Source organism: Cupressus sempervirens, chromosome 3 (genome assembly GCF_028749045.1).
Source record: "Cupressus sempervirens isolate cs-2001-9-10 chromosome 3, ASM2874904v1, whole genome shotgun sequence".
In the NCBI taxonomy this organism is placed as follows: domain Eukaryota; kingdom Viridiplantae; phylum Streptophyta; class Pinopsida; order Cupressales; family Cupressaceae; genus Cupressus; species Cupressus sempervirens.
In genome coordinates this window covers 570,586,574-570,874,931 of record NC_143120.1, presented here as the reverse complement: position 1 = coordinate 570,874,931, position 288,358 = coordinate 570,586,574, and the positions used below count along the sequence as shown (strand labels likewise).

At 35.1% G+C, this 288,358-nt stretch overlaps 1 protein-coding gene and 1 pseudogene across 1 annotated transcript; one reads left to right on the top strand and one right to left on the bottom strand.

The window, feature by feature from the left end:
* The first annotated feature begins 91,945 nt into the window (after positions 1-91,945).
* Positions 91,946-168,712, top strand: LOC149567707 (uncharacterized). Its single transcript, XM_089820965.1, has 6 exons — positions 91,946-92,208; positions 160,431-160,580; positions 165,854-166,112; positions 166,667-166,885; positions 167,438-167,580; positions 167,889-168,712. Exons 1-6 carry the CDS (start codon positions 91,954-91,956, stop codon positions 168,177-168,179), a joined length of 1,317 nt encoding a protein of 438 aa, XP_089677091.1. The 5' UTR covers positions 91,946-91,953; the 3' UTR covers positions 168,180-168,712.
* Positions 168,713-190,613: 21,901 nt separating this feature from the next.
* Positions 190,614-262,559, bottom strand: LOC149567706 (ATP sulfurylase 1, chloroplastic-like; annotated as a pseudogene).
* Between the last annotated feature and the right edge of the window lie 25,799 nt (positions 262,560-288,358).

The window sequence follows — 288,358 nt, the reverse complement described above, 5'->3', positions numbered from 1 at the left end:
TTTCCTTGGTTTCTTCCCTTGGCTTCACAATTACTGTACAACATATCCTTTTCTCCTTCTTTATGACCTTTAAGAATTCTTTTCCATTGAATAGCATAACACTATTTACTACATTTTTCTCTCCACTAGATTCTACCAAAGGATCCACTTGATACTTCTTCCCCTACTTGATTATAATATAACTATTCTCCTCACCATCATGGATGGCCTTTACATCATATTGCCATGGATTCCCTAACAAGAGATGACATGCATCCATAGGCATTATGTCACATAGAACCTTGTCCTTGTATTCCCCAATCTCAAACTCCACTAGGACTTGTTCATCCACCAAGACTTGTTGACCATTTCTCAACCATGACATCTTGTATGGTGTGGTGTGGAGAATTCTCCTAAGTTTCAACTTGTCCACCATTTCAGTTGACACTATGTTTTTAGTGGAACCAGAATTCACTATCACCTTGCAAATCTTGCCATGTGACTTGTAGGTAGTCCTAAATAAGATCTTTCTCTGAGGTGGTTCTACCACATCTAGCATCTTCAATAAAGTCCTTCTTAACATCAAGTTCTCACCATCCAGTACTAATCCTACTTTAGAAATGGGTGATGCGACACTTTGAGTGTCATCTTCTTGCACTAACTAGGTTCTCCTTTCTCCCATAGATGAAGAGGAAGCTTTCTTAGGAAATCTACCCATAGTATGGACTACTTGGTTACAATTGTAACATCTACTAGTAAAAATAGTACTACCACTACCTTGTGACTAGAATTTTCCTCTAGGTGGTCCCCTTCCTTTGAATCCTCCTCTTGGAGATGACCCCCTATATTGATTGTTTCCACTACTATTAGCAAACCAAGCTTCATCAGGGCAATTAGGAGTTTGTCCTCTTCCAAAGCTACCTCTACCTCTAAACCCTTTGTTATTGCCTCTTCCTCTTTGATATGACTCATTCTTCTATTAGCTTTATCCTCTACACTCAATTCCATTTGAAAGCATTTATGTATACTGTCAGGAGCCATTATGGTGATCTCATCTTGGATCCCTTGTCTTAGGCCATTAAGGTACCTTGCTACCTTTTCCACCTCTTCTTCTTGCATTCCATCTCTAAGACTCAGTTTATTAAACTCTTCAATATAGGCACTTATTGTCAAGTCTCTTTGTGTTAGATTATGCACCTTTTGATACATCTAGATCTCATAATCAGTAGGCAAGAACTGTACCTTCATTCTAATTTTCATTATCTCCCATGATACTATCTTCTTCTTCCCTACTACTATGTTATCATCTTGCATCATGTTCCACCATACTAGTTTTGATCCCTTGAGCCTAACTTTAAGATAGCTGACTCTCTTTTCTCTTCTTGTATCTCCTTGTAGTCAAACTAATTGTCTATGGCTTCCAACCAATCTAGCAATTCCTCCCCATTTAAACTACCCCTATTATAAGGGATGTGTTCCATTTATCTTTATTAAGAGACTTAAAGGCATCCAAAAACATCTTTTTATCTTGATCCACCTCAGGATCCTTACTGTCAGATGTCTCCCCTGTGAGGCTTTCATTTTCCTTGTCACTCTCATCTACCCAGTCTATGCTCCTCTTCTTACTCTTAGTGTCTTCTTAGTTGGCTTTGGCCAATAAATCCTTGACCAAATTCACTATGGCACCCTTGCTCATTGCCTTGGGTAGAATACTATCAAATTCTTGTCTTTCTTCCTTCTCTAACATAAACCAAATTGAAAGTAAGCTCTAATACCACTCTGATGTAGAGGGCCTAGGGTTTTATACAATAACTACTCCTAATGAAATTTTTAATCTTGAATCATCCAATGATTCTTGTTTCTTATCTTTCCACCAATCCAAGCCTCCAAGACTCCTTCTCCAATTTGCCTCCTAAGTATAGTTGGTCTTGTGTAGACTTAATCTCCCTTCTATGGCACTAGTCCTACTAGTCCTTCTTTTCCCTAAAACCTTAACCCTCTCTTAGGATCTTGTACTTCCACTACCTTGGAGTCTACCAATAATGTAGATACCCTCCATGAATTTATTGACCTCATTCAACACTTATGGTCAAAAAATACCCAAAGAAAACTCAATCACTTCACATAGGCTAAGTAAACCTAATGGCTTCTAGGTCTAGTAACCCTGTTTTGCTCTCATTCTCCAAATTCTTCTAAACAACCCTTAGATTCTAGACCTTTTGATACATCTGGATCTCATAATTAGTAGGCAAGAATTGTACCTTCATTTTGATTTTCATTCTCTCCCATGATACTATCTTCTTCTTCCCTACTGCTATCCTATCATCTTGCATCATGTTCCACCATACTAGTGCTGATCCCTTGAGCCTAACTTTAACATAACTGACTCTCTTTTCATCTTGTACCTCTTTGTAGTCAAATTGATTTTCTACGGCTTCCAACCAATCTAGTAATTCCTCCCCATTTAAACTACCATTGCAATAAGGGATGTGTTCCATATTATCTTGATCAAGAGACTTAAAGGCATCCAAAAAAACTTTTATATCCAGATCCACCTCAGGATCCTTATTATCAAATGTCTCCCCTGTGAGGCTTTCATCTTCCTCATCACTCTCATCTCCCCACTCTATGATCCTCTTCTTACTCTTAGTGTCTTCTTGGTTGGCTTTGGCTAATAGATCCTTGACCAAATCCACTATGGCACCCTTGCTCATTACCTTGGGTAGCATACTGTCAACTTCTTGGCTTTCTTCCTTGTCTAACATAAACCAAACTAAAAGTAGGCTCTGATACCACTCTGATGCAGAGGGCCTAAGGTTTTATACAATAACTACTCCTAATGAAAGTTTTAATCTTGAATCATCCAATGATTCTTGTTTCTCTTCTTTCCACCAATTCAAGCTTCCAAGACTCCTCCTCCAACTTGCCTCCTAGGTATAGTTGGTTTGGTGTAGATTTAATCTCCTTTCTATGGCACTAGTCCTACCAGTACTTCTTTTTCCTAAAACTCTAACCCTCTCTTAGGATCTTGTACTTCAACTACCTTAGAATCTACTAATAATTTAGATACCCTTCGTGACTTTCTTGACCTCATTCAACACTTATGGTCTTAAAAAAATCCAAAGAAAACTCAATCTCTTCACATATGCTAATTAAATCTAATGGTTTCTAGGCTTAGTAACCCTTATTTTCTCTCATTCTCAAAATTCTTCTAAAAACCCCCAGAAAAAACTTAGGAATCTAGTATCTATCTCCTAGCACACCAAGAATCCATATTTTTAGAGCTTCAAGACACCCACAACCCTATTTACTCTTAAGCCCTAGTTTTTAGCCTTTGTTTTGGGCCTCCAATCTAGTCAACAGTTAAAAATCTCTCAAGATCTAAAAACTTCAAATTAAACCTCCATTCCACCTACACTTTCAAGCTGACATCCTAGGGCTTCTAGGAACTCCATTTGTTAGACTCAGCATGATATTAGGTGTGCTCTACAACATCTTTTACAAAACTGTCTAGGCTTACATACTCCTAGTAGTCAGCTAGGGGCTTCATTTCATGGCTTGGAAACCTATCATAAATGTGTAAAAAAAGCAAAACCACTATGTACATAATCTAGCCTATCACCCCACCTGGTTTCATGTATTTTCCACCACGGGTGATTAGGTTAGAGACATTTTTGTACAAACAACCCTGTGAAGGCAATGTGCAGGCCAGTTAGCAAGAAAATGTTGTAACTTGAGAACTTGATAACTTCAACACAAAATTGAATATGGAAAAGAACAAAGAGATACTAATCTATCAAAAAAATAAGCTTGATCTACTGTGCCAATCCATGCATTGTCATACTACACCATAAAACAATGGAAAACTCAGCAAAAATGTTCATACAGTACTCCTACACTTGCATAAACTGATGGTAATTCTTCCAACCCCTCAAAATATGATCTACCATGCTCATATACTCAAGGATGCATAGTTATAGCCTCCAAAACTACTAGTTGCAATTTCTTGCAAAAATTGCAAAAAGTTGTTCAAGCAACTTTTGCTCTTTGGCCCTTTTGGTCAAATGGGTTCACCTAAAACCTTCCTAGGACCCTAGGTAAGACACCTAGGAGCTATTTAAACCATCAAAGCCCTTAATTTCCAATCCCTAATCCTATTGGACCTATTGAGAAAATTTTGAGCAACTTAAGACCTAATGAGCAACTTGGCTCTTACATTTGGATGAGTTGCACTCCAAGGACTCTTGGAGATTATTTAACACACTCACACACCTAAGTAACCTCTAATCACAAAAAAAATCATAATTAGGGAGGTTCCTTGCACAAACACCCTAGGTTTGCTCCCTATCGTAGTACAGGGTGGGGTCAAGGGGCAACGCCCTTGGGGGGTTTTTGGGGGCAGTGCCCCCAATGCCAAAAAATAACCTTATATTGTAAAAGACATCAACTGCTACTTTTCCTATTGGATGACTTATCCTAGCTCTAATGTTGTAAGTGGTAAAAAGTTTGTATAAAAAGGCTTAGGGTTAGGGATTTCATAATGTATGGTGATACTGTAGCTTTTTGCGACAATATTGAGTAGTAAGGGATTGTGGATTGTAATCATTAGATAATAATAATATTGGACTTGTTGTGGTGGACATAGCCCAAGGATTGGGTGAACCACATTAAATCTTTGTGTCTTGTGTTCTCTTCTATGTGATCTATTATTTTCTCATATTGGTTATATTTTCATATAACTATTATTTATGTATGTGGTTAATCCTAACAAGTGGTATCAAAACTAGACATCATTTTTTTTAGGTAGACTGTCATTGTCATTTTTTTTAGAGATCTACTGTAGGAAGGTCTCATGGTTGAGTGGGAGTGATGGTAGATGAGGGTAAGTTGAAGGTTGAGAAGTTTAATGGGCAAAACTTTTAGTTATGGAAAATGCAAATGGAGGACTATCTTTATTAGACGAATTTATGGAAGCCATTAGAAGGAAAAACAAAGAAACATGAAACTATGACAGAGGAGGACTAGGATATTTTAGTTAGAAGGGCACTTGGAAGCATTCGATTATGCCTAGCACCATCAGTGACATTTAACATTACCAAAGCAAAGGTGACGAAAGAGTTGATGCAAACCCTAGTGAAATTGTCTAAAAAGCTCTTCGCTTCAAATAAGGTATTTCTCATGAAGCGTTTATTTAATATGAACATGGCAGAAGGTGGTTCTATTTTGGATCATTTAAATGAGTTTAATATTATTACTAGTTAGTTATCTTCACTTAATGTCAATTTTGATGAATAAATTAGGGCTCTCTTGATTTTGTGTTATTTGTTGGAAAGATGGAATGGCTTGGTAATGGTTGTGAGTAAATATGTTCCTGGATCTAGTACCCTAAAACTTGATGATGTGATTAGTGTCATTCTGAATGAGAAAAATTGTAGGAAAACCTCAGGTGGATCTATATCAGGAAGTGCTTTGAACACACAAAGTAGAGGTAGAACAACTTAGAGAGGAAGTAATTCTAGAAATCATGGGACATCAAGAAAAAAGTCAAAAGGGAAGAGGTCTCAATCCAAAGGACCAAGAGATTGCCAGTACTATGGAAAACTAGGGCATAAGAATAAATATTGTTGGACTTGAAAGAACAATGAAGAAGACAAACAAGATAGAAAAAAGGTGGAAAATGCGGTAAGTAACAAATCCAAAGAAGATGCTTTGCTTATTTCTTTAGAAAGTGTTGATGATTCTTGGCTTTTAGATTCTAGGGCTTCATTTCATGCTACACCTCATAGAGGTTATTTTATTGATTATGTCCAAGGGGCTTTTGGGCTTGTTTATTTGGGGGATAATGAACCATGTTAGATTGTTGGAAAGGGAAATATTGAGATTAAGTTGTAGAATGGGAATCATTAGCTACTACATGAGGTTAGACATGTTCCAAGGTTAAGTAGGAATTTAATTTCAATGAAGAAACTCAGCGATGAGGGTTTTGTAGTTACTGTTGACACAAAAGTATGCACCCTTGCTTGAGGTATGACCCTCAAGTGACCTTGTGTAACATGGAAACAATCTCCAAGTGTGGGACTTGCACTTTGAGGCTGAATCTTAGGAGAAGGTTGACTTCCTTACTGTTAGGATGCACCTACACTACCACTTGAGAGGAAAAGGGAGAAGGAAGCTAAAATTAAAATACAAAAATGGAAACGGGGTGATGCACCAGATAGAAATAATGGTTACAACTCTATCTATAACTACACAAAACATGAATAAATCACCTATATACGTAGATCTTGGCTCAAATCTACTCTTTCAAAATTCACATGAAGGTAAAACTAATGAAATGTTGTAAGGAAACAAATTCACATGACAAAATTTAGTAGCAAACTACACATGATATGCGAACATGAAAGAATAAACAAGAAATAATCCATACAAGGCATAAAATACAAAATATATCAAACTAGCAAGATGAGGTAGAAGCTAAATTTTCTATTCATGAAAGGAAAAAATTATAGAGCATAATGCTGATACAAAATACAAATGGAGAAGAACCAAGAAGAACTATTTACAACTGCATTTTAAAGAGTTCATGCATAACTCAGATTTAAACTATGGAGTTCAAACCCCAACCAAAGTGGATTTGAGTTGAAAAGAGCAATAAATGAATATCAAAGTAAAATATGATCTTGAAATCAACTTGTTGTAGTGAAGTGATAGGAAGGGGGAAAAAAATGCACCTAGCCGTAAGAAATCAAATCCCATGAGATTCAATCATTACAATCATTAATGAGGAATGAAGATGCAAAGGTGTCATGCAAACAATGCCCAAGAATATTTTTCAACATTAAAGAACAATCCTTGTAATATGTCATGGCTGCAACAAATAAATTTGCACCACTATCAAAAAACATGGGATGGGATAACACACAATGTTAATCCGCCATGAAAATCACAGAGTTGACCTACATGGAATAAATCTAATTTTCCCCTAATAAGATGAGTTGTTGATGTAGATCTTCATTCTAAAATAGACAATCCAGATGCCACAAGAAATCTCCTCAATAGATGGATAAAACCTAACCATAGATCAAGACCTTCCTTTTATAACCATAGATGGTTGAGATGCACTCAAAAATATCATGCTTCAAAATCTAATGACCAATGTATCTTTGTAAGAGGCCCAAGCAATGATGCAAAAATATGACCATCATCTAATTAAAAGAAACCCAACACAAGAAGGGTGATCTACATGGCATGAAACTATTAGTCAACACATTTCTTGAATGTTTGGTTGAAGAGGCAGTAGAAATTTTGCAATTTCACAGAAGCAAGAAAAGTCACTCCCTAAAATAGCAAAAAATGTTAATGTGAAATGTTAACCTCAATAGAAAATGTATGTTAACCCACAACTTGGAAAATGAAGGAAAACAAGCCAACTCGATCAAAGAAAAAATTGAACTAGCTCAGTTAATGAAGGAACCAAGCCAACTCAGCTCATAAAGAGATTGAGTTAACACAGGATGTTAACCCAACCAAAAAGCGTGTTAACCCACATCAAAGAATCCAACCCATTGAAGATCTCTCAAATCAGTTATTAGTGATGGGTTGAATGGGAGGAAAAACTGGCCAACATTCTTGGCAACTCAAAGAAGATGCTTGCCTATTAAGCATAGATCAATGACCTTTAAGCAATAAATTGGGCATGGAGTTGCTACCAAGAATTGACGTGTTATCCCAATCAAAACTTCACAAAATTTACAACCAACAAAAAACAAAAACTCCAAGGAGCTCTAGAAGGCTTAGAAAAGCTCCAGAAAAGGAGAAAATGTGCTCGTGTAGTTCTTGGAAAGTAGGAAAATCCTACTCTCTATGTACAAGTATTTACAACACAAAAAATCAAAAAAAGCCATTGACTGGCTTGTTGAAGTAGCTGCCCTTCCTCACAAGCTAATTTTTTCTTTCATTCATGTGGATAGCTAAAAATAGCTGCAAGCACATTGCTACATGGAACACCTCTTTTCCAATGCTGAAAACAATGAAGTTTTCCAACACTAGGGCATTACCTTGTGGAGAAAAAGATACTTTCTCATCTTTGTGATCTTCATCCTCATGCTCAAGAGTAAGCATGACCGGGGCCAAATTGTTAATTTTTTGTAGAGCTTGATGCCTTATGGGGCATCCTCTTGATGGTACTTGGTCTAAGAAATTAGGCTCGACCATGTTGATGTGATCTACAATGGTGGTGTTCAACTGGTTTGGAAGTGGCTCCTCCTTTTCTTGTGAAGAAATAATGTCCATATCTTCTTCATGCTTCTCATGAACCACTTCCTTGGGAGCTACTGGTATATTGTGAATCTCTACTTGTTGTTGCTACAACTCATGATTTTCTGATGAAGGGGAAGGTTGTTTCATGTCCAAGGATGAACAAAACATCTCTAGCTCATCCTAGATGTTATCTTCATCTGAGTCCTCTTGCTCTATTTCAATAAAATGTATAGGTTAAGGGGCAACCTTATTCATATCAACATGTTCCTCCTCAAGGATAGAGCTATCCTTCAGGCTCTCTTCTCCATCCTCCACATCATGGAGGACCATCTACTGCAATAAATGATTCTCTTCTTACTCAACTTGTAACAGATCCTCATTCATTTGTAAAGGCTTAAAAGCCATGATTTGTTCCTCAAGAGAAAGAAAAACCTTTTCTTCTTTTTCTTCCTTAACAAAAGAGGGAAGCTCTTCCAATAAGAGGATTGGATCCTCTTCCTTTGGCTCAAAAACTACCTCCTTGTTCTCCTTAGTAGGCTGCAACTCCTCCCATGGTAGCCTTGTTGGTTTTGTTTCACTCTCCCAAAACTGCATATTTGGACCACTAGGAGTCCATAAATTGGTCCACTCTTAAAGAGTGAAATGATGATAGGTCTGAGAGGTTCATGACCAAGCTAGTTTTCTTGTATAGGGAGTGGAGAAGTTTCAATAGTAGGATCTTGTAATGGATGGGGCTTCTTGAAGCTTTGAATGACAAATCTTGGAGAAGAGGTTGCCTCTGCTTCATTGGTCTAAAAAATGAGTCAATTGTAGCCTCATTTCCTCTTGTCTTGCTACAACAAATTGCCTTGCAAGATTCTCCTCAAAATTCCTTTGTCTCTCCCTCTCTTCTTCTTCTTTTTGGTGAGAGGCATAGTATTTCATCTCCTCCTGTTGCCCCTCTATCTCTTGTTGCCTTGAAATCTCACCAAGCTGCTTATCATAGGCAAGCAACAACTCATCTCATTCACGCAACCTTTGGTCTATTTTCTACTACTCTTGTGGAACTTGTAGTCAATCTTCCTTTGGAACTCCAACATCATATCTTCAAGATTTTTATATGGGGATGTTGGGGTTGGTGGAGCAGGAATAGGGGAATAGGAATAACCTTGAGCATACTGGTTATAACCAACTTGGGGCTAATATTTAAATTGATAATACAAGGGCTGAGGAATAGAACTTTTGTGATCACTAGTACATTTGACCCCATTTTTAGACCAAAATTTTTGACCATCTATTAAAACGGGGTCAAATTCATCAGAATGGGCAAGAAAAAATGTCCTCTTTTTAAAATCCATGCTCGTGTTGGTCAAAATTTCGACCAACATGGGCTTGTTATGTTAAAATCAAGAAAAGTTCTATTTTGCGCACACCCTAATTCATTGAAATGATTAAAATCCACTTCATCTGCTAATTCAGGTTGGCACCTCATTTGAAGAAGCTTTAGACCCTCAACAATGTCAATGGGTTTCTTCATCTGTTGAAGCAGCACGATTGCAATGAAGTCAAAATTGTCCGTATAATGAGGTATCAACCCCAACTTATGGTATTTGTAGATAAAGTATTGGAACCTAAGATCAAACTACTAGAAGATTTTGGTTTCGTGGATCAAAATCTGGCCAAACTTTTGAGCATATACCCAAGCATATTAACACATAGCCTCAAGACCCAACTTCCCAAGATGAAATTTCTGAAGAATGTATTTCAGTCTAAGGATGTGCTTGTCAAAGCCCTGTTAAGAGATCCATGACTTTTTGGTTATAACTTGGAGAAGACCCTGAGGTCCTCCCTCACTTTTTGGGAAGGATGCAGATTTTGTGGGCCGAAGCTCGTAAGCTTCTTAAAAATAAATCTGTGTGTTCTCAAAAAAACTTCTTTGAGGCTTGCACGCATCGATCTTATTCATAATATTTTTGGTTACTAGAGAGGGAAAATGTTCAAATATATAGTAAATTTAGTGACTATTAGCAGCATGGAAATGTTAGAGGCAAAGATAGAGAATTTCAAACTCTATGGGCTGTCGACTAAAGAAACATGCTAACTACTCGGAGCTACCCCTCAGGTCATTTCATTGTCAAAGGAACATGTTAGTGAAAAGATGAACTTACTAGTTAATAAGATGGAGCTCCTTGTAGATTATGTAGTGCAGCACGCTAGCTTGTTGAAAATCAATTTAGAAAAGACTATGAGGCCCAGGTGTCTGGTTTTGCTGAAAATTAGAACCATGGGTTGCCTTGACCTTCTTCTTTTGACGTTATTGTTGATGCCAGAGGTATGATTTATTAGAAGGATTATAAAAGGGCATCTTGAATCTGAAACACGGATGAAAATTTATGAAAATGCCATCTCCAATGCCCCCAACTCCAATCGCATAAAAAGATCAAGACTTACTTTTCCAGGTTAAAGTGAGAGTCAAAACTCAAAAGTCACAAGAAGCTTATAATTTAGTCTATGTCAGAAGATAGGCAAGCCTTCCTCATCAAGGTATTGGTTGTGAGGTACACAAGAGCTATGTAAGTATACCCTCTACCATGCTTTCTTTGTCTAGTTTCTCTTCAAGCAAGGTAGGCATTGTTTTATTAAAATTTTAAAATGAGCTGATTTTTATTAGAATAGAAATTCAGAGTGATGTAATTGAAGTATTCAATGGTTTTTAGCTTTGTCACATATAACAAAAATTGCATCAATTATTTTCCAAATGGGAAATATGCTCTGACATAGAGGGAACAACCAACTATGCATAATGTTTAGCTAACAAATTTTTCAAACCCCGAATGTTTGCACACTTTGTAGTTTTTTTAATGTTTAATACTATTTAGAACACAAGTAAGCTTGTGTAAGATACATGAAGTTAGTAAACCAAAATTGTAGGTTTTTAAATTTATTGTGGAAGTTCATAAGAAACTAAACATCATTAGAAAATATCTGATTGTAAGTTACTGAATAAATGGTTCTAAGCATAGTTTAAAAACTTTATGTGGAGATGAAGTGGATTTTAAATGCCCGTATTGGTGTGTATGGAAGATAAGCTACTAATGATATTTAGCATTCTCAATTGTTGAAGTCACCACCATATATATTGTAGGCACATTATTAAATAACACGTTGATATGTTAGGATTGTGATTTTGCCCATCTGTTTACTTCTGAAGTGATTTTTGGACCATTCCTTAATCTTGTGCCCAAACACTATGTACTCTCAGGCATTGCCTTCATAGCTGACTATTCTAATGATGTACTCTATAAAGTGGCCACTTTTACGTGTTCTACCAAAGATTTGGTGCCTCTTGTAGTTGCTTTATCTAGAAATTTTAATTGAGTGTGAGAATTGGGGATAGAATTGAAAAAAAATTCATGGTCAAATTAGTGAACAACAAATTGATTTGATGGGGGTTGCATTGTCTGGTAGAATGTAGAGGACTTTAGAAACTTTAGCTAAGACTAATGTCTATCCATTGGGCTAGAGTCACCTCCTATTACCTGATTTATCATTGCCCTTTAAATCTTGAATTTTTTGCACAACTAAAATGCATCCTCTTTGAAGAATATTTAGCCAATCCTTTGCTCTCTCTTTTTTGGATTGGTAAAAGGCCAAGGCCCTGTTGATTGTGTGTATTAAAAGAATGAAAAAATCAATCCTTCTCTTCTAAGTTCTTATTGTAGACTAGAAAGCTTCAAAAAAATCCCACTAGGTGGAAATCAATTTGCATTTTTTTTCTAATTTCCCCTGTTCTTTTTGGGAACTCTTAAGTTTGTCTTGCTATCGCAATCTTCCAAAGCTACTACTATCGAGATGAACATTTTCATGAATGCATCTTCAAATTTTTCATTCATCTTCAAAATCTCTTCAATATTATTTTGCATGAATAACTCTAAATTATCGAAGAGTTGCACTTGAATTTGGAATGAATTCTGACACCACATAGATCCAAATATGGGGCTCAATAATACTACTAACAACATTTCTAATTTTCTAGAAGAGACACCACCAATTCTTTCGTTGAGTGGGGAGCCTTTTACCATTATTTAATTAGGCTCTACTTTTCTTCATACTATCCCTTGTTTAACAAAATTCTTGGATAAGTGCATTTAAGTAAATATGTCAAGAGATATCCCATTATTCAACATATTTTTACAAAGCTTCCAGGCATAATCCATAATTGCATAATAACAATAAAAATTAATAAGATTACTACATGTGAAATAATTGAATTGAAATATTATGTCCACTTTTCGGTTCAAAAGGTCATTTGCTTCTTGTTGTTTCCCTTCCTCATTCAACATATAGTTTTATAAATAGATATTGTACATAAATATAGCTTTATAAATAAATATTGTGGGCATTGGAGTGCATGAAAGGTCTCCTCCTTGGTAAAGTGGTGGATAGTGGCCCTAATGACCACATTTTCATCTATTACTCTGACCGTGGAGGGCTTGGAGTACTATATTTATTTAAAATTCTAATTACTTTCTTTAATTATCTCTAGTGAAATTTTTGGTCAATTCCTATTGTTGGGCCATTAAGGAGCCACCTGTATTTAGATTGTTTTATTTTTTCACTCCTCTAGGACAAATTTTATTCTAAGTTACTATCCACTTTTCTTGGAGCTTTTGGATAGCCTTTCTTTGTAAGACTTATTTTGTGATATTTAATTATCGCTTTCAAATATATAAAAGCATATTCATTTTAACCTAAATATAAATGTCTTTAGCACAAGATATTCTCGATGTGAGGTGAAAGTGAGCTTATGTTCTAGAGATTGGTTTATTTGCACATTTTTTTGAGTTTTATGTGCTTTGTAAGGGTTTAATAAGGGGATTGTAGTGAAGAACAATGTTGCAATGTTTTAATGAGATAAATATCTGTGTTAGTAAATGTGTTTGAGATATACATTGTTTGTGCATCTACAATTAGATTTTAGATTATGAATGAACTACTTTACTATTTTTTTTCATATACAATGTAATATCTAGATTCAGGATTATTTAGATGATGTTTCTCCTCTAAAATTTTACATTGGAACTATGTTTAGATCACTAATCTAGCCCTTCTTAATTTCTTTCTATTTCTAGCCTGTTGTTCTTCAAAAAGAGCATAACTGTATACCCGATGAGCATTATGTACAAACATTGCTAGCTGTGAGTATTAATCCTCTTTTATGATCACTTTCCTATGCACTTGATTATATTTCTTATCTTGGATTGAAAATGTGTTTTATTGCCACTAAAAGCAATGTTGTCACTTTGTTTTTATTGAAAGTAAATTCTACAATTGTAACTTGGAATGCTTGTGTTTTTTGGTTAAATTTGTGATATAAGGGAATCAAAAGATATTCAAAATTTTATTTTCAAAAACTTCCAAGTGTTGTTGGTTTCTTGCTTCCAACACCACTTTAACTCATTTGCTTCATTTATCATATCTAGATGAAAGGTCTTGAAGATGAACTTGAACATCAGACCTTGACTTAACACTTTTTGGAATCAATCTAAAAGAAAACTTGACATGTAAGGATGGCACCCTATTACATTTAAAAATTCAGATGTTGATGGCAAATTTATGGAGAAGATCAAGGTACAATAGAAGTTTTAATTTATTTTTTGTATTATTAATTTTCCCATTTGAAATGTCCCTTTGGGTGTTTTTTTTGAATTTTTGTTGAAGAATGATAGCTACAAGATTCATATCTTATTATCAGTTAAATTTATTTCTAACTATGAATTTTCAGTAAAATAAGCAATGCTTTAGAAAACATTACATGACATGGAACATTATGGAATGCCAAATTTATTTATTTTTGTCTATCCCATACCTTTGAGAGAGAGACACAAGGTAAACAAAGGATATATGAAGAATAATTAAACTCAATGCAATATATAGCATACAAATTTTAGTAGAGACTTAGATAAATATGTTCGTAGTCTTTTGTTGAACGACCTATCCAGCTGAGAGCCTAGAAGAGTGGAGAAATGTGATCAAACTTTCTAATGGAGTTATCTAGGAAGATAGTAGCAATATGTCCTTCAAGGTGTTGCAATATTCAATGATCATCTATAGTCCAAATGGAGTAGCTCATTTTATACTTTCATAGCCCGTTCATTCCTTATGGGGTGTATGAGTTTATTCAAGGCCTCTTGATCAAGGGTCAATTGAGCTTCTTAGCATTCAGTAGTTTCAGCCTTACCCTCAAAAGTGTAACTGTAGTAACTTCTATCACCCAGGCATCATATGACTCCCATGCATATAACATCCTAGATGCAATCAACATGCAATTATTGTAAGACAAACAAATTAAAAACACTATCCACAACCTAAGGATGATTCAGAAACAAATAGGCGATTGATAATAGCTAATAATAGCTTTGGTGAAGACAAGTAGTTAATGCTTATATAACTATGGTGAGAGAGAAAACTAGATAAAAGTGGTATTTTAGAGGCAGAGTAACCACCATGGTATGCTTCCCTAGTCCAATATGTAGGGGTGCTTGTTTTACTACATCATTTCTATACAGAACCTTTCTTATGCAGGGTAGTCATTACCATCCCATAATAATCCCATTTAGTGTGATACATTGTAGTAATAAGTAATAAGTTAATAATTGTTGGCATTCTATATTATATTATTTTGATAGCTGTAGAAATCCACCAGTCTCCAAAAATTGGAAGAAAATAACTCATGCAAGCTAATAGGAAAGAGGATTTTGTCCCAGATTAACCTAGGCAAATAAATCTAGGAGAAATCCAAGTTATACATCAAAAACAAAACAAAAAAAAAACAATTCTCACTTTCACTTTGTGCATGTTGGTTTCTTGTCTTACAATAGATGGAATCGCATTGGATGTCAACAGATAGAAAGCAAGCCCATCGAGACAAGCCAACCTCAGCTTTGGGAGAAATCTGGATCACATCTTGTTCCTTTGACTAAGCTTAGACAATCAAGTTTTTCAATGAATTAGGATATTGGTCCCGATTTGGAGACCCTGGACATATTCCATTGTTACTGCAGATCCAATCTGCATTGTGGTCTCTCAATATAAGATTTTCTTCTGAGACTGAGTCTGACAGTTTACAGCCTAAACTTGGTTGTTTTCTAAAATGTAGAGATGGAATTTCACTTGATAAAATGCTCTTCAAACTTTCCACAGCACCAAGTTTGAGCTCTTGAATCCATCTAGTTCATGCCCATTTCATTTTTCACTTTTTTCCAAGCTCTTGAATCACTTTGGAGTAACCCATTTTTATTTGCTTAAGCTTTTGAATCCCTTTGCTACAAACCCACATAGGGCAATACCTTTCTGGAAGAAAATCCCACGTTCCAAAAGCCACCCAATATGTCAGTCACCTATATGCATCTTGAGATTATTCGTAATTTTTTCCTTACTCCTTAGTTTCGATCAACTTTTGTTATCCAAAGTTTTGTGTTGTATCTAATTGTAAGTTTCTTATTTAGTTGCTTGACTTTTTCCTAGAGTTAATGAAAAGGTATCATTGGGACTTTATAGTCTCTTTAGATCTTATGCATGACAATCAATACTTTTTATTCAGCTATTAATTGCTCTTGAAATTTCAATGCTTTTCTAGACCAGTTATACATTTTGATCTAAATCTGTGAGGCATGTTCAGGGGCACTGACATTTCTTGGGAAGAACTTGTCTCCAATATGCTTCACTTATGCATCTTCTCATGTCATAGTATTAGTTACACACTAGAAGCAAACTAGCCCTTCATGCAACTATACATTTTAATTATGTTACAAATCAATACAACTCAATATTTTCAGAAAAAATGCATATGTACGGAAGAAACTTTCCTTAATTTGCTTGAAGGAGAAATGTATTGAGAAAAAATAGCAACGAACAAAGTAATTAAGAAATCTCCATCTTTATATTTGACTGCTCATTATTTGCTCTAGAATTTCACTTTTCAAGTTGTTATTCACTCCTTGATTTTGGTTCAGAGCTATTAGTCATCATAAGTGCATCTAGAATTAGCTAGTAAATCACCTTAGCTAGCTATTGACTATTTGAAACTTATGTGACACTCCTATTTAGAAGCTCGATAATAATTAATTGAACTACTTAAGGTCACAAAAACTGCTCAACTACCATTTGTGTAATAATCATTTTTCTGATTATATTTTCTGGAATTGCAAAAAGGCTAAAAGTTATAGTTATATACATTTCCATCTCTCTCTTTTTGACTCGTTGTCATTTAATATAATCCATTGGATTTGTTCCTTCTATCATCCAAGATATGATAGCATGATTTACTATTTCAATGAATTGTGCTTTTGTTTGGCCCAATTTTCATTCCATATGATGAAATTTTCCTTAGGGATCTTTGTCTTTATCTTTCCTTGTGTATTTTTTTTCTTTATCTTACTGTCAAATTAACCATACTGCGGATCTACAGATACTGGAATGGCTTCGATGGTAGTACTAGTGGAGCTTCAGTGAGATGGATTTCAAAATGCTTGCTTCAATCTATGGAAAGCAGGGCAACTCCGAGAAGGTAGAGGGTGCATTGAGATCATTGAAAAAATCTAGTTTGGTGTTGGATGTTGTAAGTTATACAACCCTTATGGAGGCATATGGAAGGCTAGGAGACTGTAGAAGGGTAGAATCCATATTTAGACAAATGAAATCATTTGGCCCAGAGCCATCAATGTTAACGTACCAAACAATCATAAAACTTTTTGCGGAGGTATTGCTTTTCTATTTTTAAGATCACCTTGATATGTGACTATCTAAATCTTACATTCTTAATAGTAAATACAACTAGCTGTCAATATCTTATGGGAATATAGAAAATGTTTTTGAATAGTCATTTGTATTGAATTTGCACATACAATGTATAACAATTCTGGCATAGAAGCAAAGAAGCCTGAATTTATGTTCCATTTTTTATGCATGGCTTTTGCCAATTTCTAAAACCAATCTACTTTTGGAAGTTTTAATTTAGGCATGTGCAATTTTGATGAGTACATACCTTAAAGTTAGATTTTTAGAAGGATCAACACATTCAAATGGATTGGAAAACAATATGACAATTGTATATAAAGTAGGAAATAATTTTAACACATGCAAATTGATTGAAAAAAATAAAGACAAATATATATGCATTTGAATCTAACGGAGCATTAAAGGATAGTTAGTGATGAATTAAAAGTACATGGATTGTTGGCCTGACTGTGAAGGGTAGATGGAAATTAATAAAACATAAATGGACAACTGGAACAAGTGGAATGGGTAGTTAGAAAATAAATAGACAGTCAATAATATTAGATTTAATTTTAAGATACTTTTAGCCTTCATATAAAAACATATGTAAATATACATTTAGAAAAATAGCTCTACCAATTGGTGTTGGAGCTTGATCAGGCCTTTCCATATCTATAATTTTGTACTTGTTTTATAAATCATATTAGTTAAGCTCTGATATACTCCTGTGTATCTGACATGCTATTTGACAAATTGAAGTTCCCATAAACTTCTAATGTTTACAGTATTTCAGTTGCTCGATCTTTTGATGTGTTACTCCTTGGCGACACAAATCTTCTCAGGTAAATTGTGCATACATCATTGCAACTTCTAAACTTTCCATCAAATTATTCCTTCATGACCATTTACTAAATAATGGTTCCATCCAAAGGAACCTAAAATTGAATGGCAACATATCTGCCATCTATGGTATGGTTGAACTACACATGATATTACTTTTTTCTTTTAATTGCAAGCTATATTTGAAACTTCTAAATTGACAGCCAGGATTCCTTTCTTTTGTGGCATAATAGTAAAATTTTTGAAGGTGGGCATTTTTATAGGAGATATGTGGTTATTGTTTGGAATATGAACTTGGAATATCAGTCCAATAAACTCTCTCAAAGAACAGGGTTGACAATTAAATTGTCAAGCGTGTAGGGAGCTACTTCCTAACAAATGCTTTCCTATTTCAAATGTGTGCTAGGTTTTATATATGTAATAACATAAACATACACAATTTTGTATATCATGTAAAAAACTAGAATTTTATAAATGTGTATTCTTGTATATGGCCAAAGATTTGCATGCACTTATTCCAATAACTTGGTGGTTGTCTGATCATGAAGGGCAGAATCTGCAAGTCATCGAAACATCTCCAAAAAGTATGTACCCATGGCTGCCAATTGTTTATTTCATAAATCTTCTTCTTCTTGTTGATTTCATAAATCTTCTATTTATTTTTCTCTATAAATTATAGGAGATCATATAGTATACTTGCTGGTCTCTTTATATAAGTTGCTTAACTATTGGGCATAGCTGGGTCAACCCAACATCTAAAAGTAGTGTAGATGTGAAGTGGGATTGACCCTTGGAAGGTTGGATTAAGGTAAACTTAGAAAACTCTTGTAAAGGCCATCTAACAACAAAAAAATCTTCATGGCAACTGAGAGTGAACATCCTAACCAAAGGATTGATGGAGGGGCATACAACACTGCAATACATCCTAGAACAAAGTTTGAGATTTCCCAACTTAAAGAAGCTCTCAATAGTATTACACATGGAAGTAGAAACACTCTTCTCCATTTGGCTTCTTCTGTAGAAAATCTACCATTCATTCAAAAATTCCTCCAACTCAATACTCTTCTTGTTAAGGCTACAAATGCTCAAGGAAACACTGCATGGCACTTGGTTGCTCAGGAAGGTTTCTCCAAAGTTGTGGAGATTCTACTCCAAACACAAAAATGTGATGTAGAAAGCAGCAACAAGGGACTTGACAAGCTTCCAGAGGAAAAGTCCCTGCAAAGTGGAGAAAGCATAGATCAGACTGGAAAAAGAGATCATTTTTTAAAGATATGTGAAGGAGATTCACCCCTGCATATTGCAGCCAGGAACAAAAAGTTGCTAGTGAGTTTCCTTTCATTTTAGTCTTGTGCTTTTTCTTCTCATGCATCTTATGGTTTGTTTAAATAGACTAGTTAGGATTTAATGTCTAGTTTCTTAATTTCATATTGTAAACTATGGAAAGAGATCAAAACATAAATTGCCTTTCCAATTTACCAGTCCTTGCCATTTGAGTGTGCCTCTTCAACTTGCAGCTAGTGAATAGGTAAAGTTTGTTTTCCAAAGTATTTCTTGACTGTGCACACTTTGCATTCTTATGCCAAACATGGGGTTCATATTTGGTCTGTCGAATGCTTAATCTCAAGGCAATGGTTGGAAAGTTGGGCATGCTAGAGATCAGAGGATTGAGCGCACAAATTAAGGATGACCTAAATAATATTGATAACGCCACTATGAGTATCTAACTAGGCCTATTCTTTTAATATAAATTGAAATAGTTCTTTCTCCTCTATATAATCTTGTGTTTACACATTTGCTTTATATTTTTAATATTGTGTTAAATAAGCCTATCAAAATAGGGTCACCCTATTCGATCCCATACCCTACTTTGACATAAAATCTTGGCATATTATTAATGGGTCTTTACGACACTCAAAGGTTTGCATAATTAAATTGGAAAGAGATGTAATACCTCCATCCCACTTATTGGATTCTTCATTTAGAGAGAAGTCCATTCTCTGCTCCTCCCATTTTAATTACAGTTTTAGTTTTGTAACTTAACATTGTGAGTCACATGTGTGAAATTTTGAGTGAATGATGTTGAAAATTGTTCACTGGAAATATAGGCACAACCCTGATGGAACGAAATACTGAAGAAACTAAAAGAAGAGATCAAAGAAAGAAAATGAAGAGATGAAGATAATGAGGTTAGCATACATTTTTTTCTTTTTAAATCCTAGTTGTATTAGAATGCCATGATAAAATAGATTAGAGAATATTAATACATCAAATCATTTGCTATCCTTTATGCTATAAATAAGTATGAAGTCTCTTAATATAAATTGATCCATAGTTATACTTGAAAGAATGTTCATTGAAAAATAAGAGTTTTTAAACTTGATATTTTTAACATATACTTGATGTATGGATGCACCATTAAGTTCTCCATTATACATGCTTTAGAAAAACTTCAAATGCACCTACTCTGCCCTGCCTACAATGTCATACTCTAGATTCTAAATCCTCAAAAACCACAATGTTGTTTTTAACAACCCAGCAAAATCTCAAATCAACAATACTTTATACTTCCTTTGAACTATACCAAGTATGTGCACCTCATATTTTACAGATCAGTAGCCACCGAATGAGGATAGAGTATAGGAAATGACATGGTGATAATTCTAGGTGAGACCTCAAATCAAAGAGTCAATTGCATAGATACCTCAAAGAACTTTATGTTTTCCTTCCTTTTCTTTTCTTCCCTCTTAAATGTTGCTGCAAGTTCTACTCCTATTTCTTGTGCAATACAACAACAATTGTGTTCTCTAAACATTCTAGTCAATATTCTCTAATTGTCACTTGAAGTGAATTCAATTAGAACAACTACTTTTTGGTCCCTAAATTATAACAAATTGTTAGAATTCTTTAGAATAACTGAGAGGGTGGGTGAATCAGTTATTCAAGGTCCAAATGCCCTAATAATACTTGTTCTCTAATTTTAATGAATCCATACACTTTTCATCCATTCAAACTTAAATCAACCATATTAGCAAGTTACAGTAAATCAACATGCAGAGATAAAACATGAAAGATCAACACATGACACAATGGTTTACGTGGAAACCCAATTTGGGAAAAACCACCAGTAACATGCTACTTGATTTTCACTCTTCTAAAGTGATTTCGTATTAAAAGCTTGCCCTGTTAAAGGCTTACAACACACTGTTAAATGTGACCTTGTTAGAGGATTTCACCAAACTATTAGGAATAGACCTGGTTAAAGGACTTTTGAACATTCACTTGGAATGTCACCCTGTTAAAGGATTTACCTCATGGCTATTAAACCAACGTAAGTCCATAGGATTTAAACTATCTGTTACAATTGCTAGAGAGGAACAATAATGGCTTTTTGATCTGATACAACTTAAAACATACTTTGCAGATTTCATATCACACTTCAGTTCTATCCTTTTGCTTGGCTTTAATCACTTCAGCTCTAACTGCTTATCTTCTTCTCAAGCTTCGTCTCCTTGAGTCTTCCTACTCCTCATACCAATGCATCCATATCTGGGGTCTTCTTATCGAAACAAAGTAACTATGCTCTCTTTCCTCCTTAGCACCTCCTTCAGCATTTTATGCTTTCATGCTTGACTGCCTCTCTCTCTATCTCTTCTTCATGAACTTATGTCTCCTTAAATAGAAATCTAATTTTCCTTTTCCGCTCAATTCTCCCTCTCCAATTTTAGGGTTTCAAATGGATTAGGTAGGATACAATGTATCTATCCCATATCTTGTTCTTATTAAAAACTTCGTCAGTTGTATCTTTTAAAAATGTTCTACATGGTGTTCTGTGCCACCAGCTCATCATTCTTATGTTCCATTTAATTTACAAACTTCTAGATAACAACCTTGTTGGCTTAGATCTGGCGAATCTTCGATTTTCAAAATAATGTAGCAACTCGGCATTATTGATTTACTGGTGCTCGACACCTCTGTGTTACTCGACACTATTGGTTTTCTGATGCTCGGCATCTATTTCCTGGATAGCTCGGCACCTAAATAAAATTGTATCACTCGGCACCTAAAATTCACTCAGCACTTGATAAATTCTGTATCACTCGGCATGTGAAGTTTACTTGGCACTTAATAAATTTTGTATCACTTGGCATCTGAATTTTACTCAGCACTTGATAAATTCTGTATCACTCAGCATCTGAAGTTTACTCGGCACTTGAAGTTGAACTTGCTCAGCTTCAACTAGGAATCTGTTCGGCACCTACTAGCTTGCTCAGCTCCCTCTCTCTAATGAAATTTAGTTAGACTTTATAGATGTCTTAGCTAAAAACCTTACATCTTTGATATGTTTCAGTGTGTCCATTCTCTGTGTCTTATAGTATGTCATCAACACACTTTTTCATCAATGGCTTAGCTAATCCTTGTACTTCATTACAACATCATAACTTCAACCTTTCTCTTGGTGTGCTAGTTACATCTTATTGATCGCCTCCTTCTTGTAAATCAACTAACTGATAGTATTTGGATTACTAAAGCAATTGTCATTCCTGCAAGTAGCAAGTTTGACATCAATGACAAAACAATGATTGAGAACATTCTTTACCAGTTCCATATGATCATTCTAACAACTTTCCTCATGATCTTTTCAATCATTTCCAACACAAATATGTGCTCTAGAATTACAGATCAGTAGCCATAGAATCGGGATAAATCCATAAGGAATGACACTATGAAGATTCTAAGACAAACCTCTGAATTAAAGAGTTGATTGCATAGAGATTGCAGAGTGTATTTAGGCCTGTCCAGAAGACACTTAGCAAGCTTCATTTGAATGTTGAACACCCATCAGATTTATCAAACCACTTTCTTCAAACCCAAATTCTTCAACACCACCAAGATTCTCATAGGAATCAATAGTCAAAAGGAAGCCTCAGACTAGAAAGAGTTACACGTCACTTCTCCACTGAATACCAAGATATTTTCTAGAGGCTATGATTATGGTGGAATTAGCAACAAAATTTATAAATTGTGGAGATTCCCTATCCAATGCCATCCTAAAAGCATGTCAAACAACACCACACTATACTTGTCCATAATATTCTACATACTGTACACTCAAAAGTGTCACACTCTAAACCATTCTATCCAAACGATTCCATGAGTTGGAATGCTTGGATGTCGGCTTAGAGCTCCCTATCCACGGAGTGCAAGAGAGTAAATTTCAAGAATAAGAAAGCTCTCAGATGAGCCTTAGAGATACTCTTCTTGCTAGTAAACCATGCAATGGGAGGTTCCAAAGACAAGATGCAAGAATGCAAATGTCTCAAGGAGTTCCTCAAGAATGCAATGCAAGTATGGAAACTAAGCTAAGATGAAAATGCAAAATGCAGCTATGCTAAAACATGTATGAGAGTGTTACAATCCAAATATTAAGCTATGTGAGATAGATTATTGCAAAATAGAAGCTAAACTAACATGCAACATGAATCTAAGCTAAAATGCTATGGTATGAGAGAATGTAGACAAGAAATAGAAGTTCTCCACAAAGCTCCAAAGAAACCTGTTAGAAAACCTACAGCATAACAATATTCAAAATGAGGATATGGATTGAGGGGGAAAGATCTCTCCCTTTTAAAGATGTGTGGACGGTAGAGATCAAGATAAAGATGGTGGATGATCAACGGTGGAATTCGAAAATAGGAGTGATCCATGTGCACACACAAGTCAACCAATAGAATATAAGTTTGACTTGTCACATAAGACAAAAGTCTCACAAGCCTTTTCTTTTAATTGTAAAATAGAAAAAGGACTTTATGTGTGCACTTTAAGTGGGTTAGAAGAATGGGGTGTTTTATTTAATTAAAAGGGGACATGTTCTTTTAATCAAATAATGAACTTAGGATAGCATAGTCAAACTATAGGTTATAATCAAATAAATTGATTATTAGCAATTTGGTCTAGGTAAATGATTAAATTAATTTAGCCAAAATTCTGAGAAGGGGGCTAATAGTCTAGATGACCATTTTTAGGTGATTACACATACTATCTTGATAAAGGTGGTGATTACCTGAAGTTAAAGTTGTTATGTGTTTTGATTCAAAGCAACTAATTTCTCACGAGACTAATTCCTTATAAAGAGTCTCTTCTCTACTCCTAGATGTGACTATTTTAAAATGACTTCTCGAGCATGCCCATAAGTGTCATGTGATTGTCTTGAGATTTGAACTCCAATTCCACAAATTGATAGATGAAATATGATGAAATCTTCAACCTCAATCCTTTCTTTAACAATCTACAATGGCATTATTATCTATACTAATTAGTCCAATGTGTTCTCCCATGTGAAATCCCCATTTGCCAACATATGTATTTTTAAGAACTCTTAAGATACTATAGCAACATATAATCCCATGAAACATATGCCTTTGAGCTGAAGGCAGGTGATGAAGCCAATGTATCTTTTGCACTTAGCATTAGATAAATATCTAAAGTTGTCACATCAGTTTGTTCATGCTCTTCAAGCAGCTGCAGCTGATAGAAATTTGTGAGACAGAGGAACCTCCACTTTCCCTTGCACTTTAGATGCATCCTCTTCCTGTTCTGTATTCCTTAGAAAGCTTGCATAAGATGGACAAACATAGCTGTAGTGTACATATATGCACCCAAATTAGTTTATTGTTTAGTGGCATTTGATAAGAAAAACATACCTTTCAGCACTATAAAAATGAATTTCTACTATTTCAACTATTCATACCCAATACCAAACTTTTCAGCTTATGCTAAATTAAACTTGCAATAGCTACCACTCTTCAAAAATATGTAACATCTATGAGAATGCAATGTTGCATTAACATTTTGAAGAAAATAGTCACTTTTGATTTACTCTCAGAACATGCACACGAGTTCAAGTCCTTGGATGGAACCGTAGTTTTAGTTAGTAGAAGTATAACTCTAGGGAGTTTTTTTCATGATAAACAATATGGATTGATCCAAATCAATTTTCCATTACTACCCACCTAGGTTATAACAACCAGAGTGGTCAATTTTATTTTTTTATTGTTGGCTGTTTTGAATACAGTCGGCTATTTTATGCTAGTCTTTTGTAGTGTTGAATCTTAACACCCATTCACGAATTAAATATAAGAAGAGTGATTCACTGCTCAATTTGAGACCTAATTATATCACATAAAGGCCTAGATAGAGCCATTTTGCAAATGATAAATTGAAAAGCCTTCACTAATGAAGTTGTGGCGAGCACCACCATTAATAAGCACAATCACTAGTTGTCTAATTGTAATGCATGAAACTAGAATGGATATTATCATGGTGTTCCAAACAAAAATAGTATTTTCAAATGCCTACAGGCTCTATCTCAAACTCAAACACAATACGCTACTTTCCTATTGCTTGCAGCAGTTCTAGCTCATCAAATTCAATCTCCTTATATAACAATCACTAAATATAATGCATTTGGCTCTCGCCAAGGCATTTATGGCCAAGCCCTCAAGACTCCCTTTATCAAAAGCACATTTTTTTGTTCTAAGCTCAATTTTAGTTGACTTGCCAATATTTTTGCCATTATGGGCTAAGGAGTAATTTCTTTGTGAAATAAATCCCCCTTCTTGAAAACTGTCATTCTTCAACGAGTGTCAAGGTCTTCTGAATAGCTCCCTAAAGTAATTATGTTGCAAAGACGGGCCTCTTTTTAGAAAATTCTAATTAACCTAACTACAACTTTCTAAAATTCTACAACATATACAGATGAATGTTACTTGAGTCTAGTAAACTCTTCAAAATACTCTTCCTCATACTTTTGATCAAATGTGTCTGCGAACTTATCACTTAAACATCAAAAAGTATGCACAAGGTTGTGCCTATGGTGCCACCTGTCATAGGAAATGCCCTCCAAATGCAATTTGGCCATTGTAGGGTTGAGTGCAAACCTCTAAGATCAAAAAGATGGCTCAGATATGCTTTTACATTATTTGTTTTTACACAAAATTTGTAGAAGGTGCATTTTTGTAGGCTTGTTTAATTTAGGACATAGAAGTTGCTTAGAATCTATAGATGTGAGGGGGACTTCTCCTACAGATTCAAAGATAGGTTTAGCTTACCTACCATTTCATTTTCATCTTTCTTTAAGAAAACAAATAAATTAGAATAACTTGTTGAATGACCAATCAAAAAGGCTATGGATGCAAAATCTATATGCTAGAGTCATGTAGGCAGCAGGACATTATTTCTATATCCTAGACATTACTGATAGTACAACTCTTAAGTACTAAAATTACTGAAGTACTCTCATTTTATCTTTGAAAATTAGATGTTATTACCATGTATAATGATATCAAGCAATTTTAATATTATGCAATTTTAATGTGATCAGTATCCTTCTATAAGATGATTGTTGTTCTGATCACAAGCTTTGAATGAATGTGTTGCACCATATAACAAAATTTTGCTTGATGTTGCATATAAACTTCACCAATAAGTATGTTCAACATTTTTCAAGACCTTGGCACTTGAGTTGCAGTATCCAATCTAAGTGTTTCAAGTACTTGTACCATAAATTTTTATCCATTCAATTACATATGTGTTTCTGCAAGGATCCAGACTAGTTTAAGCCTTCATCAGGAGAACATGTTCATTTCAAAGGATCAAATGCCTACAATGTCTGACATTCCATCCATCCCTTTTTGGGTACATGATGATAATTTTATTTGGTGGTTGTTGTTGAGCAACATAATAGTTCTATTCACATTATATATCAAGTAAATAAATGGCTTAACATTACTTAAACTTTTCATGCTATCTATTTCTTTATATAATCAAAAGGCTTGAAATGTGGCAAAATGTTCACCATTAAATGGGGACAATCCCTATGGAAATTAACTGAACTTAGTTGAATTGTGCAATAATAAGTCATGTTATGTGTACCCCATATGTTCAAAACATGAAAATAAGTCTTTTTATCATATGTTTTATCTTTTGGTGGGCCCTGTCAGACATGGACTGCTTTCATAAAATGTACATGATTTGTCTCAATCATATAACTAATTATATATTCTTCATATTAGTTACTGTTGATTTTTTTCAGGCATTCTATAAAATAGTTCACATGCCTTGCGTATGATATGAAATTTCACATGCATCCTGCACTCTCTCTCATTCGACAGATGATGGATTACGCAGAGTGATCTGAAACCATGATGCTAAAAAACACACAATCAAATCCAAAATGAACTTTCACTACAAATGGATTGTGGAAATCTGATATTGGTAAAATTGCATGCATGTCTACCAAGACAATCACAACTTAAACATATATTTGTCCTGGTAGACATGCATGCAAAATTAACAATATCAGATTTCCACAATCCATTTGTAGTGCAAGTTCATTTTGGATTTGATTGTGTGTGTTTTTTAGAATCATGGTTTTAGATCACTCTGCGTAATCCATCATCAGCCAGATGAGAGAGTGCAGGATGCATGCAAAATGTCATATCATATGCAAGACGTGAATTGTTTTATAGAATGCCTAAAAAAAATTTACACCTAGCTATTGGTGGAAATTTCCATCTTCATTGGTCAAAATTTTCACCAACACCTGGGTTTTTTCTACCTTTGTTGGTGGAAATTTCTACCTTCATTGGTCAAAATTTCCACCAATGCTTGGGTTTTTTCTACCTTTGTTGGTCAAAATTTCTACCTTTATTAGTCAAAATTTCCACCAACGGCTAGGTTTTTTCTACCTTTGTTGGTCGAAATTTCTACCTTTATTGGTCAAAATTTCCACCAACGCCTAAATTTTTTCCTACCTTTTTTGGTCGAAATTTCTACATTCATTGGTCAAAATTTCAACCAATTCCTGATTGAACATAGACAATGGCTTTGGAAGGTTTTTGACCAATGGATTGGTCAAAATTTTGACCAACCAGTAAGTTGGTCAAAATTTTGACTAGAAAAAATTCAACCAATGGGTTGGTGGAATTTGGTCAAAATTTGGTCAAAAATTCAACCAATAAAGGTCAAAAAATGAACCCAAATGTACTAGTGGATATAGAGGGGAATAGTAGCTATTTCTATGAAATGGGTCCATGGTTAGAACTTCATAAAAAGATGTAATTTCATAGAAAAAATTAGAAATCACAAAAGATCAAAGCTGATCTTTACATAATAGCACAGTTTCATCTTGAAACTAGTAGATGTGCACTAGAGTCGCCATGATGTTTGGTTGAATGCCTCCAAAGGCTAATGACATTGAGAAAAAAACACCCAATTTCTCAATGGATAAAGATTGTAATGAATACTAATGGACTTATGTAGCTGAATCTTCTTGTCCCACTGGGCGTGCCAAAAATTGTTGACACAAAGGTATGCACCCTTGCTTGAGGTATGACCCTCAAGAGACCTTGTGTAACATGGATACAACCTCCAAGTGTGGGACTTGTGCTCTAAGCTTGAATCTCCAGAGAAGGTCAGCTTCCTTACTGTCAAGATGCACCTACACTACCACTTGAGAAGAAAATGGAGAAGGAAACTAAAATTAAAATGCAGAAAGAGAAAGGGGGTGATGCACCAGATAGAAATAATAGTTACAACTCTATCTATAACTGCACAAAACATGAATAAATCACCTATATACGCAGATCTTGGCTCAAATCTACTCTTTTAGAAATCACATGAAGGTAAAACTAATGAAATGTTGCAAGGAAACAAATTCACATGACAACATTTAGCAGGAGACTACACATGATATGTGAATGAAAGAATAAACAAGAAATAATCCATACAAGGCATAAAAATGCACAATGTATCAGACTAGCAAGATTAGGTAGAAGCTAAGTTTTCTATTCATGAAAGGAAAAAATTGCAGAACATAATGTTGTTGCAAAATAAAAATGGAGAAGAACCGAGAAGAACTATTTATAAATTCCTTTTAAAGAGCTCATGCATAACTCAAATCTAAACTATGGAGTTCAAACCCCAACCAAAGTGGAGTTGAGTTGTAGAGAGCAATAAATGAATATCAGAGTAAAATCTGATCTTGAAATCACCTTATTATAGTAAAGTGATAGGAAGGGAAAAATAAATGTACCCAGCCATAAGAAATCAAATCAAATGAGATTTGATCATTACAATCATTAATGAGGCGTGGAGATGCAAAGGTGTCATGAAAACAAGGCCCAAGTGTTAGGATTAAACCACAAACAGAAATAACAATTACATGCAAATATAATAAATAACAAAAAATAATAGATCACACAAAAAAGAACACAAGACACCAAGATCTAACGTGGTTCACCCAATCCCTAGGCTACGTCCAGCAAATAACAAGTTTGATATTATTACAATCCAATGATTATAACGTGATTACAATCCATAATCCCTTACAACTCAATACCGTTGCAAGAACCAATTTTGCATCATAACTATGAAACAATCCCTAACCCTAAGTTCTTTTTATACAAGTATTTTTACCACTTTAGGGTTATAATTAATAATTACATGTCACCACAATCTAACACCAAGAATGTTGTTCAACATTAAAGAACAATCCTTGTAACATGTCATGGCCACAACAAATAAATTTTTACAACTGTTAAAAAATGTGAGATGTGATAACATGTAATGTTAACCCACCGAAAAAATTATACAATTGACATGTGTGGAATAAATCTGACTTGCCCCCAATAAGATGTGTCGTCGATGTAGATCTTCATTCTGAAATAGAAGGTCTAGATGCCACAAGAAATCTCCTTAATAGATGAATAAAACCTAACCATGGATCAAGATCTTTTTATAGCCACAAACAACTGAGATGCACTCAAAAATATCCAAATATGCTCCAAAAGCTAATGATTGTCATATCTTAGCAAGAGACCCAAGCAATGATGCAAAAATATGATCACCGTCTGATTAAAAGCAACCCAGCACAAGAAAGATCTGCCACGTGGCATGAAGTTGTTGGTCGACACATTTCTCAAATGTTCAATTGAAGAGGCAAAAATGTTTTCACAAAAACAAGAAAAGTCACTCCCTAAAATAGTGAAAATGGTTAATGTGAAATTTTAATCCTAACAGTAAATGTGTGTTAACCCATAACTTGGCAGATGAAGGAAAATGGGCCAACTCGATCAAAGAACTAGCTCGATCAATGAAGGAACCAAGTCAACTCGACTCATAAAGAGACTGAGTTAACACAAGATGTTATCCCAACCAAAAATCATGTTAATCCACATCAAAGAATCCAACCCATTGAAGATCTCTTAGATCGGTTATTAGTGATGGGCTGAATGGGGGGCAAAAATGGCCAACAATTACTTTTAATGATAAAAATTGGAAGGATTCAACAGGTTCCCTTGTAGTAGAAAAAGGTGTCAAAGTAGGCACCTTATATCTTTGTATAGGTCATATTGTTCCTTCTACTTTGATTGTTTTAGAGAAAATGAATGTTTAGGAACAGTTGATGCAGTTGAGTAGGGAGAACAAACGATTGTTGTAAATTCTGATACAATGCCATGTCACAACAGATTTGGGCACATGAGTGAGAAAGGTATGAAATTACTTTATTCAAAGAAAGTTTTATCAGGTCTAAAATGTGTCAATATAGATTTCATGAGAGTTGTGTGTATGGAAAACAAAAGAGAGTGAGTTTTGTGAAGAGTGAGAAGGAAAATAAGAATAAGAAATTAGAGCTTGTGCATATAGATGTATGGGGACCAACTCAGGTATCTTCCCTTAGTGTCTCTCATTTTTATGTTACATTTATTGATGATGCAACTAGAAAAATACAAGTTTATTACCTTAGATAGAAATATGATGTATTTCAAACTTTTAAGAAATGGAAATGCTTGGTTGAAAATGAGACTAGTAAAAGATTAAAATGTCTCAGATCTGATAATGGTCGTGATTATTACAATCATGAATTTGAAAATTATTGCTCCAATAATGGTATTCATAGACATAAAACTATTCCAAGGACTCCATAAGAAAATGGAGTGGTTGAACACATGAACAGGACAATAATGGAGCGTGCAAGGAGCATGAGGTTGAATGTTGAATTGCCCTTAAACATTTTGGAAAAGGCTATCAATACTACTGTATATTTGATTAATAAAGGTCCCTCTACTCCTTTGGGTTGTGGTATTCCAAAGGAAGCATGGACTAGTAAGAAGGTGAGTTATTATTTTCTTAAAACCTTTGTTGTGAAGCATTTGCACATATAGATTCTGAAAATAGAACCAAGCTGGAAGCTAAGTCAAAAAAATGTGTATTTGTTGGATATGGCATTGATGAATTTTGTTATAGGCTTTGGGATTTTGAAATTGTAAGATTATAAGAAGAAGGGATGTCATATTCAATGAGATAGTGTTGTAAAAATATTTGTTGCAACAATATGAGAAGAAAATAATTATTATGTAGTGCTAAATGATACTCCAAAAGATGATGTTTCGGCAGTTCCTCATGATGTGCAACAATCACAACAACAAATAGAACATACCCTAGTGAATGTTAGACAGTCAACAAGGCTAAGTAAACCTCTAGAAAAAATTTCTCCCTCTTTGTACTATATTTTACTAATAGTTGGTGAACCTAAATGTTATGATGAAGTTGTGCAAGTGGATACAAAGATTCAATGGGAGTCTACAATGAAAGAAGAAATGAACTCTTTGCTGAAAAATAAGACACGAGATTTATGCAAATTATCTAAATGTAAAATGACTTTACAGAATAAATGGGTTTCAAGGGTGAAAGAAGAGGATTAAGGTAAGAAAATATTTAAAGCTAGGTTAGTTGTAAAAGGATTTGCACAAAAAAGGTGCATTGATTTTGATGAGATATTTTCTCCTATTGCTAAAATGACTTCTATTTGTATTGTTTTAAGTATTATGGCTACTAAAGATTTGCATTTGGAGCATCTTGATGTTAAAACAACCTTTCTTCATGGTGATTTGAATGAAGAGATATATATGGTACAACTGTAGGGATTTGAGGTCTAAGGCAAGGAGAATCTAGTGTGTAGATTGAAGAAAAGTTTATATGGCTTGAAGCAAGCACCTTGTTAATGGTATCTGAAATTTGATAGTTTTATGTATGATCATGGATACAGTAGGTGTCATTCAGATCATTTTGTTTACTTTAGGAGGTTAGATGATGACATCTACATTATTTTTGGTTTATATGTTGATTATATGATTGTAGATGGGTCTAACATGGATCGCATTAAGGGGTTAAAAGAACAATTAGCACATTCATTTGCTATGAAGGATTTGGGGGCAACAAAAAAAATCCTTAATATGAAGATTTGTAGAGATAGAAAAAATAGAAAATTGACATTATTTTAGGTTGATTATATGGAGAAGGTGTTGCAATGTTTCTCTATGGAGAATGCTAAAGATGTTAGTACACCTTTACTTGGTTATTTGAAATTGACTAAGGAGATGTGTCCAAAGATACAAGAAAAGGAGAACAAGATGTCCAAGGTACCTTACACTTTAGTTGTAGCAAGCTTGATATATGCTATGGTATGTACTAGGCCAAATATTGCAAATGCAATGGGAGTCATTAGCAGGTATATGAGTCATCCAAAAATTGAGCATTGGAATGCAATCAAATGGATTCTCAAATATTTGAGAGGAACATCTAGTAACTATTTACACTTTTGGGGATCTACTACTAACTTATAGGGCTATGTTGACTTAGATTTGGTAGAGGATATTGATACCAAATGAAGTACTACATGTTATGTATGTACTATTGGTGGGGGGACAGTGAACTGGGTTTCTCAATTATAGAAGGTTATTGTTTTATCCACTACAGAGGTAGAGTATGTTGTCGCTATAGAATCAACCAAGGAGATGATATGGCTTCAATTCTTCATGAAAGAATTGGGACAGAGGGATAATTATTTGTTTACAGATAGCTAGAGCGACATTCATCTTGTGAATAATTATGTTCTCTATTCAAAGACAAAATACATACAGTTGTAGTACCATTTCATTCCATTAGTTTTGGATGATGGATAGTTAAAGCTGGAGAAGATACATACAAATGATAATCTAGCAGATATGTTTCCCAAGTAGTAACAAGGGAGAAGTTGAATTCCTCTTTAGCTTTGGTTGGTCTTCTAGACTAAATAGATTAAAAGAAAAACATAGTCCATGATGGTTTGATATTCCAGTGGGAGCTATAGGTTTAGCGATGCTATGATTAGTCACCAAGTGGGAGGTTATTATTGTGGAGTCTAATTAGTCTTGAAGTGGGAGATTTTTGTGATGTGGAGCTCAATCAGATTCAAAGGTTTATTCAGCATGATTTCTCCCCAGATTATTTCTACAGGGTCAAGGGGCAGCGCCTTAGGTGTGCTCCCTATTGTAGTACACGGTGGGGTCAAGGGGCAATGCCCCCACAGGGGTTTTTAGGGGTGGCACCCCCATGCCAAAATGACCTTATATTGTAAAAGGCATTTGCTGCTATTTTTCTATTGGATGACTTATTTTAGCCCTAATTTTGTAAGAAATAAAAAGCTTGTATAAAAAGGCTTAGGCTTAGGGATTTCATAATGTATGGTGATATTGTAGCTTCTTGTGTTGGTATTGAACTATAAGGGATTGCAGATCGTAATTACTATATAATAATAATATTGGAATTTTTGTTGGTGGACGTAGCCCAGGGATTGAGTGAACCACTTTAAATCTTTGTGTCTTGTGTTCTCTTTTGTGCAATCCATTATTTTATGATATTGGTTATATTTGCATGTAACTATTATTTCTATCCATGATTAATCCTAACACTAGTATTGTTCCCTTCATAACTGGTGAAGTCTTCACAGACCAAAAAAAATCTTTTAAATTGTGCTCATTGCCAATTTGTCAAACTAATTTATCATTGAGACTATCCAATGAAATCTATGTGGCATCTAAGTCACCTATGATTTGTTTTAATCATTTGGGTTTCATTCTTCATTCAAAGTATCATTTATCCCTAACAATCCATTGATATCTTGTGTAGAATTCCAACTATAAGGGTATGTGAGGGGAATATATTCTTTATGAAGGCTTGTAAATAATTCAAGCTCATGGTGTCTGACATCAATTTAGTCAAGTGTGTTCAAACTTAAACTATCATTGAAGGCTTATCCTTCAGTTGGGCTCAAGTTATCTTCCAACAATAGCATGATGTACTCCCAGCATCTTTATTAGTAGATGCACAATGTATCTCATGGTTTCATTTTGTTTTATCTCATTGTGAGTTGGACTATTTTTGGATCTTGTCACTATACATATGAGGTTATCTAGAATATTGGTTGTCTAGCTTTCTGAGAAGAAATCATGATCATGCTCTATTCCTTCCTCTCACACAATCACCCCATGCTTATCTAGGCCTGAAAGAAAAATTATGCAAAAGTAGTATGTGTACTTGTAATCACAAATGAATCTATGCAAAAACACCATCAAACTATAACCCTTGTCACATATGAGCAACACAATTTGTGACACCAATCTTTTTGGATGGAAAATTTGGGAAATTTTTGAGGAACTAGAAGGTAAAAGCTATGGGGTCTATTATTAGGGTTCAAACTTGGGAAAGATCATAACTTTGTGTATGTGTATGTTATGAATCTTTACCACTTTATTTTTTGTATGGTGTCCCAGGAAATGCTGCACAAAAGGACCATCAACAATGACATAAATTGCTCTATAAATTACTAAATAGTCACTTAGCACCTATAAATGTATTTTTTTCACATGTTGCTCATGCTTCTAGGGTTTAGGATCAATTGAAGAGATAAAAAAGTTATTTAATTCAATGGAAGATGGGGTATTCAATGCAGGATCCAACATAGTATGAATCTCAGACAAGCTTGTATTTGTAGTATCAAAATTAATGTTTGGTCAAAAGGTAAAGTAGAAAATTATATGTCTATGGCATCCATCCTAATGACTGCTACAAACATAAAAACTAAATAAAATTCCATTATATATATATATATATATATATATATATATATATCATTTGCAGTTCTTTTGTTTTATGTCATGGATGTGTCATTTAGCTCTTGTATCTTTTCAACTGTACCCAACAACTCCACATTTTCACTTGTTTGAAACTTGCAGGTTCTATTTTAGAGGTTTTTCTTTTGTTCATTACTAACATTTTGTTAGGATTTTGTATTTGTAGGGGCTAGAATTGTGGGGATTAACTACAACCATGTCATGAATGATTTGCCTTTGGCCATGAAGGTTGTGCAACTAGTGAAAAGTGTCAACATTGGCAAAGTGAAGTAGAGATTAGATCAAAGAATTAAAATGGAAAACAAATAAATATGTAGTTTAACGATGGACATAGTAGTATTGAGGTGGCCAAGTGACCTTAGTTTTTTTAATTGGAAACTAATGTCCACTAGCTATTTGGTTAATCTGATGTCTCTAGACATTTCTTAAGTTTCTTGATCCTTATATGCTATAAAAAGGTCAATCAAATCCTTACCAAATCCCAAGAATTATTGTCCTTTTAAAACTAAGGTTATTAATATAAAATTCATCTCAAAAAATAACTTGGGATTTAATGGTTTCTTATTGTTATCTTAAGATGTCAGTATTTCTAATGTATTGATGTAGTTTTTTTTTTTAAATAAGATATTATTAGTTTTGATTTCAAATATCTCTTAGAGTTCTTAGATAGGCCATGCTCTATACGTGTTTTTGAATAATAAAGTAGGAAAAACAAAGGGGATGGCCCTTACAAAAGAAAAACTTGCCAACAACCAACATATTACCAACAAAATAGAAATTACCCCCTGCTACTGCTTATCAAACAAAAATGTCATTCGAAGGAGCATAATAATAAAGTTAACCAGGCATCGTACTAAGCTTGCCTAGAACAGTACTACATAAAAGGAAAGAGTTTTTAAACAAAGGCATAACAAATTTTAAACTAAGTCCTTAAACTAGAAAACCATTAACCACAAAAATAGAGGGGAGAAGGCCCTAATTGGGATTTTTCTCATCCTTCTCTTTAAGGAGGATGTTAGCCCAATATTTTGCCAGGAAATTGAACAACATTCTAGAGTCATCATGAGTCAAATACTCCTCTTGGTTATCCTTCAGTAGGTGCAATATAGTGGTCACCACATGTATCACCTTAATGATGAACTTAGACAAAAGTCTGATCCTTTCCTCCAAAGCATGCATCCTCTCTCTTAGATCTTTAACCTCCAATTTATGGGTCTCCTCAAAAACCTCCAGCTTACCACCCAAATTACCCTCCACCATATCCTTGTCATTATCCTACAAAATTGGGAGGTTAGCAATAATCTTTTCTTTAGGTATCACCCTAACCAGAGAAGACACCATCGTAGGGGAGGGGGCTCTTTCCACTATTTCTAGGAACTGATCATGTATAAGGTCCACTCTACCCATGGTAATAGAAGCAAAGATGTGGGTCATCTCTTTGCTTCCCTTAACCACACCTGAGCCTAACATAGAAGAGTCCAAAATTTTCACCTCCTTCTCCTCCTGATTCCCTAAGCCATAGTTCAACGTCTTTTGTTTGATTCTTTGTTTGGGTTGGTTGTCTCTTTAGAATCTGAACCCTCCTCCTGCAAAGCAGTGGACCTCATCTTCCTTTTGGCATTAGATTTCACAATTCTTCCTAACCTTTGCCTTCCACCTCTAACTTCATCTTCCAAGTCCTCTAGCTCCTTCTCCTTCCTTTTCTTCATTTTCTCTTTATTACCAAGGGAAATATTCCTCTCCTGAGGGGACCCACTAGGTGAAGGTTGAGGGGTAGGGACTATAAGGCTGATAATTCTTAGGGGGATGTAGTGGGGGCGAGGGTTATGCAGAGTTGGGATATCTACCTTCACAGTTCTAGGGGGTAACAAGGCCAGATGAAATTTGTAAAGATGAAACATCAACCCCTGGTGGAGGATTGTATAATTAAAACCCCTTTCATCTTTTCCTTAACATCAAAAAAATATCAACTAATTCATGTAACAAGAAGAAAGGAATAAAAATAAAGTCACGATGGTGGAAATGACTTAGGAGGGGGAAATGGTAGTAGTAGAAAGCACCATACCTCCCTTCCAGAGTCAAATATTTCATCAACACCAAGCAAACTTCATTCCATGGCTCTGGGAGCTTTTCAAGTAGAAACCCTCCAAGGTGGTGGATGGGTTCTTCACCCTCTTGAAAAAATAAATTCAGGCTAGCTTTGTTCGCAACCCTAGTCACCTTCTACCATTTTCTCCCTTTCATTGCAAGGCCTTTTTCCAAAGAAATAATTTCCTCAAAAACCTAAAATGTAATACCATTAATTGTCACCTTTCTATCATCCTAGGAATTCACAAATTGCTAAGAGTAACTCTCATCAAAACCATTCAATGTCTTCATGAATGGAACCAATCCCCCTCCTTAAACATGTACCAAGTTAGGAGTTTTCGGACACTATCCTCAATCATTGAAGGCTCAGTTTGCAACAAATATCCCCCCATTGTAGCAATCTTCACCACAATTGTCACTCCTTTCAAAGCTCTAGACTAGAGGTAAATTTTGAAAACACAGTCACACTTATGAGAAAAAATAAGTTGCACAAACTACTCATAAAAGCCTTTACTGTCATGAATACCTACATCACTTCTCTAATTTTTTATCACATGCCAACTATCATTTCCCTAATACCACTCTTTTTCATCATTTCCCCAATACCACTCTTTTTCATCACTTCCAAGACTTCGAAGCCTTTTTAAATTTTAACTATTACTTGGCGTCCAATGCAAAGTTATGATAAAGAAAATTATAAAAAATGCACTCAAATTATACTTTGATTTGGTTTCCCTTTCAAACCATGCAAATTTATTATTGAAAATACTCTTTCCATCATTTGTTGCCATTTGTCCATAGTAAATTGGCCTTATCAGTTGACTCAACATTGAGTTGTAACTAAAAGCCATAAAATCTTTCAAAGTAGACGTAATCATGGGATATTATCTTTAATCACTAAAATTCTTAAAAATTTTGGTAACACTCCAATTTCTCTCGAGCAACATAATCCATGCCCACTTAGACCCAGCACCGCCATCGTGTCTGCCACCACGTTGCCCTCCCGATAAATATGTTTCAAGTTGTATCTTTTTAGGATAGTTAATAAATGTCAAATTTCTTCTATCACCCTTTTGATCGCCCAACCATCTTTCATGTTGTCTTTCATTATTTCAACTACTATCTTCAAGTCTCCTTCAATCTCCACATTCTCCCATCCCACATCAATAACCATTTTCAAGCCCCAAAGGAGAGCCATAGCCTCCGCTACATTATTTGAGAATTTCCCTAGACTATCAACATAGGCCAACATCATTCTACCATTACAATCTCTGGTTGTACCCCTTCCTGTCGAACCCTCCCTTCTCATCACTCCATCAAAGTTAAGTTTAACCTAGCTCTCCTTAGGGAGGGTGCCATCTCATCTTTATTCTTGAAATTTGTTTAGAATTATCAACCTCCATGAATCCTTGTTCAAGATTCCAAAACCTAGCAATCCTTTGTTCAGTCATAGTGGGAGGAACCGACAGTTTCCACTACTTGCAGTTTTGCATATTCCCCACAATTAGCTTCAAGATCAAACATGTTACAACTTCCTCACTTCTTTCTTCATTTTTGAAGACCCTATTATTTCTCTCCTTCCAAATGCCCTAGCAGACATGGGGGTGGATCACCTTCTACACTTGGATAAGGAGAGGGTGGAGGAACAAACATTGCCAGTTCATTTCTCTTCTTTTACTCAAGCATTTTTTCTTGTAGTGTTTCAGAAAAATGGAGGTACTGGAAAAAAAGAAGCAAGAGCAAAAAAAATTTCCTCCAAAGAGGGCAATGATTTAAAAGTAGGATGATATTGTCCTCCACAAAGATAAAGAGATGCTCAAATGCAGCCCAATTAATTTGGGGAAAATTTGATGTAAACTTAATGTTTTTTCTTACGCTTGTATTTGAGCGATTTTCTTGGCATAAGAATTTTTCTAATCTCTAGAAAAGAAAAAAATTAGGTTTCGCTAAAGAATTTTAATGGTTGCAAAATGTTGAAAAACATCTTCGCAAAATGTTCTATTTTAATATATACTACCTCTTATAATATATTAAATGAGTATACATTTTTTAATTAAAAATAATAATAACATTTTATTGTTCAATATTTAGTGGCAAGTTTCACAAATAGTTCAAAACGGCCTAGATTAGTAAAATATGTATTATTTTCATAATTGTTTTTGGTTTTTTTTTTAAATTTGTTGATAGCTTATATTTAGATTCTAAAATAAGAATTCATATCTAGTTATTAGTTTACTTCTAGAAAATTATGTATTACATCATGTTTCATGTATAAGGACAATTGATTGAATAGAAGCACTAGCCCTAACCTGCTATTATTTTCCCTTTCACACCTTGCCATGATTTCTTCTTTCATTTTCTAAATCTTTTTTCTCTAACAAGCATATTTACATAAATATATATACATATATATTCAATAGTATATTATACTACATCACATTAAATTTTAACTAAATATTTTATTTTATTTATGTAAATTCTATAAATTTATCGATTCAGTCCCACCTTATAGATGTTGCTATATATGAAAAATTATATTATGTTGCATAAACATCTAAAGAAATTGTCAATAGTTGTCTATATGTTCAACCACATCCTATTAGTAGATAGCATTAACCATAAAATCAATATTTGATACTTTGAATTGTGTGATTGCACATTATGCTTTTCCTTATTAACAAAAGGCAAGGACTCAAGCTCTACCAGAGCCCTTGTTTTGATATAAAAAATGACTTAAGAGTTAAGAGATAATTTAGGGGCCTTAGAGAACTTTTGACACGAACTTGGGATACATGTGAATATTACCAAAACCAAAATCATAATTTTCTCTTTAAGGAGAAACTAAAAACATATTGCGTTCCTTTTTTAAGGCAACCCATTGGAAATTATGAAAGAATACAAGTACATTGTGATTGAGTTCTATTGTAAGCTCAATTGTGAGACGTGTAGAGTAAAAATGATATAGAGATCACTTCATTTTTACTCCAAAATAAATACAAGATAGTGGAACTATGAGGTTGGAAAACCAAGAAGACATTTTTTATTTGTTGGTCATGTTAGTTTATTCTTTATGGTTGTGAGTTTTAAGGTCGAAAACATATCAAACTATGGATGGAGATAGCTAGAGAAAGTTGAGAAACACCTAATCACAAGCTCAAAGTTAAAACCTTCATGTTATATGAATTTATTTTAAGGGAGGCCGAGACTTTTCCATCATTCAAGGCTAAAATGATGATGCAAGGCTAGGATGCCAAATGAGACACCCTAAGCTACCCTTGCTAAGAGTTACACATGAAAAATAATGTATAGGACAATCCATGAGAAATTATATAGAATCCAATGCAGATATGATGAGACAATCTTCCATTAACATGTCAAGCATAAGGCCTACGTGGTTACAACCATAAATATCTAGAATACAATCTATGACCTTAGAAGCTTGGGCTTACAATGCCAAATCTTAATATTTTCCTTCAATCTAACTTCATTCTTCCTATCCTAATTTTAGATCTCAAAATATATAGCCAACAAGACCACAAGTTGGCATATCGGGCAAATTGTTACAAAATGCATGTCTTGCCCCAAAGAAAAAATTTAATAACCCTAAAATAAATAAAAATAACATATGTAGGAATAAAGAAAGGTTTGCACAAGATCCGAGAAGAAAACCCCTAGGTTGCGGAAAGCCTTGATACCATACAGAATCTCACTAAAGCCAAATCCACATGTTACTTGGATTGCCAGGAAAGAACACACCACGAGTAAAGAGAAAGGATAACTCCAACATATGAACAAATTATTTCCATGAGCATAGTACAAGGATCCACAATAGGTCCAAATTAAGGAACAAACCATGGGGAAAGTGAAAATGTCAACAACAAAGGCCATTCCTCGAACAACAAACATGAACAATTAAAAGGAAATATTTTTGGTTGATGCAAGATTGCCAAAGTACCCAATATGCTCGTGTATTAGACACTTAGGGTAAATAAAGATTGATGTCAGCATTAGGAAGCCCTGATGTCCTAAGAAACATCATAAAGATGCAACTCAAATTTGATATCCAAGAACTATCTTTTGTTGGTTTATTCTTTCACTTTACTAAGTTTTCTTTGTAATAATTTCCTTTGGTGTTTTTATTGACCCTAGAATTTGAAATTCTATCAATACCCTCTATCTTCTTCCTAGGACAATAAGGTTTATCATGCATTTCTTCATCATTTGCATAGTATGTAGGTAATGATATAGTAATGGCTCACACTTTTTATCACAGAGAAATCTAATTAAAAAAGGGAAATCCAAGTTTTAGGGGCTTCATTCAAAGCCATGGCTTCATGCAAAGCCCCTCTAGAACTTTGAAGGAAGCTTATTTTTCCATTAGAAAATGTTATATGTTCTAACGTTTCAACTTTTTATCTCATTCTTATTGTGGAAAATTGGTGGACTAGGGGCTTAGAGCGAAGTATGTGATGTCTTGGCTCTCATCAACGTCTCAATCTAGCATTTTTAACCTCGTTCGAGCATTCAACATACTAGATATATACATTTTCTTCCTTTTTGTGTTTTTAATAAATATTTAATTATTTTTAATGAATATTTAGTTTTTTTAATGAATGTTTAGTTGTTTTTAATGAATATGTAGTTAGTTTTAATGAGTATTTAGTTATTTTAAATGAGTATTTAGTTATTTTTAAATATATCTTAACTAGTTTTATGTTTACATGTTGTCATAGTTAGTTTTATGTACATAAATGAGTATTTTATTATTATGTTATATATTTTTGAACACAACAATAGTTACAAAGTATTGGAAAAACTTACTTAAAACTGTAGTCGGTAAAAAATATAGGTTTAGAAAATGAAAACCCTAGGTATATAGAAAAGAAAAAAAGAAAAAAAGGACTAGGTGGATAGCAAAAAAAAAAATTAACTGTGCATGGATAAAATTGAAAAACAAAAACCCAGGATGTCTAGAAAACAATTTAAAACAATCCTCTCCCCTTAATTTTTTCCCTCTCCTCACATTTTCTCTCCTCGTTATCTCTCCTCACTCTCTCCTCTCTCTTTGTGTCCTCACACTCTATCCTTACTTTCTATCTCCTCATTCTCTCTCTCGCTCTCCTCACTCTCTCTCTCTCTCTCTCTCTCTCTCTCTCTCTCCTCACTTCTTGTCTCACTCTCTAGATCCTCACTTTCTCTCTCCTCTCTCCCCTACCCTCTTTTCTCACTTTCACTCTTCTTTCTTTCTCCTCACTTTTTATGTCCTCTCTCTCCCCTCACGAGCTCTCTCCTTATTCCCTCTTAACTTTTATGTCCTTAATTTCTCTTTCCTCAAGATTTCTCTCTCCTCTCCCCTCACAACCTCTCTCTTCACTCTCTCTCCTCACTTTCTTTCTCCTCTCTCTCCCCTCACTCTCTTATCTTTCTCTCTCCTTATTTTATCTCTCTTCTCTCTCTCACTTTACTTTCTCTCTCCTAATTTTCTCCTCTCTCCCCTTACTCTCTCTCCTCACTCTCTCTCTCCCTCCTCACATATGTATTTAATTTGTATGCATTTGTTTAAATGTTTTCAATATTTAGAGGTGAAATTCAATGTTCATTTTTAGATTATGTATTTTATTTATTTGTTTTCTGTGTATGTATATTTACTTTATTTTGATGCACACATGTGTAAATTTATTTTAATTTATAAGACTTAATAGGACCTATTAGCACCTATTAGCTCACCTAATGTGACCTGTTAACACCTATTAACATCTAATAAATGACCTATTATGAATTAAGATTCAACTAATATTGCACAAATTCCTAACCTAATATGACCCCTTAAGACCTTAGATTACTAATAGGACCTATTATGACCCCTTAAGACCTTATATTACTAATAAGACCTGACAGGACCTATTATGACCCCTTAAGACCTTAGATACCTAATAGGACCTAATATGACCCCTTGAGACCTTATAAGACCTTAGATTACTAATAAGACCTAATTGGACATATTATGACCCCTTAAGACCTTATATTACTAATAATGCCTAATATGACCCCTTAAGACCTTAGCTTACTAATAGGGCCTAATATGACCCCTTAAGATCTTAGATTACTAATAAGACCTAATATGATCGTTTAAGACCTTAGATTACTACTAGGACCTATTATGACTCCTTAAGACCTTAGATTACTAATATGAGCTAATATTACATGTTAAGACCGTAGGTTACTAATAGGACCTATTGTGACTCCTTAAGACCTTAGATTACTAATAAGACCTAATAGGACCTAATATGACCCCTTAAGACCTTAGATTACTAATATGACCTAATATGACCTTTTAAAACCTTAGATTACTAACATGACCTATTATGACTCCTTAAGACCTTGGATTACTAATAAGACCTCGTAAGACCTTAGATTACTAATAGAACCTAATATGACCCCTTATGACCTTATATTACGAGTAGGACCTATTATGAACCCTTAAGACCTTAAATACCTAATAAGATGTAATATGACCCCTTAAGACCTTAGATTACTAATAATACCTAATAAGATCTAATATGACCCTTTAAGACCTTAGATTACTAATAGGACCTATTACAATCCCTTAAGACCTTATATTACTAATAGGACCTAATATGTCCTGTTAAGACCTTAGATACCTAATAGGACCTATTATGACCCTTTAAGACCTTAGATTACTAATAAGACCTAGTAGACCTAATATGACCTCTTAAGACCTTAGATTACTAATATGGCCCAATTGATCACTTATTAGTTTTTATCGAATACCTATTCTTCATGTATACTAGAGATCACTTTGTTTCTCCTAACATAATATGACTTCAATCTTTCAAGTAATGTTTGTCCAATCTTTATATCAAGATTTGAACTACAAAATGAGATATGAAATGTCCAACCAATATTTTGTATGATGTTCATAATTAATAGCTATAACCCCATGTCTAAGAACATCTCTAGTAGTTGATGATGGACGAGTATTATTGTTCCAAAATGATATTACCAATTTTTTATTCTATCATCAATCCTATAACAACAAGGAGCTCTACACATAATTGTTTAATTTCCTTCCAAAGTGCTATTATCCAAAACCATTCTCCTCTTAACATATTTACGCCGAGAGGCATTCTATACAATCACAGCACAAATACCTAGCACAAGAATATGCCAAAAAAGATTCTCCATCAATAAAAAAGAATTGGGAGCAGTTACAAACTTCCAAATTAAATATTAAAAAAGAATTTCTAAAATAATAGTTGGCCGAAATAATAGGGCCCAAAAAAATAAGGCCCAAAAAAATAGGGGCGAAATAATTTCAATATGATTTTTTTTTGTTAAATATAATTTTGCATGCACATTCATGCTTTTTTTGTGGAGAGTAGGGGAATTTGAAACAAATTCGTGGAATGTGAAGAGACGTCTGTTGGGGGATATGAGGAGCCTCTCAAAAGTTATAAAACCAAGGCTCCTCATTTCATTTTCATTTTATGTCTTTGCAAGAAGGAAGAGGTGGAGGTTATTGGAGGATTAGATTGGAGTTTTTGAATAGGAGTAGATTGAAGTTTTGGAGTAACATTTTTGCAGGTGAGATTTCTATTTTTTATTTACATTTTCATTTAGATTTAGATGTAGATGTAAACCGAAATTCTAAATTAGTTATAATATTCTACTTTGATTTAGATTTCAATTTTAATTAATTTCATTTAGATTTAGAATTCTATTCATAACTATTTAGGCTTGCATTTAATAGTTTAGTCTTGCATGTTTGATTTAGATTTAGATTTGTATTCAAAATCTATTTGATTTGTATATTTTATAATACTTTTCATTTACATATTTTAAAAGTGCATGTTTCAAATTAGTTTTATATTTGCATGTTTCATATTAGTTTTAGATTTTCATATTTCAAAATAGTTTTGGTTTGCATGTTTTAGATTTGAATGTTTCACAATAGTTTTACCCTAATCTAACCCTAATCACAACTCTATCTCTAACTTTAACTCTAACTCTAACTTGAACCCTAACTCTAACTCTAATTCTAACTCTAACTCTTATACTAACACTAACACTAACACTACCTCTAATTTTAACTCTTACTCTAATTGTAACCCTAACCCTAATGCTAATCCTAACCATAACCTTAACACTAACCCTATCCCTAACCCTAATGCTAACCGTAACCATAACCTTAACACTAACCATAACCCTAACTCTAACACTAATTATAATCCTAACCTTAATTCTAACCTAAATATAACCCTAAATCTAACTCTAACTCTAACTCCAACCCTTATTCTAACTCTATCTCTAACCCTAAGCCTAACTCTTATTCTAACCCTAACACTAACCCTAACTATATTCGTAACCCTAATTCTTACCCTTACCCTTACCCTTCTATTTCTAATCCTAACTATATTTCTAACCCTAACCCTAATCCCAACTCTAACTCTAATTTTAAACCCAACCCTAATCCTAACTCTAACTCTAACCCTGACTGTAACTCTAACCTTGACCCTAACTCTAGCTCTAATTGTAAACCTAACCCTAACAAGAACCCTAACTCTAATTCAAACCCTATCTCTTACCCTAATTTTCATCCTAATGCTAACCCTGACTCTAACTCTAACCCTAACCCTAACCCTAACACTAACCCTAACCTTAATTCTAACATTAACCCTAACCTTAACTCTAACTCTAACCCTAACCCTAACCTTAACACTAACCTTAACCATAAAAAATAATTTGTCCCTAACTCTAACTCTAAATCTAACTCTACCATAATTGGACTCTAACCATAACCCTAACCCTAACTTTAATCTTGGCTCAAAACTTTTCCCTAACTATAACTCTAGAACCTTAACCCTTACTTAAGCTCTAACCCTAACCCTAACCCTAGCCCTACTATAACCCTAACCCTAACCATAACCATAAGTCTAACCCTAACCTTAACCATGAGCATAACTCTAACCCTAAACTTAACCATAAACATAACTCTATCCCTAACTCTAACCCTAAATCTAACTCTACCATAACTAGACTCTAACCCTAATCCTAACCCTAACTTTAATCCTAACTAAAACCATAACCCTAATCCTAAATCTAACCTTAACCTTGACTCAAACCCTAACCCTATCCCTACAATAACCTTAACTCAAGCCCTATAATAACCCTAACCATAACCATAACTCTAACCCTAACCTTAACCATGAGCATAACTCTAACCCTTAACTCTAACCCTAAATCTAACTCTACCATAATTGGACTCTAACCCTAACCCTAACCCTTAATTTAATCTTGACTCAAACCCTAACCTTGACTCTAACATTAACCTTGACTCAAACCCTAACCCTAGCCTTACTATAACACTAACCCTAACCATAACCATAACTCTAACCCTAATCTTAACTATGACCATAACTCTAACCCTAACCTTAACCATAAACATAACTCTAATCCGAACCTTAACCATAACCATAACTCTAACCCTAACCTTAACCATAACTCAAACCCTAACCCTAACTCCAGCCCTAACCCTAATGCTAACCCTAACCCTTATTCTATCCCTAAGGTTAACATTAACTATAATGGTAACTTTGTCCCTAACCATATATCTATGTTTGACTATAACATTTTACATTACAATATGCCAAAAAGAAAATTACTTTTTTTTAAACCATAATCCTACCCCTAACTCTAACCCTAAATATAACCCTAACTGTAAATCTAAGTCTACCATAATTAGACTCTAATCCTAACCCTAATCCTTAGTTTAACCTTCACTAAAACCATAACCTAACCCTAACTCTAACCTTAACCCGTACTTTAATTTAAATGAAAACCATAGCCCTAACCCTAACCTTAACCCTAACCTTAACCTTGATGTAACTCTATATACAACCCTAACTCTAAATATAAACCTAACCCTAACCATCACCCTAAAACTAACCCTTTCTCTACCCCTTTCTCTAACTCTAATCGTAAATCTAATTTTAACCCTAACCCTAATCCTAATTTTAACCCTAATTATAACCCTAATTTCAACTCTAACTCTAGCCCTTATTTGAGCTCCAATTCTAACTCTACCTCTAACTCAAACCCTAACTCTAATTCTAATCCTAACCCTAACTATATTTTTAAACTAAACCCTTATTCTTACCCTCACCCTTACCCTAACCCTAACCCTAACTCTAATTCTAACCCTAACTATATTTGTAACCCTAATTCTAACCCTAATCCTAACATTAACTCTAACTCTAATTCTAAACCTAACCCTAACTATAACCCTAACAAGATTCGTAATCCTAAAAATAACCCTAGCCCTAACTGTAATGTTAATCCTCACTCTAATTGTAACTCTATTCCTGATTGTAACTCTAACCCTATCCATAACTCAAACCCTAACAATAGCCCCAACCCTAACACTAACCCTAACCCTAACTATAACTCTACTCTTCAATATAACATTTTACATAACAATATGCTTAAAATAAAACTAAATTAAAGTGATACAAATAAACACCATATGTAGAATTAAAAAATAAAATATTCAAGAATAATTTTATAGTAAGTTTACACTATTACATTTTTATAGTAAGTTTATACAATTGTATTTAAAAAGAAATAAATAATTCAGCACGAACCTTAAAAAAATAGAACAAATTGAAAAAATACTTTTCATGTTGCGTCGCGATTGCCACTAGCTTATATATGCCTCTATATATATTACACCAAGAGTAATCGTTCTCGAGGCACCTATTTTCATTTTCATAATCTCAACTGTGATTAAAATAACCTTGGGATTAAATGAAAATAGGCTCCTCAAGAACGATTACTCTCGGCGTAATATATATAAAGGTATATATAAGCTAGTTTGATATTTTTTTGTAAAGTACTGTGATAAAACTAAAGATATTTGTCTATTTTGGGGTATAGTGCTACCAACAATGGATGTCGACATAACTCTTCTTATCATGGTCTTATCTTTACTTCAATTTGTCTTCCCTATAGAGCTCGAACCTTTCTTATCATTTTCGATAATATTACTTTGCATTTTTGTCTGTTTTGATGTTGTGTCTACACCCAAAAAATTTAATGGCTCTTGCAAGTTTTTTTCTTTAAGAACACAAAAAAGTACTTGGGCTTTTTCAAGTGTTTCCAAATCATCAAATGTACTTGTTATTTCTTTTACTATCTTATTCAAAGCTCTCTTTTGAAAAGACTTAATGATTTAATGTCAACAAGTGATTTCAATTTATCCACATCCATTGCAAGTAAATGATCTAAATTTCTATAGGTGACATTTTTATTTACACTTGTAGCTAGTCTTATGTCTTCATCCGTACCACTTTGAGTGACTGACTTGACCCTTCTCCAACTTCCATTGCTTCATGTCTTGAATTGTTATGTTTTGAACTTTCTCCAACATCTACTTGCTCATCTTGTGATTGTTTGTTGCGAGCTACATGCATATAAATGAATAAAATTAGAACATTTTTAGAGAATTAAAACATATACACATGAATTTACATGTACATACGTTCTTTCCTTCACTAATAATTTTCTATTATTTTGTCACGATTTCTTTGTTCTACACCAGGTGATCTATTCCTTGTAGATTTACTTTGTCTTGATTTCTTTCGTCCCATCTTCGGCCTTCACAAAAATATCAAAATATTTCAAAGTGTCTTTGAAACAAAAAACTCTTATTATTTATAAGTCTTCTTCCTATTTATTCAAAAACAACAAACTTCTTGAAGATTTCCTTGAGTTGATATTGAAAATAAAAACAAAATATTATTTGTATCAATCAAACAAAATAAAAGAAAATTATTGGTTGACAAGGCTTCATACAAAACCCCCATGGGCCCATTATTGGGCAATAAGAGCTTCACACAAATCCCCCTAGGCCCAATGTGGCTGATAGGGGATTCATTAAAAGCCCACTTGGCCACAATCTGATGGGACAAGAAACTGCCAGAAAATGGCCCAGGGGGCTTCAAAAGAATCCCCCTTGGATTACCAAAAGAGTACGTGGGAGGAGTCATGTGAAGTGGCTTCACATGAAGCCTTCCCAAGGGCCTCACTCGAAGCCCTCTTTGCATGAAGCCTCCAAAAATGAAGATTTTGAAAAAATCCCTTAATTTTCTAACATTTTTTGCCCTTCAAAGGGCTTAAACAAGGGATAAATACGTCCATATTTTGAAATAAAATATACAAGATTGTTGTGCTTCGAAAAATCTTTCCAATTACTATATTTTTAGTATATATTGTTTTTATCATGATGTTTTATTTTTAGTTTTATTAAATATAAGTTTTTTGGCCATTTCACAAATCTTTGTTTAAAGCTTTGGGAAAAATGGAAAATGAGAGAACTTTTTTTCTCAAAAATATGCGCTACAAAGGCAAGTGTGTTACCTTTCTAGTAAAACAAGAAAATTTTGATTTTGATTTATACAAATCAAATTATGTCAGTAAATAAAACCTATACCTAAATTATCATTAGCGTCACTTTTCCACTAAATAAGATCTACATTTTTTAACAAAATTGAATGAAACCAACTAGATTTTAGGTTTCAATGTTACCATTCTAGCCTTGAAAGAATTTTATCATCATCATATTTTTCAAAAAAGTTATGTTGATCAAACGACCCACCACTCTTTGAAAATGTCAATTTTTCATATAAATTACTTCTCATAGGAGAAGGAAAAATGGACTTCAAATGATTTTATTTTTATTTTTTTAAATTGTTAGAAACTAGAAAGAAAATGCTAAAAATCACAAATTTACATAATACACATATGAAAGTGATTTTATTTTTTTAATATTTATTTTAGTGTCAAACTTGACCAAAACGTAGTAACCTAAAATATTGAAAATAGGTGAAATATCCATGTCATTAAGCAGTTCAATTTCAAAAGCCTTTACACTGTCATACTTCCTCAAGATTGTACAAGGACCAAAGTTCTTCATCTTCAACTTGCTATAAGTTCCAAAAAATAAATTGTTCTTCTTCAAATATACCATCACTTCATCTCCAACCTCCAAAGTCTTATGCCTCCTCTTCTTATACGCTCTTTCCTTATATTCATGATTATTGTTATTCAAATTACTCGTCACTTCCTCATGCAAATTCTTCAAAAAGTCCATAATTCCTCAACTTCGGCACTATGTTTCAACTTTATATTCAAGTTCCTCTAGGATGCATTCCATTTACAATCTCAAAATGTGTCTTCTTAGTAATACTATTCACTGAAATATTATATAGAAATTCTACTTGTGTTAAGACCAAGTTCCAATTAGTAGGTTTGTCTCCAATCAAACATCTAAATATGTTACTCAAACTTATGTTCACAACTTCAGTTTGTCCTTCTATATGTGGATGGAATGTAGAACTAAACTTAAGCTTAGTATTCAACTTCTTCCAAAATGTTCTCCAAAAGTAACCTATAAACTTAGTATCTCTATCTGAAATAATAGTCTTAGGCAATCTATTTAGTCTCACAATCTCTCTGAAAAATAAGTCTGCTATGTGTATTATATCTAATGTCTTCTTATATGGTAAGAAATGTTTCATTTTAGAAAATTTGTCAACCACTACAAATATAGAATAATTGCCTATATTTGTTCTAGGTAACCCTAGAAAAAATTCCATACTGATATCTTCATAAGGCTTACAAGGAACAAACAAAGATATATACAATCCAACATTCTGACTAGTTCCCTTAGCAACCTGACATATTACACAACTCTTCACCATCTTTTGAACATCCTTATACGTTTGCTGCCAAAAGTATCCTCTGCAATCAACTTCATTGTATTATCAATACCAACATGTCCTACAAGTCCACCACTATGTTTCTCTTTAATGATATTTTCCCTCGTAGATCCTCCACGTATACACAATTAAATTCCTTAAATAAACATGTGTTCTTGAATGAAATAATACACCCACTTATCTTGTTAATTAGTCACATGATTCTTATAAGCTTTCCAAGGTTCAACAAAATCAGGGTCAACTTCATACAAGTTCTTCAAATCATCAAAACCAAAAACTTCAATCATCATCTCTCTCAACAAGCTTATTTTCCTACTCAATACATCATCAACTCTGTTAAACTATCCACTTCTATTATTTAATACAATAGAAAAGTTTTTGCATATACTCAATCCATTTCATATGTCTCTAATTCAACTTATTTTGACTTTCCAAGTACTAAAAATCTTTGTGATCAATGTACAACACAAATTCTCTACGCATCAAGTAATGTCTCCATTTCTTTAAGGCTTAAATAATAACATATAACTCCTAGTCATAGATGGACTATTTTCTCTTAGCATCATTCAATTTCTCTGTGAGATACTTATCAAAATGAAATCTAATGAAATAATCCAAGAAAGATTAATATGAAAAATATTTAGTGTAAACCAAGAGAGTCATCCAAGGATCAACAAAAAATTGAGACAAGAGATTTTGAAAGGGAAAAGAAAAGGAAACCCCTTGTGAATTATACAAACAAGGTAGAATGGGAAGAGAGAAAGAGTAAGAGGGGAAATGGAACCATTGGGCTCATTACAAGAATGACATAGTGATTGTGTGTTAAAGAACGAGAGAGGAACATCTCTTAAATAGAGATGAGAAGAGGAGTTATTTAGTAACTCCCATGTGAATGCTTGTCACTTTCATAAGTGTGTGCATAACAAGTGTCAACATCCTCTTAAGGAGGAATGACTATTTTCCTTAATAAAAAAATTACAAAAATGAGTTCTCCTCACACATGGACAATAGGACTAGTAAATGACATGTCCTTCACATGTGGACTAGAGGAAAAACTACATAAGGGATATGAAATATCCCAAATGGATATTGACCCAATTTATTTCTCAATATATCATTTAGAACATAATCATATGAAACTGTATTATTAAGAAACTAGTAATATAAACCATAGGAAATAACCCCAATAGATATTTATTTGGTTTCTCTCTCAAAATAATATTCAAGATTCAAGCATATGAAAATGCTTTACAAACCAATAGTATAAAACCAATAAACTCTCATAAAATTCCTTAAATTATGTTATTGCAATAAACAATAGCAATACAATAACCAGCATTCAAAATCCAATCATAAACACATTTTTATAGTCATATTTGAACACTTATAAGAGAAGAACCTGTAAGCACATGCGAGACACCTGAAGTGAAATCTTCATGGACAATGGGTTTATATCCACTATTTGTCAGCATGAGGGGATATGTCCTTGCATTGGCTAAAAGCTAAAGCTTTTTGATAACTCTCACATGAGAGAAACAAAATTCAGAATAATAAAACAAACATACCAAATGAATGAGTCTCTTCTCCTTTTATCCACATAGTTGTGACTCTTTGACTCCCTTCCTATCTTTTCCTCTTATCTCTCCTTTTCAATTTTAGCCCACTTTATAGCATTAAATTGACCTTTTATAATTTGATTCCATGCTCTCCAAGTCAATTTCAATATTATATTAATATGTCTTTAACTTTTCTAATATCCCAAAAAGGGAACATTACAAATCTTCCCTCCTCGAGATTGCTTGTCCTCAAGAAATCAATACCAGGATCCCATATGAATCTACAGGTAGCCCTCTAGCCCAACTTGAAAACAAATTCGGTCACACTGCGAAGCAAGGTGTCATTCTACAACCCATCCATCAATCGAATACTTGGATCCCATATAAATCTATGAAATATTGTTGCACCTATGGACTGTACAACTCTGAGTACCATCAGACCTAGTCTCAAACTGAGTAGAACTACAACAAAATCCTCAACAAGCCATAGATACATACAGTCAACACTTGGATTCCAAACCCTATTATCATGACCAACTGATATGATGAGGTAGAAATGTATCCAGGAGCTATGTATAACCCAATAGATGGTGACAAACTAACCTGAATAGATGATGTAAGAAACAAGTTGTTCAAAAGCTTAAAAAAACACCAAGGGCATATCAAATATCATACTGTCATCGTCAATCTAGAGAACCCCTGAGTACATAGGTACTATGAATAAGAATAAAGTCGAAAACTCATTTCTTCCGATTGAAACATAATTCTCATAAAATCTCCACCAAGATCTAGTCAATGGATGATGTATGTGATCCAACCAACTCCTATGTGGGTTGAAATTGGGAACCATATTTGGACTGCTCAAAGGACAAGAGAACAAAGTCAATTCACCACACCAATCTTGTGATCAAGATTCACTGCTAGGAACTGTAACTGGATCCAAAATTCTCAAGTTGGTATCATCCTCTTCATGACAATAAAAAAGAACATCCTCATTTATCACAAAAAAGGGGATTATCAAAAATTTAATCAACATCCACTTCAAACATAGGGTTATTTATAAGCTGAATGTGATTTGAAGATTCAATACTTGGTCTTTTGGGATAGTTGTCCAAGTCATAAGTCTATTGAATGCTATCAAGTTCATCAATTACTTCTTGGAAAAACTTTTCCCTCTCTTTTCCCTCATGTTCCCGAAAATGATTCTTGATTCTAATCTAATTTTTTGTTTCCTGAAGAGAAAACTAAGTACCATCGAATACCTCATGAGCATCCTTAAGCTCCACGTTGAGATCCATAATCCTATTCTTTTCTTTATTTGACTTATGAAAATATATTCCAACAACCTTAAGAATATAATCCTTGTCGAAAAGCAAACACAAATAATCTAATTTCATAGTTTCATGAGTTGTTACGGTCACTTGCAAATCATCAACAAGCTAATCTCCTTCCACTCCCTTTTGAGCCTTCCTATACAGATTCTCAACCATCTTTTGAGTGTTGTCATAATGTAAAAAAGATACCACAACCATGTCTTTACTAGCTTTCAGCTGGTTCTTTAAGGTATGCATTTTATTGTTGTCATGTTGAAGCTATCTATCATCTTATAGTGTCATCTTGGATTGTTTTTCTGAATTCATGTCATGGGCATAAGAGATATATGGTTCATCACACCTCAAAATCATAGGTCTTCTTTCCCTCATTCTCTTGATTTGTATGCAAAGACCAAAGTGTTGCCATGTTATCATTTGTATATAAATGCTCATCATACAAAGACTCCAACCTATTATTATCTCATGTGTCATCAACCTCATTAATTTTTTTGTCAAAGCTAACCTCCAAATCACCAACATAGAAAATTGCACCCCGTATAACATCTTTTGCATGATCATGAGAGAGCTACAAATCAATGGTGGTTGACTGCTCTTCTTTTTCAAGACCCTCTATTAGATGATTTTTGTTTGTTGTAAATTTTTCATACATGTTTTTGCACCAATCTTTTGCAAGGATATCCTAAGCTAATTCAAAATACTACTTTTTGCCCTATTGGTCTTAATATGGAGTTTTAGATGGAAACCCATGAAATTACTAAAGGCTAATTCTTTTTGAATCTTTGGAGGGAGTTTTTTGTACTCAACATACATATCAAGTACCTCTATTTTGCAATACCATTTCTAGGTTTTGATTTGTTGAACACTTGACATGACTGGTGAAGCATCTTCATTCTTTTCCCAAATATTCTCCAATTTTAAGGAAGTTTCTTTCTTTTCTAGTTTTGTTTAAGGGTGTCTAATTTTCTCTATATTGCATGTCTCATGTTGAATTAAAGAAGAATTTGTTAGCTTTGAAAACCCACTCTCCTTCAAAGGTAAAGATGAAATGGATTTATTATTATTTACAACATTAGGTTCTAATTGATTCTAAATTTTCTCCATACTTGAGGTTGTGAGCCACTGAACTGTGCTTGCTACTTGAGAGTTATATAATGACCTTCCCAATTTTCCATATTTACTATAGCATTAATCCTCCAATATTATTATGAAATTTTGGGAATCAAGATTTTCATTTCCCAGTTGTTTGAGAGCTTCTTGTGCAACTAATCCAAGCCTTTGTCTCCCAGCATCCCTTAGATTTTTTGGATCTATCTTCTTATTATTGAGTTCTTTCTTCGTTGTGTGAAACCCTTGTTCAACATCATAGTTTTCTTCAACACATAACAAGTAGTCAAGTATCTTATCTAGGTGTGCATTCACAATGCTTTTACCTCTTACAGAAGGAACTGCTAAATTGGAAGCTTCATCCTCTAAACTAGACATATCCTCTTCGCGATCACTAATTTGATCACTATAGTTCCAAGATTTTGATTCAACATGTTCATATCCCCTTCCAAGTATACTAGAATTATTGTCAAATATAACTGAGGGAAGTTTGTTCTTCCCATGTGTCCTAGATACATTTGAAAGTTGGAACAACTCCTTAGATATTTGATCAAGTTATTTGCATAAATTACATGTTTTACTACAAAGAGATGAAGAGACCTACCCTCCAAAATACATCAATATTTTCCATCTTCGACAACCAAATCCTTCACAATAATCAACTATCTTTTCAAAATCACCAAGAGATTTCTTAAGCATCACATCTTGAGGCTTCTTAGTGTTCCCCTTTATCTGTGAAGAGTTGTTGAGAATGAATTCCATGCTCCTGCGATAATCCATGCCATAGTAAAGTAAACTTCTTGATGGTTTTTTATTGTGTCCTGCTCTTCCTGATTCTTGATAAAATGACTCCATTGACTTCAAAATATTATAATGGCATGCCATACACACATCTTTTCTATAAATTCCCTGTAAATAGATTATTTCCATTACAATATGTTAGTTCTTCTTAAGTAACTATTCGATTATGTGTAATGATTCTTGTGTGTTATTTGGACTTCTAATCACTAGACAAAGTCGCCAAGAGTTCCATGTGCTAGTACCAAATATTTGAATAGTATTGCTTCTCTACCTCAACTATTAACAATCATGTCAAATAAATTCCTTTACTATGGAGAATGGCCATTGTTTCTCTATTTCCCAATAGGTCTTAATATTGCCTGATAGCTTGCTCTGTGTCTTTAACTCCTTGCTTGGTGTCTTCAACTCCAAGTTTATTGGCACATAGATGTTAAATATATGGGTCACACCACAATGCCACATAGGATTATTAATAATCCAAACCTTTATATGTATAAATATTACCTCGAGTCCCACACTGGATCATGTAGCAGTGGAAGATGAGGCTTGCATGATACATAACTTGTCCATGAGATAATAACGCTTGGACGGAGATGTCCACATGGCCTCTTCCAAATTTTTGTATTCCAAACGACACCTTTGAATTCTATTCTTATGAATTTTTTTGGAATATCTGTAACATGAGATATATGGAGTCTTCTACAACCATTCAACTCTACCTTGAAGAACCCAATTAGAGAATTCTTGTTTTGGCATCTTGATCTTTCTCTAAGAATGACCTATTCAATTTCATTTAAGATGGCACCATGCGACCTCAAATTAATGAAATGCTCACTTGAATACCAAAATAGATATCAACACCTGGTGTTCCCATGAGAATTAGTGGCTTACATGATTTTAGATTGTTTGGGTAGGGACCACGAAATCCTCTTTGCTATTGACATCCAGACTTTGGAATATTGCATCAGATTTGCCCCCTTATTGGGAGTTGTATCCTACTAGTCTATGATGGTGTGTATGTTGGAAATAACAATGAGAAAGTAAAATCTAAGAAAGGAGGGGGGGTGAATCAGCACTTCAAAACTTTAACCATAAAAGTATTCACCACACATCTATCTAATAGTTTGCATGTAAACTGAAATACCAAACTAAACATATTCATCAATAACATGAAACAAGTAACATATACGACACAAGATATTTGGTTACCCAAAAACCCTCCATTGAGAAGATAAAACTAGGGTGGGGATGACACCCACAAATCTTCACTACTGTAGTTATAAAATGTAGTCAATTAAGGTTACAAAAAGTTTGATCATAAACTATGATCTACCCTCTGAAAGGTCTGCCCTGTTAAAGGCTTACAAAGACTATTAAATCTCACCCTACTAAAGGATTTCAACACCCTACTAAAAGTGTGCCTAGTTAAAGGACTTTAACTTACAATAAAGTAAGCACCTTGTTAAAGGATTTACAAAAGCCTGCTAGGACTACTTAGTTAAAAGGTTTTTACTGATTCATCTATTAGAATGGTTCAGCCTTGATCCTTTGGTTAGAACCTCTCTGCTAGATATCATATCTCCTCTTTCTTGATGTATACTTGATCCTCCTAATCATATGTATCTCTTCTATCATTTCTCTACTTTCCTCTTTTCTCTCTAATTGATTCTGCAATTCAATCCTTTCACATCTCCTTAGTCACCATGAATGCTTTGTCTATGCATGCAAACCTCTCCCTTCACACACAAACTCTTTTAGGGTTTCCCCTCTTTGAGAAGATTTAGGTGACCTGAGATTAGGTAGGAATCAACAACTGTGATTCACCCATTTTGCCACATATTGATCTCTTTATCTAATTGGTTGCATGTATTGCATAGGGATCCTCAATGTGGATTCATTCTTATCTTCTAGAATCGTAAAACCATCCTTAAGTTAGCCCAAAAATGATTTACGTAGGAGTTTGTTCTATTACAAAAAATATGTCCAAAACTATTTACTCAACACTTGAAGCCTATGATGCTCGACATCCACTATATCTTCAATTTTTGTAACTCGACCTTTGAATGAATCAACATCCACTGTTAACTCAACATCTGAATCACTCAGCATGTATTAGCTTGCTTGTCATTGGAGTGACTCGGCACTAACTGTCTACTCGACACATAGTGGTGCTTAGCACACACTGTATATCTTTCTTAGCATGCATTATCTAACATCTTATGCTCTGCATACACTACTTGTTCAGCATGCACTAAGTACTATTAAGTAATGACTTAATTGTATTGTCACTCATATCTCAAAATGAAAATGAGATCAACTATCTCCCTCTTTGACATGAGTGGCAAAAAGACTCAGTCATGCATATATAACCTTAACTTATGAGCATAACTCAAATAATCTATATTCTTTACTCTGCTTGCAAACAAAATTTCAAAATGTCAAAATTTTGCAAAGGCTAATGACTTATCAGTCATACCTCAAAACTTCATAACTCCCCCTAAGTTGATTTTTCTTTGCTGTATCTCAATCTAATACTCTTGTTGAATTGTTGTCTTCATTTGTTTCTGCATTACTCTCCCTTTGTGTATTCTCTCATTTTTTTTGAACCCCCCTTTTTTTCAATATCCCCCATTTTTTACACTTATGTCATGGGTGGTACATGAATAATGTGTTTGTCTAAAAATGTTTTATGGACCTCCATTATAATCTTGAGTGTTGCATCCCAATTATTGTATGCTACCTATAGAGATAGAAATTGAACATCTAGCTCGAGGACAAGGTCTACTAAGCCATCATAAGTGGAAGATGAGAATATTTCTTCATCAGTGTTTCGACAATTGCTAGTTCCTTGTGCAACATCTCCATGTGTGGGGTCAACATGAATTGAATACTTATCAAGGTAGCTCAAATGTTAACATATATAGAGAAAATGTATTCTCTAACACCTTCTTTACACTCTCCATCTTGGTTGCTAAGTCATCATATCATAGTGCAATAATGCTAGAAGTCTTTTCATTGACCTTTGTTTGAAGCTTTTTCTCAAACAATTCTATAAGTTTAGTATTTGTATCCAGGTGTACATCACTGATCTTATCAACTATATTCACCAGTTACTCAATAATGGGTTTTTCCTCATTAGGTGTTGGGAGGATAAATGTATCAAGAAATATTTACTTGATGTCATGTAGAACTTATCTTTGATTATGCTCCCTTCTGAGTAACTATTGGTGCTTCTTTCTTGCTAGAGCTTCCTGCAATATGCTCATTTCTTCTATGGTGATTGTTGCAAGATCAAACTTTGGAAGTTCAATCACCTCATCTAATTTGACATCTCCATAAGATGTGCCTTCTCTAATCTTATATGTATCAAGACTAGGCCTTGATGATTGTAATGGTGTAGTATCTACACTCGACCTATGAAGAGTTTGACTAGGAATAAGGGATGCAGAGATTGGTAGGGTAACCAATGTCTGAATTGATATCCATTCCTCTACTTTTGTAGTCAAATTTAACTCTTTAGTCCTTTTAGCTTCCTTCTCTTATGTCAAAACTTCACCTTGTGCTTGTGAGATAGGCGCAGGACTGAATTCCTGACCTATATGGACTTGTGTCTCATCCTGCTCAACTATCAAAATTGCTTGCATTGAAGCATTCAACACTAATATGCTGACATATGATGCCATTGTGTCCTTCACTTGATATACCACAATTGGCATTGAAATATGCGTGTCAGTGTTGACACCCTATAGTCCTTTTGTACCTTTTGTCTTTGTAGATGTAGGGGGCACACTAGATCTAACAATTCTCTTTTCCCCTGCTAATGCTATATCAATCTCAGCCATGCTTACTAATACAAGCTTTTAGCATAATTGTACTGCCATGATGGAACCTAGTAATATCCTTTTTAAACTATCCTCTATCAAAGGATTGATGTTCTACACTATGTTATTAGAAACATCCTTTATCTTTATTGTGTCCTGTTGACTCACTTGGTCCACATGAGGGGGGCTGGCACTCGACATATGCACCTCAAGTACATTCTATTGATTTTTTTGCTCAACTTTAGTTGTAGGCTCTTCATCTACTTCCTTCTTTGTGCCTCCCTCATGTCCATCCTTGACAGATACATCCTTAGTAGTCTCTACTACCTTTTGATCATCTTTTTCTTCACCAACCTCCTCAGGTGCTTTTTCACTTGTCTATTCTGTTGTCAACCCATAGATGACTTTCCATATTTGGGTACTGTATTTAACAACCTCCTCAATATTATCTGGTAAAATATTGAAAGCTCTATATTTTGGAGAAAATCTCCTGTTATTTTTTTTTATGGCCTTAGTCATTATTGACTTATCCAAATCTGGCATTACTCTAGCTAGAGTAGTCTCCCTTATTTGTCTTTTAGTTTTTAATTTGTATTGCCACTTCTACTCAACTCTATCATATAGACTTTCAGGTAATGAGTTGGAAATCTCAATAGGAGTGGTCTTAAATGTGGTCATCATCTCATATACAGACTCTTCCACCTTATTCATGTCCAACTTTCCAAGTTTATCAAACTCAACATGTGTGAACCCTAATAAATCTACATTAATCTTGATGTTATCACACAAGTTGTCTAAATCAAAAGAGGAACTATGGCTTACCACTTGGAATTGACTGTTGTCACCTGATTTTGTCCTCTCCTCATCTGACTCAGCTGGAGCTACATTCTTTCTCCTCTTTCTCTTCTCCAGCCCATCCTCCTTTGTAGTAGAAATAGCTCTTTTTCCTTTAGGCTTCTCAACTTCTTGTGTCTTCTTTGTAGTTGCCCTTGTGCTAGCCCTGGTAATAAGTATTGTTGGCTTCTGTTGTGTAGGTTTCACAACTTTCTTTGTTTTACCCACTATTGGCTACTTAGCTTTCCTCTTCTTCTTTTCTATTGGTTTAGGTGCTTCCTTGGCTTCTTCTTCCTAGGCACCTTTATCATGTTTTACTTCTTCTTGGTCCTCTCCTTGACCTTGTGTACGTGCAAGTGGGGCTTTGGCTAGTTGATTTTCTTCATCATCCTCATCATCATCATCATCATCTTCTTCCTCTCCACCTTTGCCAAATCTTTCATTAAGCTTCTACACAATGATGTTTTTTTTTCTTACCACAAAAGTTGTCTTCAAGTCAATTGTGATTCTTGACTTGGCTTACTCATAATTTCCAAATGAGGTTGCAGTCTTATCTATTTATTCTGCTCATAAAGCTGTAATGGCTGGAGATGCCTCGTCCACATTGATTTCAAAGGCAATGCCCTAAGCCATCTGACCCTTGGAACAACTGCTTGTACATATGTATGATCAACATCAACTAGAAAGAAAACATCATTATAATATTTCTTCACTAGTGATACTGGAATTCTCAGTCTTTATTTCATAGACTTCTTAAAGTCTTCAAAGTAGCTTTTCATTATTGACTCAAAGTTATCCCCAAGTTGCTCTATAAACTCTCCAATCTAAACTACAATAGACCTATTTTCCTTCCAAGCAACTTTTCCAAATGAAGGAAATATGTTCTGCACATAAAAGAATATAAAAACTAGTAGTGAACCAAATTTGCATTGTGCACTCTTTGTCTTTCTTATGGCCTCCAAGTTTTCTAATAATTGTTGGATTTGCAACTCTACAAGGTCATAAGTGTGGTCCTTCTTCACTATCTTGTAGCCTAAATCCACTACCATATAAGACATGTTGTTCAATCTACTAGATTAAAAGAACTTGTGAGAAATTATTCTCATTGCAAATGCAATTAAGGGATCAATAATTTTGTCTATAGTCATTCCTCTTTTGTTCCATGCTGCCCTTCTATTTCTCTCAATTATCTCCTTAGCATCACTACAAATGATCTTGGGTCTATCTAGGGTAGGATACCCTATTACTCGGTGGATGATCCTTTTTGTGATCCTAATAGGGCCATTTTCCAACCATATAGAGTGATCATGTATTATGTTATGCACTATCTTAATCCATTCCATTTTGATACATTTGGAAAATTTAGGGCATAAGTTAACCCTTTTCTCTCAACGATTTTGTTTTCCTCCTTCAATATTCCATCTACACATAGTTTGTCATACAAATCTCTAATCTCCATGTCTCCAATACATTCAACTTTACAAGTGTAGTAGCTTCTAACATCTTGTATCATTAAAACTTGTGGTGGTATCATCAATAATGCACTAGAAAGATCTCCCTTATATGCTATCTCAGGAATAGCTTGGAAGGGTGGTTGTCTGACCTCATTACTTATTTATTAAACATTTAAAATTTCTTTTCCTTCTTTCCTAACATTTGTAGAAGAGCTAGATGCCACTTTTAAATAACTAGGGTTTGCGATAATTCAGACAACATAGCTTGACACGTGATAAATACCTTATGAATCTAATGATTGGTGATGAGTAGCAATTTAATCTAGTTTAAAAATACTTGAATCCTTCTCCTCAATTTGTCTTATGTTCTTAGTGCTCTCTTTGATCTTGAATGAGTGCAAATGAGTTGAAAATTGATTATATAACCCTTAAAACTTGACAATAAATGGTCAATGCTTACACAACTGTAAGCCTGGTTATCACAAAAAATTCAACTCACTCGGCTTACACATAGATTCTACTATGCTTGGCAACCACAATGAGCTTAGCCAATACTATCACTCTTAATAACTCGACATCAACTAAAATTTCATTTTCACTTGGCAACAATTGTGAAACTTTTCATGCTCGATAGCAACATGAAAAATAACAAAACTTATAGATTTCTTCCAGGTTCTAACCAATACATTGCATCTTTATTCATGCATATATAATCTTTTTAGAACTTAGATTCTTAAAATTGATGTCAAATATTGTTGGAAATATAGATGGAGTAACTGGGGGGGGGTGAATCAATTACCACAAAAACAAATCCACAGATCCCTTAGATGTCTTATAAAACTAGTTACTGTTGTTACTCGGTAATCACACAAAAATGTTGTAACTCAGTAGATGCAGTGTATGTTATTTTTAACAGATCTTAAACATTCATAGTGATTAACATGCAACCATAAAAGAATTAACATGAACACATGAGACACCAGATTTAATGTGGAAACTCAATATGGAAAAAACCACCAAGTAAGTAGCTACTAATTTTCACTCTTCTGAAGTGAGCCCTGTTAGGAGCCAACCCTATTAAAGGTTACAAAACACACTCTAAGGTGTGATCTTGTTAAAGGATTTAATCACTCTGTTAGGAGTGGCCTTGCTAGAGGTCTTTAGAACAATTCAATAGAACTATCACCTTGTTAAAGGATTTACAAAATGGCTATTAAACCAACTCTGTTAAGAGATTTAGAGATCACTGTTACAATGGTGAGAAAGTAACAATGAATAGACCTGAATGATATGCAACTGAATTACTGATACAGATCTCTATTCTGCTACTCTAGATCCTTCTTGATTGAATAAACTTTGCTCCTCCTCAAGGATAATTGACCATCCTTCAAAGTTCTCTTACACTTTCCTCTTTAATCAATACACTTGCATGCACCCTCATTCATCCATTTGAATTCACAACTTGGCCTTTTATGTATACCTTACAAATTGTCAAGTCTGCTCATTTACAACTTACAATTATCAATAATTATTACATCAGTTGGCTACAATCATTACATGAAACAATTAAACTTTATTTCCCAAAATAATGAAATCCTTCATTGGCTGACCCTACTTGGTAAACACTGCCCCAGAAGTGATTTCCAGTGTTAACCAACTAAAGCTCGTTGAACACTGCGAATTCTACAAAATTCTTTGGAGACTAAGTGAACTCAGTAACAATGACTTTCCTTCAATAACCTTGTGAGCTCAGTTACCACTGACTTCTGCCACAGAATCCTTTGATGCCCGAGTGAGCTAGGTAGAAACTGTTTCCATAGAGTAACTTCCAGGAACGCTTGGTAGACTCTAAAATTTGCTTTTCTAACCAACTGAGCTTGGTAGATACTATTTGTTGACTGATATGACATTTGCGTAACATCAAAGACAACACACAATTGGACAATTGTATCCAACAATCCCCCTCTTTGGCATTGATGACAACACAACATGTCATAGCAGATGAAATTTGAAAACAAGTCTTTACTTGATAGAACATTTCTCCCTCTCATATTTTTATGCCACAAACTTCTCTAATGCAATAATCTCCCTCTGTGAAAGAATTGCATAGCTTTTTTTCTAAATAGTAAACTCTTCCTCGTACAAGTTCAAATTTCAAAAAGATATGACAATAAACTCTCCCTCTTTGACAACATGTGCCAATGACAACACAAACCAAATGAGTACCAAAATACCTTGAGTATTAATTCATATGCAATGTTCTATGACTATGCTGCATCAACTGATAGATCTTCAACTTGGTTCATGTCGATGCATCACTAAAACTTCATTTTAGTGAGCTTCAGATAGGGGAATGACCCCTAGCTTACCTCTTAGATACAAGAATGCATCCTTAGGTAATGGCTTGGTGAATATGTCAGCAATCTACTCTTTTGTATGGACATATTCTAATATGATTTCCTTATCCTACACCAATTATCTAACAAAGTGATACTTTATTGCAATGTGCTTGGTTTTGGAATGCATCAATGGGTTCTTGGATATGTTAATTACACTTGTATTATCACAAAACATAACAACTGGTTCTTTGATCTCCACCTTCATGCCTTTCAATAATTGCTTAAACTAAACAATATTATAATAGTTTACCACTGCTGCAACATACTCTGCCTCTGCTATAGATTGGGATGTGCAATTTTGCTTTTTACTTGTCCAAGATACCAATCTTTTGCCAAGAAAGAATGCACCTCCACTTGTACTTTTTCTGTCATCCAGATTACCAACCCAATCAACATCAGTGAACACTTTTAAGTCCATATTTCCTCCAAGTTTATACCACAGACCATAATCTTCAGTTCCTTTCAAGTATCTCAAGATCCTCTTGATTGCCATCATTTGATTTTCTTTGGGTTTTTCTGAAAATCTTGCTACAATACCAACTGTATGAGCAATATCAAGTCTTGTATGAACCACATACTGTAACTTTCCAATCATTGATCTATATAAGGTCTAATCTACCTCTTTTGATTCATCATCCTTGGTAAGCTTTAATCCAATACACATGGGTGTTTCAACTAGTTTACAATCTTCCATACCAAACTTCTTGAGTATCTCCTTGATGTACTTAGACTGAGTAATGTAGATACCATTCTTGCTCTGTTGAATCTAAAGACCAACAAAGAATTTAATCTCACCAAACATAGACATTTCAAATTCCTTGTTCATTTGCTTTGAAAATTCTTTGCATTGATCATCATTTCCTATAAACAAAGTATCATCCACAAATATTTCTGCCAAAAAAATCTTGTTATCTGGTCCTTCCTTGATATACAAGCTAGTGTTATCATTAGTTCTCTGAAAACCAATCTAAATAAGATAGTTATGCAATCTTTCATACCATGCTCTAGGGGCTTGTTTTAGACCATACAATGCGTTGTGTAATTTGCAAACCATGTCCTTCTTGTCTAGATCAGCAAAACCTTCAAGTTGCTCAATGTAGACTTCTTCATCAAGAATACCATTGAGAAATGTTGATTTGACATCCATCTAATATACCTTAAATCTTTTGTATGCAGCATATGTAACTAAGGTCCTGACACCTTCCAGTCTTGCAACAGGAGCAAAGGTCTCTCCATAATCAATTCCTTCTTCTTGAGAGTAGCCTTTACATACCAATCTAGCTTTGTTTCTTAATACCTTACCATCCTCATTCAACTTATTTCTGAATACCCACTTTGTTCCAATCACGTTTTTATCTTTAGGCCTAGGTACAAGAGTCCATGTTTTGTTCTTCTCTATTTGTTGTATCTCTTCATTCATAGCCTCAATCCAACTTTCATTTTCTAATGCATCTTTTACATTTCTAGGTTCAAAATTAGCAAGTAAACAAGTACTTTTTAGCTTACTTCTTGTCATAGTACCTTCAGATTTGTCTCCAATAATCTAATTTGGTGCATGATGTCTCTTGACATACTTGGCCAATACAGGCTCCTTGTCTTTTGAATGAATTGCATTGTCATCCTCTTGCAGTTCAACTTTAGGTTCTAGCTGCTTTGACTTGATAGGCATTAGCTCGATAGCTTTAGACTGTGACTTAGGTCCTTGTGATTCTGTTGGAACTTCTTGCAACTCGGTGATTGAGGAAGACTCAGGAGTAGAAGTCACTTGATTGACAGATGTATCTAACAATGTATCAAGTTCAATGAAAACAAATCTCCTGTAATCTTCTAGTTCCTTTTTGCTTTCTTCTTCTGTCCTTTCTACAAACTCATCAACTTTCAAATGTGCACTTTTTATGATTTTGTGAGTAGACAAATTCAAACATCTATATGCCTTACTGTTGCAAGAATATCCCAAAAATATACCTTCATCACCTTTCACATCAAATTTACCTTTTCTAGATTCTTTCAAAATGTAACATTTACTTCCAAATAATTTTAGGTAACTTACATTTGGTTTATAGCCATACCATTACTCATAGGGGGTTTTGAATGAGTCCTTCTTCAACTATACTCGGTTCAAGGTATGAACTACAGTGCTAATAGCTCCCTTCCAGTATTTGATAAAAATGTTCTTTTCAATCATTAGAGTCCTCGCACAATCCATGATAGATCTATTCCTTCTTTTAGTTATTCAATTATGCTTGAGAGTTCCAGGAGCTAATACCTATCTTTTAATTCCTCTTTCAATGCAAAAGTTATTGAGTTCATTGGATATAAATTCACCACCTCTATCTGATCTCAAGCATTTTAGTCTTTTCCTTGTTTCCTTCTCTACTCTGGCCAAATACCATTTGAACTTACCAAATGCTTTTGACTTCTCTCTTAGATACATCACAGTCATCATTCTAGAGTAATCATCAACAACAAGAATGAAGAACTTTTCTCCAGTATAGCTCTCAATTCCAATAGGTCCACACAAATCAGGATGCACAATTTCTAAGATATCTTTAGAATGATAATTTTTACTTTTAAAGCTAGTCTTTCCCACCGTGTTATCAAAATTCACATGATATAACCTTTTGTGCCATAACCAACTTTCTTCAACTTGAGCAATAAAACATGAGTACTCACCAAGTTCAAGATAAAACAAGTTACCTTTTGTTTTTATACCTGATCCAATCAGCTTTCCTTTGTCATCTAGTAGTCTTGCCTTTCCATGCATGAATTCCACCTTGAATCCAATATTGATTAGCTGTGCCACACTTAACAGATTATGTTTTAGTCCTTCAACCCAGTAGGCATTATCACATACAAGCTCTTTGGTTAATGAGATTTTGCCTCTTCCTTTTATGCAACAAGGTTCATTATTACCAAACCTTACACTACCACCATCATAGTCTTCAAAATGTTCAAACTTAGTTTTGTCACCAGTCATATGATGAGAACAACCATTGTCCATGATCCATGTATCATTTTTTCTTACACAAGAGATAAGTGCCATCTTATCTTCCTCATGATTATCAGATTCATCTTTCACAACAATGTAAATAATTTGATCTTCACTAATATTAGAATCCTTAGAATCCTTGGCCATGAAACATGTTTTCTTACCTTTGTCCTTGAATGATTTGAAGTCTTTCTTGCCATTTCACTTGTGACCTTTCTTCTCATCCTTGTTTTGCTTGTTTGGGCACCTAGCAGCAATATGACCAATTTCCTCACATGAAAAATAGATTAGAGGAACCTTACCTTTGTATTTTCTTTTGCCTCTAGAATATTTCTTTGCTAGTAGAGCTTCAACCACCTCAAGATCACTGTCACAACTTTCTTTTGATTCTTCTTCACTTTCTGACTGAGAATCCTTTATCTTTTTGCCCTTTTCTTTGAGTGAAAGCTTGGCTTCAAATGCTGATTCAATGTTCTTGGAAGCTGGAACATAGCTGTCATAGTTATCCAGCTCAAATGCAATTAATCTTCCTACTATGGCCTCTAAATTTATCTTATGATTTTCTTCACATCTTCTTTCTTGAATTGTAGAAACTCTAATTGCATAAATGGGAAACAATGTTCTAAGAACTTTACTTACAACTATTTCATCTTTGATATCTCCTCCAGAAGCTTTGATTGCACTGATACTTGCTTTGACTCTTTCAACATATTTGGCAATCTTTTCATCCTCTCTCATTTTCATCCGATCAAATTGTCCTCTTAGACTCTCTGCTTTAGCTCTTCTCACATTGTCATCACCTTCATAGATGTCTTTCAACTAGTTCCACATTTCAAAGGCAATTTTGCAATCCTTGATATCATCAAATTCTTCATAGCTTAGGACAGATGCAATGTCTATCATCATGGTATTATGAGTCTTCTTCTCAGCAATGTCATTAATAGATAGTGTACCAAAAGGAGTTACATATTCTTGATCAAGGTATTTCAATCATGTATCTCCAATGGAAGCCAGATGAAGTCTCATCAGTCCTTGCCATGCTGAAAAGTTATTCCTGTTAAGCCTTGGAATTTCCCTCTTGTAAGACATCCTAATCTATAGATTAGATCCTTGAAATCCTTCCTACATGCACCAAATGCTCTGATACCAATTGTTGGAAATATAGATGGAGTAATTGAGAGGGGAGGGTGAATCAGTTACCACAAAAAAAAATCCACATATCCCTTAGATGTTTTATAAAACTAGTTATTGTTGTTACTCGGTAACCACACGAAAATGTTGTAACTCGATAGATACAGTGGATGTTATCTTTAATAGATCTTAAACATCTATAGTGATAAACATGCAACCATAAAAGAAATAACATGAACACATGAGACACCAGATTTAACGTGGAAACCCAATATGGGAAAAACCACCAAGTAACTAGCTACTATTTTTCACTCTTTTGAAGCGAGCCATGTTAGGAGCCAACCCTATTAAAGGTTACAAAACACATTGTTATGTGTGACCTTGTTAAAAGATTTAATCACTCTATTAGGAGTGGCCTTGCCAGAGGTCTTTACAAAAATTCAATAGAACTATCACCTTAGTAGAGGATTTACAAAATGGTTGTTAAACCAACTCTATTAAGAGATTTAGAGATCACTGCTACAATGGCGAGAAAGTAACAATGAATAGACCTGAATGAGATGCAACTGAATTACTAATAGAAATATCTGTTATGCTCCTTTAGATCCTTCCTGATCAAATAAACTTTGCTGCTCCTCAAGGATAACTGGCCATCCTTCAAAGTTTGCTCACACTTTCCTCTCCAATCAATACACTTGCATGCTCGCTCATTCATCCATTTGAATTCACAACTTGACCTTTTATTTATACCTTACAAATTGTCAAATCAACTCATTTACAACTTACAATTATCAATAATTATTACATCAGTTGACTACAATCATTACGTGAAATAATTAAACTTTATTTCACAAAACAATGAAATCCTTCATTGGCCGACCTTGCTTGATAAACACTACTCCAGAAGTGATTTCCAGTGTTAACCAATTGAAGCTCGGTGAACACTGCGAACTTTGTAAAATCTTTTGGAGACTGAGTGAACTCAATAAACACTGACTTTCCTTTGATAACCTTGTGAGCTCAGTTACCAATGACTTCTGCCATAGAATCCTTCGACGCCCGAGTGAGCTCAATAGAAACTATTTCCAGAGAGTAACTTCCAAGAATGCTCAGTAGACTTTGAAATTTGCTTTGTTGACCAATTGAGCTCGGTAGATATTGTTTGCTGATTGATATGACATTTGTGTAACATCAAAGACAACACACAATTGGACAATTGTATCCAACAAATATATCATTGAGATATCAGTCCCACATAACTTTTGATTGCCTAGTTGCGAGTAATCACCCAATCCATTGGATGAAGTGACCCCATCTGAACTTGATGTGTTGTAATCTTCTTTTTTCTTCCATGTCTTGTTCATCTACACTTTGACATTCTCAACATCAACCTTCTCTTTACCTTTTATGAATTCACTGCTTGGTGCTTTTGACCTTGTTGGATAGTTTTTGCTGATGTGATTAGTCTTCAAATAGATAAAGCATGCAATTTGACTCAACCATCTACTATAATCACTTCTAAAATGTGTTCTAATGCAATTCTCAAGAGCATGTCCATACTCTTGACAATAGTGACAACTGTGCCTTATATTGTAATCCCAATTATAGGATTTTCCATTGGGTTGTACCTCTGTCTACTTATTTGATGTCCACTTGGAATTAGATTTGCATTCATATGTTGTGTCCATGCCTATGACAATTCTGGTGATATCCTTCAAATCTTTGTGTGGTTAAGGTCTTGGTCTTGCATTGATGTGCTTGATGTCCTTGCTTGTTGCACTTATGATAGTAACCCATGAATTTCTGCTTAGGGTTCTGATTTGCATTGTTGCTCCTGCAAACATTTGTTGTATGACCTAAATTTCCACATTAATAACAAGTGGCTTTGTAGTTCTTACCTTTTTTGTTTCTTTGTTCACCACTTTTAGATGATTCTCCTTCCTTAGTACTAGTATAGCCCAATCGAGTAGTATCATCATAGATCTAGGAGATCTCATCAATTTCTCAAAGTATTTGATGACTTCACTAGGTTTGTTGAAACTTTCAGAAAATTCCTTTTCTCTTTTCAGTTTATTTCTCAGTTGTTCATTTTGTAATTTTAGGGTTGTGATCTCAATATCCTTTCCATTCAATTCATGATTGGAAATCATCACTTGATTCATTGTTTCTAGTTGCATATTGGCAATCCTTTGTACCTATGATGTCTTCTCTTCCAGTCTAATGGCAAGTGTTCTTTTTTCATCTTCAATCATGACTTTGTTTTCCTCGGCTTTCTTTTTCTACTCGGTTACCTCACATAGCAATACTGATTGGACTTCTTGTTCTATCTTAAAATTTCAGACCTCTTGAGTTAGGGTACCATTAGTTTCCATTAGATCTACAACTGTTGCATCAAATTCATTTGAGTTTCCATTTTTAAACAATTCATTAGTGTCTTCCTCTTGGCAATGTGTGTCATTCTCCTTAATAGCTATCTCTTTCCTTGTCTTTAATGAGCACTTCAACTCATCTCTTGCTTCATCTAGTTGATGTACGACAAGCTGGATTTCAATCTTTTGGTTCTCAATAGTCTTTTCCAACTTGTAGACTTGAGTCTTCAAGCTATTTTCTCAAAGTTGCAAAGCTTTCCTTTCCAGAGAATAAGGCTCTGATACTAATTATTGGGAATAAAAATGGGAAAGTAAACTTTTGGGGGGGGGGTGTGGGGGTGAATCAACACTTCAAAACTTCAACCATAAAAGCATTCACTACACATCCATCTCATAATTTGCGTGTAAACTGGAATACCAAACTAAACATGTTCATCCATATCACATGAAACAATTAACACATATGACACAAGATATTTGGTTACCCAGAAATCCTCCAATGAGAAGGTAAAACTGGGGTGGGGATTACACCCACAAATCTTCACTACTATAGTTGTAATGTGTAGATAATTAAGGTTATAATAAGTTTGATCATAAACTATAATCTACCCTGTGAAAGGTTTGCCCTGTTAAAGGTTTACAAAGACTGTTAAATCTTACCTTGTTAAAGGATTTCAACACCCTGCTAAAAGTGTGCTTGGTTAAAGGACTTTAACTTACAATAATGTAAACACCCTATTAAAGGATCTACAAAAGCCTACTAGGACTACTTGGTTAAGAGATTTTTACTCATTCACCTATTAGAATGTTTATGCCTTGATCCTTCAGTTAGCACCTCTCTGCTAGATATCAAATCTCCTCTTTCTGGTGTATACTTGATCCTCTTGATCAGATGTATCTCTTCTATCCTTTCTCTGCTTTCCTCTATTCTCTCTAATTGATTCTACAATACAATCCTTTCACATCTCCTTAGACACTGTGAATGCTATATCTATGCATGAAAGCCTTTCCCTTCACACACAAACTCCTTTAGGGTCTACCCTCTTTAAGAAGACATATGTGACCTAAGGTTAGGTAGGAATCAACAACTGTGATTCACCCATTTTGCTGCTTAATTCATCCCTTTATTTGATTGCTTGCATGTGTAATCACCTAAAAATGGTCATCTAGACTATTAGCCCCCTTCTCAGCATTTTGGCTAAATTAATTTAATCATTTACCTAGACCAAATTGCTAATAATCAATTTATTTGATTATAACCTATAGTTTGACTATGCTATCCTAAGTTCATTATTTGATTAAAAGAACATGTCCCCTTTTAATTAAATAAAAAACCCCATTCTTCTAACCCACTTAAAGTGCACACATAAAGTCTTTTTTCTATTTTGCAATTAAAAGAAAAGGCTTTGTGACTTTTGTCTTATATGACAAGTCAACTTATATTCTATTGGTTGATTTGTGTGTGCACATGGATCACTCCTCTTTTCAAATTCCACCGTTGATCATCCACCATCTTCATCTTGATCTCTACCGACCATACATCTTTAAAAGGGAGAGAGCTTTCCCCCTCAATCCAATCCTCATTTTGAATATTGTTATGCTGCAGATTTTCTAACAGGTTTCTTTGGAGCTTTGTGGAGAACTTCTATTTCTTGTCTACATTCTCTCATCCATGGCATCATGGCATTCTAGCTTAGCTTAGCTTTCATTTTTACATGTAGCTTAATCTCACATAGCTTAATAATGGGATTGTAGCACTCTCATACATGTTTTAGCATAGCTCCACTTTGTATCTCATTCTAGCTTAATCTTCATTTGCATTGCATCTTTGCGGAACTCCTTGGGACATTTGCATTCTTGCATCTTGTCTTTGGAACCTCCCATTGCATGGTTTACTAGCAAGAAGAGTATCTCTAAGGCTCATTTGAGAGCCCTTGAACTTGAAATACACTCTCTTGCACTCCGTGGATAGGGAGCTCTAAGCTGGCATCTAAGCATTCCAACTCATGGAATCGTTTGGATAGAAGGGTTTAGAGTGGGACACTTTCGAGTGTACATTTTTGGCGCCCACGCCAAAAATGTACACTCGAAAGTGTCCCACTCTAAACCCTTCTATCCAAACGATTCCATGAGTTCGGAATGCTTGGATGCCGGCTTAGAGCTCCCTATCCACGGAGTGCAAGAGAGTATATTTCAAGAATAAGAAGGCTCTCAGATGAGCCTTAGAGATACTCTTCTTGCTAGTAAACCATGCAATGGGAGGTTCCAAAGACAAAATGCAAGAATGCAAATGTTCCAAGGAGTTCCTCAAGGATGCAATGCAAATGAAGATTAAGCTAGAATGAGAATGTCAAATGCAGCTATGCTAGAATATGAATGAGAGTGTTACAATCCAAATATTAAGCTATGTGAGAGATTATTGCAAAATAGAAGCTAAACTAACATGCAACATGAATCTAAGCTAAAATGCCATGGATGAGAGAATGTAGACAAGGAAGAGAAGTTCTCCACAAAGCTCCAAAGAAAACCTGTTAGAAAACCTGCAGCATAACAATGTTCAAAATATGGATGGATTGAGGGGGAAAGCTCTCTCCCTTTTAAAGATGTATGGACGGTAGAGATCAAGATGAAGATGGTGGATGATCAACGGTGGAATTTGAAAAGAGGAGTGATCCATGTGCACACACAAATCAACCAATAGAATATAAGTTGACTTGTCATATAAGACAAAAGTCACAAAGCCTTTTCTTTTAATTGCAAAATAGAAAAAGGACTTTATGTGTGCACTTTAAGTGGGTTAGAAGAATGGGGTATTTTATTTAATTAAAAGGGGACATGTTCTTTTAATCAAATAATGAACTTAGGATAGCATAGTCAAACTATAGGTTATAATCAAATAAATTGATTATTAGTAATTTGGCTTAGGTAAGTGATTAAATTAATTTAGCCAAAATGTTGAAAAGGGGGCTAATAGTCTAGATGACCATTTTTAGGTGATTACATTTGCCCCTCTTTGACTAATGCGTGATCGATCTGGGAACACATTACGTCAAAGAAAATTGAAGCCAAGTAGGCGATGATAGATATAGATATCTGATTTTGAAGAACGAAATGTAGAAAAAGATAGCAAGTCCTAAATGCACAGCCTGATAGCAGTAGTACTGAACACTAGGAAGAGATGATGTCAGAATTCAAGAAGAATACTAACACTTAGAAAAGTAGATAGAGTGAGAGAAAGTGAGAAGATCAAAAAAATGCTCCTAAGCAGTGATAGAGTATTTCTGCCCCCTCGGGATCGAAATTGAAATGAGGTAAGGGGATGCAAAAATTGGCTAGAAATGAGAAAATTAGAATATAGCAATGTCCAAGATGATAGATAGATGATTAGAACCCAAGAATGACTATATAAAAAAATAGAAGGTTAGAAGAATAGATGCTTAGGATTTCAAGTTCTAATGATAAGGATAATCCTTAGAGAATGACTATTATCTCCCTTAGATGCTTAGGATAATCCATAATGATAGGTTGTGTCTTCATCATACTTAGGATTTCATTAAGATTCATAGATGCTAGGTTTAAACGACAATATGGATGAATCTCAGCCATAGATTCATACCTAACCCTAAGCCACCTAAGTCTTCTTAAGGAGGATAAAGCCCTAAACTCTTTATGAGTGAGTAATCGAATTGGAGGAGCGAACAAGTTAGTTTGCATACAGAGCATTCAAGGTGACTTAGAATTAAGAGTGAATTGTAGAATCAATTAAAGAAGAACAGAAGATAGAGAAAAGGATATAGCATTGTGACATCTAATCACAAAGGATCAATTAGACATTGTGTAGAGGTGATTTGTCATCAGTCAAGCAAGTGCCAATCGCAGGATCTATGCTAAGACATTTTAACAGGTGATTTTAGTTAAATCTCTTAACAGAGTAGTCCTAACAAGCTATATGAAATCTTTTAATAGGGTGCTTGCTTAGTTGTAAGTTGAAGTCCTCTAACAAGGTGTTGAAATCCTCTAAAAAAAACCTAACAGTCTTTGTAAGCCTTTAACAAGGTAGACCTTTCACAAGGTAGACCATGATTCATGGTCAAATCATTGTAACCTTCATTGGATACACTTTATTACTACAATAGTGAAGATTTGTGGGTGTCATCCCCACCCCAGTTTTACCTTCTCACTTGGAGGGCTTTTGGGTAATCATATCTAGTATTATGTGTGTGATTGCTTACATGTTTACATGATTTAGATGCATATGCTTTGTATGTTATTTCAATTTACATATTAAATGCATGTAATGAATGAATGGTGAAAGTTTTATGGGTCCAAGTTTAAATTCTTGATTCACCCCTCCCCCTAGAAGTTTACTCTCTTTCCCCTTGTAATTCCAACAATTTTTATTTTTATTTTTTATTTTTTATCTTTTCTATAGATCTTAATCAAAAAAGTTAGTCATTTAGTTGATCTTATCTTCTTCAAATAAACTTTATTTGTTGTCCATTTTGAAGATTCATAATGAGTTTGAATATCATTGTTTATTGCAAAGTGTTTTCATTTATGTATGTTATACAAAACATGCAAGGTCTCTCCTCTTAAGCCTCTATCCATGTCACATGTGAGATGATGTGATATCATCCTCAATTGTGCCATTATCAGCCTTGTCTTTTCTTTAACAACAACCCTTAGATACACTTTCTCACCAGGTTCCCTAATTGGGTTGAATTCTTGAATGTAGTAAGCCTTTGTCTTCTTGCTCTTGCACTTTTCATCCTAGTGATGGATCACAGAGTGTGATTCAAAATGTTGATGCAAAAAACTCCATACATAATCAATCCCCTAAACTGCATCAATCTAAATTATGGATTGTGGAAACCTGCTCAAATTAAACTTTTTGATGTCCACATTTGTGTTAGGATACTCATGTAACTTAATGTTTCATTTATCCAACAATTTTATTTTATTTTCATCCAAGTTTCATTTCTACAATTAAGAATCTCTCCTTTCACAATTTTTGACCAACAATGGTCATGCATGTTTTCAGCCTTCCTTAAGTAACTAAGTACCGAATTATCATTTAATGTGGGAGAATCTTGGGTACTTTGCCAATCTTGCATCAACCAAATAGATTTCCTTTCAATTGTTCATGTTTGTTGTTCAAGAAATGGCCTTTTTTGTTCGTGTTTTCTCTTACCGCACAGTCGGCTCCTTAATCTGGACCTATCATGGATCCTTGTCCTATGCTTGCAGAAACCAATTTGTTAATATGCTGGAGTTATCCTTTATATTTGCTCGTGGTGTGTTCTTTCCTAACAGTCCAAGTAATATTTGAATTTGTCTTCAACAAGGTTTTGTAAGGTATCAAGGCTTTCTGCGGCCTTGGGGTTTGATTATTGGATCATGTGTGGACCTATCTTTGTTCCTGCAAATGTTATTTTGCTTTATTTCAGGGTTGTTGATTCTCCTTTGTAGGACCTATATTTGTAATATTTTTCCTGACAGGCTAACTTGTGGTCTTGCTAGATATATATTTTGACATCTAGAATTAGGAGAGGCAAAATAAAGTTAGATAGAAGGAAAACATTAAGATTTGGCTCTATAAGCCCAAGCATCTAAGCTCGTAAATTGTATTTTGGATGTTTATGGTTGCAACCTGGTAGGCCTTATTCCTAGCATGTTAATGGAAGATTGTCCCATCATATCTGCATTGGAATCTATATAATTTCTTGTCCTTTCTCTTATACATTGGCTTTTGTGTGTAACTCTTAGCGAGAGTAGCTTAGGATGACTCCTTTGGCATCCTAGCCTTGTGCCAAGTGGTATCAAATAAAAGGTTTCTTTCTTTGCAAAGTTTTGGGTTGTGGAAAACCTTGTTATGGATTGGTTATGGATTGGTTACTAAGTTCCTGACCTATAACTTACATAAGGTTATGATTCTTGCAGAAACTACTGTCAAAGTGGTTTGAGGTAGAGGAAATGTAGATAATGCTATTATGGACATGTTAAGACAAATTGCAACTAGACTTAAGCTATTGAAACAACTTAGAGAAGAGGAGTACATGTTGATGATGTTAGTGATGAAGAAGAAGAAGTTGCACCTAATCATGAACTTGAGGTTGAACAAGATGGAGTGAGACTCATGAGAGCCTTAAGTACAGAAAATTCTAGACCCTCTTTTGAACTTTCTTAGTGGAAAGTTGGATAGTGATGCCTTGTTGGATTGGATCTTTGAGATTGAAAAGTTCTTTGATTATGAAAGTATTCTTGAAGACACAAAGGTGAAGATAGCAGCTACAATTTGAGAGGACATGCTTCTCTTTGGTGGGAACACTTGCAAATTGATAAACAGAGAAGAGGAAAAGAAAAGATCAAGACTTGAGTAAAGATGGTTGGTAAGTTGAAAAAGAAATCCCTTACTGCTAATTATCATGTTAATATGTTGAGAATGCAAAATTTGAGACAAAATGGCATGATTGTGAAAGATTATACTGAATAATTCTACAAGTTCGATATTAGATTTGGACATGTCGATGATGAAGTTGAGAAGCTTCCTAGATATTTGAATGGTTTGATTACTTATGTACAAAATTAGATTAGCTTAGTAAACATGGAAAGTGTTGAAGAAGTATACCTGTATGCCCTAAGTGCTAAAGAAAATTTGAAAAAGAAACATGAGCATAGACAGAGAGCAAGGGGTGGAAGATTTTGGAGGAGTATAGGTAGATCTTATGGAGAAAGTAATATATTTGACAATACACATCATGCTAGAGGTAAATTTGAATGCAAAGAGGATATTATTAACAGAGGAAGAGGTAACTACACTTAAGGTAATTCTTTTGCTTACCCTAGGAATAACAGTATTGGAAAGAGAGGAGATAGATGTTGGTTTAAAGGAACCTTGTTTTAGATGAAGAGAAGGACATATAGCCTTTGAATGTACACTTTCTAGGAAGAAGATAGGAAGTAACAACATTAATTCTTTGATTCAAGAGGAAGCTCTTGATCCTCCAAATTGACCTGAAAATGGAGAGAACCTTATGATGAGAAGAACCTTGTGGAATGAGCATATGGATAATGAATTTGTTTTGAGAAAAAATCTCTTTAAAACCAAGTGTAGGATTGAAGATAAATGTTGCAAAGTGATCATTAGTAATGGTAACTCTAATAATTTGGCATCTGAAGAGTTGGTATCTAAATTGAAGTTGCACACATTGAGGCACCCTAACCCTTATCACCTTGCTTGGATCAAGGATGAACATAAATTACTTGTAAGTGAAAAATGCTTTGTGAAATCCATGATTTGAAACTACTTTGATGAAGTTTTGTGTGGTATTATACCTATGGATTGTTGTCATGTTCTATTGGGAAGACCTTAGTAGTATGATAGGAAACCTTTACATGATGGATAGAATCAATATAATATTTGGGCTAATGAGGAGAAATAAGTATTGTTGGCTTTGATTGAGAAACTTGAAGAGAATCAATGTACTACAATTAGAGTTTGCTTGGTTGAAGGGAATCAATTTGTTAAGAAAATGAAGAGACGTAATTTTTTTTTCTTTCATCCCTAGAAAAACTAAGAAACAGGATGAACTTGAGCATGCACTTGAGGTTAGATCCTTGGTGATAGAATTCTAAGATAGTATTTGTGATAATGTACCTAATGGTTTACTTCCTATGAGAAGTATAAGACATTGTATCAATTTGATACCTGGAGCTTTTTTTTTAATAAAGTACCACATAGACTAACACTTGCAGAGAATGAAGAATTGAATAGGCAAGCACATGAATTGTTTGAAAAATGTTTAATCAAAGAAAGTTTGAGTCCTTGTGTAGTACTTGTTTTATTAGCACCTAAGTAGAATGGAGAATGGAGAATGTGCACTGATTCTAGAGTTATAAATAGAATAATAGTTAAGTACAAATTTCCCTTACCTAAGATGGATGACATTATGGATCATTTGAGTGGAGCTAAATATTTTAGAAAAGGAGATGAATGGAAGACTTCTTTTAAGACTAATGAAGGTTTGTATAAGTGGTTGGTTATGCCTTTTAGTTTAACTAATGCACCTAGTACTTTTATGAGATTGATGAATGAAGTTTTGAAAAAAAATATTGGATAAATTTGTGATTGTATACCTTGATGACATATTAATCCACTTAAAGATGTAACACATTCAAAGGACCTATCCACTTTTCTTGGCTCTACAAAGATCTACCTATGCTGATAAGAGACCTCTTGCATGATTGAAGACATTTCAAAGATCAAGTTGGTGATATATTGACAAAGCCTCTTTCTAGAGAAAAAATTGAATTTAATTGTAAGAACTTGCGTTCAATACCCTTTGATGTAATCTCCCTAAATAAAGATTAAAGGGGGATGTTAGAAGTAGTAATCTTTCCTTGGTTGTATTTATTTGTTTATTAAATTGGATAAGCCAAGGTATCATATAATATCCCCTTTTTGGGACATTAGAGAAGTTAAAGACATATTCATATAATATTAAAATTGACTTGGAGAGAGTGGACTCAAATTATAAAAGGTCAATTTAATATTATAAAGTGAGCTAAAAATGACAAGGAGAGATAAGATGAAAAGCTAGGAAGGGAGTCGAAGAGTCACAGCTATGAGGATAAAAGGAGAAGAGACTTATTCATTTGGTATGTTTGTTTTATGATTCTGATTTCTATTTCTCTCTTGCGAGATTTATTAAGAAAGCTTCAGCTTTCAGCCAGTGTAAGGATATAGCCCCTCACGCCGACAGATAGTGGATGCAAACCCATTGTCTGAGGAGACGTCACCTAGGGTGCCTCACATGCGCTTATAGGTTCTTCTCTTAGTGTTCCAATCTAACTGTAAAATTTTGTTTAAGATTGGATTTTGAATGTTGGTTATTGTATTGTTGTTGTATAATGTAATAACATGTTTTAAGGAATATTATGAGAGTTTACTAGTTTTATATTATTGGTTTGTAATGCATTTTCATATGCTTGAATCTTGAATATTATTTTGAGAAAGAAGTTGGATAAATATCTATTGGGGATATTTCCTATGGTTTGTGTTACTCTTTTTTTAATAATGCAACTTTATATATTTATGTTATGAATGATATTTTGAGAAATAAATCGGGTTAATATCCATTTTGGATATTTTAGTGGTATTAGAGTTGTGTATCTTGTCATCTTGAAGGATTGAATCTGTAGGAATGAAATATTCATAGACCAAGTTAATTCAAAAATATATGTTGAAGGGCTTTAATTGTCTACAATATATTACTCTAAAGACTACATTCAAAATATTAAGGGAGAAGCAACATAGATGTTGAATTTTGTTTGAAAAGCTATAGTGACAAATTACCAAGTGGAAGAATTGGCATCCTTCGAAGCCTGGTATTTTTTGCTAATCAATTTAAAGTAGGGAAAGAAAGTCTTTTCATGCACAAAATATTAAAATTTTGAAGGCTTTATCATTATTGTCATGGAGAAATATTGATGTCGGCTTAGACATGTTAATTTATTCTTGTGAACACCTAATAGGCCTATGTGGCAGCAAAACAATATCAGTTGTATGGTGAGTTACATTTGGAAGAATATGTGAATGATAGTAATATTAAAAGCTTTGAGTGCTTTAAATCTGTGAAATGATTCGTTGTGGAGGAACGAGAGTATAGTCTACTAAAGGGCCACTAATTTTCAAATGCAACATATTGGCCGATATTATGCTCCTGAGTCTTTCGTGACTGGGTGAACAATGTCCTTTTAAAATCAATTAATTGCATTAGGTGCACGTTGGTTGGATCAAGCAGATGCACAAGAAAGAGTTTGTTAGTGTCACCAAGAGGCTACAATAACCATCAACAAGGTGAGGTGTTCACTCCATGTTATAAGTCAGCTTTACATAATAAGGTCATAGCAATCCATTCAATAAGTAGGAAGTATTATATGTGACAGTGTTGAATAGATGTAGGAGTTATCAGTGTGGTGGTTTTTTGTTCTTCACCGTAGGAAGATTTAACACAAGACAAGACAAGCATCTATTGAAATAGGGACTTGGGCATGAGACAGGCATAGTAGAGGAAGACTGTGGGTATTCTAGTTCTAGTCATTGGTATGGGTAGATTGGTATATTGTTGATCTCATTTTGATTTTGACATATGAGTGACAATACACTTAAGTCATTACTTAACAATACTTAGTGCATGCCCAATAAGTAGTGTATGTTGAGCATAAGATGTTAGATAATGCATGCCAAGAAAAATATACAATATGTGTCGAGCAGATAGTTAGTGTCGAGTCACTCTAGTGACGAGCAAGCTAATACATGCTGAGTGATTCAGATGTAGAGTGAATAGTGGATGTCGAGTCATTCAGAGGTTGAGTTACAAAAATGAAGATATAGTGGATGTTGAGTATCAAAGACTTCAAGTGCTGAGTAAATAGTTTTGGACATAGTTGTTTGTAATGGCGCAAACTCCTATGTAAACCATTTTTGGGCTGACTTAAGGATTGTTTTACAATTCTAGAAGATAAGAATGAATCTACATTGAGGATCCCTATGTAGTACATGCTGTACACTCGAAAGTGTCCCACTCTAAACCCTTCTATCCAAACGATTCCATGAGTTCAGAATGCTTGGATGCCGGCTTAGAGCTCCCTATCCACAGAGTGCAAGAGAGTGTATTTCAAGTTCAAGGGCTCTCAGATGAGCCTTAGAGATACTCTTCTTGCTAGTAAACCATGCAATGGGAGGTTTCAAAGACAAGATGCAAGAATGCAAATGTCCCAAGGAGTTCCGCAAAGATGCAATGCAAATGAAGATTAAGCTAGAATGAAATACAAAGTGGAGCTATGCTAAAACATGTATGAGAGTGCTACAATCCCATTATTAAGCTATGTGATATTAAGCTACATGTAAAAATGAAAGCTAAGCTAAGCTAGAATGCCATGATGCCATGGATGAGAGAATGTAGACAAGAAATAGAAGTTCTCCACAAAGCTCCAAAGAAACCTGTTAGAAAATCTGCAGCATAACAATATTCAAAATGAGGATTGGATTGAGGGGGAAAGCTCTCTCCCTTTTAAAGATGTATGGACGGTAGAGATCAAGATGAAGATGGTGGATGATCAACGGTGGAATTTGAAAAGAGGAGTGATCCATGTGCACACACAAATCAACCAATAGAATATAAGTTGACTTGTCATATAAGACAAAAGTCACAAAGCCTTTTCTTTTAATTGCAAAATAGAAAAAAGACTTTATGTGTGCACTTTAAGTGGGTTAGAAGAATGGGGTTTTTTATTTAATTAAAAGGGGACATGTTCTTTTAATCAAATAATGAACTTAGGATAGCATAGTCAAACTATAGGTTATAATCAAATAAATTGATTATTAGCAATTTGGTCTAGGTAAATGATTAAATTAATTTAGCCAAAATGCTGAGAAGGGGGCTAATAGTCTAGATGACCATTTTTAGGTGATTACATTTGCCCCTCTTTGACTAATGCGTGATCGATCTGGGAACACATTATGTCAAAAAAAATCGAAGCCAAGTAGGCGATGATAGATATAGATGTCTAATTCCGAAGAGTGAAATGCAGAAATAGATAGCAAGTCCTGAATGCACAGCCTGATAGCAGTAGTACTGAACACTAGGAAGAGATGATGTTAGAATTCAAGAAGAATACTAACACTTAGAAAAGCAGATAGAGTGAGAGCAAGTGAGAAGATCAAACAAATGCTCCTAAGTAGTGATAGAGTATTTCTGCCCCCTCGGGATCGAAATTGAAATGAGGTAAGGGGATGCAAAAATTGGCTAGAAATGAGAAAAATAGAATATAGCAATGTCCAAGATGACAGATAGATTATTAGAACCCAAGAATGACTATATATTAAAAAAAATTGATAAAATGCCCCAGTTTGACTAGAGTTGACCTTGAAGGATATAGCATAAAAATAAGGTCGAAATGAGTAGAAAGGTGATTTTAGACATGAAATAGTGAATTTAAGTAGATATGAAGTATGGAAATGATGAAGACATGAAGAAATGAAGATGCCCCAGTGATGATTCAGAGATTAGACCTCAAAAGGTCAGCTAACTGCTCAGAAGAAAGTAGAATTTTAAAAGACAATTTTGACCATCAAGATGAACTCGAATTTGGATTTTGATCCCGAAAATGAATCCAGGATGTTGAAATTATTTAAGAGGTCAAAACTTTATATAATGTGATGATAAGATAGAAAAGAGATGAAGCGAAAGATCAAGAAGGTGAAAAGACATGAACAAGAAGAAAGTAAAGAAATATATAAAAGGAGTTAGCTGATATGTCCACAAAAAGATGAAGAGAGAGCTCTCCCCATATGCAAGAATGCAAGACTAAGCTAGAAAATGAACCTAAAATGCAAGCTAACATGCAAAGTGGTTTACTAGCAAGAAGTGCATAACATTTAGACTCTTAATTTCATCATTGAGCATTTATTAGGGACATCATGAGATCATACAACCATCACTAGTATAACTATGAGGATATAAATATGATCGATATTAGATAGGTATGTGGAAATCCAATCTAAGCATCAGAGACATGTAAGTCAAGATAACTACATGATTAGATTCCCTAAGTTTAATTTAGCAAGATTACACCTATATCAAGGCATAAGCGCCAGGATAAACCCTGAGTGCGGTCTTGCAAAACAATCAAGGATGATACATTTATAAGTCAAAGTGTTGAATAGGACAAGCATGAATGCTTACAACACTATAGACAAACAAAAGTATACCCACAAGCAGAAATCGAGAAAATATGTTCCATGCCCCCAGTCTTCTAGTCAATGACATCCTTGAAAGACTATTAGGGAGGGAATACATGGCAAAGAAATCATCATAGACAGCACACAAAGTAGATAAATGTCAGCATAGCTCAGTCATTTAAGTGTTAAAGTGCGTGTGTGTAAGTCACTTGGCCATTTCTTCCAGACTTGATTCTGATAGTGAGATATCGCGACATCGGAGACCGTAGGTAAACTATCTGTAAAGTGTTAAAAAACACTTGATGTCAAAGTGGGGGAAGTGTTGAGAAACACTATTTTGTGAGTTGTCAAAGAAACCCTAATCCACAAGAATACCTCAATAGGCTAAGTAGCTATGCCCCCAAGATGAGGACAAGAAACAATTCCAAGCTAGGAAATGTGTAGCAAAGTGGATGATTGAGATTGATAGACATAGGTGCAAGGGTTTCAAGTAGCGCCTGTTTCCAGGTTTTCACCACTTTGACAGATTTTTTTTTTTTTTTGGTGATACATCAAAGTGAGGTTTTCACTAAGATGATCATTTTTTCAGGACATTTTCTGATTTTTAAGATTTTTTCAGGCTCATAGATATATACAAGATAGCTGAGCAGCAAGCCTCTAAGTATAGAACTTCTTCAAGTGTAGGATGTTGATAGGTTCTGCAAGTTCTTCACCCTCTGAAGTAGACAACTGGTAAGCACCAGACCCAAATGATGTTGTGATAATGTAAGGACCTAACCAGTTAGGTTCAAATTTCCCTTTCTATTCTCGATTTTGCTGATTTTTGGGATTCTCTCTAAGCACGAGTTCACCAACTTGGAACTCACGGGGGTGAACCTTTTTGTTATATTGTGTAGACATGCGCTTCTGATAAGCTCTCATGTGATCAAAAGCAGCCTTGCGCTGTTCATCCAGAGTCTCTAATTCCTGTACTCTCATAGCTCTATGGTCTTCATCGGTTATTAACCCATGTAAGGAGATGCGCAAAGAAGGTATTTCGACTTCTAATGGGAGAACAGCCTTAGAGCCATAGACTAGAGAAAAGGGTGTAGCCCCTGTAGGAGTACGAATAGAGGTTCTATAGGCCCAAAGTGCTGGATTTATTTGCAAGTGCCAATCTTTCCCAGACTTGTGAACTGTGCGGTGTAGGATTTTCAGCAGCGTTTTATTAGAGGCCTCAGCTTGGCCATTCCCTTGGGGATAGTAAATGGAAGACCAGTGTTGCTTAATTCCAAACTTTTTGCACAGCTGTTTTAAGTCTTTCTTTTTGAATTGTCCTCCATTATCTGTAACAATAGAGGATGGGATACCATATCGACAAATGATGTGATTCAGTATAAACAGGGCAACATGTTTGCCTGTAGCAGCAGATAATGGTACAGCTTCAACCCATTTAGTGAAATACTTCGTTGCTATGATGATAAATTTATGACCGCTGGATGAGCTTGGATGGATCTTTCCTACCAAGTCAAAGGCCCATTGCTGAAGTGGCCACTATGTCACAGAAGGGATTAACTCTCGCCCAAGAGCATGTATCAAGTTACCATGGAGCTGACATTTCTGACAAGACTTTGCATAGCGCACAGCATCAGCTTGCATGGTGGGCCAGTAATAACCCGTCCTAAGCAGTTTTCGGGCAAGTGCAAGGCCATTAGAATGCGCCCCACAAATGCCATCGTGGACTTCGGCAAGTGCCTTCTCGGACTCTTCTAGTTCTAAACACCTAAGCAACGTTCCGTCTAGACCCCTCCTATACAAGTCACCAGAGACCAAAGTGTAGTGTGAGGCATTACGAAGGAGTTGGCGTTTTTGGTTGCACGTGAGGGTTTCAGGAATAACCTGATCACGTAGGTAGGAGAAAATAGCCGCATAGCGGGAGGAATCATGACCTACAACAGTGTAGATCACCTGGTTATCTGAAGAATCATAGGCTGGATGACACAATTCTTCCACCAGGAACTCAAATCGCGATTCATGTTCTTGTAATTGGAGGATAGATGCTAAGGTGGCCATAGCATCAGCAGCCTTGTTTTCTGCTCTAGGAATTTGTTGGAATGTTACAAAGGTAAAATAGTTCCTTAGAGCATCTATCAACTTTTTATAAGGGATCAATTTATCATCCTTTGTTTGATATTCATTATTCACTTGGTTCACAACCAGTTGAGAATCCCCATAGATGTGTAGCTCAGTTATTCGCCATTCAAGGGCCATTTTGATCCCATTTGTTAATGCTTCATACTTTGCAATATTTTTTGTACATGGGAACAATAATTTGTAGGATTTTGGGATCGTATAACCATGAGGGGAAACAAACAACACCCCTGCTCCTGCTCCATTCTGTGTATGGGATCCATCAAAAAACATTTTCCATGTTCTGTCAGTAATGTTCATGATTGAGGCATCTAGAAACTCAATTTGTAGAGGTGCTACATCTTCAAGTGGGAAGTCAGCCAACTGGTCAGCTATGGCTTGTCCTTTGATTGCCTTACGTTCAACATACTGAATGTCAAATTCGGAAAGAATCATCATCCATTTAGCAAGGCGACCAGTAAGTGCAGCTTTACTTAATAAATATTTCAAAGGGTCTATCTTGGCAATCAAGTGAACTGTGTGGGCCAACATATAATGCCGAAGTTTTTGGGAGGCAAAAACTACAGCAAGGCATGCCTTCTCTATACTTGTATAATTTAGTTCATAAGCCACCAAAGTTCGACTAATATAGTATATGGCTCTTTCTTTACTCGTCTCATCACTTTGGGCTAAGAGTGCTCCTAGAGAAGAATCTGTAGCTGAAATGTACAGAATCAAAGGTTTTCCCAGAATGGGTGGCATCAAAACTAGCGGTTTTGCCAAGTAGCCTTTGATTTGGTCTAAGCTTTGTTGACAGTCACTGTTCCAAATATGGGTAGATCCTTTATGCAGATTTTTATTGAAAGGTTGAGCCTTATCAGCTAATTGAGAGATAAATCTTCTTATGGATTGTAGCCGTCCTTGCAGACCTCTAAGCTGACTGATAGTCTTTGGTGGAGGCATATCCATGATAGCTTGGACCTTTTCAGGGTCAACCTCAATGCCTTTTGCTGAGATGATATAACCTAGCAATTTTCCAGAAGTGACACCAAAGGCACATTTTTTTAGATTCAACCTAAGTTGGAATTGTTCCATACGGTCCAATATCAAACTAAGGTCTTTGAGATGTGTGTCTCGTTTCTTTGATTTCACCAGTGTGTCATCAACATAGTCTTCCATGTTTTTATGCATCATATCATGAAAGATGGTTGTCATTGCTCTTTGATATGTAGCGCCAGCATTTTTTAGCCCAAAAGGCATGACATTCCAACAAAAGGTACCCCATGCACATGTAAAGGCTGTCTTTTCTTGGTCTGCTGGAGCTATCTTTATTTGGTTGTACCCAGAAAATCCATCCATGAGCGAGTACATCTCATAACCTGCAGTCATGTCCACTATCATATCGATGTTTGGTAGTGGAAAGTCATCCTTGGGGCACACTTTATTGAGGTCTCTAAAATCAGTACAGACTCGTATGGATTTGTCATGCTTGGAGACAGGTACAATGTTGGAAATCCACTCAGCATAATCAATGGCCCTAATGAAGTTTGCATTCAATAGTTTTTCTAACTCTGTCTTGACCAGTAGAGCCACATGTGGATGCATTTTTCTTAACTTCTGTTTGACAGGCTTGACATCTGGTGAGATTGATAAGTGATGCATGATGAGATCTGTATCAAGCCCTGGCATGTCAGAGTATGTCCATGCGAAGTTGACCTTCTTGTCTTGAAAGAACTGAGCAAACTGTGTCTTTTCTTTGTTTGACAAAGATTGAGCTACATGGATAATCTGAGGACATTCTTCTGTTCCCAAGTTGATAGGCTATGTAGGTTCGACTAGAACCGAAGATCTATCCTGGAAATAGCTTGGCAGACTACCAAGTACCTCATCCGCAGGTGCCTCAGAGAGGTTTTCACCATTAGATACGTCTTTATTTTTACTTTTTTGAGGGTCAGACACCGCCACAATGTGGTTTTCGCCGTCTGATCGCTTATTTTTTCTTTTAATTTTTTGACTGAGGTACTTGATATCTGATTCCGTCATGTTAACCGTGGGTTCGCTGGTGGAAGAAATGACAGGTTCAATTGCGTTGAGATAACAAGTGATCTCATAGTCATTTTGCAAGATCGCACTCAGGGTTTATCCTGGCGCTTATGCCTTGATACAGGTGTAATCTTGCTAAATTAAACTTAGGAAATCTAATCGTGTAGTTATCTTGACTTACATGTCTCTGATGCTTAGATTGGATTTCCACATACCTATCTAATATCGATCATATTCATATCCTTATAGTTATACTAGTGATGGTTGTATGATCTCATGATGTCCCTAATAAATGCTCAATGATGAAATTAAGAGTCTAAATGTTATGCACTTCTTGCTGGTAAACCACTTTGCATATTAGCTTGCATTTTAGGTTCATTTTCTAGCTTAGTCTTGCATTCTTGCATATGGGGAGAGCTCTCTCTTCATCTTTTTGTGGACATATCGGCTAACTCCTTTCATATATTTCTTTACTTTCTTCTTGTTCATGTCCTTTACCTTCTTAATCTTTCACTTCATCTTTTTTCTATTTTATCATCACATTATATAAAGTTTTGACCTCTTAAATAATTCAACGTACTAGATTCATTTTTGAGATCGAAATCCAAATTCGAGTTCATCTTGATGGTTAAAATTGTCTTTTAAAATTCTACTTTCTTCTGAGTAGTTAGCTGACCTTTTGAGGTCTAATCTCTGAATTATCACTGGGGCATCTTCATTTCTTCATGTATTCATCATTTCCATGCTTTATATCTACTCAAATTCAACCTTTTCATGTCTAAAATCACCTTTCTACTCACTTCGACCTTATTTTTATGCTATATCCTTCAAGGTCAACTCTAGTCAAACTGGGGCATTTTATCAATTTTTTTATATAGTCATTCTTGGGTTCTAATCATCTATCTATCATCTTGGACATTGCTATATTCTAATTTTCTCATTTATAGCCAATTTTTGCATCCCCTTACCTCATTTCAATTTTGATCCCGAGGGGGCAGAAATACTCTATCACTGCTTAGGAGCATTTTTTTGATCTTCTCACTTTCTCTCACTCTATCTGCTTTTCTAAGTGTTAGTATTCTTCTTGAATTCTGACATCATCTCTTCCTAGTGTTCAGTACTACTGCTATCAGGCTGTGCATTTAGGACTTGCTATCTTTTTCTACATTTCGTTCTTCAAAATCAGATATCTATATCTATCATCGCCTACTTGGCTTCGATTTTCTTTGACGTAATGTGTTCCCAGATCGATCACGCATTAGTCAAAGAGGGGCAAATGTAATCACCTAAAAATGGTCATCTAGACTATTAGCCCCCTTTTCAACATTTTGGCTAAATTAATTTAATCACTTACCTAAGCCAAATTGCTAATAATCAATTTATTTGATTATAACCTATAGTTTGACTATGCTATCCTAAGTTCATTATTTGATTAAAAGAACATGTCCCCTTTTAATTAAATAAAAAACCCCATTCTTCTAACCCACTTAAAGTGCACACATAAAGTCCTTTTTCTATTTTGCAATTAAAAGAAAAGGCTTTGTGACTTTTGTCTTATATGACAAGTCAACTTATATTCTATTGGTTGATTTGTGTGTGCACATGGATCACTCCTCTTTTCAAATTCCACCGTTGATCATCCACCATCTTCATCTTGATCTCTACCGTCCATACATCTTTAAAAGGGAGAGAGCTTTCCCCCTCAATCCATCCATATTTTGAACATTGTTATGCTGCAGGTTTTCTAACAGGTTTTCTTTGGAGCTTTGTGGAGAACTTCTCTTCCTTGTCTACATTCTCTCATCCATGGCATTTTAGCTTAGATTCATGTTGCATGCTAGTTTAGCTTCTATTTTGCAATAATCTCTCACATAGCTTAATATTTGGATTGTAACACTCTCATTCATATTCTAGCATAGCTGCATTTGACATTCTCATTCTAGCTTAATCTTCATTTGCATTGCATCCTTGAGGAACTCCTTGGGACATTTGCATTCTTGCATTTTGTCTTTGGAACCTCCCATTGCATGGTTTACTAGCAAGAAGAGTATCTCTAAGGCTCATCTGAGAGCCTTCTTATTCTTGAAATATACTCTCTTGCACTCCATGGATAGGGAGCTCTAAGCCGGCATCTAAGCATTCCAACTCATGGAATTGTTTGGATAGAAGGGTTTAGAGTGGGACACTTTCGAGTGTACAAGGGTTAGGTATGAATCTATGGCTGAGATTCATCCATATTGTCGTTTAAACCTTCCCATTTTCTGATTGGTTGCATGCATTTGCATAGGGAATCCAAATATAGATTTGTCCTTATCTCCAAAAGATTGTAATCTATCCTTAAGTTGGCTCAAAAACGGTTTACATAGTTGTTTGTGTCATTACAAACAAATATGTCAAAACTGTGTCACTCGGCATATGAAGTCTTTGATGCTCGACATGCACTATTCTATATGTGACTCGACACCTGCATTACTCGGCATCCACTATTTACTCGACTTTTGAATCACTCGACATGGTCTATCTACTCGACACCTGAGTGACTCGACACTCATTGCAACTCGACATGGTCTAATATTGACATGTTGTGCTTGGCATGCATTGCTAGTTCGACATGAATTGAGTAAATGGCTTAAGTGTGTTGACACTCACTTGTCAAAACCAATATGAGATTAACTATAAATTATTTAGTACTATAGTCTTTCCATCCCTTAGACTATTCAATAACATAGACATTATTGAAATAATTCATTGATTCATGTTATTAAAATCTATCATTGATTTGAACCAATAAGATAGGCAAGATGGCCTAGTACTTGAATGTGTTTCAATAGTTGTGATATGAGTTGTCGACTTGACCACTTATTGACTTAATGCCCAAATTTTTTTACAACATTTTACCAATACTTGTGACTTTAAAGTTGTTAGTACAATGGTGACTACCCAAAATTGAATGAAATGTACTCTTAGTTGTAAAAAATAACCAGTAATGTGATGCCACATTAGCTTTGCAAGTATGGGTACCTTTTATGCATGACCAGTGGTCTCACTTTATATTTGGGTTGTTTTGGACAACTTGACAAAAAAATGCTGATAGGGCATCATAATTGATGATGTGGACTTGAAACCTTAGTTATAAGTAAATGATTCACCAAATAAACTGATATAAACAATTAGGAGTGGTTTAAAATTTCCACATAGAATTTTGATTAACATGAAGGTACGAGGTAGTCTCATATCACTACCACCATATGTCAACCCAAAAACTAAAAACTATAGCTGGTGTGGTGGACTATAAAAACCCCTTTTCCTTACCCTAGTAGATGATCCTCTCTCCTAATCTGTAAGGAAACATGCCATCAACGGATAATTTGAAAATGACTCTAAGGGCCCATTTGTTTCCTAGAATTGGATCGAAATTGCGATTGGGATAATCCAATTTTGTTAAATTCACTGTTTGGTTCAAAAATAATAAAATGAAATTATAATTGTAGAATTCTAATTTTGCCCAAAATGAGGTTACCACACTTCCACTCAAATAAGTGGAATTGAGAATTGAATCCAAGGTTTGTTTTGTTGAGGATTGGAATAAAAGTAAAATGAAATGATATTTGAAATCTGCTGCCTTTTTAAAACCTAATATATTTTAACACGTGACACAAACATTTTTTTTTACCATTTTAACATTTTATTGGTTCGGCTTTCAAACTTTTTCTGTTGCAGAAGGTGATGAGAAAAGGTGTTGTCTAAGCCCATTGCGTCTCCCTATTCTCTCGGCATAATTTTTGCTCTCTCTCCATTTTCGCAGATTGGATCAAGTATTCCATTTTGGTGGAGATGAGTGTATTTATTTATTAATTATTAAAAAATGGCATTACCTTGTCTTTTATTTGATTTTAGGGAAATATAATGTAAATAACATAAAGGGTTTAATCCCTGCCCATGCTCTCTTCCATTGTTCTTAATTAATGAATTAAAAAATTCATTAAAAATTAATATCCAATAACTTTAAAAGATTATAATTTTTTAAAAAAGTATTTAAAAAATAATTTTAATTTCTTTTTAAAATTACAAAATCATATAAAATATAAATTTAATAAATAGAGAAATAAATTAAAACTCAAAAAAATAATAAATTTATTTATTTATTTATTTATAATTTTTAAATTGAAAAAAATCTAATACCAATTTCAATTTTACAAACCATACGAGACAAACTATTTTCTGAAAACCAGATTTAGAAATAAAGAATTCTAATTTTGACAAGACCCGATTTTAAATCAAAACTCAATTTTACTAATTCCGGGAAGCAAATGGACCTACCTTCTCGCCCTCAAAATAGAATTCGGAGTTTCATGTGGATGTTTGGGGAAGTGGAATTAGAGGAGGAAAATTGTCCGAATGCAGAGTTTCACGTGGATGTGCTGGGGAGTGGAGTAAGAGGAGGAAAATTGTCCGCGTGTCGTGTGAGTGAGGAGGATTTTTTTATGTCCAATATTTAATGGAGGAGGAAAGAGAGTGAAGTGTAATGGCATGGCAAGTGCTTCTCTGGCGTATTCACGGCACTGGCAGGGGCCCGGGCGCTCCTTTCGCGTGCAGGCGTTAGCGCATAATCGTCTTCAGGTGAGGGTGCAACTCAGGACTAATGCCACCGGCAGCAATAAGACTACAAACAATAAGATTATAGCCACAAATACAAGTAGAGGAGGAGACAGCCTTTACTTTAATGTGACGGGCTTTCCGTTTCCCCTCGGTCCATTTCTGACCCGTCCCACTTTCAGGACGGAGGTATGAAATCTTTTCACTTACACGTTTTTCCTTTTCTTGCCGGTCTACCATTTCATGTTCTCTTTCTTATATAAGCGGTTTCTGCGGCTCCCCTGTCTTAAAAAGTGTTTTCTTTTGTCTTGCCGTGGAGCATTAAGGTGTACCAGCATCTCCTTTAAATTTCCTCTTAATACTTTCGATTGGATTGAAATATATATTGCCGTCGTTTTGAATCAAATAAATGGAGAGAATTTTCAGGCGTAGCCGTTAAGATGAAATAAAACCCAAACCGATCAACAGACTATCAATTCGAAAACCAAATCTCTGGCCTTGCAATAACTGCAGGGCTAATGACTGCATTGAAAATTCACATGATGCTCCAGAAGTGTATCTGCAAGCATAGGCACTCTAAAATGAAAGAACGAGGAACATCTCTGTACCTTGCAAACATATGACTAAGAGTTAGGGTCCAGAGTGAGCGTGCAATTATCTTTTGTTGTGATCACCATAGTGTCTTCATTATAGGATTAATGTTACTTGGAAAGACATCCCTGGAGCTATTGAGGATCACAAGCATAGTTTTAACTAGGGTATCTACTAGGAAGGAGAGAGGCTAGATAGTCATTTCAGCAAAAAATAGCATGACAATTAAGCATTCGACAATAACAGAAGTATGCTGCCTCTCTTTTTGTCTTAGTACTTGGTTTATGTAACAGTTGTCTGTTCTATTGTCTTAAACTATTCAGGATAACATGTACGATTGTATCATTGGGAATTATGTGATACATATTTCGTTGTTCACAAAGGCCTGATAAAATGTGTTGGTCTTAACCGCGAAAACTAACATGTGGGAAAATTGCTACTTCTACAAATACCTAAAGCAACCTACTGACAAATACATATTTACTAACTTGCTAGCTATTCTAACAATGTGATGTAATACTAATGAGCAAAAACTAACATAATAATGATATTATGGAATATTTGTAACAACTTAATCTGGGTGACTCATAGACAGTAATATAATAACTTCCATATTTTTTCTTCTTCTTAGTATTTTGTGATCTATTACAACCACCCCATACTAGACCCTGTTCATAACCTACATGGATGAGCTTTCATCCTTGGTTAACATCTTTGTGTAACAATCTTAGTCTGGAAGCGGTGCCATAGAGATCCTAATCAATTAGGAGGTATTTATGGTAACATATCAAATAATGATGCTTTATCCAAATTCAATTCTTGAATTATCCAATTAGACTCACTGACCTTTATTTAACGAGTAGTGGTTCACAGGAACCCATCTTTCATAAGCATAAATGGTCTACTTAGCACTTTTTCATCTAGGTGATGCTTACAGGGGCCAAACATCAAGACTTTGCATGAGGTAATTCATACTTGTTCTATTTTCACTCAAGTGCCATTAACCATAGGGTTTCCCCTAAAGTCATTAGGTAAACTTGTTTGAGATTAGATTGTGATTTTGTTTTTCTTGGGTTTTAGTCAAGGTCCGATTCTTCTCTTGGTTCGATTGAGGTTACTATTGTTGGAAGCTGGGTGCTTGGGCAACACTTGGGCTGAACTTGAGTGCAACTACTGTTGTTGGTGCTAGAAAAGGGCTCCACATTCATTGATAAACTATTTCATACTCTAAAAAATCCTCCTGCAATACATATTGAGGCTTATTCAAATTATGAATATGATTGAGTGTTTTATCTATAATTTTATTGGCAAGTATTGATTTATGAGTATCATGCTTCTAACTTATTATTATTATATGTTTGAACATGTATGATGTTGTCATGTCCCCCATCCTTTCTTGATTCACATCCGCCAACCTTCAACCTATTAGTCATCCTGATAGGCTGGAGCAGAATTAAAAGGGATGACGTGGGGTGCATTTAATCAAAGGGATCAATTCTTACTAATGTAGGTCCGAGGATGTTGTGTATGCAATTGTTCGAGTCACGTTGGTGACTAGACTCTCTAGTTGGCATAGACACTCCTATCCCAGTCGGTGGTTAGACTTGTAACTCCTTTGCCAACCTCAGTTTGGTTACCTGCCACAACTCTCTTCTAGCATTGTGCATGCTCGTTGCTATGTAACTATCACTACTGCGCCCACCATAGAATATAGGGATTTTACAAGTCTGCTAAGCATATCTAGTATTGAGAATTTTGAAGGCAAACATCTCTGCTTGAGCTTGCTTGAGTTTCTCAGAAGGACAAAATCCCTTCTTTTTTTTGCGACTTGGACGATAATTCAATCACAAATATACAATTGTGTTCTTACTAAAGGTTGCATGAATTGCAGGATGCTAGGTAATCACTTAGGAGGTTTGGAAGTTAATTCACCTGCAAAGCTAAGACTAATTGAGTGACGAGTTAGTGCAGATCGGTAGTTGTGCAAAACCAATAGCAGAAGAGCGTCTATCATAGTGGGATGAGTTGAACAGGGAAACAAAGGATGAATTGGGTAGGTGGTTGGGTGTGAGTGATCATTGACACAAAAGCTTGATGTAGTATCATTTTCTACTAGTTACGCCCAATGCTTTATAATTGAATGAGCCAAGTGAGTTAAATCAATTTTGCATTGAGAGGTTTCTCATGTTGTATGATCTAGAATTGCTAAACTATTAGTTGGAAGTATTCTTTTGCTCTTAGCAGTTAGCCAAAAAAAACTTGTATCATCTTATGAACCATGTAACTTAAATATTTTGTAGCATTTTTGTTGAGTAATCCGAGTGGTGCTTGAGTAGACCATATTGGTCTAATGTTGAATAATTTGCAATTTTGTATGTGAGTGGTTATTTAGATCATAATTGAAACAAAGTAAAGAAATATATTGCTTTCGCCATTAGAGATTATTTTCCTGATAATTAGCGGTCAGTATTACGGTGGCATCAGAGAAGCGAACCTGCTACCTAGTGGGTGATTGTTTTGAATACATTAGTATAATAGGGAACCACAAAGAGTGTGGAGACCTCTGACAATACTTGAAGGTAGAACAATATCTGAGATTGCAGGAGTTCATTCAAAGACTAAGATGGCTGCAAATCAGGTTGAGTTTGCAGATAAAGAATCAAGGGAAACATTGAGAGCTTGCAAGGGAAGGACAAAACCACGTTGCTGATGTATTGTAGCAACTTATAGAGGCAATACAATTGTTAAATTCCCCACCAAGAAGACCCAAAGTCATCATAGTGAGGATGGTAGTGCAACTTGAACACCATGAGGTGTTAGAGCACCCACTTGTACCATAGAGAGACCCTTGTTGCCCATATTTGTTTGTTGTTCTACATTTTGTCACCACAAAATGTAGGTAATAGTACAAAACTTTTTCAAATTTTGCATTTTTTCGAGTTTAGTTCATAACTTAATTGGTTAGTATTGATCAACCAATCAATACCAATTGATATAATGGACTCTTTTATTGAAAGCTTTCGTTAAGTCTTTTTCGTTTTTTTGTTTGTTGAGCATGTGCTTGATTTTTGAGGCCTTCAATTTCCTTTCTTTCGTTTTTTAGTTTGTGTTTCTTGGTTTTTAGTGCTTTCGTTTTGCTCAATTCATTACTTTTGGTTTTCCCTTCAATTTGATCTAACTTAGGACTTAATTGGAGTTGTTTGTCAAAAGATATGACCATTTTAGTGCCCAAAAAGTGGACCTTTTTGATGCAAGTGCACAAATTAAAAATATCATGTTATATTTTTAATTTGATATTCACTTTTTGAAAAATATAACTTAAATTCACTTTATGTTATGTTTTTAAGTTACTTTATCAATTAAATTCTCACTTAAAGTAACTATAGTGCACTTTATGTTATCTTTTTAGGTTGAGTTGTTTTTTGATTTTTCACTTATGTGATTATATTAATTATATAGTTCAATTTAATTTTTGACATTTAAATCAAATGCTCTAGTAAATATTACTTATTAAATTATATTTACACATTATATTGTTTTTGAAATAAAAAGTGACAAAAAACAAGGGGGTGGGCCCTTACAACCAAAAAGCTGGTAACCAACATATTAACAGTACCAGCACATTAACAGCAGAGACCAACAGAGAACCTTAACAGAAAGAACTAAAGTTCCACTAAGCCATAGTAAAACATATGCATGTTACCAACCAGCATAATAATGTGAACAAAATCACCTAAACTATAGTAGCAGTCCAATAAGTTTATCATACTACGAGAGTTCATCATAAAAATTGTTGACATAACCATGCCAACCCAAGTCTGAGCAATCGCTGGAAACTAGCAAAACAGAACCAGCATATAAACATAAACTTTTGGATCCAAGGATCCCAAAAAACTAGAAAACTTAATTAACAGTGTTCTCCTTTCCCTTCGCAGTGAACTAAATCCGCGCCTAGTCATCCGCAAGGAATTTAAAGAGGAGCTTATGGTCCTCCATATTCATTCTAGTGTCCTCCTTCTCCTGAGTTAGCAGTTGAAGGGTAGTGGCAGCAATGTGGGTGACCTTAAGGGCAAATTTAGAGAAGGGGAAGAACCCTTCCTCTAAAGACTTAACTCTCATTTCCAATTTGGCATATGTCTTCAATTGCTCCTCTGTCTCTTCCTTATTATCCACTTACATCTTTTTAGCTTCCTCTTTAGCATTTTGCGCCTGGTTATCATCCTGCAAAACCCTAGGGTTATTAAAACCCTTAAGTTTATCTTTGGCCAGGGAGGATAATGTGATGGGGGAAGTGTCCACTTTTTTGCTATCCTCACAGAAGGTACTGGGCTGAAGAGTAAAGCTGGCAGAAACATGGTTAGTCTCCGTGTTAGCAGCATTGCCAGCTGCCACTTGAGTGTTATCCCCATACAACTGGACATCAACAGAATTGTCCGCCGAGTTAACACTTTTTTCTACCTCCTCCATTCCTTCTTCACCTTTGGAATCCTCCTCCTACCCATCTTCTTCATTATTTTCTTCTCTCTTCTTCAGCTTCCTGAACCCTGAACCTGTTGGATTTTTGTTTGTCTTGCCTGGGATTGAGCAATTCTCTCAGACCTTCTCCTTGCCTTTCCCTCAGTCTCCTCTTTTGAGTCCTCTTCCATCACCACAAGTTGTTCCATTTTAATTTTTTTACTACCCTTTTTTTCCCCAGTTGTTTCAGGTTTTTTCTTTTTCTTATTTTCACGGCTAGGGGAGGGTCGCGGGGTATGAATTTTTGTTCCAGTACTGGTGCTCGGGGATGAATTTTGATAGTGGCACTAGTTGTCAACCACCACCACCTAGGGGGGCAAAGGGCAAGGTGGAATTGGTACAGGTGAAAGATAAGGCCTTGGTGGATAATGGTAAAATTTTGCCCTTTATTTCTTTTTTCCCTAACATCATTGACCATATCTTCAAGAGAATGCAACAGAAAAAACGGGATAGAAATGAAATCCCTAATCCTGAAATGATTCAACAAAGGGAAGTGATAGTAGAAGCAGACATCAAACCTGCCCTCCAGTGTCAGATATTTCATAAGAACCAGGCACACATCATCCCATGGAGCTGGTAGTTTGTCCCTCTTAAATCCTCCTCTATAGCGCACTGGTTCCTCACCGTTTGCAAAAAAACTGTTCTTAATGACCTCGTTCGCAGTTTTAGTAACCTTCTTCCATTTCTTTCCTCTCATTGAAAGACTAGTAGCCATGGCTATCTTCTCCTCATTCACTTGAAAAGTGATTCCATTAATGTTGACCTTGTGGTCATTCCACCCATTGACAAACTGAAGGGCACAATATTGTTACACATTATATTGTTAATATGATAATGTCAATATAATTTATGTCCCACTTAAGTAATATTTTATCATTATTAAATTGACATGTGCTTATTAAAATCACTTAAAATTTGAAAATCAATTAAAAGTGGCCTTTTTCATGCCATTGCATGTAAAACTCAACTTAAAGTGTAAAATCACTTAGAAGTGGACTTTTTTGATGCCATTGCATGTAAACTCACTTAAAATGTGCAATGACATAAAAAAGATGAGCTACATGTGTTATATGCATATACACCAAAAATGTGAGCTTTTGCCTTGAGTTGCATATGCATGTAACTTAAAACATGTCTTTGCACCAAAAAAGTGAGTTTTTGCACCAAAGACATGTAATTGCACTCCCCAAACCCGATTTTGGGCAAAAACATGTTTTTAAAACATGTATATGCACCAAAAAGGTGCGTTTTTGCCTTGGGAGAGCCCATTACATGTAATGGCCTCTAAAAGGTGCATTTGGGTCTATTGTGCACATTTAAAACATACAATCACACAAAAAATGTCCGTTTTGCATTCAACTTCATTATTTGCCCTTGTAAAACCTATTTTTGAAGATTGGAGGCAAAACTTTGTGACAATAGATTCCAAGAACCCTTTTTTGATGTTTTCTCTTAGATTCTTCCATGGAATGACTTGAAATCTCTCTCAAGAGGTGTTTTTGCATCTCATGCATTCCCATGGCTAAAAACATTTTGTTTCAGCCTCATTTGGAGCCACGTTATGGACAAAAAATCCAGATTTGGGCCTTTAAAAGTCACATTTTGGCTCAAATAGAAGTCATTTTGGCATTTCAATACATATATATGCTATTGAAGAACATGTCTTTTCCATTATATATCAAAAAAATTTCATTTCATGCCTTTTATGAATCACATTTTTGCTAAAAACGCCCAGAAAATTGTGGTTTTTATCCACTTTTATGGGTTTTGAAGACACTTTTTTGCATTTGGATCCATGTATTAGCATTTGGGAAAGTTGTTTTTGCATTCACAAGTAAAAAATGACTCAAAAAATGCATTTGTTGGTCACGTTTTTGCAAAAATGGCCTAAATTTTTGCATAAAAAAATCACGTTTTTGTTAAAAAAACTCAAAAAATGACATTTCCAGCCCATACCTTTGGATCAATAGGGGTTGTTTTTGAGTTTTAATGCACACCATTGCCTTTACAAACCACGTTTTTGGCATTCTCATGTCAAATTCAATCTTTCATTGCTTATTAATATTTGTTGAATGCAAGCATGGAAGAAGTCAAAAAGTTGTTTGAAAATCCGGATTTGAAGAAGAATTGGTCTTCAAAATTTATAAATCTTGCTATTTTGGCTCATAACCCTCCAAGTGAGTGGACATTTTCAAACTTGCTCATCAATTCATGCTTATCTTGTTATTTTCATGCATATTATGGCTTGTTATTGCACATTTGTCCAAATATATGTTATGAATAGTGCAATTTTCCTTTAAATATGATGAAATGGTTCATTTTCATGTTTTTAGTTTTTTCCCTAACTCCAAATTCGAATTTGCATGTTGGAGTGACTTGCTTGTTGATATGTTTGAGTCTTTTGCCAAAGGTATGTTCTTCTTTTGAAGTTTGTTTCTGTGTTTTGTGTGTTTGCTTTTCGGTTTTTCTTCAATTTTGGAGAAGTTGCAAGTTCTTTCCCAAGAACTTGAGCATGTTTCATTTCACTCCACATTCCATTTCATGCAAGAGCATCATTTCATTCCATTTTCATCTTTCCATATCACAACACTTGGCATCTCATTTGTCAAATGCGATTACATGTTTTTCATCTCATCCATCATCCGCACGTACATGTAATCCCATTTGCCATTTCCATTTCCACTCATTTCACTTACCATATCCAATCGCACAACATGATTACATGAAAAGTCTTATCTGTAATTATATCTCTAGAAGTCGTTTTTGACTAAAAGTCACTTGTTAAAAGGTTAAAAAATGTCATGTGCACGCTTTCCAATGTTCTTGGACTTCACCTTTCCTCAAAGATGTCTATAAAAGCTCACTTCACCTCAAAGCACATTGCATTCATTCTTTCCATATGCACTTACACTTCATGAGCAAAATACATGTAATTCCATCATTCCATGTTATAAAGCATTTCATCTCATCTTTCATACACACTTACATGTAAGCTCATTCTCCATCTGCATTCACATGTCATCTCACTTTCCATTCTTCATAACATGTTGCATATACATGTAATCCACTTTCCATGCAATAACATCTTGAAAGCCCAAGTCACTTTTTGAACACTAAAGTCGTCATTTGTACACATTCATATGCATCCCAATTTGCATTCTTGGCCATACTCACAAAAACCCATCATTGCGCACGTGCAATCCATCTTTCCAAGTTCGACTTTGGCCCCTTTTTTCCCAAATACATATGCTTTCCGGTTCATTTCCAGCCATCACATGTGTTCCATAAGTATCTAATCCATACTTCAAATACCCACTTCTCATGGATTCATCATTGCAACTCAAATCCAAAGGTTTTCATGGATCTAATCTCATTGGAAGATGTTTTTTTCTTTATGTTGCAGCGCACTTTTCGAGATATGTTAGAATTTCTTTAAGAAACAGTGACATCCTGTCAAGAATACGTGCTTCAAATCAAAGAAGTGATATGAAATATCCCAAACCGGATATTTACTCGATTTTTCCTCAACAATATATTTAGAACTAAACATAGGTAGATGTGTTACGAAACATCAATATAGAAACCAGTGGATTCTCAAGTAGTTATTAACACTTTCTTTCTTAGAATAATATTCAAGATTCAGGCATATGAAATGCGTTATAAACCAACAATATTAAACCAATAAACTCTCATATAACTACTTAAAACATGTTATTGCATTATACAACAACAATACAATAAACAACAATTAGAATCCAATCTTAAACACAGAATTTACAGTCAGATTGGAACACTAAGAGAAGAACTTGTAAGTGCATACGAGACACCTAAATTGACGTCTCCACGAACAATAGGTTTGCATCCACTGTCTACCGGCACGAGAGACTATGTCCTCACACTAGTTGAAAGCTGAAGCTTTCCTAAATAACTCTCGCAAGAAAGAATTGAAATCTAAATCATAAATCAAGCATACCAAATGAATGAGTCTCTTCTTTTATTCTCACAGCTGTGACTCTTTGACTTCCTTCTTTGCTTTTCGTTTTATCTCTCCTTGTCCTTTTTAGCCCATTTTATAATATTAAATTTACCTTTTATAATTTGAGTCTACGCTCTCTACGTCAATTTTAATATTATATAAAATTGTTTTTAACTTTTCTAATGTCCCAAAAAGGGGACATTACAAATCTCCCTTCCTCGAAATTGCTTGTCCTCAAGCAATCAGTACCAGGATCCCATACGAATTTGTAGGTAGCTTTGTAGCCCAAATTGGAAACAAAACTGGTCACACTATGAAGCAAGGTGTAACTCTGCAACCTATCCATCAATCAGATCCCTGGATCTCATATAAAACTATGAAATATCACTGCGCCTGTAGACTATATAACTTTGATTATCCTCGCATCTAGTCTCAAATTGAGCAGAACTGTAACAAAATCCTCAATAAGCCATAGATACATACTGTCAACACCTGGATCCCAAACCCTATTGCCATGACCATCGAATATGATGAGGTAGAAATATATCAAGGGGCTATGTATATATAACCCAGTAGATGGTGACGACTTGTCCTAAGTAGATGATGTAAGAAATGAGTTGTTCAAAAGCTGCAACTAACACTGTGAGCACATCATAAAACATACTGTCACCATAAATTTGGAGAACCCCCAAATACATAGGTGCAATGAGTAAGTATGAAGCTGAAAAGCCATTCGCTATGATTGAAACATAACTCTTCAATTCTCCACCAAGATCTATTCAATGGCTGATGTAGGAAATCCATCCAACTCCTGTATGGGGTGAAATCAGAAACCATATTTGGACTGATCCAATAACAAGCCACAATAATCAGTTCATTACTCCCATCCTGTGACCAAGATTCACTACTAAGAACTGTACGAGGATTCCATATTCTGAAATCAAAATCATCTTCCTCATGGCAATCAAAAGGATTTCCCTCGTTTATCTCGAAAAGGGGATTATCGGAAGTCCAATCAGCATCCACCTCAAACATGGGGTTGTGTATAAGCTGAATGTGACATGAAGTTTTGATACTTGATCGATTGGGGCAACTATCCAAGTCATATGTTTGCTGAATGCTATCAAGTTCATCAACGACTTCTTGGAAAAACTCCTGCCTCACTTTACCCTCGTGTTCCCGAGAGTGATTCATGACACTGATCTAATTTTCTACTTCCTGAAGAGAAAATTGAGTTTCATCTAATGCCTCACGAGCATACTTAAGTTTCGTGTTGAGCTACTTAATCTCTTTCTTTTCTCTATTTGACTGATCAACATATATTTCAATAACCTTAAGAATATAATCCCTGTTGGACAACAAATATAAATAATCTGATTTCATAGTTTTGAGAGCTGTTTTGACCACCTGCAAATCAGCAACAGGCCAATCTCCTTCCACTTCCCTTTGAACCTTCCTATAGAGATCCTCAACCAACTTGTGAGTGTTGTCATATCATATCAAAGACGCCACAACCATGTCTTCACTAACCTTCAACTGGTTCTTTAAGGTAAGATAAGATAAGATAAGATAAAATTTTAACGTCCACGAGGCTAAAAATAGCCTAAGGGACAGCAAGACAACTTAAGCAGACTTAGGTAACAATGTTCGTTGCTTGTGTAGGATGATGATGAGTCCACCCAATTGCTCAATGTACTCTTCGTTGAATAGGTTATGCCAAGAACTGTCACATATAGTGTCCGCAAATTTATCTCTACTACTCTTGTAGGCTTCACATTCTAAAATAAAGTGCTGTTCAGTTTCCACTTTCCCAGAATTGCAGAATCTGCAAATTCTTTCTTCCCAAGCCTCCTTTGGCCTCTTCCAACGTTCGGTCTCACAACGAAGTTGGTGAGAGTTGGTTCTCAGCTGAGCAATAAGAATTTTAGCCCTCCAAGAAATGTTGGCTCCTATGTATGCTTTTTGGAGTTGATCACAAGCGGGGTTGAACTCATTTATATAATATAATTTCTTCCTTCCGATCTCGCTTCTCCAATTTCTCTTGTACAATTTCTCCATGACAAAGACCTTTATTTCTTTATTATTTGTGGGGCACATATTGAATTGAATATTCCATTTACTCATCCATTTGATGTTTTGTTGCATCCATGTCCTTTTTCGTTGACATAGTGTGTCACTAAAGACCACTTTAGGCCATCTATCCTCTTCCATTTTTTTGATTCTTTTTAGATAACTTAGAAGGCGAACAATAGCAAGTGCCTCAATAGGAGCAGCCTCCATTTCACTTAGCATGATATCATATGGAACAGTGCTTTTGATTTTAAACTTGCTTGTGATCAAGCGCTTTTGGATTCTTTCGATTTGTTTCCATTGTGCTATAGTAGTGTTGCTGGCCCATAATTCACATCCGTAAAGAACAACTGGCAGCACAAGAAGACCGAACAAGATTTGAATAGTTTTCCAATCCCACAACTTTGCTTCACGACACCTATTCTGAAGAGCATAAAAAGCCTTCCACCCACCTAATATCCTTTTATACCTGCAGCTAGACCAGCTTAGTTTTTTGTTGAAATCGATGCCAAGGTATTTATACTCCGCAACTTCTTCAAGAACACTTCCATTGTAATAAAATTCATGTTGGTGTTGTTTTTTATTATTAGAGAAAATCATAACCTTAGTCTTGCTGATATTGACCTGCATCCCCACCATTCCGCAAAAGCGCTCAAGAGAAGATAGATGATCTTGCAAACCATAGGCAGATTTGGCAATTAAAATGAGATCGTCCGCATATAGGAGCAGCTTTATAACAAATTCACCTAGCTGAATGCCTTCACCCTTTTGCATGTTTAACCACTCTTCCAGTTTGTCAATATATAAACCAAACAAAGTAGGAGATAAAGGGCAGCCTTGTTTGACCCCGATATCGCTCCTAAAACATTCTGAAATGCCATTTGAAGTTCCGATTTTAACTTTCACCTCTTCGTACATCCTATGAACAGCAGCTCTGAGATGCATAGGAATTCCCAATTCTTCCATCCTAAACCAAAGCTTGTCTCTCGGGATGGTGTCAAAAGCTTTTTTAAAGTCGACAAAGCAACAAAATACCTCTTCCTTTTTCTCCCATTCTTTTTCAATAATGTGTCTCAAAGTGACACAGTGATCCATTGTCGAGTGCTTTGGCCTAAAACCAGCTTGCCCTTTAGCACGTTTATGGTTTTCTTCTGCCCATTTGCTGATCCTAGTTTCTATCATGCTGCCAAAAAGTTTAGCAAAGAGGGGATTGATCATTATAGTCCTGTAGTTGGAGGGATTGTTAACATCACCACTCTTAAAAAGTGGTATTGCAAGGCTGATTGTCCAATCTTTCGGAAACCCTTCTTGGCAAATTTTGTTGAAAATTTCAGTGATGTGCGGTGCAAGAGTTTTCATACCCCACTTCAGATATTCTGCTTGGAGCGCAACAAGGTCTTTTGCTTTACCTCCACCTAACTTCTTAATCCCTGCCTCTATCTCTTGCACAGTGAAAAGATTTGTATCATCATTGAACAAAGGTGGCTGTCCCACTCCACCCTCTTGTTCATAAAGTTTCTTAGCATATTCAAACCATTGGGTGCCAGTAATATTATTATTTTCAATTTGTTTTCTCCTTGGTTGGAGTTCTTTCCAAAAACGTTTGGAGTTATTTTTGCCCAAGAAAATTAACTCCTCTCTCCTTGTGAACATAAAATCAGTTTTTTTCTTCTTTAGGATCTATTTGTAGGCCTTAATGTCAAGGTTAGTTTTATTTGACTCCCTTAGGTTTCTTCTAGCCCTCTTGCATTCCTTATCAAACCAAGCATTTGCTGGAAAACAATTAGTTTCAGATTTTCTATTTTTTGCTCTCTTGCATTTTGAAAGAGCCTCATGAATCAACTTTGATAAATCATAACTGTTAACACCATGTTTATACATAGGGTGTCCCATACAAAGTTCCTCAAGAGTAGTTCCGAAAGTGTTACTATTTTCTGAAGTTAACAAAATTCTACCTTGAGAAGGGGGGTATTGAGGGCCTTGGGTTTTTGCTCCAATCCGCCCATCCTTTGCCCAATACAAATTTACGTACAGCGGTGTATGATCTGATTTGAGATCCCAAATGTGTTCTCCAATTGCAACTTCTTTAATATTTTCATACAAATTTTGCGAACAAATTACATAATCTACCACACTTGCCCCGTTGTATGTGTTGCAAGTGAAAGTGCCAGACTTAGCCCATCTAGCCAAACCATTACAAATTATGAGATCAAATGTGCCACATAGAGTGATCAATTCTTCCCCAAAATGATTGCAGCCTTTAGCATCTTCGGATATTTTTTCCCATTGATGATTTCTTTCTTCTGTGAGCCAAATAGGGTTATCATTTACTTTGGAGCTGAAAAAACTTGCTTGCCAATTTGCTGTCCTAGCATTGAAATCTCCAACAAGAAGAACATCCCCATGCTGCGAAAGAATAGCAACATCTTTCTTTAACGCAGCATAGGGGTCATTGTGATCTAAGCCACACTTTTTATAAGTTTTAGATACTTGTGGAGCAAAGTAACAGGCTGCAATCCTGATAAGAGTGTTATTTTCCACAATTTTGAGCCATATAAATTGTTTATTAGAATCAGTCTTTTCCAACTGAATGACACGACCTTCCCTTTCTTTTACTAGAACCATTATACCTCCATAACCTTTACCATTTCCCACTACCTCATTCCACATTGCCATCTTCCAGTAGCCTTCAAACAATGGGGTCTTACATCCCTCATGCTCATGTGTCTCTATGAGACAAATAATGTCTTTGCCTTCCACAATAGGTCCTAACCCAGGCCCACGTCTCCATGGATAACCTCTGCAATTCCAACAAACTAAACTTAAGGACGCCTGGGTTAAGTTTGATTGCTATTTGTTTTGATGTGAAAGACTCGAAGTTGAGTTATTATCGCTAATCGTGATTGCTGATCTTGTTGTATCGCTGCATGCTAATGTGTTTGTTGTCACACCTTTGTTGCCTTCTTGATGCCCTTCATTGGAGTGGTAGCCAAAATGAGCAATAATTGCTTTTCCCTTGAACATCCAAGCTCTTTTGCCTTCATTTCTAGCTGTTCTGATTTTTTCCATTTCCATTCTTCTTTCTACTTGCTGTCTCATGGTTAAATCCTCCTCTATAACAAAGCGAGAACCCCTCAAGAGCTGTTTTTTGTTAAGTAAATTTTGTTTGTCGCTAATGCTGGGCATGACTACTTTGATTGGCCTATTTCTCTCAGCTTGTGGTTTGCCAACCCTCCAAGCTTGACAGATTTGTCCTTGCCACAACAACACATCTTGTAGGAAATCCTTCGTTAAGTCGAGGGTGTGTTCGCCTTCCCCATAATCTTTTATCCCTTTGATAATTATATTGGATGCCTTATGCTGCCTTTTTTTGACCTCTCCGTCTTGTGTGTTCACACGAATCTTTGCCTCTTCTCTTGCCATATCAAGGTGTTTGCTGTTTTTGTCCCAAGTTTTGGTGACTTCTGAAAAACTTCTCCTCTCCTCTTCAACCCCTGCCTTTCCCAACGAATTAGTGTGAAAAATCGGTCTCTCCTTATAATGAGATGACTTGATATTTGTTGTGACCTTGTTTGTTTCCAATGTAGCATTCAGATTTTTCCATTCATCCTTCATGTTCTGCCATTCAAGCTTCCCTGCTAAAAGTGTTTCTTGTAGTGTTGAGATTTGAGCTTTTAAAATGTTGTTATTATCTGCAAGAGTTTTATTTGCTGCAATTAACACCTGCATATTACGATAACTTTCTTGTTCCTTAGCCTCTAGGAGTTCCAACCTCCTCTTGGCCCTCAATAGTTCTTGCACATAAAGATCTGGGCACCATGCGAGAGGTGTGGAGGTAGAGCTGTAAGTGACAGAATCAACAAAGTTGCTGCTACCATACAAATTACTGTCACCATCTAAGTGTGGAGGGGGGTACATTTTGACAACATCTTTTTGTTTCTTCTCTGGTCTATGCAATCTCTGCTTGTGTTTCTGCTTTTCATGTGACCCTTTCAAGCGAGCAAGTCTATGTTTTCAAATGCCCTTGAACTGTTTAACGTTGACCCAAATATATTTCCCTGTCTTGCCGAGTGATGCCATTTTGACTTGACCTAAATGGTTAGTTTCAAAGTGCACCAGAATTTCTTGACCGTTTTTTACCAATGATATGGTTTGTTTTTCCAATGCTTGCATATCCACCGTTTGTTTTCCCATTGTTTGTGTATCCACAATTTGTTTTTCCATTGATCAAAAGAAAGAAGGACGAAACAAAACTAACAAGAGCAAATATATAAAACAAAAGAAAGTCGGAAAGTGCACCCGGAAACCCCTGGCTTAAAAGCCTACCCCTATCTTGTTGTGGGCTGGGCCCAGCCGTTGTTTTTCCCTTGGAAACGAGCCTGTCTGAAATCTGAGCCTGTCCGATATTGTGTCTGCTGCGTGGTCCCACCGTGATGCTCCGGTGTGATGTCCTGGTCCCACTGTGCCGTTACCTGCTTAGTGCCAGACACTAAGCAGACCAGAAGCTCGAGTCTCGTTGCATTTAAACTCCAAAATTTACACTATTTTTAGCCAATAGGCTTCCCCTTGGGATCGGGAAAGTTGTTCCCCAACGGAATTTTTTATACTACCGCTGAAAAATATTTACTTGACACTGCAAAACCGCTCCACATTGTAGTTCTTTAATTTTCATCAAATTCCTTACACCTTACACCTGTTCTCGATTCAATATAGTGATACATTCTTCAGCATTTTTTCATGAAGAAGAAGCTTCTGCAATTAAATCTGCCGCACATTTATTTCTTATGCATTGCATTATTGTCCTGTTGAAGCGGTTCATCGTCTTGCAGTATGATCTTGGATTGTTCCTCTGAATTCATGTCATAGGCATCAGAAATATATGGTTCATCATACAAAGGTTCCAATCTGCTATTACCTCATGTGCAACTGACCTTATCAACCTGCTTGTCAAAGCTAACCTCCAATTCACCAATGTAGAAACTTGCACCTTGTGTAACATCTTCTACATAATCACAAGAAGGCTGCAGATTAATGGTAGTTGTCTGCTCTTCTTTTTGAAGACCCTCTATTCAATGATTTTGGTTTGCTAGAAATTCTTCATACACATTTTTGCACTGGTCTTTTGCAAGGAGATCCTAAACCAATTCCAAATACTTTCTTTTCGCCATATTAGTCTTATTTCGTTGCTCTGGGTGAAAATCCATATAATCACTGAACGGTAAGTCATTTTGAACTCGGGTAGGAAGTTTTGGATGCTCTTTGTGTTGATTATTTCTTTTCTTATATCTGTTGATTCAAAATTTTGGGCTAATTGCGCTTGTAGCTTCATAGTGGCTTTCCTGATTTTACTCGAACCCTGTATTTTGTTTATGTCTGATTTTGAATTATATATGAGTATATAGACCCTGATAGGGGAAGTGACATTCTCGGTATATTCTTGGTATGCTTCCACCTCAAGTATCTGAGTTGGCTATTCAACTGAATGCCCTTAATTTCTGGGATGATTTCAAATCATGGAAACAACCATGATGTTAAGGACTTGTAATGGATCTGTATAGTTTGTTGATTTAGTAATACCACTCAAGCATCGACATGGAGAAGAATTAGCAGATTTTATTGTATCAATCCAGCTTTGTTCATCTATTTGGACTCTGAAAAATGAATGTTCAAGAGGAGCAGATGAAAGATAAGTAGGATGATTTCTTTCTAGCCAAAGTAAGGAACCCCACAAACCTGATTTTATTTGTTTGAATCAAATCAAACCACTTATAGATTTTTTTAGCAATTCCTATTTTGCTCAAATAAGATCACTAAGGCCTTCTCAGTGATAACTAAATTTGGCGCTAAGCTAATCACTTGAGAGCATGTTCTTTATATGTACCCTTCTTCTATCTTCAGCAAATCACCCCAATCTTCTTCCTTAACTCTGTATTTGTTTAGTTTTCCCCTTTAGTGTACTCTAGTTAGAACATCCTTGATAGAAATCTGCACAAGAAATTCATTTCAACTTTGCTTTAACTTCTCATATGATTGTTAGCTATTTGTCAACTATTTTAAAGTGAAAGTGTGATTTAGTGGTGTGGCCAGCCTGACAGCTCCCTTTGCAAGTTGCTTCTCAACGATAGGCAGTCGAGAAAGGAAATAATCATCACTTAAAATTGTGCCTGGGGCTGCATTTCCGTATGCCCACTTGCTAGCTTAACTAAAACTTTCAATCGTACACCTGTACTTGCGTATTGTATCACAATATCGTGGAGTTATTCAATCACATAACCCTTGTAGTCTTTGGAAAGAACCCCAACTGCAAGAGCAAAAACCAAAAATAATAGATATATCGACCATCTCTTATTATCGATGCTTTGCAATACATAGCGCATAATTGTCCTCACCTCCCTTTGATTATAAGGATGCTTAGTCATGCAAACTTTCTAAATTTCACTATATGATCGCCATGTGTAGAGGCCTGCCTATGCTCGTTAGGGGTGGAAAGCAGCAACAATAATAGATTCTTCTTATCGTTTATATCTCGGTCCAAGTAGCCTTTCATGCGACATCCACTCCGACCAGATACTTGTTTTTGCACTCTCAGTGTTATCTGCACTGGCTGTTATTCGGCATGTAACGCCCCTCGACACCTGTCAAAATTGGCTCTAAGTAACACTTTGAAACCAATTTGTATCTTTCACTCCATGATGCATCTGAAGATGTAACGTTTGCCAGGTAACTAAGACATCCATCACAGAAGTCATAGCTCCCCACGATAGAATCTAATAGTTACGATAATACCATGTGATGGTCCTCCAACAATCTTATTTGCTTTGGCTCAAGAGTTTTAATGACAGGTATCCTTATCTTGCGTGTTAAAGCTCCTTCTATGTCCCACCATTTTGCATTTGAAGACTGAATGATTAGTCTTTACCGCAAGTAAGCAAATATACTCTTATGAATAATCGGGATTCACATTTACGTTTTCTCCTGAAACAAATCCCATGATCAACATTTTTTGCAGAAACATCCCTGAACCAACCCAGGTTATGTAAGGGAGTTGAAGCGATAATCTCTATCTACCCCTGATTTGCAAGCTGTCTATGATCAATTACCCATGCGACTGAGGAAACACACCACATATGGTTGGAGATGTCTGACAAACCCTTTCAGATCTCTCTTATCTTTGTTGCTCGGTGCACTGTTTATCGTTGAAACAATTTCGTCACCATTGTTAGCAAAAGACTAAAGATTCTCTGAAGGTGTCTTGTGTTATTGAAGTTAAATTCGATAGTTTGGATGAACACCCTTCTCATGTAGACAGAGAAGAGGACTCCTCAAAAGAACAAATGCAAGTCCTTGCAAGGACTGCAATTGTGAACAATGTGAAAATGCAACATCAAGCTGACTAGCTGTAATGGGCTTTCTGCATTGCACAAGATTGCAAGCATCATTATATTGAGCAGTTAGAATACCAAGCCAATCATGCAATAACAATCTTCCCTCCTTGACTCCTTGCTCCAAAGATGCTGCAGTTACCTTGTGAACAATAATAGAAAGAATAACTTCTGCATTAGCACTGCCATAAAGCTCATTTATATTTTGTGCTATTTCATATTGTGTAGTCCATATTCTCAACTGCTGCTTGAGCAAATACCTACAATTGTCTGGTGCACTCAACCTTGTCTTGAAATTTTCCTCAGGAGATACAACTAGAGTATATTGAAGAGTGAGTTGTAAAATAGGAGGAGCATCAGAATTCTTGTATCGGAACTCGTGTACCAAGATTCAGTCCAAAAACCATTCACTTCGACTACTTGAATTTTGCTATCCGTCATTTAAGCTCATAGCTTCTATCACTTCTAACTTCAGTTATGGATCTGAAACATTAAAGCACACAACAATCATCGACTCAATTGATGGGAACGTGTAAATAAATTTCCAATCCTTGTACCAAATCCGTAGAGAAAAGGACTATGATTTGTAGATATTGTATCTCTGCAATTACTTCATGAAGTAATACTAGTAATGGTCACTCATTGCTCTTGATGCATAAACTTTAGAATCCAGTTTCAAGATGATCTTTTAAGACTTTGCATGGAAACACTAAGAAAGTTTCAACACTATTCAGAAAATTGATAATCTTTCAGGTAAACTTGCTTCTGCCCAACAAGATGGCAGGTTCAATAGCTTTGATACCATTGAAATATCCCAAACCGGATATTTACTCGATTTTTCCTCAAAAATATGTTCAGAACTAAACATAGGCAGATGTGTTATGAAACATCAATATAGATACTAGTAGATTCTCAAATAGTTATTAACCTGTTCGTTCTTAGAATAATATTCAAGATTCAAGCATATGAAATGCGTTACAAACCAACAGTATTAAACCAGTAAACTCTCATACAACTCCTTCAAAACATGTTATTGCATTATACAACAACAATACAATAGCCAACAATCAGATTCCAATCGTAAACACAAAATTTATAGTCAGATTGGAACATTAAGAGAAGAACTTGTAAGCAGATACGAGACACTTGAATTGACGTCTCCACGGACAATGGGTTTGTGTCCATCGTCTACCAGCACGAGGGGCCAGGTCCTCACATTGGCTGAAAGCTGAAGCTTTCCTAAATAACTCTCGCAAGAGAGAACTGAAATCTAAATCATAAATCAAGCATACCAAAATGAATGAGTCTCTTCTCCTTTTATTCTTCACAGTTGTGACTCTTCAACTCCCTTCCTGGGTTTTCATGTTATCTCTCCTTGTCCTTTTTAGCCCATTTTATAATATTAAATTGACCTTTTGTAATTCAAGTCCACGCTCTCCAAGTCAATTTTAATATTATATAAAATTGTTTTAAACTTTTCTAATGTCTCAAAAAGGGGACATTACATGGTAATTCTTCTAGTCTCCATTTTCCCAATGGTTGTTTGAGAATTGGAGTTCATGATGGAATGCACCAAGGACTTTACTTCAAAAAAATAGAAAAACAAAATTAAAGGTGTTTGTGGAAAGTTGTTCCGAGTTACATCCAGACACCGTTGAGAAGATCTTCTAAGTGCCAGGAGACTCTAGAATGTGTCAATCTACAAAGGATAATTCACGACAACTCAAACGAGAAAAAGTTTAATCACATCAATATTTCAAATGATAACGGACAATTCATCAAAGAGAGTCAGAGGTAATTAAAAGATGTAACATCATGATTATCAATGTGAATGCAGTGCCATGAAATACATTAACTCTTGATCTTGTTATCATCCGGGATAGCATCGCCAAGTACAAGGCCCTTCTAAAAAATTCCTAGGATTGTTTCAATTCTCTTCCATCTTTCTTCTTTTTCTTCTTTCATGTTTGTAATTGAAGAGGATGTAGTACATAAAAATGTGTAATTACATGTAATACGACTTACATGTGTAATGACATGTAATCCAATAAATTCTCTTTTTAGTAGACTGGGTCAAAGTTGGTTGAGTTGCTCCCACTTTTTCCTCCATCTTTTTCTCAACTTCTTTTCCTATATAAAAGAGTGCCCCCTCATTGTAAAAATCATCTTTTGTTGCATGCAAGAAATCCCTGCCAGCCTTGTGCAAGTAGAACTTTGATTGTGTAGTACGAATTTGGGAGAAAATTGAATAAAAGAAGCAATTGGATTTGAAGCTTTGATTGGAAGCAATTGAGATAGAACAAATTAGAAGCTTTGACTGTAATTTGTGCCTATTGTCTTTGATTCATGTTATTATTGTGTGTTCAATAATAGAGCATAGTGATTTAAGAAGTAAGTGGAGTCGAAGCTTTGACTAGGAGTGGTTGTGGCAATACATAGACTAGGAGCTTTGACTGTAGCGTGTATTACCATCTCAAATTCACGAAAAATAGTTAGAATTCCCTGTTTTTGGAAGTCTTGGTGGCCTAATGGTAGAGGTTATTCTTATAGAATAGGTTAAAACAAGACTTAGAGCGATACGCTTTCAGCTAGCCTTCGAGTTAGTGTTCGTTTATCAGTATCACCATTTACAACTTTAGTTAGAAGTGTAGTTTGAGGTTTCATCTTGCCCATTACTCGCTTTGCGGGTAAGTGGATTCTTTCCCAAAAGCTAAGAGGAAAGAATATTGGTAACACCCCTTTACAAAATTTCTCAACTTCTAGCTTACCTCAAGTTGATTCAAAGAACGGTGATAAGGGGGAGCCTTCCCTTTAAAGTAGGAGAGACTTTGTTTCATATGCTGTGGCTGGTCATCCTACTTTGCGACTGGATTTTACCGCAAACTATCAGTTGCAAAATATCCACCCAACATGTTAAGCATAATGAGGAAGTTGAGATTGCTAATGCAGGAGCCACAATGGCTATTCTAGAAGATGCCATTGATATGCACTTAATGGGATGTATTCTTGGATAATGTTAAGGCAGATTTGAGCTTTGTTCAGTATATAGGATATTGAAGGGAGATGGTAAGAGCTAGACAACATAGAAAGCCTAGAGGGCCAAACAAGGATTTGAAGCATGCCATGAATAAGCTCACTTTACTAGTATTTGATGGCAATGGATAAACTACAACTAGGGTTTGGATACATAAACTGGATACTTTCCTCACATTGAAACCCATGAAAAAAGTTGAAGAAATTAAGTTTGCTACAATGCATTTGGAGGGGACAATTTATGATTGGTGGGATCATAGGCTTGTTACCCAGGATCATGGCATGATTAACCTATAAGAGAAGTTTAGTAGCAAAATGATAGCTAGATTTGACATGAAGGACATAGAAGTTTACCATAGAGAGTTAGCCCATCTTAAGCATAGTGGAGCTTCAAACACTTCTATTGATGAGTTTCAATGGATATCTATTATGGGTTTTGACATGTCTGAAAACAGGAAAGTGATGTTGTTTGTAGAAGGATTGAGTGAGAGATTCAAAATCTTTGTTAAAGTGCTGAAACCCAATACTCTCCGAGATGCAATCAAGATGACACTTGATCTAGATCATAGTTTGCAGACTCGGACTTAGAGAGTACTTGACAAGCCCAAAATTTTCAACTTGGAAAAAGCTCGGCATATACTCGACAAAAACTTGAGGAAAACTTGGCAACTCAAAAAGTACTAAAATTTAAATTCTCTTAAAGAAACATATATATTTTTGTAGAATACAATTACAAAATGTATTAAATTAGCAATTGACATTTCAATAGAGAAAATGTGTAGTTTTATAGCACTAAAATGATGTGAAAAATGCATCTAATCCAATGTTTTCCCTGCATCAACATTTTCACCAACAATTTTTTACAACTATAAATATGCAAGAGTTAAATTTGAGAGAACTTGCCCAGCAAAAAAACTATGGAGTACTTGGCAACCTTGAGAGTACTCGGAGAGCTTGCAAACTATGATCTAGATAGTTCATCATCAACAATTCAACTCCCTAAAAAACCTATCAAGGGGTCTGTTGGTTTCCAAAACCGCAGATTGGAAATCCGAGAGTCTGCCACTTCTCTAATAGGATTCCGCAATCAGTAATGGCCAACGAACAAGAATCACCTTGATTCCCTTGCACTTTAGGCTCTGCTACACCCAGGCGGGTAGACCTTCACCTCAAACATTGGATGCTTGTTTCAAGGCTTTTCTATAGCGAATTTAAGCTTATGCGAGTTCTCCGGCTGGCAAGGTCCTTGAACTCAATAAAAAGTGAAACTAAATGCTGAGTATTTGAAATAATTGGATGTTTTATTGATAATGGATTTGAGGTTCGTAAGAAGGAAGATATAGATTTTTTGACTTAAATAATAAAAAAACTACTGCTTTTGCTCATTTGGGCAATAGAGTCAATTTCAGTGAAGATTTTCATGTACAACTTTATAATGTTCTATGCACTTATACTGCCAACAATTAAATAATCAAGATGCAACAGATCAAATATATATGCAGAATTCTAAGCTAGTCTAGATTGCACTTTAACTCCTAAGGTTGGGAGACAGCCTGAACACAGATTTGGAAATAGTGAAATATTTCACAATGTTTGCGATAATCGAGCTTAAAATGCCATGACCTTGTACACTTATCCGACATCAATTGTTTACAGAATTCAAGAAATAATTACAAAGGATGAATCATTTGCAATTTAAATCTCCATGCCATTTAAAAATAAAGAAAGGACCTTTTATTTTATGATTAAAATAAAATAATTGAATTTATATTACAAAGTCATTTTAAGCCCTTATTCCTCCATACAAACATATAATACTTCTTTGTAGAATGTTTTTTTCAAATATGTCTCTTGTTATGATATGGTGATTTGCAATGTTCTGTTTTATCACAACATTAACAATTATAGCAGCAACCAGTTGCATTTGTTTCTGGTCACTTGGTCTAAGTCCTCTACGTGATGAAAATGTTTGTTTGTCACTGCTCATGTTCACTCTGAAATATGCTTTTGCATCCTGAACTATGATTTAGAACATTTCCATGCTATGTTAGATATTAGATACTTCTGTATAGTGCTGAAATGCATGCATATATGAACCGGTTCCTTATCCATATTACCCTGATCATGACCTTTAGTTGTTTTTGAAACATATTGTTTAAATACAAGTGTTGGGCAAGATCTAAAAACTTTCTCTTTACCATGGTGTTATGAGCTTTAAAATTTGCCAAAATTTAGAGTTCCATCAGGGTCAAAGACCAATCTGAAATCTTCAAATCAGAACAAGGCTTCTCTACCCAAATCAGATTTTGAGTCGAGGAACGAACTAAGAAGGAAAAACTTGTGCCTCGCATTCAAAGAGCCATGGACCCCAGGTCATAGATGCGTTGGAAAAGGTAAGATTCACTATATTGAGGTAGGCTTAAATGATGAGAATGAAGGTGTTAAATCTGATGACAGCGATGAAGAAGGCTTTTATGAGCAGCCCCAACTGAAGATAGTTGTGGCCTTTGGGACAGGTTTTAGATCAGCCTCCTACAGTTGCCACCCTCTCAGGAATACCTATAGTCAGTCTTATCTGCTTGAAGGGAGTAGTAGAAGTGCAACAAATGGTTTTCTTAGTGGATACATGAGCGACACATAATTTGTTTTGTGCCTCCATAACAACAAAAATGAACTTATAGGTGAACATGGTTCCCCATTTTGATGTTAAGATGGTTGGTGGAGATCTACTTAAATGCTCCAAGATGGTTCCACAACTTGGGATTAAACTGAGAAATTACACATAAACTGCAGATTTTTATGTGATTGAGTTAGGAGAGGTGGATGCTATTTTGGGTCTGCAATGGCTCTAAATTCTTGGTCGGTATACTACTGTTCATGATTAGAAGCATTTTTCATGATTAGAAGCATATTGAGTTTATGAGAGGGGATCAATATGCTATCCTTAGAGACATGATTGACAATGGTCCTAGGATCGTCTCAACTCATAGGATGGAGTCCATATTTAGACATCATCATACAGAATGGGCAGCATTGCTTTATCTCCACTAAATTCATTTCGGATTTAAGATAGCAACATCACATGGAAATTATAATCAGTACTAGATAAGCACAAGGGTGTATTTGCTAACATTTCCCCAGGTACACCTCCTGACCATAGGTTTGAGCATGTGTCAGAGTTGGAGGAGGGTGCGGAGCTGGTCATTACTACACCTTATCAACACTCTAGACACTATGAGGAGATTGAGCGTACTATCAAAGAGTTACTAGACATGGGTCATATTAGGCCCAACTCGAGCTTGTTGCATCACCAATATTTTTGGTCAAAAGAAGGATGGGACTCTACGTTTGTGCATTGATTACATGGTTTTGAATAAGAGATCTATTGGATGAGTTATATGGAGCCATCTACTTTTTGAAGATTTATCTTCGTTTGGGATACCATTTGTTTCAGGTCCATGAGGAGAATGTGCATAAGACAACTTTTAGATGCCACTATAGATGCTATGAGTTCTTGGTGATGCCTTTCAGATTCACCAACACACTTGCCACATTCCAGTAATGTATGAACCGTGTATTCTATTAGTAGCTATGTAAACTCGTGCTAGTATTCTTTGATGACATTTTGATATTTAGCAAGGCATGGGAGGAACACTTGCAACATTTGGATGAGGCTTTGAGTATCATGGAGCATCATTCAATATTACCGAAGAGTCCAAGTGCGATTTGGGTTGACAGAGAGATCTTGTACCTTGGGCATAGGTCCATAAGAGAAAACTTGGTGTGTTGGAAAGATTTTTCCCATAGAGGATGCCACGTGGGAAGGCGAGCACATTTTGTAGCACCCAGCATTGTGATTTCTTGAGGGCAAGTGACCTTGGGAAGGGAGGATTGTCATGTCCCGCATCCATGATTGATTTGCAACCGCCAACCCGCAGCCTATTAATCGTCCCAATAGGTTGGAGTAGAATTAAAAGGGATGACATGGGGTGCCTATTTAATCAAAGGGATTGATACTTCCTAATGCTGGCCCCAGAATGTTCTGTATGCAATTGTTTGAGTCATGTTGGTGACTAGACTCTCTAGCTGGCGTGGATGCCCCTATCCCAGTCAGTGGTCAAAGTTGTGAGTCCTTTGCCAACCTCAGTTTGCTTACCTACCACAATTCTCTTCCAGCGTTGTGCATGCCCGTCGCTAAGTAACTTTCGCTTTGTGCCCATCGAGGAATATAGGGACTTAAAAGGTCTGCTAAACACATCCACTATTGAGAATTTTGAAGGTAAACATCTTTGCGCAAGCTTTGCTTGAGTTTCTTGAAAGGAGAAAATACCTTCTCTATTTTTGTGACTTGGACGACCATACCAATCACAGTACATAGCTGTGTTCTTATTAAAAAGGTTGCGCCAATTGCAGGATGTCGGGTAGCCATGCGAGAAGTTTGGAAGTTAATGCACCCCTAGAGCTAAGACAAATTGAGTGGCGAGTTAGTGCAGATCCGTAGTTGCGCAGATCCAATGGCAGAGGAGTGTCTATCACAGTGGGACGCGTTGAACAATGAAACAAAAAATGAATTGGATAGCTGGTTGGGAGTGACTGATGGCTAGCACAAAAGCTTGACACAATATCTTCTTCCACTAGTTACGCCCAACTTTGTATGATCGAATGAGCCAAGTGAGTTAAATTGATGTTGCATTGAGAGGTTGTTCATGTTGTATGGTTCTGAAATGCTAGACTATTAGCTGGAACTATTATTTTGCACTTAGCAGTTAGCTAATAAAAAAACTTGCATCATCTTATGAGCTGTATAACTTAAATATTCTCTAGCATTTTTGTTGAGTAATTTGAGTGGTGTTTGGATAGATCATACTGGTCCAATGTCGAATCATTTGCTATTTTATATTGGTGGTTATTTAAATCAGAGTTGAAACAAAGTAAAGAAATATATTGCTTTCGCTGTTAGAGGTTATTTTTTAGATGATTAACATTTGATATATATATGTGTGTGTGTGTGTGTGTGTGTATACACACACACACACACACGCAGACACACACTAATGAACCCAAACCCAAACTCAAGGATTTTTTTTACTGAACCTGCATTAGAACCAGAAATTGCAGCTTAGGTTCCCCCTAGTAGCTTGCTGCCTCATTTACAAAATCTTTAGGTATGAAACACTTGAGGAATTCTTTGCATTTAGTCTAAGTTATCGATGCTGGTTCTGATGTTGATGCGGGTGCGGGATGCTGATGCACAGATGCACTGAATTTTTTTTTGGGGATTTTGGATACGTCAATATATATACATATATATGTATATATATACATATGTATATGTATATATATACATATGTATATGTATATATATACATATGTATATGTATATATATACATATGTATATGTATATATATATATATATATGTATATGTATGTGTATGTATGTATGTATGTATATATATGTATGTATGTATGTATGTATGTACGTATACATACACACTATAATTTATATATGCAAACAAAATGAGTTAATGGTTATCTATTGTAAATATCTAGTTAGCTTCAGTTTGCTTTTGCTTTTTTTAGCTTTTTCTTTTAGAATAGGATGTTTCTATTCTTTACGATTGTTTCCTAAGGAAACATCATTTTATTCTTTTGTACAAATTGACCTTTCGGTCTCCATCAATAACAAGCAAGTATTTACCAATTAATTCCGTAATATGGTATCAAAGCCAATACTCCAAATTGTTTCAAAAAATTTGTAATTTCTTTTTGAAATTATTTGTTAAAATTTTTTGAAATAATTTTAGAGTTTTTCAAGATGGCTCGATCCATGCTCGAACATAGACATGTTCTGAAGAAGTTTTGGGCAGAAGCAGTTAACATTGTAGTTTATCTGTTGAACTGGTCACCCACAGTGGCAGTCAAAGGTAAAACTCTGGAAGAGGCCTGGTTAGGTCGCAAGCCCAGAATCAGTCACTTGAAGGTTTTTGGCTCCCTTGCTTTTGTTTGGATCCCTAATGCGTCACACACCATGTTGGATGCCAAGAGTCAGAAACTCATGCTTGCTGGATATAACAGTCTTCACAAAGCCTACTGCCTGATCAATGTTGAGACATCTTGTCTCATCTATAGTTGAGATGTAGTCTTTGATGAACAATGAGGACCATTCATGCCTATTTCTCCTGTTCCTGATCTAGCAAACCAACCTATGATGGCTCATGATTTGGGAATTCGGCTTCCATTAGGTCCACCCAATGGGAGGGCTCCAATAGCTCCTGCAGCTCTAGTTATATTAGTGATACCTGTACAGACACCTCCGGCATCTCCTGTAGGATCGCCTCGTTTTGTAGATGCTTCACCTGAGTTTGATCCAAATTCTTCTGATAATAGATAGTCGTTTAATATTAGTTAATGGTTATCTATTGTAAATATCTAGTTAGCTTTAGTTTGCTTTTGCTTTTTTAGCTTTCTTTGTTAGAATAGAATGTTTCTATTTTTTACGATCGTTTCCTAAGGAAACATTGTTTTATTCTTTTATATAAATTGACTTTTCGGTCTCTGTCAATAAGAAGCAAGTATTTATCAGTTACTGTAATATGGTATCACAGCCAATACTTCAAATTCTTTCAAAAAAATTATAATTTCTTTTTGAAATTATTTGTTAAATTTTTTTGAAATAATTTCAGAGTTTTCTTGTTAAAAAAAAAAAAAAACCCAACTAGGGTTTTTGTTCAAATTTTGGAGAATTATCAAAAACAAATCTTTGAATTTGTTTGAATTTTTGCATGATCTCTAGTTCACGAATGCAAGCAAGCTTGCATCTTGTGTGATTTTTTGAGTTTTTAGAGCAGTCGGCCCTCCAAAAATTGTGATTTTCAAAATCTCATGCTTTTTGTTTATTGCTCTTGTTTTCGTCGGCTAAAGAACTCGACACTGCTACAAACCTACTGCTCCCATTTGTGAGGGGCTCAATGCTGCTACAAACCATAGACATTTGTGTTTTGAATCCCCTTTTTTGCGAAAAAAGGGGCCATTTTTTCTACAGACGGGTTTCTGCCTTCAAGTCTTCCTCCTCACGCTTACTACGCCATTTCCTTGGTGTTTGTTCAAAAGTATTCAACCTTGTTCGTCCATCCTTGAAGCAAACTTGATGGTTTTATTAGAAAACCTCAATATTTTTGCAATTTTGATAATTCATGGCTGTTGATTGTATTTTTTTCAAAACCCTAATTTCTAAGCTCAAAAAAGTATTTTGATTTTAGATTCTTGGTGGGTTTTTTGAGAGCTCAACTAGGTCGTCAAGTTTTTCTGGGTGCCTTGATTTTTGTGCCTCGGTTTTGATCTAGCGGATCCAAAAAAGAACACCATTTTCCTTATGGGTTTTTCGAGCTCTCTTCTGGGTCACTCTAATTTTTCAGGGTCTTCTATTATCTATGCCTTGAAGAATGTGCCTTCACAAATTTTCATTGAAAACCATGCCATGGCATCTCTGACAAACAATTCTGCTTGAGCACAACTCCAAATTCAATGGTCGAAATTATGGCACTTGGAAGCAGTGGATCATCGCAATTTTTGAATATTGGAACACTAATCAACTTGTTCTAAGTGTTTCGAAGCGTACGACTACTGGTTCTGATTAGGATACATAGGATCTGAATAACTAGGAGGTAGTGATGCTTCTCAAATTATCTGTGGTTGATGATCAGCTTTTTCAAATTCCATCTGGCAAGATAGCTACTGAGATCTGGACACATCTCAAAGGTCTTCATGAGACTTCTGACAAAAGCAGAGCTTTCTTTCTTAAAAAACACTCTGTTTTCTATTGTCATGGATGAGCACACCTCAGTCCAGGCACATTTGAATCAGATTTAGGAAATCCGTGATCAACTACTTGCCATCGGTCGCAAGATGGAGGCAGAGGATATTGTGGTTATCACTCTTCGGAGTTTACCAAAATCCTATGAGCATTTTATCGAGACTCTCAACATCACATCTTCTGGTGTTGATTTGAAGTTCATTGATCTCTGCATCCTGTTGCTTTAGCAAGATTGGTGGAAACAACAGTTTGGTAGCAACTCCAATTCCACCTCCACAGAGCAAGCCTTTGCTGCGAAATGCTTTCAGATGGATAAAGGCAAGTTTCAACAACCATCTCAGTAGAAGTCTTCTACTCCAGCATCAGGTGCTTCCCGAAAGAAGAACATTCAATGCAACTGCTGCCACAAGTTTGGACACATGAAGGTTGAATGTTGAAAACACTTAGTTGCACAATCTAAGCAATCAGGTTCACAGCCCAAAGCGAATAGTGCAGAGCACACCGAGTAGGTGGAATTTGCTTTTTACACCTTCATGGCTAAAAGACCTACAGATCATTTCAAGTCATCTATCTGGTACATTGGTTAAGGTGCCTCATCATTTCACTCATTGCAGAGACTGGTTTACGGACTACCAGCCTTATTCAGACTCTGTTATTTTGGTGGCGGAGAAGAGTACACGGTTGTCGGCCAAGGCAACATTCAGATGCAGTCTGTTGGGAGAAATCTCATATTCCTTGATGTGTACTATGTTCCAGGGAAGCAACGAAATCTACTCTCAATCAGTTAGTTGCTGCGACATTCTCCACACTTGGTAGTCACCTTCAGTTCACATCAGTGCACCATCATTGATCGGGCGACTAAGTCTACTGTTGCAGTGGGTCTTGAGAATCATGGTCTTTTTAGACTTACTGATTTTGGTGATTCTTAGGACTTAGCTATGGCTGCTTAGTGGTCTTCTATCAGCAAACTTTGTCATCAGTGATATGGGCACTTAAATGTGCATTATCTCTCACAGCTTGCTCGGGATGAGCTTGTTTTTGGATTGCTAGAGATTCAGGCACAACAACTTGGAGTTTGTGATGCATGCCAAGCTGGGAAGCAATATCACACACCTTTCACTAGTGGTGATTCATGGCGAGCTTCTTAGGTACTTCAGCTTGTTCATGTCGATATCTGCGGCCCTATGGCCACACCTGTTCTTGGGTCCAGGTATTTTCTGTTGTTTGTTGATGATTTCAGTAGAAAAATGTGGGTGTATTTCCTTAAAAAGAAATCAGATGCATTTCTTGTATTTTAGAAGTTTAAATCTTTAGTTGAAAAAGAATCTAGGAAATTTATTATTACTCTTAGATCAGACAATGGAGGGGAATTTTGTTCTAATGTTTTCTCCAGCTTCTTGGATACACATGGCATCAAACGCTAGTTAATTACACCCCACACGCCACAACAAAACAATGTAGTTGAACGTCGGAACAAGACAATCACCAAGATGGCTCAATCCATGCTCAAACACAGACATGTTCCGAAGAAGTTTTGGGCAGAAGCAGTTAAAATTGCAGTTTTTCTGTTGAACCGATCACCCATAGTGGCGGGCAAAGGTAAAACTCTAGAAGAGGCCTAGTCAAGTCACAAGTCCAGAATTAGTCGCCTGAAGGTTTTTGGCTCCTTTGCTTTTGTTTGGATCCTTGATGCGTCACACACCAAGTTGGATGCCAAGAGTCAGAAACTCATGCTTGCTAGATATAACAGTCTTCACAAAGCTTACCACCTAATCGATGTTGAGACATCTCGTCTCATCTACAGTTGAGATGTAGTTTTTGATGAGCATCGGGGACCATTCATGCCTGTTTCTCCTATTCTTGATCCAATAGACCAGCCTATTATGGCTCATGATTTGGGAGTCCGTCTTCCATTAGGTCCACTTGATGGGAGGGCTCCAATAGCTCCAGTTATACCAGTGATACCTGTACAGACACCTTTGACATCTCTTGCAGGATCATCTTGTTTTGTAGATGCTTCACCTGAGTTTAATACAGATTCTTCTGATGAGGAACCTGTTGATCAAGCATCTCCTGATACTCATGTTGGTCATTCCCCTATCTGGCCTAAGTGGTGGGCTAAGATGCTTGCTGATCTTCGTGATGATGAGCTCATTGATGGGAGAATTGCTCGGAGAAAGAGAAAAGCTACAGATTTTGTTAACTTTGCTCTTATGGCCAACATTTACAATTTGTTTGAACCTCAAACATATTCCAAGGCTAAAGGAATTCCAAAGTGGGAACAGGCCATGACATCTGAACACCAGAGCCTGCTGAAGAACAACACCTGGGTCCTTTCTGATCTTCCACCAAAGAAGAAACCCATTGGTTTCAAATGGGTTTACAAAATCAAATACAAATTGGATGGTATTTTGGACAAGTACAAAGCTCATTTAGTGGCAAAGGGCTTTTCTTAGCGTTAGGGTATTGATTATGAGGAGACCTTTGCTCCTATTGCAAAGATGAGCACCATCAGATTACTTCTAGCCATGGCAACACAGTTTGGCTAGAAGGTGCATCATATGGATGTCAAGAGTTCTTTCTTGAATGGTGATTTGCATGAAGAGGTCTACATGATGCAACCTCTTGGTTTCAAGGTTGCTGGTAAAGATCATTAGGTTCTCATATTGGTAAAAGTCCTCTATGGCTTGAAGCAGGCCCCTTGGGCATGAAACATAAAAATTGATAAGTACCTCAGTGATCAAGGCTTCAAAAGGAGTTCTTCAGGCTCAATTCTGCAAATCAAGACTACTGACAGTGACATCATCCTTCTGGTTATTTATGTGGATGATTTGATCATCACTGGCCATCTACCTCTCTGCTACTAGGTCTGATATTAGCTTCGCAATCAGATATATTTCACGCTTTATGATAGCTCCTAAGGCTGATCATTGGATGGCAACAAATCATGTGCTTCATTATGTAAAGGGCACTTCAAATTATGGACTTCTCTACTCTCGAAGTTCTAATCCTAAACTCAGTGGGAGATTCAGATTGGGTAGGCTTTGTTGATGATAAAAAGTCTACTTCTGGATATGTGTTTAGTTTGAGATCTAGTGTAGTCACATGGACCAGTAAGAAACAACAGACAGTTTCTCTCTCCTCTACAGAGGTTGAATACAGAGAGACTGTTAAGGTAGGATGTGAAGTTGTTTGGCTTCGTCGGATGCTTGGGGATATGCAAATGTCACCAGCAAGACCGACTACTCTGTTTGTTGATAACGAAGGCGTTATCAAGTTAGCCCAAAATCCAGTCTTCTATGAACGAACTAAGCATGTGGATGTTCACTGTCATTACATACGACAGCCGGTTGAAGATGGGACTATAGATTTGCAGTATGTTCCTACCACAGATCAGACTGCAGACATTCTCACCAAGTGTCTTGGTCAAGATAAGTTTTTCAAATTCAGAGGGTAGCTTGGTGTTCTAGATAGATTAACCATTAAGGGAGGGTATTACGATAATAGATAGTCATCTATTATTAGTTAATGGTTATCTATTGTAAATATGTAGTTAGCTTTAGTTTGCTTTCGCTTTTTAAGCTTTCTCTATTGAAATTGAATGTTTCTATTCTTTACGATTGTTTCCTAAGGAAACATCGTTTTATTCTTTTGTATAAATTGACCTTTCGATCTCTGTTAATAACAAGCAAGTATTTACCAATTACTTCCGTAATAATAATAATACACACACACATATATATATATATATATAGAGAGAGAGAGAGAGAGAGAGAGAGAGAGAGAGAGAGAGAGAGAAAATGAGAAGAGGGTCCAGCTGCAAACAAAATGAGAAGAATGAGCAATGAATAGCCTCTTTTAGGGCTGTTTTAGGGTTTTGGAATGAATAGGAGAAAAATAAAATAAAAAATAAAAATAAAACACATGTTTTAGTAAGTCACTTAAGTGACTGGGCGCTCAGATGCTCTTTGGATTCTTGGATGCTCTACCAATTCTTTTTGGATGCTTTCCTAAGCATCTCACGTGCATTTGCAGGAAAGAATCGTGCTTCTCGACAGAACTCATGCAACATCCTAACGCATCTGCGTATGCTTGCGCATCAGCACCTGCATCCGGCTTGAAACCAGGCACATCGGTATCGTAGCATTTAATTGTAACATATGAGAGTGTTTCAAACAACTAGGTAAGGAGAGTGCTACAATATTGTGTTGAAATTTTTTATCAGCAATGTCTATTCAGTTATAAGCACGTGCAGCCAACTATATTGGCAAGTGATTAAGTGTTCTCCATTCATAAAAAAAGGTCTTGTGATAAGTAGTTTTTCAAATAGAGACTGTTGTAGGCAATAGTTGAGAATGCATGTGGTCAGGAGGATGAGAGAAGCATCGGGGCTTCATATGAGTTCATCCATTTTAGTTCTAATTCGACTCAAGTGCACTTAAACCACAGGGTTTCCTCAAATAGCTTGCTGGCCCATTTGCAAAATCTTTTAAGTTTGAAACACTCTCTTGAGGAATCATTTGGATTTAATTGGAACACATGAGAGTATTTATATTAGTAGGTAAGGATATTGATACATTACTGTGTTGAAAATTTGTTACAAGCAATGCCTATTTGATTATATACATATGTAGCAAATTGTAGAGGCAAGTAATTAGGTGTCATTCTATATTCATAACAAAAAGACCTTGTTACAAGTAGTATTTCAAATAGAGATTGCTGCAGGCAATAGTTGAGAATGCATGTGGCGAGGAGAGAAACACATCGTGTGAAGAATGAGGAGGGTGCAAATTTGTGAGGTAGGAATCTCTATGAACAATGTTGGGTGGGGTGTGGCAAAGTCAGATTAGTAGGTCTATGAGGTATGTACCACTTTCTAGTTAAACACTTGCTGTAATATCCTAGTAGGATATTATCTCCAAATTTTCTCACAAATAGTTCTCAAAATATAACAGATGAAATATGCAATACAAACCCGCAACATAAACCAACTATATAAACCAGTATGCTCAACAAAAGATTCAGTTTAAACACTCCAGATCTGCTATTGTATTATAAACGAGCAATACAATAACATGCATAAAGTCCAAACTTACAAACAACATTAACAGTCATATTGGAAATATGTAAAAATAATCTGTAAGCTTAGCGAACTCTGCCTTGATTCCACTGCAGTGATGAATTGGGACTACGCCCAATCCACTAGAGGTGGCCTTAGGTTTGCGTCCTCAGGTCTGAAATGGAAGATGTAAACTCTCCCAATGTTTCTCCAAGAGAAACTCAAATTCTCCAAACAAAACAATAATCCAAGCATGCCCAAAATGAATGAGACTGTCTCTTTTAATGCTCAATTGTGACTCTTCAGATTCCCATTCTGTCTTTCATCTTATTGCTCCTTTGTCACCTTTTCCCCTTATTAATTAAAAGATACTTTTAAAATAGTTTTAGTTTAACTTCAAAGTCACTTATAATAATTTTATAAGTTGGGCTAGTAATTTTCTAATGTTCCCGAAAAAGGGACATTACAGTCCTCCTTCCTTGAGACAGGCAATCAATACCAAGATCCCATATAGATTTGCAGGCAGCTCTATAGCCCAATCTAAAAACACATTTTGCCACACTGGGAAGCAAGCTGTCCAAGTGCAACTCATCCATCAACCAGATCCACGGACCCCATGCCAATCTGTGAAGTACTGCTACATCTGTAGGTGTGCTCTAATCATAACTGCATCAAAACTCAAATTGTGCAGTACTAAAACAAAATCATCAAAATGCCATGCATACATTCGGTCAACCCTTGTATCCCAAACTATCCTATCAATATGATATTGGGAGAAGTAATGGATGTCTAACAACCTATCATCCCGGATCAACCAACTGAACAAACAAATCATCCAATCAACATTGTGAATATGCATGAAGTTCGACTCATAAGTCCACCACGTATCGCTGTCATAAACTAGACCAACAATATAGAAGATGACATTGCTGTCACTGTGCCTATGTGCTGGAAGGGTAACCATCTCATAAGTTGTGTGTCTCAAGGTGACGTATCTTCACGAATCAACTTGAAACTTGCTAATTTCTAGAGGTTGAGCCAAAATAGGCAAAATAGTATTATGCCAAACATAGAAGCCACTGATAGCCGGAGTGTGCATGAGTATAAAATCATGTGCTAGCGAATACATAGTTGCCATCTCATGAAGACTGGGTGATATGTCTCTAGATAATCGGTAGAAACTATTAGCATACATTAAGGGCAATTTGGGATTTTAAGCATCACCATAAGTACCAACACTCAAATCAACATCTCCATCCATGAAATGATTACTATTGAGTGAAATCTTTGAGTCATTTTCACTTGTTTCATCTCTATCCACGTGCCATTATGAAACTACTGTCATAAAAATCAGAATTCTCATGGTTGTCTTTATGCTGGTCAATCCTCTTGTTGTCATCACTGTTAATTGCATCAACTCTTACATCTGAATGTTGAGCCAAAGTAGAATGTGCCAAATTTGGTTCTTGGTTCTTGATTAACCATATCCATGGATACCATATCACTCTGTGAAGTACCGCTACATCTGTAGGCTGCACGACGCTGATCATAACTGCATCAAAACTCAAATTGTGTGGTACTAAAACAAAATCATAAAAATTGCATGCATACATCCGGTCAACACCTGTGTCCCAAACCATCTAATCAATATGATACTAGGAGGAGTAATGGATGTCTAACAACCTATCATCTTGGATCAACCAATTGAATGAACAGATCATCCAATCAACACTGTGAATATGCATGAAGTTTGTCTCATAAGTCCACCATGTATCGCTGTCAAAAACCAGACCAACAATATAGAAGATGACGTTGCTGTCACTGTGCCTATGTGCTGGAAGGGTAACCATCTCATAGGGTGTGTCTCAAGGTGAGGTATCTTCATGAATCAACCTGAAACTTTCTAATTTCTAGAGGTTGAGCCAAAATAGGCAAAATAGTAGTATGCTAAACATAGAACCCACTGATAGCCAGAGTGTGCATGAAGATAAAATCATGTGCTAGCCAATACATTGCTGCCATCTCATGAAGACTAGGTGATATGTCTCTAGATAATCGCTAGAAACTATCAGCATACGTTAAGGGCAATTTGGGATTTTAAGCATCACCATAAGTACCAACACTCAAATCAACATCTCCATCAATGAAATGATCACTATTGAGTGAAATCTCTTAGTCATTTTCACTTGTTTCATCTCTATCCACATGCCATTGTGTCACTGCTGTCATAAAAATCAGAATTCGCATGGTTGTCTTCATGCTGGTCAATCCTCTCGCTGTCATCACTGTCAATCTCATCAACTCTTACATCTGGATGTTGAGCCAAGGTAGAATAGCCAAATTTGGTTCTTGATTAAGCTCAAAAATCTGATTTCTGCCTCCTAAAATGCTGCTAAGGAAGCCTCTAGGATGTCCTTAGAATTCGCGAGCTCGCAAGAAAGGATGTCCACTTCTTCTTTAAGGCCTCCGAGTAAATCTTTTTGAGATTGTCAAGATGATCATGATCTGAAAGACGATGTAGATAGTTTGATTTCATTGTTTTTATCCCTTCCTTTATCACAAGTAAATGTAAGAACTATTCTTCAAGTCCCTTTTGTATTCTCTCTAATTGATCCTTCCAATAATGTTTTTTAACCATCTCATATGTCTTATCAAAATGTGATAAAGCTACAATAATCTTATTCTCAGTTACTTTCATTTGGCTTTCCAAGTAAGTTGCCCTAGTAGGTGTATGAGACAAGTCAACTGCACATGAGGTGGGAGAAAGTGTGTCATTATATATATTCATCTCATCAATGTCATCTTTTATACTCAGCTGTGACAAAGGATTAGGGGCAGCATTGTATTACAAAATAAATTGGTCACAAGAATCGATACCATATGAAGAGACCCGTAAGTTTGCATCATTGTCAGCATTGTCACTCACAAAAGGTGTTGAGTCTTCATTGTTGGTTGATTGGACAATCATCTCCAATGTGTTATCAACATGTCCATCAAGAGCACTAGTATCAACAGCCCCGCAAGAAACCTCTACCTTCATACTACCTGTCAATAGACTTGTACCATGTCTAACAGTGTAACACCTTCCACATGATCATGAGCGGGTTGCTTTTCCTTTTCAAGACCACCAACAAGCTGATTATTGTCATACCAATTTTTGCACCTATCTTTTGCAAGGAGATCTTGGGCAAAATCATAATATTTCTTTTTTGCCACATCACTGTTGTTCTGCAGCATTGGATGAAAGTCCATTTAATAGATAAGGGTAATTCTTTCTGAATATGGGGAGGGAATTTGTTGGACTCATCATATATGCTCATTATTTCACTTCTTATATCAGGTGGGAAATTTTTGGATAGTCTTTTTTGACTTTTTTTAAGCCATGTACTTTCTCCATAACTGGATACTACTTGTCTTGATACTGTTCTTTCTGAAATCCTCAGATAATGGAACGAACTGCAGCAGAAATGTTGGTATCCATCTGCTCCAAACTTAGAAACATTTTGCGATGCATCTTAAAACTCAATTTTCTGTCTGCTTAAAGTTATCCAAGAATCTGTGTTCCTTCACGATTATCGATTCAGCTGTTACACTCGTAACTGGTAGACTCCTTGGATATGTCAACATTGACAGAACTTCAGAAAATGATTCCGAGTCTGATTCAATAACAAGACATCCCGAAATTGGTACTAAATATAGTCTCCAAAAATGAGACGACCCACATTAGAATTATTTATTCAAAACATAACACCGTGATTCTCTGTGAGTGAATCAATTTCTACATAAATTTATTCCACCATTTATCAGTACTTAGTTTCTTGCATCTGTCAACCTTAGAGTTTAGTCCTTTTTCAGCTGTTAATGCTGTCAAGGCTTCTACCTCTGTCGTGTCCCCAGATGTCGCTGAGACTTCCAAATTTGACACAAACCATGTTCGATCTGGTATTCTGTATGTAAATGAACTTGATTTCATCCACAGTTTTCTGCGTGTCTACAAATCATTTGAAGTCATTACTCTGTCATGGATTCCCTTTCAATAAACATGCTAGACAAATCACAAAATTGTTCAACTCTCAATTTAGAGTCCATGGCATACAGAGTAATATTTCCCATGCACAACTCTATTTTCCAGTCAAAACTCCTCATAACAACAATGCCTCTTCTCTTTATTGGTCATCTGAGGATGCTTTGCTACAATCTGATACAAATGCTCAAACCCCAAATATTTATCAAGAACACAAACACAAGGCTGTATGATATATAGACAAGTTTTCCGATATATTGTTTCTTAGCAATAATCTTCCTTAAGCACAGTATTTACCCAGTGTCAATAAACTTATGCCAGGAGATGATTCTCTGAATGAAATAACCAGTCCTTATGTAACGATGAAAATATGTTTCAAAGTTAATGAATCATAGTTGACCAGAATATAAATTATTCTCCAGCTTACTCTCTTGTCAGCAACAGTAACTTCAACGTGGCAGCATGTGTTATTCTGTGACTCTGAACTTATAATGGATGTCACCTTGACTCAGGAAATTCATAACGCCAAAAGTCCAGAAGGGATATGAAGCATGACAAGAGGTATTATGTTCTGTCACCTGCCAAGCCCAACTCCATGCACAAAGATTATATCGATCAGAATATTTCTTGGTAACAACTTATAGATTAAGGACTCCAATTGTCCAGGTGTATGCCGAGAATGGTTCTTCTTGAGATTCGACAGCTCCATAGGAGTGTTACCAATTGAGACTCTAGTCGTAAATGACTGTTACATCAAAGCTTCCTCTAGCCGCTTATACACAATCAATTTATTCCACTTTGTATTCAATCAAGATTGGTATCCTTGTGTATTAGCGCGAACACTGCCAGAACTGAACAAGTAAGCGGCTTTTGATGACTTGCAATGAATTATATTCTCCAATAATTATATTTGCTTGAACCCCAGAGTTTAATGACAAATATGCGTCTCCTGCTTTACACGGCAGCAATTAATTTCGTTTCCCCAAAACATTAGAATGCCTGTGTTCCAGAGCTCCTGTTAACTTACCAACATAGTAAACACTACAACAAGATTCTTAAATTAACAAAACAAAACCAATCCGCAAGGACTCCGTCTTACAACTCTTTACCAGATACCTGTTGGCAATTTCGTTTCATTTCCTTTTGTATCATGCATTGATAGCCTCGATTTATTTTCTATGTTTAAGCACACAATTTACGTAAACCCCAGATGCCCACATAATTGTTTATGTCTCTATAGATAGTCAGTAATGGAAACCATGCTAACTTCACTCAGCTTCGATTGACGTAGACAAAGACTTATGCTGCCAAGGGTACTGTGATTCCATTACTACATGTGAGTTGTTACATCCCAAATTTTGACCTAATTTTAAATTTATTTGTAGCCATTAGATTGAACAGATTTTTCTTTCATAATCATGTGAAGTAGGTAGTTATTTATATCCGTTGTATTAACTGTTAATGAAGATGGTCGTTATCCATTATTTGTCATGTGATGTTTAGTAGTTGGTTGACTTTGGAATTATGGTTAATAATTAAATTTTTTTAAATGTTTATATGAAAATTATTATGGAACTTGTTATTATCGTGGAAGTATTGCACAGGTGATTGCAGGAGAAGATGAAGGGGGGAAGCATTGCTAAACAGGATCAACGGAATGGGATACTAGCTTTGTCCAGTCATTAGGTTGATAGGTATGACTTTAAATTGCCTTGGTAAGGACCTAGCGACTTGAACTTTACGATACAATTGAAGGACCCGCATGCGCTATTAAATAAACAATTTAAAACATAAATTAACCTAATTAAAATATAATGTGTACCTCAAAGGTTTTGATTGATCTTTTCACCATATTATTACAATATATACCTATGTACGTACACATAGATATAAAATAAAGTGACACCATAATATTATTTTCTTTATAATAAAATGATGCCACCTCAAAAATATATCTACGTGCATGTAGATAGATATAAACCATAATTATTTTCGACTTATAACCTTAAAATCTTCTTCCATCTTTTTATTCTTTTTCTTGCTTGAAACTGATTGAACACTTGGCACATATATTTGTCATCCAAGAGCCAAGACATTTCTTTTATGTTACAGCTTCTTGGAAGCCAAAGAGACTTATTATCTCTTTATATTATGAAGTCGAGAGGCGGAAGACATTCATTTTTCAAGCACCCGACTCCCATGTTTATCACCCGTCTTCTTCCAAAATTCCGACCACGTTTATCTTAGCACCGATATTTCTGCAGTTGTCATTAGTAACCATTGCATTGTTCCTTCCATGTTTTCTTAGTTTATACCAATGTTCTATTTTAAATTGTGAGCAATCTTCATACTGGTATTTGTGTTCAAGACCTCTCCTACAAAGAGCGAGGTGGTTTGATTAAGTGTCTAGCAAGACATCATCTTTCCTTCTATGTTATATCAGGTTATGTTGTTAACTGAAACCCAAGTATTGTAATATGTTTTCTTTATTAGTTGTTTCTGCATTCTAATTATACAACAGTAAGCTACAGTTTACAACATGATGCAAATCATTTTACTTAACATCATAGGATTGACCTTCTCTAAGTTAGTGTGTTTATGGCAAAAAAAAAGCCAACAAATCATATTATGAAATCATGATTTATTTATGCCATTGGAATCAGAATCAAATAATGTTTTTTGCAAGTCTTGAAGAACACATTTTTCAAATCACAGATTGTGATAAGCTGGAAATATATAATGTTCATGAATCAACAAACAGAGCCAATTGCTCTAAGATCCGAGCACCTAGGACTCACTGGCTGTATAGCTATGGAAAAGGTGAAGAGGTGAGATGGAATCTGCATTGACATAAAAATAAAAGTCAGATATGATACAATAAATCTAAAATAATTTCATTTAATAGCTCATGCTTGTCCATTTTATTGTTCCCCTGTTGTCAAGTCGAGCGGTGGTGATCGGGTCATTGAACTCATCAGAAAACCTTGGCCAAGGTCGTTTTAAGGCATGTTGGCCATCTATGATCACTTGATGTCAGTGGTGCCAGTTATTCAGACATGTCCGTCCATAACTGTGCGGACGTTCTAAACACTAGAATGCTCGGGTGGCTACTTTAAAAATATCCCAAGCCCGATCTAGGGGTAGGGAGGGCCTTTCTAATTCAATAGATTGTGTGGGATAAGTATGGTCCGAGGTTGGGAGGTTAAGCCTAAGTCAATGCTTCTCCTCTTACCGAAAGCCTAGGCTTGCACAACCAACTAAAGACTCACTGGATATTACTTGTATGTTTTCCTTCTTTTCATGTTAAGCATTTACTTTACTTGTATGAAAGATAGTTAATTGTTATTATAGTTATTTCAGTTGATCATTGTTGCACTTAATTCAGTTAATCGTTATTCCAGTTATTACAGTTGATCATTGATACAATAATTTCAGTTAATCGTTATTATAGTTATTCAGTTGATCATTGTTACAGTTATTTCAGTTAATCGTTATTATAGTTATTACAGTTAATCATAGATTCAGTTATTTCAGTAAATCGTTATTATAATTATTTCAGTTAATCGTTGGTAGTTAGAAGTAGTTAATGTTCCATGAAAAGGAATTCAGTTGTTCAATAATTGTTGGGGAAAACTCTTTATCGATCATCTTATTTTGCTATGAGAAACCGTTTGTTACATGAGTCCACAAACTTGATTGTCAACAACAAGCTTCTAGTCACTAACTCGACAACGAGAAAATGCAAAAAAATCCTTAATGGCTCAAAACAGCAGTAGAATGCAGTCAGCAGCTCTATTAGTCAATGGAATACCTAGAGACAATTATCTAGTTGATAGCAAGAATGCCCAGAGACAACTATTGCAAATAGCAAGAATACAACTCATGTAATTCTTATTTCTAAGAACACCTAGCTAAGGACCCAAAATGAAATAATTCAAACTTGCAAATTAATATTTCTTGTGGTAATTATTGGCAAACTTATTCTCCTCCGTGTTTTTTCCCAGATTATGTGAATACCATTATGCAGTGACAGTTAATCTCTAGATTAAGATTGTATCAAATCTTTTCCCATAGTCCAAAATTAATTGCGCCAATTTCCAAACCTCTGCCATAAATCATCAACCTGATGAAATTTTTTAATCTTGCTCGCCTTCAAAAACTGTCAGTTTAGCTTCATGCCAATATCTTATCAAGATATTGACTTTCCATTAACCGGATCCACAAGCTTTTCCATACCAAGCTCCTCTTTTTGCAATATTAAATTTAAATAATTCCATCTGCCTTATAAAGTTGAGAGCTACTATATTTCAGCATGCCGCCATCAATGCATAATACAAACTTTGTTCTACCCTTATAAATGGACTTTTGGAATTTTCAGATAAAAACTTAAGGACTGCAAATATATTGAATCCTCTTACAGACGAGCTTGCCTCTGATAACTTTCTGAAAATTCTTTACTAGTGCAATTTCACAGGTTGGCAGATAAACAGCTCTGATTATACCCAACAGGATCGTATGTTTGATGCTCTTGTACCACTATAATATCCCAGTAGGATATTATCTCCAAATTTTCTCACAAGTAGTTCTCAAATAATAACAGATGTAATATGCAATATAACCCAGCAACATAAACCAAGCATATGAACCAGTATGCTCAATAAAAGTTTCAGTTTAAACATTTTAGATTTGCTATTGTATTATAAACCAGCAATATAATAACATGCATAAAGTCCAATCTTACAAACAACATTAATAGTCAGATTGGAAACATATAAAGAGAATCTGTAAGCTTAGCATGAACCCAGTCTTGAATCCACTGCAGTGATGAACCGGGGCTACATCCAATCCACTAGAGATGGCTTGAAGGTTTGCATCCTCAGGTCTGAAATGGAAGATGTAAACTCTCCCAATGTTTCTCCAAGAGAAACTCAAATCCTCCAAACAAAATAATAATCCAAATATGCCCAAAATGAATGAGGCTGTCTCTTTTAATGCTCAACTGCTACTCTTCAGATTCCCATTCCGTCTTTCGTCTTATTGCTTCTTTGTCACCTTTTCCCCATATTAATTAAAAGACACTCTTTAAATAGTTTTAGTTTAACTCCAAAGTGAGTTTAAATTATTTTATAAGTTGGGCTAGTAATTTTCTAATGTTCCCAAAAAGGGACATTACACTTGCATTTTTTAAGTTGTGGATATCTGTATAGCTCTTGAAATCAATGTGAAGAGTGGCGTAAGGAAGTTTGAGGAGCTTTGTATTAGCAATATTAAACCATGAGATTCATAGATGCTTTCTTTGTGTACTTTCTTAATGTGTGTCATGATATGATTGGCAATTCAATAATGTTCTCTCTAAGTCATCTGAAACTGGACATTGTAAATTCCTCTCCACACACCTTCACTTCTACATTATGAGATGTTTATACTTTTAAATAAAGCATTTATTTTTTGTTGATAGAGGCAGACTTGAAAGCACGTCTATTAATTAACGGTTGGTTTTGGATAAGTTTATATCTCTCTCATAATTTTGCAATTTTTCTTCTTTTAAATAGTGACTAACTATAGTTTAGTATCTAAACTTTGTTTCTTCTTGAATCTAAAAAAATGAATGGGCACTTCTAGATGGCCATTTTGTCAGTTAGTTTGTATTACATCAGAAATGGAAATACAATTAATATTCTCAATTCTAGATGCTTTTACATATCTATGGACAAACTATGTGTCTGCGGACTTGAACATGTTCTAGCAAACTGGAGCATTGAAAGCATTGAAACTTTCCAAATAAAAGATAAATATTAATTAATTTCAATGCTGACTTTCATTGGTGAAGTACACTGACCAATCAGCTTTTCCCAAAAAAAAATTTACTGTCTCCCAAGGCCATATGACAACTATATAAAATGGTATGGCAGATCTTAAGCATGGTATGGTGGCTAGGAAAATGGAATGACACTTACAAAGGTGCTGTGATTCCCTGCTTACTTGCTGTGGTGAATGCTGCAGTTAAGTACTTGTTATGACTGTGTCAGAAGTTGGGGAGGCTTAACTTTCTTAAGACTTGCATTGATTCCTTTATGTAGGACCTTTTGAATCTTTATGGCCCCTCTTTGGCTCTCAAATTGGTTTGGGTGGGGAAAACCCAACATAATAAAATATACGAATTTAATTCATATGTTCAATGTGCACACTAAGAGTTTCTGCTCTTTTGCACCATTTGCACACACCTCACTACAACTCTTGGTAAATTTATTTGTTTGCACAAATAACACTTTTGTAAATTTAAAATTGCATGCAAAACTTCTTTAAATTTATATTATGTAAATCCTGCAAACCCTGGAAAGATATATATTGCTCCAATTCAATCTTGAAAATTCAGCACATTTGTGAATCTTGTGCGAATCCACCTTTGAATCCTTTCTTCACACATTTTGCCCTTGATGTACTACACAATATTGGTTAGGAAGGTTTTGGGGTGTGTTTTGTGATGCAAACAACACAATAAAATACCAAGGTTAGTTTATCCTCTCTTGAACGAAATTGCTTAATGTGCTAAGTAGACGAATGGTGTGATATCAAAGATGACTCCAAGGTTCCAAATGCATGTGATTTTGGTGCTCAGGATAGACTCTTGTGGTAGGATGATTTGCTGAAAATCTCCAAGGGGACTTATGCTAGCTATTCAAGACTTTGTTAACTTCTGAATTTCCTTTGTTCTTTTCTTTTGGATTTTCTGGGTTTAAAACTCATGAAAATTTCTAAACTTAAATGCAAAAGAGGAGGGCTTGAGAAGAGAATTCTAATTCGTAACTAATTCTATGTACTGAACCTATGAAATTTGGAGACAAGGCTGCAAAAGTGGAAATTGAAACCTATACTTGTTTCACCAAATTCAACAACTCCACAAGAATGGCGCAATCTTGTAACGTATTCTAAGGAATTTCACATCATAGATATTCACCAACATTCGAAGAAGAAATATTGTAATGGGAGTTAAATTCTTCTATCACAAGTTCATAGTAACTCTGCATAGTAGTTGAAAATCATCCTACTATCAAAAGAATGAACATATTGATTCCACAGTGAACATTCTCATCAGATCCTTCATTCAATATAACAACTTGCAAAAGATATTAAATTCACCACCAAGTGAACAATAAATGTACTTAATAAGTGTCTATGTAACTATCTCTTCAAAAGCCCTTTACAAGTGAGAAACACGCAACCATGCAACTTGCAAAAGATGTTAAATTCACCACCAAGTGAACAATAAATGTACTTAATAAGTGTTTACGCAACTATCTCTTCAAAAGCCCTTTACAAGTGAGAGGAATGGGGTTTGTATAGGAGTTCAAAAACGAATGAAGAGCCCAGATTAATTTAAGATTGAAGGCTAGGATTGAAACAACTTTACCCTAATTAAGGTTTACAATGATAATTTGGAACAAACCAATGAAAAATGAACACGTATGATATGGCATTTTCTTCTAGAAGAAAGCACCCCTTATCCTTAGCAACATTTTTAATGAATCTGTGAACCACATGCATGAAATTATTTGATTGGTGGAGATAAGTGGTTGCCACCTCAACATGCTTATCTCTTTTAGTGAAATTAGCTTTTGAACAATTCTCTAATTTTGTGAATTTAGGATTTTGCAAAAATATTCGTAGTTTGTATTATCTTTAAACTTGGACTTGGACGTTTCTCCCTTTTGAATTTTCATCTTTGGTCTAGGATTTCAGACTTTCTGATGCAAACTTTGAAATTTTCTTTGTTCATCCATCCTTCTTCCTATTTTAAAATTCCTCGTAGGTGGTGATGTTATGGTCCTGAAAGTTTCGGAAAATTTCTCGAACAGTTTCAAAGATGCTCCCGTGCTGCGCGGTCACAACTCGTGCTATGCGGCCTTAGTTGCCCGTGTTGCGCGGGCACTATCCTGAATGGTTTTGGAGATGCTCCTGTGCTATGCAACCTTAGTTGCCCGTGCTGCGCGACTACTGCCTGTGTTGCGCGGCCACTTCCCGTGCTTTGTAGCCTCAGTTGCCCATGCTGCGTGGCCACTTTCCCGAATGGTTTCGAAGATGCTCTCGTGTTGCGTAGCCTCAGCCCGTGCTGCGCGGCCTTAGTTTCCTAGGCTGCGCGACCACTTTCCGTGCTGCGCGGCCACTTTTCCGAACTATTGCAGAGATGCTCTCGATAGTTTTTGCTCTAATACCACTGTAAAGTTCTGAAGGTAAACTTGGGCCGAAGGGGGATCTTGACCTGAAGGCAATCTCAGCTGGAAGGGGATCTCAACCCAAAGGGGATCTCGACCCGAAGGTAATCTTTTCTTGAAGGGGATCTCAACCCGAAGGCAATCTTGGCCCGAAGGGAATTTCGGCCTGAAGGGGATCTCGACTCGAAGGCAATCTCGGCCTGAAGGGGATCTTGATTAGAAGGAGATCTTGACTTGAAGGCAAGGCAATCTCAACCCAAAGTGGATCTCGACTCGAAGGTAAACTCGGCCCGAAGGGAAACTCGGCTCGAAGGGGATCTTGACCCGAAGGCAATCTCTGCTCGAAGGGGATCTCAACTTGAAGGGAATCTTGACCCGAAGGGGATCTCAACCCGAAGGGGATCTCGACCCGTAGGCAATCTCGGCCCGAAGTGGATCTCGACCCGAAGGCAATCTTGGCCCGAAGTGGATCTCGACTCAAAGGCAATCTCGGCCCAAAGGGAATCTCAGCTCGAAGGGGATCTCGACCCGAAGGCAATCTCGGCTTGAAGGCTCTGATACCATTGTAATGTTCTTGTCCACCTCTAAGATAAACAAACAATGAAATAATGGTCTTGCCTTACAGGGGAATGACTGTATGCGTGAATGGACAGTCAGTACTGTGCTAAGGGAGTGTTTTGATGGCCATATAGCCATACAGTTGATTCAGCAAGTCCGTACGGAGGACATCAGAGGGCCGTACGATGAGTTCAAGTAGGATTGTACAGACTATTTCAGAGGGTCGTACGGTGAGTATGAGCCGGTTGTACGGATGATTGCAAAGAGCCATACGGTGCTGGTTGAGCCGTGTAGTATTTGGTGATTGGAGTTGATGAGATGTGGTACGAATGAAATCGGGTGAATGAATTCAATACAATCAATATTAAACTCGATCGCCTTTGCCAGAGATATCAATAAAACTAGTGCACATATAGAATAAGAATTACCGATTGATATAGATGTAAATATTTGCAAACAATAATGACAGTCCAATTTGTTAGATCTGAGCCAAGTAATACACAGTTGGAATAGGGTGAGGGTTGATTCCCACCGAAACCGCAAGAGCCAAATAGGGAAGATCTTTCACTTCCGAAATGGCGAACAGCAGAGAATCCCAATAGGAATTTGCAATACATAGAAAATAATCCAAAAGCATACCTACTACTACCTACAAGCCGTGCTTAAATACCCTTCGGATAAACATCTCGAGGGTTTAAAAAAATAGCCGACGACCAACACCTACGGAACAATTAAATAAAAATAGGTCCGATATATACTAAATCAATCAGAACCCCTAAATACAAACATTAATAACTTGGGCCCAAATTAATTAAAATTGGGAACATTACAAATCCTTGCCGCCCAAAAATTGCTTGTCTTCAAGCAATTCGCAATTCCAGGGTCCCAAACCGTGTGCTGACGCAGATAGCCATATCTGCTAGAAACTCCATGCTTCTTCAGGATCACATGAGCATGATTGAATTCAACTGAGGTTAGTAGACCACCATTAGGATTCTGATGCACCACTCTGATATAAACGTTGTCGTATGCTAAGTCACCGGGATCCCAAGGATGCCAATCATAACATATATCAATGTCATCATGTTCATCAATTTCTTCGGGTATGGTCATACACATAGACGCCGATGTTGGTACAAATCCAACAATTCTAGCTGCAGATAAAACCTTGGCGGCACACAAAACCCTGGTTGAAACCTTGACGTGGATAGTGCCTTGGCAATGAGCAATGTCTCAATGATTGTAGCTGCATTGGTGGACACACAATGATGACATGGATGACCACGACGATGGCGACGGGCACAAGCTCAACGACGGACACAGACTTGGTGTTGGTGATAGACACAAACTTGGTGTCGGTGATAGGCACAGACTTGACATTGGTGATGGACATAAACTCGGCGATGGACACAAACTCGGCGTTGATAATGGACACAACGACGGTGACTGACACAACGATGGTGACAAACGCAACGACGACGACAAATAGAACCACAGTAATGATGGTGATGGATATAACGACGATGATGACGAACACAATAACAAAGACAGACACGACGGTGGTAGGCATAACGGTGATTGACATAAACTTGATGACGACGATGGACACAACAACATTGACAAACATGATGACGATGGACATGGCGATGGACTTTGCAACAATAATGGTGACGATGATAGACATGGCGATGACCATGGTCACGGTGACGAGAACAGACACAAGTATGGTGACAGATACAACCACAATGACAAACATACAACCTTGCGACAGACATGATGATGGACATAGCTTCGGTGAAAGACACAATTTCGGTAACAACCTTGGTGACTGGCATAACTTGATCTGTACATGTCTTCACAAGATCCATGCGAGCAACTTCTTCATTTTTTTGGTGTTCTCCCCTTGTTGGTGTAGAAGAAAGTTTTAGCAATTCCTCTTGGAGTGGCCCTGTAAAATGTCTTCCTTCTCGTGTAATGCATCGTCCTTATTGTTGCCATCTATTGTCTCCCACTTGTGCAAATGAAATATTAGTTTTTCTTCACAATGCTCGAAAATATGACTGACCAATTTACTTGCGGCTATAGAGGGGACATATTCAAGATTACAAATAACCCATAACATAGATTTGGTGGGTTGGGATATTTCATCCATCTCCTCAATGCACGAAATCATAAGGCTCTCCATAGCAACTGAAACCTTAGTATCATGATCTTCCTTGATGGTGGCTAAGAAGTGATGAAACATGTCGTTGACCAGATTTTGCAATTCGAGATCTAAGAGGAGGTTGCCCATTTTTACATTTGCACAATTCTCCAAGATTGTAGATTTTCTGCAAAAGGGGTTAGCACTAATGTCATCTAGACTTTGAAAGCTGTGAACAATCAAATGCAGGATCTCTGTCATGGTGTTCTAGGAGCCGATATTCTCAAGCTCTCACTGAGACATGCTACAACTGCCAACCTTTTCCCGTTGTCAAGGTGTCTTAAAAGCCTGGGTTGACTTAAGGCATCTTTAATTGGTGAGAGGATTCTCTGTATAAATCTTGAAGGTAATTGGTTAACCTTACACAAACATACTTCTGACAAATCTAATGGAAGACCAACACCTTCGCTGAGCTCTTTGCCAATCCCTTGTAGTGTCTTCAACCACCACTCTCGGTCGCTGCTTGGCGACATAGCGCTATCCCAATCCCAAAATCTCTCAATCATCCCAATAGGCTGGCAAGATCACTAGCTTTGATACCATTGTAATGTTCCCGAAAGTTTCGGAAAATTTCTCGAATGGTTTCAGAGATGCTCTCGCGCTGTGCGGCCTCAGTTGCTCGTACTGCGCGGCCACTATTCTGAACGGTTTTGGAGATGCTCCTGTGCTACGCAGCCTCGGTTGCCTGTGCTGCGTGGCTACCGCTTGTGCCCACGGCGCATGCTGCGCGGCCACTGCCCATGTTGTGCGGCCTTAGTTGCTCGTGTTGCGTGGCCACTTTCCCGAACGGTTTCGAAGATGCTCCCGTGTTGCTCAGCTCGTGTTGCGCAGCCTTAGTTGCCCGTGCTGCGCAACTACTGCTCGTGCTACGCGGCCACCTTCCATGCTGTGCGGCCACTTTCCTGAATGGTTGCAGAGATGCTCTCGATGGTTTTTGCTCTGATACCACTATAAAGTTCCGAAGGTAAACTTGGCCCAAAGGGGGATCTCGACTTGAAGGCAATCTCGACTCGAAGGGGGTCTCAACCCAAAGGGGATCTTGACCCGAAGGCAATCTCAGCTCGAAGGGGATCTTGACGCGAAGGCGATCTCGGCCCGAAGGGGATCTCGACCTGAAGGGGATCTCGGCCTGAAGTGGATCTCAGTCCGAAGGGAATTTGGCCTAAAGGGGATCTCGACCTGAAGGAGATCTCAACTCGAAGGCAATCTCGGCCAGAAGTGGATCTCAACCCAAAGGCAATCTCAGCCCGAAGGGAAACTTGGCCTGAAGGGGATCTTGACCCAAAGGCAATCTCGGCCCGAAGGGGATCTCGGCCCAAAGGCAATCTCGATCCAAAGGGAATCTCGACCTGAAGGGGATCTCGACCTGAAGGCAATCTCAGCCCAAAGTGGATCTTGACCTGAAGGCAATCTCGACCTGAAGGGAATCTTAGCCCAAAGGGGATCTTGACCCGAAGGCAATCTCAGCTCGAAGGCTCGGATACCACTGTAATGTTCTTGTCCACCTTTGAGATAAACAAACAATGAAATAATGGTCTTGCCTTACAGGAGAATGATTGTACGCGTGAATGGGCAGTCTGTACTGTGCTAAGGGAGTGTTTTGATGGCCTTACAAATGGTATTTGGACAAGCTGTACGGTTGATTCAGCAGGTCCGTACGAAGGACATCAGAGGGCCGTACAGTGAGTTCAAGCAGGATTGTACCGAGTATTTCAGAGGGCTGTACAGTGAGTATGAGCTGGTTGTACGGATGATTACAGAGAGCCGTACAGTGCTGGTTGAGCCGTGTAGTATTTGGTGGTTGGAGCTGATAAGATGTGGTACGAATGAAATCGGGTGAATGAATTCAATACAATCAATATTAAACTCGATTGCCTTTGCCAGAGATATCAATAAAACTAGTGCACATATAGAATAAGAATTACCGATTGATATAGATGGAAATATTTGCAAACAATAATGGCACTCCAATTTGCCAGATCTGAGCCGAGTAATACACAGGTGGAATAGTGTGAGGGTTGATTCCCACTGAAACCGCAAGAGCCAAATAGGGAAGATCTTTCACTTTCGAAATGGCGAACAACAGAGAATCCCAACAGGAATTTGCAGTATATAGAAAATAATCCAAAAGCATACCTACTACTACCTACAAGCCGTGCTTAAATACCCTTCGGATAAACATCCCGAGGGTTTACAAAAATAGCCGACGGTCAACACCTACGGAACAATTAAATAAAAATAGGTCCGAGATATACTAAATCAATCAGAACCCCTAAATACAAACATTAATAACTTGGGCCCAAATTAATTAAAATTGGGAACATTATAGGCGAAGTCCTTCATTGTGAATGTTTTCCTCACACGAGCTTGTAGTAGACCTGCAAAACAACATTGAGAAATTGCCAATAACTCATTAAAATGACTTCACCAATCTTTCCTTAATATAGAAATGGCCTTCTAAATTCTACAAATGATAAAGCATTGTCCTTGGAAATGCACTTTCAAGTCCGCTTTTAGGAAATTTCCCATACTTCCGCAATTTTCACCATTGCTTCCTTAGTGATTTCACCCTCTAAATGCTCTCACTCTCTTTCTACAATTCACTTCTCTCTCTAGAAACTTATACCTCTTCTTTTCTATGCACAAACTTAACATTTTCCCTTTGAAACCCGACCTTTTCCTCCTTCCCACCTGGAATTTCCTTTAGTTACTTGGTGACTTCAATCTCAAATGAATTTGGGCTCCACAATTTTTCTACTTTTCTCTAGCTCCAGAGAGTGAATTTCATCTCTTGGTTTGCTTTCTTCATCCAAGTTGTCAACAATTAACCAATCTCAAATCATCCTATGCTGGGAGGACTTTGCTTGTGCTTGTGGATTCAGCAACTTCCATGTTTGAAATCTACTATAGGAATCTTTTGGGAATTTTTCTTTTGTTTAGGTGGAGTTGAGTATAGATCATGAAGTTTCCTTAACCAAATTTTCTCCCTTGAAAGTTCCTCTCAATGGAAAACTTTTGACGATACTTGAGGAATTTCCAACACTCTCCATTGGTAGACTTCACTATGCTTTGAGGATTCTTCACATTCTTCCTGATCAGACCTCTCGAATTACAAAATTTCTTCACTGTATTTTCCTTGTTGTATCGGATTTGAAATTTACGAATGCAAACTCAAATTATGGAATTTTAATTATATTGCCCTAACTTCACTTTGCATTCCTATGCCCAAAAAATCATCTTTAATCCTTTAAAATTTGAATCTTCAATCAAGAATTGGGACTGAAGGTATGAAAAAGACAGGTTGAAAACATTGAATCTGGCACAGTTTTGAGAATTTTCATATTGAAATCTTGAATTTGGAATGAAAATCCCTTTCAAATCTGTATAAACTTATTAGAACCTGTCAATCAGATTAGGAAACCCTTTGAAAATTCTCAATGAATCCTGAAATCACCTCTAATCTTGAAAGAAATCAAAGTTTTGAATAGAATCTCATTAGTAAATGTGAAAATTGCAAGGAATGATTATCAATAATCATGGAGTTAATCTGCAAACTGCCCAAAATCTCTACCTCATCCTGAAATCTGGAAAGTACTGCATACTCTTCTATTTACAGGAAACGATGATATCAAGAAAGGATTGACTTGCTTTATTTTGTGTGTTTTTTAAACATTTCTTTTATTGAACTTGATCAATCCCTTAGAGAAGCTTTATTTAAAAAAAACTTGTTTTTCTCCTTTGTATTGAGTTTTGGCTTTCTCTTGCTTTCTTCTAGAATCTCTTAGGTGGTGACCCTTATCTTGCTCTCTTCTAGAATTCTCTTTAAGTCGATACTTTATGTTTTCTTTTAGAAGCTTTCTTAAGTTGATCAATTTTTGTGCTTTCTTCTAGAACTTTCATTTGTGAATGGACTTTGAAGAATTTCTCTCTTTGGACGATTTTTTTATATAAAATATAACATGTAATTATAAGTCACTTATACTTTTTAAGTTACACTTTTATCTATTTACTGTTAGGATGTTTGAGAGTGGTTCCAGATATCTAGGAGTTATAATAAAGATTTTGGATTTTGGAAGATCTGATTTTTTTTCAGACAGCCAAATTTTAGTAATCAACACTCTTTCATCAGTGTTTTTTGCCACAAATTTTCTTGACTTTTAAAAGACAAATTTGATATTGGAATAATAGATTTTCCAAGAATTTTGACAATTATGAATGTTTTCCTCTTCTTTGAATCTGGAATTATTCACCACTCTTGGTTTTCATGAAATCTTAGACAAATTTGAAGTAAAAAACAAGAATTTTACACTACAGTAATTTCACAACTTTTGGCCTTCCTAAAACAAGAACTTATATTTTTAAAAGTTTCGGAAAAGAAACTTTGTAAATATAGAGAAAGCAAACAAAAAACAATGTTCTTGGATTGGACCCAAAATGACAAGAAAAACTTACAACAAAGCAAAAAGTAGAAAAAATCAACTTTTCCCCAAAAAATATGTAATGTGCATGCTACCTGGGCTGATGTACATTGTAGACCATCTCCTTGGCGAATAAACCTGCAACATATGTTAGTAGGCCAACAATATATGTATGTATGTATGAAATTATCAATAAAAGTAAGGTATTATATAACCCATACAAATTATATGCAAGAAAAAAATATAAGATCCTTATTCCCAAAATTAATCCCCTTCTTAAGGAGAGATTGTGATCAGATACTAAGTCCCTGGGGGAGTGCTTCCTGGGGTTCTAGTTGTATTATTCAACTTCGAACAGGTCTCCAACAAAGTATCCAATATTAATATATCCATCCTTCCTAGAAGAGAGCTCTTCCTCATCCTAAACCTTATGGATAACCACTGGTGGTATATCCATCCTTACATATGCATATGTTTTATCCTGACTGTATATACTGTTTTGTTCAAAGAATCCTTGATTCCCTTCCTTACTTTCCTGAAACATTCAATTTTAGAATGTCTTGTGAAATCCTTCAGGGAGTTTAGCTCTCTGCCTTAATTCCGACTGAGAATTACAATGAGTTCTTTTGACCCCATATTAGTGGCTGATTGGAGCACATTTTATATCTTCTTTCTATTGATCTCAATGGATTCAATACTCTGAAAGAAGTGTAAGAAATCTATAAATCAATGATTGGCGTTGTGTAAGTTTTGCTTGTGCTATATATATTTTATGATCATTGACATGTAGCCACCGCCTATTTGTTGTGGCTGGCTGATAAGAATTACTTTGGCTTGTCTTTGCCTTAATTGTAGACAGCTGGAAATGCTATTATATTTGATGAGATGTGGTCCTCTGTTTTCGCTGTAATTACATATGAAATAAAAACTCCAATTGCTACTTCCTGTACACACTGTCTTCTTCCTTATCTTGTCTTCTGTCTGATTTGACTAGTTCTGCCAGGTTGACTGGAATCCTTCTTGTCTAATTCAATCTGCTATATCATGAGACTGTCGATACCCTTAGCATTAAAGAATTTGAATTTATGACTAAAGCTTAAACCTTTGATTTCTCACAGAATTGGTGGAAATTGAGTGTATTGTATTAACAGAATGCTATGTTCACAGTATACTTGTCTTCAGATGCACCGCTAATGAAATGATACCCTACTATTAAACAAAATATTCACAATAATAATAACGGCTAATATTATATCTACTTTCTTTTATAATGCCTCCATATATTGTCTCTTATAGTATGAGGATGATAATCCTGTAATCTTTAGATGCACCCAGCTTCAGTATGTATTGTTTGTATTTAAATGCAATGAATTCTGCAATATCTGAACCCTTGCAATAATACATCCAACGATTATCTGTCCCCTTCAACACAGCTGATGACTGGATCATATAGATTGCTAGTCTATATTCTCTTAATTAATTCTGATACCTCCTCTCCATGACTATCGTATTATTTAAACATTGTGCGGGAAGGACATGCGATCATTCAAAGATGTCATGGCTGTCCACGAATTCAATACTTTATTTATTAATTGCGTATTAGTAATTCTACTATTTCATACTTTAAAGTTTCATTAATTTTATATTATATATTTATAGTCTTCATATATATAATATATGCACTTCTAGAATTATATTTCTGTATGGTAATATTTGGTATATATGTATTTAATAGTATTAGACATGGTTTTATATATATATATATATATATATATCTGATTATATATTTCAAATTATATATTTGAAAATTTATACTTTGGATTATGTATATATTCATTAGTGTGTATATATATTTCAAATATATATTATTATAATTATTTACTAAGTTGCCGGTTTGGATTCTGTTACAGATGCAGGTTAGAGATTTGTCCAAATCTTTTTTTTTGTTGGGTTTGGATTTGTTTTGGGTTCATTGGTACAAGGTTTTATATATATATATATATCCCAAAAAAAATTATCCCTAGAAAGACCAAAAGGGTTGTTATATTTCATTTGTGCATTTGTGATCGAAAAGAAAAACTTCTTGCCTCCATTTGTATATATATATATATATAACCCAAAAAAGTGACCCCTAGAAAGACCAAAAGGGTTGTTATATTTCATTTGTGCATTTGTGATTGAAAAGAACAACTTCTTGCCTCCATTTGTATATGAACTTATATATACAAATGGAGGCAAGAAGTTCTTCTTTTCAATAACAAATGCACAGATGACATATATCAACCCTTTTGGTCTTTCTAGGGGTTACTTTTTGGATTGGAGGGCCGAATAGATCTAAGTCGGCAAAAATTATGAATGAAGAAGTCAATAAAATTGATGTTTTTAGTCAGATTTGCCCCAAATTCGTTTTGGGTTCCTCTGTCCAAAGTTCAAACAGACTACAGCAGCAAATAAATTCATATACAAATGGATGCAAAAAGTTTTTCTTTTCAATCACAAATGCTCAAATGAAATATAACAACCCTTTTGGTCACTATTTGGGTTGGATGGTCGAATAGACCTAAGTTGGCAAAAAATCTTAATGAAAAAGTCAATAAGAATGATGTTTTCAGTCAGATTTGCCCCAAATTCGTTTTGGGTTCCTTTATCCAAATCAAAAAGTCTTTCAAATTCGTCCAAAATTCTTACAGGGTTTTCCAAAGAGAATTTACTTGATTGTGGCTGAATTTTGAGTGAATTCAAACCAAATCCAACTTTGCAGTGAAAAAACCTTTGAATTCCACCTTCCAGGAGCAAATTTGGTAACTTAGCTCTATGATAGTGAGTGTAATCATTTGTAGGAACTGTAACCTCACCTGAGCATTCACTTGTTTTAGGAGCATTCCCAATAAGTAATAGAAAATGCTACATTTTTAATAATAATGTTTTTGATTAGATAAACAGGTTTTATAGGGAACCTGAAACCCAACAGTTAAAACAAAAGAAGGCTGATAATAAGCGTGAAAGCCCAGCCAAAAAAGTTTAAGTTCATAGGCTGATAATAAGCATTAAGCCCAACCAAAGGAAAGAGTTCTGAGAAAAGACCAAGAAAAAAAACAAGCAAAGCCACGGCCTAAAGCGAGAACATTTTTAATAATAATGTTACTTTTCTATGTCACAACTCAAAGGAACAAGTCTTCATCATGCCTCTATAAGCACAAGGTAACATGTTTATGTGCAATGCCTACCATTAAGAACGATGCCTAAGTATGCATTTGTTCGACATGTATTTATCATATTATTTGATTAGTTGAATTGTTTTCTATTTGATATCTATCAAGGCTGCATGGAGATGGGGGTACTTAGGGTATAGGTATAGCGTTTTTCAAAATAAGGGACGGGGGTATTTGGGTGCATTAATTTTTTTTCATATAATTTAATATTTTTAGAAAATTTGAAAATGACTCATGACAAGGGTTTTCCAAAACGAGAACAGTGATAAAGTTTGTACATGTAATTTGTTGTTTTCGGTTTCAAATTTGCAATATGTTTATTATAACAATATATGCAAAATGTTTAGATGCATAACAGAGAAGGCGGACTTTAGACATGAACAAGAAGATCATAAATCATATAACAATGACATATTGCAAATGATGAACTTCTAAGTCGAGCAGTGATGAAGTTTACTACTAATATATTTATCTAAGTTTCAAACTGATTACGTTGATAAACAACAAGCTGTTACGCCAAAAAAAAAACCAAAACCAAAATCAGAAATCTTAATTAAGGTCCTCAGCTATGATGCTGTCCACTGAATACTTGGGTATGTGTACCCAATACTCAGGTAAGTGGGTACACATCCCAAGGGTGTGGGTACACATAGCTTTAAAACGTAGATATCTATCTATTTTATTGTAGATCTCAAGCCTGAAATCAGATTTGGCTGCCCTAATACAAAACATATCATGCTTTTGGAGATTTAAAAATGCTAGCAGATTCTCCCATGCTAGATGATGCTTATTCTTCAATGCATCTCAAAAAGAGAATCTCATCACACTAAATCTTTTGGTAAATTTTTTAATACAAGGATCATGTCAGCCAACTTGGTTGTCGTTGGTAATTTTGTACTTTGTAGCCGACGTCGGTAAATAGTTTGTAGCGGACATAATGTATGTGGCCGACGGACTCCTTCGGGAAGGTTCGGTGGATAGTATTTATACCCCATCTGGAATCATTGTAAATCATCTTATCTTATCTGATCTGATAGCATCTGAAGCATAATGTAATATCTTTGGCATGTGCGAATATAATAAAAAGGAGTTCTGCTGTTCTCATTCATTATTTGTATGCATTGATTTCTTTACCCAGTACGGTAAACATTTGGCGCCATTGCCCAATGGACTTGGAACAAGGGTTGGCATGAAGACTAATGTCGAATCAGCTGAATAAAAATAAGAACAAGGTGAAGGACAAAGATGAAATTCGCACAGCTCAGGGTAATTTAATTCTGGCACAGCAGGCAGAGTGCCGAAGGAGATTCCAGAAGATTGCCGATGGAAACAGGAGCACGAAAGAATTGTTGGAGACTCGACAGCGGGTGGAATTGGTGGAAAAAGCACGGGAGGAGTTTTTGAATTTGTGTTTGCCGAGGGAAGAGAATCCAGACGGAAGAGCATCGACTCGCACGGCTTATAGTGCCGAGGGAGCACGAGTGTGGAGTGAACTCTTCGTCTAAGATACACTTCTGCACGCGACAACTTTAGAAGATCCTTCTTCACCAACCTTCGTAGCTGTTGAGACCGCCAGTGTGAGAGAGAAAGCCACCAGTGTGGGAGAGCAGACCACCAGTGTGGGAGAGCAAATTGCCGGTGTGGGAGAGCAGACCACCGGTGTGGGAGAGCAAATTGCCGGTGTGGGAGTGCAGACCGCCGATGTGGGAGTGCAAAGCCACGGTGTGGGAGTGAACAATGCCAGTGTTGCAGGACCGAGCAACGCTTGTTTACAAAAACCAATTGTGATGGCGGGACCAAAAGAAAAATTGCCAAGTTCGATGGTGATGGTACGGCTGATCCCATTCGACACTGCAAAACATGTGAAACGATCTGGAGGGCAAATGACATAACTGATGAAGACGACTAGATGAGGCAATTTTCGGCCACCCTACGAGGTGTGGCAATTGACTGGTTTACTAGTACAGATCCGCAGAAGCTAAACAGTTGGACTAACATTAAAAAGGAGTTTCTCGCAGAATTTAATGAAATTGTTGGCGAGATCTTCAATGCCAAGCAAGGGAAGAATGAAACTGTTCGTGTCTACACTAGGAAATTAAAAGACTTGATAAACAAAATGGAAAATAAGCCGGTGGACGAACTTCAGAAAAGATGGTTTGTGGAAGGTCTACGCCCAAACTTGCGGAAGAAAATGAAAATTGTGCCGCCGTCGTCATACACGGAAGCTTATAATAGAGCATTGAACCTCGAAAGTGAGCAGAAGACAAAGAAGAAGAAGAAGACTAGCTCATCTAATTCGGATAACGACGAGCCTTCCGGAGAAGATAGCAGCAACGATGAAGGCAACAGCAAGAAGGTCCGCGCCCTACAGAAGGACATGATCAGCATGATGGAGTTTAAAAATATGCAGAAGGAGACAAAGGGCAGTGAGTTATGGTGCATGGAGTGTAAGACCGACGGTTGTACTAAAGGATCTTGTCCAAAGAACCAATTCTGCGACGTTTGCCAGATCATGGGCCATTCGATGAAGGAATGCCCCTTTAACATGAAGACCAGAGGATCTCCGTAGGTACTTACACAAGAGGCGTCCTTACCAGGCAATATCGGAAATACCAATAATGCTGGTGCTACGTCGGGAGGATACATGAATAATAGACATGGGCAGAATAACAATAACAATGCAAACAATAGCACTAACAATACCAGCAGAAGCCGAATCCAGTATGATGCGAACGGATGGCCGATCGTACAATGCCGCGCATGTAACTTGTGGGGGCACTTTGCCCGGGAATGTCCAACTGCAAATACACCCAAACTATTATGCAGATGGTGTGGACCTGGCGACCATGACGATGCCAAATGTCCAAAATTGGGAGTAAACTTGATTACTGTTGGGACGGATGAAGAAGAGGTTTTGGCGATTACGCGGAGGCAAGCAAAAGAGTACCCGGACCCAACGGAGGAAAAGAGAAAATTTGGAGAAGCGCGAGCAGAGATTGGAAAGGCATCGCAGGCGGAAACATCTCAGTTGAAGGACACCACCGGCACTTCGGCAAGAAACTCTGCAGAACAAAACATTGTACGGCAAATTTTGCAAACGGAGATACCTGTCAAGATAAATGATTTGCTTCTTATAATGCCCCAGCTCTGATCCGCTCTCACAAATATTGCACTAGCTCCGAGTATACTAGGAGAACAAGGTAGAGGGAAGGAAAGTGATGCAGGAGGAGAAGACCAAATGTTGCTAGCCCTCACATCCGGCCAACATCCGGCGGTTGTCGAGATGGGGATCCTCGGACATGTTCTCACAGACACAATAGTCGACGGTGGGTCCGGCGTAAATGTCTTACCCGAGGAGACTTGGAAGAAGCTAGGGAAGCTGACATTGTGGCCCCCTACATTTCAGTTGCTCACAACAAACCAACATAGCATTAAACGTCTAGGCATTCTAATGGCACAACCGGTAATGATTGGCACACAATTGTTCCTATTGGACTTTGTCATGATCTCGTTAAAGAGAAAAGGATACGATGCCATCCTTGGCCACGGATGGCTTATTCAAGCCAGAGTCAGGCACAACTAGAAGAACACCTTGTCACTCGAAAGTAAAGGCCGACAATTTGTCATCGATTTGCACACCCAAATGGTCAGGGAAGAAGCCCTATCATCAGATTCCGAAGAAGAGGGGGATGACGGCAGATAGCGTATGGAATCGGATTAGGAGGGAGTCCTATGGTTGGAGGGAGGATCAACAGATGACAATTTGGATTTGGTCAACGGTCTTTACCACTGGAAAATAGAGGACTACGAACTATTCCAGAGCTGCAATGTACTGACAATTGAGGAAGGTTCGAGGGGAGATGAATTTCCAAAGGAGTTCACTGAGGTAAAGGAGGCGGATGCACCGTTGGATGCTACACCCGCCCATGCATTCAGTGAGGGGGAGACAATCAAGTATAATGAAGCTACACTACAAGCAATGAATTTGGGGGATGAAGCAACACCGAAGAACATTCTAGTGGGAGATAATTGGGATCCGGTACTCAAAGCGGTAGCATTCAAGATATTCCTGGAATACAAAGATGTATTTGCATGGACATACAAGGACCTGAAGGGTGTACCGTCGGAGTTGTGTGTGCATCGCATCCCACTGAATGAAGGAGCGGTACCTGTACAGAAGCGACCCTACAGGATGAACAAGAACTACGCGACACGGGTCACGGAGGAAATCAATAGGATGTTGGAGGTCGGAATTATTTTCAAGGTGCAGACAAGTGAATGGGTGTCACCTATAGTTATCTCATTGAAGAAAGACACCACCCGGATCTGGATATGCATGGATTTTCGATGCCTTAATGCAGTCACGATCAAGGATCCCTTCCCGATTCCGTTTACGGATAGCATCCTAGAGATTGTCGCCAGACATGAAATTTACTCCTTTATGGACGGGTTCTCCGGATACATTCAGATCTCTATAGCGGAGGAGGACAAATTGAAGACAACGTTTGTCATTGAAGATGGGGTCTATGCGTACAATCGGATGCCATTCGGCTTGTGCAACGCGTCGGCCACCTTCTAGCGGATTATACTGCACATCTTTGATAAGATGACCGTGGGAAACTTCAAAGCATTCTTCGATGATTGGTCGGTATTTAGCGCAGAGGATAGACACCTGGTAGCACTTGGTGAATGTATGGAGAGATTTCGCAAGGCGCAGTTAGTGTTGAACCCCAAGAAGTGCAGATTCATGGTTCCACAGGGAAGACTGCTCGGACACATTATCTGTAAGGAAGGATTGAAGATTGACCCAGACAAAGTGAGAGTCATCCTGGAAATGCAACCATCTACTAATGTGACGGAGGTAAAGTCTTTCCTCGGACATATAGGCTATTATAGAAGATTTATCAAAAATTTTACCAAGGTGTCATACCCGCTAGACAGGTTAACCTGCAAAGGAGAATCATTCAGATGGGACAAAGAGCAGGATGAGGCATTTGAAGGGCTGAAAGTACGACTGGCTATGGCACCCATCTTGGCTTATCCGGATTGGAATAAGGAGTTTTATGTGCATGTTGACGCCTCAAATTATGCGATTGGAGCAACCCTGGCGCAGACAGGTAGCCATGGGTTAGATCACCCAATATACTTTGCCAGCCGATTGTTATCAAAAGCGGAGTAGAATAACAGCACGACCGAACAGGAAGAATTGGGAATGGTCTATGCCGTGCAGAAATTCCGTCATTACTTGCTGGCCACACCCTTCGTCTTCTATGTGGATCACCAGGCTCTATTGTACATGATCAATAAACCTGTCATTCAAGGATCAGCAAATGGCTACTTCTGCTGCAGGAGTTTACTTTCAAAATCATTGTACGGCTAGGGAAGAAACATGTTAGTGCTGACCATCTATCGCGGATCAAAACAAGGCAACCGACAGAGGGGGTGAATGACGACTTTCCTGACGCACAGTTGTTCCAGATCGCAGTACTACCAGAATGGTATAGGAGCATTGGGGAATATTTGTCTACAGGACAGATTCCAAGTGGCATGCTAGCAAATGAAAGTTGCAAGTTGATAATCAGGAGCCGTACTTTCCAGTTGATCGACGGGTTGCTCTACAAAATGGGGCCGGATCACATTCTTAGGCGGTGTGTATTAGAAGAAGAGATACCGTGGGTGTTGAAAGAAGCACATGAGGGTCCCGCGGGAGGACACATGGGACCCAACACCACCGCACGAAAGATATTGCTAGCAACACTTTAGTGGCCGACAATATACAATGACGCGTGGGAGTGGGTCGTCGGGTGTGACACTTGCCAATGTGTCGGGAAGTCGCTGAAGAGAGACTTCATGTCACTTAACCCTTCCCATGTGTAGGAACTCTGAGCGATGGGGATTGGATTTCATTGGACCCTTGAGGCTGAGCAAGACTCGACGGTGCTGGTACATCATTGTCGCAACGGAGTACTTGACCAAGTGGGCGGAGGCACGTGCACTACCAGACAACTCGGCCATCAACACAGCAAAGTTTATTTATGAGTAGATCATTACCAGGTATGGAATTCTATTACAGTTAACAAGTGATAGGGGTGGACATTTTGTTAATCATGTCATCCAACTGCTCACCACCAAATTCAAGATTTGTAATTCATTGTCGAGTCCATACTACCCAAGAGCAAACGGACAGGCCGAGGCTACAAATAAAATCCTGGTATCAATCATCTACAAATCCTGTGTGGTTGAAGGTGCGGATTGGGAGGAAAACTTACTCGCTGCCCTTTGGGCTTACCGCATGGCGTACAAGGTGACGATAGGGCATATGCCATTTCAATTAATGTTTGGACAGGAGGCGGTAGTACCAGCGGAATTCATGATTTCGACCCTGCGAATAGCGCTGGAAAATAAGCTTGGCGACATGGAAAGCTTAAGGGAGTGGCTGCATAATTTGAATAAGCTCGATGAAAAGCGATTGTTGGCGCAGTGGGCAATAGAAGTGACAGAATAGACATAAGGTGTGGCATGACAAGCATCTCAAACTTCACAGATTCCAGCCGGGGCAATTGGTGTTGAAGTACAACAGTCGCAATGAAATCAAATCGAGGAAGTTCAAGGTTAGATGGGTCGGACCATACCAGATCCGGGAGATCGGCGACAATGGAGCAATCAAATTGTTAACCTTGGACGGGTAAGAGGTACCTCAGGTAGTCAACGGAGCCAAATTGAAAATATAACACGCTAGAAAGACTTCGTCGCCGTTGTCGTCGCAGAATGATTGGATGGCTTCCTCGTCGTTGTCGTTGCAGAACGGCGATGCATCCACGCAAAATTAAAGTACTGTATTTTTTATTAAAAAAAAGAAAAAAAGAAAAAAAGAAAAAAAAAAAAAAAAGAAAGAAAAAAAGGGGGAAAAAAAGAAAGAAAAAAAAGAAAGAACAAAAAAAAAAAAAAAGATTGCAGGCGGGTTCGTGGAATGGTTCTTGCGGGGGGCTAATCCCTACCCGCGGGCTGGCCCCACGGAGGCTTATCCCCACCCGCGGAGACTATTTCCTAGTCGTGAATTGTTTTGTCCGCCAAAGATATCCTATTTTGATTCCTGCGGCTTGTGCTACCCCCCACGGGAAATTAAGTTGGCTTATAACAAATTCACACCACCTCCGTGGGCATCTTTACTTTGCCAGACTCATTTCCGTGGGCTTCTTCGCTATTCACTAGCATTCCAACCAGAAGCCGACTGAGGTGGGATTCGAATCCTTGATGCTCCAGATAGTTCCACGATAGGAAAATCCGTAAAACATCCAATAAAGGGCTCTTCTTGCCTTTCATTACCATTTTGCCTTGAAGCTGACGGAGGTGGACTTCGAATCGTTAGTGCTGCAAACGATTCCACGGCAGCATGATTCTCAATACTGAGAATGCCCTAGAACGAAACTCTTCCAGTTGTTTATTCTTTGACTTGAGCTTGGGAGGTATTACCAATATTCCATAAAGCTGCACTCACTCGTACTGATATTTCACGTCCCTAATGAGGTTCAAAATAGTCATCGGCAATTAATATACGCCCTGGTTGTCTAAAGTCTACCATTGCTGTAGCATGACATGCCCATCACGACGAGGAATATGTGCATCCCGTGCTAACCAACCTTCAGTGTCAAAACCTTGTGCCATTGGCACAACATCAGAAGTAGAAATAGAACCACGTGAAGGTCGGAATCCTAAAATTCCACAGAATGCAGCTGGGAATCTCACATTTCCATCTGTATCATTACCAATAGAAAAGTCCACAAGCTTAGTTGCAACAGCTACAACAGTACCACTTGAAGGTCCCATTGGAAATGCTTCTCTCCCCCACAGATGATTGACTCCCTCGTTGCCTTATTAGCTTCCCCAAAATTTTCTTTGGTTCACCCGCGGTGAATCTTGCTTTCCTCCGGAGGAACCATATATTACATAAGGAGAAATAAGCCGTTATTGCATGGAATCGGCTGGCAAATGGAAGAGTCAGCTATAGGCTAATATGCAAAAGAACGCAAGGGTTTTGGCATCTGGGATATGAGTTGTAGGCCCGTCGGGTTCCAGTAGCAAGAAGCAGAAGGTCAGGGAGGAACTCACTCATCTCACTGTCCAGTTTGAGGGTCTCAATGGTAGCGAATGTCGGAAATGGTGGCAAGAAACCCCGGAAGCAGATTAGATTAAGCAGATTCTGATACGGGCACAGGTGCATTGGGTCATCCAACTTCCAATCTTTCTCCATCCGGTTGTTCGAATTAGTTTTGTGCACTATGATAAAGACATATAGTCGGCAGAGCAGAACAAGTACATTTATGTACAAAAAGCATCAGATGACGTTGTCCTTTAAACCTAGGGATTTCACTAGGGTTTTCGGCATCCTTGGCCCTGGTGGTGAGAAAGTGGAAATCAAGAACCACTAGCTGTCGCAAGAACGGAAGGAGCATTGGATACGATTAGTGGGCTGCGATCTTACACCAGAGGAGATGGATTCAGTGCTCAAGGGGTCGAAATGTAGAGGGCTTCGTAGAGATTTCATTTGAGAAGGCCACTGGGATGCATTATGGATGTGATCAAGAGTAGATTGACAGGTGCTACAAGGGCTTCATATATAGCATTGCTGCAAGTTGTATTTATGAATGGCATCATGCAGGGTACGGTGTATGATTGGGCTTCCGTCCTTGCTGACAGGATGGAGGAATTTATGACGCTTCAGCACCGCACATTTTTTATGCCGCACCATGCCATTGGTCTCTTTCTGGAGGCAGCAGCTAGCCAAATACCACTGGATGATTTCGAGGCTCCTCCGAGGGGCAAGTTGGCAGACGGAGAGCCTCTCGTATTCTACTGGCACCACTTGGACACGGGTGGAACAACAGTTGGCCAGAAGAGAGTATTTTGAGGATTGGACGCTTTCAGAGATATAGATAGCGGACAGGAGGACACTTAGGAGAGTGACAGGGCTGAGTCCGTGGAAGAGGAGAGAGCACTTTAGCGGAAGTTGGCGGTGAGGCAGCGGGTAGTGGGTCCACATTCTTTACCCCTCCTTAGTTGTCAACTTTGACGAAGTTGACCACCTTCACGTCAGTCATTCCCCCATTTGGCCAGCGCCATGCCCCGGTCGTGATGACTCCCTCGACGGTGGCAAAGGTTGTTCCACGGACAGTGACGGAGATGGTCCCACGGACGACGACAAAAGTTGTCCCATAGGCAGAGGTTGCAGTGATCCCACAGGCAATGACAGATGTTGTAACGCAGGCAGCCATAGATATATTGCCGACAGCTGTAGCGGATGTTATTTCAGTTGTACCAACGGAGCCAGTTTGACATGCAGATGTTGTCACAGTTGCAGTCTCACAGCGAGTGGAGTTGCCAGCGTTGGAGCCTGAGCCTTAGGTTAGTTTGGATGTGATTGACTGCAATGCAGTCGTTACTATTTCGTCATCCCTCTTAGCAGACGTCGAGCTAGGATAGTTCGCCCAGCCAGTACAGCAGGAGGAGAGCATGGAGCCCGTATAGTCGGATTGTCTGGAGGTGATGGATAGAGCTAGTGTTTTTTTGAGGCAGCAGTTCCGACTCATCCCTGCCAAGTGTGGTCTGTCCATTCAGTCTCCCAGGCATTTAGGAGTATCACCTGTAGTACTAGAGCCTCAGCCTTAGGACGAGGGAATGCCAAAGGCCGTGGTTGCGCCGAGAGTAGAGGAGGCTGCACCGGATGTGGGCATGGTCCCTGCTGACGAGGAGGCAAATAGTGATGTAGAATGGTCATAGGAGGGCTTTGCAAAGGAGGATTACGGGTCGGATGAGGACAGGTGCAGGGACTACCTCAGGACTATGAAGACTGCGATGAAGAAGGGGCACAATGTGGCAATTGAGGCTATGACTCGGCCGAGAGAGTGGCATTTGATCCGAGCGTATATTCGTGGAGTTTGTCCTCGACGATTTTAGACTTGTTTCGTGGACAGAGGTTGGCCAGCGGTAGAGACACCAGAGATGTTGGTAGATTGGGCCATTGAGTCGGAGTTGGGATTGAGTGACACTCCGCTGATGAAGTTGGCACATGAGATCATGGGACTGTATAAGGAGGTTTATAATGCTCGCAGGCGCATGGAGGCGGACAGGATAGCGGACAGTGTTGGAGCTCAGAGATCTCTGCCGGTTGAGAGAGGCTAGAGAGAAGTTAGCTGTCGACTTGGCCAGCTAGCAGGTAGCTGAGCGGGCAGCATTGTTGCGGGATATGGCGGCGATTGTGCGGGATAAGGATGCGGCTGAGCATGAGTTGCAGTTAGCTAGGAGACAGGCTATGGATGCCGCGCTTCTTCTGAAGGAAGCCGTAGAGGTGAATTCACAGATTCAGACAGATTTGCGCATCCAGACAGATCAGGTGTATGAGTTGTGTCGCTAGCAGCACTCTTCTGGGACACCTCCTCCTTTTCTCTAGTATTTCTTTTGTTGTGTGTGGGTTGTCTCCTAATTTTGTTAGTCGTCAGGAGACGACTTTTCTTTTGGGGGGGGGGATGATGTCAGCCGACTTGATTGTCGTCGGTAATTTTGTACTTTGAAGCCAACGTCGGTAAATAGTTTGTAGTGGACATAATGTATGTGGCCGATGGACTCCTTCAGGAAGGTTCGGCGGATAGTATTTATACCCCGTCTGGGATCATTGTAAATCATCTTATCTTATCTGATCTGATAGCATTTGAGATCTTTGACATGTGCGAATATAATAAAAAGGAGTTCTGCTGTTCTCATCTATTGCCTGTATGCATTGATTTCTTTACCCAATACGGTAAACAGATCACTTTGGTAGGGGTGCCAAAATATCTTATTGACTTATTGTTTGCTTCCACATTCACCCTGACATGTTGGGTTTCATGAAGTATTATGATGACAACAGTAGTTACACTCAGTCTTCTGACAAGTTATTATAAATCATGTCCATGCATGCTTGACACAATTTTGTAGTCATGGTTTCTTTAGACTATCTATGTATTTGTAACTTTAATAGCTCAAGTATTAATTTTGCAATATTTTAATCACACTAAACCATTGACATCATACCACTTTTTTGTAAACTCTGTATTTGGTTTCTGTAAATTATAAATTTTGGGGCACTTCCATGAATGGTCTTATCTGGGCCCTATGTACTGTTTTTTACTTTTTATAAGTACCATTGTCTGTTATGACTGAATTTTGAATGGGTGTGTTTATGGTTGTGCAGCGTGCCTATTACATATCATGAACTTGTACATTTTTAAAATTTGTATATGTTGCCATTTCAGATTGTTATTTGTTATTAGTTGAAGCTCATGGTATAATTTTTGTCATTTCCAACAGGTGGTAAGAGGAACGATATGGACATTTGAACAGGAGCAGGCTCTTGGCTTTGGCAATGTTATAACTAATATTCGTATGACTGTCATCAAGCTCAAGTCTGGAGGCCTCTGGGTTCATGCTCCAATTGCTCCCACAAAAGAATGCATTCAGGTAAATTTTCAAGCATTTTTATATGCTTTGAGCTATGCCTTCATAATTACATTTTTCCTCTATTCACGTCCTTCTGAATCGTCATACAATTATGCTTTCTTTTTTTAATTAAATGGGGCAAACTTTCATCAAGAAATGAAAATGCTTTCCCACAAGGACTTTGATTTAGATGCACAATCATTACTCTTGATTAAGAAAACTTATCAGAGGTTGCTAACTAACCAATCATTCAAATCTGTCATTGGAATGATGTTTTATTATAAAAACATAATGAAAGGAAGTCATAGCAAAGTTAAATGTTATTGTCAGCAATGTTGTGATCTCCTAGTATTGCCTTAAGCAATGGCACCATATTTTTCTCTAGTCTACCCTCCATATTAAGCATTGTACGTTTGTTGATGTATAATTTCATTGAGCCTCATTGCTGTTAAAACAAATCTATTTATAAATAGAGGTATAAACCCCCTCTCATCCACATAGGAATCACATTCAAATTCCTACTTTTTAAGGAATCAGTTTTTTCTCCATTTTCTCTCTTTTCTACGAATGCAATTTCATACACCATTCACAACATACTTCATGTGCATGGCCACTGACATCATAATTGCTACTATATTTTTTATAATATAATTTTCTGTAGTATTATGCTTGCCTTTTTATTTATTCTGTCCTTCATATAGAGTTGGAAGCACATTGAGGAATTTGTTGTTTTTGCTAATTTGGTGAGAACTTTAAACTCTTTTTCTTAAATATCTCTATGCAATGGGCTTGAGATCAAGTCTCAACAAAGTGAGTGCTATTAGAATATTTTTGGTATCCTAGGTTCTTGCTATATTTAGCCTGTTATTCTAGAACCTTAGTTAATAGTCATTTAGGCTTTATTTTAAGTTGACTTAATCTGGTCTAGTTTTAGATGATGTCTTTATTTAGACAACTTTTCTTTTTAGTTCATGCATTTTATATAGCATTTGTAAAACCTATATATATTCCATAGTTACATCGCCCTTGGGGACAAGGGGGGACAGGTTTCCTGCCAGGGGGATAGAGGGTCCTCAATTTTGGGGCAACAACGAGGGGTGGGGTGTGTACACTATATACTATACATGTGGTACGTAAAATGCTAGTTATGAAAAGATGTGTAACAATATAAGACAAAAAGATGATTACATTGAGCAACATGATATGATATTCAATACTGCCAATAAAATATTAAAGACGGTGGACACTTGGCTGTCCCCTAGAGGGGCCTCAATTTTGGGTCGACAACGGGGGGTGGGGTGCGTACACTATATACTATACATGTGGTATGTAAAATGCTAGTTATGAAAAGATGTGTAACAATATAAGACATAAAGATGATTACATTGAGCAACATGATATGATATTCAATACGGCCAATAGAATATTAAAGAGGGTGGACACTTGGCTGTCTCCTAAAGGGGTCGAGGCACACATTCTTGTCCCCTTGCCCCCACTAGTATGGACGCCCATCCATATCCTGCCAGGATGGTGGTAGACTGGTGGCGTCGTTGGAGACATCGAAACAATGTTCCCTCATCCCCAGTGCTTCCCTGTCTTAGAGATAGGTTTTTTTGGGGGGATTTGTCCCCTAATATATTCAGCGTAATGTTTAATACAATTAATTCCATTTTTTATAGCTTCATAGTATAGGAGTGGGAGCCAGTATATGTGACTCCTTTTTGGGAGGGTTTTAATAATTTTTCCTCAAAAATATCTTTTGAGTTATAATATTTTTTTACTCAAAAAATATTTGGCGAGCTTTTGTAATTTCTGCCTTAAAAAGAATTCATTAGGGCTTTTATGCTTTTTCCAGAAAAATATTATGTGGGTTTTTATAATTTTTTGTATAAAAATGACTTCATGTTTTGCAACAATATTTTGGCATAAAACCATAAAGCTGAAAATTTCATTTTAAGTTGTAACTTGTGGGTTATTTTGGGTTTACAAGTTTTTCCTGTAAAAGAATTATTCTAGGTTTTTAATAAATCTTTTTATCCTAATTTTTTTTTTGTCTAGACGGTTTGTAAATTTTTCCTCAAAAATTAAGGATTTATCCTTGTATGACCTGGTCAAGGTTTCTGTAGTTCAAGAGGCTCTCTGGTTTCCAGAAAGGTTTTACCATTTTCCTTAAAAACAATGTTGTGTAAGCTAATCCATGACTTTGATTTTGTGCCATCTATCTATTCTTTGTCTTGATTGATTTTTCGGTGTATAATGTTTGGTTTTGATCAATTTTTCACCTCAACGTCGCTTCTAGTTCTATAATTTGTGAACTTCGTGTGAGATTTTCTGATAGGGATTCCTATTTTCTAGTTTTTTACCATCTTTTCCACGAAAAATAATGCTTTGCAAACTTCAATTTATGGTATCTTTAGTTTGTTTTAGGGTGTCTTGCTCATCTGCAATAGTTTGAAGGGTTTGCCGATTTTTTCCTCAAAATCATGCAAGTTGTTCTTACTGCATATATTTGTTTACAGGCAAGGACAACTTTGTTATTGCAGATTCTGGGAGTGTTATTGGCAGACTCATCTTAGTGGGGCAGGCTCTAGTTTCTTGTTGTAGACCACTCTGATGTTACAACCTTTTTTTTGGCTACTCTTGGTCATTGATATTTTGCAAATCTAAGGAGTGTCTAAGCACTAGCAAAAGGTTCTGAAGGATTTGTGACTACAAGATATGTATGGTCTTCTGTGGGGTAGTTGATAGAATGACCATTAAGAGAGGATATTAGAATTGTTTTAGTATCCTAGGTTCTTTGCTAGAATTAGCTCATTATTCTAGGAACTTAGTTAATGGTCATTCAGGCTTTATTTTTAATTATCTTAATCTGGTCTATTTTTAGTAGTTGTCTTTATTTAGACAACTTTTCTTTTTAGTTCACACTTTTTATAGTGTTTGTTAACTCTATATATTCAGTGTAGTGGTTAAAACTTAATACAATCATTCTGTTTTTTAAAGTTTCAAGTGCATCATGATGAGTCATATCTATTTCTTTTTAGATTGCCTTCATGTGGAATTTGCTTCTGTGGGCCTCCACACTTTGTCCTCATCCTTGCCTCAAACATTTTCAATCAATATACCTATTCTCTTCATGGCAATTAGGATAAACTTGATTCTTAATGAAAGTCTTGAATTCATTCCTTTTACAAATTGGTGGTACTTTTTTGATTTACAAAGGAATGCGCATAGTATTAAAATTATGTCAAGCATGACTACGTAGCTTCAATTTTTTAAAAGAAATTTGTTGCTTCTTATTGTCATTCAAACTGAAATAAACCTATAGTTGAGCAATCCAATGGTGAAATATTGTAGCATCCCTTTCACCCGAATATTAATGAAGCAAGATGAACAAGGACATTTCTCTCTGTATCTTATTAGATACAGATTGTTTTAGAAAGTGGCTAGCTGGTTGTCATTTTTGTTGTGTTTTTGTAACAGTTATTAAAAGGCTAGATTAGAAGTATGTTACTGTTTTTATATTTTTAAAACCATCCGAGTTCATGCAATGAAGAAGTTTATCTTAGTTTCTTGTCTTCGTGAAACATATGAGGTGGAGGCAGGAGAGGTAAGGTGGGGTGAATATTAAAAAAGTGGCAGTTCTAATTGGCATACACGCAAGAGTGGATTTTGAAGTGTATTTATTGCTGGCAGACTCTAATTATCGATATAGCTTGCTATGATCATTCAAGTGTGAAAACTAATTTATTTTTTGTTTTTGTCTTCAGCATGTTAGATTCAATATAAGCCATTGTTGTCTGAATGTTATGTAGCTTTCATTTTGATTTAATCATTGTTTTTAATTTACTATTTTCACATGCCGAGGCTTTCAGAAAAGCTATGTAGAAAAACCTGAAGTACATCTTTTGTAAAACTATGCATAGTTTGCTATGATAATTCAAATGTGAAAACTAATTTATTCTTTGTTTTTGTCTTCAGCATGTCTCATTTAAGATTAGCCATTGTTGTCTGAAAGTTATGTAGCTCTCATTTTGATTTAATCTTTATTTTTAATTTACTATTTTTACATGTTGATGCTTTCAGAAAAGTTCTGTAAAAAAGCCCAAAGTACATCTTTTGTAAAACTATGCATAGTGTAAATGTCTTTTTAATCTTTACATTTTGAAAAACCATTATATTGTGATGTGAATATCAGGATTTAACTGTGTGATTTTGAGTCAAACTCGATGACCCATGTTTCATGAGTAGTGATTCAACATGAATCCATCTCTCATGTTGCAAGCTTTGGGTTTAACTGTGGAGGAAACTCCGTAGTTAAGCGCGCTCAGGCTGGAGTAGTACTGGGATGGGTGACCTCCTGGGAAGTCCCGGTGCTTCACCCTTGTGAGCATCACCTAGATCCAATGAGTGCTAAGTGTTCCATTTATTCTCATGAGAGATGGATTCGTGTTGAATCACTACTCATGAAACATGGGTCATCGAGTTTGACTCAAAATCACACAGTTAAATCCTGATATTCACATCACAATTTGACTAGCTGTGGAAATCATCTCCTACTTATCAAACCATTATATATCATATTTTATTTTCCTCTATATAACTTTGTCAGCTATTTATTTTCCTCCTCTCATTCGACAGTGAATATATTCTCATGTAAGCATTCTCTTCAAGTGGAGAAGGTCCTTTAGAGTCCTAATTGCTGCTTCCGAAACCATTGTGTCCCTGATACAAATTTGGGATAGTGCAGAGCATCCATTGTTCTGTGACTAAGTTAAAAAATGTTATCAACACCGTAACCAAGAAGTGTGCTGAGAGAAAAGGATATGACTGATATGGTGACAACGGCTCATTGCTTTGGAAGGACCTGCTGCCTGCATAACTTTTGTCATTTGATTGGATTTCCTTCGTCTGTAAAATGATCCTCATTACATCTATTGCTATGAATTGTAATCTGCATGCACAAAACACAAATGCGTTAATCTGAGGAAAATTTATGCAAGGAATGAATTTCTAAGAGTAAGAGTAGAGTCAAAAGTTGTATGTTTAGTAATTCACCTTTTCAATTTCTCAAGAAATGCAACAAATTTATTCTTCTTCTTGCTGGCCTTATTTGGTTCTTTATAGTTTATTGTCCTTTTGTTGGGCTTTGGCATATGTTTATGTTTACATTTGTCAGTTTCTCACTATTTCTTCTGGATATTTGTTGAATAATGTTGTAGTTCTACTGATCGACCTTTCTCAGCTTAATACATTATTTTAATCTGCTATATGCTGTTTGTTTTGGAAAGTGACAGCTATTGAAAGAGTTGGAGGCTCCAGTAGAACACATCATTCTCCCTACTTTTGCATATGAACACAAAGTTTTTGTGGGCCCATTTTCTAGAAAGTTCCCTAAAGCAAAGATATGGGTAGCACCAAGACAATGGAGTTGGCCAGTTAACCTGCCACTTGAGTTTTTTGGAATATTCCGTTCTAAAACACTTAAGGATGAAGACGAATCAACCCCATGGTTCAATGAGATTGAGCAGAAGGTTCTTAGTTCTCCTGAAGTCGGTACACTCTTACAACTTATTGTATGCATTAGAAGATTTATGATTCTAGGAGCACAGTTTTTGAGAAAGGTAAAGCTTTTGTTTCATGGAATAGTTTTATAAGTGTAATGAAGCTGCTTGATTTATTAGAATTTAGGAAGATCAGTACAATATGATAATTTACAAAAGCTAATACTATAATGTACATGGCTTCTTTAGAAGCTAAACAAATTGTTGTACAGATGCTTCAAAAGTGTAATGGAGGTTTTCAATTCCTTAAGATAAAGCAGTATCAAGATAATACAAAGTTACAAACAAATTATAGAGAAAATTGGAGGAATGAGCTTTAAATATGACCTAAATGTATTGAATAGGAATAGCAAGATGATACAATAATATTCTAAAGAAAATTGGAGGATTGAGCTTTATAAATGAATTAAGAAATACGACGATGTATTAGATGTAGATCAGAGTTACAGTCCACTTTATCAACTTCGAAAAAATAGCTTGCAGAATTGTTTTACATAAACATTATATGATGTGTTGGATAAGCATGGTTTTCATACATGGTCGCAGGACTTGGACCTTATGTCGAGGTTGCATTTTACCATAAAAGATCTCGAACATTACTGGTTACTGATGCAGTCATATATGTGCCAAAGCAGCCACCCGAAACAATTAATAGAGAGGCCTTATTAGGAGCAGCTAAGAACGGTTTAGCAGTGAAGTTATTGAGCAAAGGGAAGTTAGTTCCAAATGAACCCATTGTTGACAATAAAGAGACGAGACAAAAAGGTAAGTAAATGGATAGGAAAGACAGTCAGATGTTAGATTCTTTGACAATGTTCACTATCTTTTCCAGGATTCATGTTTATAGGGCGTTTATTGTAATTTTGCTATTCTTTGAAGCTGATTTTTAATATTATTGATACCTTAAATGGCTTTTTAATTGCATTATAGGATATTTTAAGAGGTGGAGCTTAGGTTTTCTATTATCATAGTCACAGTTATTTTGTGGGTTCTTAGGATAGAATATTGAAATATGAATTCTATTGCTTGAGGTTTTCAATGTAATACTTAATGTACTGTGATTGATGATTGACCCATCTTGAGTGATCATGAAAAAGAAACCTTGTCCTGTGTAACATAAATCAAAGAATTGTAAGATTATATGTTCGTTAAAATAGTAATGTATATGGGTTCTATCCACCGTAAACTTCGGAATGGATTTTGTCATTTGTTATTTCATGATTTTGTTATGCTAGCTGTGATGTTCCTTGACACGCCTTTTCCTTTACCTTAACACGTATCAATTTATCGACAGCATAATTTCCTAATATTCTGCAGGTTGGGAAAGAATGGTTCTTCAAATACTGTTCTTAGCTCCTTCAAATTTGCTTGAACCGCAGGAGACATTTAAGCAGATCTCACAGAAACTCATTGTCTCTCCGATAATCAAAACACTAGTTTTCAGTAAAGTTCCAGAGAAGGTAGTTTCTCTTTCTACATCCAGTGAAGCTTTGCACACATGCATTGGCACCCATTTTCACAAGACACCTATGTATGCCTCCAGCGTGCATAAGGGCGCATATAATTCTTAAATCTGCAAATAAAGCTTTGCACTTTCTTTTTAACTGTAGTGATTTGCATTAGTATTTCAACCCACGTAAATGTCTTGACTACTTCATTATATCAATTTACCTGTAGTCTTTATTCATTGATAATTTGACCTTAATCATTAATGCTTCGCCAATTTATCAATTTGTGCCTTATATGCACTGGCACGTGAACTTTCCAGGTTAAAGATTGGGTTGATCGCATTGTAGCTGATTGGCCTTTCAAGAAAATCATTCCAGCCCACTTTGCTGCACCAATATCTGCTAGTCGATCTGATTTTAAGACTGCATTTGCATTTCTGGATGATTTTGTGAGCAAGAAGCCCAGTATGAGCTCTGTTTATCTAAGTGCTCTCTTAGGGAGGGCCGCCAGCTACTTCCCACCTGATGACATGAAAACGTTGTCCTCCCTTGACAATTTCCTAGTGTCTGTAGGCGCGGTGAAGAAGACAGTTTCAGGAAGAAAGCGGTGATTGGTTTCTTTTGCTACTTGTCTTAGCACTTAGGTACCTTGTTCAGAGATTTGGATTATATAATGGTGTATCCAATTTCTAAATGACAATGTTACTAATTTAGATGAGGTACACTACATTTGCCTTTATTGTTAAAGCCAAAGAAGAAATGCATCCTCTGGTTGCCTAGTAAGTTTGGATTCGGGCAATTTGAGCTTGAAGTATAATTCATTCTGTTGTCCTAAAAACATTTACAATATTTTGAATCTCTTAATTAATGTGCCATTGCCATAAAATGAAACCAACGTCAAGGGATATTATCCGTTCACATCATGCTTATTAAACCAGAAGAAAAAGGACTGTTTGAAAAGTCATCGTCGAGATGCTGAAAGCTCAAGACTTTGTTTTCCTAAGCTTCTTTCAAATTGCTTCGAATTCAAAATTCCATGGATGTATTAGACTGTGTAGTGGAATACCGAAAAGCATTGTGTGATTCGAAATTCCTACAATTAAGTCGACAGAATACATTTAATGAAATGAATTTTGTATTTTCAGACTTGCTCCAAAGTCAAAATTCCATAGATGAATTAGAGTAGTGGAGGATTGAAAAGCATGTGTAAGTTGAATTTTCTGCAACTAGCGATAAACTGTGAGGACTCTTGAATTTCAAGATAACTATATGTTTCGAGTAACGCTAAAAGAGGAAGACATAAAATGGAATGAATTTTATATTGTCAGAATTGTTCCAAAGTCGAAATTCCAGATGATTTAGACTAGTGGAGCATTGAGACAACTAGCGATGACAAATAGGAATGCTGAATTTTGAATAATGCTATAAGAAGAAATTTTAGAAATGATATATACCAATCCTTAGGAAATGAGAATTTCTTGTAGATCATATTTGTTTTGATCTATGACATAATTTTGACTATTTTATTACATAATATTGATAATACAAAAATGAGAAATGGAATACAAAATAATATTTAATCTTGTGACTTTCTAAACACATAAATATATAATGTTTGTTTGACCTTTCTAAATTGTAAACTGAAAAATATATTATTATTTTTGAAATTGAAAATATATTATTATTTTGGAAATATCTAAGAAAACATGTTTTAAAAAAAAAAAAAATTCAGAAATATTTTGTTATTGAACACAAAAATCATTAAACACAAAAATCACATTGTCTCGAAGAAATTATATACATGAACTCAAACCATTTCAAAGATCATTATAACATTCAAAAACACAAGAAAATCATCTTACAACTATTCAAAGTTCTTTGAATTTGATAAGCCCCGCAAAAAGGGCAAAGAACATGAGAAAAACAGGGCAACTTAAGTCAGGCCTATATGCAACTGCTAAGCTTATTTTGGCTAGCAGCTATTTCATGGCTGTTTATTCTAGCTTCGCATTTTTTCGAAGTTTATTTTTAAATTTTAAGTTGTGGATGCTTCATAAAAGTAGGGATAAATTCTAAATTAGCCCTTTTCCTCTGATAAAATATAAAATCCCATGAAAATCAAATGTATTTTCTTATAATATGATAACATAAGTTAATCCTACATTTTGAATCCTTATCTATGTACATGAATATAAATATATCTAAATAGAATGACAATTTGCAACCATATATGCTAGTTCCTGTTGTTAGCATGAAAACTTATGGAATTGTTGAGTTCCATAAAATACTATTAAAAATTTGTTATTATCCAATAGAATTAAAGGAATTTTGAAGCTTCTATTTTTTTTTCCCCCACAAGTTTGAATTTTGATATATTTTTAAAAATTAAAAATGTTATTTATCCTATGTCTTATTGGTTCTCATGGAAAAAAGCAATGAGTGAAATTAATTTTAGATATGATAAATTAGAAAAAAATTGTCTGAGTACTTTGATAACTCGTATAATACAAAGTTATTGTATTAAATGTTTGTCCTTCTTAGAGCTTGGTTGGTTTAGAAAATTTTAGATCTTCTACTTGTATAGCAGAATTTTAAATGGAACATTTTTAGACATGCAAGATTACTAATCCAGATGCTCTTGCAACAACATTTTCTCCTCATATACAGAGGACGAAAAAAAATCTTGTTTGCCATAAAGTAAACAAATCTCTTTAAACATATTATGGAAGATTAGCCATTTTGGCCATCACAGGTGAGCATCTAAACGGTGAATGGCCACTCCATCTTTGGTCCCAAATCTACAACATATTGTCATTTTCTCCAGTGGCCAATTTTTGCCACATGCCAAGGATCCCAGTCGTATAATGTGCCCTCTTAATGTTCTCAGCTGTTAATTTCTCTATGTCCCATATTTGTGCATCGCAGTTATTCAAACCCACTATAGCGTGTCTTCCATCTAAAGCTTCTAACTTTATCTCCAAATTATAAAGCTTCATATTGGAAGCTTATGATTTTCTCCCCAAAACACAATTGTTTTGCCCTTTAGTTTGTAGGACTCTCTATTTAGAGGTACATGCTTTCAATCCCCGTTAAGAATGCCCAAAGTGCATAGCGCTAAACACATTTTTAAAATTTGTTTGTAGATTACCACTTCAGAAATCATTGAGATAGATCTATCTTTTAGTGTGCATTAGAAATGTTTTTTTAGTTTCTGCTTCTCTTCCTACAAGTTACAATTCCTTATTTGGTTTGGTCTCCTTTTTTATTATTATCTTTTGTCCATACACTTGAAAATTTGATTTTCTTGTAGGTACATTTGTGGTGGTGGACCCAGTGAAACACGAATTTTCTCAAATTTAACATTCTTTCTTTTGCCCCTATCACCATAGTGCTTCACTGACATATTGAGGTTTAAGTAATCAATTATCCTTTAGAGGGGAGGGCTTCTGATTAGGAAGAGCTTTAATTTTGTCAACGTTGAAAGGTAAAAGGAATTTTTTTTGGTCTTTAGTGTAGTTCACAATCTTCAAGTATGTTTGGATCTGATTTTTGGAAGCATTTTCCCACTCGCTCTGAGAAAAGAAATCTATTATGGAAGTTAATTACAAGGACAACACAATAGTATATACAATAAGGCATTTATAGGGACAAAATGATCTGAGATCATCAGCCCTGCATGCCTGCCCACCTTGCCAATCTGTAGCAGTACTTCTTACAAACCCCTAGAAGCAATAAAAAAATGATAACAATAACATCGAACAGTGCACTTTCAGCCATGTGGTCCATGCTAAAAAAAGATCCCTTCCATTCATGCAATCAACCCATGCCAGGCATGGAAGAAAAATTGTGCAGAAATAGTATGCATACCCCTTGAAACCACAAATAATCTGTGAAGAACAATATCAATTATGCCCTACGAACATTGCAATCCTTGTCACATTTCAGCATCAACATTTGTGGCACCAATCTTTTATGGATGACTTCCTCCTGGCCCATCTGTACAACACGCCCATTCCATGACATTCATACATATATGTGTCCAAATAAGTGAAAACATATGTGCACTCTCTTCAAACCTTAGTCTTCCACACATTTGAAGTTTGAAGCACTCCAACAAATGCTACAAATGTTCCTTTTAAGACTTCTCACCAATCGCCTCGATTACAATAATTTTATCTTGCTTGCTGGGTTGTTGCATTCACTACTAATATGCGCACTTAGCATAGAGTTTTAGAAAATGCTTCTAACTATTTTGATTGTGTATTCCATCTGAATGATGAGTATCCATGGGTTTTTATTGGTTGTTGCATTAAGATCGGCTAAAATTAGTTTATATTAATTTTTTTTTAACAACATTTTTAATGATTGTCATCTAGTTTTATCATAAACCATTTTTAAAAATTATTTTGGTGTACTATTTTTTCTAAATATTTCTCTATTTCATTTTTGCACCGCTAATTCAACTTCTTTGTCTTTATTCTTTGAGAAGTGACAACATGCATGTGCTCTCTCTCTTCAAATATGTGACAACAAAAAATTGAAAATAAATTGACCAAATAAAATGGAAAGAAAAAATAGTGTGCATGTTGTACATAGCCGGAACAAAAAAAATGCTTGAAAATAATTGAAGAGGCAGAGATAGTAAGAGATATTTTTATTGATCTCACTGAATAAAAGAATACCAAGATATATACTGCACAAAGATTCAGTTGAGAAGCCTACAATATTATATTCTTGGTTGCATATGAGAATTGACAAAAAGATGATTCCATTTCTCTACATTTATTGCCTTCCTTGCCTTCCTTGAAACATGCTCACACTCATCCACAAGTTTCTTATGACCTTTTGCCTCTTTTATCTCCCTCATACTAGAAAGGAGGGTATCATTCACAAATTACCAACTAGTGATAGCCTCCATATGCTCAATAATATTTATTCAACACTATTTATGTTTTTCAAATTTCCATAGCCTCTTAATAGATTGATATTCATTCAAAATTTCATATCTTGTAGTCCTGCTTGCTTTATCCCACTTGAATTTGAAAAAAAAGTTCATCTTGCAATGCATCCTCCAATATTGAGTGACCAACTTCATCGCTCATCCTTGTTAGTTTTAGAATCTTTGCAAATGTAATAACATTGTTGTAATTCTATGTGTTTCAATTGCAGATTTCCAAGATATATAAATATATCTTCAAGAGGCATGTCTTGTGAAGAGACATGTCTCTATGGTTATACATGTTAATTAAATTGAAACACATAGAATTACAACAATGTTATTACATTTGCAGAGATCCTAAAACTAACATGGTATCAGAGCTAGACTGCATATGTAATAAAATAAATATATAAGAGAAAATCAAAGGTTGAGATTCATTTAAAATTTGGAACTGATTCATAGAAGATGGTAACCTAGTTTGTATATGTAGAAGTAGCTGACAAAAGAATTTGATAATCTCTCTTCCATTGTTGTTGGTTTGTTAGTGATATCACCAGAGGCAAACACTTGGGCAACGCGTATCTACTTCAACATTTCATCATCTATATTTATAAGAATGTAAAGGACTGTGACTTCCAAATTTGTCATAATAAAAATACCACGTTGTAACTATGAACGAGTCAAAGCATATACAGAGGCTATCATGGGAGTAAGAAGCAATCAAACAGAGATGTCAAAAGCAGAGTTGATGATAGGGTTCAAAGGAAGAAAGCAAAAATAAAACTCAGAAATATACATACCATAAAGATAATTTTAATCTCAGAATGAGGTGATAAAATGGTGTATATAGATTCTCTCAACCTAAAGCTATGCTTGAAATGTGTAAGAACAGAAAATGGATGCCCAGTCAACCAAAGGTGTGAGTCAACCATGTTATTATTATGAATCCCAATTATAAAGTAAACAATTTTAGTTCAAAACTTTTGTGCCTTCAGTTCTGAGGAACAACATAAATACTTGGAGATTGATATATACAGCGATGAAGATTCTTCTTCAGCACCAAGCTATTATTTTAGCAAGTAGCAATGAGTCACAATGTGAATTCTATGATGGTGAAGACGTATCAATAAAGATATATTGAATACTTGCAGCAGTACATATGAGGTCATACAAGGGTTGCATCTCAATCTTCTATAAACCATTCAAGGCCCCATTTCACTCAGGATTATATTTTTTTGCTTCAGCTAATAGTGAGCTAGGAATTACTGCACTCAAAAGTTAATGGAAAAGACTGTAAATAGACAATGAATATCTAGCCAGGGAATACGCATGGAAGAATATATAGTCAATGGTACGAATGAAGATTCAGACTTTGTGTCTATTCAGCATATGTCAAAAACTAAAGATGATCATTTTATACAAATAACATGGCCAATAATTTTGGAGTAGATGTTATCTTTGTGTACGCAAGACCAGGGCACATGAGATCTCTTTTGTCACGGTATCATTTGGATTACCCAATATTTGTTTTCACAAATTCAACCACTGTGCGGCGGTGCTTGAATCTTTAATATGGCCCTATTCCATTTAGATTGGATTTCTTTGATGATATGGAAAGTAACCTCAATGGGACATTTTCTTTGATAAAAGCCATAGATATGAATGTGCCATATCTCTGGTGATTTGGTGATAGCCATTTCAAATTTGTTACATTTTATCGAGGTTATAATGATTTGATTTAAGATTATAACGACATCGAAGTTCTAAGAGCGTGAATATTATCAAGAAGTGATTCTTTGGCATTGATTACTTTAATAGTGCATGGATTATTGCTAATATCATAGACAAACATCACGGCAGAAGTAATGCTTATTGTATACCAAAGTCATCGTGACTCAAGAGGTAGGTGGTATCAATGCATCCGTGAGAAGATAATGTCCGACCTCTTAAAAAGGGTTTGTTGCTGAAAGGAGTGATTAAAAGGTTTGGCATGCAAATTGAATTAAAGTAAGTATAAGAGGTAAGGTTAAGAATTTATTTAAATTTTATGAATTTATGATACAATTCATGTGGAAGCATATAAGCAGTAAATTTATGATTTAAATTTTTTTTTTTGTACAAATTTATACACATATATAATTTGGTCATTTATATATAGAGATTTATATATGTATATAATGGTGAATTATATATTTCCTAAATAATTTCTTATGAATATAAGTGATTATAGAATGGAAAATTAGTCACCATAGAAAATAATGTGTTAAAATATAGATATATACTTAGAAGATTGAATATATATATATTGGAATAATGGGAATCATTATCAAAGTAAGACAAAAAAAGAATGTTGTTAGGTTATAAATTTTTAAATTTTTATAAGAGTTATTTGCCTTGATCTTTTCCTCTAAGAATGTTCTTGAAAGAAAAAAAAAGAGGGAGATAGAGATACAAAGAGAGGTTGACATTTCAGGCAACCCTGAAAGAGAGGGAGAAGATAGAGAATATGATTAAGTCAACCTTTGGTGATCTCAATCATATTGATTTAGAGGGAGTGTAACATATTGAAATAGATTCTCTTGTGTTCAATAAATTGTCGCAATGAAGAGGATCATGATTTATGAATATACCTCATGACTATGTGATTTTAATGGACCTACCCCCTTATATATGATGACAATCTTATGTGATGCACACTATATGATTAATCAAAAGATCTAACAAATACTTTTTCATGAACAAAGGAAATTTGAGTTGTTGAGAGACGTTAATGAACCTTTTAAGAATGCATTTGAACCATCTACAAGTGTCTCTTTGATGAATGAAACTTGACGTATGAGTTATAGATTCATTCATGTGGCACAGTCATACTCAATCTCAATATTATATCATAGATGAGTTTGCTTTTACTGTTAAGGTCATTGACTATTTGGATCCTCAATGGATGAAAAGAGCAAGTTGGAACTTAGAAAGAAATTGCCATATTTGATGTGATGTAAAAGTGTTCAACAATATAAGAGTGGGAATTTTATATTGTGGGGGGGAATAATAACCAATGTTTCATTCCCACTTGAACCATCCTTAGAAAAGGAGATGTTCCATGACCCTCATGGGAAGATAAGTACTTGTATCTTTTACATTTATCTATTAATTTATTTTTAATTCTCTACATACTATAAGGGTTATTTGCTTTGATATTTTCCTTTATGTTTGAAGATATTCTTACAGGAAAAGAAGGTTGGTACTTTGCATATGCTACCAAGTATTGTGTAGACTAAATCTAATGATAGTAGCCCCAAAGACCCTGATGATCAAGTTGGATAAAGTGAGGATCTTGAAACAAATATCCCTAATGATTGAGATTATGAATATCCTTCTTTATTAAGAGAGAATTTTTACACTTCTTCTAAAGGCAATGTTGGAGTTTGGAAGATTTATAATCAGAGGGAGTCTAGAAATACATGGATGCAACTTCGTGATTTTAATGGGCCACACCTTGTGAACATCACTAGAAAATGAAAAGATCCTTAAATAACTTGCATAATCATACTCTAGGTATTGAGTATGTAAAATTGCTCGATGATATAAAAGTTGGAATTTCACATTGTTGGGGGGAAACTTAATAAACAATATTCAAATTCCCACTTGAAACCATCTTTAGAGAGGAGATTTAATGATTTGACATTTATGGATTGTCATAGAAAGATAAGTAATTCTTACTCTTGAGTATTACAATTATCTACTTACTATAGTCTCTTTCTCAGTTATAAACTTATATGTACTATAATAGTTAAATTGCATTGATTTTTTCCTTTATATCTAAAGATGTTCTTGCAGAAAAAGGAAGTTGGGACGTTTGCCACCAAGATTATTGTGTAGGCTCTGGAAGTGAACATCCTTTATGATTAAGATTATGAAGAAGAAATATGACATTGCTTCAGATCAAGAGGGAGCAAATAAGAACATGATTCTATCAAATTTTTATTCAGAGGGAGTAGATCATATCACTTCAGAGGATGAGTTATATTAGTATAGATGAGCAAAGTGCTGATATTTTTACCAAGCCTCTTGCAAAGTTGAAATTGTGTACTTCAGAGGTAAAATTGATATGACTTTGTTGTAAATGCATTTATTAAAGTTTATATTCATGAATATAAAATTATTTTTGCTTGCAAGCATGTATTGTGAAAAGTGATGACTTTTCTTGTGAAAGGTGATGACCTTTCGCGTGTTTTGATCCTATTATAAAGTGACGACTTTATTTAAGTTGATCTGTTTTCAAACAATGGTTGAATTTGGTGTTATCTATTAGGCCGGATTTTGCCGGACACATTGATAACCTTCATGGGTCTTTTTGGGCGATAGCCGGACACCATGAAAATCCATTGTTTTGAAAGTTTGGGTTATCTTTGTTCTTTGGGCCGGATCTTGCCGGACACATTGATAACCTTCATGGGTCTTTTGGGCAATAGCTGGACACCATGAAAATCCATTATGTTTTTCTTTCTCTCTCTTAGTTTAAAACATAATGATGATTACACCTTATTGTGTAAGTTAGACTTATTTCAATTTACCTTTGCTTAAGAGGGAGTATTGAGGATTCTAGCCTCTTAGTGTGTTGAAGTAAATTCCATATGTTAATTTTACATATGTGTGTTGATGAATTCATATTGTTATGCCATTTTAGGGATATCATAGTGAGATGATATCTCCTTATACTCAAGAACATAGTATGTTATATATCAATCTTCCCAAATAAAGAGGGAGTGTTGAGATAGCTTCGATTGTATCTAAGTCATAGCTATGGTAGAAAACAATTGATAAACATATCATTGTTAGAATTAGATATTGTTGGCATGTTTGTTCTGACACATTTCGTGAAGCAATGCCTACTACAAAAAGATCTCACCTATGATATAAACTTCTTATTGAGACTTATATTATCAAAGGATAATGTATCTAGTGTGATATATATATATATATATATATATATATATATATATATATATATATATATATATATATATATATATATATATATATATATATATTATAAGGTCTTTAATATGACATTCTAAGATTATTGTGATAATGTATTCTATTACAATCCTCCTGAGCTAAGAGGGAGTGTTAAATTGTAGCTTCTGTCAGATTGAACTATCTTAGAGTTAATCCTTTCTATGGTTATTGTTAATCATTAATTATACATACTCTAATAGATCTATATATATATTGTATGCTATATATATTATATATAATATAATGCTATATATTATATATAATATAATGCTATATATTATAGATATGTTATAATTAATAATTAACAATAACCATAGAGAGGATTAACTCTAAGATAGTTCAATCCGACATAAGCTACAATTTAACAATCCTATATTGTCTTAAGAGAATGCAAAAGCTTTAAGAACTAAGGTTAGGAAATAATTGTTGAAGTGAATCATATTCTTTTGCAATGTCTAATTTGGTTGCTATTCCTCTTTCACACATAAAGACCTGAATAATTGGATTGAAGGTAAGTCTCTAGGTATTTCAATTGCAGAGTCATGTAATATGCAGGTGGCATCATGCATTAGAGGATGTATAGCATCAATGACATGTGGACAATACTTGTAGATGCATGGATAAGCAAACAAAATCAATCTATTACTTATGATTTGAATTTTTAGTCTATGTTACTTAATTTTAGTGATTAAAAAAGTGAGCTTAATCATTTGTAACTTGCACATGTCATCATAATTTACTCTTGTTTTTTTCCTATGTCAGTGGCAATGGTTGATTTTATTTTTTTTATCATAAAATATGATTACTATATATCTTCACAAAATAATTAATTTGATCGACTCAAATATTTCAAACAAATTTCAAGACTCGTTAATGGTTTTGGTTGAGATATATATATTTTAAAATCATTTTAGTGTTTTTTACAATGGCATTTTCTTCTAGTTTTATTGTTTTTGTTGATTAACAATGCAAATAACTAAATTATTTATGTGTTATTGGTACTACTTAAACAATTTTTTCAATGACATTTTAAAACAAAAAAATCAAATGGTTCTTTAGGAAGTTTCATTTATTAATTTTTTTTCTCCCTTCAATTGTATTTCAAAATTGATTACCTAGGTGGAAACATATCTTTGCTTCAATTGCTTCATTCAAGAAATTTGGTTTATATCAAATTTGTTATTTTAAAAGCTATAGTTTTTGATTAAGGAAAATAGGTTTTGAAGGGTGCCTGAAATCGTTTACAAATCAAAATATTTTCAATGAAGCCTAAACAAAAAATACAACAGCCCAAGGGTGAAACAGGTTGCCAACCAAAAAAATAGTTAATTATCTAGTTTAAGTGAAAATATTTAATAAAAATTTAAAGTTCTCTACAATTTCTAGTTACAACTCTACAAAATGCAAGAACACTTGAGATTTGTTCAATACTAATAAATAATGATAAAATGTATAATTCTAATCCTCAAGTATACAAATTTGGATAGAAAGTCATTGCAAAGTGCCTTCTTAACAATATATAGCTCCAGAAAGTCATTGCAAAGTCATATGCTACCTTACCTCTAGATGGCTGCCATCATATCAAATATGATAAATGGAGATCTCAGCAAAAATACTTTAATTATGATGGTGTCAGTGAATTGCAACTATGAGTTTAACTCCTTTGAAGTGAGGTGGGTTATGATTTTTAGAAAGATGGGCTTTTTGCATGGATTTTGGGCAAGTTTTTCCTTTCCTCTTTTCGGCAGTGGTGTGGTATTTAGTTGCAGAGCGTTTGGGGGTTTTCAAAGAATGAAAACCAGTAAATTCGGTGCAGAGATTATAGGGGGAAAGAGGAAAAGGGTGGAGCTGCCTAGCTGCTCCGAGTGGAAGAATAAGCCAGAGGTGTAGGACATTCTGAGGCGTGGCAATTTCACAGGGTACATGGAAAGGCTTAGAGGCAATAATTTGACAACGCACCAGTTCATTAAATCATGGAAGGATGGCTCTGTGATGGTTGAGAACCAACGTATGGAGGTCACCGAAGAAGTCATTGCGGAGGCTACGGGGTTGGACATGGATGAGATTAATTTTTATTGGGAAAGGAAGCTTTCGAACAAGGTTGTTGATGACTTTGCACAAACAGAACAAGAGAGAAATTGTTTGGTCAAAATAGGTAACTCGTATTTTAACCCAGCCTCTGTTTCTCATCTATGGCATTTTGTGCTCTTTTTGATTATGGAATATTTGACTTTGGATGGGAGATTCACTAAGCTGTATGGGTATCATTTCATGTTGGCAAATCATTTCCGACATGATGTTAGGATCAATTTTCCTTTTTATCTTTTGCAGTCTCTTAGTATTTCTACCCAGGGCATTCAGAAAGACTCGAATGGAGAGCATGTTTGCCATGAGGGTCTCATGGTCTTGATTATGAATTTGTTAAAGTCCATTTTTTTTTTGAAACCTAAGAGTTTGAAAGGGGCTGATAAGGATACGGAAGGGAGTATCCCGGATAAGAGCTATGATTCTGAGACTCAAGATGAAGCTGAAGGGGGTTTGGGTAGCTCGAAAAAGCGCTCAAGTGGAAGTTCAAAAAAAAAGAAAAAGATTGTTGAGGATGATGATTCTGACCGGGACCGAGAAAGTGACTTCATGGAGGAAATTGTGAGAGACCATTACAATAAGAGGAGTGGAGGCAAAGGAAAGAGTAAAGGCTATCATGATGATCGAGTCTCTCCTCCTTTTGATGATGAGCCTCTAGCTCAATGGTTGGAGAGGAAAAGAAAATCCTTAAGGCAGCAGGAGAATAGGTATAAAACTAAGGATGGGGAATCAGACAATGAGGATGATGGAGAACAGGGGCATATGTCATATTTGGGTGATAAAGCCGAAGGTGGGCTTGGGTCTTCCAAGGGTTTATTTGGTAACCCAGGTTCAATTCTGAAGGAGATTGGTATCCTCAAGCATCAAATGCAACTGTTGGGCAAGGAAATGGAGCAACTTAGCAAAACTTCCAGAGGGGAGTGGACATTGGGTCAACATATTGACAAACTTTTAGAGGTTATTGGGAATGCAAAAGAAGTGATTAATCTCATGCAAAAGATACCAATGCTTGAAGCTAAACAAAGGGTCATGGATAAAGATATTAGCAACATTCAGGGGAAGGTGTCGAAACTGGAAACCAAGCTGGGTAATTTGGATAAACTATTCAAATGGCTAGCGAACAATGTGAGTAACCTCTTGAAGAGGAATGAATGTGACAAGGGCCAGGACTTCTCACCGAGGGTAGAGACTCAGGGACCAAACAAATGTACCTGTGCTCACTCTAAAAAGAATGAGGAAGTTAGTAAGAAGGACGAGGTGAAGGCTGCTGCTGAAAATATGCAAACTTTGGTGGATCAGGCTGTTGACCTGATAAAGACTTCTTAGCTGGTCGGTTACTATTCTTTTGTTATTTTTTTCAGCTTTGTCTTGTGTGACCTCATGAATGTTTTTGTTTGAGGTCTGTTTCATGTTGTTCTGTGCTTCCTTTCTTTGATGTTCTTTTCTCTTAGACTTTTGTTGTTGTAAAAGTTTCGGGTCCTTTAAAACTTGTTTTTACTTAATCAAAACAATATATAGCTCTATTCTTTTCTGGTGAACTCTCAAAACTCAAATTATTAAATTGAACTATGAGAAATCTAGATTTGACTAACTAGTTTTGGGATGACAAAATAAGTACAACATAATAAGTACATTCTATTAGGCTTATTATGTTAAATAGACAAGAAGCTTGAACGAATGACAACCTAGTATGTCAGCTAAACATTGGTCAACATTCCTTGGTTATTTTGACGTGCTAACATAGACTGTGAAATCTATATTGACATTTATAGATTCTTAAAACTTATGAAAGTAAATTTATGCACTTGGTCTTCATGAATTCGAAGCCCTCCATGGCATCTCATATTCTATTCCATGTTCACAATTAAATGTACAACATGACTCAACTCTTACTCCAAAACCCACAACATTAAATGTGGGAACTTTGGTGCTTGTGCCCTTGTTTTTATTGAACTATTCCAATATATTAAAGTATTTTAGTTTTTGCCAGATACATATGTATCAAGGAATATAATGATGTGAAATTAGTAGCTATAACCTAAAATATTGGCAAAGGTAATAATCATGTAAGAAACAATGACATATGACAAGTATTAAACACGGGGAATCAATTTTGAGAGCTTTGTATTTCTCAAAAGAAAGCACATCAAATTGTGAGAAACAAATACCCTTGCATTTGTACAAACTAATTTTTTTTTGACAAGTGAGATTACAAGTTTTGCCATGCAAAAAGCTCAAAATTTAGTATCAACTTGGAGAAGAATATCATCTTAGATTGAAGAAAAGATAAGCATTAGGGAAAAATAAAAAGATGGACAATTTTCTTCACTACAAACTACAATAGTTGTTGTACATATAACAAACTACATTAGAGGTTTTAAACACATAAAACCCCAGGTTTGGGAAACAATTTTATAATATCATATAATACGTGTTCTAGAATTTCCATAAAATATTAAAATCCCAGTTTTCCTAAAAAAAGTGACATGATCAACTTAAAATAAAATGAATTTTTTAAAAATAAGTTACATGCAACAACTTTGAAGGTCACATGTTGTAGTGAAAAATATGTGGATAAAAATATGAATAAAACATTATAAATGAGGAGAAATGGTGTCTTGAGAAGATCGTCGACAACAAAAAAGAAAATGGTTAAGAGTATAATTGTGTTTCTTCGGTTGTTTCTTCAAACAAATACACATTAGAGTTCTTACTAAACAACTACATTGAACAATTATTTAGTAATTGTTTTAAAAATGAAATATTAGAGGATCTAGAATCCTTTTTTCTTGTTGAGTCTGATTTCAATCTTGTTTAGAAAATGACTTTTCAAAATGATCCTTTCATGGAAAATGCCGTCATTGAATTCTTATAGCAATATCACAATTTGACTTGAAGAAAATATCTCCCACTTATCAATTGATGAGCTTAAATGGATTTCTAATGAATGATTCATAAGACATGACACTTGGTGAAGGTTTTTCAAATGGAGTTGCAAGCTAAGTGGGTTTAATGATGGAGGAAACTCCATAGCTAAGTGCATTCGGGATGGAGTAGTATTGGGATGGGTGACCTCTTGCGAAGTCCTAGTGCTCTACCTTTGTGAGCATCACCTACATCCATTGATTACTAACTGTTCTATTCATTCTCATGAGAGATGGGTTCATGTGAACCACTACTCATAAAATATTGATCAATGACTCTACATTTAACCATGGAGGAAATTTCATAGTTAAGGTCAATTTGGAGTAGTACTGGGGTGGATGACCTCCTAGAAAGCCCTGATGCTTCACCTCTGTGAGAATTATCTAGATCTAATGAGTGTTAAGTGTTCTATTCGTTGTCACGAGATATTCGTTCATGTGAACCACTACTCGTGAAATATAAATCAATAAGTTAGACTAAATAAAATAAAATAATTGAATCCTGATAGCAATATCATAATTTGATTGAACTGTTGAAAATATCCCCTACTTATCAGTTTGTGAGCTTAAATGGCTTTCTAATGATTGGTTCATAAGGCTTAACACTTGGTTAAGGTGTTACAAATGGGTTTGCAAGCATAGTGGGTTTAACCATGGAGGAAACTCTGTAGTTAAGCAAACTCGAGCTAGAGTAGTATTGGATGATCTTCTGGAAGTCCCAATGCTTCACCTTTGTAAACATCACCTAGATCTAATGAGTGATAAATGTTCCATTCATTCTCATGAGAGATGGGCTCATGTAAACCATTACTCATGAAAAATGGGTCAATGACTTTGACTCATAAAATTACACTATTGGATCCTGATAGTAATATCACAATTTGGCTTGTAGAAAATATCTCCTACTTATAAATTGACGAGCTTAAGGGGATTTCTAATGAATGTTTCATAAGGCACAACTCTTAGTGAATATTTTACAAATGGCTTGCAAGAAGAGTGAGTTTGACCATGATGGAAACTTTGTATTTAAGCATGCTTGAGCTAGAGTAATACTAAGATGGGAACCTCCTAGGAATTCCTAGTGCTTCATCTCTATGAGCATCACATACATTCAATGAGTGCTAAGTGTTTCATTCATTCTGGTGAGAGATGGGTTCATGTGAACTATGAATCATGAAGTATGTGTCAATAAGTCTGACACATAAAACTACGTACTTGAATCTTGATAGAAATATCACAATTGGCTTGTTGTGGAAAATAACTCCTACTTATCAATTAATTATCTTAAGGGACTTTCTAATGAATGGTTCATAAGGCACAACAGTTGTTGAAGGTTATGCAAATGAGGTTGCAAGAAGAGTGGATTTAACCATGGAGGAAACTTTGTAGTTAAGCTCAAGATGGAGTAAAACCAATTCCAATGAGTGCCAAGTGTTTCATTCATTCTCATGAGAGATGGTTCATGTCAACCACTACTTACAAAATATCAGGTCAATGACTATGATTTAGTTAAATCCTGATAGCAATATCACAATTTGTCTTTCTAAGGAAAATAAATCCTACTTATCGATTGGTGAGCTTAAGGGGATTTCTAATGAATGGCTCATAAGGCATAACACTTGGTGAAGGTTTTGTAAATGGGGTTGCAAGAAGAGTGGGTTTTACCATTGAGGAAACTCTATAGTTCAACAATCTCAAGCTAGAGTAGTATTGGGATGGGTGACCTATCAAGAAGACTTGATGCTTCACCTCTGTAAGCATCACCTAGACCCAATGGTTGATAAGTGTTACATTCATTCTTAGGAGATATGGATTCATTTGAACAACTAATAATGAAATATGAGTCAATGAGTTTGACTCAAAAACTACACAATTGAATCTTGGCATCAATATCAAAATTTGACTAGTGGAAAATATCTCCCACTTATCAATTGATGAGCTTAAGGTTCTTTAGATAATGAATGGTTCATAAGGCACAATGATTAGTGAAGGTTTTACAAATGAGGTTGCAAGTAGAGTGAGTTTAACTAAGGAGGGAACTTTGTAGTTAAGCATGCTCGAGGTAGAGTAGTATTGGGTTGGGTGATACTCTAGGAAGTCTAGTGTTTCACCTCTATGAGCATTACCTAGATCCAATGAGTGCTACATGTTCCATTCATTCTCATGAGAGATGAGTTCATGAGAGCCACTAGTCATTAAAAATATGGGTCAATAAGTTTGACTAAAAAAACTACACCATTGAATCTTGATAGAAATATCACAATTTGACTTGTGAAAAATATCTCTTACTTATCAATTGTCAAGCTCGCTTCAAGTCAAAATTCCATGGATTTGTTAAATTTTTCTATAAAATATTTAAGACCATCAAAAGATTTATATGTGTATGTATGTATGTATGTATGTATGTATATATGTATGTATATGTATGTATACATACATACATACATACATATACATACATACATATCTATTTACATACATACATATGTGTGTGTGTGTGTGTGTGTATAAGTATATATGTACGGATATATATGTATATATATACATACATACATACAGACATATGTGTGTGTGTGTGTATACATAAGTATATGCATATACACACGCACACACACACACACACACACACACATAGATGTATGTATACAACTTGAGTTTTAATTATTTGATAAATCTTAAGGTCTAAAAAAAGTGGACATTACATTGAAGAAAGTTGACAAAGTTTACTAAGTTGACTTTTCATCCAATTAAATTTTCTTGAAAACCTTTAATACAAATCTATTTTGTGTGTATCTTACAATTGCTGTAGTTCATGAGATCTCATGTCATTAAGACATGACAAACAATTTTATGTATCTATTTATTTTTCTATGCTTTGCATACATGTATGGGCATGGTAGTGACCACTAAACATCTAAGAAAATTTCCTCTTGATGGATGTCCATGCCTAATTTTAAAAATCACAACCACATCACTAGAGAGAAGAGGCAATATATTAACTTTCTCATCATAGTCAATTAAAGAAAAACAAACAAAAACTGAAAAGAACAAACTAAGAGCATTTTTCTGGTTCATGTCAATTGACATTAACAGTGGATTCTCTCATTTTAGACACCCATGGTAGAAAAAAAATGTTTCTTGAGTCAAACTCAATCATTTTTAGACTTTATTCTTGTTTTGGATCCACTTCTCCATCTCATCTTCTTGATAATGCTTAACTAATCTACCTTGCAATTTGTTGTCTCTTCCATTATGCATATTTCCTCTTTTTCTTGTTCTTCTCACATAATCCATTTCCCACCAATACACACTAGGAAACCCTAGAAAATAAAATAATCTAGTGCCTTTCCATTGATTTAAATAGATACATTTTTGTATTAGCTTATAGTTTGAAATTGTTGCAAAAATGTGCTCTTCATCCCCCTCTATAGTAAAACTGTGTTCTTTATTCATGTCTTCCAGAAAATATTGTTTAGCTACAAATTTTTCCTCATTCACTTGTTCATATTCTTCCTCATCTATGACTACATATTCCAATGGATTATTCACTATAACATTCTCTTGTATTTGAATATTATCATCCTCAAACACATTATATTCAACAATGTTCTCAAAGCTCAAATTTGACCTTTTTTCCTTTTCCATTGAAACTGTAATTCTTGCCTTCCAAAACACAATCAACATAACATTAACTTGTATGAGCATATCATAATTTGTATCATCTTCTTTGATTTTTTAAAAAACTCCATTAATTAAAAATTTACAGGTGTTCTTATATATATTTTAATATGATGAAGGGTACTCTTTTTATTAACACAAACACAACATAATAGAGAAATAACAACAATTTTCAAAAATAAGAAATTGGCTTCTTACTATCTCTAATAGAATAGAATTATAATATTCATTAATATGACATGCAAATTCACATGAGCATTTTCCTTACAATATCAAATAAGCTAGAGCCACCATCTACATCTCCTGAACTGTCGTAGACAATCCCACAAGTGTTCTTTATATAGGCAATTTTAACTACCTGAGAAGGTTGTACAAATTTTATGCTTAAATTTTGAGGTCAACCAAACCTAAAATTTTATTAATCATATTTTATTACAGTAAAATGGGCCTCAAGAAACTTTAGAACTCAATTCTTTTTGAAGGAATTGAATTTTTGTCCATTTCAGGTAGTGCAACTTTTGAAGACCATAACTCATCACTAGTTTCTCCAATTGGCTATTATGACACCATTTCAGAAATGACACAAACTGATCTATACCAATTATTTTTCATAAGTTGTAATATGTCAAGGTTTGAACCCTTTTATGAGCCTCTAAAACTAAGTTCAAAGATTTTGTACCTTGTTGTCAATACTGCAAATTTTCAATATCTTAAAAATAGACTTGGTCTTGCATTGAAAAGTTACTGGCATTGCTAAAATATCCTAAGTGAATCTCTTGGAAATAAAGCAGATCATTTTGAGTTCAAACAAACACCTTAATAAGAACAACTCTGCACTGAGATAACCCTTATTGAAAAGATAGATCAACTAGTATTTTTGGGCAATGCAAGATTGCCCTTACACCCAAGGTGCTCCTACTACATCATCATCATTCTTAATTAATGGTTTCAGTTTGGATTTAATTCCATTCTTCATCAACATGTATGTGTTTGCACTACCATCATGTGTTTCCTTCTTGTACAACTACTATGGTCTTCCCAATAACAAAAAAAAAACATTCAGTAACATAATGTCACATAGGAATTCATCATGGTAAACTCTTATCTTAAATTTAGCTAAACAATTTTCACCCACTAATTTTTTTGATCATGTTACAACCAAGCATTTTGGTATGGATGCAGGTGCCTTATTCTTTCTAATTGCAATTTTGGTGTAGTCATTGTTGGAGAGACCTCAAATAGGTACATCAACAAATATACAAGAGTTATGCAATATCAAACTTCGTTTATGAAAAAGTTCAATTACAATGGGCCTACAACATGCAATCATACATTCTAGGAAAATATGAATGATTACAAATAAAAATCCTATTACCATACTTTTCTTTAAGACCCATTTCATGCTATCATCAATATACTACCCAAAGAGATCAATTACAAGCCTTATAAATACATCTATATAGGTTGACCAAGAACAAATTACATACTATAAGAATCGAGAAAATATATTACAATATAGAATAGGACCTAAATCATTTAGGTCTCACCACATAAGACATGAAATTTATTCTAATCCAAGTCACACGTACACACATGATCCAAGAACATTGAGATATGTGTTGACACATTTTATTGATAAAAAACTAGCTTACAAGATTGGAAAACATGAAGTGGCCAATAAACTAGCAAGAATGATAGTAACCTAAGAGGAATCCAACATATGTGACAACTAAATGAGGTACGAACCTAGGAAATAAGTCATGACTAGGTCTAGAAAACATCCCTATTTGTACAACAACTAACTCAAAGATTTGAAGGATTGTTGCAAGAAAAAATACAACTGTACAAAAAAATAAAATAAAGAAAAACATAATTTTGGTTGATGCGATATTCTTATGAACACAAGATGCTTTTGAATTAGATGTCAAAGGTTATTGAAAAGTGAGTTTCTCACTTTGGTGCTACATGAAAATTAAAATGATTCAACTCAGTGTAAGAAATCCATGAATAATATTCTTGACAACTTCTTGTTTAACAATTTGTCTTCCTTAATTCTATGGTTTATTCCTTGAATCTTAGTGTGTCCAATGGCTAATGGAAAAAGAAGTTAACAACAAAATGGGTTAGTGTAGTAATCTATCAAAGATCCCTAAATTGAAAGGTACAGCTCCCTTTTATATGCAAGATTTGCAATGAATTTGTTTCTAAGTTTTTGGGGGTATGCTCTTAACTGGAGAGCAAAAGAGGCCAACAACCAGATTGTTTAACACTTCAAACAACCCAGGAAATTTTCAAAATGGAGACTAACATCTAATATGCAATTCATTCTAACTCGAATGCAAGAATGGAAAAATGCAAGACTAGCTACAACAACATGAGAGGGGAAGGAATGATTAAATGGATAATTCTCGGATTACTGAATTAACTGAGATTTGACAATACCCAAATTGTCCTCTTTTTCAACTACTTCATTAATCAAATTCTGGACTTCTCATACAATCAACTGAGCACACATGAACTAACGTGCACAATACAAGGGAAAGAATAATACTTATGTTGAGGAAAGTAAAGCTTACAATCCACTGAGATGAAAGAAACAAAACCAAATTGATGAGACATCATTCAATTCTAATTACAACACATTCATCCCAAATATTATATAGTAATTAAATGAAAAACAAATTAAAATCTAGACTCAGAGTCACACATAGTAGTCCCAACTATAGTGGTTCACCCAAAAAATAATTTTATGATATAATTAACTTCTAAAAAATTTACATATATAGGTCTCTTCAAAATGGCTAGTTACATTTGATGATTGCACTGACGAGAATCTTTGAATGAAGGATGCTAAAAATAGGACTTGATTGGGTCATTATATTTTATAGAGTCTAATCCTCCAGAGGAAATGCCAAAAATGGATTCAAAAGAGAAATGAGAGAGAAGAGAGAAATGACAGATGTCTGAGAGAATATCAAAGCAACATACTTTCTTTAGAGTCATTTCCTTAGCTCTATAAGTCTTCATTGCATCTGTTACTTTATCTAACTCATCAACACTTGGGAATATGATGTTGTTAGATCGAATCAATATTTTTCGTGCATCTCTTTTAACTCATCCACTCTGGCAACCTTTGATTGGAACTTTTTCAATGCCCGCCTTAAGATGGAATTTGCTACTAAAAGCTTTTGGATTTTTGAGATCTAGAAGTTGACTAGATCCGTGGCCTCATTGACAAATGCTAGGAATTTGGCCTTCATTCGCTCAATGTCTACCAATCAGCCATTCTTGGATACATACAATTCTGTGTGCAATACTTTTAAGTATTCAAAACGATTCTCCACAACCTTTTGTCCTAGTTCGTATACATCTTCAAGCTTATTTCTAGACCTTACAATTCTTTCCACTATGATCTCCAAATATTGTTTCCAATGAAACGATGGCTCTTAGCCTATTTTGAGGATCCTATGGGAGATGACAACTTTGGTTTTCATACCAATTAGCTCTTGCAATAATTCCAATTTCTCCATCTATCTATCTATTGCGTTGTGTATGGTAGTTTCATGACTAGAAGCTGCCTCCCTCAACTTATTAGCATCTAATAGTAGATTTCTAAAATTCTCGATGAGTGGGGGACCTTGTGACTTCATCTGATCAATCCATGATCTACCAATTTTTCTTTCCTACTATAGCTTTAAAAGAAAGTTCTTGTTCTCTTCTTCATTTGAATCAAATGTACTAGATGAAGTGCTCCCAAGTGCAGTTTTGATGTAGTCCATTAATTATTTGTTTGAGGCCTTGAGCACCTCTTTCTCCACCCTCAATTCCTCCAGTCTCTCTTCTATCTTTTCATTGGTAGACTTCTATTTATTAACCATGGAATCATGGACATGAATACTATTGTCTACCATTCTAATTCGAAAGTCATTGGTAATGAGCTCATGGAAATTTTCCTCCTTCTGAGGCTCTGCTATCTCCATCACCATGTGACTAGTAGAAGGATAAGTGGCCAATGCTATTATGGACTTTTGCTCCTTTTTATTCTTCGATTGTGGCTGAGAAGAAGTTGCCCATGTGATGAGGTCTTTGGAATAGGCAACTTCCTCATATTGCCACTTCTTTTGATTGATGGTCTCCTCCAACCATGACTTGGTTGAGAGGACATTGATTGCTGATTGCAAGACAATGGGATCAAAGAGATTCCTTGCCACTGGGGGAGTTTGCTTCCCTTGAGAAATAGTGAGGAAAGTAATAGATTTGGGTACTAAGAGGGCCAAAGTATCTGCTTGTTAGGATGCATCCTATTCTTGATCATCTATGGGGTTGGTGTCATCATCAAGATTGATGACTTGAACAGGGGAGGCAGGCTTAGCTACTGAATTCTCTTGCTCCTAATCTTTTTACTTCTCTTTATTATTCTCCTTCTCCCCAACTTTTCCTGTACCTAGAAGAGATCCTCCTCCACAAGTAGGTGTGGTTGTAACATTCTTCTCTAGAGGTTGACCTCCACCTTGGCCGATTGACTGGGCTGGGTTCACAAATATTGAAGTGGCAGCAGTGGTGGAGGTCACTGCAGTTGATTGAGCAATTCCAGCAGCCAATCCACTAGTGGGGCTTGTGCTTCCTATTCTTTTCTTCCATGCTCTAGTCCACTGCACCCATTTTTTTCCCCTCTTAATGATTGTGTGCATTAGGAACTCCATTGTATCGATGATGGGACCAATAGGCAAGGTAGACACATTGGGAATTCCTTTAATTTTCTTGTAAGATGAAGGATGCATATAAGAGCCATCATCTGCAAGATCAAAAAAATTGATAGAGTCATTATATAATTTAATTCCATCAACTCTCAGTAAGGACCAATACTTCTCCCAAGTTTGATATTCATTGAGACATCCAACCCAAAAATCTTCAATGTCTTGAACATGTTTGTGGGTGTATCCCAGCTTCAATTGATCTCTCACAAAGTTGATAGGGTCATACTGGGGCCTAAGTACCTCATAATCAATCAACTTGATCTACTCTCAAAACTTTTAACTAGATTCTGAGCATTAGATTTAGAGGCACATGAATAGGGTCCAACCACTATTGGGAAGGAAATCCTAGCTATCTTCTTTATATTTGAACATAAGTTGCTCAATTCTAGTATTTTCCAACATAATTCAACAAGAACAACCTTGTACTTAGGGTACCTAAGAAGTCTTTTGGGAAAACCATTAGAAGCACCGATCTGTAGGTAGGAAAAACTCAGGAATTGGATGAAAGAGTATTCGAACTAGCTAATAGCCAAAATTGCTTCAAGTGAAAATCTTCACTTAAGGAAGCCTTGCAATTCTCGACACAACCTCATAGTGAAGGCTTCGTTCAATTTCACATACTCTTTGAAGCTCCTCTACAGCTGAGGGTGTGGGTAGAATTCATACACCCTTGTATTTGCATCATAGTCTTCAATGCTGGGAAGACCTGACCATAGGTGATGTGTAGCCAAGGCATAGATTCAATATGAAGACATGTAAAATTGCTTGAATCCCTTAGCTGCATTTAATCATGAGGAAAGCGCATCAAATATGATTTCGACCTAGTCGATCTGTAGTCCTTCGACACATATGGATTGCAACAGGAAGAAGTGATGCTCAATGAAATCCAAAATCTCTTCCTTTCCTTTCAATTTGAGTAGTAATGCTAGAATGTCAACAATTTATCTTTTTAGATTCGTCCCAAAGAGAGTCTTTGGCATCTTTCTCTTCTTTCAATGAGGTGTTTGAAACTAGTTTCTTTGTATATCCTCCCTTGTCAAGATTTTCTTCTCATTAAACATAGATGCAGAGGATTTGAACTCAATTTCACAGTATTGCTCCTTCACTGGCATGCCGAATGTAGACTGCATCTAAGCCTTTTTTATTGAGGAAAGGATAAACTGATCAAGAAGCAATTTTTTTTTTTGTCTCTATATTATATCTTTCTATGCATCCTTTAACTAGCTCTAGAGCCAGCACACCCATGGGAAATCTTACAACTTCCACCAATCCACTTTCTTTTAATTTATGGGTAATTGGGTTGATGGGCTATGAATTAAACCTTCTGTGAAGATCACCTAAGTCATAGAACTTGAATGAAGTATCAGTAAGATCCTTTAATTCACTTTCCAAGCTTATAAGTTTATCATAATCTACTACTCTAATTTCCATTTGCTATGATTTCAAAGATGATATAATTATTGATAAATAGCCATTAAAAACAATGAGGAAATAATTTAGAGGTAATTTCAATGAAGTAGATGCAAAAATTTGAACATTTTTGCAATAAATTTGATAATCAATGACTATTTTTGTTTTTGTTTTTTTTCTATGCACATAAAGATTCATAAATTAGAAATCCATATTGCTTCACTTAAAGTGAAGTTGTATCATTAAAAACCACTTACCAAAATAAGGGTTTTAGTTTAACAGAAAGTGCCTTATTTTCTTCAAGATCCGGGCTAAGGATTCATACGATAAATTATTTTATATGAAGGGGAAAGTGCAAATCTATCTTTTTGTAAACTTATCTTTCCTTTGATTTGGGATCGTAGTGCAAGGAATGACCTTCGATACCTCAGGCACTTCATTTTGTTATTCTTTGCATCGAGCATTTGAACACTTGATCTCCTTTATATCAAAATGGCACCTTTATGACCGACTTTACCAAAAGCATCTTTTGGGAATCTTTGTAGAATATTCTCATATTATAGTCACAAAGTTCTTTATTTTTTAAGTCTTTAGAGAAGTAGCCTTTTGTATTCCCTTAGGACGGAAAACCCTTCTGAAAGCAATGTTTCCAGAGGAAGAAACACTTTGAAGGATTTTCTTTTGTTGTGATAAATTATCTTGAGATGAGTTTTTCAACATGAATTGACCATTACAGGCTCAAATTAATTCCTTTTAGTATCATGCCTAGGTCTCGTTTATGCATAAAAAATTTAGAATTGAGCATAAGCCATGTTGGCTTCTGAAATAGAAAAAAATGCTTTCATTTCCACTAGTTAATTGCTGAAAACCCTCAGATCCATTTCTCTTCATTGAAATGGATTTTATGTTTGAACTTTGACTCAAGACCTTCGTAGCTTTGACTTGCACTTTCCTAGATCTTTCCATCATAAGTCAAGAAAGTGCACATGTGTGAATACTATCATGATCTTTTTCCTTGGGTATATGCTTGATGAACTTCACTAAGGGGAAGGCTCATCTGATTATTCAGAATATGAAGGAAACGAGAATGATGGTGTAAGATAGAAGATGTAGAAACAAGGAGAAATCACCTCTCATCGGGAAGATGCTTAAAAAATATCCCAACCAAACCTAAATCACCTAAACCTCAAATGCATTAAAATGAAAAGAAACCCACATGGAGGGATAGGGAGTGGTAAAGCAAGGGAGGTCTAGAAAATATGCAAAGTGGGAGTCCTAGGAACTTGATGAGAAGTAAGTTCCCTAAAGGCTACCTTGATAAAAAAATCTTGAACAAATTCTTAATCAATACTACTAACCACACACTCATAGGGGAAAAACTAAAAGTTGGCAACAAGTGGCTTTTACTGGGGACTTAGACATTACAAATGTCTAGAAGGGGCCTATAATATCTAGTTTTGCACAGCTGGAATGACAAACAACAATAGGCAAAACTAAACTAAGCACACAACGGAAAGGGACACTAACCTAGGAAAGCAGGAAATCAAAGCAAGGAGGAAGTAGAAAAAAAATCCTACCTAGACTAAAACTAACTATAGGTGTTACCTTCTTTCAATTGTGAACTTGAAATAGCTTTAGATCTTGGCCATTGTAAGACAATGGAAAAATCTCTTCAGTGGGATATGCCAGAATGAAAGAGTTATTCTAATTTACTTGCATAATTCTAAAAGGGCCTTTCCAAAGAAAATCAAACTTATGATGCATACCTTTAGGTTCATGCCTCTTATCCCATAACATAACTAGATCACCTTCTATGAATTTTCTTGGTCTGGCCTTCTTGTCAAAGAAGGTCTTCATGCACTTCTGATGCTTGATAATATGGTTGACCAATTTCTCACATTCTTCTTCCAGCTTAGTGAGGTACATGATTCACTTCTCCAAACCATTGTGAAATACAAGGTCCTCAATCACTTGTTGCAAATTGTAGATGGATAGTTCCAATGGTAGGGGAAGGCTAGCTTCAACTTTGTATACTAGCTCAAATAGAGAAATATTGATGGTCTTCTTAGGTGTCACCCTATCCACCCAAAGAGCTTCATGTAATCTTTTGTGCTAGTACTTCTGATTCTTAGAGACCAACCTCTTCATGATGTTAATCAAGTTTTTATTGCTCAGTTCTTCCTAACCATTTCCTTGAGGAATGTAGTCCGAGGAATGACTAAGGTGGATGTTGTTGTCATAAGAGAACTCTACAATCTCTGTAGAATAAAAATAAGTAGCATTATCCATGACGAGATTTAGTGGCACCCCAAATCTCACCAAGATGTTCTCTTTGACAAACTCAAAGACAATTTAGGGGTGGTTCTCTTGGTGGGATTTTCTTCCACCCATTTAGTGAAATAGTCTGTAGTGGTGATAATGTATAAGTGTCTAGTATAAGAATGAGGATTAATTGGCCCAATGAAGTCAATTCCCCACTACTGGAAGGGGTCTTCTATTACTATTGGCTTTAGTGGTAGGGAAGTTAATTGAGGCTTGCTAGAAAACATCCTACATTTGTCACATTTGGCCAGTCACTTATAAGAATCTTTGAACATACCAGGCCAGTAGTAGCACTGCCTTAGAATCTTGTAGGCTATAATTTTAGAAGAAAAATGCCCACCACAGGCCTCATTGTGGAATGTCTAAAATAATCTCTCTTGCTGAGGCTTATCCATACATCTTAAGAAGGTTCCATCAATTGCCTGCTTGTACAATTGATCATCATAAATGGCATAATTATCTGATTTAGTTACAAGATCTCTTTTCTTCTTGTATGTCAGTCCATCAGGATAATCTCTGTAAGTGAGAAAATAGGCAACATTTGAAAACCAAGGGTCTTGGAGACTAACCATCAATACTCTTGAGGATCCATCCTCTTCAATAGAATCCTAATTTTCTGCAATTACTTTGCATAGGCCATTTCCTCATACGAACTTCATTGATTTTAACTCAATATCATATTCTTGAACTTTATCTATCCAAGCTCCTCTAGTATTACATCCAATTTCTTGCTAGGTCAAGATACTCTTGATAGTTGGGTCGGGTGTATGCACAATAGAATGTAAATGCAAGACATAAAACATGAAATTATTGAGTGCTCTTACTACTACATATGTGTTCTTTTCCATCTAATAATATCTTAACTCTCGCTCTTTTAGAGGAATACTCATAAGAGAAAAGGTGCTTGAAAAGCTTCCCTATTTCTTGCATAAGTATTGTGGATAATGTGTGAGCTGATGCATAGCAATACAATATAAATTCTTTGGTATAATCTGGGTGAACCAGGACAGGGGCTTTGGCTGTGGCATCTTTGATTTGATCAAAATATTTTCTCTGAGGATCACTCCATTTGAATACTTCGCTTCCCTTCATTATGTCAACTATACACTTGGTAATTCTAGAGAAATTAGGTACAAAGCATCTCAAGAAATTGACCTATATGAAGAAGGATTTGATTCCATATTTTCTTGCAAGCAGATTCAATTGCTGGATAGCTCTGACATGCTTAGGATCAATCTTGATACCTTCTTGAGAAACTATATTACTGAGCAACCTGCCCTCTGTAACATAGAAGAAATAATTCTTGGGATTAAGAGAAATTCCATGTTCCCTACATCTCCTTAGTACTTTCTCTATGTCCTTCAAGTGAATTTCTCTTTTCTTGGAGAAGACTATTAGATCATCTAGATGTATGACAATTATCTTATCCTTGAGGTCAGAAAAAGACAAGTTCATGGCTCTTTGAAAGGTGGATCCAACATTGATAAGCCCAAAAGGAATTCTATTATAGAAAAACATTCCCCAAGGAGTGTTGAAAACTATCTCAAATTGATCCTTTGGATCTAATTCAATTTGGTTGAAGCCTGAAAAACCATCTAACATAGACATCATCTCAGAGCCAGCCACTATTTGTAGTAGGTGATCCATTTTAGGTAGGGTGTAATTATGTTTTAGAGAGGCTTGGTTTAAATTTATGAAGTACACACAAATTTTGATTTCCCCATTCTTTTTCTGGATAGGAACAATGTTAGTTATCCAAGTTGAATGATGATAATCCTTGCTTGTAACATCTTGTAGAACTCTCTAAAAATGGCATCCAAGATCATTGGGTTATAATTGTGCTACTTTTTTCTAAAAGGAGTTGCTTTAGACTTAAGGGGGATCTTGTGCTTAAACTCACCATTCCTGAAGGTTGTCAAATCCTCATATCCCCATGCAAATACATCTTGGTATTTAGAAAGTAAGCCTTTCACCCTAGTCCTTTCTTCATTTGAGCAACTTCTTCTAGTATTAATCATCTTAGGGTTGTCTTCAATGCCAATATTCATCCCCTCAAATTCTTTAGATGTTCCACCTTTCCTACCCCTTTCTTTTTTGATAAATGTATCATTCCTATCAAACAAATTTTCAAGAGAAATGAGGTGTCTAGGAATTTTGTTACCTTTAAGAAGCTTAGTACCAAGCTCTAGATCTTTCTTGTTGTTAGGGGAAAAATCTCAACATGAAATTTCACTTCCTTCAAAGTATTGGTCACTGAAATACTCAGACCCTTCTAGGAAACATTGGATTTTTTTATCACTATTGAAGACTTTCCATGATTTGACATTGTCAGGCACATTGCGTCTAAAGAGAGCTTCAACCTTGTATTGGTTATCAGTAAGCTTCAGATGTGGAAGTAGAAGAGAAGAGGAGGTAGCTAACAAAACTACCTTTGCATTCTATTCCCTAGGAACAACTTGTATTAAAAAGGTATCCAGGTCCTCAATTTCATCCCACCTTGTTTCTATAGTTTCAAAGCCTCGTGTTCTTCACAATATATTATCCTCAGACTTGCTTCACAAAGAGCTCTACATCTCCTATGGCTCTTAAGGATTTTCACCCTTATTTTCTTCATAGAAGTGATACCCAACAACAATGCTTCATATTCTACAATATTATTAGTATTCTTGAATTATAGCTTATATGCAAGTTGTGTGAGATCTCCATCAGGGGAAATGAGCACCACACCTACTCTAAATCCAACAGTAGCACAACTGTCATCAAACCCTAAGGTCCAAATATTTTGATCACTAGGAGGATCTAGTTGTTCTTTTGAACTATTGAAGTCAAAGAACATGTAGTTCCCAAATTCCATCTCTTGATATAAAATTTGGGCCTTAGGATCATCAGATTTCTTAATAGTGAATTTGACCTTCTCCTTAGGTTCAAGCTTAATATTTTAATTGGCAATAAGAATTATGGCATGAGATCAATCCAAATTGATTTCCCCTCCCATATCTCTATAGAATATCTTACTCAATAGCATACCATAGCTAGCCGAAATATCAACTACTAGGATGGCTAATTCCATTCTCTTTGTAGGGTATGTGGTTAGGGCTTCTTATGCATCTTTAACTTTTCCTAAAATGGGAACTTTTTTGCATCCATGGAATAATAATGTCCAAAGGTCTTGGTTAGAGTTAAGCCTAGAGATCAAGCAACAATAGAAGGCATGACATTGTTAGAGGCTCCATAGTCAATTATACAATTACTCAATTTATGACCATTTACATATAAAAAAACATAAAATTGGTTAGGTTTTTGACCAAGAGAGGTGGCTAACATTGAAGACTCTTCTTCTTTAAAAAACATAGGTAGGACAAGTTCTTAATCAGTGAGCAGGCCATTACATAGTTGAGGTTGGTCATTGCTAGTAATAGTATTGACATTAGGATGAGTTTTACAATTAGCCTCACCTTTGCAGTAGTCTACTAATTTTTACAATTCATTAGGGAGAGTTTTAAAGTAATCAAGGGAAGAAATTTGGATATGAGTATCTTTGCAATATTTAATGATATCAAATGAGGAATGAGGCTTACCATTTGGTTCTAATCTTGCTTGTTTTTTCTTCCAAGAAGAGGAAGTAGATGCACTAACTGTAGCTGGTGAAGAGCTAGGAGCTATGTTCTGGGAAGGAATTGAGTTCACTAGGTTCTTGTCTCTTTGACTCCTCATTGCTACGGTCATTTGTACTCCATCCAAGGTGGTGAAGAAGTCACCTCCAACATTTGAATCTGATTCATGCTCCAAAAAAAAGTCCTAGAGTTGCTAGGGGGACAAAAATCATCTTCACTTTTAGGATATTTGACTATTAGCTCATTACTAGTACTAAGTTGTTTGTATCTATTCATCTCCAAACAAGAGCCACCGTCGTGATCCACCCTTAAGTGAAATATGCACATATCTGGCTTCCTGGGGACTGCTTCTATGGCAAGCTTTTGTTGAGTAGACGACAATTGCAATGGTTTCCCTTCATGTTACCTTTTAGGATTTGTCCTAGTAAGGTTGCTGGAAAGAGGGAACTATTTTCCTCATTTTCCTTTTCATGGAAATCATCTCATTTGATAATTTCTGAAGCATCACTTCCATGTTATTGGCTGTATCAATATAAAAACTTGTTGAAGTTCCACTCTGAAGCTCTCTCTTCCATTTTTCAGCTGCTATCAGGTCATCGTCCAATTCTATCACCAAGGTTTGAGCGGCTTGAAGATTAGCCACATGAGATCTTCTGATCTAAAAACTGATATCTAGGCGAATCAAGCTAATGAGAAAAATCTTCTAGTTATCTGTAGTTAATTTATTCACAACAGGAATATAGGTTACCAATTTATTGAACCTTGCAATGAAATCTCTCATAGGAAGGCTAGGTTCCTTTTTGACTTGTGTGAGCTGAAAAAAAAGAGTATGTTCACCTTTTGTACTCTTGTAGCACACCTCAAATTGATTCTGCATCTCATCCTAGGTTGTAATATATCCCATCAAAAGATTTTGAAACCAATTAGCTATGTTCTCAACAAGAGTCTCTACAAACATCCTTACTTCTACACCTTCATGCCGAGGAAAAACAATGCTACATACTACAAAGAAAGCAATGATGTGCTCATCAACAAAGGTTTTCCCATCACCATTGAACTTGGGCAAGTTCTTTTGAGAAACTTTTGGTAGGTCCTTATTAGTAGCAAGACAAAGGGGGTCAATAGCATTTCCCCAGGGCAAAAGCATTGAAGGGGGAAAGATTATTGGAATTGGTTGAAAGGTGACAACAGTAGGGGTTACCACACCATAGAGGGTGAGAGTGTTATAGAGTGATGGGATCTGAGTGTGGAAGATAGGATGTGAAGAGGAATGATTGTGTCTCTAGGAAATGGGGTAGGATGGCAAAAATAGAACTCGATGAATACCCTAAAATACTGGATCCCGTGAGTAGGCTCTTCCTCTTCTTAGAGGATCTTCTAATATTGAGAAATCTGTTAATTCTTCAAACACTAGGTCAATTTTTCCTTTTCCATGAACATTTTTGTTATACTTAGGATCCAAGGTGGATCATTTAGTTCACAATAAGAGTGCTTCTCTCAATCTTCTTTCCCATAACACACCTTCCCAATATTCAACATTTACTTCCTCTTTCTAGTGCAAAGCTAACTCTCCAATACTCATCAAGAGATTTATTATTCTTCTAGGCAAGTGTATTTAGTTGGTTTATTATGTCTTCTTGTTCATCTTGGAAGCTAAGGTTGGGTTTCACTATTATTGGGATTTGACTTTCATGAGGTAACAACATTTCTCCTTATGAGATAGTAGGCATGAATTCAATGAATTGAGTACCAAAAAAGATAGGTTTTAAGTTATCTAGTAAATCCATAGAGAGACTTACTAAGAAAACTTAGGACATACAAGTAAGTCCCCAGTAGAGTTGACAAAAATTGTTGGTTAACAGTTTGCCTTCCTTAATTCTATGGTTTGTACCTTGACTCTTAGTGTGTCTAATGGCTAATGAAAAACAAAGAAGTTAACAGAATGGGTTAGTGTAGTAATCTATCAAAGAACCATGAATTGAAAGGGACAACCCCCTTTTAGATGCAAGATTTTTAATGAATTTGTTTTTAATTTTTTGGGGGTATGCTCTTAACTAGAGAGAAGAAGAGGCCAACAACTAGATTGTTTAACACTTCAAACAACCCAGATAATTTTCAAAATGGAGACTAACATTTAATATGCAATTTATTCTAACTCAAATACAAGAATGGAAAAATGTAAGATTAGCTACAACAACATGAGAGGGGGAGGAATGACTAAATGGGTAATTCCTGGATTGCTGAATTGACTAAGATTTGACAATACCTAGATTGTCCTCTTTTTGGTTACCTCATTAATCAAATTGTAGACTTGTCATACAATGAACTAATCACACATGAACTAATGTGCAACACATAAGGGAAAAAATTAATACTTATGCTGAGGAAAGTAAAGCTTACAATCCGCTGAGATGAAAGAAACAAAACCAAGTTTACTTGCAATCATTCAATTTTTAGTTACAACACATTCATCCCAAATATCATACAGTAGCTAAATGAACAACAAAATTAAAATTTAGTATTAGAGTCACACACAATAGTCCTAGCTATAGGGGTTCACCTGCAAAATAATTTACTGATCTTATTAACTTCTCAAAAAGTTACATATATAGGCCTCTTCAAAATGGCCAGTTACATTTAATGATTGCATTGCAAAGAATCTCTAAATGGATGATTCTAAAAATAGGACTTGACTGGGTCATCATCCATTACAGAGTCTAAGACTACAGATGAAATGCCAAAAATGGCTATAAAAGAGAAATGAGAGAGAAGAGAGAGGATGGCAAATGCATGAGAGAATATCAGAGCATCATGCTTTCTTCAGAGTCATTGCCTTAGCTTTATAAGCCATCATTGCATCCGTTAATTTATCTAGTTCATTGACACCTAGGATTATGATGTTTTCAGCTAGAATCATCTAGTAGTCATGCATATTTATTAACTCCCACTCTAGCAAATTTTGATTGGAACTTTTCCGATGCCTGCCTTAAGATGGAATCTACTACTAAAAGCTCCTAGATTTTTGAGATCTAGAAGTTGATTGGATCAACAACCTCATCGAAAAATGCTAGGAATTTGGCCTTCATTTTGTCAATGTCTACCAATCGGCCTTCATTTGTTAGGAATTTGGTCTTCATTTTCTCAATGTCTACAACTGCTAGGAATTTGGCCTTCATTTGCTCAATGTCTACATATGATTCTGTGTGCAACATTTTTAAGTATTCAAAAAGCTTCTCTATGACCTTCTGCACTAGGTTGCATACATCTTTAAGATTGTTTCCAGATCTTATAGAGATTTCCACTATGCTCTCCAAAGATTATTTCCAATGAAACAATGACTCTGGGCCTATTTTGAGGATCTTGTGAGAGATGGCAATGTTGGTTTTGATATGAACTACCTCTTGCAGTAATGCCAATTTCTCTATGAATCTATCTATTGTATTGTGTATGGTAGTCTAGTGACTAGAAGCTACCTCCCTCAACTTGTTAACATCTAATAGTAGATTTCCAAAATTATCAATGAGTGAGGGACCTTATGTCTTCATCTAATCAATCCATGATCTACCAATTTGACCAAATTGTCTTTCCTGCTACAACTTTAAAAGAAAGTTCTTGTTCTCTTCCACATTTGGATCAAATGTGATGGATGAAGTTCTTCCAAGTGTAGTTCTGATGTAGTCTATTAGTTCTTTATTCAAGGCCTTGAGTACCTCTTTCTTTGCCCTCAATTATTCTAGTCTATCTTCTATCTTTTCTTTGATAGACTTCTATATATTAACCATGGAATCATGGACAACAATACCAATGTCTACTATTATGATTTGAAAATCATTGACAATGAGCTCATTGAACTTTCCCTCCTTCTGAGGCTCTACTATATCTATCACTATGTAACTAGTAGAAGGATCACTGGCCAATGTTGCTATGAACTTTTGCTTCTTTGTATTCTTCGATTGTGGTTGAGAAGAAGTTGCTCATGTGATGAGGTCTTTGGATGGAGTAGATTCCTCATATCTTCACTTCTTTTCATCAAAGAGATTCCTTGCTACTGGGGGAGTCTTCTTGCTTTGAGAAACAACGGGGAAAGTAGTGAGTTTGGTTACTAAGAGGGCCAAAGTATCTGCTTGCTAGGACACATTCTATTCTTGACCATTGATGGGTTTGGTGTCACCATCAAGATTGATGACTTGAATAGGGGAGGCAAGATTAGCAACTAACTTCTCTTGCTCCTTCTTTTTTCCCTTCTCTTTTTCCTTTTCCTTGTCCCCAACTTTTCCTATATTTTGAAGAGATCCTCTTCCACAAGTAGGGTTGATCGTAATATTCTTCTTTGGAGGTTGATCTCTGCCTTGGTTGATTGACTAGGTTGGGCTTATAGATATTGAAGTGGTAGCAATGGTGGAGGTCATTGCAATTGATTGAGCAATTGCAAAAGCCACTCCACCAGTGGAGGCTATGCTTTCCATTCTTTTATTCCTTGCTTTGGTCTACTCCACCCATTTTTCTGCTCTCTTAATGATTCCGTCCATTAAGCGCTCCATTGTATCAATGACAGGACCAATAGATAGGGTAGACACAATGAGAGTTCCTTTAATTTACTCGTAAGATGAAGGATGCATAGAGGAACCATCATCTACAATATCAAAAGCATCAATAGAGTCATTATATAATTTAATTTCATCAATTGTCAGCCAGGGCCAATACTTCTTTCAGGTCTGATATTCATTGAGACATCCAGCCCAAAAATCTTCAATGTTTGGAACATGTCTGTGGGTGCATCCCAACTTCAATTGATCTCTCACAAAGTTGATAGGGTCATATTGGGGCCAGAGTAACTCTTAATTTGTCAACTTGATGTTAGTCTCAAAATTTTTAGTTAGATTTTGAGCATCAGATCTAGAGGCACAAGAATAGGGTCTAACCACTATTGGGAAGGAAATCTTGAATATCTTCTTTACATTTGAACACAAGGTGTTCACATCTAGTATTTTTTGACTCAATTCGACAAGAACAACCTTGTCCTCAATGTACCTAGGAAGTCTTTTGGGAAAACCATAAAAAGCACCAATCTGTAGGTAGGAAAAACTCTGGAATTGGATGAAAGAGCATATGAATTGGCTAATATCCAAAATTACTTCAGGTGAAAATCTTTGCTTAGGGAAGCCTTGTAATTCTTGAGACAACCTCATAGTGAAGGCATCGTTCACTTTCACATACTCTATGAAGCTTCTCTGTAGTTGAAGGTGTGGGTAGATTTCATGCACCCTTGTATTTTTTCGTAGCCTTCAATGTTGGGAAGACCCGACCATAGGTGATGTGTAGCCAAAGCATAGATTATATATGAAGACATGTAAACTTTCTTGAATCCCTTAGCTAAATTCAACCATGAGGCAAGCTCGTCGCATATGATTTGGGCTCAAGCGATTTGCAATCCTTTGACACATATGACTTACACCACGAAGAAGTGATGCTCAATGAAATCCATAATTTCTTCCTTTCCTTTCAATCTAAGTAGCAATGCCAGGATGTCAATGATCTCTCTTTTTAGATTGGTCCCTCAGAGAGTCTTTGGCATCTTTCTCTTCTTTAAACGAGGTGTTTGAAACTAGGTTCTCTGCATATCCTCCCTTCTCAAGGTTTTCTTCCAATTAAACATAGATGTAGATGACCTGAACTCAATGTCACAATATTCCTCCTTCACTGGCATGCCAAATGTAGACTACATCAAATCCTTGTTTTTCAAGAGAAGATAGACTAATAAGGAAGTAATATTTTCTTTGTCTCTAGATTATATCTTTCTATGAAGTCTTTAACTAGCTCTAGGGCCTGCACATCCATGGGAAATCTAGCAACTTCCACCAATCCACTCTCTTTCAATTTTTGGATAATTGAGTGGATGGGTTGAGAATTAAGCCTTTTGTAAAGATCACCTAAGTCGTAGAACTTGAATGAAGTATTAGTAAGATCATTTAATTCACTTTCCAAGCCTATAAGTTTATCATAACTTGCTGCTCTAATTCCCATTTTCTATGATTTCAAAGAGGATGAAATTCTTGATAAATAACTATTAAAAACAATGAGGAAATAATTTTGAGGTAATTCTGATGAAATAGATGCAGAAATCTAAATGTTTGCATAATATGAATGAAATTAAGCATAACCAATGATCATAATGATAGGATTTGCAATAAATTTGATAATCAATGGCTATTTAAAACTTTCCATTTCTATGCACACAAAGATTCATAAATTTGAAAGCCATATTACTTCACTTAAAGTGAAATCGTATCACTAAAAGCCACATACCAAAACAATGGTTATAGTTTAGGGAAAAGTGCCTTATTTTGTTTAAGATCCAAACTAAGGATTCATATGATAACTCATTATATATGTAGGGGAGAGCACAGATCTATCTTTCTGTAAACTTATCTTTCATTTGATTTAGTATCGTAGTGCAAGGAATGCTCCTTTGATACCTCAGGCACTTCATTTTCTTATTCTCCACATTGAGCATTCGAACACTTGATCTCCTTTTTATCAAAATTACACCTTTATGATTGACTTTACAAGAAGCATCTTTTGGGTATCTCCATAGAATTTCTCATATGATAGTCATGCAGTTCTTTTTTTTTCAAGTCTTCAGAGAAGTATCCTTTTGTATTCCCTTAGGATGGAAAACCCCTTTGAAAGTAACACTTTTTGGAGGAAGAAACACTTTGAAGCATTTCCCCCTGTTGTGATAAGATATCTAGAGATGATTTTTCAAACATGGATTCACCATTATGGGCTCAAATTAATTCCTTTTAGTATCATGTCTGGGTCTTGTTTATGCATAATTTTTTTTGAATTGAGCATAAGCCATGCTAGCTTTGGAAACATAACATAATGCTTTCATTTCCACCAGTTAGCATCTGAAAACTAGCAGACACGTTTCTCTTCATAGAAATGGATTTTACCTCTGAACTTTGACCCAAGACCTTTGTAGCTTTGACTTGCACTTTCCTAGATCTTTCCATCATAAATCAAGCAAGCATACATCTACGAATACTATCATGACTTTGTTCCTTGGGTATATTCTTGATGAACTTTGCAAGGGGAAAACTAGCTAGATTATTTAGAATTTGAAGGAAACGATAATGCTAGTGTAAGATAGAAGTTACAAAAATTAGGATTACTCACCTCTTAATGGAGGATGCTTAAATTATCACAACCAAACCTAAATTACCTAAACCTTGTATGCATTAAAATGACAAGAAACTTGCATGGAGGGATAGGGAGTGGTAAAGCAAGGGAGGTCCAGAAAAGATGCAAAGTGGAAGTCTTGGGAACTTGATGAGAAGTGAGTCATCTAAAGGCTACCTGGACAAGCATTCTTGAAGAAAATATTAATCAATACCACTAACTACACACTCATAGGAGAAAAATTAAAATTTGGCAACACAACTCTATCTTTCTGCTTTACCAAATACTCATTACACTGTTTACCTCTTGTAGTACTCCTACCAAATATTAAATATCCAAAATATTCTATCACTTGCAATTTCTTTTTAGGATACTTCTTTTCACAATCTGATTCATCATCTAAAATCAAATTAGCTTCATTATTCTCATATAAATTTGTAACATTGAATATGGGTGATATATCTATATCCTTTGGTAACTCAACTTCATAAACATCCCTTAAATCAAACTTCCTCAAGATCTTACAAGGTTCAAACCTTTTCATCCTCAACTTTCTATAAGTGCCAGTAGGAAACCCACCCTTCTTCAAATAAACCTTTACTTTATCTACCACTTAATTTTTTTTATGTCTCCTTTTCTTATCTCGCTTCTCCTTCTACTTATGATCCATCCTTTTCAAATAATTTCTTATTTCCTCATGTAATGAATCCTTTTAAGTCATGACTAAGGTCCCTTAATTTTTTTATCTCCTTAGGATTCATTCCTATGACTATCTCAAATGGAATCTTCCTTGTAATTCTATTTATTAAATTATTATATGCAAATTATGGTTTAGCTAGAACCAAACCCCAATTACCATGCCTGTCTCTAAACAAACACATCAATAAGTTTCGTAAACTCTTGTTCACAACCTCAATTCCTCCATCATTTTGTGGATGAAATATATAACTAAACTTAAAATTATTCTTCATCCCTCTCCAAAGTGTCCTCTATTAGTAACTAACAAACATACTATCTCTTTTTGAAAAAATAATCCTTGGTAAACCATGAAGTCTTAGAACCTCTTTGAAAAAAAAATCATCTACATGTACTCCTTCTTTAGTCTTCATACAAGGTATGAAATGTGATGTCTTGGATAATCTATCTACTACCACAAATATAGAATCTTTACCTCTCCATATTCAGTAACCCCAAGATGAAAAGTATGTTAATGTCTTCCCATGGTCTACTAGGTATAGATAAAAGTGTATACAATCCTACATTGTAACTACTATCCTTAGAAACTTGACAATCTCTAAAAATTTGTACAAACTTCCTAACATCCTTTTAAATTTAAGGCCAATAACACATTTCACTTACCAAACTCAATGTCTTATCAATACCAAAGTTTCTAGCTAATCCCCCATAATACTTTTCCTTAATCAGGTTCTCCCTCATTGAACTTATCAATATGCACAACTTCCAAATCCACTCTCATCTCTGTCAAAATATTATTTCTTCTACTTAATGCATCAAGTACCTTATTTGATTGACCACTCCTATTCTTTAACACAAGTTTGTAACTCTACAAAAACTCAACCCATCTCATGTCTTTGATTCAACTTACCTTGACTTTTCAAATATTGCAATACTTCAAGATTGGTGTACAACACAAATTCATTGGGTAAAAAGTAATGTATCTATTTCTTCAAATCTTGAAATATGGCTTAGAACACTTGATAATAACCTGAATAATTTTTCTTTTCATCATTTAACTTCCCATTGAAATAAGCATCGAGTCTAACTCCTTGAATCAATACTTCTCCAATTATGTTTTCACTTGCATCACAATCCAATTGAAATACTTTTGTGAAATCAAGCAGGGCTAATACAAGCTGTTATGCCACATTTTTCTTCAACATGTCAAGAATCCTTTATTCTCCATTTTCCCACTTGAACTCTTTCCTATCATCTCTCATGGTTTCTACCATAGGACTACAAAATGAACTAAATTTCTAAATAAATCTCCTATAGAAGATAACCAATCCATGAAAGGATATTACCTCTCCAATATTTTCTAGTGTAGGCCACTCAACAATCATTTTTTATATTCTCAAGATCTATCTTCACACTTTCGTATGAAAATCACAAATCCAAATTACACTATCTCTTCTATCACGAAATAATAATTTTTGATATCGATCAACAACTCCTCCCTCAATCTCTATAAAAATTGTCTCAAATACACCAAATGATCCTCTATTACTATACTAAAAATTGGAATCTTATTGAGCTACAATCACAAAATTTCCTAATAAATTCTTTATTACCTCATTTGTTAACCTTATGAAAGTACTAAGTGCATTAGTCAAACCAAAAGGCATAAATAACCACTCATGAAAACCTTCATTTGTCTTGAATGGAGATTTCTATTATTTCAACTTCTCTAATTCTGATTTGATGATACTCACTCTTTAAATCAATCTTGATATAATACATAGCTCTAGTCTGAAAGTTTATAATACCATCCATCCTAGGTAAGGAAATATACACTTTACTATGAACTTCTTGATTTCCCTAGAATTAGTAAAAATTCTCCATTCTCCATTCTTCTTAGGTGAAAATACTATAGGTACTATATAAGGATTCAACTATCTCTGATTAGAACATTCTTCAACAATTTTTGCACTTGCATTTTCAATTCTTCATTCTCTCTAGATTTTGTTGAGTGTGCTATGTTTTTTAATAAACTTTCTCCAATAATTATATTCATACAATGAATAATACTCCTTATATGTGGTAATGCATCAGGTACATTATCAAATATTATGTCTTTATCCTTTGTAAATGAATCCCTTCTTTTTGTTTCTCCTCTACCAATCCTAAATAAGGTTTTCTAGGAATAAAATCATAACACATAATTTCACTTTTTAAACCACCCAATAATTTCCTACCTTCAACCAAACATACTCTAACAGTAGTGTCGTTCTTACTCTTAGAATTTTTGAAAAAGGTAAAAATACTTGTCTCATCCCATTCACCAATATGGTAAATTTATTCATTCTATTATCATGTAATTCTTTCCTAAAATAGTGCCATGATCTACTTAACAAGATATGGCATACATCCATTGAAATACTACCACACAAAACTTTACCATGATAAGATCCAATCATAAATTTCACAATATATTGTTCACTTACTAGAACCTTATGATCATCCTTGATCCATGCAATTTGATAGGGCTTTGCATGTTTCAACCTTGGTAATTGCAACTTGTTCACCAACTCCTTACATGCTAGGTTATTTGAACTACCACTATCAATGATTACTTTTTAATATTTACCTTCAAATTTACATTTTATTTTGAGAAAAATCTTCCTTATTATTAGTTCTTGATGTGGATCTTCATAAGATATGGCTATCCTTACCACTAGGCCTTCTCTATTCTCTTCATATATTCAATTGACTCTTCTTTTTCATTTTAATTTATGGCACCATCATCATTTTTATTTCCTTGGGTGCATTCAAAGGCTCAGAGTCCTTCTCTACACTTGAAACAAGCTCATTTAAACAATATCTTATCATATTTTCTCAACTACTTGATCGACTACCTCTAGGGTAACTTATTTCATTCCTTGGCTATGAGATATCTTCTTTGTATAATGTCATACACCTTTGTTTGGATCTGGATAATATCTTCCTCCTCTAACTAATGACCTTCCTCTTTTAAATCTTCCACCTCTTCCTCTTCCTCTTTGTCTATGTTATTGCCTTTTGTTCAACTTTATTTTTTCCTTTAGGGTATTCTGATATGATTTCTCATTACTCTACATTTTAACTAAACTAATCTCATCTTCAAATGAGATCCTTAAACCATTCGATTACCTTAAATTTCTTTCAATTTCACCATCGACATGATCTAATCTTATGTCCAACTTACAGATTTCCTTCGTGTACTCCTTCACACTTGATTCATTTTTCCTTAGGCTTTCCAACTTCCTCAAAATATTCACTTGTTAATCTTCTAGCAAGAATTTAGCCTTTAATTTTCTCACTATTCAATCCCATAACTTAATTTTCTCCTTTTGTCTATTTTCTCTATCCATTTGGAAATGTTCCCACCATAAAGAGGCACAACCTTTCAATTTGGTGTTGGCATACTTCACTTTCTTATCTATTTTGGATCTTTCATATGCTAAATAATTCTACATCTCAATGACCCAATCATTACATTCACATGAATTTAACTTTCCATTATAATATGGTGGATTGAAATGAGGCTTTACATTCATCTTGGTTAGGGCTCAAATATATCTTTCATCTTCTTATTCAAGTATAGGTTCTTCTTTGGTAACAACTTCCTCAACTTCACCTTCACTTACATCTTCACCATGTCTACCTCTTCTTTGGGAACTTTCAACAACTTTTAAGTCTAGTTGCAATCTCTCTTAGCATGTTCATCATGAATGCATCTACGTCTCTTCTACCTTGAACTATCTTTGTGCAAGTCCTCTCCATTTACAACTCATATCTCAACTCTTCCACCCCATAAGAAATAAAGTAAGATTCAAAACTTCAAAACAATGATTTAATCTCCATAAGTAACATAACTTAGCTTTGAGTCTAGCCATGGTAGGAGAGACCTCAAAGAGATTGGTTCAATCATACAACAATAGTCACATAACATAAATAATAATGAACAAATACGAGATATGCAATATCGATCCTCAATTATTAGAAAATTTAATTGCAATTGACCTACAACATGCAATCATATTCTAGGGAAACATAATTGATTAAAAATAAAAAATCATACCATCATCCTTTGGTCTACATGGATATCAACTAAGAATAAATTACATCCTCCAAGAATCTGGAAAACATATTACAATATAGGGTAAGACCTAAATCACTTTGGTCTCATCACATAAGTCATGAAATTTGTTGTGACCCAAGATATAAGTCCACACACATTCCAAGAACACTAAGATCACCAACATGTTTAATGATTGGAAAATAACTTTGTAATATTGGGGAGAAAAATTTAGTCGAGACTGACAAGAGCATTAGTAACCCTAGAAGAATCCATTATAACTTAAATCCAATGCAACCAAATGAGGTGTAAACCTAGAATATGTTCCATAACTAAATCTAGAACATATCACCAATTGCATAACAATTAACTCAAAGAAGTAAAGGGTCTTTGCAAGAAATACCACAGCTATACAAACATGAAACTAAAGAACAAACAATGAACAACACACTTTTTGTTGATGCAATATTTCCAAGGACCTAAGATGATCCTACATCATAACTTTCTTACCATTCTTCTAAAATAAGATATCTAGTGCTTCCACCATCAATTGTGGCATTGCATGCCTTACCCTTACACTAATATCTTGTCTTTGCATTGATTCTTTGTTTTGAATTTATCAAGACCTTTATTTTAAGACACACTTCTCAAGTTTTTCATTTTTGATTTGTGATGATTAGTATCTTACTCCTTCACATTTGAAACTTTCACCTTGCCTTCAATTCTTTTCTTCTTCTTCTAATATTTTGAACATTCATGCTCTTTGTTTCCTCCATATTCAAATCAAGTTACCATCTAATTTATTTGTCCAAGACCTCAGAGACCTGACCTTCCTCTACCTCATGAACTTTGATCTCTAGGACCACATGAATCTTCATATCTCTGATTTTTGTTGCTACATTGGTCTTCATTTTATTTCTTTAATTTGAATCTTCATCCTAATCTCCATATGATCTTCCTTATTTTTTTAAATCTTGGTCTCTCTTTGTTTGCTTGTTCTTAAATTTCTTGTTCAATATTTCTTCAATCTTTAAGGCAAAAAATTATAGACCTTCCATGGTATTTACTCTTACTAATACTAACTCCTCTTGATTGATTGGATTCAACTTATTAATGTAACATGCTACCTTCTTCTTACTTTTCTTTGAATGACTAGTTCAAATCAAACAATTCTTTTGTATATTATCTCATCATATTTTATCCTTGTTTTAGACTCTACACCTTAGTAAATCCAATTCACAATCTAATGAAATGAATTGTCTTTTCATCATTTGTAACATTCTATCCCATTTTGTGATTTTATAGTTTTGTCTTCCTCTTTCCAACTAAATTTTTCTCCATTGAATTGAGGCATGTCCCTTCAATCTTTCCTTTGAAAGTCTTACCCTATTAGGGTCTTCAAATTCTTCAAACTAAAATTACTCTTCCATGTTGGTTATTCATACAATAAAATTATTTTAGATTCAAGTTTCTCCTTAAAAAAAGAACTTAAATTTTAGGTTTATTTTCATAGCCTTGATAGGGTAAGTAACAATGGGTCATTGACAACTACAACTGCATTTCTTTGTCCACTTATTTGTCTTGCAACCTCTGAGGGATTCTTCTCATCAATTTTTTGGCTACATCCCTTGTGGATACATTCCGACCCAAAAAGGCCAAGTTTCAGAAATGAGGACATCCCTGGGATAGGGGGACGGGTAGGAGACATCCCCACCATGTTCCTCTTTCTTCAAAATTCCCAAGAAAAGTCTCAAAACCTTGGTGACTTCAGGAAATTTTCTTGGGTATGTCCATACATCCCAGGGATGCCTTGGGGATGCCTTTGGGACACCTTGGAAGTTCCCAAGATGGTTGGGCATCCTTGATTTTATAGACAACATCAAAACTTATAAAATATTATTATTTTTCACTTTTAAAGTAGGTTTCTCCTTCCAAGTTCACCCTAACATGCTTATTACTGATTGGTAGTCAATTCTTTCTATTTGAGCCCCTCTAATTAGTATTTGACAACATTATGTTAAGAATCATGGAATTAGTGTTGCAGTTACAATCACACTACATGCTTAGAATTATATAGCAAATTGTTTGCAAGGTGCATAGAAAGTCTCAAAAGTGCATTACAGACCTAGAACATGCATCCTTATGTCATTTTTTTGGCAATACATCAATGCTAGATTGGTCTTTGTTTGATCTAGGTCCTTTGTGGAAGCTATGATGAATACATGAAGTTGTATCAAGATACCATCTTACTGTAACAAACCTACATCATGATCAAAACTATATAGATAACCTTTTTATATTAATATTAGTCCACTTACAATGAATTGGAACTATAGTTTCAAAGTTAAATGATAGTAGAGTGTTTCAATTTGGAAGGTGGGTTATTGTTCTTGTTGATATAGAAAATGAAATAGAAATTATGTTCTTGGGTATATTTCTAATTTTTATGTTATTATTTTAATATGACATGCACATTGACAATAATTCCCAATTATGAATGCATTATAGCATATTGAGTCTTGAGTTTGATTATTGAAATGTTATATATTAAGGTTTTATGATGTTTAAATGACATGGTTTATCCATGTCTTCATATGAATGTATGTATATATGCAAATTTTACTATATATTTTATATTTTCCCTATATTTATATAGCTACCCCCATTTTCCATCCCCCCTCCCTAAAATTGGCAATTTTTTTTGCCATCCTAGAAATACCTCCCGCTGTCCCTTGCTGTCCCCATCCCAAAAATTTGAAAGAACATAAATTTTTGGGTCTCTTTTTAAGAGAAATCCTCTTCACATTTCTTCCTCCAAGTCTTCTACCTATCTTCTCAATTCTCTTATTTCATCACCATGAACATGCCCATCTCTTCCTAGGTACCTCTCCTTAAGGGCATGCTAGCAACATCATCGACAACACACAAGTTTTGGTGTAAATTATCTCGTATATGAAAATCCCTTTACATACTCAAGATAACTTGCTCGGATACCCCATATGCAATGCAAAATTTTTTTCCTATTAAAACTAAATACAAATCATAGAAAATAATATAAATATAACAAAACAATTTCAATGCTCATAATTCCCAAAATCTCCTACAATATAAAGTCTCGCTCCCAACTGACTTCCTCATTACTCTATGCCTAGCTCAAATATTTTTCTCTCACTTTGTACCACTGCTCACACTCACCCTATCTCTAAAATGACCCACACATATTTCTCTTGGGTTTATTTTCTTATCCTCTTCAAATTCATATTGGCCACTGTGTTTAATGTTTTCTTCTTAAAATCGACCCCTATTTTTCACATAGATGGCTAGGTGATTGTTATTCTCCCCAAATAAACTTACATCTAGAAATGTTACAATTTTTTCCCAACACTGAAAGGAATTAAATGCGGAAGAATAATAGCAGATGCAAGACAAATACACAACATCACAATCTTCATGAATTGGCCAATGCCTTAGCCTAGTATTTTTTTCCCAAACCTATAGTTGAAAGCATACACCGAGCTTTCTCCATTATAGTCCCATTGAGTCTTTTTGCTGTCCCATTTTCTTGAGGGGTGTAGGGGACAATTTTCACACTATGAATAACATTATCGACTTCAATAATTGTCAAACTCCGATGAACCAAACTTACCTCCATTATCTATTTTAAAGCATTTAATCTTGTGACCTCTTTGGTTTTCAACAAGAGCTTTGAAAATTTTGAACTTAGAAAATACTTCAGATTTATTTGGCCATCATATATATATCCATACTTTCCTAGTACAATCATCAAGGAAAGTAACAAAAATATTTGCACCTCCTAAGGAACTTACCTCCACAGGACCAAAGACATCTGAGTGTACAAGTTCCAATGGTTTTGCCTTTAGGTCATGTCCATCTTTCAAGAAGCTCACCCACTTTTTCTTTCCATAAAGGCAATGTTCAAAAAACTCCAAGTTTGTTGATTAGAGACCCGATAGTTGATCCCTTTTGAGCATCACTTCAAGGCCCTTTTTGCTCATGTGGCCTAGTCTTTGGTGCCAAAGTGTTGCATCACTGCCTATGACTATCATAACATTCAAAAAGATAAAGATTACCAACTTTATTTCCCTTGGCAATGATCCTCAAACCCTTGGTTACTTTCCAAGTATTTGGATGTAAGGATGGATAATATCCTTGTGTAAAAAGTTGACTAATAGAAATTAGATTTTGCCTTAACTTGGGAACATGGTGAACATCTTTTAACAAGCATTGTTCTCCATCTTCTAGCTATAACAAAATGTCACCTTTGCCAACTATTTTGCAAGATTTGTTATCTCCAAGAAATACCTCTCCAAATTTTCCTTCATGGTAATTTATGAAATAATCCGTACATGAAGTGACATGGAAGGAGGCTCTAGAATCTATCGACCACGAATCTAATTTTGAGTCACGTGTATAAAATAGTTTCATCTTTCTCATAGGCTATATTTGTTTCAATATTTCTCATTTTTTCTTGTGCTTTCTTGTAAGCCTAGAAATTTCTCTTTGTGTGGCCAGGCTTGCCACAAAACTAGCACTCTCCATTCCTACCTCTTAACTTTGATCGATTGGGTGATCTAGATTTTCTTTGATTGTAATGGTTATTACCTCTATGATGGCTTCTTCCCCATCACTTGGTGTTGACCATGGCAAGAGCATCACTGGATGAGGAGTCTTTGTTTTCTCATGTATTCACTTAGTAAGGTGGAAACAACTTCATTATAGGCCAGCTTTGTCTTTGTGGAGTTTGAAGTGCTTACTGCTGTAACTACAAGATCCCAACTATCAGATAAGGAACATAACAAGACGATGACTTTGGCTTTGTCATCTTGAGTCTATTGATTGAGCTTTCTTGACATGCTAGAGTGTTTAAATCATTTATATGATTTGACATTGCAGTCCCTTCCTTCATTTTCAGTTTGTAGAGCTTCTTCATGATGAAGATTTTGTTTACAACTGACATTGTTTGATACACACTTTGAAGTTTTTCCCAAACTTCTTTCATTGTCTTTTCATTTGAGACATTGAACAAGACATTTTGTGCTAGCAAGAGAAAAATTGATGCCATCGCCTTCTCATCAATCTTTTCCCAATCTTCATTCGACATTGCAGTTGGTTTCTTAGACTTTCCTTTGATTGTGATTGATAAGTCTTTCTTAACCAACAAAGAGTGCATCTCTACTTTCCACAAGTTGTAGTTCTTTTCCATGAATTTCTCTACTTTTGCATCCTCCATCTTTCCAAAAATCTAACTTCAATTTCTAGTCTGCACAACTTGTGCTTTGATACGAATTGAAAGGATTTAAATGTAGAAGAATAATAGTAGATGCAAGACAAATACACAACACCAAATTTATCCTGGTTCACCACAATAGTGGCTACGTCTAGACTACAAAGTATTAGATTAATGTATATAAGAAGATGTTTACAAATGAATAGGAGCAACATATAAATAGTCTCCAATTACATTACATATGAAGGGTCTCAAGAAACCAAGACACACAATAATTGGAGGGAAATATAATAATAGCTGTTGGCCTTCAATATATCAATAAACACAAACAATTTTTTTTATCTTGGCACACATGTTGAAGAATTCTGACAAAGTTCGCATTTTCTTGAAAGCCTTTTCTACAAATCCATTTTGTGCATATCTTGGAAGCATTGCAGTTTGTTGGATCATTGTTTGTTGAGGTATTCTCTCAAATAGATTTATTCTTCTCAATTTTGGAGGCATTTATGTTAGAACAATGATCACCAAACATGTACAAAATTTCCTCAAAATGTCCTCTTGATGGATGTCCATGCTTTGTTTTGAAAATCACGACTGTTGATGCTGACTACCATTAATCGTGTATGCTTCTGCATCATAATTATATATCTTTGTATATTTGTACATGTATACATACATATGATTGTAAGCAATTTTTTATGAAATCTATCCTATTTACATGATGTCTATAAAATCATGAAATTTGAAAAAGTCTAACAGTGAGATTTCAAATTTTTAAGACTTTGTTTTCATAGATAACAAAATACATGGTTTAAAATCTAAAATTTTAAGGATGTATTAGATTATGTATTGGAATATTATCTAGCTAAGTTTTCCAAAGTCATAATGTTAAAAGAAGTTAGCATTCTTATCTTTTTAAAGAAATGTAGTGTAGAAATAGTATTGTCTATAGGTTTAGTATGTGTATTTATTTGTGCCATGTATATACATGTATACGAAATGCATTTGTATTTGTGTACATGTATATGCATATGTGTGTGTGAGAAAGAGAGTATGTATATTTATATGGATTTTTTATGCACATACATTTACATGTTTGTGTCAGCGCACACACATGAGTGCATGTAGAGTTATGCACATATATGGAGCATATTAATTATACAAATTTGTTTCTATCTAATATGATTGGATCCTTCAATCAACTTGATGGTATGTTCTAGACGATATCCATTATATCCTCTTACATCATTTAATTACATGCTATAACACCTTCATATTTTTCACACAAGAGAACTGGTCACTTTTTTTTGTGAAGACATTCCTTCACCAACTTTAAGTAAAAGTCATTTTTGAAGGCCTTAGAAACTATTAAATGGCCCAAAATAGTTGTATTTAATGTATTGGGCTATAGATATATAGAAAACTTTAGAAGCTTTTCAATTTCAAATGATTTTTCAATAAGGTCCTCTTAGATCAAAACTTTTGGCCTCCAAAAGTTAGGTTTCTTGAAATGGTAAAAATAAAATTATGTCACACATAAGTGAGATTTGTAAAATGGAGTTACATAGATGTGTGTTTTTTGATAACGAGGGATTCACTTAAAGAAATTTGTATCATAACAAGTGCATTTGTGGCATACTAAAATCCCCCCTGTTTACAAAAAATATTGCCCAAACTCTTATTTTGTCACCCCCTATAGTACCCACCCTCTACTTATAACACCTATTTTCCTATATAACCCCCTACTCCTTAAACCACCCTCCTCAAATTAGGTAATATATCTTCCCTTTTATTTCCCATTTAAAAATCCCCCATATGAACACACATGATATTGTAGTACCTCTTTGGTGAAGATCCCATGGTTTTGACACATCATAACACATCTTAGATTTAAGATAGTTGGGCACCATGTTATGGGTGGTTTTAGCTCATGACTTTGTAATGGCATTTGATCATTCCAGTTTTTTTATTTTCTTATATTAGATGCATGTAATGGAAGTTGTGTTCAAGAGTTTAAAATAGCTTTTGAATTACATCAGGATTTCTAATTGGTGATCTATTCCTATAATAAAAAATTTTGCACATTATTTTATGTTGTTGATGGTTTCTAAATAATACATTAAGAAACATTTAGAGTGTGGGCTTTTTACCCAAAAGGATTTTCCTCATGTAAATCATTATGTTGTGGTAGATATGCTATATGCTTATTTATCTTAAATTTGTGTATTTGCTTTAAAGATTTGAATTTTTTTTCATAACCTTCCTCTCAAGGTTTGTTTAGGAGTTTATTCCACTACTCTAGATTCCTCTCAAAAAAATTGATCAAGGCTAGCACCATGTAGCATAATCTTAGACTTATCCATCAACATCCTATTCGTCCTCTAAATTGAAGAACTATTTTCTCATGGGTTGCAAGGAATCATCTTATTCCTTTCGATCCTATTAGATTTACATTGCATCTAAAAGTATGCTAAACAAAACTCACCACAAGTGTCACTCCTAAAATAAAGTTTAAAAGCCTTCAAAACAAGTGTAGGAAAAGTAGGAACAAAATTGGAAAGGAAAAGATATATTAATTCTAACTATTCTACCATTACTAGCTTATAATAAAATAAGAAACAATAAATTTTCCTCTATTTCAATAGAATAAAATAGGTTTTTCATTTTGACTTAAATAGTAGTCACATGTATCTCTAGTTGTTCACCCACACAAAAATATTTGAGGTCATCATTCAAAGCTTCATTTGTTGTATATGGGAAATAATTTTAAATTATCCTTCATGCCAAATCTGAATTCATATCAATTTAAACACCACATTTATTTCTTCAATGCCATATGAAGGAAAAATCTTGATTGATTCATTGAATATTTGATGACAAAAATAATAATTTATGAGGTATAAAAGTGTATCCTAATTGTTAGAGTTTTAGGTGACTCTACAATACCCCCAATATCATGTTGGTGTAAATGAGTATTTACTTATTATACTTTTCTTAAGTTTACTTAGGTCAATGCATTATTTTATCATTCATTAATTTTTCACCGAGGAGTTTGCGTACTCTTATGAGTTGTCATGTTGACAACATAGAAGTAAGAAACTCTAATTCAACACATGGTGTCTACAACACTAGAGTTTGCATAATTAACTAAGTTGTCATGTAGACAACACAGTTATTCACACTCTTGATTAAGCACATGGTGTCTACAACATAATTTTATGTGATACACCTTTGTAGGATTATCCTCTCATCATCACACTTACTCTTGTGCTTAATGGAGGATAATCCACTCATGGTGGACATGTGCTTGGTTGTAAGACTTATCAGTGTGCTGACTCCTAGGCATTCTAGAAGCATTATAGAGGCCTTTATATTCAGGCGCTCCTAGTGTGTATGTACATGACATTACATCAATTCATTTTGATATTGTTAATTTGATCGTACTTTGGTCTATTCTATGCTTGTGCTTGAGTTCCTTGATCTTGGGTAATTTTTCCCTAAGGAAAATTCTTACATGGTATTAGAGCTGAGGGAATTTCTCTTCACATAGCCATTTGAGACCATTTTCTTGCTTCACCTCTTAGAGGACCTCGACCCAAATCTAAAGTATCACAGTCATTGATAGCATCTAGAGCCAAAATGGATGTCACCATTGCATCTAGAACGTCAATTCGGTAAAATTTGACTATAAATTTGCCTATCCTAGGCCATAGTTGAATTTGAGGCAAATTTTTTTGCAAACCAACACTCGAAGGCCCAATTTGCAAATATGGTATGATCATTTATTAGATCTGCGAATTTATTTTTTAGATTTGTGTTAATTTCTCAACAATTTCTTTATGCATTTTTCAAGCAATTTTTTGAATTTTTTTTAGGCCTACTAGGCCTACAAAGGAAATTTTTTTGCAAGAACTGGGTGGTGAAACCTCGGCCCCCATAGGGAATATTCCAAATTAAACCATGGTTGAATCCACACATTCCAACTCTCACAAGTGGCAATCAACATCACCCGATGATCAAGTAAACCAACCAGTGGATCACATTTCACATACTAATGGCTTATACGTTTCTTTCAAGCCTGGGGATTTGTGTTTTTTAAACACAAGCCTGTCCATAACCTGCGACAATGTGGGACTAATATTTGCGAACCGTCACATTTAATGATCACTAGCACCCAACGATTTGCAATTCTCTAGAATCTTAGGACTTTCATGCATTAACCTGCTTCACTAGCCATGCTCTGTTCCTTCTATTGCTACCATCTTCTAGTAGGTCTTTCTCTCTACCAACACCTGGTTTATGGCCCGCGACTATCCTTCCAACAGTCGCTTCCTATCCATGACAACTTAGTCCACCAATTGTCACCTTAGTTGACACCATTGTTCAACTTGCTATTTGTTAAAATTCCTTTCCATTCGTCCAAGTCGCTGGTCACCACTTCACCTCAACACCATGTTGACGCTTCACATGGACACATGCAAGCAACTAGATTGAAACATGGACAATAGTCTGTAGCCAGCTCAGCCAAAGTATGACATCTATGCTAGTGGACAACTTAACACCTACCATACTAACCATACCTGCCACACCTACCACCATGTTAGCATCCTACACTACTAATGTCATCATGACATCACTGTGACGTCAGCAAGGGGATTTTTGCTGATGTAAGCATTTTACTAGATTAAATTTGATGATCATTTGATTGTCATTTGTATCTCAAAATACACTACCATGATGGCTGTTTAAATATCAAATTTAACCTTGCATTTTGCTCCCCAGACCCCTCTCCATATTTAATTTTGATTTGATAGTCCGACTTTGGGAGGTCATAACTCAGTCATCTAGACTCCAAATTAGGTGCATTTTTTTTTAAATTTTGGGTAAAATTTCCTAAAATTTTTAGTGGTGCTATTGTTTTCTAGTTTTGGTGCATGAATTTGTTAGAAATTACATTTTTTGGCTATTGTACCTGTCAAATCCTACATTTTACAACTTCAAATGCTCTAGATATAGGCTCATTTGGACACATTTTTAGGTTCCATTTTTTTTAAAGTGCTTTATTTTTGTCTACTTTCTAGATCTGCAATCATATTATAGGGTTGTTTGGACAAAAATATCACTTTCAGAATTAGGTCCTTTTCTGCATTGTATTGCTTTGATTACTCTCCAAAATTTTTGTACATCTGAGCTACAGTGCTTAGTTCCAAATTTGAACCTCAAAAGGTAGTTGTAAATAGAAAAATTAGAAGTCCACTTTGTACATTTTGACAAGTGGCCTATTGTACATGCACTACATATAGAGTGCCAAAAGCATCATTTTAGGGGGGGTTCTTTGATTGAGTGAATAGGGGGAGTGTCTCTTATGTTCTTGTGTCTCTCTTTCTTCTTGTGCTTTTTAAATTTTTTGCATCATGGGTTCACCTAAAACTCCACTTCTAACTTCACACAATTTTACTACATGGAAAGATATTGTATGGAGTAGATTAATGGAAAAAAGCTTAAATCTATATGTTGATGGTACAATCATAAAACCCATTGATGCTACAACACTAGTTGATTGGAAAGTTAAAGACAATCAGGCTTTAGGAATCATTCAAAGTTGTGTTCATAGAGATCTCTTCTTCCACATTTCCAACTTTAAGGAAGCCAAGGGTGCTTGGGACAAACTTGAAGGGTTGTATGGTAAGGTGGATGAGGAAAAAGGATTCCAAATTGAGGATGATCTACTTCTATTGGATTCTAAGAATTTTGACACAATTCAAGACTATGTCAACAAAGCCAATGAGCTGAGAGCACTACTTAAGGATTGCAGTAATCCCATGAAGGATGATTGATTGATTCATCACATCATGAAGAGGTTTCCTTTAGAGTATGCATCTTTTGTTTTGACTTGCAACACTCATAGGTTGACCATGGGAAGTGCCTTCACTAAGCTTACATTTGATGCATTTGCAAAAATGATGATGTTGGAACAATCCAAGTTGATAGATATGGGAATTCTCAAGTCATCAAAGACCAAGGCATTGGTGGCCAACAATGAGAGCCAATCAAACCAAAGTGGAAAAAGTTCTACTAACAACAAGACAAAACAGTGGAAGAAAAAATCACAATCAGAGACACAACAATCTTCCTCCTCACAGCAAGACAATTCTTCTTCCAACAAGAAGGGAAACAATGATAAGAAAGATAAACTATTTTGTGCATACTGCAAGAAATTGAATCATGATGAGCACCATTGCAAGACTAAGAAAATTGATGAGTTGGAAAACTTGCTTAGGAAGAACAAAATCAATTTGCCAAATGCTTCCAAGGATTCAACTCCACCCACTTCAAAGGGAAAAGGGAAAGTTATGGCCAGTTTAAGTTCTTTAGGGGAATGGATTCTTGACTCAAGTGCCTCATATCATATGGGTTCTTCAAAAAGAGACTTTTCTTCATTGAAGTAGTCTAAAGTACCACACATCTTTGTAGGAGATGATACAAAAATGGAAGTTGAAGGGAAAGTTCAAGTTGAGATAGAAAATGGGGAGTTCAAAGAAGTTCTCTATGTTCCCAACCTTAGCACTAATCTCCTTTCAATCTACCAAATCACTCACTATGGAGATGGAAATAAAGTTGAGTTCCTTGTTGATTCAGTAATGGTGCACAATCTTAAAGATGATTCATTGGTTGTAGTGAGTAAAGTCAATAATCATAAAAAGGCTTTATTCTTTCTCCCACTTTGTGCCTAAGTCTCCTTCACATGCCTTGTTGAATCAATCTCGATCACAAAGAAAATTATGGCATGAGCGGTATGGACATCTTTCCTTCCACTATCTTCATCAACTTTGCTCAATCAATATGGTCAAAGGTCTACCTACAATCAATTGTTCTAAGGGTGAATGTTCAACTTGTTCAATGGATATGCATCTAGAAAAGAAGATTGATAAATGGAAGTCTTGGAGAGCATTAGCTGCTCTTGAATTGGTTCACATAGTTCTAGCAGGTCCTTTTGCAGTAACATCAGTTAGCAAGGGTCACTACATCCTCACTTTCATTGATGATTTTTCATTCTACACATGGATCTACTTTTTTTATCACAAGAATGAAGTGTTTGATAAGTTTCTAGCCTTCTAGAGACATGTTGAAAAGCAATCAAGGAAAGCCATCAAGGTTCTTCGTATGGAAAATGAAAGAAAATATGTGAACTCAAGACTTAAAGATTTTTGTAAACTTGAGGGTATTGATTTTTAGAATCCAGTAGCATTTAGTTTGCAAAAGATAAGTGTTGCAAAAATGAGGATTAGAACTCTTAAGTCTGTGGCAATTTGTATGATTCAAGCCAAGTCTTTTGATCTATCACTTGAATTTGAAGCTATAAGTAGTGCCAGTCACATACTTAATAGGTCTCCTCATTATGTCTTAGATGGAAAGACTCCTTTTGAGGCATGGTGTGGCAAAAAACCAGTTCTAAAACACTTCAGGGTTTTTGGTTGTCTAGTATGGGCAAAGATATCTTCAATGGAATGCAAGGCACCTCGACCAAGGCCTTGTACTTTCATTGGATATGAAGACAATGTTAAGTTATATAGACTTATGGATCCTAAGACTCATGAGCTCTTCATAGAGAGGAATGTTCATTTTGAGGAAAGTTCACCTAGCTTATCCTCTAATCCTCTCCACACTTCATACATAGTGGAAACTAATAGTGACAACAATGATAGTGATTCAATAGATTCAGGTATGTGGGATCCTATTGATAGATACAGCATGATGTCACAACATCAACACATTCCACATGCATATATTGCTACAGTGATAGGTCCATGCAAATCAACATAGATGAGTACACCTTGTCTTCCAGTTCCAGCATCAAGGGATGACTACATAATAGATATTGCAAGTTTGTTTGTGGAGTCATACATAGCATATTTGGGAACATCATTGATGATATACATCTTATCTTTGATGAAGAAGATCCTTCTTCAGTTGTTGTGAGGGCTCACTCTGACCCTCCTTTCCATTCTCTATATGATTGGTCTTTCTAGGTTGATATAATTGTGGATCCTCATGTACAACAGTTGTAGGAGGTCTCTTTATCATTTGAGGAGACACATGGTTCTTTGGGATATGTTCTACATCCATCCTTGCTAGATCTGAATTTTTTCTTTTTAGTAGTATTGGAAAGGGTGCCAACTAGTATTGATATAGGGATAGTTGAGTAGGTTTCAGAGACACCATTCATCATCAAGATTCTTTCTACACATTGGGGAAGCATCTCATTTGTACCTATGATATTTTTTCTTCCAAAGGGGAGGAACATTATTCAGCAATCCTGGATCAACTTCTACCTTGGAGCAACTATCATAATCGACATTCTTCATTTGGGGGGCGAGGGGGACTACCTTGTCTCCTTTCTTCTAATTATTCTCTCTTATGGGGGGGACCTTTTCCTCTATTGGGATTGTGTTCTTCTCATACTTCTCTATTGTATATACTTGATGTATGTCGTAATGGGGGGGGGGGGTCTTGATTACTCCATCCATCCATGTATCTTGTTTTTTCATCTCTCTTTTTGGGGGGATGGTTTTTCCCATGAGGTTTTCCCTCTTTCTCTACTTTATGAGAGATTGCATTGCATTTTATACATGGGTACCTAACATGGCCTAGTAGCCAAGACCGATCTTGCATTTTCATCTTAGCTTTCATAAGCTTAAGTTAAGGGGGGGTGTTGGTGTAAATAAGTATTTACTTATTACACTTTACTTAAGTTTACTTAGGTCAATGCATTATTTTATTATTTTTTAGTTTGTCACCTAGGAGTTTGCGTACTCTTATGAGTTGTCATGTTGACAACACAAAAGTAATCAACTCTAATTCAGCACATGGTTTCTACAATACTAGAGTTTGCATAATTAACTGAGTTGTCATGTAGACAACATAGTTATTCACACTCTTAATTAAGCACATGGTGTCTACAACATAATTTTATGTGCTACACCATTGTAGACTTATCCTCTCATCAACGCACTTACTTCTGTGCTTAATGGAGGATAATCCACTCCTGGTGGACATGTGCTTGGTTGTAAGACTTATCGATATGCTGACTCCTAGGCATTCTAGAAGCATTCCAGAGGCCTTTATATTTAGGAACTCCTAGTGTGTATGTACATGGCATTACATCAATTCATTTTGAATTGTTATTTTGATCATACTTTGGTCTATTCTATGCTTGTGCTTGAGTTCCTTGATCTTGGGTGATTTTTCCCTAAGGAAAATTCTTACATATCAAATGAGAGACCAAGATATCTATCACAAGAGATTGAAAAGATAGTTACATTGTAAGAATGATCTTATTAATCTTGGACATAATAAAAGTTCACATAACAAAACTTTTTTTTCTATAGGCAAGGAAATATGAGACAATGCTAAGGAGTAGATAAGTTATCACCTAAATAAGGTGGAATCACATGGATCATATGCATTCCAAATAAAGGAATAACCCATTCATCTAACTAGGTCTAGTGTTGGATTGATATTTGATGATCAAAATGTTACAATATTTCTTGTTTTGAACATACAATTATGGTTGGGGCAATAGAATAGATTACTTTTCAATGACAACTATTATGCATTATGAAATGAAGTATGTGCAACACATGGAGGATGCTAATGTGATATATGCATAAAAGGAGTATCTCACACATACAATAGAATTTGATATATAACAACTATCATCACCTAAAGTGGAATTTATCTTATACCATGTGAAAATATAATTGAAAAATCCTAGGCGTCTCATATGAAAACTACCATGTAATGTATTATCCCAATTAAGACTAAGTAAAGTGTAATTAAAAATATTTAGTTACACCAATAGCCCCCATCAAATGTACCTTACAAAATTTTACTTAATCTCACAATGTAATATGGGTCCCAACTACTAGGACATGTTAGGTACCCATGTGCAATATGAAATGTAATGGAATAAATCTCTCATAAAGAAGAGAAAGAGAGAAACCCTCATAAGACACCCCAAAAAAAAATGCATGGAAGGAGGTCTTAATAGCCCCCAAGGAATACATACATCATGCATATACAAGAAATTATTGCTCCATAGGAAGGAAAGTAGGAGACATGTTATTTCCTCTATAATGAAGAAGCTCCAATGTTGATGAAGTATGCTTGCAAATACAAGATGAACCAATTCCTATTAAAAAAATTTCCCCCTTAACAAAACAAATACAAAAAATGATGAAGAAGCCAATCCATGGCCAAATGGAAGAAGGGAGGAAGTCTCAAAGTATGAATATTTAAAGACTAAATAGGTATCTCCAAGCTCAAGGAACTCATCACATCATCATAATCAAGATGAACCATGCATATGACAAACTATGTGAAGGAGAAAAGTCAAGAATCCCAATAACTGAAAAAGGAGAACAAGATTATCAAACTCCAATTGTAATGAAACTTTGATCAAAGAGAAGATAAAAACCCTCAAGTATATCTCCCAAATCTTCAATATGAGACTCAACACATACATGAAATGCAATACAAGTAGTCATCCTACACTATAATATCTTAAGCACTATGATCATTTTTATGAATAATATAAATCAAGTCCAAAGACAAAGAGGCTGGAGGAGTAGGTAATTCAACACTCGTCTCAAGAACACAATGGTTCAAGTGCCTAAAGTTGTCCTCACATATATAATTTACCCTTGGTAGAAAGGTGTGTAAATCAACAACAACAACAATATCATCATCAACAAAATATAAAAATAAGACAAACATGATACGTGATTAACAAATCCTATAGCTATAACATATCTAGTTTCCATTCCCCAAATTTAGACATAATCAAGAGTGAACTTAACAATTTTACCTTGGTCTCCATGCACATTTGATAAATAGAAAGGCAATTAGTAGTCAAGGATGATACATAGAGAAAATCATTGAATATCCCCTCTCCCATGTCTTGATAGAAAATTCCCACAAAAATTTACGTATGTGTTGTTAGTCATCAATATATGAGGAGAATTTCAAGGCTTAATAGAAGAAAAAAAATCCATAGAAGATGCCATATGATGTGAATCACCCGAAAAAGAAATTATTTCCCATATTTAGGGTGTGTAGAAGCCATGACTTCTTAACCTTTACTTTTATCCTTGGTTGATGATGTATATGTATAAGCTATAAATATGTAGAAGAAGGAGGAGACATTGGTGAAAAACTTAATATTACTCTTCTAAAGAATGAGAGTGAGCTCATCAATATTCTTAGTAGAACATTTATGCTCATCATATCTTTGCTTTTTATAGTATACACATTTACCCTTCTTCCTTCTATATGTTTTATCTCTCAAAGAGAACCTTGACTCAATAGTATGTTGTTGTTAATGTATAGATTAGTTGGAGAGTTATTCATAACTCTTATAATTATACTTATGTCATCTTATATGTGTAATATTTGATAAACATATATATATATATATATATATATATATATATATATATATATATATATATATATATATATACTATTATTCTAAATATAAATATAAACTAAAGACATAAGTAATTATATATCTATTCATTAAATGAGAGGCTGATCAATATTAATATAAATCTAACTTATCATTTCGAGTGTTGGTTTATATTGGGCTCGATATATATTATCGAGCACTTGCATTAATTTTAATATATATGTTATCGGGTGCTCATCAACTATGTTTAGTTATGACTTATTAATAGTCACGACTAATAGACATGACTCAAATATGAGTCACGACTATTAGTCATGACCCCTCCATATATTACCGCATATATATAATAATCGATCTCCTCTATTTTTATACATAGCGAACACATAAATATATAAGTCTTCCAGTATATATTACAGAGCATCGGATCTCCTCTAGTATATATAGAAGAATAGCAGACACTTCATTCCATCTCAGCTCACTTAATCATCTACAAAATTATTTTTATATCTTTGCCTTAAGTAGTTATTCTGTAAAATATAAGTTTTTAGTCTAATACTTTAACATGGTATCGGAGCAGGCTTAAAAGAAGTGTCCTGATATTAGAATATAAATTTTCTATGTTATAGAGGCATCAGATATTGTTAATGAAATGGTGAACAACATGAGACTTGAAGATAGGCTAGAAGGTGATTTAGATTTTGCACGCTGGAAGCTACGTCTGAAACTTATACTTAAAGAACATGGTTTAAATAAGTTTATTGAAAAATCTAACCCATCACCTAAAGGAAATGATGAAATAGAAAAATGGGAAAGTGATAACAATAAAGCTATGAAAATTATTGTGGATGGTGTTAAAACTCATCTACTTCCTATTATCTCAGAACTAGACACTGCACATGAGATGTACAATGCTCTTGAAAATATGTTTGAGATAAACAATACTGTTCAGATCAATAGATTAAAGGATAGAATGTCAAATATTAAAATGAATAAAGGAGAGAAAATTTCCTCTTACTTCATGAGAATAACTGATCTTCAAAATCAACTTTCTTCCATAGGACATATATGTGATGGAAAGGAGTTAACAATAATGGCTCTAAAAGGTCTTCCATCATCATGGAATACCTTTAGATAAGGGGTATGCTCTCGATCTAAGTTACCTAAATTTGAAAGACTAAAAGCTGACTGTATACAAGAAGAGTGCATGCAAGTAGCTCAAGGTCAAAAATGTTTCCTCCTCAAAAGAAGAAGTACTTGCTCTATCTACTCAAGTAAATAAGAAGAAAAGAAAATTCAAAGGAAGGAAAAAGCACACTGACTTCTCCAAAATGCAATGTTATAGGTGTGATAAATTTGGACATCCAGCATCTAGATGTCTTGATAGAGTTAAGACTCAAGCTTCATTTGCAACCACTCAAAAATCAAATGGGAATTCTGAACATAATGCCTTCTATTCAGCACTCTCCACTGAAGCATCAACCAGGTCAAGCACTTGGGTAATTGATAGTGGAGCCTCTCAACATATCATAGGTTTTAAAGGGCAGTTAGACTCTCTACAAGAAGACTATGTTGATGAAGTAACCATTGGAGATGATTCAAGCTACCCCATAATGGGAATAGGAACATGTACCATTCATCTGAAATCAGGGAAAATAGTTGAACTTACTAAGGTACCATATGTACTCGACATAAAAAGAAACCTACTTTCTATCTTTGCTCTTGAAGATGAAGGACTCAGGATTACATTTATGGAAGGAAAGGTCTTATCTTGGCCTAAGAACTCTAACATTAAAAATGCATACAAAATTGGCTCAAGACATGGATGTCTTTATTAGGTTAACTCTATAGATATGGATGTAGTATAGAGACATCCACAAATATGATGTAGTATAGAGACCCTCCTAGAGATGGAACTAACATATGACCACATAAGTCTGAATGAATAAGTTCTAGAATTTCTTTGGATTTGGTTTGACTAATATGAGAAAATCCTTTCTAAATTTAAAGAGTTCAAAGCCATTGTAGAAAACCTTTCTGGAAAGAAAATAAAAGTATTAAGAATAGACAATGGTAAAGAGTACATTTTTGATATCTTTATAGACTATTGTAAAACTGTTGGGATCAAGAGGGAGTGTTATGTTCCTTACAATCTGCAACAAAATGGAATAGCTAAGAGGAAAAATAGATCTATAGTTCATTCTGCCAAAGCAATGCTTCATGATCAAAGTCTTGAGACTTTTCTTTGGGGTGAAGCTCTAAATACTGTTGTGCACCTTCAAAATAGATGTTCCCAGTCTTATCTTGAATTTAAAACTCCTGAAGAAGTATTTATCGGGAAGAAATCTGATCTTAAGCACCTAAGAATTTTTGGTTGCCTTGTCTATGTACATATTCCTAAAGAAAAGAGAACCAAATTAGAGCCCTCAGGAAAGAAAGGAATCTTTGTAGGTTATAGTGAAACCTCAAAAGCATATCGCATCTATATCCCTGGATAAAGGAATATTGAACTAAGTCGAGATGTAATATTTGATGAAGATTTGGCCTACAAAAGATCTCAAGATGAATCAAATTCAGAAGAAACTCTAGAAGAACAAAACCCGGATAATGAGAGGGAGTCTCTACTGGAGGAAGATAAACAAATTGAACCTATGGACATTACTCACACCTATGAGGAAAGGAAAATACCTTTATGGGACAGAAAGCTAATTGAAGAAAATAATTCCATTCCTTTAGATTTTAGTAGGGAGAGGAAATTTCCTAATACATACTCAAGTTACATTGCATTAATGAGTGAAATTTCCAAATCTAAACCATCTAATGTAAAAATAGCCATAAAAAATCAACACTGGAAAGATGCCATGATAGAAGAATATAACTCTATACTTAAGAATGATGTTTGGGATATTTTTCCTACACCAAAAAATAAATCAATTGTCTCCTCAAAATGGCTATTCAAAATAAAACATGCTGCAGATGGAAGTATTGACAAATACAAAGCCAGGTTTGTTGCTAGAGGATTCTCCCAAAAGGAAGGAATGGACTATGATGAAACTTTTTCCCTGGTAGCCAGATATACCTTAGTCAGAATTGTTTTAGCCATTACTGCATCCAAGGGATGGAAAATTCATCAAATGGATGTAAAAATTGCATTTTTGAATGGTGTTATAGAAGAGGAAGTTTATCTTGAACAACCAAAAGGATTTGAAGTTTTCAATAAACAAACTCATGTATGCAAATTGAAAAAGGCTTTATATGGATTGAAACAAGCTCCTTGATCTTGGTATGAATGGATAGATCAACATCTAACCAAACTTGACTTCTCTAAAAACATTGCAGATCCAAATTTATATTACAAAGTAATACAGGGGGATATGTTAATTATGGTTTTATATGTTGATGATCTGTTGATCACAGGAGAAGATCATTTAATTGAAAACTATAAACAAGCTCTCATATCTGAATTTGAAATGAAAGATCTAGGAGTACTACACTATTTCTTAGGACTTGAAGTATGAAAAAATTCAAAAAGGATCTTCCTAAATCAAGGCAAGTACACTCTAGATCTACTTAACAAATTTGGCATGTTGAATAGCAAGGCAGTGAAAACTCCTATGGAAACAAATCTCCTAAAACTAAAAAATACAACTAAAGATTCTAAAAGTGTTGATCCTACTCTATATCAACAGATAATTGGTTTTTTAATGTATTTGGTGAACACAAGACCTAATATTTGTTATGCTGTAAATGTTCTCAGTCAGTTCATGTGCAAACCTAAACAAACCCATTTGATGGCAGCAAAGCACATTCTTAGATATCTCAGTGGTACTATTGGATATGGTCTCAAATACTCTAAAACTAAATTAAATTGGAAGGGATATACATATTTTGATTGGGCAAGAAATTCAAAGAATCGTAAGAGCACTTCAGGATGTTGTTTTACTTTGGGCTCAGCAATGATATCTTGGTTTAGTCAAAATTAGTCTTCAGTAGCATAGAGTTCTACAAAAGCTGAGTACATAGCTGCATCTATGGGAGCAAGAGAAGTTGTATGGTTGAGGAAACTTCTATTTGGATTATTTGGGAAGCCACTTCCACCTACTACTATTTATTGTGACAAGCAGAGCTGCATCAAGTTATCTCTTAATCCTGTGTTTCATAACAGATCAAAACACATCGAGATACCTTATCATTATGTTCGAGACATGGTTGAGAAGGATGTAATCAAGCTAGAATATATTAGTATAGAGGATCAAATTGCAGACATTCTTACCAAACCACTTGCTAAGACAAAGGTGGAATTTTTTCGTAAAGAACTTGGTATGATTGTAAAATCTGAGGACATGTCTCAGAGAAATTGATTATTGTACATTATTTTTATATATTATAAATAAAACTTGTATTAATCCTTATTAAGTGATGACTTCAAAAGGATCTTCACTTGTGTCAGGAGAAGTTTTTGTAAAGTGATGTCCTTACAATAACTTGTAGCATGATTCATTTTTGTGAAAGTGTTTCATGTAAGGGCTTTATCTTGTAAATCAAACAACTAGGTAGTTGATATCATTAATTTGGTTATCTACAAGTTGTTTGTATAGATATATTTTTGGTACTTGGTGTATATCATGCCCTAATATTTTGATAGGCCATTACCACACTGAGCATTTGGTGATCATCATTAAGTTGATGTTTCTGATAGGCCATTACTTTTGAGAGATTGGTGAATATCATGAAATTGATATTCTTGTAGGCCAAACTCTCATGTGTTACAATGTTTTATATTGGATAAAAGAAGTGTTAGATTGTGGTGACTGATTAGGAAAGTACTGTACATACTTCATAAACAGTATTTTTGGGCAGTAGTCGACATGGTAGCCGACATATTATGGCTGACATATGGCCGACATGTTATAACCCTAAAGCAGTTTAATACTTGTATAAAAAGGGCTTAGGGTTGGGTATTTTTCATAGTGTTGTGATACGAAATTGGTTCTTGCGGCGGTATTGAGCTGTAAGGGATTACAGATTGTAATCAGGTTGTAATCACTGGATTGTAATAAGATCGAACTTGCTGTTTGGTGGACGTAGCCCAGGGATTGGGTGAACCACGTTAAATCTTGGTGCCTTGTGTTCATTTCTGTGTGTTCTACTATTTTTTGTTATTGGTTATATTTGCATGTAGTTTTTATTTCTGTCCGTGGTTTATCCTAACAAGTGGTATCAGAGCCTGGTTTTGGCTTGGTCATGGGTTCAAATCTCCTCGGTGCCTTCTTGACTCACGTAAGCACCTGGTATGTGCATCGAGGGGGAGATTGTTGGGTGATGCGACGCGCTCCCCTGCCCATAGGTGGTTAATTATGTGGTGTTCCATGTTCACTAACAGTCATGGCTTTTGGTGCAACGGAAAATGGGCCCTACAAGTGGTATCAGAGCAAGGTTGTCTTTCAGTTATCCTTTGCAGGAAAGTCTCACGGTTAAGTGGGAGTCTCACAGTTGAGTGGGAGCGATGGTAGATGAGGGTAAGTTGAGGGTTGACAGGTTTAATGGGCAGAACTTCTAGTTATGGAAGATGCAAATGGAAGACTATTTATATCAGAAGGATTTATGGAAGCCGTTGGAAGGAAAATCCAAGAATCAGGGAACTATGTCAGAGGCTGAATGGGATCTTTTGGACTGAAAGGCACTCGGAAGCATTCGGTTATGCTTGGCACCATCGGTGGCATTTAATATTACAAAAGCAAAGACGACAGAAGATTTGATGAAAACCCTAGCGACACTGTATGAAAAGCCCTCCGCTTCAAATAAGGTATTTCTCATGAAGCGTTTATTTAATATGAAAATGGTAGAAGGTGGATCTGTTGCAGATCATTAAATGAGTTTAATACTATTACTAGTCAATTATCTTCTGTGGGTATCAATTTTGATGAAGAAATTAGGGCTCTCTTGATTTTGTGTTCTTTGCCTGAAAGCTGGAATGGCTTGGTAATGGCACTGAGTAATTCTATTCCTGGATCTAGTACCCTAAAATATGATGATGTGATCGATGTTATTTTAAGTGAGGAAACTCATAGAAAATCCTTAGGTGGATCTACATCAGGAAGTGCTTTAAATGCACAAAGCAGGGGCAGAACGACTGAAAGAGGAAGTAACTCTAGAAATCATGGAAAATCAAGAGGAAAGTCAAAGGGGAGGAGGTCTCAATCGAGAGGACCAAATGATTGTTGGTACTATGGGAAACCAGGGCACAAAAAGAAAGATTGCTGGAATCGAAAGAAAAATGAAGGAGATAAATCAGATGGAGACAAGGAGGCAAATGTGGTAAGTAACAAATCCGAAGAGGATGCTTTGCTTCTGTCTTTAGAGAGTGTTGATGATTCATGGGTTTTAGATTCTGGTGCTTCATTTCATGCTACACCTCATAGAGGTTATTTCATTGATTATGTCTAAGGGGATTTTGGGCTTGTTTATTTGGGGGATAATAAACCCTGTCAGATTGTTGGAAAGGGAAAAATTAAGATTAAGTTGCAGAATGGGAATCATTGGCTACTACATGAGGTAAGACATGTTCCAAAACTAAGTAGAAATTTAATTTTAGCAGGGCAACTCGGTGATGAGGGTTGTGTAGTTACTTTTAATGATAAAAATTGGAAGGTTTCAAAAGGTTCCCTTGTAGTAGCAAAAGGTGTGAAAGTAGGCACCTTATATCTTTGTACAGGTCATATTGTTCCTTCTACTTTGATTGTTTCAGAGAAAAATGAATATTCAGGAACAATTACTGCAGTTGAGCAGGGAGAACAAATAGCTGCTGTAGATTCTGATATAGCGCTGTGGCACAATAGACTTGGGCACATGAGTGAGAAAGGTATGAAAGCACTTCATTCAAAGAAAGTTTTACCAGGTCTAAAATGTGTGAATATGGATTTCTGTGAAAGTTGTGTGTATGGAAAACAAAAGAGAGTGAGTTTTGTAAAGACAAGGAAGGAAAACAAAAAGGAGAAATTAGAGCTTGTGCATACAGATGTATGGGGACTAGCCCAGGTATCTTCCCTTGGTGGCTCTCATTATTATGTTACATTTATTAATGACACAACTAGAAAAGTATGGGTTTATTTCCTTAGACAAAAATCTGATGTATTTCAAACTTTTAAGAAATGGAAATGCTTGGTTGAAAATGAGACTGGCAAGAAATTAAAATGTCTTAGATCTGATAATGGTGGTGAGTATTGCAGTCATGAATTTGAAGATTATTGCTCCACTAATGGTATTCATAGACAAAAAATTGTTCCAAGGACTCCACAGGAAAATGGAGTGGCTGAACGCATGAACAGGACTATAATGGAGCACGCAAGGAGCATGCGGTTGCATGCTAGGTTGCCCTTACACATGTGGGCGGAGGCTGTCAATACTATAGTATATTTGATTAATAGAGTTCCCTCTTTGGGCTGTGGTATTCCAAAGGAAGCATGGACTGGTAAGAAGGTGAGTTATTATTTTCTCAAGACCTTCGGTTGTGAAGCTTTTGCTCATATAGACTCTGAAAATAGAACCAAGCTAGAAGCTAAATCAAAAGAAATGTGTCTTTGTTGGATATGGCATTAATGAATTTGGTTATAGGCTTTGGGATTTTAAAAATCTTAAAATTATTAGAAGTCGGGATGTCATATTCAATGAGAAAGTGTTGTACAAAGATCTGTTGCAGCAACATGAGAAGAAAGAAGATGATTATGTAGTGCTGAATGATACTCCAAAAGCTGATGTTCCATCCATTCCTCATGATGTGCAACAACTGCAACAACAAATACCACACACACCAGTGAATGTTAGACGGTCAACAAGGAAAATTAGACCTCCACAAAGGTTTTCTCCCTCTTTGTATTCTATTTTACTTACTGATGCTGGTGAACCTGAAAGTTATGATGAAGCTGTGCAGGTGGATACTAAGATTCAGTGGGAGTCTGCAATGAAAGATGAAATGGACTCTTTGCTGAAAAATAAGACATGGGATTTGTGCAAGTTGCCTGCAGGTAAAAAGGCTTTACAAAATAAATGGGTTTATAGGTTGAAAGAAGAGGAAGGAGGTAAGAAAATATTTAAGGCCAGGTTAGTTGTAAAAGGATTTGCACAGAAAAAGGGAATTGATTTTGATGAGGTATTTTCTCCTGTTGTTAAAATGACTTCTATTCGTACTGTTTTAAGTCTTGTGGCTACTGAAGATTTACATTTAGAGCAGATGGATGTTAAAATAGCCTTTCTTCATGGTGATTTGGATGAAGAAATATATATGGCTCAGCCATAGGGTTTTGAGGTCAAAGGTAAGGAGAACTTAGTGTGCAAATTGAAGAAAAGTTTATATGGCTTGAAGCAAGCACCTCGATAATGGTATCTGAAATTTGACAGTTTTATGCATGAGCATGGATATAATAGGTGTCATTCAGATTAATGTGTTTATTTTAAGAGGTTGGATGATGATAGCTACATTATTTTATGTTTATATGTTGATGATATGCTTGTAGCTGGGTCTAACATGGATCATATTAAGGGGCTGAAACGCCAATTAGCACATGCATTTGCTATGAAGGATTTGGGGGCAGAAAAACAAATCCTTGGTATGAAGATTTGTAGAGATAGGAAGAACAGAACATTAACGCTATCTCAAGCTGATTATGTTGAGAAGGTGTTGCAACGTTTCTCTATGGAGAATGCTAAAGCTGTCAGCACACCTTTACCTAGTCATTTGAAATTGACTAAGGAGATGTGTCCCAAGACACAAGAAGAGGAGGATAAGATGTCCAAGGTACCCTATGCTTCAGCTGTAGGAAGTTTGATGTATGCTATGGTATGCATTAGGCCAGATATTGCACATGCAGTGGGAGTCGTTAGCAGGTATATGAGTCATCCAGGATTTGAGCATTGGAATGCTATCAAGTGGATTCTTAGATATTTGAGAGGAACATCCAATAAGTGTTTACACTTTGGGGGCTCTACTACTAATTTACAGGGCTATGTTGACTCAGATTTGGCTGGGGATATTGATACCAGGCGGAGTACTACAGGTTATGTCTTTACTATTGGTGGGGCAGCCGTGAGCTGGGTTTCTAGGTTACAAAAGATTAACGCTCTGTCTACTACAGAGGCACAGTATGTTGCTACTACAGAGGTAGCCAAAGAGATGATATGGCTTCAGTTTTTCTTGGAAGAATTAGGACATCCTCAGAAGGATAATTATTTGTTCACAAATAGTCAGAGTGCCATTCATCTTGCTAAGAATTCAGCTCTGCATTCTAAGACCAAACACATACAGTTGTGGTACCATTTCATTCGGTCAGTTTTGGAGGATGGACAGTTAAAGCTGGAGAAGATACATACCAATGAAAATCTAGCAGATATGTTGACAAAGGTTGTAACAAGGGAGAAGTTGAACTCCTCTTCAGCTTCAGTTGGTCTTTTAGACTGAACATGAATAAAAGAATAGTAGAGTCCAAGATGGTTTGATCTAGTGGGAGCCCCATGTGGTAGTGGTATTGCTAAAGGATTAGTCTCCAAGTGGGAGATTGTTGTTTAGTGTGGAGCCTGATCAGTCCCCAAGTGGGAGATTGTTAGATTGTGGTGACTGATCAGAAAAGTACTGTACATACTTCATAAATAGTATTTTTGGGCAGTAGCCGACATATTATGGCTGAGATATGGCCGACATGTTATAACCCTAAAGCGGTTTAATACTTGTATAAAAAGGGCTTAGGGTTGGGTATTTTTCATAGTGTTGTGATATGAAATTGGTTCTTGCGACGGTATTGAGCTGTAAGGGATTACAGATTGTAATCAGGTTGTAATCACTGGATTGTAATAAGATCAAACTTGCTGTTTGGTGGACGTAGCCCAGGGATTGGGTGAACCACGTTAAATCTTGGTGCCTTGTGTTCATTTCTGTGTGTTCTATTATTTTCTGTTATTGGTTATATTTGCATGTAGTTTTTATTTCTGTCCGTGGTTTATCCTAACAAGAAGTCTTCTGATCAAAGACCTCTTTTACATGTTTACCCTACTAATCTAAGAGGGAGTGTTAATGTATAGATTAGTTCAAGAGTTATTCATAACTCTTATAATTATACTTATGTCATCTTATATGTGTGATATTTGATAAACACATGCACACGCACGCACACACACACACACACACACACACACACACACACACACACACACACACACACACACACACACAGTTATTCTAAATATAAATATAAACTAAAGACATAAGTTATTATATATCTATTCATTAAATGAGAGGTTCATCGATATTAATATAAATCTGACTTATCATTTCGGGTGTCAGTTTATATTGGGCTCAGTATATATTATCGAGTGCTTGCATTAATTTTAATATATATATATTATTGGGCGGTCATCAATTGTGTTTAGTTATGACTTATTAATAGTCATGACTAATAGACATGACTCAAATATGAGTCACAGCTATTAGTCGTGACCCCTCCATATACTACCGCATATATATAACAATCGATCTCCTCTATTTTTATACACAGTGAACACATAAATATATAAGTCTTCTAGTATATATTACAGAGCATCAGATCTCCTCTAGTATATATCACAGAATAGCAGATACTTCATTCCATCTCAATTCACTTAATCATCTACAAAATTATTTAATATCTTTGCCTTAAGTAGTTATTTTGTAAAATATAAGTTTTCAGTTTGATACTTTAACAATTGTAAAGGAGACTAATCACCTTTCTCATGAGGCTTACAATGTTTATGTTGTTTCTTTCCTTTCCATTAGAAGTCTTGGGAGTGAAGTTGTTTGCAAGAAATGCACGAGGCTCCCAAGGATTCAATTGACCCATGTTTTCCAAATATTCTTTTTACCTTGTGAGTTAATATTCAAATTCATCAAGATAAGGCATTTTTTATACACTACCAAGAGCATCCATAGTAGCATAGAAACAATAATTAAATATTTAGGGCCTAGTTTGGAAATAATAGATAAAATAAATTGTCCATCCTCTTTAGTACTACCAAAATTAGAAATATCCAACCTAATAGAACTGAACTCAAAGAGAAAATATTGATTTTTTTCAGAATAAATAGGGTTAAAACTTATCTTCTCATTCTTTATTCTATAATTACTTATCCTATATAGTTTACCAAAGAATACCTCCATGGTAGTCCAAATATCATGAGGATGTCTGCAAGATATAATATGATATAGAACATCAAGAAAGATATATAAATTGAGAGTTCTAAGAGATTTATCTCTTTCATTAAACTATTTTCCCCTTTCTCCAACACTCATGGCTAGCTCTTGATCATGACCAAAAGTGATTCTATATAATCCCACTTATAAGAACAAAGAACCCAATTTTTTTCCATTGATGATGATTATATGGAGTTAGGAGTGCAACTTTTGAAAAATTCATGATACAACCAAATATTATAATAGAAAAGAAAATTACCCCTTCAAATCATTGATGTAAAATAAAAATTTGAGATCCAAGTTTAGACAGTGCCAAATTAGACTTAACAATGACAAAATTTTGGAAGTGATATATCTACTCATAATGCATATAAACTGATGCTAAATATGGAAACTATACTGCAAATAATACACTTTCAAAAAATGGTACTTAAAAATGTTACCATATGAGCCCAAACAAAGCCCCAAAAGTTGCAAAAAATAGGCTTGGATAAGTATAAAAATGAAAAATGCAATTTCTAATCAATCTAGCTATCAAAATCTAAAAATATTACCAGTACTAGAAATTTTAGAAAATTCTACTCCAAAAAAATATTCTTGAAAAAAAGGAGTCAAAATGAGAAAGTTATGATACTTCAAATTTAGTCTCCAAATTAGAAAAATCAAATGAGAAAGGTAGAAAACTTAAACCCTGCACTGAGTCTAGTGATATGCAATCTTAGTTTTGATGGCCATATGTATTATACATCAAAAAAATTAATTGTTCTATTTTGGCATTTGAATGCTTTCCAAATTTAGTCTCCTAAATATATAACTAGTCAAGGAAGGAAGATAGTTAGCCTTCTTTAGTGAAAATATCAATGAAGAAAAAATAAGGTCTTATTCATATGACCTAGAACTATATGTTCTAGTCCAAGAATTGAGGAAATAGACACACTATTTGTTTCTCAATGAAGAAAAAATAAGGTCTTATTCATATGACCTAAAACTATATGATCTAGTCCAAGAATTGAGGAAATAGAGACACTATTTGTTTCCCAAAGAATGTGTGGTCTATTTTGACAATTAAGCACTTCGTTTCTTAAATTCTCAAGCCAAGCTCAATCATTGGCACATGAAATAGGTGGAGTGTCTATAGGCTTACACCATTGCAATCAAGTATAATAAGGGAAAAATTAATGCGGTTGTTGATTCCCTAAGCAAAATGGTATTGATTATTTAGGAGATTCAATTGAAAAACATTAGCATTGAAATATTTAAGGATTTGTATACAGAAGATGAAGACTTCTCTGAAGCCTATAAGATATGCAACTCATTTGAGAATAATTTTCATAATGATTTCTCTGGCTATACTCTACAAAATGGTCTACTATTTAGGAGTGGACAACTTGATGCCCCTAGAGGATCTATGAGGGAGAATCCAATTCAAGAAAAACACAATGGTTGTTTAGGGGGATATTTTGGTCTCAATAAGAACTTAGAGTTAGTAAGAAGGTACTACTACTAGCCAAATATGTAAAGAGATATCAGGAGGTATGTGGAGAGTTGCACAATCTTCCAAAGGAAAAAGGGGACATCTACCAATGCATGGCTTTATCAACCCTTACCCATTCCTAATAGGCCATGGGAATATGTTAGCATGGACTTTGTAGTGGAATTGCCTAAAACAAAAAAAAATGGGTATGATAGAGTCTATGTCGTGGTTGACAAGTTTAGCAAAATTTTCCATTTTATTCAATGCAATGCAATAAATGATACTTCTCAAATTGCTAATCTATTATTCAAGGAAGTTATAAGGATTCATGGATTACCCCTTAGTATATTCTTAGTTAAGGACTCCAATTTTTTTTGGTATTTTTAGAAAACCTTATAGAGAAGATTGTGAACTAACTTGTCTTTTGGGTTTGCATACCATCAACACAAAAATGGCCAAACTAAGGTGGTAAACAAGACCCTAGGGAATCTATCAAGGTGTTTAACCAAATCTCATGGTTAGTCATGGGATCAAGTTGTTCATAAAGCAAGGTTTTTCTATAATCAAAAGAAAAAGGAGTCCATGGACTACATCTTAGGGGATTCATGTAACTCAAAGATATTTCAAGAGTGGATGAAAGGAGTGGGTAAACTAATTTTTTTTCCTCAAGAAATGTAGGAAGTGCATGAACAAATTAAGAAAATAATAATTGAAAACACCCAAAAGATAAAGGACAGAGTTGATCTCAAATAGAGGGACATGCAATTTCAAATTGTAGACCTTGTGGTGGTACATTTGAACAAAGAGAGATTACCTAAGGGAACTCATATAAACTTACAAATGAGAAGAACTGGACCTTCCAAAGTTTTCAAGAAGTATGGTGCTAATGCCTATAAGATCAATGTTCGTATAGAAATAACATTGTCTCCTATCTTTAATGTAGCAGATCTGATATCATATAAGGTTCTTCCTCTAGTGGACAATACCATGGCATCTCCTGATGGAGATATTACACACAAGTTGCAACAACTGCCTACCCAAACTCAACCACAATCTGAAAAGATATTGGATTCTAGAATTTAAAAAAAACCTAGAAATTAGGTTTATATGGAGGATGTCATCAAATGGAAGGGTTTACCAAATGAAGAATCCACTTAGGTACAAGAAGCTAACTTTAAGAAATTAGGTATTGGTAAGTCACTCTTTTCACCTTCTATGACTGAGTTCTTTTTACCTTGGAGAATGGTGTAGGAGCACCTATTTTTTTGGGATAAAATCCTAAATTTTGGCTTGGAGTCCCTTTAATAGAGTCTTGGATGTAATAATGGAAAGTTATAAGCCCATTGAGATGTTTTGGTTAATTTTATTATCATGTTGGAAAAGGTAGGTCAATCAAGGAAAAAAGTTGTCATAGTTGTCAAAGCATGACACTTGTCCTATTTTGGAGTAGTGAGGTTGTTGAGGGTCAATTTTGACCTTAAGAGGGACAAGGAGTCATTAGAAACAATATTTAATAAAAAATAAGTAAATCTCCTCAAAGGAGGGCAAATTTGTTTGAAATTTACAAGCAACTTGTAAAAGTTGCATGCTTTTTACCTTGGAGAATGGTGTAGGAGCACCTATTTTTTTGGGATAAAATCCTAAATTTTGGATTGGGGTCCATTTAATGGAGTCTTGGATGTAATAATGGAAATTTATAAGCCCATTGTGATGTTTTAGTTAATTTTATTATCATGTTGGAAAAGGTAGGTCAATTAGGGAAAAAAGTTGTCATAGTTGTCAAAGCATGACACTTGTCCTATTTTGGAGTAGTGAGGATGTTGAGGGTCAATTTTGACCTTAAGAGGGACAAGGAGTCATTAGAAACAATATTTAATAAAAAATAAGTAAATTTCCTCAAAGGAGGGCAATTTTTTTTGAAATTTACAAGCAACTTGTAAAAGTTGCATGACAACTTTGCAACATTGTCAATGTTGCTCAAGAAAAAAAATGCAACTTTTGTATTTTAGTGAAAAATTATTTATGAAGGTCAAAATTAAGTTTGAAGATTTTTAAAAATCTTATATATAGCCATTATATTGATGGTAACTAAGCTAGTCAATATATATTTCATTTCTTGCGATTTTGAGCAATGTGATATTGCATCTCTTGTATAGCTCTGTACAACTCGAGCATCTCTTGTATCTTGTATTTAGTTGTTGTTTATTTAATTGTGAATAGTTAGAGTGCACTTAGTTCTTTAGTTATGCATTTTTTCCCCCTTAACAATAATTTTTTGTGTGAAATATAAAATTCAAATTAGAGGCTACATGTATCTGGCAGTTCTAGGGTTCGATAGATAAAATGCCTCTATCTTGAATCCTAACCCTTGTAATTCCATGACCTCTAGGGGAGATAAAAGTAGGGGATATTTTATTTAACTTTCAAGTGGAATTTTTCAGAAAGAACTCATCCGTGAATTTTGGAAGCAATCCCTAGGTGAACAAACAATTATGCCCAACTAGGAAGTTTCATAGCAGATATATAAATTTGATAAGGGTGGAATGCCAAATTGAAGGGAATAACCAAGAATTATTAAAATGAAGGTAGAGGAGACTAAATGAAAGTATAAATTCCAAAATTGAATCCATTTTACTAGTGGTGTGCAAGAAAAGTTAGTTTGAAGCTTTTATTTAGCTTAAATAGGCCCAATTGTGGATTAGGGCATTGTACAGATGGTATTAACTTAAAACCTAGAGAATAGTTAAGATCTTCAATAAGGGTATCTATAATGGTCAATGGATTTAAATTTTATTTATGAAAATTTTGAGCCATCCTTGAAGAAATGAAAACTTAGGCCTAATTGGGGGCTCATCCTAGTAGGTCTATATTTTCTATTTACAAAGTTGATAGGAATTGGATTTAAGAAAGTTTCAAATTGAGTTAATTCACATTGAAAGTAATTTTTTTAAAGTCATGTGACCTATGTTGAACAATATATACACTTTATGAAGTGTTGAGAAGGCCAATGAACATAGTCTTGGTTGTATGGGGTTCTAGTGTAACTTGTTAAGGGAAGTCCTATGATAAGGTTTATAGAATGTTAAGCTTGCCAAGAAAGGAGTCTATAACATGCAAAATCATGCTCTACAAAGGTGTAGGTAGACTTGTATATGGAGTTGAGACTTGGAAAAGGTCAAGTTGTGGTAAAAATCCTAGGGTCTTCCTATTAGAATGATATTGTACTATAAGGACAATGGAATGGAACCTTCAGTGGGGAATATGTACATGTATTCTTATTATTTCTCCTAGTGGGAAACTTTCAAGTTCTTATTGTTGTTGAGTTTCGAGTTCACTAATAATATTAAAAATAATGAGGCCTTGCTCATAGGCCTAAATATGGTTGTGAGACATGATATATGATTTTTGAGAACCTTACAAGATTTAACATTGAATATTTCATATGTAATATATAAATACTCTTTAAAGCATAAGAGATTAAGGCAATACAAATGTGTAGTTTGGGATACCATTGAATGTTTTGATTCATTATTTATTGAATAGATTGAAAGTACTAAAATGTAATGATGGATTTCTTAGAATTTTTTTTAGAGGATTATATGCTACACTATAGGAATCTTATAAATTGGAATTAAAGCCAGAGCATCAATACCTAATAGCATATCTCATTGGAAACTTATTTTTGATGATAATGATATACATACATCTTTGCAATGTGTTGATGGTGATGAATCCCAGTAAATATATTTTAACAAATTAGTCCAGGTTATAGATAATAAATAAATAATTTTTGGAAATGGGTTTATTCATTTTAAAACTAAAAAGAATCATTTCAGGTGTTGGCTACATTACAGAGAGTCTTTGATGGGAATAACATAAGTTGAATAAGATGTTCCTAGTAATGATGAAGGTTTAGAAGAAATAATTTTGGGCTCTTATAACTTCCCTAATAAGGTTATCATTGGTAAAAATATAAGTACAAAGATTAGATCCAAACTTGTTTCTCTCTGAAGGAAGTATAAATATATCTTTTCATCGCTGTATGATATTTTGACAACATAAAATTCTATTGAAACTTGATGTAAAATATTTTAAACAAAAAAATATCTATAATGATGCACTTGAGCATCTTGGATTCTTGTAAATATTGGATCAACCAAAAATATGTTCATTTTTTGTTTTCTACTTTTTATGATCTCTAAGTTTTCTTTAGAAAGCCTTTATTCATTTTTTTCTTTTTCTTTTGTAAACCTTGTGGTATACTCCATAAATTGTGTTGGACCTCTATCTAGGATCACACCTCAATCTATTACTTCATTAAAGTTATTTGATGGATTGTTTGCCGGACCTATGTGTTTTACATGTTTCATAGCCAATTTATAACTTTTTTATCTTCAAAATTTATTTCCTAATTGGTTAAACTTAATGTCACATATATCGATGTTCTTGGTCCCATTTCTAATACCTCTCTTGGAAAATTATTCTTGTTTCATCAGTTGAGGAAAATCCATATGATTTGGGTCTTTCCCTATATTTATCGTACAATTTTTTTGTTCTTGGATAATGTGATCTTCTTTGGCCAATTTATGTCTCATGTAGCTAAATACATTTAGGTAGTTGTTTCTAGTTTGGGGATAATCAATATTAAAGGATAAGATTATCTCTTTCAGAGATGGAATGTAAGACATTCATTGTATTATTAATTATGTATGTTTGGCATGTAAGACTTCATGTTGCAAATCCATTGTATTTAAATTTTCTAATAATAAGAAGACCAATATTTCTTGTCTCTTAATTGTTTCTTATTATTTCCATTATTTTACTCTTACTATGAGAATTCAAAATATATTTCAAGGTCTCTCCTATCCTTGATTACACCAGGTGGTATTAGAGAAACTTTTTATTTCTTTTAGTTTTGAATGTTAATCCAATTTAGCAAAGTGCTAAATTGATTGTTTTGGGATAGTAGAGTGAGGATAAAATTGAAAATTATAGAGGAATTATGAAAATATGGTTCAAGGAAGGAGAGATGCATATCCATCCAAGATAGACATGATGACATAAATTGTAGTTAGGTCAAACATTATGAAAATTGATCAAAGAACAGGTATAGATATTGAGGATATGACTGAAAATGACTAAGAAATTGAAGTGGAAATAATACTAGAGATTGATCATGGATAAAAAAAAAATCTTATGATTCATAACTAGAGTGAATTAAAACCCTATTTTAATCATTCTAATTATGATATAATTTATATTTAGATGAGTTGATTAATTAAGTTGCATAAATAAAAAAGTACTTTGAATTTGAGGGAACAAGTGAAGATAAGGAGGTTAAGTATGCTTGTACAAAGTTAAAAGATCATGCATGATGCAGTGCAAGGTAGATGTCTAAGTGCACATAATTCAATGTTACAATTGGTGGCAGTTATGCTTCATCTTCTCAGGTGTTGACTTCCTATGTTGTTCTTCATTCAATGTCTAGTATTTAATTAAGTGAGATTCTATATGTAAGAGTTATCTAACATGCTCTTGGAGCTATAAATTTGGTTAACATGTGGACCTATATATGAGGTTGTATAATTTTTTACAATGTACTATGTATTTGGCCATTGATTCGTTGAGGGTCAGTCATATATTGTATAACATGTTTCCTATTATTGGAGATTGTGAGCTCAAAATTGGCATGTGTGTCCTGATGGCTATACATGTAATTTCCTTGAGTCTTAGAAGGTATTATCTTGGTAGTTACTCATGATCAAGTAAGTAGAACTCAAGAATAACAAGTTTTATCTATAATCTGGAATGTATTAGCTATAATCAAGAAGACCTTACAACCTGCCATAGAAAAAAGAGAATAAACCTTAGGAGGGCTAAGCTCAAGAATATTTTCTACCTTATATTGTTAATAAGATCGATAAATATGATCAGGGAAATTGGGTGGTTTTTGAGGGAGAGGTGGCCAATAGAAATCTACATCAACACAATCTAAAGGATGAAATGGTTTATAAAGAGAATGAATAATAGTGAAAAATCATCCACTATGGGGAAATTTGATGCACTTATGAATAGAAAAAGCTAAATCTTGCATGGAAAAGATCCATGGAATACCAAGATTAACTTGAAATTGATCAAAAGTAGGAATGACAACAAAGGTAGTCTAAACATTACTAAAAAAGTCACAAGAAGATTAATAGAACCTTAAGGATGATAAAAAAAACCATTACAAGTTTAAATCCCAACATTATACATGTCATAGGTATCCTTATGAAATCCTTTATTAAAAGACATCTTCATTGATAACATTCATGGTGGAAGAGGGATCCATCAAAATACTAAGAAGGGATATGAGCAACCCTAGTAGTAATGTAGAGAGGACCATTAGGCACTTTAAACATATCCAAATGATTAAAGGTTATAGGAAGTAAATTTTTATATTCAATAGAAGGTAAAATAGGGAAGTAAACTTGGGGGGGGGGTGTTGAATCAACACTTAAAAATTTTAACCTCTAAAACTATTCACCACACATCCACCTCATAGTCTATGCGTATAAACTAAAATACCAAATTAAGCATATAAATTCATAGTAGGAAAGTAAATATTCAACACATGTATGACACAATATTTTTTAAAACCTAGAAACCCTCCAAGGACAAGGTAAAATTGGGGTGGTGATGACATCCACAAATCTTCACTATCATAGTAATGAAGTGTATCCAGTCAAGGTTACAATGTTTGATCATGAAACATGATCTACCTTGTGAAAAGTTTTCCCTATTAAAGGCCTACAAGATTGTTAGATTTTACCTTTTTAAAGGATTTAGAACAACTTGCTAAAAGTGTGCTTGGTAAGAGGACTTTAACCTACAATGAGGTAATCACCCTGTTAAAGGATTTACAAGAGCCTATTAAGACTACTCTATTAAGAGATTTGATTGATCCACCTATTAAAATGTCTCAGCAATGATCCTTTGATTAGCACTCTGTTGCTTGATGTTAGATCACCTCTATACTGATGTGTACTTGATCCTTTCTAATCAGATGTTCCTCTGTTGTCCTCTGTTTCCTTTCCTCTATTCTCCTTCTAATTGATTCTATAATTTAACTCAATTCATAACACCTTAATCACCATGAATGCTTTGTTTTCAAATGAAAAATATCTTCAATTCTACTTAGCATTCCTTTCTTCCATCTATAAAGTTTAGGGTTCATCTTCCTTAAAAATACCTAGGTGATTTAGGGTTAGATATGAATCAACAGTAGTGATTTGCCCATATCGCCACTTAAACCTTCCCTTTTTCTAATTGGAATGATGTTATGCATAGGGGTTCACAATTAAGATTTTTTCTTATCAACAAAAATCATAAAATAATACTTAAGTCAGCTCAAAAATGGTTTACATAGTAGTTTGTGCCAATACAAACAACTATGTCAAAACGGTATTACTCGACATCTAAAGTCCCTAGCGCTCAACACTAACTGTAACTTCAATGTTGTTACTCGACATCTCAGTGACTCAACATGCATTGCTTGCTTGACACTTGAATCACTTGACATCTAAGTGAGTCGACATTTACTATTTACTCGGCATGCACTATCTTATATGTTATGCTCAACATATGTTATAGTATGAGCTAAGTAGATGACTTAAGTGTGTAAACACTCATTAGTCAAAAAAAATTTGAGATCAACAATCTCCCTCTTTGACATGAGTGTCAAAAACACTTGGTCTTACATTAATGATCTTATCCTTATGAGTATAAAATAGATAACTAGTATCTATTTGGCTTCTATACAAAAAAATTCAAAATATAAAAATTTGGCAACACATGACTTGTCAATCATACCTCAAAATTTCAATTTCATAACTCCCTCTAAGTTGATTGTTCTATGCTATACTCTATACAAAATCTTTCTCCTCCTAAGTAGATTGTTTGTCTATCTGTTTAGCTTTGTCTTTGTCTTCCCCATACTCTTTGTCATTATTACTCCTCCCTTTTGACACTTATGTCAATGGGTTATAAACTAATAGTGTGTTTGTCCAAAAATGGTTTGTGGATCTCAAGGATAATCTTTAGAGCTACATCCCAATTATCACAAGCTACCTATAATGACTTAATTTGGATAGAAATCTTGACATCAAGATTTACTAAGCCTTAATGTATAGAAAGATAAGAGTCTTTCTTCATGAGATTTGTAGTGTAGGCTAGTTCCTTGTGTAGTATCTCCATGTGTGGAGTCAACATCGACTGGATGCATATGAGTTTAGCCCTAATGTTGGATTCATCTATGTGTAATGTTGCTAACTAACTTTAGGAATGTAGGAGGGTGCTGAAGTGTTTCTCACTTTGGGCTGGAGACTTTGGTAGAGTTATGTGTGCATAATGCTCTCCAAGTTTAAGATATGACTCCTAACATCCCTTATTAAGAGTGTAGTATTATTCAATTTGGCATACAAAGTGAAAATATTCTCTAGTATCTTCTTCACACTTTCTATTTTGGTTGTTAATTCAACCTATTTTAGTGCAATAGAAATTGATATCCTTTCATCAACCTTATGTTGAAACTTTCTCCCAGACCATTCAAGTAATTTGACATTAGAATCTAGGTCTGTGTCATTCAACTTCTCCACTAATCTAGTTAACTGCTCAAGTATTGGCTTGTTTTCCTCTAGACCAACAGATTGGATGCATCAATAAAAAAGTCTTTGATATCAATCATAGCTTTCATCTGCCTATGCTCCTGTCTGAGCAATTTTTGATGCTTCTTCTTTGTTAGAGCTTCTTGGAGTATACCCATTTTCTCAATAGTAATAGTTGCATAACATAATTTGGGTAACTCAATTAATTCATCCAAGTTTACATCAATAAATGATGTAACTTCAGCTCCATTGGATGTACTTGGTCTTGACCTTGAGGATTGTAATGGTGTGGCTTCTATGCTTAGCCTCTGAAGAACTTGACTAGGAGGAGTGGTAGATTTTGGTAATGTTATCAATATTTGTATTGCTATTTTTTGTTCTGCCTTTGTTATCAAACTTGATTCATCAAGTGTGTCCTTCTCTTCCTCTGTATTATTAGTAACACATTTATTATGTGTTGTAGGTGCAAGAATATCTACTTGACCTATTTGAATTTGAGTTTCTTCATTCTTTTCTATCTCATCTTTCTACTCTCCATCTATCTCACCTTTATCATGTACACTTTCCTCTATAGTGACTGAGACTAGAGTACTTTGTGTCATTGTATTGATGGTAGGAATATCTATCTCCTTCCTTTGATATACCAAAATGGGTAATGTACGTTGTATCATAGAAAATTGAGGAGGGGTTGTAGGTGTCACTTATTTTTGTACTTCCTCCCTTGTAGATATCTTATCTACTTTCTCAATCTCATCAACACTCACCAGTACAAGATTCTCACAAAATTTGACTTGGGTAGTGGATTACACTAGTATCTTTTTCAAGTCATTCGCTATGAGGGGATTGATGTTCTGAGTGATAGAATTAGAAACATCCTTTATCTTTATAGTGTCATCTTCTCTGTTCACCTTATGTGAAGGACTGGCACTCGACACTACTATATTTGGTACACTCTATTTTGTTGGTTGCTTATCCTCAATTGGTGCCTATGTGTCTATGTTCATATCTGTGCATCCCTTAACTATATCTTGTTTAACACCATCTTCTTTTTCTCCTTCTTTTTCTTCACCTACCTCAATAGGTGCTTGCAATATTGCCTTGGATGTTGTCAAACCATATAGTGACTTCCACATCAAAGTAGTCTTTTGTACAACATCCTCAATATTATTCTACAATATATTGAATGCCTTGTATTTTGATGCAAATTTTCTAGTATGTTTCTTAATGGCTTTTTCCATTTCACCCTTACTTAGTTCTGGCATTACCTGGGCAAGCGTTGTTTCTCTTATTTGTTTTTCAATATTCAGAAAATAGTGCCACTTCTACTCAACTCTCTCATACAAACTCTTGGGTATGGAGTTGGCAAGTTGAAGAGGAGCCTTTTTAAATATTGCCATCATGGCATATACTGTCTCTTTAACTTGATTCTTTTTAATATTCCCAATATTGTCAAACTCAATGTGAGAGAATCCAAATTAATCAACATGATTTCTAATATTCTCACATAGATTATCTAAATTTGAAGAAGAACTATGACTTACCACTTGAGACTAACTGTTGTCATCAGATTTAGTCTTCTCTTCATTAGATTCAGTTGGAGCAACATATTTTCTCCTCGTTCTCTTATAATATTCTTCACCCTTGCTAGCTTAACTAGCTCTTTTCTCCTTTGGCTTGGCTACTTCCTTAGCCATTTGTGCAGTGGGCCTTGTGCAAGCCCTAGTTGTAGGTATTGTAGGCTAAGTAGGTTTTGCAACCTTCTTTGGTTTGTGTACTGTAGGTGCTTTAGCTTTTCTTTTCTTCTATTTAGTAGCTATAGGTGCTTCACTAGATTCTTCTCCCTTGACACCTTCTATAATTTTTGCTTCCTCTTCTTGTTGATTCTATCCTTGACCTTGGGTGATGGAAAGTGGTGATTGGGTAGGTGCATTCTCTTCTTCTTCTTCTTCATCATCATCTTCATCTTCTTCTTCTTTTGCCCCTTCAAATTTCTCTTTCAATTTCTTTACCATCTTATTCTTCTTTTTTATGACTAAACTAGTCTTCAAGTCCATTGTGATTTTTGACTTGGCCATATCATAGTTCCCAAAATTTTTAGCCTCCTTGTCCACTTCTTCTACAAGTAATGTTGTTATTGCTATAGAGGCTTCATTAATGTTGATTTCATATCCCAATTGTCTTAACCATCTAACTCTAGGAACTGTTGCTTGGAAATATGTATAGTCAGTGTCAACTAGGAAGGAAACATCATGAAAATGTTTCTCCACTAGTGAAATTGGTATCCTTAGTCTTTTCTTCATTGTCTTCTTGAAGTCTTCAAAGTAATTTGTCATGATTGACTTGAAATTATCACTTAGTTGCTCAATGAATTCACCTATTTGCACTGTAATAGATCTATTTACCTTCCATGTAACTTTACCAAAAGTAGGAAATGTATTTTGTACACAAAAGAATATACATACAAGAATAGATCCAAATTTGTATTGTGCACTTTTGGTCTTCCTTATGCGTCCCAAATTCTTAGTGAATTGTTGCGACTGCAACTCAGAAAGATCATAAGTATGATCTTTCTTCACTATTTTGTATCCCAAATCTACTGCAATACATGGAACATTGTTAAGCCTACTAGATTGATAGAACTTATGTGCTATTATTCTCACCACAAAAACAATTAAGGGATATGTGATTGTATCAATTGTCATCCCTCGTTTGTTCCACACTACCCCTGCAATCTTTTCAATGGCCTTTTTTGCTTCATTTCTCAATGTCTTTGTCCAATCTAGGGTTGGATACCCTGTAACTCTATGAAAAATTTTCTTGGTGGTTTTCATTGATCCATTCTCTAACCATACAAAACTATCATGTATCCTGCTCAAAACTATCTTTATCCATTCTATCTTGAAGACATTGGAGAAATCTAGGGTATGAGTTAACCCTTTTTTCTCAACAATTTTGAATTCCTCCTTTAACACTCCATTTTCACACAACTTCCCATATATCTACCTAATTTCCATCTCTCCTATGCTTCCAACCTTACATGTATAGCAACATCTAACATCTTGGATCATTAAGACTTGTAGTGGTAACATTGAAAATGCACTAGATGGATCTTGTTTATAAGCTATGTATAGAATAGCTCTAAAATTAGGTTGTTTAATCTCATTACTTATCAATTGCACATTCAAAACATCCTTTCCCTCTACAACCTTGGTTGTTGAAGAGCTAGACACCATTTCATAAAACTAGGTTTTGCAAAAGTTCAAACTGTGTAACTCAACACTCGATAAATACCTTTAGGATTCTGTAGTAATGGTGTCAAGTGACTATTGAATCTATTTGCAAAAGCTTGGAACAATTTCTTTGGTTTATCTTTAGCTCTATGTGCTCTCCTTGAAATTTGAATAATGTCAAATGAGTAGAAATCAATCATATAGACCTCAAAATCATGCAGTTAATGCTTAGTGCTTACACAGTTGTAAGCTCAGCTTCAGTTAAGATTTCAACTCACTCAACTTCCATGAAGTTTCCTTTCCACTTGGCAACCACTATGAGCTTGGTCAATGGTAAAAATTGTGATAGCTCAACATCAACTAATATTTCACTCGACAACCATAGTGAAACTTTTCATGCTCGACAACAACATGAAAACTAACAAAACTAAAATATTTCTTCTTAATTCTTAACAACACTTTGCATCTTTCTTCATGCATATGTAATCTTTTCAGCACTAAATCCTTAGAACTGATGTAAAGTATATCCTTTTAGATATCAGTCCTATTGATCTCTTGATTTCTTAATTGGAGGAGTTGTGATCGCCTGACCCATTGGGTGAAGTGATCCCTTCTACACTTGATGTGCTAAAATATTCCTTTCTCTTCCATGTCTTGTTCATTTCATCTTTGATATTCTCAATTTTTTCTTTTTCTTTGCCTTTGTTGAACTCACTATTTGGTGCCTTTGACTTTGTTGGCAATGTTTGCTTATGTGACCAGTCTTCAAACATCTAAAACATATGGTTTGACTCAACCATCTATTGTAGTCACTTTTGAAATGTGTTCTTATGCAATTCTCAAAAACATGTCCATATTCTTGATAGTAATGACAACTATACCTTGTATTCCCAATTATAAGACTTTCCATTATGCCTCACCTTTATCTATTTGTTTGATGACCATTTAGGCTTGGATTTGCATGTATATTCTCTATGTCCATACGTATTAAAGTTATACTAGTATCCTTCAAATCTTTGTGAGCTTGTGGTCTTGGTTTTGCATTCATGTGCTTGATGTCCTTGTTTGTTACATTTATGGCAGTGTCCCATGAATTTTTGCTTAGGATTCTGATTTGTAGTCCTGCTCTTACAAACATTAGTAGTATGACCTATCTTGCCACAATTATGACAATTTGGTTTGGAGTTCTTACCTTTGTTACTTCTCTCTTTACCACTTTTGGATGTTTCTCCTTCTTTAGTACTAGTGTATCCCAATCCAGAAGTATCATTGTTGGATCTAGGGGATTTCATCAATTGTTCAAAGTATTTGATGGCTTCACTAGGTTTGTTGGAACTATTAGCAAACTCCTTTTCTCTTTTTAGGTCATTTCTTAGTTGTTCATTCTACAACTTCAGTATTGTGATCTCAATATCCTTTGCATTTAGTTCATGATTTGCAATCATCATTTGACTCAAGGTTTCCAATTGCATGTTAGCAATCCTATTTACCTTGGACATTTTCTCTTCTAGTCTATTGGTCAAAATCCTTTTGTCATCTTCAATCATGATTTTGTCCTCTTCAAATTTCTTTTTTACTTGGTCACTTCACATAGCAATACTGATTGGATCTCTTGTTCTCTCCTTAGATTTCTAACCTCTTTAGATAGGGTTCCATTATTTTCCATCAGATCTACAACTGCTGCATCAAATTCATTGGAGTTTCCATTTGCAAATAATTTCATAGTGTCAATCTCTTGGTATTGTATGTCATTCTCTTGAATATAAATTTTCTTCCTTCTCTTTAATGATACACTTAACTCATCTCTTTCTTCATTCAGTTGATGAAGGGAAAGTTGTATTTCAATTGTCTGGTTCTCAATAGTCTTTCCCAATTTGTAGACTTCCATCTCCAAGATCATTTCTCAAAGCTGCAAAGCTTTTCTTTCAGAGAACTAGGCTCTGATACCAATTGTTGGAAATATAATAGGAAAGTAAACTCGGGGGGGGTGGTGTTGAATCAACACTTAAAAATTTTAACCTCTAAAACTATTCACCACACATCCATCTCACTGTCTATGCATATAAACTAAAATACCAATTTAAGCATATACATTCATAGCATGAAAGTAAATATTCAACACATGTATGACACAAGATGTTTGGTTACCTAGAAACCCTCCAAGGAGAAGGTAAAACTAGGATGGGGATGACACCTACAAATCTTCACCACTGTAGTAAAGTGCATCCAATGAAGGTTACAATGTTTGATCATGAAACATGATCTACCATGTGAAAGGTTTACCCTGTTAAAGGCTTACAAGATTGTTAGATCTTACCCTATTAAAGGATTTAGAACACCCTACTAAAAGTGTGCCTAGTAAGAGGACTTTAACTTACAATAAAGTAAGCACCCTATTAAAGGATTTACGAGAGCCTATTAAGACTACTCTATTAAGATATTTGATTGATTCACCCATTAAAATATTTTAGTAATGATCCTTTAGTTAGCACTCTATTGCTTTATATCATATCACCTCTATACTAATGTGTACTTGATCCTTTCTGATTAGATGTATCTCTATTGTCCTCTATTTCCTTTCCTTTGTTCTCCTTCTAACTAATTTTGCAATGTAACTTAATTCATAACACTTTAATCACCATGAATGCTTTGTTTATGCATGCAAACTCTCTTCAATTCTACTTAGCATTCCTTTCTTCCATCTATAAAGTTTAGGGTTCATATTCCTTAAAAAGACCTAGGTGATTTAGGGTTAGGTATGCATGAATAGTAATGATTCATCCATATTGCTGCTTAAACCTTCTCTTTCTCTACTTGGATACAAGTTATTCATAGGGATTTACAATTAAGATTCATCCTTATCAACAAAAATAATTAAAAAATACTTAAGTCAACTCAAAAATGGTTTACATAGTAGTTTGTGCCAATACAAACAACTATGTTAAAATTTTATTACTCAGCATCTAAAGCCCCTAGTGCTCGGCACTAACTATAACTTCAATATTGTCACTTGACATATGAGTGACTCAGCATGCACTACTTTCTCGACACTTGAATCACTTGGCACATACTATCTGCTCAACATCTGAGTGACTCAGCACTTGAGTGGATCAACACTTATTGTTTACTTAGCATGCACTATCTTATATGTTATGCTCAGCATATGTTACTTATTCAATATGAACTAAGTAGATGACTTAAGTATATAGACACTCATTATTCAAAACCAATCTAAGATCAACAATTGAAAGATAATAGCATGAAGGATGTCTAAGGAAAGGGGATTATCAATGTCACATGTAGGGACGTTGTATTTAGATTGAGTGAATTGAGTCACTTGTTATTGCAAAGTGGTGACAGTTTGAACCAATCTACCAATGGTAGGATTAGAAGACACAATAATAGGCATAGACATATTGGATGTCCTAGATAAATTATAGGAAATTAAAGTATTATGTAAAGATGTTGGTGGAGGATTGGAAGGAATGGGAAGAGGATTAGAATATGTGAAAGAAATGACATTATATGAAGGTAGAGAAGAAGTTATGGAAGTAGGAGGAATTCTCCAAGGAAGTGAATGGTTAGTCAAACCAGCACTTGAAGGATTGGATTTTTTTTTATGTCATCATGAGAGCTGGATCACAACTGGAATACTAGGAAGAGTAGTAGAAATAAGAATGAAATGTTCAATGGTTGTGGAAGGAGTGCACCCTAACTCTTGAGCACATTTTTTCAAAGGGTTAGCATGAGAATTAATATGGTTCAATATAATAAAAAATATAGATCTTATCATCACCATGAGTAATAAGCTTATCAATCATCTCAATAGTGGAAACACTCAAATTTTTGGTTCTCTTGCACAAGACAACTTCGTAACTTAGTAAACTTGTGAGAGAGCTTGTCAACTTGGAAAGGAGGAACTCTTAAGGATTCACCTTCATCATGAGAAGAGTTATTCTCTATAGTAGGATTGTGATCTTTAGGGAAAATTTTGGTATCATCATGGGTCCTAGGAATAAAAGAGGAATCATGATCAAAAGATCCCATGAGTCTATGGCCTCTTCTAATGAGAATGCTATAGATTGGACTTAATGTAATAGAGTTCATAAAAGAGGAGATCACAAAAGGAATCTCTAATTATATCTAAACACACAATATAGATAAATATAGCTCTATAAATATGAAAAAGAAGATCAAGTATCTAACTTCAAAATCACAAAGAGGAGATGTGTTGGTTCACCAAAAGAAGGTAAACAACCAATGCAAAAAGGAAGATTAATGGATCTAACTCAAAATTCAAAAGGAAGAGATATTTTAGGTTCAACAAAATGTTTAGGGTTGAAATGGAAGCTAATGAATATAAAAATATAAACTATGTGAGATGAATTCATTAACTAACCACTTCAACACTAACATTAAAAATACTTGAGAAAGAAGGGCTTCCAATTACAACTCTCACTATAAACCAAGTTAGATTAGAAAAAAAAAAGAGATAAAGGTATGTCAATGCTAAACCCAAATTGTATCAAGGAAGTACATGGGAGATTCCTCTTTCATGCAATGTAAAGTTTTATTAAAGATATGTAAATATAAATGTGCAATTGAGCTAATTGATTAAGTGAGAAGAGTAAGACAAATGTAGGTGCTAAACATGTGCAATCAACCCAACAAAGATATGGAAATATTCTAGGATAAAAAGTGAGATGAATGATAAATTACTTACCTTAAAATGTGTAAGAAAATGTTTCTTTTTTCTTTGGAATCACACATGTCAACCTGTGATATAATTTTTGACTACGAGTTCAAAATCATAATAAAAAATCTAGAAAATGTTATTTTTCTCAAGCCTCCAGGAAGACGTCAACATGATGGTAAAGTGTATGGAAGCTTTACATGAATATGGACATGTTCTCAAGATATAGTAATAAAGTTGACCCAAATTCTTTGGAAGTGTTTTGACGAGTAGTTTCTAAATCAATGGTTGTATTTCATCTATCTTGCTCTTGCACGTAGTAAAAGTTCATATTTTTTTGTTAGATGAGGGACTTTATTGTTCAAGCCCTATATCAAGGAATCAATGTTGAAATTTAAATGTAAAACATGAAAGGAAGAAGAAAAAATGTAAAATATTCACATGTCATTAAGGATTTTGCAATACTTGTTTGTTGTAGATGTTGAATTTGTAAAAGAAGGATGTAGGAAGTCTCCACAAATGCAATGGATCTACCAAACCCATATCATGGAAATATGGATGTAAATGTGCATCAATGAAGAATATGATGAATGTCTCAATGTAGAGTTTCTCCCTTGATAGCTAACAAAATGTTAGACCTTGAAGAGTAAATGCTTATAAAGGATCCTTGAATCTTTGAATGCCTTAAATGTTTGATGAAAATCTTCTTTCTTGAATGCTTTAAATTTTTTGGATTTATTGTTATTGTTCTCATGATGTGAAAAGGTGGTCCTCTACTTCCTTTAATACTAGTTTTGGGGTGTAAAATTAATCAAATTGACAGGGTCACCCAATTTTCCATTTGCAACCCTGAGACAAAGTTGGCTTTGAAATTCAAAATCCCCTAGGAACAAGTCAACTTGGGTTGACCTAGTCCAAAACAAGCTGACCTAGATTGACTTGTCCTAGAAAAAGTTGACCTATTCTAGGAGAAGTTAACCCTAAGGTATTAGAAATTGCATTGATGAAAATCAAAGATACATGGAAGAATAGGAGAAATAGATGGTTGAGAACAAATCCATCCATGGTCCATAAGGTCACCAAAGCATAGGTCCTAAAAGGTGTGTTTTGTTAAAGGTACTTCCATTTCAAGATGGTACATGAACCATCTAGCAGAAGTCAATTTCCCAAATACTAAAGTTTATTATATGTACACCATGATCAGTAATGGTAGGAGTCATCAATGTTTGGATGCATGAAATGAAGAAATATTACCCCTTACCATTTTCTCTTCACCAGAAATATACTTGATCTCTTCAATAATAAAACTTATTATTCTTTTAGTCTCTTTTGTTATAAGAAGAACACCATGATCCATATGTGTCACTTTACATTGACTATTTATAGTATTATATGTTTGTTCGCATGCTTTTCTAATGCCTCAAATTAAGGTTTATCTGGTTGAAAGGTACTTAATAGTTTTAGGATGGACTCATATCCTTTGTACACTCCCTTCATCTCACCAATGGTGAGTTCAATCTATGTGATAATAACTTATCATGCATATTAGAATCTAGTTTGGTACTTTTTGTAATGCTTCCTTATTAAAGACATTCAATTTTCTAATTTCCTCTTTATACCATCTCTTCTCTTCAATCTATTTTTTGTTGTCCTTAGTTCTATCCACAAAATTTGGTGAGGCATATTTGTATATGATGGTGGCTCTTCTTTGGTTTTCAACTTTCCTTTCAAAATTTCTCTCAAAATGGCATTTTCAATATATAATTTGTTAACCCCAATATTCAATTCAACTTCCTTATTTTCTAGTTTAATTGCTTATTGTTGCATGTGATCTACTCTATCCCTAGTGCTGGTTCCCAAATAAGAAGATTTGAAATTTCAAAGATTATGCTTATCTCTAATCTCAAACCCTCCAACTGACTTGGCCAATAAATAGGATTAACCAATTAACATTAACTTCCATTGCACTTTAGGCTTTGTAGGACATGGGCAAATACACTTGTTCACCAACTCTTCTAGTTCATTTTTTATATAAGATTGTGTCTCTCTAATTGTATTCTAATTTTGATGTTTATCTCAAGGTGGCATATATCTTTGAAATAGACTATTGTGCTTACTAATTTCTTGAATCTCTCTAACTTCTTATTTATATTATTTTCTACTACTACTTTTTTTCCCACAACTTCTATATTGTCCAATTAATTATTTCATTTATTTGTCTTCCACTTTTCCTACTTGTGAACTAATTTATATTTTGAATAAATCATTTATATAATCGATTAGTTCCTTCTTCTCTTTCAAGATATAGAGCCACTCTCTTCCAAAACCCATATATAACTTAGTGAGACAAATTTTAAACTCACCACTTGGATGAATATATCAGCTAATCTAGCCTTCAATACTATTTTAATTATTATTTTCTACAATAATCAGTCTGATTAAATTTAACTTTTTCTTGAATAGACAAGTCAAACAAGAAATGTAAGGAAATTGAAGTCCAAAATCTATCTTGTTTGTCAAAATACCATGACAATAAATAATTCTTTTGTACAAATATTTAAGTGTTCATCTACTTGAAATGAAAAATAATGGACAATTGATCTTAAGCATAAACTTTCTGCAACACAATTGAAAAGGAAAGGTATTGATGTCTTTTATTTAGTAATGATAAAATATATTACAATGTTATGACCTACTCTCTTTACATTTTACACCAAATATGTGTGTGTGTGTGTGTGTGTGTGTGTGTGTGTGCGTGCGTATTTGAATGGTTTTCATTAACCCTTGGGGTGAAAATAAAACACACTTTGTTGTAATTAAGAAACTCTTTTAAAAAGATAATCAACTAATTAGTCAACAACTACCTATCTTTCATATTTCAGCTTGGTCGACAACCCAAAAAACCACATACAAACCTAATACCTTTTGAAGCTTGGAAACTAGATTTTATGAAATGTGTCTTTCTTAGATTTACATGTTTTTCTCATTTTCATTGTGTGTCAACATCATCTTTTCAACAAGTCAAAATTTCAACATATCTATAGTCAGCATCCCCCCTCTCTCAAATTTACATTCCTTTTTAACAAGTTATTAACATATTAGGAGTAAAGACCTTGTGATAGTGCTAGAATAGTTTATGATGGTTTTAGAATAGTTTAGAACATATTTTTTGTAATTTTGGCTCTTCTAAATAGTGGGTTTTTAGTATAATTGAGGATACTCACATGTAAAAATGATGACACGTTTTATAACTAGAATATGACATGTTTTTAAGATGTGGATAAGATTATAGAAAAATGAATGAGAACTTTGACATTAGGTATGAGAGGAATTAGATGTTTTCTATTCTTTAGAAAATTACACCTTTTATGACTTAGAGGGTATGCAACATAAGTTAGATGGATAACCTTTCTCTATGGAGACTTTTAGAAAATAGGTTATTTGACTCATTATTATCCTTCATTTTTCCATTTTTTTCTCTAAGTATTCAATTCCTTCCCCATTAATCATGTAACATATTTATAAGTATCAAGGAAGAATCATATGTCATTTTAAATACCCCATTAAGTGACCACTAATTTCACATACTAGGTTGTTTGATATTGTTTGGAAGTTTCATGCTCCAACACCTAGTAAATACATCATGATGAAAAGTTTATGTGACCTCCACTTATATTTAATGGTCTTCAAGATTGAAGTTCCCTTTATCTCCTTCACCATATCCAAGAATTAAGTTGGCCCACTAAGATTGTGTAGAAAGAGTCTCATAAAATAAGTGACATTATGGGCCACCTCTATACATGTCACAAAGGATTCTATGATACAGTCTATTGGTTATCCCTTTTTGTTATATTTGTCAAATTTAAATTTCTCATAATTGGGTAGAAAAGGTGGCATGTATAAAAACTTATCAAAGGGGTAATGATATAAATCTTCAAGTGAGTATATTTTCTTAGGGGAACAAATTTGAAGTTTGGTCATCTTTTCTTGTATATGTTGAACTTGTTATGAAATTATCTTAGTGAGTATGAGCATGACATTTGCACCAATTCCTAGATTTGGCTCTACTAAAGGATTACCATTGTGATATGATGGTGCCTGATTGTACATAGATGACATTTTTTGCAAGGGATTTTGGTTTGATATGGACACATATGAAGGTTTTGAAACTTGAGGTGGCACAAAGTAGTTAAATGTGGGATTTTATGACACAAAATAAGGTTTATTGTAACACTATGCCCACTTGGAATAGTTGATACCCCAATATTTTGATTATTTTATTGTTGATTAGAGGAACATAGAAATGTGGGATAACAATGTGATTGTTTTGGTTTCTACCAATACCTTTTGAGAATATGTTGGTTTGACTTCTCACATGTCTCAATGGATTAGAGGTGTTCATATGAATTTTTTTAGCATATGATTCACGATACTTTTTTCTATAAACTAGAAATCACACCTTAGGGTGCATTGTGGTACGTCGAAGAGTCTCAAATAGGAATATAATTCCAATCCATTATCATAAGATTTTAACCTTAATTTTAATCATAATCCCAACCTTGAAACTTGTTATTAGGGGTTGAATGGTTGATGTCTTGACAATATAAAAAACATGATGATTTGTAATTTTCAACCACCACATCTGGGAAGCCATAAGTTTTACAAATCAATGTATACTCCAAGGGAGTAGGCAACAAAGAAAAGAGAGTTTACTTGTGGTTTGACTCATCACAACAATTCTATTCATATTCCTTCTTATGGAATTGATTCCAAGTAGTGTAAGTCCCAAACATAATCTCGTATGTGGTATGTACCTTCCATGCCTTTTGTCATACCATCTAACTTAGCATGGTTATAGCCTTTTAATCAAAACTCAATTGCTATTGAGTAGACCAACAAGAATTTAGAAATTCTAGTGATCTTGTTTGAATTTATAGGTACCTTCAATACAAGTTGCTTCATGTCCACATTCATTAGCTTCTCCAAACCTTAGTGCCTGAAATGAATAAAAAATCATGTGGCTTGGAAGGTTTAAAAAATTCCATTTTCTTCTGTGATTTATCATAGGTTGCTACCTACACAAGTTACATGCGGAAGTCATTAGTTATCTTTATGCGGAGAGTAATCACTAATATGAAAAGTATTGATTCGGTACAAAAAATTGCACCCAATTGTTATATTTGCCTCTTCCAAGAAGAGCTTATTCCAAAATAGGTGAAAATCCCTTAAAATATTGTATTAACAGTTTACTTTACTCAATCAATAACATACCATGTAACAAATAGTCTCACATGAGAAAAATAAGCTTCAAAATGTAAAGAGATTAGTTCATACCTTAAGGAAGAAAGTTGAGCCTCTCAAGGCCAAGGGTCGTACTCAACATCATTTTCCCATGATCAAGGTCAAATAGGTCATGTTTCTCTATGAGATGGCTCATGCCAACATGATCATGTCCCATAATGTAAAATTTTTCCCCTGTGTTGATCCTTGCCTATGCATGCCACTGAACTTCTATATGACCTGCATGGTGCATATGAGATGGGAAGATTACCACAACTATTCTCTATGGATCAAGCACACCTTCTTCAAGCACCTAAGAAAATTGATGTGAAATAGAAAGTGAGACTCCATGTTTAATGTTCTGTTATCAGGACATACATATAGGCTATGTATTTCCTTATTCGAAAAGCATCATGAGGGCATTTCTTTTCAAAGAGTTGATGTGGAATATGCATCTCTATTGTAAGATTTCTACATCTATTTACATAAAACAAAACATATCTTCTTATGTTGTTCCATCTACACATACAAAGGCACATTGTTTGTCTTGGTATAGCCTTCAAGTGGATGGAGTAAAAAAAAAGGAATTTTATATCCCATTTATGGAAGTTGTTTGTGACTATCTGTCATCAGTAGGGTATGCCCATTGTGGATAGGATTCCAAAGATTAGAGACAAAAACTACATCTACATTGCATCTTTTGAACACTTTTTGAAGCTCTTTGGGAGATAACCTATAATGGTCAAGACCATCATTATACTTGATTGGATTGAGAACCTCCAAATCACCTCTAACGAACCAATTTCTAATTGAAGTGATTTCCTCTTACACATAGGGAAATCCTAGAGCTATTGTTCCCCATGTTCTTACAATCTATTCCTTTTTGTTATGCTTATATATCAATGTTGTAGAAATACAAAGCCTAAGCTTAGTTATCAACGTATTATTTGTAACCTTCAGAGAAACTGAATGAAGTTCACTTTCATATAGAATACCTATATATTTAAGAGCTAACATATTTGTTCAAGAGATCAACTATAAATTATTAGAAATTAGTGTAGAAATATCCAATTAACCATTTTACTTTTCAAAATTCCACAAAATAAATGATATTAGTAGGATCATATATGGTTATTGGTTGAATAGGTAAATAGGAAAGCCAAAAACATGAGACCATCAAAAATCTTAAATACATAGAAAGTTAGGAATGTTATCCTCAAATAACATGAGGATAAACTTCCATAATAAAAAAGGAAATCAGGATGGATATATGATTCAACCTTTTTAAGCTGATGACTATGCTACAAGTACATATATACCACACATGTAACTTGGACTCCATACACAATAACAAAAATGTGTCAAGTTTAAACATCATATTTGGCCCAAATACATTCAACAAAGAACCTACACCTTTCCTATCAAATTAAGTTGAGATTAAGAATCTTGGCAAGGATTTTAATTAGCTAAAGTTTGATGTCGATCAAATAGGTTTTTAATCCAAATAAAGAATTATAAAAAAATTCTTAGAAACAATCTAGCATGTCATTCAAAAGTTTTGAACAAACTTTGAATATAGATGAAAATATTTCAAGGGTGTGAATGTAGAAATTAATGAAGAAAAATAAGGTTAGAAAAGTATATCTATGAAAGAAATATCAATGTGAGGAGGTGATGATAATATTGAAGTTGGGTTGCAATCAAGCATATTTCTAAATATTTGGATGGAATTGTTGGCTTTGAAGGCAGCTAAAGTGGAGGTGAGATCAATGTACAAAATGAGGCTACACATGTTAACTTTGATTGGACTGGAGATCAAAATAGTAATCTTACCATTATATACATTTTCTAATCATTCTGACACTAAATAGAGTAAATGGTTGTAGGTTAAACATCTTAAAAATTAGATTGGCTATGTAAGAGAACCTACTAAGGCCATAAGTTTCTCCCTGGTCTTTCCTAACTTCTCATCCAACATTTTCTAGTGATTCACATCTTGGGGTTGCCTATATGAGTTCTTATGTTGAAAGACTAGGGACTACCTCTTTTATGTATTATGTTTGTAATATATAAGGTTTGCACCCATCTTGGGTTGCCTATATTATGTAATGTACAAACTGATAAACCATCCACTCATTGCTAATGGAAGAATTATAGATCATTCAATTTTTGCTAAACAAATCATTCAATTTCTACTAAACAAAGATGAGGGTTTCGATTGAATTATACCATCTAATTCTTTTTTTTCAAAACTAGACTTATTTGTTTTTTGTGTTGAGATCATAATATGACATTATTATAATTTGGAAAGGATGACTTCTTTTGAGTAATAGATAGTGTAAAGATAATGTATAATCAATAAACTCATATTTATAAAGTACTTTGACAATCTCTATTGCAGTCTTCATATCTCTTAGATGATTCTATAGAACATTTGAAGATGATGATTTCTTTTGATTAATAGATAATGTAAAGTTATTTTATAATCAATAAACTCGTAGAAAGTACTTTGTCGGTCTCTATTGTAGTCTTCATATCTCTTAGATGATTCTATAGAACATTTCAACATTAAGATTAATGAACTAAGAGAGAGAATGTAATAAATTAAGATTTGAATTTTGAATCTCCGCTATACTAGTTAGAGTTGGAAAAAAAAAATGACTTCAATTCAAACAAAAAAATTGACCTATATAATATCACACATACACACACACACACACACACACACACACACACACACACACACACACACAATTTTTATTATATGTATTATATTTTTATTTAATAATAAATAGAATATAAAAAAATTAAACTTGTTTGAACAAGAAATCAACTATTATTATTCAATTGATAATTATCAATTATGATATCATTATTTTATTTTTTTGTATTTTAAAAAGTAGATACTAAATTTTAAATTTTCATAACTATGTGAAGTTAGTGCAATTAAAAGCTACTTCAATACTCTTGAATAACTTTGTAAGAGAATTTAAATAGCTTTGTAAGTAAATTATATGAAAGTGAATCCAAAAAAATCCTCACATAATTATTTCCATTGTCTTCTTGTTACATGAAAGGACTGTTAGATGAAACAAGATAAAGGGATCCTCATTTCTCGGCTGGTGAAAGAGGCTTGTAATGAGTCTTCATGTAATGAGTGCACAAATTTATGAGCAACATCGAAGGGAAGAAAACAAGATTAATCTGTCATCAACCTTGGTTGTCTCCAGATTAAATACAAAGAAGTTGGAAAGAAATGAAAAGAGAAGGCACACAAATTGTGGTGCAATTTTAGTGAGTTAATCACATGTTTAAAGCGTCAATAGGGAAAAATCATAGATTTGAATCAGTGAATACAAAAGCTACCCTAAACAAGAAGGATTTTAAATTAATTTTCTTCTAATTAAATTTCCTCTTATGATAGATCATAAGGGTTTATATGAAATGTGAAGAAAATAAACTTCACAAAACTTACATAAAAAATATTTAAACTTTTGAAGTGCAAAAATCATATAAATTCAATTAAAATCTACAGAATTTTATTTGTATTGATCTGGTTTCTTTAAATGCTTTTCCATTTTTCTAATCTCATTTTATGACTACCAAAAATAGATTAGGTAGTAACCCCTCTGTTATGGCCTTCATATATTTCTATGAGAACAACAAAAGTGCCATACAACAATCCACTGAAAATTTATATTTATATAAAAAAAAATTAAGTTTAGAGCATAATGAAGCAAAAGTTTAGTTCTTTGCACCAATTTTTTATTCTTATTAATCATAAGAATTGATGAAATTCCTCCCCTAATCCCAAAAACAAAATGAATGAAAAAAATATCATAGAAATAGTGGCTTATGGTTATCTTGAACTTGAACCAACCATTGTTTACCCCTTCCACTAGTTTGTAATCCTCTACAAAACCCCCTCAATAGCAGCATCAAAAGAACATTTAAACCCCATATCAACAACTTCTAGTCTCCAATAAACAACCCTAAGAATCAACTCAATAAACTTCTCCCTCATTCTCACTATCTTTGCCCCCCAAATGTTTCCCAAAACATCCCCAATTCTTAGGCCCCCCAAAAACCACATTGTCCTTATTGATGAAAATATAATATTTCTTAGGATTTGTGGGCAGAGCATGAGGGCCAATTATCGAGAGAGCTCAATAAAAAATTATAAATCAAATTACCTCATTCTCAGTCAATAATTTAGCATTTCATTTTTCATTTGAGTAAAAGATTTAACATAACATAACTTAAATATGACTAAGAGTAAAAGAATAATAGAACTTGAACTTACTTTATTTAAAGCTTTCTTCTACCTTAATTTATATTGTTCCAAAGTTCATGTTGTTTGTTCTTAGCCATTAGAATTAGTATTTGAAAATTAAAGAAAATTGAAGTTAAATTTTACTAGAATGATTATAATTAATGCTAAAAAATCAAAATTAGAAAGAAATGAACAGATTTGAGTTTTAAAATTGCATCAAATTTCAAAATAGCACATTTTACAAAGATGATGCCATATCTTTAACTATAAGCAATTTTATAAACATAATACAAGTTAGTATAATGTATGGGCAACACAATTACAAGAGTATCAATTATGTACAATTATGTGGAGATTTGACCAAGTTCAATGGTTCTATATCCTTGTAACCAAAATTCCAATGAACACTTGTTTCTTGAAATCTGCTTTGCATATAGGAACAAAGAAATCAATCATTGGTTTCAAACATAGAGAAAAATTCCATAATACAGAGGACAATCTACTCATATCAAATCTTAATACAAATATTTTTGAAACATAATAAATTTCATCCAACACCTCTATGATATTGTGAATAATACTACTATCAACCATATCTAAACAAGATTAATTAAAAACATGACTTTTGGGCCCATGATAGTCAAAATTATTCTTCCTACATGAAAAGTATGAAAATAATAGCCCCAAACTAGGGTTGCTCCCATAATTTCCAGTGATCATGTTGTCTCAAGCTACCAACCTCTGTACTGAAGGTGAGTAGGATAGTTTTGGAAACCACAATTGGAAAAACTATTATGTTTTCATTAATGTCAAACCTTACCGGAAAGAAATTTATTAATAGTGTAGAGCTCCATATCAACTGATTGATAAAGAGGATTTGAAAAGAGAGATAACTAGATGAACTAGTGAAGTTGTTGAGTAAAGAGGAGAAAGTGTGTTGGAATTACAATGGGTACTTGATAAATTAGTCTTTGACAATATAATGTGTTTTTTAATCATTATATGAAGTCAAGGAGACATTTGAGATGTATAGAAGAGAAGACATGAAACTAAATAAAAAACTAAGCTCGATAGAGTGATAATTTTACTAGGTCAATGAAGTAGAAGATTAAGGAACTTAAAGAGTTAGCCGATCAAATAATATCAGTCAAATGATAGTTATGGACAAGTAAGCTGAAGGAAGAAAATGTTGTAATGACTAAGCATAGTGAAGACCAAGAAAGCTAGTGAAAGTCAAGCAAGATAGAACAATAGAGATTGTGCTACACAGTTTTGACCAAGCGAAGAACACAATGATGACCAAGTGTCAACAAAATAATAGTTTGTGAAAGAATCAAGTTTGAGGCCAACATAGTTGAATTTTTGGATTGGTCAAAATATGTAAATGATAAGGATTGATGAGCTTGCATATTTAATGCATGAATTAAGTTTGGTATGTGATCAGAGACAAGGATTTAAAGATAATTTTTTAGAAGGGTCAAGAAAGGAGTAGAAGGACAAAACGATGGATAGATTCAATGAATTTGATCAAACCCTAAGATTTTTGTGGAGAACCTATAAAGAGTAGAGTAATAGAGGAAAAGTTAGAAGATTGGTGAAGTGTTATTGCTTGAAGGGTTGCTAAGCAGATTAGAGATGGAAAACATAACGAGGTCCAATCAATGAACAAGCAAATGAGAGAAATGGAGATCTGAATTTGCAAAGTGAGTTGTATCTTAATGTAGATCATACCTAGATGTCACTTTCTAACCATTGTGGTAGTAAAAAAACCTTTAATCAAGGTTGACATAATAGTCATTTTAAAAATCTTATAATCAAGGTGGCATTCTCATGGAAGGATCTAAACACCTCTAACTAGGCCACTCCTAAAAGGGTGATTCAATCCTTTAATAGGGTCACACCTAAAAATGTGTTTTATAACCTTTAACAAGGTTGGCTTTTAACCAAGCTCACTTTAGAGGTGTGAAAAGTGGTATCATGTTACTTGTTGGTTTTTTTCAAAATTGGGTTTCCGTGTGTGAATGTTATATGTATGATGCATGCTATTTACTATTGTTTTATTACCATTATTTGATATATAATGAACATAGATCTAAGTGATGAATGAATAAGTTAATTTGCTGATAAGTTTACTCCAAACCCCCATAGTAAATTATAGGGGAAAACTGCGTTGAATAAAGTGGGAAAAAAAACCTCTGAGTCTGATTAGACTCCACACCACAAAAAAAGGAATTACGAGACAAATGAAATAAACTCTGAAAGAAGGAATAGATCAACCATGTACTATGAAAGGACATTGATGATGGAAAATAATGTCTCACATAAGTACTGGAGAGAAGTTTTAAGTACTACAATTTAGACTTTGAACTGAGTTCAAGTTAAGAAAGGTACAAACAAAACTTCTTTTAAAATTTGGTATGGCTATGCACCTAATGTCAATTATTTCAAAGTTTTTAGAAGCAAGTGTTACATATTGAAAGATGAAAGGAAAGGAAAACTTGATGCAAAGAGTGATGAAGGTATATTCCTAGAATATTCTATTAAAAACAAGGCATACAAGTGTTTGAATTCTAACTTTAATAAAATTGTGGAAGTGCAAATATTAGAGTTGATGAATTTGTATACAAGAATGAAGAAGAATGTAAGAAAGAACTTGAAGATTATAGAAATTTTCTACATCTATGAAGGAGAACTAAGTACATTACCTGAACCATAGAAAGAGGTTTCCAAGCATCATTAGTTAGGCACTATTGACGTTCAACATAAAATCTTTGTTGAGCATCAACATGTTTCCAAGCATCATGTTGTAGTAGTTGAGTTAAAAAGAGAAGTCAAACGTCAAAGAGACAAAATTGAACACTAGATAGACAATGTCAAGTTGCAACTAGAGATACCTAACCAAGCCATTGGAGACAAAAATTCAAGATTCATGACAAGAAGTAAGTTGAAGATTTATGCATGATTACTATGTGAGTTTGAACCTAATTCAATTAAAAAAGCTTTGGAGAATGAAGAATGGATTAAGGAAATGAATGAAGAGATTGATGAAATATAGAAGAACATGACTTGGACATTGGTACCTAGGCCAAAGGATAAGAATGTGATTGGAACAAAGTGGGTATTTAGAAACAAGATGAATGAAAAAGGTGAAGTCACAAGGAAAAAATAAATATTAGTTTGTAAGGGATATGCACAAGAGGATGGAATTGATTATGGAGAGAATTTCTCCCCATTTTCAAGATTGGAAGGAGTGAGAAATTTTCTTGGACATGTTTCTTACAAAGGTTTCAAGATATACCAAATGGATGTCAAATCTGCATATATGAATAAAATTTTATAAGAAGAAGTCTACATTGAACAAATTGAAGGATTTGTTTATCCTAGCAAGAAGAGTATGGTATGAAAAATACACCAAGCATTATATGGTTTGAAACAAGCCCCTAGAGCATGGTGTGAAAGTTTACCTACTTATTTGACAAAAGTGGTTTTGCAAGAACTAATAACAATAACAATATAGAAACAAGATGAATGAAAAAGGTGAAGTCACAAGGAAAAAATTAAGATTAGTTTGTAAGGGATATGCACAAGAGGATGGAATTGATTATGGAGATAATTTCTCCCCATTTTCTTGACTGGAAGGAGTGAGAAATTTTCTTGGACATGTTTCTTACAAAGGCTTCAAGATATACCAAATGGATGTCAAATCTGCATTTATGAATGGAATTTTAGAAGAAGAAGTCTACATTGAACAACATGAAGGATTTGTTTATCCTAGCAAGAAGAGTATGGTATGAAAAATGCACAAAGCATTATATGGTTTGAAACAAGCCCCTAGAGCATGGTATGAAAGGTTAGGTACTTATTTGATGAAAATGGTTTTGCAAGAACTAATGACAATAACAATCTATACTTGAAAAGAGAATTTGATTTGCTAGCTGAAATTTTTTTTAATGATATCATATTTGGTAGACATGATTTATTGTGTAAATTATTTGCTAATGAGATGAAGCAATAATTTGAGATTTCAATGTTTGGAGAGATCAAGTTCTTTTTTGGTTTGCAAGTTTATCAAATGAAGAAAGGTATATACATTGCACAATCAAAGTATATCAATGAAATATTGAAGACCTTTGGAATGGAATATTCAATACTAGTTGGAATACCTATGGTTACTGGTCACAAAATTTCAAAGAATGATGATTTGCTGAAGTAAAACAAACATTGTATAGGTCAATGATTTGAAAATTGCAATATGTTGTACATAACAAACTTGGCATTGCATTAGGAATCAGCATTGTTGCAATAATTTCTTCTAATCCTAGAGAAGTTCACATGATGGCTATGAAAAGGATACTAAGATATCTAAAAGGAACATAAGACTATGGACTATGGTACAAGAAAAGTGACAAGTTTGAGTTGAAGTTTTATAGGAATGTTGATTAGGCTGGAAAAATTGATGATAGAAAGTGTAAAAGTGGGGGTGCTTTCTTTCTAGAAAGAAGACTGATTTGATGGACAAGCAAGAAACAAAACTATATTTCTCAATCCACAACATAGGTTGAATATGTTGTTTTAGCAGTTAATTGTTCTAAAATTGTGTGGATCAAGTAATTTTTGAAAGGTATGAAGGAAGAGATTACTAAACTTTTTGTGATTTATTGTGATAATACAAGTTTTATAAACACATGAAAGAATCATGTAATGCACACACAAACTAAACACATTGCAACCAAGGATCATTACTTGAGAGAGTTGGTACAAGTCAAAGAAGTTTGAGTCGAGTATGTGAACACAAAGGAGCACATAGCTAATGTATTTACTAACGCATTACCTAAGGATTATTTTGAGTATCTAAGATGTAAGTTAGGGATCATTCCCCTATCTGATGTAAATTAAGAAGAGATACATCATTGCATCAATTGTTATGGTCAAGATATCTTACACATTGATGTTGCCTAAAGTAGTAAAAATACAAACATAAGAAAGAGTAGATGAGACTACAAGAAGTCGAGGAAAAGATGATAGAGAAGTGATTTTTTAAGATCATCAGATTGTGACTAAGATGATGATCTATGTGTAATAGATGATATCATTGGCATTTTTGTCAAAGAGGGAAAATATGTATATAGTTAACATCAGAGGTAGATAAGTTGACTATTACCATCCATCTAATGAAAGAGGAAGTCATTATAGCTGATATTACAATTGGTGTTAGAATTGAAGAATTTGCATTGGTATTATAGAGGGAGAAGTGTAAGAGAGTGCAAGGATGAGAATCAGAATAAAAATAAGGATATTAATAAAGATCTGTATCAAATCATAGAGGGATATGATAATGATAAATCATGATAAAGTCCTTTTCATTTGCATGGTAAGTTACCATCAAAGGGAGATAAGTATGACAATTACCATCCATCTAGTGAAAGAGGGAGTCATTAAAAATGATATTACAATTGGTTTCAGAATTGAATAATCTACAATTAGTATTATAGAGGGAGAAGTGTAAGAGATTTAAAGGATGAGAATTAAATGAAACTAAGGATATGAACAAAGATCTATATCAAAATAGAGGGAGTTGATAATGACAAATCATGAGAAAGTCTTTTGCATTTTCATGTTAACTAGAGGTGTTTCCATCAATGCCAAAGAAGGAGATTATTGGAAACTACAATTAGAATAATTGTTATGTTGTCATTGAAGTCAAACCTTATTAGAAAGACATTTACTTATAGTGTAGATTATTATATTAGTTGATTGGTGAAGAGGATTTGAAAAGAGAGATAACTAGATGAACTAGTGAAGTTGTTGAGTAAAGAGGAGCAAGTATGTTAGAATTACAATGGGTACTTGATCAGTTATTCTTTGACAAGATACTATGTTGTTTAATCATTATATGAAGTGAAGTAGATAGTTGAATTGATGTATAGAAGAGAAGAAAAGAAGTTGAGTAAAACACTAAGCTTGACTGAGTGATAGTTTTACTAGGTCAATGAAGCAAAAGATTAAAGAACTTAAAGAGTTAGCTAAGAAAATAGTATCAACCAAGTGATAGTTATGGTCAAGCAAGATAAAGGAAGGAAATGTAATAATGACTGAGTGTAATGAAGATTGAGCAAGCCAGTGAAAGAGAGAGTAGTAGCGACTGAGCTACAGAGTGTTGACTAAGTAGAAGAACACAGTGATGATCGAGTGTTAACAAAATAATAGTGCATGAAAGAATCAAGTTTGAGGCTAACATAGTTGAATTTTTGAAATGTTCAAAACATGTGAATGATAAGGATTCATGAGGTTATATGATCAAAGGAAAGGGTTTAAAGAGATGTTTCTAGAAGTGTCAAGAAAGGAGTAGAAGGACAAAATGATAGATATATTCAATGAATCTTATCAAACCCTAAGATCTATGATGATGTTTAAGCGTAAAAATATTAGAGATACCTATTTAAGGAGGCACAAGATATATTTTCTAAGGTTGGTTCATTGTTGATTGGAAATTTTTGTGGAGAACTTGTAAGAACAAAGTAATAGAGGAAAAGTGAGGAGATTGGTGAAGTCTGATTTCTTGAAGGGTTTCCAAGCAAATCATAGATGGAGAACACAATGAAGTCCAGTCAATGAACCAATAAATAATTAGAATGGAGATTTGAATTTTCAAATTGAGTTGTATCTTAATAGATCAAACCTAGTTGTTACTTTCTAACCATTTTGGTAGTAAAAATCCTTTAATCAAGGTTGACCTAACAGTCATTTAGTAAAAAGGAAAAGGAATTTAGACCTTTATGGACTAAAGCTTGGATTAAAGGTCTTATTCCTAAAATAATTTTTTTTCTCTGGATCTTTCTTCAAAACAATATTTTCACATTGGACAATTTGCAAAAAAGAGGGGTTTGTGTGGTTAATAGATATAGCCAATGTAAAAAGGACTCTAATGACAAAAATAATCTTTTCTTAAATTACAATTATAGTTAAAAAGTGTGGAGTTACATCCTTAACTACAAGAATTTAGATTGGGTACAATAGAATAATATTGATAAGTGCTTTCAGAGTTGGAGATGTCCTCCTAAGGAGGTTAATATTGGTTTTCTATGAAAAATAACTGTACTCCATCTCTGGTGGGGAATCTGGAAAGAAAGAAATAATAGAATTTTTAGAGACGAAGAAATTCTTGAGTGGGTACTTGGTCATAATATAATTAGAGCTATCAAGGAAAACTTCAATTCTCACAGAAAATTGAGTGATGATACCCAAATCAACAATCCTATGTAGACTAAAGGCTATAAAATCAAAATTGATGATTAGAGGTAGAATGTTAAATTAGAATCTCCTCCTATGGGTTAGATTAAAGGTAACTTTGACAGTGCTACTAAAGGCAATCCTGGCAAAGCTGGTTGTGGAGGGGTTTTGAGGCACCATACTAGTAGAATTGTTAATGTTATTGCCATCCTTATTGGGATTTCAACTAGACATAAAGCTGAAGCAATAGAAATGGTGTATACTATGAGGTTGGCTATGGAAACTGGTTATCAAAATCTTTGGATGGAAGGAGATTCACTTAACATTATTAATATGCTTAATAACAAGAATCTGATTAGTTGGACAATTGAAGGAAGTATTATGGAAATCAAAAACCTTATTAAAAAAATTGATATTGTAATACTCTCATATTTTTTGAGAGGGTAATTCAGTTGTTGATTGGATTCCCAACTAGGTTGTCTATAGGGAAAGAAAGTTGAGGTGGCATGTTGACCTATGCAAGGATGTAGAGCTAATGGCGATTTTTAATTATGATAGGACACATGCTAGAGAAGGAAAGATTTCCTAATATTGGTAAATTTATGAAGAAGAGTGGTGGGTTTATAGAGGATAGTTTGAGATTCCCTGGGAAGTACCTTTTGGGCTATAATGACTTGTGTTTGACATGTAAGTAAGGTTAATAGCTCCTCAATAATCTTCAATACTTTATTACCTTTTTTGCTTTTTGCTACTCTAGTGTTTTGTAGAGAAAATTGGGTTTTTGAGATGGGCGGGGAACCAAAAAAGTGAGAGCTAAGAAATTGCTAGGTTTGGAAGGCTAAGGCCTCTATGTGGGAGATTTTGTAGAAAGGTAAAGTGATGACCTACATTGAGAGACTCCATGGGTATAAACCTCACATTACGAAAGCCTTCTTTAAAAATTGGTTTGAAGATAGGGTCACTTTGCATGGGGTCATGGTGAAATTGACTGAAGAATTTATTATTGAGGTTACGAGGCTTCCTATGGAAGGGATTAAATTCAACAAGGAGACTAGTATGTCCAATGTGGCTTTCAATAAATTTTTAAAGACGAAAGTTGAAGAGAATAATTTGGAGAAAAATGGGGACTTCTACAAACTAAATCAAATAAAAGTTATCTAAAGGGGTGTGCTGTCATGTATCCATGAGTATTTTATTCTTGATGGTAGGGGTAAGAGAGTCCGTAAATTTCACTTTGTTTTCCTAAATCATTTTAGGCACAAAGATAGGGTTTCCTTTCCATTTTTTTTGAAATACTCTCTACTTATAAGCCTATATGCACATATGAAGAAAGATTCTCGGCTTGTGCTTTATGAAGGTTTAATTTTACTTATTGAAAACTTTTGTAAAAGTAAGGCTATTAAGCCCTCTCTAGTTCTTGAGAAATGGAAAGGGTCTAGTAATGATCTCCATTCTAAGAGAATAAAGGTGGAATAAGGGGCTAGTGATAACAAGAAGGTTTTCAAATAGGAGAGGACTAAGAAACATGTTGGGGAAATTATTGAATCTAAGAATTCAGGTAATGATGAGAAAATTGAAATAGGGGATCTTAGTTCTAACCTGGACGGTTACTCTGTGAGTAAAGGGGTGTCAACTGGTAAAGACAATGTGGAGGGAAGTAGGGATAGAAATACAGACTCAAATGTTGGGTCGGAAGCCTTCGAGGAGGAGGATGAAAAATAGAGTGATCACCCTTCTCATAATGCCAGTGAGGAGAAAATGGAGGAAGATATTGGTAAGGAGATTGAAGATAAAGGCCCTGCCGATAAGGATAATAGCCAAAGTAAAGAAGAAAACAAGGAAAGGATGAAGAATTTGGATATTAATACTAATACTCAAATCAATATTATGACCACTGTAGTTGGTTTTGAGCCTAGGGATGTGGTTGATAAGAGGGATGACTCTCAGGATGCTAAAATTTCCTTTCTTCATCCTACTAAGCTTAAAGCGGAGACTTCTCTTCAGATTGATTCTTGGCTATATAATGAAATAATGGATCTCAAGAAGAAAATGGGGGTTATGCAGAAAGAATTAGATGTTGAACACACTAGGAGAACTTAGATGGAAGTGAAAATTGGTAACATCCTTGATAAGCTTAAAGAATATGAGTAGGAGCTTTGTTACCTTATAAAGGAAAGTGGTCAAAAAATGGAACAGTTCACTTCTAGTCTATGTGTTGTGGTGGCTAGTCTAGGTAATAAGAGTAATGAGGAGATAATGTCTCTTGGTAATGTTGGGATGGGGAGTCCAAGTAGACCTAATAAGAGACCTAGGCAGAGCATAAGGAAAAATGTGGCTAAGGCTCTTGAGGTTCTTGTTCTTACTTCACCTGACATTATCTAGAGTATTGAAAAAGTAGGTAAAGAGGTGGTGAACATTATCAAAGAGCTGATGTAGGTGCTAGCTATGGAGAGGGTGTGTTGGTTTCTAGTTTGGGTGGTCTTTCTAGTTTTTACTTTTTGCTTTCTAGCTTAAACTCTAGGTTCTAGGTCCTTGTAAAACCTAGTCACTTTTTATGGTTTAAAATTTTGGTTTCAAGTCCCTGTAAAACCTACTTTTGATATTTTAAAATTTAGGTTTCTGGTCCTTGCAAAAATTGGTGGTGCTTTAATGTTTATCATTATTTTTTTGTAAAGGGTTTTGGGTCCTTTCAAAACTTTCTTTTACCGTAATCGAAAATGGTCATTTAGTAAATCATTTAATCAAGGTGAAATTCTACTAGAATGATCTAAAGACCTCCAACTAGGTCTCTCTGGCTAATAGGGTGACCAAATCCTTTAATAGAGTCACACCTAACAATGTGTTTTGTAACCTTTAACGGGTTTGTCTCTTAACTGAGCTCACTTTAGAAGAGTGAAAAGTGGTTGCATTTTACTTGGTGTTTTTTCCCAAATTGGGTTTCCATGTTAAATACTAGTGTGATATTGTTGGAAACTTACAATTGGAACAATGATTGTTTTCTCATTGATATCAAATCTATATATGAGACATATTTCAACCTAATCTAAATGCCATATCTATTTGATTTATGAAGAGGATTTGAGAAGTTACTCATAACTATAGCACCTAGAGGAAAGGTTGAAGTTATGAAAAGAAAGCTTCAATGGACATTTTATTAGATAGACTTTGATAAAGTAGAGTAATTTCTTTATGTCAAGAAAGTTAAGCTAAGCTGAGAAAAGAGTAAAGTACTAAGGAGTATTGAGTAATGATTTTGTCAACCAAGCTACAGTTAGTGCCTAGAAAATCTAGTGTTGACTAAACATTAGCATCAGCTAAGCTAAAGTTAGTTGATGTCGAGAGAGAATCTTTATAGTGACTTAGTATTTTAGTGTTGATTGAGTATCAAAATTTAGAGATTATTGAGTGATAGTAAGTGAAAAAATTCAAAGAAATTGTAAGATCAAGCCGACTCACTTGATTTCTTGGGAGATGTAAAATGTGTTGAAGATAAGATTGATGAGTTGGGTCATTAAATTCAAGGAAGTAATTAGGTAAAGACCTAACAAATGGATTCTAGAGAAGTTTCTAGAGGATGATCAAGAAGATGAACAGATACATTGAATAGAGTTGAATCTTATCATAAACCCTAAGATCTATAGTGGATGTAGAAAATGGTAAAGCACTAATTGCTTATGTAAAGAGATACATAATTAATAATTTGGTGTCATGTCTAGTCAAGCCTATGTAGGATCAACCAATGTGTGTATGAGCAAGTTTGTGTGAAGGAAGACATATAAAGCAAGGTTGATCAGAAATACACAAGTGTGTGAATGCGAAGCTTTAAGGAGAAAGATTGCAGATATGATGTTGTTATTAATAAGTGAATTAGAGCAGAAGGCTTAAGTGTTGATGAGAAGAGTGCACTGATTGCTTGAAAGGTGTCCAAGTAGAACAAGATTAGAGATGATAGTGAAAGGCTTATCAGTGAACTAGCACAAGGACTGAATAGAAATCTGAACCAGCAAAAGTGAGTTGTATCACCCAAATGAAACCTAATATTTTCTTTCTTATAATTGATGTAAATATTTTTTATTGAAATCCATTTAATAGAGGTTGACCTAAGAATCATTTGAAGACTTAACAATTTGTGTAAATACTTCAACTAGGTGACATTCTAAATGGAATGATCAAAGTCCTCTTACAAGGCCACTCCTAATAGGTTGATTAGATCATCTAAAAAATTTACATTTAACAATGTCTTTTGTAACCTTTAACAGGGTTGGCTCCTAAGAGAGCTCACTTCGAAAGAGTGAAAAAAAGTGACATTTGGTGGTTTTTCCCAAATTGGGTTGCCATGTAAAATCCTAGTGTCAAATTATAATGAATGTTTTATGAATATTTACATTTGATAATGTTTCCATGATGCAATGTAAGTTATTTTTATGACAATTTTACATTAGAAACCAAGCAACAATAGGATAAGTAGAATAGTGAAGTGTTTAATGTTTAATTGTTCAAGTGGTACATATATACCTTGAGTAACTAATTCACACCCCCTTAGTTATTCTAAACATTTCTAACAATCAGTATCTGATCTTAGTGCTTGTAGAGAAAAATTTGAAGGTACTTAAAGCTAAAGATCATGAGGAACAAGAGAGATGTACCCAAGCTAAACAAGGAGAACTTTCCTGCATGGAAAACCCTGATGAAGCTGCACATATCTAGTATCAATGATGTTGTTGTCAAGTTTTTGGACAATGAATAAGTAGAAGTAATAATCCTTTGATTGCTAAAGAACTGAAATAAAATTTAGATCATAACCAAGCAATGTTGGAGATTTCCTTAGCGTTAAGCTATACCAAGTTTGATGACTTAAAAGATTGCAATACTGCAAAGAAGATGTGGGGTAGATTGAAGACCATATATGGAGGTGATGACAATATTTTAAGAGCCAAATTAGAAAGCCTAAGAGGAAAATTTGATGACATGAGAATGAAGGAAGGTGATAATATAGTGTAATTCAAGGTACAAATAGAGAAATCAAAGATGAGATAGTGATAAGTAAGGTATTGGGGACTCTACTCCCTATCTATGCCATTGGAGTCTCTGCAATCCAACAATTGAGATGCACACCAGGTAACAACTTTACCTTAATAGATGTAATTGGTAGAATTACTTCTTTTGAGATGTCTAATTTTGATAACTACACATCTACTACCATTGAATCTTCTTTCAAGTCAAAACTTGGTCTTAGCAAGAAGAAAGAAAAACATGTGAAGAGTGAAAGTGATAGTTGATGAGAGCAAATAATGTCTCATTTTCTATCACGTTTCATCATATTCTTGAATTCCAATTCCATTCTATTTTCATATCATTTCACTATTTTATGTTGCAAATGATTTAATATATAATTAATATTTAATTTAGTTTTGAGATTAGATTATGGAAAGTAATTATTGATTATCTTTACTAATAAGCCTTATTCTTTTTGCATTGAAATATATATTTGCAACATGCACCTTCTATGCAAGACTCCTATTGGTATTTATTTGGAGTATTTTCTATTCCAACAATATTGACAAAGGAATATGTTGAAGAAAATATAATGATATTATTATATTTATTAGAATTTTGCAAGAAATCACAATTCAAACATTTTCTATAGTCAATATTGCATGGCAATTTCTGAGAAAATGAAGAAGAATCTAAAAAATCTGAGATATGGGTTTTGTCCATAATAGAGCCAATTCAATTCCCACATGAAAAAATCTTCAGAAAGTGCATGATAAAAGAGTTATGAGTGCTTTTTAAAGGCCAAAATTTTGAATTTACCATTTCGACCAGACTTTCATATTGTTTATTTGTTATATTATTAGAAAATTAGTTTGCAAATAATTAGTATATTGTTAAGAAATTAGTTTATTATGTTATAGAAAGAGTGGTCATATATTTTACACTCTTTATTAAAAATAAAATAATAAATTTCAGCCATAAAGATTGAACTTCCATGATAAAAATGGAATTGTTTGTTTTATATGTAAAAGGCTATATAAGCTATCACATATTCAAGAGAGGAGGAGAAGAATGTATGAATCATAATATCATAAATATATTATTATGCTAAGCTGATTTAAGAGTTCTTTGAGCATTTTCTTCAATTGGTTTGTTGGGAGGAAGTGTGCCCACTCTTGACTGCCGAATGTATATAAATATATTTTATATATTTTTGTAAGTTGTATGTCTTAATTGTTTATGTTCTATATAATTTCATATTAGTATTTTAGTGTATTAATTATTTATGTTGTCTCATTTCAAATTAGTATTTCATATAGTATTTGTATCTATAATTCATCCCTATGTTTCATGCTTAATCATTGAGAATTATATTAGTTGTATTAAGGTTTGCACTATATACTTTATTTTTTGAGAATTTATGAATCTTTTATTTATTTTAAATTAGATTCCATGTTTTAGATTTGGCTTTATGATTTGTGTTAAAGTTGTTGTTTCAGAGTTGCTACAATTTCTTTATAGTTCCTGTCGCTTGAACATAAAAGAGAAGATTTTGTCGCCAGGAAGTGACAGTTCATGTTGCTAATTTTATTTTGCTTTGTTGTAAGTTTTCTTTCATGTATTCTAGTTGCATTCATAATCACTTAGCTCACAACCTGCATCCCTTGAGAGCATATTGCTCGGATGCCTTTCGCAAGCTTACACTCTTGGACTAACACGTATAGACCAGTCGAATGTCATCATAAATTATTAATTCTTTTATTATTATTTGCCCCAGTGTTGGCCTATCAATAGTTTTGATGATGAGATTGATGAACTTGAAGCTCTCATTACAAAAAGGTTTGGAAGAGGAAGAGGTAAATACAAAGGTAAATTAACTATCATTTTTTTTTCATGCAACAAATTTGGTCATATTGCTACTAGATGCCCTAATAGAGAAGATAAGGATCAAAGGAAGGAGAGCATGTACAAAAGAATAAGATATGACAAAGACTACACAAGAAGAAAGGATGACAAAGGTAAGAAATCTTGTTATATTGTTGAAGAAAAGACTAATAATGAATATGAGAGTAATGATGATGAAGTTGTCTATGTTGCTATGAAAGAAGATTTTGATGAAGATGAAAAAATTGTATTAATTTATTATGTGAACAAAAGTGATAGATGGATAATTGATAGTGTATGTTCCAATCGTCTGACTGGTGATAAATAAAATTTTGAAGATATGGGTCCATACAATGGTGGATGTGTTAAATTTTGCAATGTTATCCTATGCATTATAAAAGGTAGGCACTATTCAACTAATTGACAAGATAACATGTGATATTGTTTACTAGGTTGAAGGACTTAACTATAATTTGTTGAGCATTTCATAGCTGACCAAAATAGGTAACAGAGTTGAATTTCACAATAGAAAGGCTAAGATACATGATAGTGATGGTAAGCTAATTGGAAATAGTAAATAGACTAGAGGTAACTTATTCTATCTAGACCTATCAAGTGAGACATGTATGTTTGCACAACAAGAAGATATCTAGTTATGGCACAAAAGATTATGTCATGTGAACTTTGACAATTTGGTGAATATTGGTGAGATGAAAAAAGTAAGAGGATTGCCTAAACTAAAGAAGCTCGACAATGCTATGTGTAAACAATGTCAATTACGAAAGATGACAAAGTCTAGTTTCAAGAGTAAAACATATACTGCTAGTGATATTTTGGAATTGGTTCATACTGACCTATGTGGACCCATTGGTGTTAAAATTTATTGTGAGGATCAATATTTTATTCTATTTTCATATGACTATTTTAGAATGATGACTATGATGTTTCTTAATGTTAAATCTGATACTTTTCAGTTATTCAAGTGGTATTTAGCCAGAGCTAAAAAAGAAATAGGAAAGAGTATGAAGTGTTTGAGATCTAACAGAGGTGGTGAATTCACCTCACATGAGTTCAATACATTTTGCAATGATAAAGGAATCAAAATATAGATGTCAACACCAAGGAACCCTCCTTAGAAAGGAATAGTTGAAAGGAGAAACATATCAATAATGGATTGTATAATAACACTAATGATGAAGAAGAATGTGTCATAGAAATATTGGAGAGAAGCGGTTAGTATTGTTGTCTATACTTTGAATAGAGTACAAGTCAAGAAAGGTACAAATGCTACACCATTTGAACTTATGGTATGGCTATGCTCCTAGTGTTAAACATTTCAAAATATTTGGTAGTAGATGCTATATACTGAAAGATAATAGGAATGGAAAGCTTGATGCAAAAAGTGGTGAAGGTATATTTCTAGGTTATTCCACTAAAAGAAAATCTTATAAGTGTTTAAATTCTAACACTAAAAAAGTTGTGGAAAGTGAAAATGCAAGAATTGGTGAGTTTGCAAAAAAATGATAGTTCATGTAATGAAGAACCTAAAGGCTATAGTACATTCATCTATTTGGTGATGATGATGTTCCCAACACTCAAAGTGAACAAACAAGTCAAATTGTAAGTTCCCAATTAGATAGGAAATGATGGAGTGCAAATGCAAATTTTCAAACATCATAGAGTGGGTGTTGAGAAACATACTAAAGATGACAAGTCATAGAAAGGCAATGCCAACCATCAAATAGTGAATGTCGAGCATTTTGAACCTGAGCTTGAACCTGAAATGGGCCTGAGATTATTTTTCCAAATGAACCAAAAGAAGAATCAAGAAGAAAACTACTTGAGTTAGAAAAATATATGAGAAGACATCATAAACCTAAACAAATCATCGGAGATTTTTAATCAAGTGTAATGACAAGAAGAAGACTCAAAGAAAATACATGCTTACTTAGTGCATTTGAGCCAAAGTCAATAAAGGATGCTTTAGACAATGAAGATTGGATACAAGCAATGAATGAAAAAATTGACTAGATTGAGAAGAACAATACTTGGAATTGAGTTCCAAGAACTAAAGACAAAAATTTCATTGGAACAAAGTGGATTTTTAGGAAAAAGCTCAATGAAAATGGTGAAGTAACAAGAAACAAGGAAAGATTGGTATGCAAAGGTTATGCACAAAAAGGAGTTGATTATGGAGAAAAAAATTATCCTATGGCTAGACTTGAAGGAGTCAGAACTCTTCTTACATACTTAGCTTACAAGAATTTCAAGGTATATAAAATGGATGTCAAATCTACATTTTTAAATGGTATACTGGAGTAAGAAGTATACATTGAACAACCTGAAGGATTTTTACATCCAGACAAAAGGAACATGGTATGTAAACTAAACAAATCTCTTTATGGATGTAGGAATTTTCCTAAGGGAAAAATTCACCCAAGAACTAAGAACTCAAACACAAGTACAATTGAAGACCAAAAATGGAGAGAGTATGATCAGAATAACAATGTATTCAACAAATTGATTCTCATAGTACACTAGGAGTGCCTAAATATAAAGGCCTCAGGAGAGCTTCTAGAATGCATAGAAGTTAGCATCATGATGTGTCATACAACCAAACACATGTCCACCAGATATGGATTATCCTCCATTAAGCACGGAAGTAAGTGCGGTGATGAGAGGATAAGCCTACAAGGGTGGGACACGCAAAATAGTGTTGTAGACACCATGTGCTTAAATAGAGTTGTGTACTCTTGTGTTGTCTATATGACAACTCAAAAGATGTGCAAACTCCTAAGTGTCTCACAAATAAAAATAATAAAATAATGCAAAATAATTAAATAATGCATTAACCTAAGTAAACTTAAGTAAGTGTAAATAGTAAAGTACGTATTTACACCAACACCCCCCCTTAAGTGCAACTGAGGGGAATGCCCTTAAGCTTACAAACTAAGATGAAGATGCATAATGGGTCCCAGCTACTAGGCCATGTAAGGTACCCATGTACAAAATGAAATGCAATCTCCCATAAAGTAGGGAAAGAGGGAAAACCTCATGGGAAAAACCCTCCCCCAAAAAGAGAGATAAGAGAGGATGCAGTGATGGATGGAGTAATCAAGACCCCCCCATTACGACATACATCCAATATATACATAAGAGAATGAGAGAAGGAAGAGAGGCATAATAGGCTCCCTCCCCAAAAGAAGAATGCCAACAAGTGAAAGCTGCTCTGATGAAGAAGCGGGTCCATGAATGTAGAAAGGTGTTCCTCCCCTTAGGAAGAAACAATGCCCAAGGTACTATCTTGAAGATGTGTGCTGGCCCAAAAACCTGCTCAAGTATCCCTGTATTGATGCTAAAGTTCACCCCTTCCAACTGTATTGAAAAGAATGAATGCAGATCTAGGAAGGATGTCTATTGAACCTATTCCACTGAACCATCTATCTCCTTAACTGACAAAGAGACCTCCACTAATTGTTGTTCATAAGGATCCACAATCACGCCAACCTATGCAGATTGATCATGTAGAGAATGGACATGAGGGTCAGAGTGAGCCCTCGCAACAACTGTAGAAGAATCATCATCAATGAGAAGATGTAAGTCCTCAAGTTTGTCTCCCAAGTCAAGTGAAGCTAGAGCTAGAAGATGAGATGTACCATGCCGAGATGGACCATTCACTGTGGCAACATAAGCATATGGACTGGACTGATGTGATCTCACACTGAAACTGTCGATAGAACCCGACGTGTCTGAACTTGTTGAAGCACTATCGTTGGTGTCACTATCAGTTTCTACTGTGTATGAAGTGTGGAGAGGAGTAGAGGATAATCTGGGAGAACTTTCCTCAAAGTGAACTTCCTTCTCCACAAAAATCTTATGAGTCTCTAGATCCATAAGTTTGTAAGCTTTCACATTGTCTTCATAGCCAATGAAGGTACAAGGTCAAGATGTCAGTGCCTTGCAACTCCTTGAGGAAAGGTTTGCCCATGTTGTACAACCAAAGACTCTAAGGTGACTCACAACTAGTTTTCTGCCGCACCATGCCTCAAAAGGAGTCTTGCCATCTAAGGCTAGATGAGGAGATCTGTTAAGTATGTGAGTAGCACTGCTAATGGCTTCAACTTCAAGTGTAGGATCAAGAGACTTAGCTTTTATCATGCAACTTGTCATGGTTTTGAGAGTCCTAATCCTCATTGCTGCAACATCTATCTTGTGCGGATTGAATGTTGGTGAGTTCTGAAGATCAATGCCCTCAATTCTGCAAAATTTCTTAAGTCTTCTGTCAAAATATCTATGTTCATTGTCCACTCTTAATACTTTGATGGTTTTCCTTGACTTGTGTTCAACATGAGCCTTAAAGTCTTGAAGCTTATGAACCACTTCATTCTTATGATGAAGGAAGAAGACCCAAGTGAATCTTGAAAAGTCATCAACAAATATGAGTATGTAGCGGCCTTGGCTGATTGAAGTCATTGCAAAGGGTCCAGTCAATACCATGTGAACTAGCTGAAGAACAACTAGAGTTCGAGAAGACTTCCCTTTATCGTACATCTCCTTGAGATTCATATCCACTAAACAAGATGAAAACTCTCCCTTAGAAAAGTTGATATTAGGTAGACCTTTAACCATGTATTTTGAGAAAAGTTGCTGAAGAGAGCAGAAGTCAAGGTGACCAAACCACTCATGCCATAAGTTGATTTGTGTTGTAGAGTGAGTTAACAAGGCTTGGGAAGGACTCTTAGGCACAAAGTGGGAGAAGGAGTATAACCTTTTGTCATCATTGAATTTCCCCACTGCTACCAATGAATCATCTTTGAGACTTCGCACCATCACTGAATCGGGAAGGAACTCAACCTTATGACCATCTCCTAGGTGAGTGATTTGGTAAACTGATAGTAGATTGGAGCTTAGATTTGGAACATAGAGAACATCTTTGAACTCCCCATCTTCCATTTTGACATGTCCTTTCCCTTCAACTTCCATCTTAGCATCATCTCCCACGAAGATGTGTGGTACCTTTGACTACTTCAATGAAGAAAAGTCTTGCTTTGAAGAACCCATGTGGTAGGAGGCACCTGAGTCAAGTATCCATTCTGAAGAAGAACTTGTGTTGGCCATAAGTGCCTAACCTTTACCCTTTGAAGAGTTAGGAGTAGAATCCTTGCAAGTACCTGGCACTTGAATCTTGTTCTTCTTGAGTAGATTTTCTAACTCATCAATTCTTTTTGTCTTGCAATGATGCTCGTCATGATTTGGCTTTTTACAGTATGCACAAAAGAGTTTTTCCTTCTTTTCATTACTTCCTTTCTTGTTTGAAGAAGAACCGCCTTGTTGAGAGGAGTCATGTTGTGTCTCAAATTATGTTTTCTGCTTCCACTGCTTCTTCTTGTTGTTGCTTTTTCCCCCTTGACTAGATGTATGATCATCACAAGCTACTAAGGCTTTGGTCTTAGATGACTTGAGAAGGCCAAAATCCACCAAGTGAGATTGTTCAACAATCAACATGTTTGCAAATCCATCAAAGGAAGGCTTCTGGTAAGCAAATCCCATGGTTAACCTGTGAGTATTAAAACTCGAAACAAAGTTGGCATACTCAGAGGGTAGCTTCTTCAGGATGTGATGAATCAACCTGTCATCCTTAATGGGATTTCCACAATCTTTAAGAAGTGCCCTATAATCATTGACTTTGATGATGTAATCCTGAATTGTGTCATAATTCTTAGGATCCAAGAGAAGTAGATCATCCTCAATCTGAAATCCATTTTCTTTATCCACTTTACCATACAACTATTTAAGTTTATCCCAAGCTTCCTTAGATTCTAAACAATTTTTAATGTGGAAGAGAAGATCGTTATGTACACAACTTCTGATAACACCTAAAGCCTGTTGGTCTTGAATTTTCCAATTAATGAGTTCTTTAGCATCAGTAGGTTTGGTAATCGTACCATCAACATATAAACTATATCCTTTTTCAATTAATCTACTCCATGCAATATCTTTCCATGTAGAATAGTTGCGTGAAGTTAAAGAAGGACATTTAAAACCCATGATGCAGAAAAGAGCACAAGAGAGAGACACAAAAAACACAATACACACCCTCCCTTTTCACTCAATCAAAAGACCCCCCCAAAAGAGATGTTCTTGGCACTTTATAAGTAGTGCGTTTACAATGGGACACTTGTCAAAATGAACAAAGTGAACTTTCTAATTTTGCTTTTACAACTGCCTTATAAGGATGAAATCTGTCACTTAAGCACTGTAGCTTAGTTTTACAACAATTCTGAAAAGAATCAAAGCATTACAATGCCAAAGAAGGCCTAATTCTGAAAGTGAGAAATTGGTCCAGACAACCCTAGAATCTGACTTTAGATCTAGAAAGTAGACAAAAAAACACGCACTTTCAAAAAAATAAAAACTTGAAAAAGTGACCAAATGTGCCCGTACAGAGCTTCTGAAGTTGCAAAATGCAAGATTATGTAGGTACAGTCACCAAAAAATGCAAATTCTACAAAATCTATACACCAAAACTAGAAAACAACTCCACCACTAAAAAATTAAGAAAATTTTACCTGATTTTAAAAAAAATTGCACCTAAATTGGAGTCCAGATGTCCAAGTTATGAGCTCGCAAAGTCAGGCTGCCAATCTAAAAAGCAATCTGGAGAGGGGTCTGGAGGAAAACTGTGACTTTAAATTTGACGGTTAATCGACCGTCAAAGCAGTTAAAAATGCCTAGAAATGACGTTCGGATGGACATCAAATTTAACATAGGCAAATGATGATGTCAGCAAAGAATCAGCGCCCTGGGGTGACGTGGTTGCTAACTATAGTATCTGTATTGTATGAAGGTGACACATGAAAAATTTCATACTGCTGATGTGGCAAAAATTATGGGTTCCACAGGTAACGTGGCAATCCCGATCTGTGTGGCAAGATCTGTCTACGTGGACGAATGAAACTGTTCCACATGTTAGATGCGGATATGTCCGCGTGGTAGACTGGTGGTTGCTATTGGACCAGTCAAAAATAGTCACATGGTGGCTCGTTACAGACATGGCCCAAGCAAGATTACTATAAAAAGTGTCGTGTGGTGGCTTAACAGAGGGCAGGAGCTTAAAATGCCACGTGGATATTAAAAACCACAGGCTATTATTGGAAGTTGTTTGCCACCGAAAAGAAATCGCCAGAATATCAGCTGTTTTCGACAGGTGGTATTGAGTGCTGCGATGTTGAAATTCTATTCAAAGGTGGTCATGAAATTATAAGTCAAGCTGGAGATAAACAGCAGTTGCCAAAAAATTTGACGCGCAGGTGAGTGCAGACAGAGGCAGAAATTGACATCGAAAAACAAAACAGGAGCCTAAAAAAGCCAGAACGCGGGGCAGGAGGCTTCGTAGTGGGATCCAGATTGTCAAAATCTATAAAAAACTTTTTCAGTATCCAGATTGCACCGGAGCATCTATCCACGTGGGCGAGAGTTGCTTCAGGCTCACCGATTGTTCATGAGTTTAATCCCACATCAGTGGGATGAGTGCTTATTGCGCTATTTAAATGACACTCTATGCAGATGATTAAACAAAGAGCTTTCGGCCACTGGGAAGCGTTAACGGCATGGAAGGTGTTGAATCCGCTTGTCATTGAGATCTTGTTGTTGGCAATGTTGTTAGACAGGATATGTTGTGGGCCGCCCGTGAAGATTAAAGAGGGTTGCGTCGATATGTCTGGGCGCGAAATTCGCAGAGGTACATGCGGAGTAGTACAGCCCACAAATTTGGATGAAACCCTGTGAAAAATAAAACCCTCCAAAAATAGCAGATCCGAGTGTCACTGCTTGGGTCTGCAAAAAAAATTTCTCTGACTGTGCCCAAAGGGCAAAATTTTTTGCAAATACTGACGAAAATTATAGAGAAAAAAAATGCAAATCAAATAAATCAATTAAATCTGCAAAAGATGATCATACCCATACCGCAAATTGGGCCTCTGAGTTCTGATTTGCACAATATAAAGATATATGGTTTGTTCTGATAAACACAATATGAAGATATCAACATTTCAGATGCAATGGAGAGGTAAGATCTGGTGCTAGATGCTCTCAATTTTTGCAGCACTCTAAATTCAAGCTGAGGTGATGAAGCAAGCAAAAGAGATCTCGAACGACTTGTGATGAGAAAGTCTCCAAGCTATGATACCATGTAAGAATTTTTCTAAGGGAAAAATTCACCCAAGAACTAAGAACTCAAACACAAGCACAATTGAAGACCAAAAATGGAGAGAGTATGATCAGAATAACAATGTATTCAATAACTTGATTCTCATAGTACACTAAGAGTGCCTGAATATAAAGGCCTCAGGAGAGCTTTTAGAATGCATAGAAGTTAGCATCATGATGTGTCATACAACCAAGCACATGTCCACCAGATATGAATTATCCTCCA

Excerpts from the sequence above, each read along its gene's own strand:
- LOC149567707 (XM_089820965.1), top strand. The coding sequence starts at position 91,954 with ATGGCAAGTGCTTCTCTGGCGTATTCACGGCACTGGCAGGGGCCCGGG. Across the intron at positions 166,113-166,666 it reads TCTTAGTTCTCCTGAAGTCG|GACTTGGACCTTATGTCGAG; the intron begins GTACACTCTTAC and ends ACATGGTCGCAG. Across the intron at positions 167,581-167,888 it reads TCAGTAAAGTTCCAGAGAAG|GTTAAAGATTGGGTTGATCG; the intron begins GTAGTTTCTCTT and ends TGAACTTTCCAG.